Below are 256,177 nucleotides of genomic sequence, written 5' to 3' on the forward strand. Positions count from 1 at the left end.
CCTGCTTGCTGCTCCCAGCTCTCATGCTCCTGAAAGAGAAATAATCTCTTGCCAAGGTATTTCAGTCTAGTGGCAGAAAGATTTGGGAAGTGCACAAGAAAGATTTGGGAAGTGGCATTCATCTCCACAAGGCATCAAAACCTCGAGCCTCATGTACAGCTCTGAAAGGTGTCTTTGAGCCACTCCCAGCAGTGTGGTGCATTAGACTCCCTCAAAGGCAGCACACACATCCCTGGGCAACCTCTGGGATGGGCAGTTTATCATTTGTCCCTCTGTGAGCCTTTACCCAAGGTCCAGATGATGACTCCTGGATGCCCACGCCCAGCTCAATCCCACGCCTGCTGCTCTGCTGTAGCCTTGCAATTCCTGAGCTATCTATCACGGCACATTTATTCTGACACCCCGTGAGTGCACAGGTTAGTGCTGCTCTGCCAGGCTCAGCACAGGCTTCTAAATATATTAGTGAAGGGGAAAGATCTGGGATGGCTTCCAATTTTAACCAAGGTCACATTGGCGAGTGCTGGTGTGCAGCACGAGGATATTATCCGCAGCATCTTTCATCGAGCTGTGTTCCAGCTGCGTGCAGCATTCCTGTGCTGCGACAGAAGGAGATGGGAAAGCATGGCAGCAGCGAGAAGCCTGCGAGATAGCTAAAATTTTGCTGCAGGTGTGGTGTGTACTTCAGGATCTTTGCACCTCTGGTTATTTTTCTACCAAAAAACCCCAAACGCAAACCGTGTTGCTTACCTGCCTCGAACTGTAGACTTCAGGCGTAATGTTTTTCAAAGGGCTCAGAGCTTTGGGCTCTTGGATTCATCCTAGCAGACAATTTTCCCATTAGGAGACAGCCAAATGCTCCAGGGAAACATACATTGCTGGAAACGGCACCTGCATTCCAGATTTACCCAAGTCTCTTGATGATGCATCCTAAGAAGAGCTCTCTTCCTAGCCACAAGAAAGGGCTGGGAAAGTTTAGGCAAGGCCAAGGACTGGAGGTGAGACACATCACAGAAGAAGGTTTGAAATCCCCCCTCTGGCAGCAGTGACTCTGCGACTCTCTCCATGGGAAACGGACGAGATCTGGACTTTTAATTGCAGCCCTGGACTGGAGGAGGAGACCCAGGAGGAGCAGAAAGAGTGAGGAGTAAAGAAGAGGTGCATAATTTGAGAGAGCAAGGAATGAGGCTGGAGGCTCCGGCTGAGGACAGCGCTCAGCAGAGGCAGTTTATGAGCCTGGCATAAACAGCATGAGGAGGTTTTCTTGTTGGCTTTTGGTGAGGCTCAGGAGCTCCTAAAGTCTGGAGCAGCTTCCCCGTTCCTGCAGGGAGTGAAGAGCCCTGTGCTCCCCTGAGAGTGAAGGGCAAAATCTGGGGCAAAAAGGGACAGGTTGCCATAAATTACCTCTCCATCCTTTCTGGGCTCAGTGACCAAGAGCGGTGCTGGGGTCTCACTTAACCCTGATAAATGTGGGGTTGGGAAGGATGCTGGGAACATCCTGGTGATGTGTTTTCCTATGATCATTCATCCATGGTGAGGCAGGAAATGGGCAGGGGTCAAATTTATTTTCTTAGAGAAACTCCATCTTCTGCCTAACTCCCCCTCTAAAGCTATTGGATGCATTTCAAGATGGTGAAGGGCTAGGAATCCCAAAGGTACCCTTATGCCTCAGATGCAAATAAAGCACCAGGTAGAAAAGAAATAGCTTTTCTGTGTCTCAGCATGGGGAAGGCTGTCAGGGGAGGTTCCTGAAACGTGGATAAGGCCGAGCAGTGTCATGGAGTCCCTTGGCCACAGGACGAGCATCGGGCAGGCTGTGGAGGATCCAGCTGTGCCATGCAAATCTGGTTCTCTGAGGCCACACTCAGTTACTAATGTGGTTTGTCAGGAGAAAGGGCAATGTTTTATCTACTTACCTCTATTTTTAGCTGCCTTGGGTCAGCAAAACCACTCAGACAGCAGCGCTGGGGGACCTGCATCTCCAGATCCAGTTGTCCAGCTCTGAGCCATACCCTGCACAGAGAGCAGCCTGAAATCCATAATTCCTCCTTTCTTCCCAGCTCATCCTGCTCCCACCCAGCGGTGCCCACCTCCTCCTGATGGTCCCAGCTCATGGCTGTGCTACACTGCCCCAGCCTGACAGCGTAGAGATCTGCAGAGCTGGTGCTTGAGGTCTGCTCATGGCACAATCCTACGATTGTTCCGAGGTTTTGCAGTGAGCTGAGTGCCCCAGGGATGGAGGGGCACATCCCTAATGGGCTGTGTGCATCTTGCTCCTGCCCCTGCATTGGGATTCCCAGGCAGAGGAGTATCCCTGCTCTGTGAAACCCACAGGCTGTGAAACCCACAGGCTTTCCTCCATCATCTGAAGAATTTAATTGTTATTAACATGCCTCACTAAGTGCTGGGAGGGGTTGCAGAAGCTTTCTGTGGATTTGTCCCCAAGTTAGAGTGTACCTGAAATGACTGCATGCCTTTGGAGCAGCAGATATTCAGGATCAGTGCCTGCTCCAGCACTGCTCTGGGTTTCCAGTGCTGGCTGTAGGGCAAGGGCAGTGGCAGGGATGTTGGTCTGCAGTTATCTTTCCATTCCATTCCTGAACAGAGGTTTAAAAATCACTGTCACACGGTGCAGTCGGAGCAGGGTTGCATAGACTCTCTGAACTGAAGCATAGTTTTGGTCCAGAAATCATCTAGCAGTGTCTTGCAAAACTTCCAGGATTTCATGAGCTGGACTGGAACAGAAATGCCACAGGCAGTGCTGCCAACCCTGAGCATTCAAATACCATGAGTCAGCCCTCCCATCCTCCCCGACTCTTCCAAGTGTCTTTTCCTTTAAGGGTTTTTTTTAACAGTGAGGTTAAACTTGGTTCTATTTTCCAGGTTTCTCTGCTCCTCTTATCCCCTGCCTTTTGGGGAGGCTGGAAACTTAACTGTTTTGGGAGCGAGGAGGTTGTTTCTATAATGAAGAGGAAATGCAATTCTCTGAGCCCCTGGAGCAGGGCCCTGAGTAACGTTGTTATGTGGCTTTATGATAAATTTGGGAGATTTGGCAGCGCTTCAGTCTGGCTCCTTGTTTAATTGCCTGCAGATCCTGCCTTGTCATTAACACAAGAGGTCAAGGTACTGGCAGGAGTTCTGTGATTTGTGGAGGCATACTTAGCTTATAAAAACACCTCTGTCTTTGCCTCCCAGCGAGCTTTCCTTGTTCATCCAGCTGTTACTGTTGTTCTCCCCCTCTCCTGAGCTCCTTCAGCAGACTCTTCCTTGCCTTTGAGAGGTGCCTTATGCAATGCCTGCACTCCAGCACACTTCTGGCCAGCTACACACCCACTGCAGCAGCATCTGGGCATCTGAAATACCCATCAAGCGTGGCATATTTTAATAATTGTGGTCCAGGAAATGTCTTCTTCCTCTAAGGAAATGAAGCAGAGAGGATGGCAAGGGAGCAGAGCCCAAGGAGCATCCAGCAAGATCTTCGGATAAAGATGGAGCATCTGCCTGGATACAGCACACATGCAACAAGCAGCACACAAGTCTACTGCTTGACAGATATGTAGGTTGAAAAAGACCTTTAAAAGTGTTGAGTTCAACCCTTCCCCCCCTGCCAAGACCACCACTAAACCACATCCCCGAGTGCCACCTATACACCTGCCTGGTCTTTCACAGTTCTCCTTGAAAATCAGGGTTTGAGGAGGCTGAGAATTCCCTCAAAACCAGGAGTTGTTCATTATAAATTGCTCTAAGCTCTGTATTACTCCTTCTGTCCACAAATACTTACTGCCATCTGACAACAAAACAAGATGTTACTCCAAAGGGACAGGGCTTGGCTAAGCAGCATCCAGCATTATTCTTTTTTATTACTAGATTGTTGAAGGGTTGATTTGCCTGGGCTTTGTAGGATATCCTCGTACTTATAGAGAGGTGATAAAAAATATGGAGAGAGATTTTTTATGTGGGAAGTTAGTGATAGGCAATTGGGAAAGGTTCTAAACTGAGGGATGTGATATTTAGATTAGCTATTAGGAGGAAATTCTTGTCTGTGAGGGTGGTGAGACCCTGGCACAGGGTGCCCAGAGCAGCTGTGCCTGTCCCTGGGTCCCTGGAAATGTCCAATGCCAAGTTGGATGGGGCTTGGAGCAATCTGGGACAGTGGAAGGTGTCCCTGCCCATGGCAGGGGGTGGAGTGGGATGAGCTTTAAGGTCCCTTCCAAGCCCAGCAGCTCAGGGGTTCTGTAAAACTCCGTGTCCTGCTCTGCCCTGAAAGCGGCGCTGAGTCTCGCAGCCGCCCGTCGCTCTGGCATTTCCAGCAGTGCTGCAGTCACAGCTTGCCGGCTCTGGAGGGGCTGCAGGGCCCAGGGTGTTCCTGGCAGGACACCGTGTGGGCTGCAGCAGCAGGAGAGTGCAGGATCAGGGTTCTGTGTCGGGCTGAGGGATGGATGGATGGATGGATGGATGGATGGATGGATGGATGAGTGGGTGGCTGGGTGGATGGATGGGTGGATGGATGCTGTGCTCAGTCTCTGGCACCCCTGTGTGGCCACCTGCACAACCACAGCCCAGGCAAACACCTCAGCCTTCCCCAGCAGCAGCTTCCTGGCCAGAAAAGCCTGGGAACCATTCCCAAGAGGTCTGGAGGGGATACTAAATCCTGGCTGGCGAGGCAGCAAGTCCCTGTGAAGAATAGGAGCCCTGTTATCCTCTGTGTAGGGCCAGGAGGACACCAGGACCCAAGAGAGTCACAGAATTACTGAATCCCAGAATGGTTTGGGTTGGAAGGGTCCTTAAAGTCCATCCAGTGCTACCCCTGCCATGGGCAGGGACACCTCCCACTGTCCCAGGCTGCTCCCAGCCCCATCCAGCCTGGCCTTGGGCACTGCCAGGGATCCAGGGGCAGCCACAGCTGCTCTGGGCACCCTGGGCCAGGGCCTGCCCACCCTCACAGGGAACAATTTCTCCCCAAAAAAGAAGAGCTAAGGAAGGGGCCAGCCTTGAGGGTTTCCTGTCCCTTTGGTGTTTACCTGGCTGCTGTGTTCCTACAGCTGGGGGCAAGGAGCAGGAAAATAAGGATTTTGTTACTTTGATTGACGGCCATCAGTGGAGATATAAACTGTATCTGCACAGAGAGCTTACAGTGGTGGCTGCAATGGACTAAAAAAGCAGAAAGCTGCTGTGCACAGCTGTGGATGGAATAGCAGTGATGCTGTCAGCTGGGTTTAACCTTTTTGTCCATCCCCCCCAAATTGCTTCCTTGGTAAAATGGCTGAGAAACCAAAACTAAGGAAAAATACAGCTGCAGTGCTGCAAGCTGGCTGCCCACAGCCAGGCCAGCACCAGGGAGCACAGCCAGAGCTGAGACCCCACCTTTATACAAAATCAGGAGATCCCCGAGGCCTTCCAATCCCTTCCCAGTCCTCCCCATCAGCAGATCCCAGCAGGCAAGCAGGACCCTGCTCCCAAGGTTTGGAGGCAGTGTGTTGCAGCCCCATGCCTTGAGCAATGGACATGGAGCCCCTCCTTCCCCTCACATTCATCTGGCCTCCACCTTGTCCTGCTGTCCTCATGTTATATTTGCTCACCAAGATACTTCCCATCTTAATTTCCATTCCCAGGGAACTCATGAAAGGTGGATTTTCCCCAACCCTATTTCCTACCCCTCTTTGTGCCCCTTGGGGGAGGCAGAGAAGCGTTTGGAGGGGTTGCAGAGGTGTTGGGGTTGGGAGCAGGACGCTGATTCCTGTCCTCTTGACAAGTGCTGACCAGAGCCAAGGGCAAGCCCTGAGAACATTGGTCATGCTCAGGGACACCTGGAGCATGTGGCATGTCCAGCTGTGCCTTGTGTGGGCACCAGGTGAAGGACAGGGAGGTGGAGGCAAGAGCAAGAAGAGCCTGGACAGGCTCTTCTCCAAATGGTGGAGAGAGTAGATAAGAACCCCTGAGCACAGAGCAGGACCAGGGTCTTGCCTGAGATGCATTTGGAGAAAAAGATAGCTCTGTGGGCTCAGTGTCACTCCAGTGCCACCAAATGCCATGCTCTGTGTGGCACCAGGGCCATTGGGAGGGTGCTATGGCCACTGAGAGGTTACTGTGGCCATCAGGGGGGGAGCTGTGGCCACTGAGGGGGCACCTGGGCCAAGCAGAGCAGCCCGTGCACCACCCACCCCATCAGCACCATCAGAGCCTCATCAGCCACGGGCACATGGAAGGTCCTGGTTTAAAATCCAAGGCTCTCTGGCTTTGGGATGCTGGGTGGATGCCCAGGAGCACAGAGGAGAGCCCTGGCACAGAGCAGTGCTGGGAGCTGCTCAGCTGCTCCAGCAGGGAGGCCAGCTCCACACAGACATGGCTCTGGAGTATTTCCTGTGTGTGCAGGAACTTCCTAGTGCCTCACCAGACCTTGGCTTTGTGGCAGAGTCCTGCACTTGAAAATTATTTGTCATTATTTGAAATAAGCTGCAGCCCAAATTACACCTCACAGCCCTTTCCCCAGTGCAAATGGTGTTCAGGGAAGTGGAACAGGTTTTGAGCTGTGCCCACAAAGTCTGAGAACGGAGAGGACACAATGACATACGGGTGTGGAGACAGGCTCTGGAGAACAAAATACTCATTACTTGCAGGGGAAGAATGAGACAGGACGTTAAGGAGCAGTTAAAACAAATTTTAAAGTATCTTCTTGTGAAGATGCAGCTATGGAACTCGCTGCTGCAGTGTGTCTCTGCCTCCTGCACTCCAGCCCTGGCTCCAGGAAGGCCCTGAGCTGTGTTCCTGGAGGAGGGGGTGGCCAGAGGAAAATGAGTTGGGAGCTGCATACAGTGCACACTCATGGCTGCTGGAAGCTTGGTCACTTCTTCATGTGCTGTTCCTGGCATTTTCCCAAGCAATCCCCATCCCTGAAGGATTCGCAGGTGACACCTGATGTCATGTCAGTCTCCATGGTGGGAGCAGAGCCTGATGTCCCAGCCTGAGCTCTGCAGCCCATTGCAGCCAGGCCGGTTCCTGGTCTGCGCTGGGTCTGACCACAGTGAGCCCTGCAGGGATCTTACCGGGTTGCCTTCACCCTCAGGGTGCCTTGGGCAGGGGAAACCACCCCTGAACTGCTCTCAGGAGCTCAGGGCCCTGGATGGATCCTGAAATCTCAGTGGTGAACATCTCCGCAGTGATGAGAGCTGCCTCAGCATCCAGAATGTCCAGGCACCTCCAGCCTGCCAAGTGTGGTAGCTGGGAGTGGGGCAGGTGCAGTGGGATTTTCTGGTGATCTCCATTGTCATCAGTGGGTTTTGCCTGCTGGCCATTCCCTTTTCCAAACTTTTCCCCAAAAGCAGTGCTACCTGTTAAAGCTCTGAGCAAGAAATCTTCAAGTCTTTCTCTCACACCCTGCCAGGATGGTCTGACACTGAGGTGGCGAAGGGACCCCACTTGCTTGTCACATTTCAAGTCACTGGGGAAAGGAACATCCCCAGGAATGGCTGGGAACACACCAGGGTGGGCTGTGCTCCCACCCTGACTCCTCTCAGTGTCCTTCCCACTCTCATCCCATTATCAACAGCCTGGATGAGGGGATTGAGGGCACCCTCAGTCAGTTTGTAGGTGACACCAAGTTGGGTGGGAGTGTTGATGTGCCGGGGAACAGGAAGGCTCTGCAAAACCACCTGGGCAGGCTGGATCTGTGGGCTGAGGCCAGTGGGATGAGGCCCAACAAGGCCACGTGCTGGGTCCTGTCCCTGGGTCACACCAATCCCATGGAATGCTCCAGGATGGGGCAGAGAGGCTGGAAAGCTGGGAAAGGCCATGGGGTGCTGGTACCAGTGGACATGAGCCCAGGGTGCCCAGGTGGGCAATGGCCCCTGGGCTGTCCCAGCCAGGCTGTGACACAGCCCCAGGGCAGGGCCTGTCCCTGTGCCGGCTGCTGAGGCACCTCCAGTGCTGGGGACAGCTCTGGGCCCTCAGGACAAGAGAGACACTGAGGGGCTGGAGCGTGTCCAGGGCAGGGAACGGAGCTGGGAAGGGGCTGGAGCCCCAGGAGAGGCTGAGGGAACTGGGAAGGGGCTGAGCCTGGAGCAAAGGAGGCTCAGGGGGGACCTTGTGGCTCTGCACAGCTCCTGACAGGAGGGGATAGCGGGGGGGTCGGGCTGTGCTCCAGGGAACAGGGACAGGAGGAAGAGGAACGGCCTCAAGTTGCACCAGGAGAAGTTTAGACCGGGAATTATGGAAAATTTCTTCACTGGAAGGATTTTCCAGGCTTGGCACAGCTCGCCAGGGCTGCTATGGCATCCCTGTCCCTGGAGGGATTTAAAAGCTCTGTGGAAATGGCTCTTGGGGACATGGGACAGTGGTGGCCTTGGCAGCGCTGGGGGAATGGCTGGACTCAATGGTCTCAGAAGGCTTTTCCAACCTAAATGATTCCATGATTCTATGATCTTCCCATGGGATATTCTGTAACACTGGGAGGTCCCATCCCCGTGGTGCTGTAGGGAAGGATTGGGAGGTGCCCTTGTGGGTTGATGTGGAAAGGATCCCAGGTGTCATCTGGCTGGAACTGGGAGCTGTGGGTGTGCAGGGAGGGTTTGGGGGTGCAGGCAGGGATTGGGGGTGCAGGAAGGGATTGGGGGCACAGGCAGAGGTTGGGGTTGCAGGCAAAGGTTCGGGGGTGCAGGGGCTGGGGAGGTGGGCAGGTGTTAAGGGGCAGGGCAGGTGTTTGGGGGGGTGCAGTCAGGGATTTGGGGGGCTGTTAGGGGTTTGGGGGTCAGGCAGACGTTTGGGGCACAGGTAGGGGTTTGGGGCACAGGTAGGGGTTTGGGGATTGGCAGGCATTTGGGGGACAGACAGAGGTTTGGGATTTGGGGGGCTGGCAGGGGTTTGGGGGGATAGACAGGGATTTGCAGGGCTGGCAGGGTTTGGGGTTTGGGGGCCAGGCAGGAGTTTGGGGGACTGGCAGGGGTTTGGGGGGCTGTTAGGAGTTTGGGGTTTGGGGGACTGGCAGGGGTTTGGGGGGCAGGCAGAAGTTTGGGGTTTGGGGGGCAGGCAGAGGTTTGGGGTCTGGGGGGCTGGCAGGGGTTTGGGGGGCTGTTAGGAGTTTGGGGTTTGAGGCACTGGCAGGGGTTTGGGGGGCAGGCAGAAGTTTGGGGTTTGGGGGGCTGGTGGGGGCTTGGGGTTTGGGGGGCTGTCAGGGTTTGGGGTGTGGGTTTTAGGGGGCTGGCAGGGGTTTGGGGGGTTTTTAGGGGTTTGGGGGGCAGGCAGAGGTTTGGGATTTGGGGGGCAGGCAGGGTTTGGGGTTTATGGACTGGCAGGGGTTTGGGGTTTGAGGGGCTGGCAGGGTTTGGGGAGCTGTCCGGGGTTTGGGAGCTGTCCGAGGTTTGGAGCAGCTCTCCTGGAGCCCCTGGAGGAACTGTCAGGGGTTTGAGGTTTGGGGGGCAGGCAGGGGTTTGGGGTTTGGGGAACTGGCAGGGTTTGGGTTTTGGGGAGCTGTCCGGGGTGTGCGGTCGGTCCGGGCTTGCGCGATCGGGCCGAGGCGCTGCCCGCAGTTCCCGGCAGCCGCCACCAGAGGGAGCCACAGCGTCATCGCCCTGCGGTACTGGGAGGGCGGGACCGGGATGGGGGAACGGGAATGGGAATATTGGGATGGGAATACAGGGATGGGGATACAGGGATGGGGATACAGGGAATGGGGATATTGGGATGGGAATACAGGGATGGGGATACAGGGATGGGGATACAGGGATGGGGATACCGGGATGGGAGTACCGGGATGGGGGGCAGGGATGGAATAATTGGGATGGGAATACAGGGATGGGTATATTGAGATGGGGATACAGGGACAGGGATAATGGGATGGGAATATTAGGATGGGGATTCAGGGATGGCAATATTGGGATAGGGATGTTGGGATGGGGTACTGGGATGGGGATACAGGGATGGGAATGTTGGGATGGGGATACAGGGACAGAGACTCTGGGATGGAAGTACTGGGATAGGGAAACAGGGATGGGTGTTTTGAAATGGGGGTACTGGGATGGGGGCAAAACAGTGAGGGAACAGGGGCAGGGTACAGGGATGGGGAAACAGGTTAGGGGGTATTGGAATGGGGATGCTGGGATGAAGGAACTGGGATGAGGGAGCTGGGATGGGAGTACTGGGATGGGGATGCTGGAATAGTGGTGTTGTGCTGGGGGGACCGGTGTGAGGTGAGTACCAGGATGGAGGACAACCAGGATGGAGGAAGGTGATGAGATGCAAGCACACCAGGATGCAGGAACACTGGGATGTGGTCTGGAATGGGTACTGGGGTGGGAGTTATGGGATGGGGGGAGCACCAGGGTGAAGGAGCACCAAGGTCAGGGAAGGCATCTCAGAATGCACTGCGGGAACACTGGAATGGGGGGAATTACAGAGCACCAGGATGTGGAGCATTGGGATGGGGAGGCTGCTGGGATGCAGGAGAATGTGGATGGGGGAAGCACCAGGCTGGAAAAGCACCAGGCACAAGCCCACTTGCACCTCATTTGTAGCAAGGACTGCAGATGGAATAGCTGGGGCAGGACACAGGGATGGGCTGTGCGGGGTGTGCTGTGGTGTCAGAGCCCTGTGAGCACTATGTGGTCCCCAGCTGCCTCTGCAAGGTGCCACAGGCTCTGCCCAGAGGGCAGCAAATACCAAATACTCTGATTTAACAGTTTTTTCTTGTCCTGTCTCTCCACTCATGAGGGAGGCAGTTCTCCTCCTCTGCCCACCCATGCACAAAGCACTTGCCACAGCTGGACTGGGTTTGCCCAGGAGAGCCTGCAGGATGAAGGTTGTCCTGGACGGGCTATTTGTAGGAGGTATGCTGAGAGAAAAGTCTAATTTTTAGGGAGCAGTCATCTGGTTTGGCCCCTCCCTGGGATTACAGCACCCCAGGCCCTTGGGGAGCAAGTCGTTTGCTTCCAGCTCTGTTATTTAATAGGTAATAAGTAAAATCCTCCCTTGGAGCTGTCGAGCCAGTGTTGGAGCAGGAACTCATAGAATGGTTTGGGTTGGAAAAGAGCTTCAAAAATCACTGAGTTCAACCCCCTGCCATGGGCAGGGACACCTCCCACTATCCCCAGGCTGCTCCAAGCCCCATCCAGCCTGGCCTTGGGCACTGCCAGGGATCCAGGGGCAGCCACAGCTGCTCTGGGCACCCTGGGCCAGGGCCTGCCCACCCTCCCAGCCAGCAATTCCTAATTCCCAAGATCCCAAAATCTGTCCCTGCCCTCTGGCCCTGGGAAGCCATTGCCTGGCTGCTGTCCCTGCATGCCTTGTCCCCAGTGGCTGTGCAGCTCTCCTGGAGCCCCTGGAGGCCCTGGCAGGGGCTCTGAGGTGTCCCTGGAGCCTTCTCTTGTGCAGCTGAGCAGCCCCAGCTGTGCCAGGCTGGCTCCAGAGCAGAGGGGCTCCAGCCTTGAGGCTGAGTGGTTTGAGCCTGAGATCTGCCTGTTCTGAATTCCTCAAGGACACACTCATTCCAGATCGTTCAAAGACCGTTCAGTTCAATGCTGTAGTTAATGGCAACCACTTCTGATGGCATTGGTTTGCTTGCAGGTTTTTTTTCTCTTCTATCTAGAATGTGCGTCAAATGTGATCTCACAAATATGCCAATTCTACATTTAATGGCATTTTTCATCCCATCTTCTCACGGACAGACTCATGGAGAAACAAGATTCTTCACTTAAAATAAAATATGCTTTTTGCCACTCTATTCCCTACTCGGTGTTAAGCACCTGAACCCTGAACTTTGTTTATTTCCTATTTTTCCCTTTCCTGTTTTTCTATACACCTAGCTCATAGGCAGGGTAAACTTTAAACCTTGGGCTTTGGGCTTGCTGTGACTGTAAAGCATTTGGAGCCCGCAGTGCAATAGTGCTTTTGTTAACACAGCCAGGGGGTCCGGGCTTTTGGGATGTGAAAGGATTCAGCTGACTAGGAGCATCTCAAATCCTAAAGCTTGGTGAGGTCAAAGGGGCAGGGAGATCCCTGTCAGGCAAACAACAGAGGAGGTGCACCCCAGCCACCCCCCAGGACAGGCTCCTTCCTGCCAAGGCAGAAGTTTGCTCCTTTCCCCATCCTCCCAGGCAGAGATTGGGAATCTCCCAAGAGGTTCCTGCCCCACACAAGGCTGTGTGGTGCAGGTTGGAGTTGGGATGTACAGCAGAGACTCCTTCCCTCCGTCCTTTGAGGAAGGCCACGTGGTAGAGGTGGGGAAAAACCAGGGGGGCTGCAATAGGTGAGGTTGGAGAGGGAAAGTGAACCTTAGTGTGGATTGAGTGTGGCTTTCCAATGTTTCCTTGGTTTGTGTTGGGCCCAGACATCTGTTTTGGGCTTGCACAGCTTGGTTTTGGTTTAGAAACTGAGGTATTTTAGAGATCTCTCCAAGATCCCCACTCCTGGTCCTGGAGGTGCTCTGTCATCCCCGTGCCCAGGCAGAGGCCTTAGGGTGTCTCTGATGGAACAAAACATCAGTGTTTGGGCAACTAAGCAGAGCCCTTTCTATTCGTGGCGCTGGTCCCATTCTGGGTACAAACCAGCATCCCCAGGACTCACATTTGAACAGCAAATGCCACTCTGCAGCACAGGAATGTTTGGGTTTGTGCTTAACCAAAGAGCAAGTCAATAAAGGGGCATTCTTCTGACTAGGAGGAAAAGGTTTATACACAAGACAGACCAAAAAACTCTTTTCTTTTTTTTTTTTTCAATTTGTTTGTTGATTTTGGGGGTTTTTTTAACAAAATGAGATTTCTCCTGCCGCTCTCCCAAATCCATAGGGAAAATATCCTGATGTCCATTCTGCATGTAACTGCTGCCAGACAGAAGATGGGATGGGAATAATGGCAGCAACATCTGTAATGGAAAAGTGCACCACGCAGGAATATGGTACTGGAATATGGCAGGAATATGGTTACTGCATGGCTGAAGATGCTGAGGGTTATGGTCTCTAAGAAACAGAGAATCCAGAACGGTTTGGGTTGGAAGGGATCCTAAAGTTCACCGTGTTCCACCCCCTGCCAAGGACAGGGACGCCTTTCTCTAGACCAGGTTGTTCCCCATCCAACCTGGCCTTGCAGAGACGCAGCTCAATGGTCTAAGAAAAATTAATAAATTATGTGTTTCAGCAGCATTCGTGGAGAAATGTGGCTCCAGGTTAGTTTTCTGAGCACCCAGGGGAACACACCAGGAATTGTGTTTCTGCTGGGTGTTCTTGGGCCAGGCTCTGAACGGGAATAACCTCTGTGAGCAAACACGTCCAAGGCTGGGACAAGTGAGGGGACGAGACCTGCTCCTCTGAGTGCTTATTCAGGTCCTGACTCAGGTGTCTCTGAGGCTTGGCTGCTGCCAGCAAAGGCTCAGATGTGGGAAAAGGGCTGGAAGAGGAGGCTACTGCTGTATCAGGGTCACTGTACTGAGAGCCTATTCTCACCGAGGTCACAAGAATTCCTATAATTTATTCTCTGTGTGACAAACTATGGCACAAATCCCGTAGAAAGCCAAGAAAATATCAGCTGCTACAGCTGATGGCTCAGAGGCAGAAATGCAGCTCTGTTTGACTATGCTTTATGTAAACTTTGCTGCCACGTTTCACCCGCTGTGAACTGCAGCAGGAGCCCAGGGCGTTTCCAAGGGTGATGCCTGCTTTGTTCAGAGCTGGAGCTGCCCTTGGATGGGGTGTGGGATGTGGTGCTGCTGGGGCAGGAGAGGCAGCCAGTTCCCCTCTCTTGTCTCGAGCAGGTGGTGGTGCTAAGAGGAGGGAAGGGGATGGGGAAGGATGGGGCTGTGGGTCTCAAGGACCTGTGCTGGACATGGAGTTTGTGAGTCCAGTGGGAGCAGGGAGGAGCTCATCAGTCTGGCACTTGCTGGAGGTGTTGCTCTCCCAGTGGCAGAAAGGGCTTCTGCTGCTCTGAGCATTTCAATATTCCCATTTTTATAGGGAGTAACACCAGAGAATCAGAGAGTCTCAGAATGGTTTGGGTTGGAAGGGACCTTAAAGCTCATCCAGTCCCACCCCCTGTCATGGGCAGGGACACTTCCCACTAGCCCAGGATGCTCCAAGCCCCATCCAACCTGGCCTTGGGCATTTCCAGACATGGAGCAGCCACAGCTGCTCTGAGAACCCTATGCCAGGGCCTCACCACCCTCACAGCCAAGAATTCCTTCCTGTATGTTTTCCCTTACATTATGTGGATCCTTCCTATGTTTCTTCCTAGTATATTCCCATATATCATATGGATGTGGTGTACCAGCACCTCTGCCATGCCCTTTGACCCCACAGAAATCAGGCAGCAAAAGGCAAAGACACAGAGAAACTACAATTTAATGCTGAAAATGGCAAACAGAAACCTCCTTATATGTTTTGGAAATATCTTAGCTGCTTGTGGCCATTATATGTGTTACCTGGTCTCTGGGCTTGCCAGCACTGTGAGGGGTCACAGAATTCCAGTCTGCAGAGACCCCAAGGATCACAAGGTCCAAACTTCCTTGGCAAATGAAACATTCATTCCTACAAACCCACATCTACAAAAACCTAAAACTCTTGTCTGTCCAGACAGAATCCCTGGAAGTATCCAAGGCTAGGTTAGACAGGGCTTGGAGCAATCTGGTCTAGAGAAAAGTGTCCTGCCCATGGCAGGAGGTTGGACTAGAGGAGGGCCTTTAAGATCCTTTCTTAAGGAAAATATAAACCTGGGATTCTGTATCTTTTTTTAATAGATTTTTTTTCATTTTTCATGTGTGTTTTCTCCCCGGTCCCTCCAGTGGGACAATGCCCTGGCAGGGTGACCACAGCCCTGCCTCAGCCAGGGGTGCCACAAGGTTTGGCGCTTCCCTTTGCCCCTGAGCACACCCAAATAATTTATCCAGGATTTCCGAGGTGATGTTTGCAGGTGGATCTTTCCCAAGGTGAGCAGGAACAGGCTTGCTGAGCCAAGGCCAGGAGGGATGGTGTCCTCTGATGTCTTCTCTCCCACAGCCCACAGAGCCCCACCCTGTAATCCCCAAACAATGCCCACCGATTCACTAAAGCCCCAGCACACTGTTTTAGAAGCCTCTATTAAATGCACCCAAAAAAAAAAAAAAAAAGGAGAAACAACTTGATTAAAGACTGCAGATGATGAGGAATCCACCACAGCCCCAGGTTCCACACCCTTAATTTCCTTTGCTCTTAATGCTTGCAACTAAATTTGTCCATCTTTCATGTCCTGCCATGCATACCTGTATTTCTTGATAATTTCTTGTTCAATTTAAATTGCTGTGTCCTGGAGAGAACAAATAGAAGATTTATTCAGTGTTTTTGCAGCAAAGTTAATTCCTTTCTGAAATCAAATCCTTCTTAGGAGAACACACCTTACTTGGGAGAGGGGACCAGACTTTTTGTTCTTTAAAACTGTAGAAAATAATTTCCCACCTCCACACCTTGAATATGTCATGGATTTTCTCATCTCCAGGACCTGAATGGATGATGGAATGAAGAGCAACTACTATTGCTCTAGCTGTCTGCACTTCAGCCCCTGTGAACGAAGCCCAGCTGGGGAATATGGGATTATTATAGAGAAATTAAACATTATCTGCTGGAAACTATATTATCTGGAATCCAAAAGCAGGCCTTTCATGAAAAGCAGTTTCTCTCTGCGGAGTGCACTTAATTGTGCTGCTAGTACTTTTTAATTAGTATAATTTGGAAATTGAGTTAAATTAGACATTTTATTTCAGCAGCAGAAGAAGGGGCACTGGAATATCTGCTGACTGAAGGGCTGTGCCTGCTCACTCTTGGTCTAGCTCCAAAGACCTGCTAATAATTATTCATAGGAGCCAAGCTAAGCAGAGATGAACTCAGCATCTTCCCAGGTTTTACTGTCACTTCTGAAACAAGGGAAATTTCCTCACTCAGTGCAGGGAGGAAACCATCTCCCTGTGTCCTATCCCTGGGGAAAAACAGTCGAGTCCTCCTACACAGGAAAGCCAGGGTGCTGTGGACTCAGCCCTGCCTGGGGGTCCCTAGCTGGGATAGAGCACAGTCATACTACAGTGACAGTTTAGGAAAGGAAGATTATTTTACAGAGGTAGCTCTGGAAAAAAGCCTGTTTTTTTTTTTTTTTTTTTAATTGTATTTGAAAGATTCTTTAGGGAAAACAATGGAAAATCAGAGAGCCGTTAGCAAACCTGGGTGCAGTGCTGGGGACAAACATTTTAATGGGGCCCGTTGCAACAGAATGAGGGGTAAAGTTTTTAATTAAAAGAGGATGGATTTAGATCAGATATAAAGATGTTTTTACAATGAGGGTGGTGAGGCCTGGCACAGGTTGCCCAGAGAGGTGGCAGGTGTCCCATCCCTAGAACCCTTCAAGGCCAGGTTCCCCCAGCCCCAGTGCCCTGAGCTCTCTCCCCCAGCTCATGGGGGTGAAAAGTGTCAGTCAGAGCGAGGTGAAAAGACTTCTCATTGTTTCTGTCATTTCTGGTGTCACACACAGAGTGTTTCAGGGCATACAAATAGAAGGTTTTTTCCAAGCAAAATCTGTGCTAGTGGGGATAACTTGTGCTGGGCAGGGCAGCTGGCACCTTCACATTGTTGGTTATTTGGGCAGCTGCAAATTTCCATCTGATGTGTGCCTGCTACCCTGTGTGTAGATAGGAGGGTATCAGCATGTCTCTATTTTGTCCCAGCATGGTTAATATAAACCTGCCCTGCTCTGATTCCCAGAGGCCAGAGCATGATAAAATACCTGCCATGTGCCTGACGTGCCTGTGGTTTGATATTGTTATCTCTTTTTTCTCCTATCAAAAGCAAGAGCGTGTCAAACCCTTTTTTTCCTAACAGCTTTCTCAGCAAGCAGGGAATGAAAATATTTCCCTTTCCTCCCCAGTCACCTTACTGGGAAGGCAATGGGGTCAAAACTGGGGTGCCAGCCCTCAGCAGCTGCTGAGGAAGGGGGGCAGGACTGCAGCAGGGTGTATTTTTACCAAAACTACATGATAAGAAGCAAAGCCCGTGTGAAGATAAGCTCACTTATTTTATTGGCACACAAAGGATAAGTCCTGGGCCCTTGTCATTGCTCAGCCTGAGCTGCTGGCATGTGGAAACCACAAGTTTATGTGGTTAAGGACTATCATTTCACAGTGTGGAGATGCCCAGTGGGGAAAAGAGGATGAGAGACTCGGGTGCTCTGAGGCATCACATCTCTCTGGTGAAAGGAGAAGTGTCAGTCCTTCTCCTTGGAGGAGCAGAGCCTGAGCAACCCCGATGGCTTCTCCATTGCACATAATATATAAACTATTGTTAGCTGACAAAATGCACATTTTTCCAAGCTCCCCCATGGCTGATGGGTGCTGGAGTGCTGTTTGCTGCCAATCCTCCCTCCTTTTTGGTGGCTTTGCTGGTAGGGGGAGAGAGGATGTGGCCAGAAAGGGAGGATCTCCACATCAGCAGGTGAGTCAGGGCCAGGAAGGCATCATTAGAAGGTGCATGAGAGATAACAGAGGGTGTGGGCAGGTGACTGCAGAGGATGTGGGCTCCCCAGAGCAGGAGAATCTGGAACCTGGGCTGCTGCCATCAGCAGGAGTGTGGTGAAGGCCTCCCTGATGGGCTCTTCCCACCAGGCTCTGGATTAACCCAAGACCAGGCAAGGGAGCTGCCACAGCCCTGAAGCAGACGAGGCACAAGGCTGTAGTGTTACAGTCTGAGACACTTCTCATTTTCCCAGGAAAGATTCTCTCCTAGGACATGTCCTGAGGACCAGGAGCAGATGTTCAAAGAGTCCTTGCTGACCTGGGGCTGCTGTTATCCCTGCAAACGCAGTGTTGGTTTACACCTGGTGAAAGCTCACAAGGTGCTTTACCAGCAGGGCAAGCAGAGCTGTACGCACCTCAGAGCAGCAAAGCTGAAGCTGAGAACAGAAGGCTTTCATCTGGCATCACCAGTAGCCCAGGTTGTCCAGGCCCAACAGCATTGAGTCATCCTGCCTTTGCCCCTCTCCAGCCAAGGGTTGGGCTACCAGCCCCAAGGCAGTACCAGCCCCCAGGTGCTGCAGCCATCCGAGGGCTCCGTGGTGCCCAGCCTGCTCTCCTCAGCCTTTTCATGATGAAAAATGTACCCAGGACCAGAGCCCCTGCCCAAAGCTTGGCTTTCTAGCTACTACATCATTCCAGGCAGAATTCTGAAACTACAGTTTGCCTAAAGGTCAATAAAACTGCCTTACACAGTGTGATACTGAGCAATGAAATGGCCAAGGCAGAGACCCCAGAATAATGGAGTGGTTTGGGTTGGAAGTGACCTGTAAAGCTCATCCAGTGCCATCCCTGCCATGAGCAGGGACACCTTCCACTATCCCAGGTTGCTCTAAGCCCTGTCCAACCTGGAATACCTCCAGGGATGGGGCAGCTACAGCTTCTCTGGGAAACCTGTGCCAGAGCCTCATCACCCTCATTGTGTAAAACTTCTTTATATATAATCCAAATCCATACATTTTTGGTTTAAGATCTTCACCCCTTGTCCTGTCACTACAGGCCTTACTAAAAAGTCTCACTTTTCTTCAAAGCCCCCTTTATTGAAAGATTGCAATAATTTCTCCCCGGAAAATCACATTAGAAAAATGTTTTGCTGCTGTCCTCCATCCAGCATTCTGGATTTTGCAGATCCCTAACCCAGTGAAATTCCCCTGCTTCTTCTCTCACCCCAACTATTAGCAATTCCTTCCCACTGCACCCCTCCAAGCAGCATCACAATCCTTTGATGCAATTAATATCCACAGTAAGGGATTATGGAAAAAAAAAAAAAAACATTTGCAGCCAGAGGAAGAGAGAGATTTCTGGGTTACTGTCATATTTCCTGGCCACCCTTGCCTCTGCAAAACACACTTGTCAATGTTTAATTTGAACTCCAGCAAAACTGGAGTTATTAATGTCTCTGTCAGAGATGTTTTCTGTCACCCTGCAGAGGTGTCTGACAGGATCCATCTTGCCTGGTGTGGAAGGACATCCTTCATCACCACCCCAAGTCCCTGCACTGCCAGCTCTCAGCTCAGCCTCTCAGCAGCTTGACCTTTGCAAATCCTCGGGGCTAGAACCATGGTGATCCTTTAAATTGGTAATTTGTTCTTACCTGGATAATCATACTTTGTATTTGTAAGGCCTCTTTAATCCGAAGATGTAGCTGTGAATTAAATCAGTGGAGGAAAGTAATTAATTATGTCCAGGTAGTCTCATTATTCAACAGAATTATGTGAAATATGGGAAATTAATGCTATTATTTTAAGCAACATGGGAGGTCAAGGAGAAAATCCAGCTGTTCTGAGTTGCAGCTTCTCACCTGTAGTATGGAAAGCAGCATCAGAGCAGGATTTCAACTTTTCTGGAGAAAATCAGTGCTCACAAACCCTGATCTCCAGGAAGCCAGGCTGTTCCCGTGTCAGACCTCCTCCAAATACCAGTGAATTTAGCCTTGACTTGCAAACAGCCTTGGCACCCATGGCTGTGCTGGATAAAAATGCCCTTCTAAAAATAACTGGGAAGTGGGGGAAGGAGCCTGTCCCCACATTCAGCATTTCAACACCAGCTTCACCAGCTTCCCCTCCCACCACAGCCAGGCATTGCTTCACCCGTGGGTACCCTGCTCTGAAATATAAATATAGAATATCTCTCTCTATATATATATCGATCTATATATATATAGATATAGATATATATATAGAGATATAAATTTTTTAATTTTTTTTTTTTTGTAGAGGAGAGAGTACTGACATGCTAGTGCTGTCTCTTTTGTTATGAACACCCTGCCTGGCCACATTCACACCCCATCACCTCTGTTTTTCTCCAGGTTTTCAGCCAGGCTGCCTCACACCTTGAGGCTTGGATGGAGCAGGGACTGCTGGAACTCCACATCCAATTTCCCTGACCCCAGGCACAGACAGACATCTCCCTTGGGAAGGGGGACAGATGCTTGGGAAGGAGGGCAGAGCAGCTCACTCAGGCTCTGTCAGAATGGGAATAAAGACCTTGTCTGTCTCCAGTCCTTTGCTCCTACAGTGGGTCTATTATTTGTGTTTTTAAAGGACGTCTATTTGCTTTCAATTCAACTGCAGCCCAACCATAATAAGGATCAGTCTAATTCTGGCAGGAAGATTGTTGGCCAACTATTTCAAGTGTTTATTTTCCTGCAGAAGTCTCTGAGGGAGCATCTGAGCACTTAATGGCCACAGCCACTTCTTAGAAACCCACTGAGGTCATCACTGTGCCTCCGTCCTGGCAGACACCTCCGTCATCCCACCTGTGCTGGTAGGACTTGGGGAAGAAAAAATGAATTCTCATCTTTAGCTTAATTTTTCAGTACCTGTCTGTATGTAAAAATGAGAATTCCACAGAGGGGATGTACGATTTGAGCAGAGCACAGTACATTGAATTTTGCCTTCAGCTACTTTCTCTGAGGCCAAGATTTGCTCCGAGCTAGAGAAGGGGCACCAAGCTACCAGCACAACCCAGCTACGAGCAAGGTACTTTGTCAATATTCTGTATTTCCCCTTGGAATCAGCAGATTCCCACCATTGCTAAGGCATTTTAAAGCCTATTGCCAGGGCAAGACTAGAGTTTGGCACAGCATTTTTTGAGTTGCAGCTTGCGCTCTCAAAAATCTTCGTGTCCCCGGCTGCTCTTTCCGCCTCTTGCTATTTTCCTGGGACAAAAGTCTTGAGGCTGGAGCGCTTCCCACTGGCAGAGACCCAACAGCTTCCACTGAATTAGGTAGGAGAGAGCTTAGGAAGAGCTCCTAACATCTTCCCAGAGATGCTCAGTGCTTCCCTGGGAGTAGCCCTGGGAGGATGCTGAGGCTGGATTTGTGTCCCAGCACCTTGTGAACTCCGTGCTCGGCAGCACAAGGAGCCAGACAGCCTGCCTGAATTCCCTCTGCTGAGGCAATGCAGGGACTCCCCTGACACCTCACTACCTCCCTAAATGCATGCTTTTAATAAAGAGCCAATTTAATTTCCCAAACACTGAGTCATCTCGTGTTATTACCTGGCATATGGTACCCAGAACAGCAGCCACAGCATCTTTTCCTTGAAAGAAGGATGTTTCTGTTCCCTCCTCCATCCCCGGCTTTTACAACTCCTCTCCTTTCTTTTTCCTTTTAAGCAGAAATCCTCTTCCTTTCCCAACTTCTTTCTAGGCTGTGATGGGATTAAGCCAGAAGCAGGGATGAAAGGAGGAGCTTGGGATGTGCAGCTCAGAGGGGCTGAGGGGAGCAGGGTTGCTCTGGCATGGGGACAGGCTTGGCAGCTCCGCTTTGCTCTTTGGACCTGGAGCTGCGCCAGCTCCTGGAGAAAAGTCCTCAGTCACCGGAAAGCTGCCCCTTCTTCCTGCTGGGACACGTGGATAATGAACGCCATGAGCAGCGTGGCCAGGGAGCCTCAAGCCCACGCAAGGGTGGGAGTGCGACAGACGCGGCACCTGCTCCAGAGTCTGGCACCCACCCCGCTGTGGGTTTGCCTTTAGCCACCCTGCTGCCACCCTGCTGCTACCCTAATGTCACCCTGATGTCACCCTGCTGCCACCTCTCCACATCCCCCCCATATCCCCTGGAAAAACAAACCCAGCTCCTTCTCACACTCCTACACACACTGTGCTCTGCAGGATGGGTCATTTCCCAAAAATCTCAGGCTGGAAGTCTTGTGTCCTGATCCAGCATCCATCTGAGTTCCTGATCCAGAGTCCCCAGTCCTGATACCTTTCAGCTTCCAGCAAGGATTCAGGCAAGTGCTTGGTGGTATTTTGTGACATTTTGCGATGTCTCTTAAGCCAAGGATGCCTTGAGCCTGTTGGGGCAGGAGTGGGGTGCACTAAGAGGTCCCGGCATGGGGGGCCAGGACCTGCTGTGGGGTGCAAGGAGGAGTCCCAGTATTTGGGGCCAGGACCTGCTGTGGGGTGTACAGAAAGGTCCCAGTATTTGGGGCCAGGACCTGCTGTTCCCATCCAGGAGCTGGAATTCCACATGCCAGCGTGTTCACATGTTACTATTATGGGCTGGTGTTCTCTGCAGAGAGTGAGTTGCTCTAAATAACTATCTGAGATGAATTGTTTTCAGGTTAAAGATGACGCTGGAATTCCAAAAAATTAGCATTAACACAAGGGTAGGTCACACCTTTCTTCTCCCCCATACAGCAGGAGCATCCCTGTGAAATCCTGGGCCTGGGGGCTCTTGGTTTAGGGGCTTGAGGGCTGGAGGGGATGTGGGGAGGCTGCGTGAGGAGATGAGCTGGGAAAAAAGGATGTGGGCAGAGCCGTTTTCTGCCCTGGTGAGCTCTGCAGCTCAGCCGTCACTGGAGAGATGCTATTGGCACTCAGATTAATAATTAAACCATAGTATGATCATAGATAAAAATATGAAAATCTAGGCAGTCCCCCTTTTCTTAAAATACAACAAAATAAAAAGAATCTGGAGCTAAATTAACAATGTGCTCTCCCAATTACAGCCACCCTCCAGTGAATATCAGGTTGTCATGACAACCTGCCCAGCAAACGATAAGGCCCAAAATAAAGCACAGCAGGGAGAGAGATCTTTGGAATCCGATTTTGCTGTCAAAGTAGAATTAAGGTTTCTTCAGAGGCCAGCAATTCTGGTGAATTTATGGCTGCAGTCCTTGCGTTGATGTTCATTAATGTGATCCATTTATCCGGATGAATGTGTCAGTAGAACCAGAGAGGGAGCAACAAAGAATCCATGGTTAGAAATGAAGTTAACCTCTTGAATACAACCCAAACCACAAGAAAAGGGGGATGATTGTTGGGTGGGTGTTTTTGAGAGCCTGGTGTGGTAAGCAGAAAGTGGTTTAAATTGCTTGTAGGAACATTTCTGGGTGGCTTTGAGCACCAGAGTTGAAGGGATCCAGTGGACTAGAGAGATGTTTAAAAGGTGCCTAAATTCCGGTTTTCACATTTCTTGTCTCAGAATTTTGTGTGTTTATATAGAAACACTTGGTTTATCTGCCATGCACAGGGACCTAGGCAAGCTTGAGAAATGGGCTTGTGCAAACCTCATGAAATTCAACACAGCCAAACACAAGGTCCTCCATGTGGGTTAGAGTAATCCCAGGCACAAACACAGACTGGCTGGAGAATGGATTGAGAGCAGCCCTGGGAGAAGGAAGAAGGTGCTGTGGGTGAGAGCTGGGCCTGCCCCAGCCTGAACCCCCCTGCCCTGGGCTGAGCCCCCAGCGTGGGCAGCAGGGCAGGGGGGATTCTGCCCCTGTGCCCCTGGGCTCAGGTGAGAGCCCACCTGCAGAGCTGCCCCAGCCCTGGCTCCAACAGCACAAGGAGCTGGAGCTGCTGCAGCCAGTGCAGAGGAGGCCACGGAGATGCTGCCAGGGCTGGAGCCCCTCTGCTCTGGAGCCAGCCTGGCACAGCTGGGGCTGCTCAGCTGCACAAGAGAAGGCTCCAGGGACACCTCAGAGCCCCTGCCAGGGCCTCCAGGGGCTCCAGGAGAGCTGCACAGCCACTGGGGACAAGGCATGCAGGGACAGCAGCCAGGCAATGGCTTCCCAGGGCCAGAGGGCAGGGACAGATTTTGGGCTATTGGGAATTGGGAATTGCTGGCTGGGAGGGTGGGCAGGCCCTGGCCCAGGGTGCCCAGAGCAGCTGTGGCTGCCCCTGGATCTCTGGGAGTGCCCAAGGCCAGGCTGGATGGGGCTTGGAGCAGCCGGGGACCGTAGAAGGTGTCCCTGCCCATGGTAGGGGGTGGGACTGGATGATCTTAAGGTCCTTCCCACCCAAAGCATTCTGTAACTCTGTGAAACACTTGCAGTCTCCTTCTCTTCAGCCCAGTTTGGCCCCCGCTCCTTGAAGCCCAGCTGGATGCTGCTTTGTCCTGAGGAGACGATTGCAGCTCTGAACTGAATCCCGATGGATGCAGGTGAGGACATGCGAGTCGGTGTTTGCCCCTGGCGCTGTGTTGGGTGGGTTAACGGCATCCCAAAGGCTGCCCTGAGACCGGTTGGTCTCTCACCAGCCCCGCAGGGTTTGGGACTCGGTGGCTGAAGGTCCCAGGGTTTGGGCATCTGGGGGTTCCCTGACAGATCCCCAGCGTGCAGGACACGGGCGTCCCTGGTCACATCCCGGGGCTGTGGGATCGGAGGTCCCTGTCAGGCCCCCGAAGGGGTGGATGCGGGGATCTCTGTGAGGGCCGGGGTGCGGGACCAGCCGATCCCCGCGGGGTGAGGGGTGCGGGGGGTCCCTGTCACAATCCGGAGTTCCGGATCGGGGGAGTCCCTGTCAGATCCCTGGCGTGCGGGGGTCCTGGATCCCTGTCACTTCCCGGGATTGCGGGGTCCGGTCAGATCCCGGGTTGCGGGATGAGGGAGTCTCCCTCGGAGCCCGGCGGTGCGAGAGGCGGGAGGTCCCTGTCAGACCCCAGGGGTGGGAGGGCCCGGGGGGTCCCTGCCGGATCCCGAGGTTGCGGTGTCTGGGAGGTTCCTGTCAGAGGCGAGGGGCTGCGGCACTCGTGGTGTCCCCGTGCGGCCCCCCCGCGGCGGGCAGGCCGCAGCCCCGGACTACATCTCCCGTCAGGGCCGGCGCGGGCCGCGGGCGGAGCGCGGCGCGTCACTGCCCGCCGCCCCGGCCCGTCCCTCTGCCGAGCCGGAGCCGGAGCCGGAGCGTCCTCCCGGGCGGCGCCCCCGGAGCCCCCCGCGCCCCCCGCGCCCCGCGCCGCGCCCATGACCCCCTCAGCGGGGCACTGACCGCGCCCGGCCCCGCACGGTAAGCGCGGCCCGGGGGGGACGTGACACAGCACCGGCCGGGGGGGAGCGAAGGGGGGCGGCGGGGGGAGCGCATCCCGGCTTTTGTCTCCCTCGGAAAGACGCGAACCCCGCGGGGAGGTGGGCGTCGTGCCGCCGATGGAGCCGGTTTCTGGGCAGGTCTCGGTGCTGGCGGTGTCGCGGCGGCCTCGCCCCGGGGGGGTTCCCCCCGCTCGGTGACAGCCCGTGCGCGGCCGTGGGGCCCCCCCGGGATGCGGCGGTCCCGACGGAGAGCTCCAGGGCTGGGTTCGGGTGTGCTCCCCGCCTCTGGAAGCTTCCCGGCCGCTCCGTTCGGCCGGAGAAGGGCAGGGCTGCCCCCCAGCCCAGCCCCGCCCCGGGCGAGCCCCCCGTGGGCAGCGGCGCGGGGAGCCCGACGCGTCCCCGCCGCAGGAGCCGCGGCCATCGGCGGCCCCGCGGCGGCAGAGCCGGCGGCGGAGCCCGCACAGCGGCACCGCCGCACAAAGGTGCCCGCCGAGCATCCCCGCGGGGCCGCGGCTCCCCTGGGATGGTCCCGGCTCGGAGCAGCGCCCACCCCGCGGGAGGAGCGGCCCCCGGGCTGGGTGCGGGTGTAGCGAGCGAGGAGGGCTCGCCAGAGACCCGGTTTTGTTGTCGTTTTACGGTTATCGTTTTCCTGCAGAGTCACTCTGGCTGCACGTGGTCTCGGGGGCCGTGGTGGGTGACAGTAGGGGACAACAGATGCTGAGGCAGCGGCAGCCGGCAGCCGTGGGATTTTTTTTGCCGCAGCTGCCCCCAGAAATGCTGGACGCTGGAGGCACAGTTGTTGGGTGTCACTGGCCTCTCCGTGCCTCAAAACTCAGTCCTTGGAGTGGGTTTTCCATAGAATGAGACTAAGGTTCACCTCCCGGGGCCATTCCCTGGGTCAGTCTTCTCTGGAAACGGTGAGATTCCCACCTGTGAGATCCCCCAGTGGACGAAGCAGCAATGCCATTAGGTTGGAAAGGGGCAGGTGCTGTTTCTCAGTGCCCCAAAACCTGGGTGCTTCTCTCAAATGGGCCATTTCCACGTGCCCGTGGGTGCCACGTTCATTCCTTCTCCAGTAATCCACCCTGCTCTTTCTCCACCACTCAGGCAGGTATGGGATGAAGCTTAAAATCACAGCCTCATTAACAGAAATTGAAGAGATGGGAGGAAGCAGAAGATAGACTGAGCTTCCATGTTGTTTCTTTCACTGCAAAGATGCCAAAATAAGACCAGATAATTTACTAGTCCCTTCTCTACAAAACCTAGGAAGGCTTTTTGATGGTGGACCATCATCTGAGCATCCACACTGTGGCAGGGAGGTGCCACACAGGATGGAGGAGAAACCCTCCCACTCTACTGATGATTTATGTGACCTTGACTAGCAAAGGTAGAAATACCTTGTCTCCAGTGAGTGGAAACAGCCATTCTGTTGTGTCCACCATTATTTGACCCTGTGAGGCTCATAAAGGCTTTGCTCTGCCATTGCTGAGCCCAAGGTTCAAGAGCAAAACCTTGTGCTGCATTTTATCCCCTCAAGCCTTGGGTAAGATTTGTAGGCTGTGGTTGCCCTGCACTGTGTTATCTTTGGCACAGACAAGCAGTGGCTGTTTTGGGAAGCTCAGGCTGCGCTTTTTTTTTTATATAATTTATAAGACCTCACGTTGCTTTTAAAGCAGAGGAGCTGCAGTTGGATGCTGCTGCAGGTGAAGGTGATGCAGGGAAGCAGCTTGTCTCAGGTGATCTGGGTAGTGAAGCCCAGCACCTAGCTGGATGAAAGACTGGAGAGAATTTGTGGAGATGAACTGAACTCCAGCTCTGCCTTTGTGATGCCATTTGGAAGAGGGTTGAGGTACCTGAGGGGCTTGGCTGGGTTTGTTCCCGTGGCTGAGTCAGCCTGATCCACAAATGGCATGGGAATGGTCTCTGGAGGGTTCCTGAGAGCCATGAAAAATGGAATGCAAAGCATGGAAACATACTTGGTGGATGTTAGCCCTGCATCCAGACTGTGGAAGAGAAGATGGTGGGATGCTGGGCTTTATCTCCAGAAGTCTCTTCTTCAGTACTTGATTTTGAATGAGGATAACAATACTCTTTTTGCCCTCTGGAGTACCCATGTTGGGGTGAACTGCATGGTTGAGTTCATTCTTCTGTGACCTCCTGGTGAGGACAAATTTTGCTGTGTTGACTCTCCCCTTCTTTCCCAATTTGTGTGTCTCTCTCTCCCATTTCTCCTTGCAGCCATCCTTGCTCCTGCTTGGTTTTTCCCCAGCAGGAAGAGTGTGAAACTGTGGTAGTTGTCACTGGTTGAGATTTTGCCCACAGGTCTCTGCAAAGCAGCAAGAAAACCCTTCTGAACCTAATTTAATTTCATGTTCTTGCTGCTCAGTTGAATCTTTGGGATCCGTTGTATTTGTAAGGAGCTGTAGCTAAAAGTGTAGCAAGACCCTGTGTTTTCTGTGGAAGCGGGGAGCAGCTTTTTCAAAAGCTGTTTGAGACACATTCAACATTCTTCCTTTATGTTCTGATGGTGTAATTAAATATCATCAGTGATTTCACTGCTTTTCACTTTGGCAGAAGTGTTAAGACATTTATGTTACGCTATTGTTAGGTTTCAGAGCTAACAGTTTGCTGCTGTGTTTGGGCTACAATCAGGTTGGGGAAAGGACAACAGAAGATTGGAAGTGTTGAGGCTTCTGGTTGAGTAATCTCCATAAATGCCTCGGGATGTTGTGAAACTCCTCGGAGAAGGGGCAGTTCTGCCACTCGAGGATAATTAGCAGATTACTGTGTCCTCTGAAATGAAGGGCTACTGTAGCCAACCGATCATCTGTTTGTTTGAGACCCTGGCTATTTTATTTTTATTTATTTATATACATTTTTGCAGATGTATATATATTTGTTCACTTACAACGTAGATGCCTTGCTGGTGATCCTGAAAGAAGCATGTTTCCCCCTCAGTTCACACTGAAATGGGAGCAACATTGGATGTTCTTAAAACTTCTGTGCATTTAAGCTTCCCTGCTGAAATGAGAGGTTTTGTTTCTTTCACGTCTGCCTTGAACTGTGCCATGGTCAGTCTTGGCTTGCTGGATTTTGCATTGTCATTGTTATTCTGAAGTGCAGAGGTACCTCAGCAGTGGCCAGGAATGGGAGGTGGTGCCTCTATCACAGATGGATTGCAGAAAACTTGTGATGGAAAATTAACAGATTTGAGAGTTTGCTGCTTGGAGTTAGCTCTTTGAGAGTCCTCTCAGGCAGTCTATGTGATTGAGATATTAGGCACCCCAGGCTGGCTGGGAGCAGCCTTGTGCTCACTCCAGAAGGGCCACTGCTGCTGTCTCCTGTCCTGCACAGACAGCCCTCAGCCTCCCTGTCCCCCAGGCATGCAGCAATTGCGGTCCAGGAGAAGGACTTGGTTTCTGAGGTGGTGGGAGAGCTTGTGGTGACAGAGCCAAACCTCTGCCTGTGCCATCTCTGCAGGACCAGTCCTGCCACACCTGTCGGCCAGGAACCTGCTGCAGGTGTATTTCATAACGTGCAGACATTTATCGAGGGCGTCTCCTCTGTGGCAGCTGGCTCAGCTTCATCTCCTTCCCCAGCCTGGCTGCATCCATGCAGGGGGTGGGGTGGTGGTGGAAAACATCTGCATTTCCACCGGGATGGGAAGGGATATGGGTGGAGTAGCATGGATGTGCTGGGGCTGTCCCTGCGATGGAGAGCAGGGCTGGGTGGCTCTGTGGTGTCCCCATCCACTGGTGTCATAGTGCCTAGGTGACCTGAGGATGCACGTGGCTGCCCACAAGCTTCTTATTTCTCACCTGTGGTTTGAATGGGTCTGTTGGGTTTGCATGGCCAGGTTTTAGTAATGGGGGGAGCTACCAGAGTGGCTTCTGTGAGGAGCTGCCAGGAGCTTCCCCCATGTCCAGCAGAGCCAACACCAGCCAGCTCCAGGACAGACCCCAAGGCCAAGCCTTGATTGTGGCATCTCTGGGATAACAGATTTAAGAAGAAAATAAAATGGTTGCCAGTCACTGGCAGTTGTTATTGTGGCCAGAGAAGAGTGGGGTGAGAACAAGTGAGAGGAACAACTCTGCAGACACAAAGGGCAGTGGAGAAGGAGGGGCAGGAGCTGCTCCAGGTGCCAGAGATTCCCCTGCAGCCCACGGAGGGCGTGGGGGTGCAGAGATGCACCTGCAGCCCCTGGAGGAGCCCATGCCAGAGCAGGGGGTGCCTGCTGGAACAGGGTCCTGGCAGGGATATGCTGATCTGTGGAAACAGGAGCTCATGCTAGGGCAGGTGTACTGAGAGGACTTGTGACCCCAGGGGAGGACCCACGCTGGAGCAGCCTGTCCCTGAAGGACTGCACCCCATGGAAGAGTGATCCACGTTGCAGCAGTTCATGGAGAATTGTTGCCCGTGGGATGGACTCACACTGGAGAAATTCATGTAGAACTGTCTCCTCGGGAGGGACCCCACACTGGAGCAGGGGAAAGACTCTCACTTCTCTCTCACTGACTTCTCTCCCTGAGCAGTGGCAGGAACATCTTGTTCTGAGCTGGTCATAACCCTCATTCCTGTCTCCCTGCACCACTGAGGGAGGAGGTAGAGTTGGGATGGAGGGAGGGGTGAGGGTAAGGTGTTTTTAAGATTTATTTTACTTGTCATTATCCTGCTTTTATTCTATTGTTAATAGATTCAATTAATATTGCAAATTCAAGTCTGTTTTGCCCACAATGGGATTTGGTGAGGGATCTCTCACAGTCCTTATCTCAACTCATGACCCTTTTTGCTCTATTTTCTCTCCCCTGTCCATCTGTGGAGTGGAGTGAGAGATCTGCTTTGGTGATTGCCTGGATTCCAACAAAATGGTCAACACACTGCAATTGGCCTTAATAAAAAACAAACAAACAAACAAACAAACAAAACAAACCAACAAACCAAAACCAACCAACTTCTCCCTCCTTTGGGAGCAGGCTCAGCTGTCTGGGACTGGTTTGTACAGGCTGTTCCACCCTGGAGAGGCTTCACCACCACTGGAACCTGCCCTGCACCAGAGCAGAAGTGACTGGGAAACACAGCTGCCACCAGCTTGCTTGCCCAGGCACCTGCAATGCAATTGCGATTACCAGGGTTCATAATTAGTTCTGAAAAATGCTTTTGAACTCTTGAAATCCTGCAGGAGCTGTGTGGCTTGGCTGGCATTCACCAGGACCTTGGGAGAAGCTAGTGTTCACAACCAAGCTGTTGCCAGTTGTGTTGGGTGGCTTCTGGCCTGGGACACGAGTGGTTGGGTTGGCATGGGAGGAGTGTCTTGGGAGGCTGAGGCACAGGAGGGTCCCTCACATCAGCTGTTCCATACCATACATTGGGGATCACACCCCATGAAGCCCCAAATTAGTGTGGGGATGGTCTGCTGCCAGGTCAAGCAGTGGTAGGACAAGGGGGAATGGCTTTAAGCTGAAAGGTGGCAGATTTGGCTTGGATGTTAGGAGAAACCTCTTCTCAGTGAGAGTGCTGAGGCCCTGGCACAGGATGCCCAGAGAAGCTGTGGCTGCCCCTGCATGTCTGTAAGTGTCCTAGGCCAGGTTGGACAGGGTTTGGAGCAACCTGGAATAGTGGAAGGTGTCCTTGCCCATGGCAGGGGGTGGAACCAGATGGTCCTTAAGGTTCCTTCCAACCCAAACCATTCTGGGATTCTGTGTTTCCATGAAATAAGCAGTTGTGACCCTGAGTTTTTCCCATAATTTGATTAAATCTCAAAGTCTATCTGTGCTACCACAGTGCTTTTGAGCTACAACAGAAATGCACTGCAGAGGTTTCAGGAGTCTTGGCTGTCCCCAGCTTTGAGCACCTCTCTTGTGAAGCCAAAGCTTTGTGAGGTGACATGGAGCTGGATTTGGATGGAGCAACCTTGGCGGAGCCTGGGGCTGGGGCAGCTTCACAGAGGCTGGGCTCACCTGTGGCTGTGAGCTGCTCCTCCTCATATCTGGTCCATGGGGATGTCACCAGCTTCTGCAGGTGGCCTTGAAGGATGGCAGTGACTGCAGAAACAGTCCTTGGTGTTTGTTAGTCAGGGATTTTTCAGTAGTTAAACTGGAGTAAATTTTAAAGGATGTTTTCATCCTGCATAGAAGTGTGTGCTCCAGTCACTGGCAGGTGTATGGCGTAGTCTAGGTCCAGCCAGCCAGGCCAAAGCAGTAGTCTGCAAATCATGGAATCATCATCTGCAAATCATGGAATCGGAATCACTAAGGTTGGAAAATACTTCTAAGAGCACCAGAGCCAATAATCAATGCAGTACCACCACCATGTTCACTACCAAACTGTGTCCTCAAGTGCCACATCCACGTGCTTTTGGAACACTTCTGGGAATGGGGACTCCGCCACTGCCCTGGGCAGCTGTGCCAGTGCCTGACCACCCTTTCAGTGGATAACTTTTTCACAGTACCCAATCTCAACTTCCCCTGGTGCAGCTTGAGCCCGTTTCCTCTTGTCATGTCACTTATTACCTGGAAGAAGCGTCTGGCCCCCACCTGGCTGCACCCTCCTATCAGGGAATTTTGGAGAGTGAGGATGTCCCTTCTGAGCCTCCTTTTCTCCAGGCTAAATGCTGCTTTGTTTTTGGGCGCTGCATTTCCCTGTATTACCCATCCAGAAGCAAATCCCCTGGGGCTAGAGGACTCCTGGGCGCCGTGTCCAACTGCAGTGAAGCCAGGGAGCATTTTAATAACATGTCATCAAAAATACCATGCTGTGTGTCTCAGCAAGAGAAGAAAAGGAAGCAGGAAGGGTTGTAGTTGTGCTGTGATTGTCAGCTGGAGGTTAATAACAATGTTTTATGTTTAAGATGGTGTTTGCTTTGCACAGCGAGAGGAGAGAGGAGTGTATGCCTGAACCCACAGGAATTGTATTCCCTTAAATCAGGGCATATGGTTGATCCAGGGAATGTTTCTTCCCCGCCAGACAATCACCTTGGAGGTGTCTTTGATTTTATTTTCCTTTGGCTTAGGAAGCTGGGCTGGTGATCATGAAATTTGCAGCAGTAGTTTTTGCAGCAGGAGGTTTTACAGGAGGACATGGAGGCTCGGGGGGTGCTTTGGGAAATTATTTCTGTATTTTTCTTGCCATGTGCATGTTTCATCCTTGTGAGTGAGGAGATGAACCAGGTGAAGTTTTCAGGGTCCTGGCTGTGATGTCTGCAGAGGTCTCTAAAGGAAGAGGAGGCCATGGGTGTGGATGAAGGCTGTGCTGAGGTGGTGGACAGTTTTCTCTCCCAGCTTTTCCCCCTTCTTTTGAGATCAGCAGTTTTTCACACCCTGACAGCAACTCTGCAATGAAACACACACTTCTGGAAAGCTCTTATGGTGGATGCTGAGTTTTCCATCTCTCCCTGCATCCGTGCTCTGTCCATCCCTGTGCTAGCCAGGACAGGCAGATGAGTGTTTTTCCTGCCATTGCAGGTGCTCAGAGCAGCACCAGTCATGGGCAGGACATCACAGCCCCCTGGAGTGTCAGCAGAGCTGCAGCATCCCTCCCTGCCAGGATGCTCTTAGTGCCAAGATTCACCTCAGGGCACTGGTCCTCCCCCAATCCTGCATTTTGGAGCATCTGCAGAGCACACATTGTTTTTCTCAAAATTGATTTTGAGAAAAAGCACTTGCTTCACTTTTTTTTTTTTTTTGATAGATATATTTTTGTCACATAGGGTGAAAGATTCATTTATCGACTGCAGTCACTTTGAAGCTTCTCCCCTGTTTTTATGCTTGCTTTTTTTTTTCCAATGAGCAGAAATGAGGCTTATGCACTCAGACTAATTGTCACTTGCTATTCCTCCAGAACCTTTTTTAATATCTAATATCAGCCAAATTTGACAGAGGAGGGCACATTTTGGAGATAAGAACTTACAGGCTGTAAGAAAGAGGGTAGAAAAGGGAAATGTAAATTCTTTCTTATCTGCAAGGAGAGACTGCATCAGTTGTAAACCTAAATAATGTGTGTCTGGGTGCAAGCAGGTTGGTTAATTCTTAAGTAAATTACCTTAGTAATTCACTACAGTTCATTTTAAGGAAATAAACCAAATAATTTTCATCACGGGAAAGGAGGAGTTGGCTGTAGGGATGCTGCCAGGGAGGGTGTGCTGGGATGATGCTAGATAACTTTTAAAGGTTCCCTCCTCTCCCCCCTCCTTTTTTTTTTTTTTTTTTTTTTTTTCTCCCTCCCTCCTCCCCTCCTCTCCCCCCTTCTCTCTCTCTTTCTTCTCTCTCTCTCTCTTCTCTCTCTCTCTCTCCTCTCTCTCTCTCCTCTCTTCTCTCTCTCTCTCTCTCCTCCCTCTCTCCTCTCTCTCTCTCTCTCTTTCTCTTTTTTCTCCCTCCCTCCTCCCCCCTCCCCCCTCCCCTCCCTCTCTCTCTCCTCTTCTCTTCTTCTCTCTCCTCTCCTCTCCTCTTCCTCTCTCCTCTCTTCTCCTCTCTTCTTCTCCTCCTCTTTTTCTCTTCTCTTCTCTCCTCTCCTCTCTCCTCTCTTCTCTTTTTTCTCTTCTCTCTCTTTTCTTCTCTCTTTTCTCTTTTCTTTCTCCTTTTCTTTTCTTTTTCTCTCCTCTCCTCTCCTCTCCTCTCCTCAGGTGTTATACTATGACTGCTCCTGATAGTGGTGTTCCATGTGTTATCATCTACAGGCTCACACAGATTCTTTGCAGGTGAGGTGTGGGTAAATTCTGCCCCAGAAGGTTGCTTGGACACTTGCCAGGCTCAGCACAGTTTCCCATCAGGACTGAGGTCACGGCTGGCAGTATCACCTGCAGAAGATGAGGCAGCATTGCAGTGGCTTTTCAGCATCAGCCATGGTCCAGGAGCTTGCCTTGGAGCTGGAGATGCTGTTACAAGTGATTAGTGAGCTTCCAGTTCCCAGAGGAGCCACGGATGGTGTTCTACCCCTCTCTCCTCTCGTTCCCATTGCAGCTGCAGCAGAAGGCTGCCTCTTCTGTCCCTTTCCTGCCTGCTGTCACTATGTGCACTTTGATTTTTGTTTTTTTAAACTTACTGGTTTTTTTGTTTTACACCGGGGATTCTCTTCCTTTTTTGTCAGCTCAGAGAATGACTTTCCTTATGCTCTTCTCTGTTTAGGGATATGGGGGAGGAAGTGACTCAGCCTTTCCCCCCACTCTGATTTGCAGAGTCATCCCTTGCTGGCTTTGCCGAGTTTTTCCTTGAGCACCTCCAGTTACGCTGGCTTCATTCAGCAGGAGCATTCCCGCCTCATTCCGACAGGGAAGGGCACAGTGGGGAAGGATGAGCCCTCAGCAGGATCTTTCCCTGTGCCAGGAGCAGAGTGAAGCAGCGAGCAGGCCGTGCTGCCAGACCTGTGGCAGCTCCAGGTCTCCTGTCTGCTCCTTGTCCTTGCGGACATCTGTGGAGGAAGGGCCAGCCAAATGGAATTTCGAGGGCTGGCCTGGTCATACAATAAAAAAATGATGGAAAGTGATGTCATGGGCTCTCCCAGGAGGGGAGGTGGCTCGGGTTGTGCTGCTGGAGGATGCCCTGCTCGCCTGGGTGATGGATGGATGGTGACACGGGCTCCATGCAGGACTGCTGCCAGCTTGCCTTTCATGGCAGGGCTGAAACGGCTGCTAAATACCAGGGAGGACACACTGCCTGCTCTGCTCTCCACAGGGCTTTCAGACACTGCTGCTCTGCAAGGAAGCCAGTAAATCATCTGCCACTCTAAGTGATACCAGGCATTCTGGTGTCCCTTGTATAAAAAACAAGTGCGTTAGTTTTGGGTTAATTATTCTTCTATCCTGGAAGCCAGCATAGCTCTGCTTCTCTCTAAAGGGGACAAGGGCAGATAAAAAGGAGATGAAACTCCCAAGCCCTCTAGAATTGTACCAGTGTGTTCCCAAATCAGATACTCAAACTCTAAGAGCAATTCTGATCTGCTGAGGGAATTCCAGCATGCATCACTTACTGATTTGCTTTATAACACAAGGAAGTCTGGCATCAAAAATGAATATTTGTGTGGTAGTGAGGGTAGTGCTGGGAAGGACAAAGTTGGTCATCATCTAGAAATACTCCAGTAATGTCTCTTGGGTTTAGACTTGATTGTGTTCATCTTTTTTCTCCTCTTTTAAGACGTCCAGCCACATCATGAACCTGTCCTCACAGCATCCTGTGCTCTGCCTTAGGCCATATTTAGCTGCCTTCTGAACATCTCTGTCTATTGATTAAAAGCATTAGGAGGAATGTCAGCTTGGAAGCAATGGGTTTGATTAGCTGATTATTTTAACAAAAAACCAGGTGAGCTTTGATTAAAAGTACACAGGGAACTGTAGTGACTGTTTTTTAATATGCTGGAAGGGAGGTCAGAGCACATAACCAAATGAGAGCATTGGTCAGGATATTAATGAGGGGAGTTTGGAGGCTGAAGGTCAACACTGGGCATGACATCTTCTGCATGACCTAGGAATATGGAAAATTATTTGTGTGCATTTAATGGGGGCTGCTGGTTTTTGGCTAGTGAACTGTAGTGCATGTAGGCACTTCATGGTTGCATGAAGCACACAGGAAACAGCTGAGTCTGTAGGATGCTGTTCTTGGGTGAAGGTTGGGTTTAACTTGGATCAGTCAGTCAGTGGAGTAATTACATCCTGAAGTACTTAATGAATTCAGAGAATCATACAGTCCTGGAATGGTTTAGGTGGGAAGCACCTTAATATCATCCAGTTTGATCCCCTGACATGTGCAGGGACACCTTCCACTGTCCCAGGCTGCTCCAAGCCCCATCCAGCCTGGCCTTGGGCACTGCCAGGGATGCAGGGGCAGCCACAGCTGCTCTGGGCACCCTGGGCCAGGGCCTGCCCACCCTCCCAGCCAGCAATTCCTAATTCCCAATAGCCCAAAATCTGTCCCTGCCCTCTGGCCCTGGGAAGCCATTGCCTGGCTGCTGTCCCTGCATGCCTTGTCCCCAGTGGCTGTGCAGCTCTCCTGGAGCCCCTGGAGGCCCTGGCAGGGGCTCTGAGGTGTCCCTGGAGCCTTCTCTTGTGCAGCTGAGCAGCCCCAGCTGTGCCAGGCTGGCTCCAGAGCAGAGGGGCTCCAGCCCTGGCAGCATCTCCGTGGCCTCCTCTGCACTGGCTGCAGCAGCTCCAGCTCCTTGTGCTGTTGAGGGCTCCAGATGCTCTGCAGGTGAAGTCTCACCTGAGCAGGGCAGACCTTGGATTTTCTACAGTTGGCAGGTGGGAAAAGCTTGCTGGTGTCAACACAGCTGTGTGGACTGCAAGCAAGAGGCTTCACAAAACCATCCCGTGCTGTTTGTTGTTGTTTGGGTTGTTCTGAGGATCTGTTGTGGGTTCTAGTGGCAGGTGAGAGTACTGATGAGGTGTTCAGAAAGAAGCAGCTTAAAAAACAATGTGGAGGCTCCAGTGAGGGATTGTCTGCCTCCTCTGTTAAGAAAAGCAAATGTCTTTTGGAAGGTGGTGGTTTGACTCAAATCAGTGCAAGGAGGGAGACTGGAAAGCCCAAGCATAGGTGACTGGTTTCTGTGCTCTGGGCTGGAGGTTGGGCCCCAGGAATAGATGGCCAAATCAGAGCGTGGCAGATGATGGCACAGATGGGGAGGAAGAGCCAAGAGCAGGTTGGAGCAGTGAGCACATCCTCCTCTTTGGTCTGCCCTTCCTGTTTGCTTGATCTGGGGTCAAACATCTGGATGTGATCTCAGTCCAGCCAACACGCTGGGCCTGCAGCTGTGGCTCTTTCTAGGCCTTGAGCCCCGAGTCTGCCAGCATGGGCAGAGCTGATGGCAAACCATCCAGGAAGGAGGAGATGAGTAATAAAAAGCTTCTGTCTCCCTTTCTCCAGGGAAAAGTGCATGCATTCCCTGTTCAGCACTCACTGCATGGGACCATTCTCTGCCTCCCAGAGCAGGCAGCTTTGCTCAGCGGGATTGTCACGTACTTGAATTTCATGTCAGTCTGTTTCCTCTCCTGAAGGTCAGCCTGACCTTGCTGTGTTAGGATGTCTCTTTTGGTTTTCATTGAGCTTGAAGCATGTCTTTCTTTCTTTGTCATGGAAGTCTGGGCTCAGGGAAGATCTCCATAGGTAAGATCTTGGAGTTCTTCTGGATTGAAGTAAGCTCCTCTGGTCCAGCCCTCTGCTCAGTGCAGAGCCTGCTTCTACATCAGACCTGCTCAGGGCCTCCTCCAGCCGAGTCCTGCTGCTGTTTCCAAGCTGCACACCCAGATCTCACACTCAAGTTACATGTTGGCTGCTGAACCACAGCTCAAAGCAAAGGAATTTTCCAGTATCCCATCAGAGTTTCCCAAGCTTCACCTACCGATCCCCAGAACTGGAGCTGAGCAGCTGCGGCTGTTTGCTGCTGGAGGAGGCTTTCTGCTGCTGGTGTTTCCCTGGCATTCTGCTGCTGGGATTCTCAGCTCCTGGGGGGTATCAGCACTCCCGGGCAGAGCGGCAGCGCGTGTGTGTGCTGGGGAGGCTTATCGCCAACTGACCTAATTATTGTAATCTCGCTCTTCCCTAGAATAGTGAAGGTTTCCTTGGCTCTCAGGAGGCTTCACGGGTTTTTCCAAGCTGTTCTTTGATTTATTGTCTGTCTCCTAATAATAATGTTCTTTTGCTCAGGCTAGGTGAAGCCTGAAAGTAAGGGTTGTAGCCAGGGAGAGTGTAATACTTGTGAACTGCTTTTTCTGCTCCAGTGGCCATCCTGCTGGGTTTGGTGGTCTCAGCCTGCCAGACTTTCCAGGCAGCCTCCCTGCAGGGATTTCTTTGCTGCCATGCTCTTCATCACAGCTCCCTCCTCTTCCCTGATGGTACACATGCATCCTCTTACTGCAGAAATCCTCTGGCTGCTAAAATTAACAGGTGAAAACTGTGCAGTGATGCTTTCTACCCAGCTCTTGGATGCAGACTTGTTGCCAGTCCCTTTTTTTCTTTAGTTACCCATCCCATTCTCTTTGTTACCTATTCCATTTCTTTGTTGCCTATCCCATTTTTTCTTCTTTTCTATCCCTTCTTTTGTGTTGCCTGTCCCATTTTTGTGTCCCTTATGCCCCATCTCATTTGTGTTGTTCTTCCTGATCTCTTTTTTTTGTTTGTTTGTTTTTGGCTTTTTGTTTTTTGGTGTCTGTCATGATTTTTTTATTCTCTATCCCATTTTTCTTCCTTTTGCTCTCCCCACTGTGGTTTCTCCCTTCTGTACCTGGCTCTTTTCCTGTTTATGTTTATTTGGCTACAGGTATAGACCAGGTGCCTTTTAGAGGTGCCAAATTCTTATTTTTTCCAGCAAGACAGGGATTTGCAGCATGTTAACAGGGTTTAACATGTACTTCAACATTAAAAAAATAAAGCCTAGGACAGGAAAAAAAAAATTAAATCCAGCCCAACAACAAAACATTGCAACCTGGGATGAATTTCCTCCATTCAGGCACTTGATTTTCTTTGTGTAAGCTGTAGCTGGGATTTTGGAGCTCAGAGCTCCACGGTTGGGCAGAGAATAACTCACGTAACGTGGTGCCTCCTCACAGGAGCAGGGCTTACTGCTAAGCTTCCTGGTTAAACCACCTGATGGGATCAGCAGAGGTTAGCAGCACTGCAGGGGCTTGGTGGCAGAGGGCTTGGAAAACAACAAGTCAGCAGCACTGCCCTGAAAACCTGTTTTGTTTGGGGCTTTGTGTCGCCTCGCCCTGCACGGGATCCAGTTGGACCTGAAAGGGAGCGGGAGAGGATGGAGCAGGGCATCACACGAGGCTTTATCTGTTGGGGTTTCTGCACCCCTGGGTGTTATCTTGTGCAGTGCCTTATAGTCTCTGGAGAGTAAATATTTTCTCCTGCGGCAGAGCAGCCCGTGGAGGAGCTGGGAACGAGCCAAAGCAGAGGCATTGCTGGGAGGTTGTCTTGAAAGGGCTGGCACTGGGCTTGTGCCTGGTGTTCCACCTTGCCAGCAGAACTGGGGCTGTACCAGTGCCTCATCTTTTTGAGAGAGTGTGAGTTCCCATTTTCCTTATTTCCCTTTATAGAAAGGGAGGTTCCTAACTTTCTAACTTTCACGTGGATTGTAGTAACACTTTAAATTGCAAATCTTTCCTGAAGCGCTGCTGTGTCCTTTGGGTGAGTAGCCCAAGTTATCCTCAGATTCTCAGTGAATAGTCTTCAACACCAGGCCATAAAACAGACAGTTAATGCTAGCTCCATTTTTTTCCTTAATTAGCCTGCAGAAAAATCATAGTGCTAAGGATAGTTGTGGGGAATAAGGGTGGTTTTGGCTGTGTTCAATGAGAATAGATATTTTTATTTTGTTGAAACGGGAAATAAAATAATGTCAAGTCCCATTTCAATCCAAAATGAAATGTGGTTTAAATTATTTTGCACTATAAGGGAGAGTTGTGGAAATTCAGTGTACATCACCACAAAATAAAACAAAAAAATCCTTTGTTAAAAAATACAAAACTCTAAAAAAAAGTGAAACTGTTTTTTCAGTGTTTCCTTCCCAGTGGTTTGGCTGCAGTGACTTGACCAAAACAATTTTGAAATTCATCAAGCCAAATCTAGGGTGCTGGAAAACAAGTAATTTTTAAAAATTGTTATTACGTGATAGGTTCAGACTTTTGCTTCTTCAAGGGTGAATTTTGTTCCGCTGGAGACTGTGACAGAGGAGAGACATGACCCTTGTCCCACATTGGGACGTGTGGCTTGAGTGCCAGGTGTCACCTCTGGTTCCTGGTGCTGGAAGGCCTTTGGATATCATGGATATGTGGGAATGCTCATGAGCAGCAGGGTGTTCCCAGGGACCAGGGGGAATAGTCAGCAGCAGCAGAGTGTTCCCAGGGACCAGGGTCCTCAGGAAGCACTGGCACAAAGTTTCCCAGAGCAGCTGTGGATCCCTGGAATTGTCCAAGGCCAGGTTGGATGGGGCTTGGAGCAATCTGCCCTGGTGGGAGGTCCCTGCCCATGGCAGGGGTGGCACTGGATGGCTTTTGAAGTCCCATCCAACCCAACCATTCCATGGTTCTATGAAACCTCTAGAAGGAGTGGGAAGAACCTGCCCCAAACACCAGAGTTACGTGTTTATCTTGGCATTCTTGGCATCTTCCTCTGAAGCCTCCAAGTCCTGCACTACCTCAGCCCTAGGAATGAAGTTTATTTTCTTTCATGTATAATTTATTGCAGAAATGCCTTTTCCAGTCCCATGTTAAATTCTGCTGCTGAATTGTTGGGTTATAAAGACCCCTCAGACCAACATCCCTACCCTGTGCTGGCACCCCAGAGCTGGGAAAGGTGGGGCTCTGCCTTCAAGGGCCTTTGATGGTATATCCCTAAGCAGTTTCTTGATTAATCAAATTCTCCCTTGACTCTTTTCTTTCCTTTTTTTTCTGCAAAGCAATATATTTGAGCTCTTTATTTAATCTCTGAAGTCAAAGGTACATGAATAGCAGGCATCCTGCTGTGGTGTTTCTGCTGAAGCTGCAGACGCTGCTGCCCTGTGCTGCACCTACAGCCCTCCCCCCATGATCCCATTGCCTTGCTGCATCCTTTGGGTGGGTGCCCCGAGTTATCCTTACTGTGAATTGTCCTCAGCAAATAATTATTGCTAACTCTAGCTTTTTCTCTTAATTAGCCTGTAGAGAAATCATGGTGCCAAGGATAGTTGTGGGGGATGAGAGTATTTTTAGCTGGGTTCAATGAGAACAGATATTTTGTTGAAACAGGAACCGAAATAATGTCAAGTCCTGTTTCAGTCCCAAATGAAATGTCTTAAATTGTTTTGCACCATAATGGAGAGCTGTGTGAAATTTAGTGTTCCATGAAAGAAAAGAGCAGCGTTTGTGTTTTACAAGAGAGGGAAGTGAGGCGGGATGGAGGAGCTGGTGTCACACCAGTCCCACGTGAAGTGCATGGCACATTTAGGTCTGTGGTGGATGCAACAGCTGGACAAAGAGCAGCTCAAGGATATTTTAGGGCAGATTTTATGTTCTTGTCCCCAGTACACCAGCAGCAGTACTGGAACTCAGCAAGGCTTTCTTGCACTGCATGAAGAGAGCCTACAGGAAAGATGGAGAGGGGCTATTGGAGTGACAGGACACAAGAGGGATGGCTTCAAACTGACAGAGAGTAGATTTAGGTTAGATATTAGGAAAAAAGTAGGTGCTGAGGCCCTGGTGCAGGTTGCACAGGGAATTTGTGTCTGGGCCATCTCTGGAAGTCTCCAGTGCCAGGTTGGATGAGGTTTGGAGCAGCCTGGGACAGTGGAAGGTGTCCTTGCCCATGGCAGGGGGTGGGACTGGAAGATCCCTTCCCACCCAAAGCATTCTGTGATTCTGTGGTCTGAGACCTGGGGTTAGCAGAAGGGACTGGTGTCAGGGTCACTGACAGCAGGGAAGATTAGAAGCCAGGGTTGGTAAATCCCAAAGCTGTCTTGATCAGGGCCAGTCCCAACTGTCCTTGCTGCTGGTGGAGGTAAACAGACCAGCCAAGCTCATGTTCATTTCAAAACAATTTACTTGTCATGTCCTGAAAGTACCTTCTCTCTGTTTGCTTTGTAATAACAAACCCCTCCCTGTCCTGCTCCTGCCTGCCAGGGCTCAGCCAGGTCCCCTGGGTGATAAATGTAGCTGTGCAAGTGCTTGCAGCATCTTTACACGCTGGGAGTCAGCAGGCTGCTCTTCCCACCCCCATTGCTGGCTTCATGTCATCCCTCACTCACTGCAGTTTAGGGGGGGAATAACCACAGGTGGAGTGGGGCCACCTGGGAAGGGAATTTTTGGTGATCTGTGGCAGCATTGCTGGTGCAGAGCATCCAACAGAGTGATAGTCTGGGAGTGATTGCAAAAAAAATGCACTTCAAACCTCAGAAAGGAGGCTGGTGGCTGGCCAGTAGCTCCCAAAAATTCCTGTCTGGGGAGGTGCTTGGTATTTTTGGGCTGGTTCCCTAAGGCAGGCATTTTCCTGGTGGATTGGTTCAAGCTGCCTCATCAGCTGCTGGAAGGAGGTAAAAGCTGGGGATGGATTTGAGAGGAGGGTTGAGCTGGTGGGCTTGGCTTATGCTGCTTGTACAAAGCAAAGCTTGGGAGGGTTTTGTTTTCCCCTATCCTGGGCTGGGCATTCCTGCTGCTGTGACTTTAGTCAGTGTGGTGGGGTCACACAGGGAACCCATCCCTGCCACACAGCAGCATCCCTGGGCTAGGTAAGACCTTTGGTGGATGCTGTGGTGCTTGTGCTGCATCCTGTTCCTTGCTGGGACAGCTGCTGGGAGCCCAATGCAAAACCTGGGTCTATCTGAGTATTACATTTGCTTTCCTAAGTGCAGTGGGAAATTATGTTGGAGAACATGGTGTGACATCCTTGTAGCCTGAAAAGTGGATTTAGTGTTTGCAAGGGCATCTAGGAAAAAATTGTTTTGTGGAGAAATTATTCTCTTTGATGGTGATGAGGTCTTGGCACAGGGTGCCCAGAGCAGCTGTGGCTGTCCCTGGATCCCTGGGAGTGCCCAAGGCCAGGTTGGATGGGGCTTGGAGCAGCCTGGGACAGTGGAAGGTGTCCCTGCACATGGCATAATTGAGATGAGGTTTAAGGTCTCTTCCAACCCAAACCATTCCATGATTCTGTGATCTCCTTAAGGTGTGAGAGCTGTCTTAGATGATGCTCTTTGCATGTAACCCCATCCCAACCAGCAGCCAAGGCTGGGAAGGTTTGCTCCTTTTGGTTTTAGCAACAGGAACCCACGGCAGATTTGCTTTCGATGGTGCAGAAGGTGGCTGATGTTGCAAAAAGCACCTTGCTTCCTCATTCCTATCTCATCTTCCAGAAATGTTGAATTTGGGATGTACTAGAGGCTCTCCTGTCCCTGTTCTTGTTGCACAGAAGAGCTTCATTTCCAAAAAAGGGGAAAGCTGTGATGAAGGGAAGCAGTTGATTGGGATGGAGGTGAGAATCCTTAAGGATGGGAACCTCATAAGGTTTAACAAGGCCAAGTGCTGCACCTGGGTCAGGGCAACCCAGGGATCAACCCAGGCTAGGAGTGAGCAGAGGGAGCAGCCCTGGGAGACGGAGCTGGAGGTGCTGTGGGTGAGAGCTGGGCCTGCCCCAGCCTGAACCCCCTGCCCTGGGCTGAGCCTCAGCGTGGGCAGCAGGGCAGGGGGATCCTGCCCCTGTGCCCCTGGGCTCAGGTGAGAGCCCACCTGCAGAGCTGCCCCAGCCCTGGCTGCAACAGCACAAGGAGCTGGAGCTGCTGCAGCCAGTGCAGAGGAGGCCACGGAGATGCTGCCAGGGCTGGAGCCCCTCTGCTCTGGAGCCAGCCTGGCACAGCTGGGGCTGTTCAGCTGCACAAGAGAAGGCTCCAGGGACACCTCAGAGCCCCTGCCAGGGCCTCCAGGGGCTCCAGGAGAGCTGCACAGCCACTGGGGACAAGGCATGCAGGGACAGCAGCCAGGCAATGGCTTCCCAGGGCCAGAGGGCAGGGACAGATTTTGGGCTATTGGGAATTAGGAATTGCTGGCTGGGAGGGTGGGCAGGCCCTGGCCCAGGGTGCCCAGAGAAGCTGTGGCTGTCCCTGGATCCCTGGGAGTGTCCAAGGCCAGGCTGGATGGGGCTTGGAACAACCTCATCAAGTGGGAGGTTTTATTGTCCGTGGCAGGGGCTTGGACTGGATGACCTTTAAAGGTTTGTTCCAACCCAGACTGTTCTGTGATTCTATGATTCCCAGGAGGAGAGGACCAGCTGGCTCCTCCTAGCATAAAATCCATCCAGGAGTGGCAGCTCCAGCATTTTGGCTGGTGGCCAAGGTATGTTCTCTGAATGCTGCTACAAGCTGGTGTATAGGCATAAAAATGCTTTTTGCCAGTGAGCCACGGGCATGATTTAATGGGGATTAAGCAGCCTCCATGCCTGCCCTGCTGCTGACCGGGGTGCGCTGCTCCCGCCCAGTCCCTCCCATGGGCAGCCACCAGTGGGATGGATTACTTCAGCAGGTTGACATCTCAACTTAGAGTTGGATGTGTCTTTTAGGATTACAGAGCTTTTCACAGCCCAAGTGCCTATTATATTGCCTGGGTGCCTGGAAAGAAAAGATTTTGTCCCGATAATGGTTTCCCTTTGGTTATTTACAAAGGGCGATGCGTGGCGGCCGGCACGGGTGCACGAGTGACTGTGTATGGATGAACTCGTGGTTGTGGTGCTTTTATTTAGGATGTGGGCTGTGCTCTCTGCCTGCAGAACACTGTCTGCGCAGAGAGTTTTGTACGCTGGCTGCTGCTTCCATGGCATCGTGGCTCATCCCTTGGGGTGCCAGAAGGGCTGGGCAAAAAAACAGGTGTTAGTTGCCTGAGGATTGCAGCCTGCCAGGTGAATGGCAGGAGGGCACACACAGGTGCATGGTGCACATGTGCAAGCTCATCTGGCAGGAGAACATCCTTGGTTCGTGTCTTCCAGCATGATCCCTGCAGGCATCACGTCCTGCCCAGCTGCCAGAGTGATGCTGTGCACTCTCCAAGGAGAAACAGTGCAGCTCTGAAGAGAAGAGCATGTGTGAAATGCTCTTTCCTCAGATATTCATAATAGTTGTTCAATATCTTTACCTGGCAACATTTTCCTTGTAAGGGTAAAAAATAACAAGGGTAACATGTAATGTGGGCTCTCGTTCCATTAGCTTATAGTAGAAGCAGAGGAACATGGAAATCTGTTGTCTGGTTTAAGTCACAGTTTATAGCATGAACCAGTGTAAAATAGGTTATAAAACTCAGGCTGTTCACAATTCAGAGGTTGGTGGTTGGAGGCTTTTTAGGGCCTGTTTCAGATTTTATATCTAGAAATGCTGGTGCAATTGCATGTATTGAATTTGTATCAAAATCTGTGTGTTCCTTGCTGTTGTTGCTGCAGCCAGTGATGCCCCAGCAGTCTCCTTGCCCTGACATCCCCTGTAGTGGAGCATCCCATCACACGGTGAGCCCATAATGACCTACCTCCTCTCACTTGATGTTCAGACAGTACTTTTCTTAGTTATGTGCTGTTTTTTCCTTTCCTTTTTTGATAATATCTATCACAAGCCAAAGGTAATGTCTTCCCCCAGGCAAGGAAGCCCATCTGGTGGAAAACCACTCCAACCTCATGCACAGATTTGACACACTAAAAGATTTTATGTTTCTAAAGGTGATGTGGCTTTGGTTTTGTTTAAAGAGAGGAAAAGGAAAAAGATTCACTTTCCAACCACAAAGAGTTGCTTATTGCAGGAAAGCAAGCTACATAATAAATTGTTGTCTGGGTGAGAATGAGGATTTCTGGCTTTCTGGTTACTCCTCTCCCTTTCTTGTGGGATCAAGCTGGCTGTTTTGGGTTGGGTTCTGCGGCACTTGTCTGTCCCTCTCTTTTTTCCCTCCATTTATTTCTGTGTTTGTTTTGATGGCTCTGTTTCAATGCACCGTGGTGTTTGCCTGCTGTGTTCTGTGCCAGACTCGTGAGTGGCACTACAATGTGACAGCTGGTGGGCTCCTGTCCTGTCACTGGGGCTTTTCTGCATCACCAGGTACCAGAAAGCAAACCTGAGACTGGAGGGATGATGAAATACATTAAATGCTCGGCCAGCTGTGGATACATCAGTATCTGAAAAGCCCAAGGCTGGCTCCAGCAGTAAACACTCATGTGGTTTTCAAAGGTGTTTACATTTTAATTAGAAAAGGGTCAGATCTGGGGTATAATAATTTACATTTCTGTGCTTGTTGTTTTGATGTCTGGAAAGGTAGTGGTTTTGGAGCAGCAAATCCAAGAAAGACACATGATGCTTTGTGAAGATGCAGCAGTACCTGGGAACAGAGAGTCATGGTTCATCTCTTTTGCTTTTATTTTCCATAGTAACTGTTCCTGCGGGTGGCTGGGTATGAGAGCTGCCTGCCAGCAATAAAGATAAACTGCTCGTCTCGTTCTCTGAGATGCTCTCACCGCTTGAGAAAGACGCATTGCTAATTACTTGTTGTTGGAAAAGGGCTGGATGAGGAGAGGCAAAATATTGCTGTAGAAGAGGTTCATTAAAAGGAGATGCTGGAAATCAAGCCCTGCTGATGGGGAGGAGTTCCAGCCCCAAACACAGACAGTCAAAGGTCCTCATGCCTGTGCTGCTGTCAGAGCATGAGCTGGTGGGTGGTTGTTTGCAGAGTCAAGACACACAGAGGGTTTCACCTGACCCAGAGGTGCTGATAAGAAGCAGATAAGAAGTAGAAGGGCTGTCCTGCACCATCTGCTCTTTCCTGGTCTGTATAGTCAAAGCATCTCCCTTGTCTGGGGCTCCAGGGACTTCCTCTTTCTGTGTGTGCTTCAGCAGCCGCTTTGGGAAGCCTGGCTTGGAGTCTCAGTGAGCAGGAAGAATAAGTGACGAAGGTGATGATGGAGAGTTTGACCATGAGCTGTTCCATCCTGCCCAGCCCCAGAGAGGCACGGAGCAGAAGATGTCACCTCAGCCTGGATACCCACCCCCACCTGCACAGGGTGATGTCCAACATGGCTGTAGGGGCAGAGATGGGAGAACAGTGGGATGGGTTTTGGAGCCTGCACAAGAGATGTGAAAGCTGTCATTGGTTGTTCATGAGAGAGGATGTGATGTCTGGGCCTGGGCTGGGGCCTTTCTCTCCCTGGGGATCAGTTTGGTTTGGTTTTACCATCATCCCATTCGGGCACAGACAGATGGGCTGCTGAGCTGTTCCTCAGTTTGTGTCCCAGGTGTCTCAGAGCAGAAGGGACCTGCTGGATCACAGTCTGTTATAAATACTCAAAGGAGAGCTAACGCGAGAGGGATGCTGGATGTCCTATCAAAGAACATTCTAGGAGCAGGTGGCTGCATTGGTACGTGAAGAATTTGCACTGCAGCTGCCTTTTATAGGAAGCATCTCTTGTTCCTAGAAAACTCTGGGATGATAAATCCAATGTGGCAGGACAAAGGCTTTCAGGGATGTCAGGATATCTCTGTAGCCTGTCATAGCCTGTCTCTGCAGCAGCTGGCCTGTGATGACGTTTCTGAGAAATAAATATTCTGTGCACAAAGGATGCTCTGCATTCCTCCTCTCTTCAGTTTGGAGTCATGGAGGAATGGAGGATTGGCCTGGGATTTTCTTAGTGTTTAACCAAAGGATAAGTAAGGAAGACACATGAGTTTTCAATTAAATACCATCAGTCAGTCAGTCAAGCCTAAACAGCTGAGGCCATGTTGTGGGAAAGATGGGCTCAGCACTTGTCCTTTGTTGGGCTTTGGTGGTGGTTACACCTTTCAATAATTGGATTTCAGTTCAGGTGAGAGGAAGCCCAATGCATGAAGTAGTTCTGCCTGAACTCTGTATTTTAGAGATTTTTCCCAATGACCTTACCTAGGTGTTGGCATTGGGTATTAGCTCCTGGCTGTGTAGTTGTCAAGAAAATCTGCTTACAACTTTCACCATTTTAGTTGTGTGTGACAGTATGGTATTCCTGTTTCTCTTGCCTTTGGAAGCCACAACCTTCAAAGAAACTCATCATATGTGCAAAAGCATTTTAAGCTCTTAGCATCCATCCCGTGGAAGCAAAACACAGGGAAAAGCAATATCTTTATTTTCTTTCCTTTGCTGATGCTCAGTCACATTGGACTTTGCATAGGAGCAGGGTGTGCTGTTGTTGTCCTAGTAGCAGGGTTTGTCTGGATGAATTGGAGCAAGAAGTGGCTTGCTCTTGGGCCACCCGAGCCTCCTACAGCTCTAGGCTGGTGCAGAGGGGCTGGAAAGCTGGGAAGTCCCTGGGGATGCTGAGGCACCTCCAGTGCTGGGGACAGCTCTGGGCCCTCAGGACAAGAGAGACCCTGAGGGGCTGGAGCGTGTCCAGGGCAGGGAACGGAGCTGGGGAAGGGGCTGGAGCCCCAGGAGAGGCTGAGGGAGCTGGGAAGGGGCTGAGCCTGGAGCAAAGGAGGCTCAGGGGGGACCCTGTGGCTCTACACAGCTCCTGACAGGAGGGGACACCGGGGGGGTCGGGCTGTGCTCCCAGGGAACAGGGACAGGAGCAGAGGGAACAGCCTCAGGCTGGGCCAGGGCAGGCTCAGGGTGGATATTGGGGAAAATCCCTCCATGGAAAAGCTTGTCCAGAGCTTCTGGCAGAGTTTCCCAGGGCTGCTATGGCGTCCCTGTCCCTGTAGGGATTTAAAAGCCATGTGGATGTGGCGCTTGGGGAGATGGGTCAGCGGTGGCCTTGGCAGTGCCAGGGGAATGGACTTGATGGTCTTGGAGGGTTTTCCAATCTAAACGATTTAATGATTCAGTGATTGTGTAAAAATTGTTTTAGGAAGATCTCTTTATGGTTGCAGTTTTGGTGTAATGTTGCTGTGCCAGCATGTTTTTACCCAGAAGCTTGTTTTGGGGGCTGGAGTCCCTTGGCATGGCTGGGACTCAGGTAGGTCTCATCCCAGGGGACAATCTGTGGGAAGTTGCCCTGCTGTTCTGTCTTGGCACTGCCAGGCTGCTGCAGTCCAGACTTTGGAGAGCTTCTGGCATGGAGGGGAATGGCTGGAGCCTCCTCTCTGGGGGAGGACGTGCATGTGAGGCCCTCTCACCCATCCTCCAGTGACCCAGTAGAAATGCATCACTGTCCTGCTTGTCTGTGGTCTTCACATTACGGACTTGGCACTCCTTAAATCGTTTTGGTTGCAAGTTCCACTCTCCTGTTGCCTCCCAACCCAAAGTGGGTTTGTTCTCCATTACTGTTCTTCACCTATCAAACTCACCACTTGTTTCCACAAGTTCAGCAAACCTGGAGCACCTTTGGGAGAAAGTGAATGAGCCTACAAGTGTCATAAAAATGCTTGTTCTTATTATTTGGTGATGAAGGGTAAAACTGTATAATTGCTAAAAAAAACTGTATAATCTTGCTAGAGCAAGAACCCCATTTAGATCACCCTTAATAACAGCTATTAATAATAATTATACATTACAGTAATGCTGATAATTACTAAGTTATAATAAGCAGTTTGCACATCTATTGACTTTTTCTGCTGATGATTCCTTCTTTTATGGTCACAGTAACGAGCACAACATGGGCTTTGTAAAACCATAGGGTTTTACAAGGATTTAAGTTGGAATAAATCTTCAAGGTCCTCTAGTTCTACCCCCTTGCCATGGGCAGGGACATATTCCACTGCACCAGGGTGCTCCAAGTCTCATCCAACCTGGCCTTGAACACTTCCAGAGATAGGAAAGTTTTGGAAGGTAATTTTCAGAGCCCCAAAACTTACAAACTTTGTGCTTTGATGAAGTAGAGTGGAGAGGAGGAAGAAGTGGGGAAAAAAAAGCAAATTTGAGATTGATCTCTGTTTGTTGTGATTAAGGAATGTACCTGGTGTCTGGGAATCCTTTGTGGTAGGTGCTGAGCCAGCACAGGGCCAAGGGATCACTGCTTCATCAAGAGCTCTCACCAACATTTGTTTGCCCAGTGTGGGAAGATAGTAAATGCTTTGATGCTCAGGTGTGGGTTTTTCTTTGAAAACCTTTTTTGTATGTGTTTTGTGGGTGAGGTGAGGTGAGAAACTAGCTCCAGGCACAGATCACCAGGAAGAGCAGGAGTTTTCTTCCTGTTGAGTGATGGTTTCCTTTTGAGAGGGGTGAAGCTACCACAAGATGAGTTTGTTTTAGAGTTTCCCACTAGAGATCCACAAATATCTCAGATATGTGGTTTGTGTTGCCTCAAATAGACAAAAAAACCTTTGGGCTTGGGTAATGTGTGGCCCAGTGAGATGGAGGATAACTCTGACCCTGCTCACTGCATCCTGAGGGATGCCACCTGTATCATTTGTCCCCTGCCTCATGCCATCTCTCCATGCCATCACACCCCTCCAGGACTCATGGGAGCCTCCTATTCTCCCAACTCTTCCTTTAGCACTTCCTGTTTGATAATTGGTGCTTTCCTTTTTGTAATTGGCACTAATTAGTGAGAAGGGGAGAAGCATGCCCTCCTCCAGGGCTCCACACTCTCTGGGGCTCCTTCTTTTTTTCTTTCTTCACTTTCTTCTTTTTTCTTTGTCCTTTTTAATATGGCATATGATTTTTGTTCAGGAGCTAATGTGTGATATTGGTCTACATAATGAGCCTTTTTGACAGTCTGGGCACATTTGGGAATAATTCCTTGAGCAGATGAAATCCTTAGGCCAGAACTGCTCATTCTCGGCAGTTTCCAAATGATGCCACAATTGTTCAGAAGTGACAGAGGAGAAAATAGTTCAGGAGCTGGAAACTACACGAGCTGGGAGCAGATTTTTTTTCCCTCCCCTTCCCTTCTAGATGGCATGTGACTCACTCTGGATTTGCTTAGTGATTTTATACTTGTCTCAAAGCAGACTGTAACTACCCATTCCTGTTGAAGGAGAGGGTGAGGGATGAAGTTGTTGTGTCCTGCAGTGTGCTGGCAGCTCCCATGTCTTCTCCCTCCCAGCTGCAGGAAGGGAGGAATATGAGGTTTACCACAAGACACTGGGCCACAGCCTATTTCTTTCCAAACATAGAATTTTTAAATATCCTGAGCTGGAAGGGACCCACCAGGATCACCCAGTCCAGCTCCTGCCCTGCACAGACCCCCAGCAATCCCACCCTGTGCATCCCTGGCAGCGCTGTCCAAAGGCTCCTGGAGCTCTGGCAGCCTCGGGGCTGTGCCCATCCCTGGGGAGCCTGGGCAGTGCCAGCACCCTCTGGGGAAGAGCCTTTCCCTGATATCCAAACTGTCCCTCCCTGGCACAGCTCCAGCCATTCCCTGGGTCCTGTCCCTGTCAGAGAGAGCAAAGCCCAGTGCTATGCCCAGCCCAGGAGCTGGTGATTTCCTTTCTTTACAGTGTCACTGTCATTGAGCCCTGGAGAAGTAGTAAGGAGAAGAGAATTATAAATCCTCTACGTCTCCTATAGAGGCAATTTTTTGCAGTGAGAGGTTTTAAAAGTGAATTCTGTTGTGATCTCTCTCTCACCTCCTCACTGGACCGTTTACACTCGCATCATTAGCTCAACATTATTTACTGCCACTGCCCTAGAGAAGCTTTTCAGTTATCATCCTCTTCCTCAACCATGTCCATTACCCCCAGCTTCTCACCCATATCCAGAACAACTAGTGCTTTGGATTTATTAAATCAAGCATTTTAGTGTCACATTTTTTTCTCCTGTGCATATGTCTGGAGATTTTCAGTAATTTGGGTTTTAAGCAGGAGGCCAGGAAATATGTCTGTTGTCCTTAAACGCAGGAATATTACAGAAATGGAACGTTTTTTGCATGCCTGGAAGCCCTAAAAGCAACCACCTAGGATTATTAGAAATTGTATTGGAAATGCAGACATACAGCAAAAAACATCCTGCGCGTGGCAACCGATAGGCTTTGTCTGCTGAGGTTTTTTACAATTACTGGGAAATAATTCCTCGCCGTCTTTTCTGTCCCGCTTCCTCAGGCTGCCTGTGTTCCTGGTGTGTCCCCTGAAGGGATGGAGAGCTCCTCAGTGGCGTCGGCCTCCTCGGAGGCTGGGAGCAGCCGCTCCCAGGAGATCGAGGAGCTGGAGCGCTTCATCGACAGCTACGTCCTGGAGTACCAGGTCCAGGGGCTGCTCACCGACAAGACCGAGGGCGACGGCGAGAGCGAGAAAACGCAGTCCCACGTCTCACAGGTGGGTGAAAGGGACCCCCTCCCACTCACCGTGGGGTGGGAGAGGGGCTGGGGGCTCACAGAGTGTGTTCTCAGCTGAAGTAGCTTTTTCAGGGTTTGGATGTGAAGCAGAGTGTGATAAAACGCTGGGTTTGGAGCAGCTCGCTTGTTTGGGGGTGTGTTTGAGGTGTCCAAGCTGCTGGTAGCAGTCTTCTGATGCTGGGTTTGGTTTTTTATGGTCTCAAGGTGCATTGAAACACACTGAAAGTGTTCCAGGCCAGGTTGGGTAGGGCTTGGAGCAACTTGGCACAGTGGAAGGTGTCTCTGCCCATGGCAGGGGGTGGAATGAGATGGGGTTTAAGGTCCCTTCCAAGCTGAACCATTCCATGATTCTACATATGAAGGATCCCATCTTTATCTGGTATCAGCAGTGTTTTATCTGATCCATCTGAACTCTGCAGGTTTGCTGGAGCTGAGGATCTGACCCAGAGCTCTAGACCTGTTTTATATCATCTCAATGTAAAGAAATGACCAAACAAAGGAACCTTGTTAGGAATAGATTTTGGTGAAGAGGTCTTTTACAGTTTGAGGATCAAAGCCCTTACAAATGGGAGAAAATATATTTAAAAATCTATTGATTTTATTAACCCAAGGCTGGAAGGTGTCTGTGTTTGAAGTGACGGTTTGGAGGGGCTTCAGGTCAAACAGGCAAGTTCTGCTTATTAATGTGTCAAGCTCAAAAGTGGTATTGAATTAGAAATAAAATAATAGACAAAGTTTTGTAACCTCTTCCAGCCTGTCCACTGCTCTGCCAATAAGCCCAGACTCTCTCTGCATCTTAAGGACAAAAATTTCTAATTCTCATGGCATACCATGTACGTTTTTTGCATTAAGATCCTTGATTGCAACCACAAAATCCATCTTCCAGTTGTGGAAATGGCATTTTAGCTTTCTTTCCTGGCTTGGCCTGGAAGAAAGGAGCTGCTGGGTTTTTAATGTCAGTTCTGGGAGTGTTCTCTTTCAAGATGGCTGGGTTTTATTTTAAAGGAAAAATTCGTAATAATGAAAGATCTGAACATTAAACCTTTTAATTAAACCAGTTATAGAGGCAACTCAAATGAAGCAGCTAAATGAGGTTGTACCCCAGACCATTGATGCAGAAGTTTAATTAGGATTTATTGTGGAACTCCATCAAAATACATTTGTATTTCTAGGGCTGTATATTGGACAAAAAATGAAGATGGGCTTTTACATTAGGTCACTTGCATTTATAAAGCCATGTCTTAATGGATGCACTAAGAAGGAATTATCTCATGTCTCACAAAGGTTTTTTTCATTTTTCCACCTATAAAAAATAATCTGGAATTTCTATTTCTGATTTTCTCTTCCTGATCAGTTCTTAGCAAAGCAAGGAATAAACAGGCACAAATCCTGCAGCTGACTGGAGTAACCCTGGTGGAAGCCAGCCTGATGGAAGGTGGCACGTTCCCTCATTAATGAAAGCTAGAGGGAGAAAGATGGATTTAAGGGAAAGGCACTCAGCTGAGACCAAGGAAATTGTTTTTAACTGCAAGGCTCTGCCAGAAACTAAATCTTTAATGCTGGGCAAGTTACTTAATCTCTCTGCAGTTTGTTTCCTTATGGCTGTGATGTTTTCCCTGTCTGAGAGTGGATAAATCCATTCAGCCATGTGTGTGTGTTGCTTGGATGGTACCACGTTCCTAGACAACTGCTCTCCTTGCTGGGGGAAGGAAATAAAGGCACATCCTCCTCACTCAGCTCCCTGAGAAGCTGAATCCATTGCCACTTCAGAGAATCCAAAATGTGGATGTGTCCATGATGGGGATGTCCCCAACCTTGCTCCCACCAGGAAAAAAGAGGAAAATCAGAGGGAAGAGGTGATTTTATTTTTCTGTGGAGATAATGAGTGAGCTTGTACCTTGGGAGACCTTCCAGGCATGTGGTTGCACTCAAAATTGTTGAAACAGATAGGGATACATCTGGTAAATAAAAGGATCTGAAGAGTGATGGCATCATGGGCCTGCCCAGGGGCTCAGCAGAAGTGACAAGAGAGTGATGGGCAGCTCTTTAATGAGGGGAGACTGAAATCCCCCCATCTGTGAGCTAGGACGGCCTCTCTGATGAAGGCAGGGATCATGAGCAGTTGTAGTGAAGACTCCTTTTTGTGGCCTCATCCATACCTGTCAGGGAGCTCTCAGGTGGTTGTTTGTATGGAAATGTCTTTTCATTTTCTTGCCACATCATCCTTGGTGATGGTACTAAGCCTTGAGTGTCTCTGGAGCAGCCAAGTGCTTCCAGCAGAAGATCTCAGAAGTGGGGCTGGTCAGTCTCCACTTTGTTGAAGGAGTGACAAAATGACTTTAGAATTAAACAGCATCTTTGATGTTTGTCTAGTGAAAATTGGTTTTGTGGTTGGTTTTTTTTTTCACCCATATGATGCAGCCCTACATTTCTTTAGGAGAAAAAAAATAAGGCAACAAATGATATCAAATTCAATTATTTTTGTGGAGGCACCTTGCTGCCCAACCTTGGGGCAAGCTGGCATAAGAGTCTGTTAATCCCCTATGGCCGCATATGGCAATGGCCAAATCTATAGGTTCCATACTCATTTTCTGGTTTGTTTAAAATGAAAACACAGGGTGTTGGCTGCCCAGGGCATGTATCTGTCCTTGAAGCAAATAGAGTTGGGAACGAGGGTTGGAAAAAGCAAAAATTTTCCAACTTTCCGTGGAAATGAGTGATAATTCACCCTAGTGTGTATCACACACCTGGGGTTCCAAGCACTGTCAGAGTCAGAAAGTTGGTGTTGGGGCTGGATTTTATTGCAAAGCACCATATCAAATGCTTTCCTACAGTTGTTCCTGCTTCTTCCCTGTACCCACTGTCAGCGGATGGAGCATTTCCAAGCCAAAGCCTTTGGGATCATCCTCAAAAAGGAGGGGGTGCCACACGTGTGCAGCGATGCCCGCGGCCGGACGGTGTTTTCTGTGCACTGTGGACTGACGCAGCAGTTTTGCCCAGCCCAGCTATTATTTTACACAATCCCTTTTTTTATCCCTTTTGCAGTGGACGGCGGATTGTAGCGAGCAGCTTGATGGCAGCTGTTCCCCATCCCGAGGGAAGGGCTCGTCGTCTCACGAACATAACCAGGTAGGGTTTGTGTTTAGTTCCTCCTTCCCAGAGCTTTGCCTTTATTTCTTGCACTGCCTCGCCTGGGAAGGGCTGCCAGCTGTCCCTCTCCTGTGGAAGGGGAGATGTGTCCCTCTGCTTGGCATCTGAAAGCTCATTCCTGCCCAAACCATGGGACGTGGGCAACATCCTGGTGTGCAGATGGATGCTTTCATCAGGAGCTTAAAGGGGAAAATATAAGGAGTGTCTCATTTATTCCAGGAGACTTTCTTATTGTCACCTGTGTGAGGAAGCTGTTAGGAGCATCAGAGATGACTTGGAAGGATGAGATGTGGCTGGAATAAGGGATCTTTATGTAGCTGGGCTTCTCTGTTGTGTGCTGCAGCACAGGGATGGTGTTACAGGAAGAGCATTACACAGCTGAGAGGGTGAGCTAGCAGAAGAAGCAAAGTTGCACGTGCTGAGAGCCTGTGTTGGTCGTGCAGTGACAGGAGCCAGGTGTGAGTCAGTTTTGGTGCTTGGACATGGTGTGAACACGAGTAAGGAGTGTTTACCTGGCACTGCTGGAGGTGGCTGTCCCTCCTCATGTGAGTACCCCCATGGAAGAGAGTTGGGTTGGGTAGGGGCTTGTGTTTGATCATTCTCATCTGATTGACAAGATGCTGTGTCACCATGAGACCATCAGCTCTGTGAGAGCAGCACTTGCTTGAGGAGATGTGAAATTTAGGCATCAGAGGGAAGAGGAAACAGCATTTCTAATTGCTGTGGCTGATGGATGTCCCACCCAGAGAAGTGGCTTCAGGTTGGTGGCTTTTATTCTCTTGCTCTGCTTGATGTCCTCCGGATGCAGTCTTGTGCATGGATCCTTGAGGGGGAATTTGGGAGCCCTTTGCAGGGTGTAAAAGAGGCTGTGCCAGTCTGAGCGGGGCAGGTTGCAGTTCTCATTTTGGGCACAGCTTCCTCTCATGGAGCCATGCTGGAAGTTCTTGGCTGAGGGATGGGGGCTTAGTCATCCCATCCCTGCCATGGCCCTGGGATGCTGGTAGCTCCTCTGCTAACACCTACACCCAACAAAGGCAGGCTTTTGTTTTGTAGAAGGGCGTGTGCTGAACAGAGGCACTGCTTTGGATGAGCTCCTGAAGGTGCCAGATGGAATTGTGGATTTAATTTATTACAGCTGTGATCTACTTCAAAATATTCAGCAGCAAAACCTCATCGGGCTCCTCCCAGCGCTGAAGACAGCTGTTGGATGTTCAGCTGGGAGGCTGGCTGTTTCCATCAGGCTTCCCTTGGTGGATCAGGGCCTTTCCGTAGGGAAGAAGGTCCCTGGCCCTTCTCCCAAGGGCTCTGCTGTTGTGCCAGTGGCTGGTGGAGACCACAGGAGGATGCAGGAGTCATGCATGGGTGTTACTTTCCTGACAACCTCCATCTGCCTATGGTGCTATGCACTCTTTTGTTTCAGCTTACATGTTTTTGGGGTTTTTTTTTTGTTTTCTTGCTGTTTTTTCCCTGGGAATTAAATGTGTTTGATCTCCTCCTACAGGGAGCTCCTTTCCTACACACAAACACCATTCACTGATGCCCAAGCTGCTTACCCTGTGTTTGGGCTCTCTCCCAGCCTGCAGCAGAGCTAGTAATTATCTCTCTCCATGTTTGGCTTCCTTTAACTGTGAGTAACAAATTTTCCTTGGCACCAAAGAGGAGTTGCAAGCTATTGTTCCTCTGTCCAGGCAAGCATTTCTCTCACTGTCACTGATATATGAGTTAAACGCTGCTGGTGAGGACCAAGTGCAGTTTCTTACCATTCCTGGCTGTTTTCACAAAAAAAATCTTTCAATATTAAAAAAAAAAGTCATTACTATGATGCTTGTCGTGAATTAAAAATTTCAATCACCTTTCAAACCTGCTAAGGAAGAAGCCAGCTAATTATTTCCCAGGGGAGGAAGGGGTTGCGTTTTGGGGGTGGGTTTTTTTGCTTTTTTTTTTTTTTTTTAGTTTTTATTTTTATTTTTATTTTGTTTTGTTTTGTTTTGTTTTTTGTTGGTTTTTTTGGGTTGTGGTTTTTTTTTGTGATGGGGTTTTTTTGTTGCGGTTTTTTATGTATTTGAGGGACTTGGGCAGGAAATGGAATTCCTAATTTTCCTATTGTGTTTCCAGCTGAGATCTCTGCATTGCCAGTTGTACTTGAAAAATACTTGGATGTGAGATTTCTGCTGGCTTCAGCTAATGTGAAAATGTGGGTTATGTATCAGTGACCATGGTATGCCTCACGTGGCCATCAGAAAGGGCATTTAAATGGAAATCTAGGTTAGTCCTGGAAATATATTCAGCATGTGGTTCATTTTCTGTGAAGACAGAGTAGTCCAATCTTGCTTTTTCAGAAGTAATTGGCTTCCTAAAGGTTATGGGGAAACCTAGAGAGAAGATGACTTTCCCATGCCTGAAAAATCCCTCTATGCATCCCTGAGTACTTGATGCCTTTGAAATTCTGGGCTATATGATCCAGCAAGGTAAAGAAAAATAAATGAAAGATTTTAATTTTTTTTTTTACTCTGTGTGTGTGTTATGCATTTTTATATAGTGTGTGTGTATATAAGCATCTACTGGTTGTTGTACAAGTGAGGGGGTTAGAGCAATTTCTAAATAAAATACAATGTAAGGGTAAAAATGAAGAGGTTTTACCCTTCATTTTAAAGTGGTTTTGCCTTTGTTAAAAATGAAGGTAAAAACAGTCCAGGATATTCCTAAATTGCTGGTTTCTGATGTTGTTGGGTGTCTCTGGAAAAGAGCACCCAGACTTGTCCTGCTCTTGCACTACTTGGTGAGACCTGTATTAGCAGCTGTGTGAGACTTGGAGTCAGTCCCCACAGGCTGGCAGAAAGGCATCCCATACAAAGCAGTGGCTTAAAACCAGAGAAAATTCCCCCTGAAACCTCCTGGTCTTTCCAGTTCTGTGGGAGGGTGGCTGTGAGAAGATGGTCTGCTCATGGGGGAATCTCCTGAGATACATTTTGTGAACTCATGTGCTGAGAAAATCCTGGTCTCACAATTACATTCAGCTCATCTGTAATTCTTGTTTCCTGCTGGGATCTCTCTGTTTGCTGCATGGTGTGGCCATGTTCCACTAAACCCCTGAAAGTTTGCCAGGTGTCACCACGTGTGAGCCTCTAGGGTAAAGACCAGGTACTCAAAATATTATTTGAGCACCTTACTGCCTCTATAAATGAAGAAGGTTTAGATAATGGAATAATTTTAAACTCTTTTATGTTTGGATTTTTTTTTCTTCCCCAAAAAGAGCCAGTGGGAAGTTTTTATATAATACTTTATTTGCATTCCCCTTGTGAGGCTGTGGCAAGTAGGAAGCTCTTTGATATATTTCTGAGAGCAATTCATTAAGTAAAAAAATCTGGTATGGTGCATATTGAGGGATCCAGCAAAGCTCTTGGTACATGAAAGGCCTGGCAGGAGCTGCATCCCAGGCTCCCCTTATGTAAAAGGCATTAACAAAAACCAGAACAACTCTGCGGGTTTGTGCCATTTCTCCAGGCAGTGGGAGATGGAGAGCTGAAAATCCTCCTTCCTGGCCAAGTCCCACCCTTCCCCCATGGTGGCTGGCTGTCACCCATCAGCACCAAGGAAAAACCTGTGTTGTTGGCAGGAAACAGGACTTGCTTTCATCCCACTGCTTGTGTCCACGTCCCACCAGGTGCAGCAGGAGCTTGGTACAGGGTTTGGGCCCTCAGAGGCTTCTGCAGTTGATGGTTGTGTTGCTGATCTACTGAGCAGTGAAGGAGCAGGCAGGCTGTGTAGATCACACCTTGTAGACCCCACGCCTTGCTTGTAGCGCCCTTGTCTTGTCCTCCCTGAGGAGCTGGTGGTGAAGGAGATGACTCTGCCCTCCGGTTAAACCAGCAGAAACAGCAGCACATGGGGGCAGGGTGGGGTGGTGGGTTTGCACTCTTGGGCCTTGGCTGGAAATCAGACTACCTGGAGTAAAGAGCATCCCTAATTGTGCCAGCGTAAGAGTCCTGACAAGGGCCTGGAGGGATAAGGGGGAATGGCTTCCCACTGGGAAGGACAGGGTTAGATGGGATATTGGGAAGGAATTGCTGGCTGTGAGGATGGGCAGGCCCTGGCACTGGGTGCCCAGAGGAGCTGCTCCCTGGAAGCATCCAAGGCCAGACTGGACAGGGCTTGGAACAGCCTCATCTAGCGGAAGGTGTCCCTGTCCATGGCAGGGGATGGAATGAGATGAGCTTTAAGGTCTTGCTATTCCATGTCCATGTCCTGCAGTCATGGCTGGAAAAGCTGCCATGTTGCCAAAGCAAAGGCAGTAGGGGGTATGGGCAATGTGTGAAGGCTGTCTCTTGGGTAACAGCAGATTGCAGTGCACAGAGGAGCTCAGTTTTAATGGAGAATGGAAAAATCAAATTATCTATGCAGATTTCTGCTTTCATAGTTCCAGAAAATTTTCTTTTGCAGGCATCAGTGCTGCTTAACTGGTGGATGCTGCAGAAGCAGGTGGGAAGGGATCATGGTCTTGGACAGGGGACATGTCACTGGGTCCAGATTAACTGAAGTTAGCAGTGAAATTGTCCTGCTGGCTTAAGTCTGGTGACATCAGCAGGCAGCATGTAATGCCCCGAATTCTTGGCTGACCAGATAGGGCTGGAGAGACAGTGGATTGGCAGGGTCTCCTGACTAAATTTGTAATTCATTTTCCCTGTGCTGGTGGATGGCCTGTGTCTCATTTGAATTGCCCATCCTTGGGTCCAGATCTGAAAGAAAACAAGAGGGATGACTCTGGAAAGACTTTTAGAAATTACAGAATGTTAAGGGGGTGGAATGTACATTAAAAATCACCCACCTGCCATAGGGAGGCACACCTTCCACTGGAACAGGTTGCTCAGGGCCTTCTGTGCTATGAGCGCTGCCAATCTTGGGGCAGCCACAACCTCCCTGGGCAACCAGGACCAGTGTCTCACCACCCTCACAGTAAAAGCATTCTTCCTAATATCCAGTCTAAATTTCCCATCTTTCAATTTGTACCCATTAGTCCCTATCGTGTCACTAAAGTTGTGGATGCAGAGTCCCTCTCCAGCTTCCCTTTAGGCTCCCTTCAGATACTGGAAGGTGCTGTGAGGTCTGCACACAACCTTCTCTTCTCCAGGCTGAACAGCCCCAACTTTCTCAACCTGTCTTTACAGGTGAGGTGCTCCAGTCCTTTTATCAACCTCATGGCTGCCTCTGGACTTGTTCCAGCAGTTCCATGTTTGGGGAATATGTTTGGGGTTCTCCATCTCATTGGCCTGATCATGTTGTAGCCCAGGGCCAGTTTGTACACTGAACTCAGCTGAGGTTGTCAACCATGCTGAGGATGTGTTGGGGCAGGTGGGTCCTGGTTGATGCTGCAGACACTGGTTTTCTGTTTCCGAAAGAGAAGGAGAAAGCAGAGAAAGCAAGAAGGAGAAAGCAAGAGAAGGAGAAAGCAAAAGACTGGCTTTGCCAGTGAGTACATGTTGATGCATGCCTGCCTGATGGAGGAAGAAAGTAGGACTTCAGGTGGGGTGACCTGCCCATGGGCAAAGAGCTCTGAGAAGACCAGTCACTTTTCTGCCTGTAATTGCTGGGTGATGCTTCCTCCTTTAGTGGATGCAGCCCTGCTCAGTTATGGTTGGAGAGGACTGCTGAGAAAGAAATCAAATCCGTCAGCTAATGTATAGGCATAACTTTCTGTGGGACCTGTGTTTGGGCTCGGCCTCATGGAGCAGCAGTGCCTCATGTGAAGCAAACACCTACTTGGGTGTCAGGAGGTCTGGGAGGGAGATGTTTCACTGCCTTGCTGCCTGCTCTGGAGAATTGCTGCTGCTCACTGAGGGTAGGGGGAAGTGTCTTCTGGGCCTGGTGTCACCAGTGACTCACATGAGAGGACATCTTGTCACTCTCATTTTCTGTTTGGCTGGAGAAGACTGGGGGATGTCTGTCTGCCCATTGTAGAGCTTCCCACTCTCTTATTTTTGTGAGATTTGATTAACCTTTGAGGTCTCCATCTTTCCAGGTTTGGATGAATAGATCAGTCAGTGCTGGAGCTCTAGGCAGGGACGGGATGACATGAGCCATTTCCTCTGAGGCTGGGACAAGGCCTTGCAGATGGGTTTCCATAGCACGTCTGGAGTTCTCAGGGCCATTCTGAGAGCCCTCAGTCTTCCTCCTTTCATCCTTGTGTGTAAATGAGCTATCTAGTACATCCTTGGCTAGCATGGCTCTTCCAGTGTTGTCCAAAAAGCGCAACCACACAGGCTTGGTCCTTTCCCAGGTAGTCCAGAAAGATCTTGTAAGCTTAACCTTCTACTTCCAAATCCTTTGGTCCTGTATTATGGCACAAGAATGGATAAAACCTTACTTTCCCTGGTGGAAGAAGATCTCAAAGTGATGTTTGGTGTCCCTTCTGCAGATTGGCGAGGGCTGGGGAAGGTGGACATAGACCTGGGAAGGGAAGGAACAGAGCCAAAGGGGCTGGGGCTTCTGCATCACATTTTTATAACAGTTTCTGATGTTCTTACAGCATTATGTAATACTTTGAGGAGAAAGAAGCTAGAAAGTTTACCCTACTAAGATATTTAGAGTAATCTTATGGTTGGGTTTTTGTTGGGTTTTTTTTAAGGTGTATTTTGAGTTATTAAAATAATTAAGCCTTTGGTTTTCCTTATTAAAATTGGAGTCGTTTTTCTGGAGTAGGTCTAGGAAGGTACTTGGAGTGCAGTGCAAAAATTCTGCATAACGGGAAGATTTGGCAGCAGCACAGATTGGGTGTGTGAAAACCTCCACTGCAGAAAAACGTCAAAAGGGCCTTTTACACAATAGCTGTTTTCTGATCTGACCAGGAGTAAGATCAAAGTTGAGGAACCATTTGAAGGACACCCCACAGCTTGATCTAGGGTTCTCCTGGATACAGATGTGAGACCCTTGTTATGCTGGGGGATATCTCAGAGGTTTTTGGGGTCCTGAGAACTCTGCCAGCTTCCTGTTATTTTGCCTCTGGCCCACCCATGAATGCTGTACATTGAATATTGAAGTTTTTACATACAATTGAACATGAATCCTATCCAGAATCCACTGATATCTTCAGGACACTTGGAACTTGTGCTGCTGCCAGGGTTGATCTACATCGCTACCAGCACAGCCCACTTCACCCATACTTATCTTCACTGAGAGCAGCCACGTAGGTGATCACTGTGTTTCCATTTATGGCTTCTGCACTGGGGAAACTTATCTTCTTTTTCTGCAAATAGGATTTTCAAACTTGCACTGAAGCAGCAGAAAATATTAACTCTTGGGCCGGCAAAGGCAGCAGGATTAATTAGTTCATGCCTCAAAGAGCTCACTGCAAAGGTGAAAATTGCAGTGTAAGTGAAACATACGATTATTGCTAATTAAAATGCAAATGTTAGATTTGACAGCTAGTTTCCAAAGGAGGGCTGCTGGCAATGTGCATGAGCCTGGCTGTTCCTGAGAAGGTGCAGAGCTTGGGTTTGAGCAGCTTCTGGGGATCAGTCTCTGGAGGGATAGTGCTTTCCCTCCCAGTCCCAAAGTATGGCTCAGAGGTCCCATCTCCTGCTGCTGAGTGTGGACCAGAAATGATAGGTGGAGGAGCCCAGATAAGATCTATGAGAAGTCTTCAAGGACTGTTTGGGGAACTCAGAGAGACTGGGAGACCCTTGGTTTTTGAAGGGCATGGCAGAGAAATGGGGAATTGGGTCAGCAGGAGGCAAGGAGTGGAGAGCTTTGTGCCATTACAGCTGTTTCTTCAGCGTTTGTCAGCTTTGGCAGTCCGTTCTGTTCCTGCAGCATGGTGGGTTTGTTTAGCAGGAGCTGTGTGTGGAACATACACAGGATGGAGGAAAAGCAGTGCCACATGTCACCAGTGCCAAGCCATGGCTTCCTGCTGGACTCCAGCTGCCTCTGGAGTCTGGGAATAGGGCTTTTTGTGGGCTTTGCATTGATGCTGGTGAAGGGGTTTTCCTGCTTGTGTGTTTTATTAAAGAACAATCACCACCTGCATGCTCTCACCCACTCTTTGAGCATCACCCATGAGGTTGGTGTGAGCAGCACAGTTCCCACAGAAGGTCTGCAGAGAGGTTCCATTTTAGCATGAAAGAGCTTTACTACAGGACACAAAGCCATCAGAAGTGTGTGGGATTGTTTCTGGGGGTCGTATTTTCATTCTGGAGATTTCAATCCCCTTCAGTAAGATACCAGTAAAATGTTGTTAATCTGTGGAAATTAGTCAGAAATCTGGGGAAAATACTGAGCTTGGCTGTGCTGGTGAGTTTGAACATAAGTGTAGTCAGGCAGTTTTCAGTTGGGACTGTTAGCATCTTCAGCAGACATTTCAACAGTTTTTAGTGTAGCAATTTTATTTAAAAAACAAATTGGTTTTCAATATTAGTATCAGTGCTTGATAACGGTGAGGAAGGTAAACAGGGCGAAAGCCCCAGGCCATGAGTTAGAGCCAGGAGACAAGCTGGTTTTTTAAACTCACCTGTGATTGTGATCTAACTGGTAACTTTGTGCTGTATCCAGTGGCTTTTCTTGGTGGACACTGATGCATGGTGATACCAATATTCTCGTTTCTCACAACAGCTGCATTTCTGGAATTTGCAACATCTTGGATTGTCTGCAGAAAACCACTCCTAAAAGATGGGTCTGCTGAATATAAATGAACAGTTTTTATTTTCAGTGTGTCTTTCAAAGCAAAGGGTGCATGTGCTGACCTGCAGCATTTGGCACGGAAATCTTGTGTGTGTTTGCGAACAAGATGTTCAGTGTGTAGGATACAATTAGTCCTTCAAACATCAAGCATGAAGGTGCATTTCTCCCAGCCATTTTTTCAGATGGTGCACATATTTCCCATGTCAAAGGAAGTATTTCTCACTTCTCAGGATGCCTACAAGGTTGGCTCTTCTCCAGGCCTTCCTGAAGTGACCTGCCTGACATCCACCACGTTTTTTATCCCTTCATGCCAACTGAACAACTTCTTTTGTGCCATTTGGTATTTCCCAGCCATTGGGAGATGTGGGTCAGGGTGTGATAAGAAGGGAAGAAGAAGGTGCTTTAAATGTCAGTGGAAATAATCACAGCCTTTCCAATTTCATTTATCTACAACTTGAAAACCAAATTGCCTCTTTTTAAGTCAATACCACAATGTATTTGAACTTGCTTGAAACTTACTAGGTTGTAGGGTGCAGATTGTCCAGCTGGAGCGATGCAGAAACCAGCACTGGAGTGTTTGCTTCCAGTTCCTTGTGTTGGGTGAACACTTCCATGTTTCATGTGCATCAAGGTCCATGCTGGACCACCAGGTAGCATCACCCTAGGTAGCTCAGGTTCTGCTGTGCAGTTGTATTCCTGCCTCATCCAAGTCAGGTGGCAGTGGTGGAGTTGGACCTGGTCTGTGGCCTGGACTTGGCTGTTGTGTTCAAAAGCAGTCTGAGTGGTGAATCCTTTTTGGCTTTGGAGGCTGAGGTGGCCCTGCCCTTGCCTTAGCCCGTGGCAGTGTCTGCAGGACCTCATGTAGCCCCATGAGAACATCTGAGACATGAGAAACTTGAGGCTCTCATCTCTCAACCAGTCCTAAAACACAGGCTTCTGTTTGTATTTCTGAGATTTTCAGAGTACCTGCAAGAGTTCAATATTCGGCACTTGGTGGTATCATGGGGTTTTAATAATTTTAGGTCACTTCAGAAGTCTTTCCCAAGTCTCTGAGCAAAGCTTTTGGAGCAATTGCCATGACAATATCCACCTTTCTCCCCAAGGACCTTGTGGGGTGTTTGGGTAGAGCTGGTCAGGTGAGTTATTCTGGTTTTCAGATGAGTCATTATGCCTTGAGGGCTGAACAAGAAACCTGCAGTTTGCTTGACAGCACAACAAGTGAGAGAATAAAGGAGAACATCAGGCACAGCTCCTTAAGAGACAAAAATAGTTATTTCTGTAATGAGTCTCCTGGTGAACTACAAGAGTCCTCAGCCATGTGAATAACTGGACTCCAACAGTGGGCTGAGCAGTGGGAAAACTGACTGAGAAGTTTATTTGGGCCTGGGAGGGGAATGGAATGGAATGGAATGGAGTGGAGTGGAATGGAATGGAATGGAATGGAATGGAATGGAATGGAATGGAATGGAATGGAATGGAATGGAATGGAATGGAATGGAATGGAATGGAATGGAATGGAATGTTTCAGCTGGGAGGTACCAACCATTATCCAGTCCAACTGCATGCTCAATTCAGGGCTGACCAAAAGTTAAAGGGTGTTATTAAGGACATTTTACAAATGCCCTTCAGCAGCTTTAGAGGATGTGGGGTTGATGAATATGCATAGTTAATACTCATGAAGGTAGAGAAGGTAAGTTTTATTTTTCCCCATGCATACGCTAGAGCGTTAGGGCCAAATCTTATCCTCATCAGAGCCTCCCACAGTGTCATCCCTTTGCAATCTGTAAATAGAACATGTTAAAGGAGTCAGAGGAAGCCCCACAATCAGGATGCTGGTCACGGGCATGGTTTTGTAGGTGCAGGCACAAGTGGCCTGGGAGCTGGAGCTCTCCTGTTCCATCAGGTCATTGGTTTTGGAGTGTGTGTGATGGAGTGGCCCTTGACTAAAGCAACCTGTTTGTTGTTTTCAGGAAGAGTGGGATCACAGCAGCAGTGGGAGCACAGGATCCCAGCCAGGGTCGAGCTCCAGGCAGGGCTCTGGATCCAGGTCTGGCAGCCACAGGAGAAGCAGCCAGTTCAGGCAATCAGCCAAGGTATACCTGGTGGTGAGGTGCTGGAGCTGTGTCCCGTGCTTGCTGTTTCTTGGAGGCATCCCCCTCACGACCTGTTTGTGGTGTGTGTCACACGAGGCGTGGGTGCATGTCAGCTGGGAAGGACACTGCAAAGACCTGTTTAATTCACTCACGGTGTGTGACCCACTGAGGTGTGCTGATTGCCTTAGCGTTGTGAAAGAAGTCCCTAGTCAGCTGGTTAAGTGCAAAGAAAATCAGGGATTTTTCTGTATTTGAAGTATTGGAGTATTTCAGTTTTGAGAAATCAAGAGATGCCTGTAATTATTTGCTGTCAGGCCTTCACTAGAAGTTGAAAGATGAGTGGGCAGCACATAGATGGTGTTAAATGGTGACCTTAAGTCCAGCTGCTTTCTGTGTTAGCTGTCTGCAGGGCTATATGAGAAGTTACCTTCCTACCCTGCAAAAGACTCTAAGAATTAACTTTTTATATGGGTTAGGTCCATCCTTGAACTGAGACAAGGGACCATTCCTGTGTCCTGTCTTCTCTTGGAGTCGCTCTCCATTATGCACACAGGAGAACAAGTTCTGCCAGAAATGGATGGCAGACTGAGGTTTGGAACCAGTGGTCAAAGTCCTGGTCCATGCATCCATTTCATCCTCCTGAAGATCTTGAGGAAATAGCTTTTCCTTCTGAGCCATGCTGTGGTGGGAGAGGACCCAAAGAACCAGGTTGTACCTGGAAAGTGATGGTCCTTTCTGCTGGGAATGAGACTCAATGTATCCTTTCCTCTTTGAGCGGGGATAATACTGTCTTCCTCAAAATTTCTGTATTTTTGTCTGTACTTTTCACATGACAACTTGCAGTTTTCAACAAGGAAGCCCTGAATTGGAGCCTTTTCAGACAGTTCAGTATCTATTTCATCTTTTTTTATTTTCTACCAAAGTGCAGCCAGGGGTTGTAGGCAGCTGAGAAGGAGGAAAAGTGGGGGAAGCTCCTTGAGCTCAGAACTGAAAAATGCTTAAGTAATACATGTTACAGGATAATCCCTGAATTTATAGCAGGGAGCCAGGCGGCCACTTGGTGTTGTTCTGCGTGCAGTGATGATTTAACCTGGTTGCAGTTGTGCAGCAAAGGGCATGATTTCATATTTGTTTTCTGGAGGATGGTAATGAGGAGCAGCGAGAGGCGGGACGCTGAGCTGGGCTTTGTAAAGCTGCTGCGTGCATGCAAATGCTGACTTTGTGGGGAATTTGCTGAAGCTGCATGCATGGTAAACAGCCAGAGTCCACGTGGGCCTGTCCCTGTTTGTGTGGGCAGCTCCAGGGGCTGGGCAGCAGTGGATGGAGGTCATTTGTGCTCACAGGGGCAGGAGGACAGAGGTTGTGGACGTGCATTTAAACCAGATTGTGGGCAGGATCTGCTTTACTGGATGTCTCATCTCTGAGTACTGGTGTTACTTGTGAAAGCGTCTCTCTCAATTATCATTCCGAGTGAATTAATTAATTTTCAGCTATACTAACTCCTTCTCAGTGAAAAAGATTATCTAAAGCTCAGGGTTGGGTCACTGGGAGCTTCATGTTAAAATTGCTGATGGTTATAATTGCAGTCCTGGGGGGACTGCAAGTCACTGCTTTTCTTAAATACATGCTATTTTTAATCTTTTTTTATACCTGGATCTGAGAATTGGCTTTTTGAAGTCTTATTATTAAGTCTTGGCATTGTGCTGTGAGCATTTTAGTAAGCTCCTGCAGCCCATGGCTGCAAGGCTGCTCCCTGTCCCGTGAGCTGACACAGAGACTGTTCCAAAGACAGGTCATAGAAGACCAAAAGGGTGTCTTGAAATGGCCACAGTGACTCAGGACTTAATGACAAGGTGTGCTATCACTGAGCCCTGGCACCATTTTGTGGAGTCTGGCTGATGCTTGGAGTGTCTCCAAGAGGTTATGGGACATCTTCTAGGAGGACCAGGTCTGGGTGAGAGTGTCCAGCTGCTGCCTCGGACCTGCCTGACCTCCTCACCACCTGAAATGGATTTGTGTCTTCTCTTGGGTGTCAGCTGTGATAACCTGCACATGTGTGCTTCCATTACACTGCATTTGGATGCTTGTAAGGATTTAAGAAACTAATTCCTCTCCTTGGTGGGAGAAAATCGTGCTTACATTTGCCTAAAATAAAAAGCTCATCTTCTGTAACTTATCACGGGAGTTATGTATTTCTGGTAATTTGTTTCTGAGCAGAGACATGTCAACTTGCAGATCCCCAGGGGTTAAAATCATAATCCATACACCCCTCGGAGGAGACTAAAAAGGGAGCAGTGTGTCTGTGTTTGGAGTTTCTGGTGTTTAAATTGGTTGTGCTGGAAATGACTGCAGAATGTAACCATCTGTTCACTGAGGACATGTGTCCTGACATTGTTTGGGAAAGTGTTGCTCAATTTGTGAGCACATTGAGCTCTGGGACTTCATTAAGAAATGGTCACATTTTTAACGCGTTTATAATGTCTTGGTTAATATTAACAATACTTAAAAATGACATAAGGTTTATGATGGGGAAGAGATGGAATCCACCTTCTCTACCATATATTTTGCCAGAGTGGGACCATTTGGACTGAGTTGCTTAAAAAATCTGAATATGTGCAAGATTATGAGTAATCTGAATAAGAAATGTTGAGAGGAAAATTGGTTAATATGGGCTCCTTATGTGCAATGCATTCAATCCACCCAGACTGAGTCAAGTCTAATTTCTTGAATGGTCTTCAATGGCAAAATCCAACCTGCTTTACTTCACCTGTAAGGGGTGGAGGGGACAGCCCTCTTTGTGCAGGGAGGACACGTGAGGGTTGATGACTGTGAAGGGGCTTTGAATAACATATGTGAGGTCTTTGCTTTACATGCTTGTGCTTTGGGTTGTCCATTTTGACAAAGGCAGCTGCCTGCACAGGAAAATTCAAGGTGTTTCACAGGTGGCTGGAGATGTCTTATAATGCCCGTGGGGAAAGGCTCTGGGGGTGCTGGTGCCAGCAGCTGGACATGAGCCCAGGGTGCCCAGGTGGGCAGTGGCCCCTGGGCTGTCCCAGCCAGGCTGTGACACAGCCCCAGGGCAGGGCCTGTCCCTGTGCTGGCGCTGCTGAGGCACCTCCAGTGCTGGGGACAGCTCTGGGCCCTCAGGACAAGAGAGACACTGAGGGGCTGGAGCGTGTCCAGGGCAGGGAACGGAGCTGGGGAAGGGGCTGGAGCCCCAGGAGAGGCTGAGGGAGCTGGGAAGGGGCTGAGCCTGGAGCAAAGGAGGCTCAGGGGGGACCTTGTGGCTCTGCACAGCTCCTGCCAGGAGGGGACAGCTGGGGGGGTCGGGCTGTGCTCCCAGGGAACAGGGACAGGAGGAGAGGGAACGGCCACAGGCTGGGCCAGGGGAGGCTCAGGTTGGGCATGAGGAGGAATTTTGTCACAGAAAGGATTGTTAAGCCTTGGAACAGACTGCCCAGGGCAGTGGTGGAGTCTCATCCCTGTAAGTGTTCAAGGGATACCTGGATATGGCACTCAGTGCTCTGGGCTGGGTGACAGGTGGGGATCAGGCACAGGTTGGAATCAGTCTTGGAGGTCATTTCCAACCTAAATGATTCTGTGATTTTGTGAATCTGAGCCTGGCCCCTGGACCTTGGTGGATCATGGTTGTGGACATGGGGCAGGAGGACAGGATTGGAGTCGGAGCTGAGCTTGTGCATTGTCTGTTCCATGCTGTGCACAGCTCTGTGTCCCCAAGGCTGACACTGTCACTCCTTGCCTTCACGGTGCACTTTTGCAGCAGGTGAAGGGTCTCTCCATTGCATGGATTCACACAGGAGCACAGGATCCCTTGTAGAGAGCCAAGACACCTCCGTGGCTGGTGGGAGAGGCTGTGTCCTGGCCTGGATAGCTCCATGTGCCTCCTGACAAGTAATCACCTTTCCATCTCTCCTAGAATGGCAACAAGGAGAGCAACCTTGACATGCTGGGCACAGACATCTGGGCTGCCAACACCTTTGACTCCTTCAGGTAAGCTGGTTTTAAATTGCTTTAGGAGAGAGGTGGACTTTTAGGATGGACCATGCCTTGTCTTAGCCCTCGCTGGTATGTCCACCCTGCGGGTACTCAGGCATCAGAGTATACCCTGGTAAGGCTGACATCACTGCTCCTCCTCCTCCCCATCCCCATTTAGCCTGTGGCACCAAGCACAGTCTATTTAAAGCATCCTGTGTGTTTTGGAGAGGCCACCGGATGGGTTTGCAGTCAAAAAACTGAAACCAGTACCAGTATAATTACTTATAGTCACCCCAGAACTACACAGGCAAGACTTGAGTCAACTCTGAGGTGCTGCTCTGGGATTTTACTCTCCCATTAGCTGGAGGTACCATTATGTGTTGGCTTCTTAACTGCTGGGAAGAACTCTTCAGCTGCTGTCTCAGTGAAAGCAGTGAAATATCCTTTCTGTCCTGTTTTATGCATAATCTGCATAATCTTGAGTCACTGGAGGAGACAGGTTGTGCAGGACCAGAGAGAACATAATTTCATGGACCTGTTGCAATACCCTCTTGGTAGAGAGTGAGTATATCTTGCAGGGTGTTTTCTGTATCTAAATTAGAGGCTTAGATAAAGCCCCAAGAGCTCAGCATACCTAAAAAACAAGAAAAATGAAAAGAGGTGCATCAGTGTGGAGGCTGGAGGCTCACATCCACGTGCTCTGCAGCAGGGAGTGGGGAGTGGTGCTTCCAGAAATGCCAGCTTTCCTTGTCTGCAGGCTCCAGTGTGCCCTCTGCTCTTCAGCTCGGTGGTGTTTAATTAGTAGTGGACTTCCTTTCTCTGTTTTTCCCTGTTTTTCTCTCCTAGTGGTGCAACGTGGGACTTGCAGCCTGAAAAACTAGATTTCACCCAGTTTCACAGAAAGCTGCGAAACACCTCCAAACACCCATTGCCTCACATAGACAGAGAAGGGTGAGTGCTGTGTCTGCAATACTGTGCTCTCCAGGAAGGTCTCTAACTTCTCCTTGCTCTAGGAACTCTGGCTTGGTGGCACCCCTCACACAGAGGACGTGGGAAGAAGCACTGGACTATTCAGAGAGTTTGAGAACGCCATGGTCAGTCTGTCTGGCTCCTCTGTCACCCAGTTCTGAGCTGGAGCAGAGTGGTTCTCTGTATTTTTGCATTGCCTGGTAGATCTCAGTGTTTAAATAACTCTGGATCCAAGTCTCCTAGATCCTGGTGTTCTAAATTTAGACATCTCTGGATATTGGAGGAAAGATCTTGGCTTAGTGCTGACCTGGTTACAGTTCCTGTGAATGACGCTGTTCTTCCCAGCAAGAGTTCAGGGAAGGAGAGAGCATCAATGTGTTTCATAAAACTGTGAAAACATTCAACAGCTCCCTTTGGTTGTGACAGCCTCCACAGGTTTCCCTGGTATTTCTGGATTCCTTACTGGTTTTTGGTTGGTCAAACCAAGTAAATGTGTGCTGGCACCAAGTGGCTCACCAGCCTTGCTTAGATGGGTATCACCATTTCCCTGCAGGTTCTCTGCAGATGGAGAAGCAATCACTCCCAGAGAGGATGGTGCAGCCAGGTGGGAGTTGGGCTCTTCTCCCCTGTAACAAATGACAGGATAAGAGGTACATTGCATATGAGGAGGTGTAGGTTGGACGTTAGGAACAGTTTCTTCATGGAAAGGGTTGTCCAGCCCTGGCAGAGCTGCCCGGGGCAGGGGTGGAGTCACCATCCCTGGAGAGATTTAAAAACCATATGGATGTGGCACTTGGGGACATTTGTCAATGGGAGCCTTGGCAGGGCCAAGGGAATGTTTGGACTTGGTGCTCCTAGAGGTCTTTTCCAACCATAACAATCCCATAATTCTATAGCTCCGGTTTTCCTTATGCTATCACTCAGAGCATAGAGGAAGGAAAAAAGTAGAACAGGTCTAAAAGATGGGGTTGCAGCTGATGTTCCATCACTGCCATGTTGTTTGCAGGGATGGAAATCTTCTCTTGGAGACATTTTGCTGCTGATAATTTGGTTTTGCCAAAATACTGGCCAGTGCCATATGCCTGCACATCTTGTTTAGAAGACAAGTTTAGAATTGTTGTTAGAACAGTTGATTGGAAACAATTAGAAACATCCAGCCAGGCCAGAAATCCCATACCAGCCCAGGCTCAGCATCTGCAGTAGGCTCCTGTACCATACAGGGACAGGAAGACTCAGACAACCTTTTTTTCTGCTCTGTAAGGTATACTGCAGGTTTATAAAGAGCAATTTTCAGAACATTTGGAACAGCATAACACTAAATTTCTAAGTCACAAAGTCTCTTAGTCAAGTTCAATCCCATTTTTTCAGATGAGTTTGAAAAATGAGATGAAGGGGGCCCTCTGTAAAATAAGATATAATGTGCTTCCTCTGTAAAAGAAGATATAATATGCTCCATGGTTGATGGCACTTGCCAGGCAATCCTGTCAGTGAGAGCTGCTGTGTGCAGGGAGGATGGAGCAGGGCTGGTGTTGTGTTTTTCCTCTGGTTCCTGATGTATTGTGAATGCCCACATTGCAAACACATAGAGGAGGCAGTGTGGAGTTGAAATATTTAATCACTCCCAAATATTACAGCTGTTAAAGTGGAGTAAAAAATAGTGTATCTGCAGAAAAGTTAAGCAGATGCTATCAGCACAAAACAGTGCATGTTCCAAAATGCATGCCAGGTAAGTAACCTGGCTAGGACAGAGGAAGCACAAAGACAAAATTGTTCTTATTTTTTCATTTCTAAACCTGACTGTATTATGCATTCATCAGCTCTCCATGGTGAATCTGTGCCGAGATTCAGCTTGCTGAGCCTCCATGAATCTCCACCTGCTAGCTAGGCATTTTCCCCTCTTGCTTGAATAGGGAGCTTTTAAAAAAATTTAGCTGTGCAGTGAAAAAAATAATAGGGGAAAAAAAAGGACTGTGCTGTTCAGTGTGTGTTTTCAACACTAAAAGAACCATTTTATTCCTCCATCTGATCAGTTGCCCAAGGCTGGCCATGGAGTTGCATCCAGTTGTGTGACCTCAAGTGACTTTTGGTTGGGTGAAGCGTTTTCCTCCAGGGAGACACCTGCTTTTATTGGGACATGCTGTTTGGTGGCATGCTGAATAATCACAAGTGGAACAGTTAAGAAAAAGCAGGGAGCTGTACTGTGTTTCTGACCTGAATTCATCTGGCTTTAATTTCCAGTGCTTGCTCTTGCTCTGCTTGTACTCTTCCAGATCAAACATCCTTTCGTAGCTGGTATTTTCTCTTCATTCCAGGTATCTCCCAAGCGCATGTATCACTTGAGTTTTTCACGTTCTCTAAGGAATTTCCCTACAGCCTCTTTGAAACACGATTGCCAGCGCTGCCTGTGGTCCTGTAGCTGGGGCTCAGCCATGCTGTCTCCAGAGGAAAGCTGCCTTCTTCCCCCTAATCCCTGCCTCCTCTTCATCCCCTGCCTTTTTGCCACAGTTCAGCATAAGAAATTCAGCTTGGGACAGTTCCCACCCTTTTCAGATGACCTTTTCCTACAATAAACTTGTGTTCTGCACCTGCAGCTGGTGTTGTTTGTCCCCAGATGTGTGATATGATTTTTCTCATCTATATAAATACCATATATATAAATATTTTTTCAGATGTGTGTTTCTGTATGTGTATGCACACTATATTTTTGCCTTTGTAAGTCAAAGTCAGTATTTCATCTATAATGGAAAATCAGTTGTTGAACACTTCTGATTTCCAATAAATACAGAATCACAGAATGGTTTTGGGTTGGAAGGGATCTTCAAGATCACCTAGTCCAGCCCCCCTGCCATGATCAGAGATACCTTTTACTAAACCAGGGTGCTCAAGTTCATTAAGGTTAATTAAATTGTTTCCCTTCAGTTTGCTGGATTTTGAGACTGGTACTTCAGCATGTGCCATTTTTCTCAATTTTTTTCTCCCATTTTCTCTAATTCCAGAATCTATTTTTCACTGACTTCTAGGCACTGATTACCTGGGTCTGCTGCTACCAAAGTCTCTACTGTATCTTATTTAACACTATCTTGCTTCTAACTGACAAAAAAAAAAAAATTATCATTCTTGCATAATAAAGAAATATCATCTCTGTTGTTTGTGAACATAGAAGGATGATAATTATTGACCATTTCTTTCTTTTTCTGTATCATCACAAACTCTTTGCACCCAACTAGTAATTATCTTTGGATTGTTTTTTTCATTTCTTGTTCCAAGAAAGTCCTTCAGCTGCCACTTTTATGTATGGTGTGTGAGTGCTTGACCTCTCATCCCAATTTCTTTGTCTTTCAAATTGTCTGCTTATATTTATATTGATTGCTGCTTCCTGTCTGAGGTGTGTGTTTGCTGATTTTCAACACCTTTCTTATCAGGGGAGCTGGAGCTCCCGTGGAGACCAGCAATTGAGCAGCGCTTCAAAGGAAACATTTTTCATTACTCTCTTTGTGCTCTCGTTTCTGCTGTCCAGGTGGGCTGTGCTTTCAGTTTTACTTGGTCTGGGCTCAGGACTGCCTTTGGTTTTCCCATTGCTGCTACTACCAAAAGTGTTTGCAAGCTGCGGCAGATGGTGCAGGTGGAGAGGACTGAGCAAAGCATTTAATTTTGTATTAAGAGCTTTACGCCTGCGTGGGAGTGTTTTGGAGGCACAGCACACTTGCTCCAGAGAGAGCCTCTTTGTTTCCATGAGAGGCCTTTGCAGCAACAACTGATATTCCCCTTGTGCTGTAATAGAAAATTAACTGTGTCTCCAACGAGTTTTCACGTGCTTTTGTTTTCCTCTTGCCACAGGCTTGGAAAGGGGAAGTACGAGGATGGTGACAGCATCAACCTGAACGACATAGAGAAAGTCCTTCCAGTGTGGCAGGTAGGTGATGAGGACATCTGCCCCTGCCATGCTGGGGCCCACCAGCAGAGCCTTCCCTGCCTTGTGTTCCCTTAGGAAACCCTCCTCAGGAGTGGGAGAGCTGCTGGGCTGTGGTCCTTTGGGGTTGGGATGGAGATTTGTGCCTGTGGTTTCAGGTGTTGGTGCTGGGCAAGGGCAGTTACCACACAGACTTTGTAGGGAGGTGATACACTGAGGGCAGTATATACCTGTGTATGTATACATGTGGATGTGCACAGGGCTCATATGTTGAAGAAAAGGAAATTCTGAAAAGCATCAACCCCTCCTGACAGCTGCAAAATAAATTGCTGCCAGGAAGCCAGCAGTGCCTGTGTGCTGACCCAGGTATTGCCCCTTTGGGGCACTGCCCATGTTTATATGCACTGGTAATCCATGTATGTGTTCTCTCCAGCCTGTTCTTTCCCCAGATCTCTCTTTGCAGTTTTGGCAGTTCTGGTTAAATGACCTCTGATTGTGGATGTTGTGGAATAGCAGGATGAGACCCTGCAGTTCAGTAGAGAGGTTGAAAAAGGCAATTTGTCAGCATCATATAGTTTTCCATTTTACAGAGCCCTAGTCCTCAAAGGAGCTGAGTTCCCTAAGCTAGGCAAGTTTCAGAGGATGCTCAGCATGTTTTTGCTGAAACCTCTTTGCCTCCAGAGGCAAGGATGAAAACATCTCATGTGCTGTGGTAGTGTTACCCTCTTTGGTGCTGAGACAAGAATTCACCAAATGTGGGAATTTTGAATGAATTAGAGATGGGACCTCTGAGTTGGTTTAGATGGTGTGATTTTTTTTTTTTTAATCTTTTACATAGGCAGGAAGGCTGAGTTTGGCTCACATCTTCACTGCATGGTTCAGAAGGTCACAAGACCTCTAGTTACAAGACCTTTTAAGGATTCACTAACTAATAAACAATAAACTGCCAACAAGGATATTTATGTTTTTGACCTAACCCTTAAATATTTTGTCTTACGGACCTGTGCTGCAGTGTGAGCTTTCTTAGCCAATCACATTGTGATACCCAAACCTACAGCACTGCATTCTGAACTCCTTGTTCAGCTCTGTAACTACTTTTATTTTTTCCATATCTTAAACTCTAAAACTCTAAACTTTCTTCTACTTAGCTTTACATGTCTCTGCCTTAAACTATAAATCCACATTCTCACTTCTAGCACCTAAGTTTGGGAGCCTTTTCCAAGGTCTCAGATCAAATCCTGTGTTTAATTCTGAGCTTTGGTTTACAGCCCCAAAGTTCTGAGAGTTCCTGCATTTCGGATTCCAATGGCCAGGCTTCTTGCTTACACATCATGTGAGGAAGAGCTTTGCTCATCCTGCAGACCATGTGACAATCTGCCTTACTGTTTCTTTTGGGTGAACTATTTGGCACTGAGTGCATGAAGGAGTGGAGAAGGGCAGCTGACTTTGGCAGGGAGGAGCACTGCCTGCAGCTGCTTCCTGCTCAGTCTCTTCCATGTTTGGTATGTCTGGACTTTAGGTCACAGGGAAAAAACATCAGGTTCAGCTGATACAAACCCCATTAATTCTGCAAAATAAGGTTAGTTTCCCTGGGGAATAATTGGAAGTGAAGAATCAAACCATCTTTGGTGTGAGGAGCTGATTACCTTCAAGGGGGTTTTAATCAACAGCTGTTAAATAAGCCAGGTCCTCCTGGTCTGGCTATCATTCATCATGTCCTCAGAGTACAAGAGTACATTGAATACAATGAATTAATTCCAATATATACATTAATATCTGGCTTAATTATTGGTGTGACATCTCTAAGCTGGAAGACCTAGTGGGAATGCTGGATTTGATGTTTTGTTTGTGCCTCAGGCAGACTCGTGCAGTACTGCATTGATTTGCAGACATGCTTACCTTGGCATGTGCAGGCAGCCATGTGTGTCTGTGGGAGCTAGGACCCAGGTGGCTCTGGGTGAGGGTTGATCTTGTTCAACATGGACAAGTGAAATACTTGCAGACAGCTGGCTTAATCCTGACATATCATTGTTAACTGGATTTGAATGCAGCCGTGCAATGCTGACAGTGATTTTACTGCTCCTCGTTCCTTGTTTTAAATGGCTCTGTGGAGCAGTGGAGGGGGGGGCAAAAGGGAAGATATTCCTTTGTGTGAGCCTCTGAAAGGAAAATCCTTCACCCCGTGGGGTTGTTACATTCATGGGTGCTGCATCCTGAGGAAGAGGCTTTTCAGGTTGGTGATATAAAAACCCATGTCTGTGTTTGAGAGCTCATGGGCTGCTTGCAGATGCACAGATGGAGGGGGCAATCTGAGCATCCTTCAGCTCCACTGGGGTAGTCTGAGCATCCTCCAGTGTGACTGAGCCAGTGCAAGCATCCTCCAGCACAACTGGGGTGGTCCAAGCATCCTCCAGCACAATTCAGATGGAAGTGTTTAGCTGCTGGGTGTTCTTCAGCAGCCACGGAAAGGTTAAAAGCACCATGTTTGAGAGAGATAGGGAGTCTTGCTTACAGGCTGCTTGGAGGTTTGTGTGCCTTTGGTGTTAAGGTGTGATAGACACAGGACATGAATCTTGAACTAATCTCCAATGTACATCCAGGTCTGTATGGGTGCCTACAGAGAGATGCAGAGATGTCTCTAATTAAGCAGAATATTGTGGCTGTCTGGGGGTTGAGCAGACTATTCTGGATATCTGGGTGTTAATATCGCCCTATACATGAGTTTTTCTGCTGAAATCTATCAATAGTATTTTAACAAAATATTGCAGGGAAAGCCTATGACTGTTTGGCAATTAAAAGGTTGGAAAAATAAACAAAGCAAAATAAGCCCAAGCGACCTTTCCCCAGATCCTCTTCTTTTGTTTGGAATTCCTGCATCTCAGTCCTCGGGGATGCTCTCACAGCATGGTGAGCTCTGCCATCTCGTGGACATGCACTGGCTTCACAACTCCTTCACCACAACTCGTAATTTGAAGCTTTCTCTTGGCCCATCCTTTCAAAATCCATCTGAGGTGCTTGTTTTTACTGGTGAATAGGTTTTTATTTTTGAAAGCTTCATGACCAGGAGCTCATGAGGTCATTGCCTTGGCTCAGCTCATGAGCCATAACCTCTTCATCTCTCCTTACTCTTAAGAGTCTGCAGTAGGATTTGGGCACGAATTCACCAAAGTGCTGCCAAAAATTACTCTTTTGAAGGTAAGTGCTCTCCATTCATAAGATCTGCTTTTTACTGCACACCAGGGAGCATCTGCTGCATAGGGAGGTGCAGCTCAGATGCAGAAAGAGTCTTTATCATCCTCTCCATTTCCACATCAGCTGTTTTGTTGAAGGAGACCACATAACCACCTTGGCGTCATGAAGACGTCACAGGGAGGGCTGACTCAATGCCTTTTGCTTTTGCTCCCTTTGGCAAGCATTTGGGAAGTTGTTCAGGCTTGGATGTGTCACATGCAAGTACTCTGGTCCCAGATTTAGTCTATAGAGTCCTTGGCAAGCAAGCCCTTGGCAAAATGTGCATTTACCAGAGAAAATAACCCAAGAGGTCATGTTCTGCAAGATCATAGGATCATGGGATGGCTTGGATTGGAAGGGAGCTTAAGGCTCATCCCCTTCCAGCCCCCCTGCCATGGGCAGGGACACCTTCCACTCTCCCAGGTTGCTCCAAGCCCTGTCCAGCCCGGCCTTGAACATTTCCAGGGATGGGGCAGCCACAGCTTTCCTGAGCAAGATCCACCCTGCTCCTTCCTGTGGAACTGCTGCAACTCACAAACGACACAGGAGGCTGCATGTCGCAGGGCTGTGCTGTAAATGCTCCTAGGCACAAGCAGAGAGTTTTGGGACATGTCCCAAGTGGTTTCTGGACTTGTGTATTGCAGAATTTGGCTTTCAGTTTGCTGAACTCATGCCTTTGGGATGGGCTTGTCCTCCTTTGAATGCTGGGAATGTGCCTTCACTGCCCAGCTGCTCCTTGTCTTGTGTTCTAGGAGGTAGAAATGTGGCACTTCTGAAAGGCATATTGGGCTTTATTGTTGTAATGAGATAAACTTGGAAGATGGCATTGATATCATTTGGTTTGGCATCTTACTGCCTTCAGCTCATCTCCTTCCGTTTCCTTACTGATTCTTGACCCTTTTTGTCATATGCTTGCAGTTACAATAAACTGCTTGTTTCTCTTCTGGCTGCAGTCGTCATCCAGCTTCCTTGTTGGAAGAGAAACAAGGGAGAAGCTCCTTAGGAGAAAGGCAGACTCTAAGTTGTTCACATTCCTCTTAGCACCACTGCGTTCCTGATTTTGTCCAAACAGGATTAGAAGCACCAGGATTCCTGATCCGGTTTGTAGTTCAGCCTATGGGTGCTTAGGCAAACAGATTTGTTATTTAAACTCCTCCTTTTCACACGTGCCTGTGTTTGAAAGCAAAAGCAAGCAAGCTGCAGGTTCTTCCTTTAGCCTTGATGTTGTGCTGCTTTTCTCCTGGTGCTGGAAAACCACCTGAATTGAGGGACCCACAGGCAGCTTTGCCCATTTTCCTTGGGACCTCCTCTCACTGGCAAGTATTTTCAAGTCAGACCTTACAGTTCAGTGTGGAGATCATGTGAGTAAAGGTAGGACCTGTGTATAGGTTGGTCACTTGGGGTTCCTGCCCCAGGTGAGGCATGGACACACTGGGACATGGATTGCTGCACCTCAGTGTAGGGGTCTAGGAAGGACTGGATGATTCCCACCTGAGGTACCCATGTTCCTTCCCTGTCAGCTCTGTAGGGTGCAGCGATAGACCGGTTCACATGTGTGTTTGGTCAGATATGGAAGGTTCCTAGAGAGAGATAAGCCAACCCAGGTGTCCAGTGGGAGAGGATAGATTATGAGCAAGCACCCCCTTTGCTGTTGCTCTGCGGGCAAGGAGGGGAGATTGGTATCCAGCGCTGGTGTGAGGACTTGTTCCTGGACCCTGCAGATCACTTCCAGGGAGGTGGTAGCAGGAGAACAGGTCTCTTTGGTGCCCTCAGACTGGTCTTTGGTGGTGTGGTGTTATTCACGATTACCATACAGAGTTCCCACCTCGCCACCTCCTCTCTTGCCTGTTCTGTCTACACTGCAATGCTTGGCAGTTCTCATTTTACCCAGCATGTTAGGCAACCCAGGTTGCTCCTCTTTCACAGCTCATGGCACTGTGTCCCTCTCCTAGCAGGCTGTTCTGTGCTGGTGGATCTGGGGTGGGCTGATCCCTCTGCCTGGCATCCCGTCCCACTGGGAGTGGCCTGGTCCATGTGGAGTGTGCCCCTTGTGCTCTGTGTCCCTGGTGTCACTCACAGGGTCTAACCCTGATGTCCTTTATGTGTCCACCACATACGAAAAGGTTGGGGTGCCTCCCTAGGAGCCCTAAAATTCAGCATTACTTCTCCTGGCCCCACTTCCTGCTGGAATCTGCCCAGAGAGTGTGGGTACAACGCTGCCTTCAGAGAAGGTTTCTTGCCTGACAAGCCCATATCCCAAGGGTCTTTCCAATACAGTAACAGCTAAAACCACTGTGGAAAGTCCCTGTCAAAGAGCCAAGACTTGCTTGAGTACAGGTCACAATGTATTGGGAGTCAGAGCTCTGCTCCTGAGTAAAAAACTTTTGATTTGCCATGGCTTCCAGCAAGACACAGCTTTTCTGAGGCCCGTTTTTGGTTGCATTTAACCCAGCTGACAGTGACCATCACGTGCGGCAGAGAGGGCAAACTGCTGTGGTCACCTGTAGCCCCTCCAGCATCACTCCTGTGCCAGAGTTAAGGCCACCATTGCCAAGGAGGGCAGACTAGGCCCTGGAGATCTCCAGAGCACTGGAGAGGTCTAGACCAAGACTGTGAATGTCCCATGCAGGTCATCACCTCCCTGGTTCCTGCAGGCTTGGACTCTGTTGGCAGAGCACAGTCCCTATGATCCCTGAAGGTTATAAACCCTGAAGGTTTTATCACATGTGCAGGACGGGGTAGATCTGCTTGTGAGTCCATCAGATTATGATGGTCTTTCATACCACCGAATCGGAGAAATATTGAAGTTGGAAAAGAGTCATAAAATCACTGAGTCCAGCCATTCCCCCAGCACTGCCAAGGCTACTACTGAGCCATGTTCTCAAGAGCCACATCTTCATGGTATTTAAATCCCTCCAGGGATTGGGAGTAGGAATTCCACTAATACCCTGGGCAGCCTGTGCCAAGGTCTGACAGCCCTTTCCATTAGAGAAATTTTTCCTAATATCCGATTTCCTAATACCATAGCCTTATTTTGAATAAGCCAAGTAGCCTTATTCAGTGCATAAACAAAATACTGGAGAAATGGCCCGGAACTTTGGTATTTCCATTATTACTTTATTATTTTCATTATTATTTTTATCATTATCATTATTACAATTGTTATTGTTGTTATTATTATCATTATTATTATTATCATTATTATGGCTCAGAGCAGGTTCCTGATTGTGGAAAATGATACAGGCTCTCTCTTCTCAGGGCTGGTATTACTCTTCTGGCTGTCAAGCAGACGTTGCAGTGCTGACTCACAATTCCTGGGGGGGGGGGGTCTTCCCACCCTGGGGGCCACAGAGATCCTGTTCTGTATGGCTCCTGGTGCTGCTACTGGTCAGCTGGTCAGAATTAGGGCCATGCCACTGTGCTTGCCAGGATAGGAGGCATTGGGATGTTCTCACACCCCAGCTGGATTGACTGGTCAGGGGCTTGGGTTTGGGATGAGCAGGGAGGAAAGGTGGGAGGGACAAGGATGGTTTATGCAGCAGCTCTGAAGTTTGGCAGTGTTTGGTGGCCGAGGGAACAGGGCTGGTGGCAGAGGGGAGCCTTGCAGCACTAGAGGGCACTGCGGCCTCGCTGCATGGCCCTGGAACGCTGCTCTGGGCAGAGGAAATGAGGCTTTTCCAAAGGCTTTTTCCAAGCAGAAATCCCACTCTGCCGTGTTTCTCACCCTCCTGTGCCAGGGCACGCTGCTCTCCATCCACATGTGTCCACCTCGGGCTCAGAGTGCATGTCCAACCTGGGGAAACCTGCAGGTGTTTCTCTGCACCTGGGGCTGAATTTGGGTGAGCTGCATTTTGGATCTGAGCAGAATGAGGTCAAAACCAAAGGTGTGTGTGACCCCCTCAGCTACTAAAGCCCTGAGGGGAGCTGATTCTTAGAGGTTAAACATGTCCCATCTCATGACTCCCTGGAAATCCCACCTTTGCCCACACAATCCTCAACTCCATGTAGCTCCCACGGGATGCTCTGGCAGGGCTCAGTCTGGCACGGTGCTCCTCGCACCAGAGCAGTTCCAGATGTGCTGAGGGGTTCTCCCTTTCTCTGGAGGTGCTGCTGCTGTGTCAGGGGTGGGATGTTCTCCTGAACACCCACATTTCCACCTGTCCCTGTCCCCCAGCTACCTTGTTGTACCCACCCCAAGTTAAGGACATGCCATCCTCAGGAGGAGGGACATGGGCACCATGGGTTACCCCACTGCAGGACTGTCTCTATTCCTTGGACCCCAGTTTGCCAGCCACTGGTTTGTACCACAAAATAAGATGAATAATGAGATGTGGGTGGCTTTGCAGCTTTTCCTCAGGCTGAGATGACAGAGGAGTGGAGACAAAGAGATGTTGGGACTAGGCTGTTGGGCTTACCAATAGGAAGTGCTGGGTTTTGGGTTCATGACCAGGGACAACAAAGAAGTAGGAGTATGGGAGAGCTGTTCCTGGGAGGATGATGAAGAAAGATGCTCTGTTATACTTTTAAGGAATCCAGAAGTTTTAGTCCTTTAACTGCAGCTTTCTGGGGAATTAACTGGTTTGGGCAAGGGGAATTGTGCTGGGGTATAAATAACAGCTCAATAGGCATTTCAGGCTCAAAAATGTCACCACATTATGCTCTGGCTTAAACACACCAGGGAGCTACTTGGATTTTGCCCAGCTTTACAGCTGACTTCCCTTTCAGAAAGGTTTGCTTTTATGCAGCTATATAATATCCAAAGCAAACCTGTTTTGGTTTTTTCTCAGTCATTTCTATAGACTCCAAAACACACCTCTTAAATCCTGCCTGAATTTTAACTTCTCAATAATGTTACATTTTCTTGTCCCTTTTTTTCTCAGGGGATTCATTAGAAAACTGAGAGGGTTTTTGCTGCACTCCCTTGAATTTGCTGAATATTTTCCTGCAACATGGAAGTAATGTGAGGAATGATTAAAATTTCAAAATGTTATTAAAAAAGTAGCTGAGAAAAAAAAAAAAATCCAGATTCCTAAAGATCCCAAGGAAAAACTCAATGTCGCCTTGGTCAAGCAGCTATTTCTCCTGGCTTGGCTATTTCCACATCCTAATCCCCTTCCCTGCTCTCTGTAAAAGAGATGAATTTTTAATAAAATGAAGGGAAGGAAGGAATTTTCTCTCAAAAAAAAGAGTAGGCATACCAGAGGACCAGAGAAGGGAGACGTGCATACATCCCCGTTGTCAGAGGGACCTGGAGAGCCTAGAAACACTTCGCTCTCTAAAAATCCTGCTAATGGGGGATGTCCTCGTCCCTGGTCCGACAAAATAGGAGTTTAATGTTTCCTGTCACATTTATAAATTTCTTCTTAACCAGAAGATGCTCCCCCACCCTTTTCTGCTGCCTTTCCTCTGATGTTGTGGGACTAGAAAGCAATACAATAAATGAGACCAGAAGTTCTTAAAATGCGAATTTCCTGCCCGGAGGCAGCAGGTAAGTGAATCCCATTCAGCTTGGAGAGATGTATATATAGCTATGGGTGTAAATATAGGTATTTAGTGGTAGGGTAAGTGTTTATTGCAATGCAGGGTGGTTTGGTCAAAGATTGTCATTTAAGTGGGAAATTTATTGCTGCACACGACGCCTGGATGTCTCTTCCACAGGGAAAATAAAGACTGTTTATGAAAGGATGAAATGATGTCCTCACTGTGGTAGCAGACCAGGCTCTGTAACCCAGAGGTCCTTTTAGTCCTACATTTGGATTGTCCCTCATTTTATTATTTTAGAAGTACTTTTGGTGGTTGGGTTTTTTACAAGATCATGAAATAGTTTGCATTGGAAGGGACCTTAAAGATTGTATTGTTCCAATTCCTCTGCCTTGGGCAGGGACAACTTCCACTAGACCAGTTTCCTCAGAGACCCATCCAGCTTGGCCTTGGGACACTTCCAGGGATACTCCATTAACTTCCCTGCTGGCTCTGGAAATGGCTCAAATGTACACATGCTGGCATGGTCAGTGAAAGAAAACTCTGTGGCCTCCTCAAAATGCCTTTGCTGGATGGTGGGCTTGATTGATTTCATTTGGGCTAACAGGAATAGCGAGTGGAATGTGGTCTCCCCACCTTTGGCCACACAACACCGCCCTTGTGTCCATGACTCCCAGGGCTATTCCTCTTTATCCTTCTGTTCCTCCTGTTGTGGAGAAACTCCTCATTGTTAGCTTGCTTTCTTTTTCATTCTTCTTTTTTTTATTATTATTTTTTAGTAATTCTTGTAATGTATGAGCAGCAAAACCACTGGAGAATGATAAAGCTTCATTTCTTCCTGCTTTTGTGACCCACTTCATTATTTCGTTTCTTATTGTATATTCTTCTGAGGTGCCCTGTCCAAACGGAAAGAAAATATGTGAGGTTATAGGAGCTGTTTGTTTCCTTTGGCTGGGAAAAATAAGACTCTTTGGCTGGACAAAATAAGCAGGTATCACAGAAGATATGGATTGCTTCTGCTGGTTAGGTCTGGGGAAGGGACTGCTGATATTTGCTCCATCGTGCATCTGTGAGCAACGACATTTCCTAAAGCTGGTGGACTGTGTGTGTGCCTTCAGCTGGCCAGCCTTCCTCTTGGTGCTCTGCACAAATAAAAATATATATTCCTTAAGTTCAGGTTGCTGCACATTTTCTAGATGAGAATGAGAATATTTGGGGTCAGTAATTACGTGTACATGGTTTGGAGGAGCAGCAGGAGAAATGAGGCACCTGTCTTCTTGTTCCATGATTGTTCCACAACAATAATCCAGACCAAAGGCAGTTTTTAAGATTCAAGTGTGAAACACAGATTTGTCCTTGTAATTCAAGGAAAAACATGAGTTCAGGATGATACCCAGGTTTCCAGCCTGATGGCACCATCCCACTGCTGCTGCTGGACACCCTGGGCACACCACAGAATGACAACATTGGCTGCTCTGCTCCAGCCATTAGGCCTGTGGTTAGTGAAAGTTTGGTTTTCCAAAGTTTTCTTCTTGTTTGGGTTGTTCCCATCCCTCTTGCCCATGGAGTTTGTTCAGCCCTGAATCCAGGATCTCCCAGCTGCTTGGCAGGAGGGTGTTGCAGGGGGGAGTCATTCTGTTCTCTCTCTGTAACAAGCAACAGGACAAGAGGAAATGGCCTCAAGTTGCAAGAAGGGAGGTTTAGTTGGATATTAGGGAAAAAATTCTTAATGGAAAGGGTTGTTAAACATGGAAATGCGTTCACCAGTGCAGTGGTAAGAGTCCCTGTCCCTGGAGGGATTTAAAAGCCATGTGGATATGGCATCTGGAGACAGGGGTTAGTGGTGGGCTGGACAGTGCTGGGGGAATGATTTGGCTTGATGATCTTAGAGAGGTCTTTACCAACCTAAATTGTTCTATAATTGTATGAGTCTGTCTCTGGTGTAGACAGGGCTGGGAGACAGGGATAAAAAGCTTCAGGAGTGCCTATGGTTGTAACAACGAACTCAGCCTGAAGGTTATGGAGAGCATGGGGACTAGGCAGGTGGCTGGGGATGGTGGCTCCTAGGTGCAACCAACATGCTAAAAGATCATCTCCTTGCATGCAGATCTTGATCTGGAAGCTCGGTGGTGTGATTTGATACCTGGATTGTTGTGATAAGGTTTCCAGTGGTGCTTTATTTTGCTGTCAGAGCAAAGCCAGCCCCATGTGCCTCAGTGCTTCGGGAGGCGGTGCAGTCCCTGCGCTCCCTGAGCCAGCAGTGTCCCGGCACAACAGGTCACCACCCCGATAAGCACCAAGACACAGAGTCAGGCTCACACTGAAATGGTGTTTCAGCCAGAAAGAGAAAAGGGGGTAAAAAAAGTACCCTGACCATCAGTATGTGAGTGGACACTTCGTGTCGTGCCATCACAATATCGGTTTTCTATTTTATTTTTTTTATGGTTGTCTTAACAATTAAAAGGCTACACTGCGCTTTGGTTTTTCCAGTCTGCTGCATCGTGTGACCCCGGTGACTCCGAGCTAAGCCTCGTTATATAATGGCGGGGTGTTTTTTTGGAAAACCTCCATTTAATCCTTTCAGAGCAGAATTTGCTGTTTTTGTTTTCTTTCATATCGTCGTCTTGTTTCCCCCCTCCGCCTACCCCTTCCCTGGCGGGCGCACGCTGGAGGCGTCAGTCTGGGAGCAGGGTCCTTTCTTCCCTTTTTTCTTTTTTTTCAAATCTGCAGAGAAAGGAAAAAAAAAAGGTTTATTTTCGTTTGCTTGGGTTACAGCGCCTTTCCCCACCGTCGGGGGGAAGGACTACGTGATGTGCAGCAGGTATTTTGTGAATGGAGCACAACCCTGTGACTCCCCGTCGCTTGACCGAAGGGGGAGGCAGGGGAAGGAGAAAGAAAAAAAAATAATAAAAACCACCACCCAGTGACTCCATCTGACTCGTTTTGGCTGGAAAACTTTTTCAGCGCCGTGGTTCTTAAGCCAGGAGGAAGCTTTCTTCTGGCCCAAGAACAATAAAGGGGTCAGCAGCCTGATCCTCCCTCCTACACCCTCTTCCTTCCATTGTGAGGGGTCTGTGCAAATATCCCAGGCTGTTTCTGCTGGGGCCTGAGGGACCTGAGCCACACATGTGACATTAAAGAGAGACTCCACGAACTCAGTAATCCTGCGAAAGGGGAAAAAAAAGAAGAAAGAGAAAACAAAATGAAATCTCAGAGGAGATCTATTTCTGGTGCAGTGTTACGCCTGGAGAAGTTACCAATGGGTGTTTCTCATGGTGGGGGGAAATCCATCCCCTTACCCTGCCTAGGTGCTCCTTCCATGCCACAGCAGCATCTTCCCCACTTGCTCAACATGTGGCCCAGTCCACATCCAGGGAGGGTGAGCCCTCATGTCCCACCAGTCCTGCACCTCCTCCATTTCTCGGCTTGTCCAAGAGGGGGAATTTCTGCTGTTCCTGTAGTGCAGGTGCAAGGCCTGTGTGCTACAGGTGTGCAGTCTCCAGCAAGGATGGGGTTGAAGGAGGCCCAGCTGTTTGACATGTTATGGTTGTTCCAGGGATTCACCACCACCTGGCAGCACTCAGTTTTTCAAGCCAGCACTTTCAATTACTTTCTCCTTAGATGTAAGTCACAAACCATGAAGGTCTGAGCCAGCAATCCTTAAGGGTAAAAGGTCTTCAGGAGGTGCTGTGGGGCCACACCAATGTGCCCATCAGTCCTGTCTGTCATGAAGGGACATCCTGCATCTCTCCGGGAAGGAGGTCGTACGCTGGTCAGAGGACTGCTAAGGTTTCTGTGATATTTCTCCTGAATCCAGAGCAGTCACAAAACTTGCTGCCCATGCTGGGTTCTGCCACCATGAATAGTGATTGTCTTTTCAGGTGATAATGCCAGACTAGATGGTATCTTCTCCCAAAGGAGAAGGTGGGACCTGTGGCTTTCTAAGAGAAGTCGAGTTCAACGCAGGAAACCACATCATACACTGAAAACCTGATGGATTTGCCAGAGGGAGAGCGTATCATGCTCATCAAGTTGTAGGAACCCGCCTTTTTTTTTTTTTTTTTTTTTTTTGACACAATTAACCATCTAGCAGCATGCTTGACCCGGCCTGGCCGCGTACCGGCGCTTGGCACCACGCGGCCACGTGGATGGATGGCGGTGGCGATCTCGCCGCAAGGCAGTTCCTGCCGTTTTTATCTCCTCACCGTGTCGATAACGCTGCGCTGGCCATGGCCAGGATTTCCTTGCACTACAGAGCTTTCCTGAGGATCAGCCCTGCGAGCGGCGGAGGAAGCAGCCACTGCGAGATTGCTCCTGGCCGCTGAGAACGCGGTGGCCGACTTCAAACGTACGTGCGACCTGACATGATCCGAGCAGCGCCGCCACGGCTCCTCCATCCCCTCGCGGGTGGAAACTCCTCTTCTCCTGCAAGTGCTGAAGCCAGACCAAACATGGTTATGAAAGCCTGTCAGAGGTGGGGGGGAGTTGTCCCATGTCTTGCCTGGAATTCTGAGGCAATGGCAAGAGCACTCACAGCCAGGGTGGAATTCAGGGCCTTGCCCCCACCCCTCTCGCAGTGCCGCAGTGTTGGGGCTACACATGCTACACACTTTCCTTTAGCTGAAAGGAAAACCATCTGTAGCTCCATTTTTAAGCGCTTAGGCAAACAGTTTTGTTATTTAAACTCTTGTATTTTTTCACAAATGCCCACGTTTGAAGGTAAAAGCAAGAAAGGTGCAGGTTCTTCTTTCAGCCTTTCCTCCTGAGAAAAGCTGAAGGAGCTCTCTGGTCTCTGCACACAGAGTCTAGCTCCAGGATTTCAGTGGTGTTTCCAAGTGATCATTACATTGGCTTTGTTGACCTTAGTGGGGGGCAGGTGAAGTGGGACAGAATTCCAAGAGACAGCTCCTTTGATTATATTCCCGAGAACCAATGCCCAGCTGCCCATGGCCAGCAAGGACGCAAAATTAAAGTAGCTCCAAGGGTTGCAAGTGTACCTGAGGCTGGAAACCTGCTGAGTTAGAGGTGGAGTTCTGGGCCTACTTGATCATCCTGACATTCCTGTCTGAAGGAGAAGAAAACTGCCTTACTTGGCTTCTACTTGCTGCATCTTTTCCTGGCATGATTTGCATACAAGGCAGAACATGAATTTATTCTCTAAGTCCTCAAATTCTGAGAGTTTTTGGTTCAGAAAGGGCTAGACTGTAGTGCAGCAACTGGTGGCTGTGCTCTTCTGGGAGATCTAAGGTAATATTTCTGACATAAGGTTGTATTAAAAGACAAGGTGTTTGGGCAGCGCAGAAGTCTTTCTGCATATGAAAATGAATGATTTAGTAGTCACCTAGAGTAATTTGCAGTTTGGATGGAGGAATCCAGCCATCTTTCACAGGCATCTTGCTTATACAAAGGCACTTGGTTATTTGCTGCCTTTGCTATGTTTAGCACGGGTAAATCAGAAGTTAAAGTCCTGGTGGGAAGGACTGACTGTTTAGGAGCAGAGAGTAATGCAGCAGAGCATGGTTAGAAATGAATTATAGGGGGACTGGTAAGGGATGAGAGTAGGACTTGGTGATGGTCCCTTAGTGCACTCTCAAGTCCAGGCAAGTTGGTGCTCCTTGATGAGAGCAGCCCTGTTTCTGAAGAAATCCACAGAAAATCTCCCATCTTCTCTGTCCAGGTTTCTAATCTTTTGTTTTTCTGTTCTGTCAAAGACTTGCCTGTGATGACTGTTTGGAGTGGGTGCCTGTGTGCCAAGAGGGCTTTCACCCTACCCACAGCCACCAAGGTCCTATGGGTAGATACAATCAAAACAAAGTTTAAAAGCTCATGTGAAAGGGTGTAGAATGGCAAACCATACCCCAATCCTGCAAGTGTCTTCCAGCCCTTCAGAAACTGTTTGGTATCTTGAATGGTTCCCCATTGGGTGCTGCATTTTGCTGGGATGGTTTCATGGATTTTGTGTTTCCACGTCTCTCTTCTTCCCCTATGTGGTCACCAAATGGCTTTTCAGATCTTAACGCGTGCAGAAAGACACGTCCAGGGGAAAGGTTCAGGGAGCATCCTGCCCTGGGAGGTGAGGGCTCAGGTAGCTGGGAGTTTCTGCTGGAGCTTTAAGGAGTCTCCCTGTGCTGGGAGCTGTGTACAGTAGGAACAGTCATCAGCCTCATCTTACGTGCGCCTCGTCTCACTGGTTAGGATCGCTTCCCCCCGTGGAAACCATCAAGAATTTCCGTTATTTCCTTTCCTGAGGCTTTGTTTGGGTGGGGATTTCTGGAAGGTATTTCACAGGCAGGTATAATTAAAGAAAGACATGCTTGCCTGGAGGCTTGACAAGGTTTCTTTAAAGCCAGGCCTTTAGCATAGTGGCAAAACAGAAACCGTTTGTTTCCCGGTCCAGTGGAGGGGAGGTCGAGGAAAAGGGGGAGCTAATCAGCTGGGAATCATCCCAGTTAAATGCTGCACACCAGGGTTAAGGCCCTTATCCAGCAAATCCTTGAAATATGTGCTTAATTTTAAGTCCCTCTGACTTCAATCTGTTTACTCTTGTGCTTAAGTTTAAGCATGTGCCTAAGTGCTCGGCTGGCTGCAGGCCAAGGCAAATAGCAGACTTAGGAGCAGAATCGCATAAAGTAAGTGCTTTGCTGGACTGAAGTTCCATGGGACAGCGGGTGCTGTGCAGGTCTGGGACGCTGGAAGGGGACAGTGCTGTGTATCCCAGCTCCATCAAGTGTTGGGCACCACAGACCTAAGGCTCTGCTCACCTTGCAGGGAGCATCCAAACAGTGCGGCCTCTAAACAGGTACCTGAATCTCAGCATTTGTTTCTCTGGTCTGAAGGCATCAGCCTCACCTGTAGCCTTCTGTATATCACAGGCCCAGTCTTGGGAAAGTGTGTAATTTATTTCCTCCCCGTTAAGAGAAAGGAGCATGTTAGTGGAGGAAAATATTCTTGATTTTATCATCAAAGAAGGAAGGAGAGCAGATTCTATGACCTGACTAATAAATCTTCATAGGAATTTGTGTGGCTGCATTAACACAACAAAAAAGACTCCTGTATTAGCAGAGGCTTTTATAATGGCTTTATCTTCTTCTTTCCTGTTCCAAGCTAATTCCTGAAAGCCTTCTTCTAATCCCCCGTTTTGCTCATCCAGCCTGGACTTCTTAGAATGGCAGCGGGGTTTTTTTCCTTCAGTTCTAATCTACAAATGACAGCACTTAAAGCTAATAACTGTAGCCGTGGCACGCACAAAAATGAAAAACTGCCATCAAGAAAACAAGACCTGTGTTTTTTGAAAACACCACTACCAGGGGTTAAGGGAAATCTGCAGCTGGAACAAATACAGCACTCATCTAACTTCCTCAATAACTCTGCCGGGGGAGCGGGCAGTTGCCAGACTGAGGAAGCGTGGTTAGCCATCGAGTCTTTGAATGCAGCTCCATTTCCCCCTCAAACCCATGGAATTTATATTAACCTCCAGCTTTTCTTAGCTGGTGGGAATTTTTTTTTTCCTTTTTAATTTGCTTGAGTAAGAGCCTCACTTTTGTTGCTTTGGTTCACAGGAGGAACAGAGGAGATGGTTCTGCTCTTCATACCGCGCTTTTGCTGGCAGAAGGCCAGGGATGTTAAATGAATAATTTCTGGCAGTGATAAGGAGAGAAAGGTTGAGGCTGCCAAGCACAGAGTCACAAATGTCTGATGACTTGGTTTTGGGAAGGGCAGGCTTGTGAGATCCTGGCTAACTGGGTTGTCTGCAATCCCAGCAGAGGTTTGGGCAGGAGGGAGGGCCCCATGTGCCTCTAGCATCTTGTTCGTGGATATAAATGAAGCAGGCAAAGAGCAGTACCACGGAATCATAGGGTGGCTTGGGTTGAAAGGGACTTCAGACACCATCTCGTTCCAACCTACTGCCATGGGCAGCGACATCTTCCACTAGCCCAGCATGCTCCAAGCCTGGTCCAACCTCACCTGGAACTTCCAGGGATCCAGGGGCAGCCACAGCTTCCCTAGGCAACCTGTGCCAGGGCCTAGAGAAGGAAGAAATCCTTCCTGATATCTTACCTAAACCCACCCTTCTTTAGCTATGTGTGAATGCTAGTCAGGATGTCTAAAACCACTTTCAGTGAGATACTTGTTTACCTAATTTAAGGCCATAGGAGATCTGCTCAGGTAGGCATGGAGTGTAGCTTGGGAGACCTCATTGTGCATCCTAGGGCTTCTGTAGGGTCCCTCTGGGATTTCAGAGCCACTTTGGAGGCAGAGCATCTGTAGGATGCTTGTGGCTCTGTTGCTGATGGAGGTAGGCAGGAGGCCTGGGCAGAGAACGGAGCTAGCAGAGACGTGGGGGATGTGCTGGTTCCCAACATTACCATCTCTCTGGCAGCAAGCAGTTTGGTGTCTCCTGCCAGCCTTGTAATCACTAAGTGCATCTGCAGTTTTCCTGTCGTGCCCTCTTCTGCTCACTGCCCATTCCAGTCTTGCTGGCCACTGTCTCAGACCCTTTCCAGCTTCTGGAGCTGAGCCCATCACAAGCCTGATTTTGCCAGCTACAAAGGCATCAAGGAGATTAGAAAGCAGCTGAAAAAACTGTAGTGAGGAGGGGCAACATGACCCAGGACATCCCAGTAAACAATGTCTTTGGTGCTGGTCACTTGACATATGAAAAGGAGTTGTGTGGTCTCTTGAGTTTTGGTGCTGATTCTTATGGAATCATAGAATGGTTTAGGTTGCAAAAAAGACCATTGAGTCCAACCATCCCCCCAGCCCTGCCAAGGGCACCGCTGACCCATGTCCCCCAGTGCCACATCCACACAGCTTTAAAACCCCTCCAAGGATGAGGGAACCACCACTGCCCTGGGCAACCCTCTTCCATGTTAGACAACCCTTTTGTCACAGACATTTCTTTTATGAAAAATCCTCTTTCAGGATTTTTCCTGCTGAAGCTGAGAAGTTCAGAACCAGACATAAACAACAGGTTATCTGCTGCTGTGGAATGCAACAGGTCAGTCTGGATTGACCCATCTTGAATGTTTAGAAATAATGGCCAATCCAGAACTGAGAGCTCTCTCGGACTGTGTCCGAGACAGCAGGGTTTGTTATAATTTTCTTTACCTTTCTATTCTTAGGTTAGGCAGCAGGTTCTGGAAACTCTCCTTTTCTTTTCTTTCAGTATAATTATAATAGATTTATATATCATAAAATAATAAATCAAGCCTTCTGATCATGGGGTCAGATCTACGTCTCTTCCTTCATCCCAAAAACCCTTGTGACCACCGTCACACTCTTTCCATGCAGAAATTTTCCCTAATATCCAACCTCAATCTAATGTTTTTTGTCCCCATTTGGATCTCGTGAAGCACCTGAAGGTGCATCCTTGTGATCAATATGAAGTTAATTGAAGAGGCTTCACCCTGCACCTGGTACTCATCACAAAAGCAACTGTAAGTTTTGCTTTCTCTGGCAGGAGAGCTGGTGTATGAATGATGCCGCAGTCTTTGGAGATGTCATGTTTGAGATTTGTACTTTGCAAGGCTTGGAGAACTGATATGGACATCCTGCTACTTGTCCTGTATCAATTTCGGATACAAAACAGTTTTTGAGGATTCTTTTCTTGGTGGAGATGCCAGATGTGTTTCCAGTGTCACATTTGGACACTGCAGCTGCAAACATTGCTTTCTTCCTCATCTCTGTTTTACTGTTCAAAGTAGGCTGTGTCTCACAGAGGTCTGCAGAAGGTCAGTGAAAAACCACCAGTGCAGTTAATAGGTGGTGTGATATTATTGGTACTCTGTGGCAAGTGCATCATGTTTTTTGAGCTTTTCCCTAATTAAAGCTCATTACAGCAGAAGGAATCCTAGATCTCAATGTATAACAGGAAAATCCTGGGAGGGATCAGATGGATGCTCAAGGAGCAGTTTCTTCTCCCCAGGTACAAATTGCCACTGAACTGGCAAGGAGCAAGCCAGTCCCTTGTGTTGCACAGCCCACACTCCCATGAAGGAGTGGGACTTTTCAAAGGAAAGAGTAGGGCTTTTATAGGATTAAATTGGCATGTGCACATTGGGATATTGCCCAAGCAAGGGTGACAGAGACATGGGATCCTCACGTGGTCTCTCTGGGCTGAACTAAGCGAAGCAGAAACTTCAGAGAGGAGAAGAGACTTCTCTTGGGGGCAGAGTCCTGAGGAAAGTACATTGGCTCTGTCTTCAGCCAACTGCAGACAGGAATACCTGTTGTGTGAGAATGTTTCCAGCACAACACAACAAGGGACTTGGCAAAGGAAAGGAGCATGCTTTAGCCATGAAGGTCTGTGAGAAGTGTCCACTGGTGGGCCAAGAGGGGCTGCCACTACCGTGACCATGTTAAAGATGATGCCAAAATTCTCTTTTGCTTTGATAGTGCAGCATATGGATCACAGGGATATGGATCATGTTTAAAAAAAAAAAAAAGCTTGTTGAATTATAAACTATTGCTTGCAATCTGATGGTATTGAAAAACTTCATGCACTTGGAAAGTGTCCAGTGGGAAATGCCAAGGACTGAGCACTGGGAAGGTTCTCCTATTGCCTCTGGATCTACCCCTGGTGAAAGAAAAAAGAAGCCACCTGTTGTGTATAAGGCTATGAAGTTGTCACTTTATAAATAAGGTGTTTCATAAGTGTTGCACTGTCCCAAATCCCAGGAGCTTGCAGGATCTTGAAGCTCCTTCAGGCTGAAGCCCTGGTCTGTCCAAAAGAAGATGAGCAGAGGCCTGGTTCTGGGGGATTGCACAGAGGACATGGAAAACACACCTTTTTTTTGAATAGTAATGAAATTTAAATACTCTTGGATGTGGCCCATATCACCTGGGAGCAAAACTGAGGTTCAAGCGTACCTGGCCAGAGGAGGCTGTACCAACACTGGGCATAGCACAAGAAGTTTTGACCTTAGAGGTTCCTAAAATCCCTGAGGCCCTATCAGGTGTGTTTATGGGTCACCTTAAGGATTTATCCCAGTTCTGTCTGTGGGTGTCCTCCTTGTGAGGATGGAACAGTGGGGAGGTGTTGAGGGACCTCCTGCCATCCCACCTCACTTCATCTCAGCTGGAGAGACATGGTCAAAAAGCATGCCAAGGTGCACACATGGGGGTGGTGGAAAAACCAGACGGGGGAACATGACAGATACAGAGGAAGTGTATATTTTAAAGAAAACTGAGGCCCCAGAGGCACTGAAATAGCTCAAACTATAAGTATCCCAATGCCAACCTCATAACAGTCTTAATGCCCAGGTAAAGCCATTCCTCCCCCATCCCCAAGCTGGTGCAAGCCAAGGAAAATGTAAGAAAAGCTTTTCAGGGTAGTGCAACCCTTTCTCAGGATGGGCTTGGGCTACCTGGACAGACTGCAAACCAAACAGCATGTGTGGTGCCTCCTGGTCACAAGTGATGTGGGCAGTATTTATTCCCAATATTAGCTGAAAAAGGCTCTTTTTTCCAGGGAAAAGCAAACCCAGGTCATCAGTACGATTTATTTTAGTGGTTCTTTAAATAATCTGCATTTAAAGACTCCAAGCAATGGTGTGGTTATAACTATACTTACTGGATAAATGTATTTATTTATGGATGGGATGCTTTACTGCTGACAGTACAGTTTGTTTTTAAGCCTGACCAGGGTAGAGGAAATACATACAAATAAACAATAAACCTAAACAACACTAAAATAACATCAGTTAAAACAATTAGAGTTACTTCCACTCGCAAAGTATTGTTCCCATTTTGCTTCAACATGGGAAAAAGCTCCATTTCCTAAGTCAGCTTGTAACTGATTTGGGATTTGCGGATTCTGGTAACAAAAGGGGATTTCTTTTGTCTGTTATTTATACTCTTCCTATGGCACCGTGTGTCCATGTCGGCATGTCTGGAGCACCCTGTCTCAGTGCAGCAGCGTCTCCAGCCTGTCCCATCTCCCTGCCTCAGCTGGGCCTGGTTGGGCTTCTCCTCCTGCTATGATCTGGTGTGTTTGCAGAGGCAGTTCCTCCTAGGAGACTTTGTCCTGGTTTTTAAAGTTTTATTATCTCTGAATTATGTATAATTCAGGAGCTCAGGGGCCAAGAGTTAAAAATAGACCCCGGAAAACGCGCTGTCAGTAATCAGCAGAAGGCGTCAAGGAAGGTTCAGGCCATGCCTTAATTGGGATGCTTTGCCTAATTATTCTAATGCTTTAATTGCATTTGCATCCTTCACCCCGCACAGGGAGTTCCATGCAGGGTTGTTCTGCCTTTCTCTGTGTGTTCTGTGCCATCCCACAGCTGGCTGCAGAGGGATGAGGGGGGACAGCTTGGCTGCCACCAAGTATTTTGTGCCACCAAGTATTTTGTGCCACCAGTTATTTTCAATGCTGCCTTGCCTCTAGCTGTGTGTCTGCTCTCTGTCAGGAGCCAGTAACAAACACCAAGGAGAGGTGATGGGAAAAGAAGTGTCTGAATGATACCTCTTTGGTCCAGGACTGCATGTGTAGAGTCTGTGGTTCATGAAAACACCCATTATTCTGTGAGAAGTGCACAGCAGAGCATTCACACTCAGCACGTGGGAATCCAGGAGTTTGTGTGCTTGGGCCAACAGGGAAGGGCAGAGCCCTGCAGGGAATACTGCAGGTGGTTTTAGTGGTAGCTAAGGAGTGATGTTTAGCTGTGACTGTCCTGATCACAGTCACAGCCATCCCCCCACCCTTTTTTTTTTTTTGGAAAGTCTCCTCCACTGTGCCCATCACTGAGGCATGTATACTGCAGCTACACATTCAGCCTCTGCTGGCAATTTGGCATTTATGATGTACGCCCCAAAGATGCAGTTATCCAATAAATCCTCCAAACTGGGACATCTTCCATGGAATTACTTAGAATCACAGAACCACAGAATGACCTGAGCTGGAGGGGACCCACAAGGGTCATTGCAGTCCAGCTCCTGGCCCTGCACAGGACATGTCTAAGAATCCCACCCTGTGCCTGACACTGTTATCCAAATGTTCCTGGAGTCTCTCTGGGGCACGTTGCACTATGCCATGATTCATCAGGCCAGCACATCCTACTGTTAAGGTCCTACAGAGCATCTCTTCTGCACAACAAAGCTTCATATATCAGTGGTGGCAAAACCCAGAGAGTTTTGCTCCTTTTCTGATTCCTAGATGGCTGGAAATTAATTTCTTTGTCAGTCCTGTAGCTTAATTTAACCCTGGCTCCAATCATTGAAGTTGAAGAAGGTGTCCACATGCAGAACCCCCATGTGCTGTGTTGTGGGTGAGGAAGGGTGGTAGAACCATAAGGAGCCATGCAAGGGTTTGCCTGCCTTTTATCTTGTGCAGGGAGTGTTTTGCAAAATTGTTACACTTTCTGTTCCTTAGATGTTGACCATCAACTGCTTGCTTATTCAGAAGCAACTCTTATTGTAAGCACCTTACAGGAAAATATGAATAGCTTGCAATTTAAAGGAACAGATTTATCACTTGCATTTTAACAGAGAGGAAATAATTTCTGTGTGGCTTCCTGGCAGTGTTTTTGGTGTCCTTCCATGGCCTCCAGACCAGGTCAAGGCTTTGGTTTGTGCCTCAGATCTCTCCTTCTAAGATGTAAAAAAAAATCCCCTTGTGGGTGACAGACCAGAGCCATGGGAATTCCTGGAAGAGAAAGAGGAAAGTAGCCTCTGAGGAGAGAGCTCTGCTGGAAATACCCACAGGACTTAGAGATACTCATGTATCACTGAATCATGGAATCACAGAAGGACTTGGGTTGGAAGAGACCATAAAGCTCACCTCGTTCCAACCCTTGCCGTGGGCTGGGACACCTTCCATTGGAATCACCTCCAGCAGAAATGCCAGCCTTGGGTGGATAGAGGTGATAGGGATGCTGCCAGTGGCACTTTTGCCATGTTTTTCACATGCAACGGGCTGGCTGGGATGGTTTTACTGAGTATATTTGCACATTCAGACCCATAGGCACCGTGATTGTGGGACTGGCACGATAGAAGTTAAATATGTCTGCAGATCTGTGCTGTCCTGGCATTCCCTGCCTGGACAATCCATCCTGGTTGCAGGATGTTGCAATTCACTGGGTGGGTTTCTGCTGGAATCACAATGTATTTATCTTTTTACATTCCCTCCAGCCTCAGAATTTCTGTTGTTCCCTTTGCATGGGCAGATGGGGCATCCTCAGTGATTCCAGCCCCACCTCACCCTTTCCACTCCCCCAGAAAATAAATCCCACCCTGAACTTTGTGTGCAATAAAACTGAGTGAAACTCCCAGCTCCTACCTCAGGCCTAATAACCTGTTTGTTCAGTTCAGGCCTTCTGCAACCATTTGTTTAAGATAAGCAAGGGCGGATGTTTCTTGAGGGCACAAAAGGCTCTTGAGATAAAGCACCAGCGGGACTGATCCTGCACTGTGGCTGGATCATTTCCTCCTCTCATCACCTGAGTGTTGTTTTTTTCCATCAGTCCAGTGCTTTTCTCAGCCTTCTGTACACTCTCAGGGTTTCAGTGTTGCTGTTTCCTATTCAGGTGTCTTCACCTGCTTGACGATCACAGGCTAGGGTTGTTTCTGCTGCATGGGGAATGTCTGTGAAAGAGGTGGAATAAGTTGTTATGAGTGAAGGCAATTGCTTTGTGGGTTGAGGTTTCACATCTGAAAGTCAGGCTGTAAAACCACAAGGAGTAAGCAATGAACCCAAACCCCTAGAAGCCCCTGTAGTCTTTGTGAAACACCCACGAGTTCAGCCACCTCAGGCAACAAACAGCTGCGCTTGGGAATGCAGCAGTGGAGGAGAGGAGGAGGAGGGAGGGTGCAGGTTGGTCCCAGATAGGGCTATCTCTTCTGTAAGCCTTTTGATTTCAGATGCCAGAGGAGTTGCTGTGATTTGCTGCCTCAGGGTGGTCACAGAAGAATCAGTGGCAGGAAAAAGCTCCCCCTAATTCCTGCAATCAAATTGTGACTTGGGAGTATTCATGGAAATGAGACTGGACCTGCCCCAGCCTGAACCCCCCTGCCCTGGGCTGAGCCCCAGCGTGGGCAGCAGGGCAGGGGGATCCTGCCCCTGTGCCCCTGGGCTCAGGTGAGAGCCCACCTGCAGAGCTGCCCCAGCCCTGGCTCCAGCAGCACGAGGAGCTGGAGCTGCTGCAGCCAGTGCAGAGGAGGCCACGGAGATGCTGCCAGGGCTGGAGCCCCTCTGCTCTGGAGCCAGCCTGGCACAGCTGGGGCTGCTCAGCTGCACAAGAGAAGGCTCCAGGGACACCTCAGAGCCCCTGCCAGGGCCTCCAGGGGCTCCAGGAGAGCTGCACAGCCACTGGGGACAAGGCATGCAGGGACAGCAGCCAGGCAATGGCTTCCCAGGGCCAGAGGGCAGGGACAGATTTTGGGATCTTGGGAATTAGGAATTGCTGGCTGCGAGGGTGGGCAGGCCCTGGCCCAGGGTGCCCATAGAAGAAGAACTGCCCATAGAAGTTGTGGCTGCCCCATTCCTCGCAGAGGGGTGGAACTAGATGGTCTTTAAGGTGCCTTTCAACTCACATCATTCTAAGATTCTACTTATTTGCCATCCCCCACAGAAAAGGCAAAGCTGGTGCCCTCCTCCAGCTTCTTGAGATGATCCTGCTGCAAAGGAGGCATAAGGAAAATCATAGGAAAGTCATTTTTGTAGGAGGGTAGCACTAAACCCAACACTTTCCCTGCTCTGTTCCTGCCCCTCTTCCTCGTGTCCTTCCCAAGCCAGTATCCCACATGCTGCTGGGCTGGAGTGTGGGATGGAGTGGGATCAGCACAGGGATGTTGCTGGGGTGGGGCAGGTATCAGTGGGGAAGGAAGTGGAGGCTCTTGGGTTGCTGTAGAATGCCAGTGAGGTCTTGAAAGCGTTTTATTTGTTCTTTCATTGAGCTTTGATGTAAATGTGCCTGGGGAGCAGCTTTTGGTATTCCCACAGGCAGGTGGATGGGGATGAAGGTTGGACAGACACCCTCCTAAAGGAAGGTAAAGCACAAAAAGAGAGCACATGGCCTTCAAACCTGCTGCCTGTGTCCTCTGTTTGCAGCAATTCCAGTAGATGATAGATTTCCCTAGCTGGCCATACCACAGTCAGCTGAGCTTGCTGGACATCACCTTCTCCAAGAGTTGTTTTCCTCAAAAAATCTGAAAACATGTATGCACATCACACACAACACAGCTGATCTCTTGGGGACTGGCTCAGAGGGCAGACCATTCCTGAACAGCCCTTCTTTTCCAGAGCTTTTGGCCCTTCTTGTTGGAGCATGTATGTTTATGATTTAAATTGGAGCATATGTGCATTAGAAGTCCCACGGGCGTCTCAGGTTCTGCTCCAAGCTTCCCACCATGCAAACCACAGAGTGTTTAGCTCCAAAACTGAAAATTAGCAATTCTTTCAGTTACCATGGGCTGCTTGTGCTTTGCTTTTCCCACACCCGTTGCTTTCAGAACCAGCAGCACTGAAATGCTGGCTTGTTACCTTCTCCAGCCAGCTGTGAATAAATATCAAGATAAAACCCGTGTAGAAAAGAGACCAAATGTGATTTTGCTGCCCACTGAGAAGTTGCAAACCTGCCTGTGAAAACCATGGGCATCTGAGCATGATGGTGTTTCTGGCCAAAGCAGGAGAAAACCCCATTCCTCTTGTAGACCCACTGCAGAGCAGAGCGTGGTCTTCTGCCTTGAGAGACATTTTCCTTTGGCTCTGTTCAGGGATTTTGACTTCAGGAGGAGTGTGTCTGCTGAAAGATGGAAGAGCTGCGTTTCAGGTTCACATTGTCCTCAGTGAGCTGGCTCTGCTCAAGGCACTTCCATGGCTGTGCTGCATGACCCATGGTGGGCAGCAGCCTCGAGACAAGGGCTGTGTTATCAAAGCTCTCACCGTGCCCTTGGGATTCTATCCCCACCCACCCATCACCTTTGGTCTTCTCCAGCCACTCCGCCCTACTTGCAATTTGCTGATATTTCCTTTTGCATCAGCTCGCTGCACAAAAAAAAAAAAAGAAAAAAAAAAAAGAGTCAACTTTTCTCCCTTCCAAATTTAGCTTTGTTTAGGCACCAAAATAGACAAGAGTAGGGATCAGTGACTGTTTTTTTCCAAAACATTGTCTCACGACGAGGACTGGGGAAGGGAACTGCTCAGCTGGAGAAAGGAGATGTTTGATTTTCGTAAATGGGGACACGAAGTTCTCCTTTATTCAAGCACAGTCAGTCTCCAGGAGTGCTCCTTGGATGAGGAACTTATTCCCATGTAATTAATTCATCTCTCATCCCGTTGACGTCAGCTGCTGGTGGGTAGAGGTCCGTGGAATCACAGGGCTTCTTTGCAAGGATGACATGCAGGAATGCACCACTGTATGTGTGGTTTCTAGTTGGAAAGAGCAGAAAGGCACCTCCTAAGGCTTTAATTAGGTCTTCACTAGAGGAAATTGGTCCTTGTGTGGAGTGGAGATAGTTTCATTTTTCTGAGGTAATTGTATTTGCACATGTGTCTGCAATGCAGCTTAAATTCTTAAAAACACCCTGAGCGTTAGCCTGCTGTGGTAGTACAGCATTTAGGAACAGCCTCACTAATTATTGTGCTATTTTTAGCCTCATTTCCTAAACTAGCTGTGCTGGTGGGGTTGGACTGTGTGTGTCTCCTTCTTCCCCTCCTTTCCTCATTCAGTTTGGTATCTGTTGGCCAATTTCAAGTAATTTTTTCAAAGGAACAGAAATCTCAGAGATATCAAGCTCCTCCTATGCCTTCAGTGAAAATAAGTGATTGGGAAAGTGAGTGATGAGGAACACTGAAACCACAGCCCTCAGCAGTGAAGCAGTTTCAGAATGAGCACCCTGGTCTGGTGGAAGGTCCCTGCCAGTGGCAGGTGGGTTGGAGCTGGATGAACTTTAAGGTTCTTTCCAACCTGAGCTGTTGTGGGATTCTGTGATTCTAAGCTACTACAGAATCATGGAATTCTAGGATATTCTGAGTTAGAAGCCACTCACCAGGATCACCCAGCCCAGTTCCTGCCCTGCACAGACCTCCAACAATCCCACCCTGTGCATCCCTGGCAGTGCTGTCCAAAGGCTCCTGGAGCTCTGGCAGCCTCGGGGCTGTGCCCATCCCTGGGGAGCCTGGGCAGTGCCAGCACCCTCTGAGGGAGAACCTTTCCCTGATATCCAAACTAAACCCCCCTGGCAGAGCTCCAGCTGTTTCCTGGGTCCTGTCCCTGTCACAGGGAGCAGAGATCAGAGCTGTGCCTCGGGAGGAGCTGCAGACCCCAGTGAGGTCTGGCCTCAGTCTCCTCTTGAGGCTGAACAAGCACAGTGCCCTCAGACACTTTTTTATGTGGCCCCTCCAAGACCCCTCACCATCATTGTAGCTCTCCTTTGGACCTTTCCTAATAGCTTTATATTTTGGCTCAGTGAGTTCCTTATGGCTTGAAGCCTGGAGGAGAGAATGGGAAGGCTCCAGCTGCCGTGGGAGCTGTGGGGTTGCTGCAGCAGCAGCTCCTCCAGGCTTTTTGCAGTGCTCAGGATGGATGGTCACAATAAACCCTGTCTGTCCTCAGCTTGGTGGTGCCTTCTCTGGCCTAAATTCATCATCCCCAGGAACCTTTCTCCTCCATTACATCTTACCCTGGAGAAACTCAAAATACTATTATCTCAGTAACTGCTACTGAAATCAACTGCCATTTCCAAAGGTTCATTGCACAAAGAGAGAGGGACTGTTTTCTGTAGTCAGTGTGTTATGTTGTCATGCCAATGTCACAAAGCTGCTGCTGGATGAGGCACATCCCCACCCAGCCCTTGCCCTTGCCCAGGCTGCTCCCTCCTGGCCCCTTGCACGTGGTGATTCCCAGCAGTGGCTGGAGCTCCAGTCCGAGATAGATGGTGATGGAAATAAAAGGAGCAACTTTTACAGGGCTTTTATTGCCAGCTGGGGAAGGACAATACTGCATAAATAAAATTCATTATAGTTATGACAGCTCTGTGGTCCCTGGAAAATAAATAATACTTTGTACTTACGTAGGGCCTTTCATCCAGGAACTTCAGAGCTCTGTGTGAGCATTAACAAAGCCTCATCATGCCCATAGTAGGATAGTAAATAGAGCAGCCCCCTTATCAGATGAACAGACCACGTCAGAGTCGGCACCTTCAGTGGAAAGAGGGCACTGGAAAGGCAGCAGCTGGAGTAACACAAAGCTCTGCCACTGCCTTGTCTTGGAATCATAGAATCCTAGATTGGTTTGGGTTGGAAGGGGCTTTAAGGTCATCTCATTCCAACCCCCCTGGCATGGGCAGGGACATCTTCTGGTAGCCCAGGTGGCTCCAAGCCCTGTCCATCCTGTCTTTGGACACTTCCAGGGATCCAGGGGCAGCCACAGCTGCTCTGGGCACCCTGGGCCAGGGCCTCAGCACCCTCACAGTAAAGACTTCCCCTAATTACTAGTAAAAAATTTCTGCCTTTAATGTCATCTAAATCTGCCCTCCTTCATCTTGGGCTTGGGTTCATGATCATCCTTGTCACCTCAGTTGTTTCATGCAAGATGTCCTTGCTGCAGGGGTGGCATAGACTGACTCATTCATGGTGGGCAGGCTCAGTGAGGTGCTTCTGACTTGGCTGTTCCCTTCCTACTGGGGTGAGGGCACAGCCCAGCAGACCTACCAGCTGTGGCTCCTACTGGATTCCCCAGGTATCCTCAGAATGATGCTGAGCATCTTCCTTTACAGACATTTTTTCAGCTGGGTTTTGGATAAATACACAAAGGAAGCAGCCCAGGGAAATTGGATGGTTTAGTGTGTCATGTGTGAAGTGGGTGAATTCTTTGTCCATCGTGTGTATGGGATTTATGCAGATGTGATCCAGTCATTTGCCCTGTGTGGTTTCTTCTATACAGAAATTGCAGATAACTTCATTCCCTGCTCCTTGCCACAGCCCTGAGAGGTGCAACACATCTGTGGATTTTCAGACCTGCTTTTGTGGGGTCTGGGATGTTGTAAGGATGTTTGGGGGAGCTGTTTCTTTTACCAGGCTCACATGCTGGGTATCCAGCTCTGTCTCACTCTCACCCCTTCCATGCTGGTGCCTCCTGGAGCTGATGGCTGCTTTTCCCTCTGTTTTACAGGGTTACCATCCGTTGCCTCATGAGGCTGAAATCGCACACACCAAAAAACTGTTCAGAAGGAGGAGAAACGACCGGAGGTAGGTGAAACCTCTTCAGTGTTTGGGGTTTTTTTTAAATCTTTTCTTTGTTGCATATCTTCCTCAACCACCTAGTGGTGAGTCTTTGGACAATGCTGCTGTTCAGCAGTGTTAATGCATAAACTCTTATTTCAGCACTAACATCCTGAAAATATTTTGGGATGTGTCCTGCATTGATCCAGGAGTGCCTTAAGCACCTTCTCTTCCCCTTGAATTTATTCCTGCATAGCCAGATCCCCCCACTTGTACTCAAAGAGACAGCTGGCAATCTGTTTTCTGTAAAAGCTCGAGTCCTTGGGATTTGCTTCCTCTTTTTCTATTAAAAGTGAAAATTTGCTGAGTTTCAGGGCTGCCTGGAAAATGGGTATGGTTTGGTTCAGAGGGGGTCACAGCCAGCCTCAGGTGTCCGTGGGAGGGAGGGGATGTGCTTTGCAGGCAGCCAAATTCCTGTGGCATTGGTGATTTCAATCCATTGAGTTAATTTAATCGAGTCAATTGGATATTTAATTGTGTAAAATGCATATTCAATTATATGAGGGAATCTAAAGTCCTTGGTGGGAATCGTGACTATGGTTAAATGTGAAAAGAAGTGAGGAATAAGGGAGTTAGTTGTACATGCAGCTTTATTTCTGCTGACTTGTTCTGCTCCAGCTGAGACAACACACCCAGGGCAATAAAGCAGTTCTAAAACCACGACTTTTTCTCCTGTTCAGTCAAAAATGATTGAACAGGAGAAAAAGTATCCAGTGCTTTCCCCTGGAATAAACTGTAGTCTGTGCCTGAGTTGTCACAGACGGCATTTTTGGTGAAGTCCTGCAGACACCTTAGAGTGTGTCCTCAAATCTTGCCATCACTTCTTGTCTCATGAGCAGCTAGGATGTAGTTAACTCTGCATGGTTTGATTTTCCTAAACTTCACTGAGGGACCAAAAAAAGGAGCTAAAAACAGTTTTCTCAGGCAACCTAGAAACATTCTTCTGTGGGCAGGGTGGTTTGTCAGCAGCAAACTCTGTTTCCTCTCCTTTTGGGGACTCCCTCCTTTTTAGCTGTACACAATTCAAAAAGCCAGTCTAGTCTTGTTATTTGAGGTGGTGGGAAAAGGTCATATTTCAGCTGGGTTGCAGCCCTGTGATCTTCAAAACATGGTTATAACCAAGTCTGCTGTGTTGCAAGACTGAGCTAGGTGGGCTTAACTGGAGCATTGGGCTGAGCTCCTCTGATGAACCGCAGTGGAGTTTAGGGAGTTCTTTTCCCATCTCTGGCTTTCTTCTGACATACAAAGAGTGCTTGATGCTTTGGGAGAGGAGACCCTCAGGGCCAAGAGGTCTTCTGCCTGAAGCCCCATGCCGAAGGCTGTGATGAACCATGGAGCTGTGTGTTGGTTCTTCCCTCTCATCCAAAAATCTTGCCAGTTGGAAGGATGGGAGGGAACAGACAGATGTGCATTTCTGTTCCTTTTTTCTGTCTGGTCCCTTCAGATAAACCATCAGCAGACAGAAGCATTCAGTCCTCCAGGGCATCCCTGCCTCCTGCACAGATGGCAAGGAGAGATAGCAAAAGAAACTGCCTTGGGCTGGGCTTGGAAGATCATGGGGTCAGATACAGCCCTGGCCAATAGCACTGGGATAATATCCTAGGGGAAGAGAAAAAAGCTTTAAAATCCAATTGATCCAGCATCATTCCAGAGAAGACATGGGGTCATTTCAGCCCTAAGCAGTCACAAATGAAATAAAGTGGAAAGAGCAGAGGGTATGCACTTCAGCCCAGGTCCTCCACAGTGCTATCAAACCTTAGCCAGAAAACCACATTTATTTCAATTTCAAAAAGCTGAGCAGCCTGAGTACAAGGAGCTTGAGTGAAAAAGCAGTTTTTAAGTAATTATTTAAAAGGAAAAGGCATGGTTCCCATCCCCTTCCTTCACCTCTCCCTCCCCATGCCATTTGTTTTGCTGCTGGAGGTTTTCAGCATCTCTTGTCTCTGTTGTGCATTTGGGACTAGGAGGGGAGGTTTAGTCCTTTTAGTGTCACTTGAGTTGCTCCAAGAGAGCACTTGCTCCTTAAAATTGATTTCTAGCAGTGAGTTAGCTCTCAGAATGTTTATTTTATGCGGAAAGCATGACAGAAGTAGGGGAAGAAAAGGGCAGGAATAGGGGGGGAAAGGGAATAGGAAAAAAACAGATTTTATCAGAACACAGACTACAAAGCTGTTTACACTTTATTGCAGTGCTATTACCTTAATGTCCCAGGCATCACTCTGGGGCAGAAAAGCTCCACTCCAGAGCTGGTGGAGACACACAGGTGATATAAAAATTCCTCAGGGTGAGGTTTTATGTTAGGCAAAACAGTCAGGAATAGTGGGATTTTTGTTTAAAACCTCATCTGGATATGGAGAGAGACAAAATTGCAAGAGTGTGGATGGGACATCAGAGGCAGTGAGGCTTAGAAGAAGCCTAGCAGGGCCATTTGGTGATGTGTGGGGTGGGAAGGGCTGGGAAGCAGCTCTGGATGCCTGGACCCAGGGGAGGAAGGTCTGGTTTCCTAGAAAGGAATTGGTAGCAGCCAAAGATGAAAGTAGGGCTGGCATGCAGTGGATTTGCAAGACAAGAGGTTGTCCTGCTAGGTTGGTTAGAGGCAGGTGTGGCCCCAGAGTCCTGGGCACACTGGGTCTGGTTTTCATGGGGCAGCTTTTCCTCTTCTCCTGGAGCTGGGGGGTGCTGAGGCAGCACCCTGGGCCCCACAGTGATGCCTGTATGGGGTGCAGGGGTTCTTCCTGCCCAGCACTTGCCTCATCCAAGGCTGACAAATCCCTGGTGACCATGCTGGGCATCCTCCTGCCAGGTGCAGGAGTCACCCTCACAAATGGCCATCCAGCTTGGGTCAACCCCCAGTCTGATCTCTGCTCAATGCACAGGTTCAGCTGGCCTTGCCTGGTCGTAGGTGACCTTTGGGTTGGTTGGACCTTTATATAACACAGCTATTACAGAAAAAGCCAATAAAGCAGAATGGTACCCAGAAATCTGTCCTTTTTGTCCCAGCTGATCTTGCAAATGGCACTGCTTCCCTCCCAGAGTGTGTGTGGGCTTCTCTGGCCTCCCTGGCAGTGACATTCAGATGGGGACAGTGTTGGGCTAGTGAAGCACCTTTTGTTTCACATGCAGAACAAGGCTGATGTCCGGCCCTGCTATAAATAGTGCCTGTCCCTGCTTCCTTCCCGTCACCTTTCCTTGGGAAATGCTGTCCCTGTGTTGTGGAGGAGCACGGCTCACCTCCCCTGAGGTCTCTGCCACACACCTTTGGCTCCCTTCAGGAGAAGCTACCCCAAGGGAGTGACCCACAGCTCTCTCCTTGCATATGTGCTATGTTTTTATGTTCCCCAGCCGTTCTTTACCATTTCTGTGGGTGCCTTATTCTTCAGGGTGTTCAAGGCCAGGTTGGATGGGGCTCTGAGTAACCTGGCCTAGTGGAAGATGTCCCTGCTTCTGGAGCTGAATGGTCTTCAAGGTCCCTTCCAAGCCAGATCATTTTGGAATCCTATGATTTTCCATGGATGCATGCTTCATTTGTTGCATAAGATAGGCGTGAAGAGTGAATTAGATGTCATTAAAAAATTGGGCACATTTTCCATCACAGCAGTCAACATCAGAGCCACATCTGCTGGAGGGTTTGATTGCACTCAGTGCTGTAAAAGCCTAGAGGAGGTGGTGGGGCCCTTCCTGCAAAGAGCTTATGATGAGAGCTGTAGAGGTATCACTCCCCACCTCTCCTGGCAGAAATCCTGCAGGCAGGGTCCTCTCTGTTGGCTTAGAGCCAGGAGGTGTGACTGCCACCTCCTGATGTGGGTGGTGGAGGGCATCACTGCTTGCTGGGATCTTAGTTTGACCTTCCAAGGGTAACTGCCTCTAGGGAAGGACAGAATTTTTCTGGGTGGTGGCACAACCTCTGCTGGAAGAAGAGAGATACTGTGGGATGTGGGGCACAGCAGACCCATTTCTCAAGTCCTCTCCTCAAACCTCTCCAGCCCAGTGTCTCCCTGCTAACACAGCACAAGCTGTGTGGGATGTGATCTCCTTGGGCAGGTGGGCTCTGAGTTTGGCCCCTTGTTTTTCAAAAAGTTCCCAAACCCCTTATTTTTTAAGCATTACAAGCTGACCTTGTGTTGCCCAAGGTTCCTCCAATTCCCGTGGCCTCCTGGTGTGATGTGTTTGAGATGGAGAGTCCAGCTGGCCAAATTCTTTGGCCTGGAAATGCATGGAAATACATGGGCAGTGGCTTGCCCCAGCCTTTAGGAATAATAAAAAACATTGCGTGTTCAGATAGGCTTTACAGGGAATATATGAAATTGAAATATATGGAATTGCAATAGGACAGGTGGGGTTGTACCTACTTCTTGATCTTCTGGTTAACAGTACTGAAATGGTTCTCTGACAATTGAGGAAGGGAACAGTTTTCCTAATGACCAGGAAAGGGTTTTTGGGGAAGTCTTAAGAAGTTAGCACCATTGAAATCACATTGATCCAACCTCTTGTTGGATTCAAAAGACAGGTCAGGCTGAGCAGCTTAGCAAAAGCAAATCCTTGGGTGTGCACAGATGCTGGCTGGTAACTCATGGCTCTTTTGGTTGTCTTTGTCTTTGTCTGTGGCCAAGAACAGGAAAGGATGGCAGAGAGAAGAACAACCCTATGTCCTGGAGAGGATGGAGTAAAAGCACAAGAGTTAATCAATTCCTTCTTCTCGAAAGGCCCCTGAAATCTTTTTTTCATTAGAAAAAATGGGAATCTGTTGTGCTTCTGTGCAGCTGATGCTTTGAGGTGACCCAAGCCATGAGAGGCTGCCCTGCCTGTCCCAGGCAGGATTGTTGGGGATCACAGCCAGCCTCAGGTGAAGGAGCATCACCTTCAGCTGTGACTGAGCTTTGTGTCATCTCCTCCTTCTCCTGTTGGATGAGATTTTAAGAGGGGTGTTTCTGCACCTGGGGAATCCATCCTACATAAAACCCCTCTGTGGGGAGCTGCAGCAGAAGGCTGTACAGCTCCTCCTGGCTCATACATGGAGGGAAGGGTTGGGAGCAAGGAGACTCAAGGGGCATGCTAAAAGGACCCCATGTCCTTTTAGCATGCCCCAAATACTTAAAGATTTCAAGAACAGAATTACAGAAATGTGTCCCCAAGTTTTCTCTAGCATTGTCTGACTTCATTTACTTCCTTGCATTAACTTGGCTTTGCACTTAAATGATCAGGAAAAAACAGTCTGGATTATTTTTTTCTGTGTGTATGTGTTTTCTGGACTTAATTAGATTCAGAGCTGAGGGAGGCAGAAATATCCTCCTTCCCTGGAGAGCCCCGGGTGGCTGTCAGGGACGGTTTCCTCTTCCTGAAGCAGGAGGGTTGTGTAAGCACCGTGACCCTCCTGCTGACGCCCACGCCGCGCACTGGGTTATCTGGGGTGAGCACACCGAGTGGGCATCCCTGTCCCAGCTCCCCAGCCAGGGCCTGCACTGCTGAGAAACCTCCTGGGGCTCCTCCCAGCCCAGACATGTGGGTCTTCAAGGAGGTGGTTCTGCCTAGGGACAGCCCAAAGGATGGTCTTGGTGGGTTCAGGGCCAGGCAGGGAACATCCCATATCCGCTGGCGGCTCCACTGAGGAGCGTAGGCAAGCTGTGATATATTTCTTTTCCCATTATATTTAATTTTACAGATCCTCAGGGACACTCAACCACCTACAGTGATTAGTTCGACTGATTAAGCTGCTTTTCCTCTTGTGACAAACTCCTTTTGTGAAGGGTTTTCAATAGCCACACTGCTCGGGACATTGTTCTTGTACAATTTCCTTTCAAAACACCATAAAGGCACTCTGCCGCTTCACCCTGTCGTAAAACACCACAGGAATCAGCTTGGCCCAGCTTGCTCCTCCAAGGGCAAGGTCTCCTTATTCAGGGGCAAAATACAGGCTCGGGTGGGAGTTGCAGGACCATGTGGTGCCAGAGTGAGATGGAGCCATCAGCAAGGGGGGTTTAAGGTGAGATAAAATGGAAAGCAAAAGTTTTCTGCCTTTTTTTTTCCCCTTCTGTTTGTCAATAAGAGGATCCAGAGTCACCCAGGGAAGTGAAGGATAAATAAACTTGAGAGCTCAGAGAAGGAAATGCTGCTTCACACGTGTCAGCTGGTTCAGCCTTGCCTGGCAGAGGCTGGGGGCTGATGCAGATGCTGTCAAGGGTAAAAGATGCAGGAGTGAAAGGGCAGTTTCTGCTGAAGAAAAATGCTGCTGTGAGCAGCAAGTGGATAAAACTGGTCATTTAATTAAGACTGGAAGTCAGAGGAAGGTCTGATTGACACCAGGAGAGTAACAGATGGAGGGAACTGGAGGGAGTTGCAGCAGCACAAAGTCATTCCTCCCTGTGTTTGTAGTTACTCCCATGCCCTCTCATGAGGCTGTTGGGTAGGACCTGTTGTCATTTGGATCTGGCCGGCCCAGCAGCTGCCCTCTAGGTAAGGTGGTGATGGAGCAGGGCAGAGATGATATCAGGAAGGGTCAGGCAGGAGCCCTTTTGACCTGCACAGCCACACTGGCCAGACATGGTGGCATCACCCTGCCCCACTGTCCCTCCCTCCAGGAGCTGAGGAGAAGGCTCTGCCAGGGGTCACAGCACAGAGACCCCACTCCTGGGGACAGGTTGTTGAGAACAGAGCCTGCACTGGGCTCACCATTGAAGGAATAATCCTCAAATCATCAAAAAGCCACCTCCTGACACCCAATGGACATGCAGCTGGTGTGACTCAACCATGGGTGGAGCTGCTGGGCAGCACTGCAGCTTCTTGTCAGGAGGGAACACATGGAGGTGAGGTCTGGAGGTTCTTTGGCTCCATCAACATCTTTTGCTGCTTTTAACCATGGCTTAGTGAGCAGGACACAGCATGGCAAAGGGCAGTGGCTTTAAACTGCCAGAGGGCAGGATTAGATTAGGTATTGAGAAGAAATTATTGACTGTGAGGGTGGGGAGGCCCTGGCACAGGCTGCTCAGAGAAGCTGTGGCTGCTTCATCCCTGGAAGTGTCCGAGGCCAGGTTGGATGGGGCTTGGAACAACCTGGGATAGTGGAAGGTGTCCCTGGCCATGGCAGGGGATGGAGCAAGATGAGCTTTAAGGTCCCTTCCAACTGAATCCATTCTAGGATTCTCTGATATTCCTGTGCAGTAATCTGAACCCTGGTACCTACAGGGCACAGATGATTCAACAGCTCTGCAAAAGCCATCTGAAGTTCAGCCAAACTTATATCTAGCATCAGTCCTGGGTCAACTTATCTAAGACTAAGTCACCTGCCCCAGCACCATCCCCAGAGCTGCACGTGTGGGGTCCTCCCATCATCCGAGTGGTCCGTGTAAAACACCAGGAGCAGTGAGGTGGGGCAGTTGGTATTTAGCATCCACTGGGGAATTTGTTTTTGCCTGTCACCCATGTCTCAAGCTGTGGCAGGCTGAGTAGAGGATCTCCACCCAGCTGCTCTCGTTTCTGGCGTTGTGGGCAGCACTGAGGCCTTAGGTGTTGGAGCATCAGTGAAAATATGCCCAGCCATGCTTCACCCCCAAGGGCAGGTGGTGTGGCCACCATTCTGCTGGCAGAGCACACCACAGGAGGGGTGCCGTGCTCACAGCTCCTTTCCTGGCGCTGGCAACAGCCAAAAGGATTCTGCATTTTATGTATGTGCAAGGATAAAGCACTGCTGTAAAAGTCAGAGAGCTCTTTGGGCTCAACACTAATGGCAAGAGAAAGATAAACCTCTGTGAGTTCAACAGGACATGGTACTCATCAGCGGGACGTCAGGGGATGTGTGTCCATTGCTGTTCTCCATATCTGCTCTGTCCTCCTTGTGTGTCTAACTGAAGACCCATGCAGAAGGGTTAAAAGATACCCATCTAAGCAAATTTTGTCCTTTCCTTTCATTGTTCCTTTATTTCTAATGCCAGGAGGCAGTGACAGGAGCAAGCCGGGTGCATTTCCCAGCTGCAGGGTTGCCACCTCTCTATTGAATGGCTTTGTCATTGCATAAAAACTCTAAAACACAAGACCTTTAATACCCTTTTTTTCTTCACAGTCTTGGTGACTGAAGTGACCCCTGTCCTGCAGACTAAATTTAATGCAAATAACCAAGCCAATAGACTTCATGGCATAAGGAGGCTTTTGCAGGTTGTTTTTATCCAACTCTGCCACAGCTTGAAAGATTTTATGTACCACCAGCAAAGCATGTTACTGTTATGAAACCTTGATAGAAATGTATGGCCTGCCGGATAGGCTCAGGGTCTTATGATGTTGCTTCACCAAAAGCAAAATAATTGCTCCAGCAAAAAAAATCCAGAACTTTAGTGTTTAGCTGTGGTGGAAGCTATGGTGGAGGTGGTTTTTGTGAAAACTCAATATTTTCTACGTACCTTTTTGCTGGGTGGTATCAGGGGCTGGTCTGGAGGTCAATGAGTTGTTGTCACTGGTGGCTCTTCACAAGTGTTCCAGGTCGGGTTTGGAGCAGCCTGGTCTGGTGGAAGGTGTCCCTGCCCATGGCAGGGGTGGGAAAATGGGATCTTGAAAAGCCCCTTTCGACCCAAACCACTGTGTGATTCTGTAATTTTTGTGAGCATTTTGGAGTAAACGGGAGCTCATGGTGGCTCTGCAATTATGGAGAAGGTTAGGAGAGCAGCCACTCTTAAATCCAAGGCTTTCTAGGGAACATGGGAGACTTCATTCAGTGTTCACCTTTATCAGAGACTGCTGGGCTTCTCTCCATGATCACAGGTGCTATTTCAGGTGCCCTAGCTTGTCTCAAACTCCATGCAAGGAGCTGTCAGACACCAGACCTTATGATGCCAGCTCCAAAGTGTCTGGAAGCCAAACAAGATGCTGTAAGGCATCTCCAGTGTCACTGCCAGCTGAATCCCACTTTGTGTGTCCATAACTACATAGACCAGATATGAACTGGAGGCCCAACTTCCTATTATGCTCAGAGGGGATGTGTTCAATGAACTTTGGAGGATGCTTCTCCCCCACATAAGAAAAGTTAGCCTGTTCATCTTATAGAGAACATATTTCCTTGCTTTATTTTGCCTTCCTATGTTGACCAGAACCAAGGAAGTCAGAAAAACAAAGAGGTGTGGGAGGAGTTGAGCCAAAACACCTCACGCTGGAGGGAGTGCTGGGACAAGGATTTTTTTCTGGAGTCTCTTCAGCAAGAACAGACACTTGAGACTGGGCATCCCAGTCTCAGTTGGTATTGAGACTTTCATTAGAAGTGCATGTAGTGGTAGGACAAAGAGGAATGAGTTCACACTGGCAGAGGGCAGGGTTGGATGGGCTATTGGGAAGGAATTGTTCCCAGTGAGGGTGGTGAGACCCTGGCACAGGCTGCCAGAGAAGTTGTGTCTGCCTCATCCCTGGAAATGTGCGTGGCCAGGTTGGATGGGACATGGAGCACCCAGGGGTAGTGGAAGCTGTCCCTGCACTTGGCAGGGGGTGGAATGGGTTGATCTGTAAAGTCCCTTCCAACCCAAGCCCTAAGTTATATGGTGAAGTAAATACCTGCACCCTTGTTCTTTTTCTTACCTCTTTTGTGACCAAACATAACTCAACACATCAGTCACAAAGCATACAGTGAATTAAAAAGAGACAGGTGAAACAGGAGAGAGGCAATGGCGACACTTCCAAAGTCTACCAGCCAAACTGGCTTGGTGCTGCTGACGAGCAGGATTCCACAGCAGTCACTGGTCTCTCAGCACCCTGTGTGAGGTGTGGAGTAGCTTTTTCTTGCCCTTGTTTTTCTCATAAACAGGTGTCAGCAGAGCTGTTGTCATCACAGGTGGAAAGGTTTAGCCCTTAAAGGCTACAGCCCCTAGCTCGCTGTCACATCAATTGTCAACTTGCACCTTCTTCCAGAAGAGGTAGCATCTTCTTTCTTCTGGTAGAGAGCTGGTGGTGGATGTCCAGTTGATTCATCTGGTGTGTCCGAAGGTCTGAGGAGACCCCTGGAGTGGTTATCAGGGTGGGTGGGTGCTGGGGTGCTTCTTGCACATTTCAGGCAAAACATGAGCTGACCCAAGCCTTTGGAGTTGAGTTGGATTTTGGGAAATTGTTCGATGAGCTGTGCCTCAGCTGTATTCTGGATGTTAATATGTCCCCTTAGATTTGGTCCTAAGTGTAAAGATTAAATAAATGTATGTTCTGAGGTGTGTTATGGACACATGAAGTCATGGGAGGATTGATAACTGGCTCTAAGGCAGTGTGATTTATAGTCCTATTTAAAGGACTTATTTTAAAACTATTTTTCTAGCTTGTGTTTGAAGGACATTACTAATTCATTTTATGTGAAAATCTGCTCCTCTGCATTCATTTTTACCTAATTCTGTGTTCTCAGGTGTCATCTTCTTTTCTGCTGTTTCCTCTCTTATAAAAAAAATGGCTTTCCCTCTGGTTTCCCTTCCTTAATCTTGCACTGAGAGTTTAAAGATACACATAACCAAGCTGTCCCAGCATTTTGTCTCGCAAGATTTTTTTCCCCCAATGGAACTTAACCAAAATAAGTCCCCACACTTCTTCCCACAAGCATCCCATTGGCAAGTCAGTAGGTTGGGATGCATCATCTTCAGGCCAGGTAGTTCTTGTACTGGAAAGATAAAGAGTATCCCAGCCATCACTCAGGAGTGTGACATGCAAGGTATTTGTTTGAAAACTCCTTACAATCAGCTGACAGCCCATATTCATGCAGTTTTCATGCTGTCTTGAAGGGGTTACACCATTTCCAGAGCCAGTCCATTCATGGCCAGCGCTGAGGCTCCTCTCACAAAATAAAAATAGTCCCAGGAGCAGCTCTAACCCCAGGTTTGAAGATTTCAGGTTATACTGGGTGAAGGCGAACGCATTTTACGGCTGGCGTGAATGTGTCGGTTTTAAGGCTGTGAAATTTTGGAAGAGCCTTAGAAAGCCATTCCCAGAGGTCAACAGGACAAAGCTCTCCTGCTGAGCAAGTGAATAGAAATGAGTTCATAATTACAGAGTATAGTAGCTTTTTCACCATTTTAATTGAGGTTTTTCAGAAAGGAAGAGAACTTAAAACAATACAGAAATGTCTTTTGTTCTTTCAGGGCCATTTGCTGAGGGCTTTGCAGTGAGAGGAGAGGATGTTTATTAAAAACAACAATATCAAGATGTTATTTTAGGGCCAAAGGGCCATTTCTAGCTGGAACAAAATTAAATGCTTGAGATGAACTGAAAATTAGCACTGAGCTAAATGATTTGCAGCGCATTGCTGAACTTCTGTTGGAACAGAAGAAAGAGAGAGGAGGGGAAGGAATTGAAGAAGTTGAAACACTCCTTTCCTTCTCAGTAGGATTTCCAAATCAAATTAATTAGCTTTAACAGCATGTGGATCTGAACCCTTGAAGCAGCATCTGGAAGTCAGGGGTTTATCCTCATCCTTATGCTCCTGTCTTCTCCATGCCCTCCTGGGAGCTGATGAGGCTTAGTGGAGGGGACTTGGGGGGTGCAGAGGGAGCACCCCAACCCCAACAGGGGTGTCACAGCCATCCATGCTGAGCAGGTTCTGGGGGAGTTGAGCCAGCATAGTGGTAGCTGTGAAAAACTGACTCTTCTCCAAGAGAAGCAAATGCAGGAGTGATTTTTTTTTTTCAAGCACAAAAGTGAGTCTGGTGGGATACTGTCTGCAATGGAAAATAGGAATACTAGCATCTAGATAGACCATAGTGTTCAGAATGTAATGATGCAAGAATCTCTTCTAAGCAGCTGAAAGCACCTAAGCAGAGATGTCAAAATAAGAGGTGCAGTTCTGCCTAATACTTAGAAACTTTGAACCAGTGATGACGGACAGGTCATGTTTTCAGGAACAAGTGCAATAAAGGGTGCATCTCCGAAAGGAATCAGAATAGTTTGGGTGGGAAGGAATTTTAAAAATCACCTTGTTCCAACTCCATGCCATGGGCAGGGACACCTTCCACTATCCCAGGCTGTTCTGAGCCCCATCCAGTCTGACCTTGGACACTTCCAGGGATCCAGGGGCAGCCACAGCTGCTCTGGGAACCCTGTGCCAGGGCCTGCCCACCCTCACAGTCAATCATTTCTTCCTAATACCTAATTTAAATATCTTCTGCTCTGATTTAAAACCATTCTCCCTTGTCCTAATCATAGACTGTCAAAATAGAGGGATCCCATAAGGATCATCAAGTCCAGCTCCCTGCTTCTCACAGAAGTACCTAAAACTAAGCCACATGACTAAGAAAGCTGTGCCAGCTGAAGCTGAGACTGCTCAAGAACAAGATGAAGAGCTCCTTATTGCAGTGCTGGTCCTTTGTGATAAGTCTCCTCAAGGAAATAAGTGTTCATAGTCATGCCTGCCCAAGCAGAGCTGGTGGTGGCAGCGCCACAGCCGAGGGGTTGGCAGTAGGCAGGTTAGAGACAGATCATCATTTTGGTTTGATTTTCTGCAGTGTCACTGGGAGTTATTACACTAAATTAATTCTCAGGGCTGCAGGTCCCCAGAGGACAATACCAACCCAGCGGTTTGTTCCTGGCAGGGCTCAGCTGGGTGATTGTGTTACTGTGGACTAATGAATTACGGCGCGCGAGCGGGGTGGACGGATTGTCCGCGTGTGCTGCTGGCTGTGCCTTCCAGCTGGGACATCACTCCCCTTGTCTTGTGTCTGCCATGCCATCCTGCATCAGCAGAGTTCTTAACTTGCACTTAGATGTGCTGTTGGTGTGCTGGAGCTGAACAGAAGGGCCATAAGAGCAAGAGGAGAGAGAGGTGTGATGGGTGGCACAAGGGTCACCTGGCTTGGTGACTAGCAGGGCACACCAGGAAGAGGATGAGAGGAGCAAGCAATGCTGCTTTCTAGCAGTCCTCTCCTCTTCTTAATGGTTGGACTTGATGATCTTGAAGTTACTTTCCCTCGTAAGTATTGAATGGCTGCAGTAAAGTGTCTACAGAGCCTTCCCCAGGCTGAACAATCACAATTTTCTAAGCTTTTCCTCATAGGAGAGCTGTTCCAGAATACTCTGAGCAATTTTTGATTCTCCTCCTGAGACACCTTGGTCATCTTCACAAAATCCTAGAATAGCTTGGTTTGGGAAGAACTTTAAAGATCATCCTGTTCCATTCCCCTACCATGGGCAAGGATGCTTTCCACTGTCCCAGGTTGCTCCAAGCCCCATCCAGCCTGGCCTTGGATGCTTCCAAGCATCTAGGGACAGCCACAGCTGCTCTGGGAAACCTGTGCCAGGGCCTCCCCACTCTCACAGGAAGAATTTCTTCCTAACATCTGATCTAAATCTCCCCTTTTTAAGTTTGAAACCATTCCCCCTTGTCCTAGCCATATCTGCCTGTGTAAAAAGTAAAAGTGTAAAGCACTCTTTAGGTACTGGAAGTCAGCAGTGAGATCTCCCTGGAACCTCTTTTCTCCAGGTGAGCATGCCCAGTTTCCCCACTCTGTCACCAGAGCAGAGGGGCTGCAGACCTCAGAGCATCTCGGTGGCCTCTTCTGGACTCAGTCCAGCAGGTCCATGTCTTTGGTATTGCTTGTATTGGTGTTGCTTTGGTAGCTGATGGTGTGATTTATTTATTTTTACCCAACATGTGAGGAAAGCCTTCATTGTGTGTGCGGGCTTCATTGGGTTGTAGGATGGGTCACAGAGAAAGAATGCAAGAGCCATCCCCAGGGCAGACAGCCAGAGAGATGGACAGCAAAACACCTCATCAGTGTTTCACCAGCCTCAGGGTGGCTTTTGGCAGAGGACTGCTCTCAGCATCTCCCCTTTGGCTGTGAGGAAACTGAGGTGGAAAGGTGGAAGGAGTCTGTAGTTGGACCTTCCCCCACCACAGACCTTGCGGTGAGCCTGTGGCCACCAGATCCTCCTGTGAGTGAGCCCTGCCACCCTTGAGCCTGCCCTGCTGGGCTTCTCCCAGTGTCACACAGTGCAAAACACAGCTGACTACGTGATGCTATTTCAGCCAGCCAGAATTGAGGGAAGGAAATACAGCGGCAGGTTCCTCTGCACTAGGAAACTGATCTGTTCTTGAAATGGCTTTCTCTTTGGTGGAGTGTTTCCGGCACGGCTCCTCGGCACTGGAAATGGATTTATCCACCTACACCTTGTTTTCCAGCATGAGTTCATGGAGGTGTTTTCAGCAGTTGGTTGCAGTTGGAAGTGAATAGAAGTGAAATAATTTGTTTCTTTCCATCCTCAAGTATAAATGTGCCACTGTCTTGGAGTGAGCACCCAGGGCTTTGTGCTGCCAGATTGCTCCCCGAAGTATCTGGCAGCTGAGCTCAGAGATAAGGGCCAGCACGGCCCTTTTCAGTGGGTATAAATGAAAGGCTTTATGGCACCCACTGTCTCATATGGTGCCATTCAATGAAACCTGGCCCATTTGAAGAAGCCCAGCAGCACTTCAGTGGTGTGGTGGCATGGTTTGGGTGGTGACTTCCAGTTTTTGGCCATGGCAAGAAGCCACCCTCTCAGCAAAAGAGCGTCTTCCACCCACTCCTTCTCCCTGCAAGCCCAACCTGGGGACGTTGGCCCCAGGGACCTGGGAGGGAGCAACAAGCTGAAGCTCTGCAGGGCCTCCTGGCATGGTTAGTGTGTGAAGAAGTTGCCAGCTTAAGTTGTTTGGGCTCTTGTTGCAGAAACAATATTTCTGTCTGACCCCAGTTAGCAACTGATGTTTGCAAAATAAAGAAGTCAAGGCACTGGAAATACTTTCCATTCCGGCTCTTGTCTCAGCCCAAAATATTAGTATTAAAAATATTGCATCTATTATATGCAGCTAATATCTCTGCTGGCACATAAATCACCCAGGGATTTTTCATCTCCATATTAAAAAAAAAATAAAGTAACTATGCTCTATTTTTGGTTATTTGTTAACTGTTTTGTTTCCATTTATTCCTACAATAGCCACAGCAGTCTGTCTCCAAGGGACCATCTGTGGGAAAGAGAGTCCTTAGATTGATTCAGAAGGTGTCGGGGTCATTGACAGGCGTGAAGGCGCTGGGTCTCTGCGTTTTCTCTGATAATGTCTTTATTTAGCGTGACAGCCTCCAGGGCACGAGTGGACAGCAGGCCTCTTTCTTTCCTTTAAACTAACATTGCTCCAGCCATTCCCAGCATTGTGCAGATGCTATGGATCTTCCTAATTTCCTGGTTAGAGCTGGGGGTGCAGGTCCCCAAGCAGCAAGGGCCAACAGCTACGTGACAACAGAGCTGCAGAAGGTGGCCCAGATCTGTGCCTCCCCCCAGGCAGTGTGTTCCCATCCAAACTGACGAGTGAAAACTCATCCAAGAGAAATTAAGCTTGGGGAGTGAATCAGACCCTGGCACAGCTTAGCAATTCTGTGGGAGTGTTAGGGGTAGCATGAGAGAGGACGCAGGAGTGGGGTCAGGAGCAGAGAGCTCTCTTGTTGAAGGTGACCCTGCTTACTGCAGAGGAGGTTGGCTAAATGACCTGTAAAAGGCCCCTTCCATCTCAAACCATCTATAATTCTATGAACTCCTCTTTTGACAGTGGGACAGAGTTAAGTAAACATTCAGGAAACAGCTTAGGATTGTCACTGTGTTGCAATAAATCAATTTCCAGATCAATCCTGGCTCCCAAATCTCTACATTAAATGCTATGGGCTGCTGCATCTTGTTTAAAGAATTTAATTTAATGTGTTTGATAAAGGATTCTGGCACACCTAAGTCCAAAGCATCTCTGCAGCTTGGGTTGATGTTTTACTGGATCCCCGTGTCGGAAGTAATTGCTTGCCATTGACTTTGGGTCATCTCATATATCTGGACAGCTGTCAGGCGATCCTGTCAAATCTTGCCTTAGCTCCTACAGGAAAGACATTTATTTCTTCACTAGAAAGCACTGGTATAAATAGGATATGGAAAAAAAAAAACCCTAGGATGTCTCCTTGCTGCAGGTCAAAGAGGCACAGGGGTCTAAAGGAAGACAGCTGAACACAAAGGCAGCAGGTGGGGGCTCATTGTACTATTTAGGATGTGTCTTGGGGGACAGACCACAGAGGATGGTGGTGGGCTGTGTCTGTGCATCTTGGCGTGGGTTTAAAGTTTATATCTCTTGGAGGATTATCAGATCTCGGGTTAACTGATCAGCCTGGGTGTATTTTTAAAGGAGGCAGCCTGGAGTCTGAAGTATAAGCTCTTTTATTGCAAAGTAGTAAAAGATGATTCCGTATTCATTCAAGCCACATTCTTACCAGTAGTCCAGGATCCGTTTGTGTTTGGGAAACATTGTGTACTGTGGTCGTGTCTTAATTGAAACTGTTTTGTCTAAACTGGACTCAGTTCCTTGTCACTGTGTTTTCTGATGGCTTTTATGTAATTTTTGCAGTCTTGTTTACAGTACGCTGAGAGTCCAACAACGTAATTCCAAGTAATGTAGTTTTCGAAGAGAGTAATTTCCAAGCAATTTCTGCATGAAATCACAGCAGTGATTTCTACACCAGCCACAGCAGTCAGCCCTGAAGTCCAGGAGGTGCCTTCCTAGCTGGTTGCCTGCTCTATGCAGCAAGGGCCTCTATCTTGACATCCCTCATGATTTGTGGGAGATCCAGCAAAGCATTAAAAGAGCTGTTTCAGAGCTATCTCACATGCCATCTGTACTTGGGATATCTTTCCCAAGCTGCTGTTGCAAAACAGCTCCTTAAATTCCTCCTGAAGATTCATTTCCATGAAGCTTGGAAGAAAATAGCTGACTCAGGCAGCCCGTGCAGCCAAGCATTGCAGAGTGTGAGGGCTGTCCCTGGGCTTCAGCAGCAGCGAGGTTTGCTTTTCTGTGCTTTTCAGTCCATCCCAAGGGGTCCTGTGCCATGTCCCCTCTGCTCCTGCAGCACAGTCTGCAGGCTGGTGGGCCTGTGAATGGAGTGGGAGAAGTTGGTCATTCATCCATTTGTTTGTGAGTCAGTGGGAGTTTTGGATGTAAAGACACAGAATCACACTAATGCAATAGTTCAGGTTCAAAGGGACCCTTAAAGCTTATCCAGTCCCATCCCCTGACATGGTTAGGGACATCTTCCACTAGACCACAGTTGCTCTGAGCCCTGCCCAACCTGGCCTTGAGTGTTTCTGGGGGTAGGGCATCCACCAACTCTCTGAGCAGCCTGTGCTGCTGTTTTACAACCATCATTGTGAAAATCAGTGCTACCATGTTGGTTTAGTGAGTCTGATTATGGTCTAGAAGACCAAATGAAATCATCTCTAGCAAGCAAAGGCAGATGTGGTGTCCAGGCCCAAAGGAAGGGTTGTCAGCAGTGATTGTACCTCAGGACCGAGGTGGTGACAAAGAGCGTTGTGCCCATGTAGGCGACTCACATGAGGGTTTCATAATGCTTTTCCCAGCAGCCAGAGACTCTGAGCCTCATCACAAACATCTCTCCCCTCACAGCATTGTTTTGGTTGGCTGTGCCTGTCTTCTGGCATTCCCTGTATGTTTGTAAAGATGCATACGTGTAAGACTTAAACTATGCACTTCATCTCAGCTGTTCAAAGATGATTTTAAATCTTGATCACCACCATTTTGACAGGTGGACTTTCTACACTTCCAAGATGCCGCGTCTGTCCAGATGATGTGGGCTCAGTCTAGCAGTTGGGGTGGTCTCTACCCCTGGTAACAGAAAGGCATGAAAGAAGTGTGAATAATTTCATTTTTGCTTTCAGGAGTGAACATGACATCTTGTTCCCTTCTCATCTGAGAAAAATGCAAACAAAAATGAAACTGGAGCCAAGTGAAACCAGTTTGAGAGAGAAAGCCAAAGGGAAAACACAACACAAATCCTGTGTTCTTCATCCTTGGAGCTGCTGGTTATTGCTTTCTGTGGGATTTAGAGGTTTTTGATTAAATTGTGTGGAACCATTGAGCTTATTCAAGTGTTTCCCATTCTCAGCCATAGCAAGGATAGAAAATGGCTGGGGTTGGGCTGTGATGCTGCCTGCATCAAAGCAGTGCTGAGTTACCATTATCCATGCATGTGAAACATCAGAGTGCCTTTCATGGAGGTAGTCTTGCTGAAGTGTACTTCTGGGGGAAGTCAGGCCTCTAAAATAGAAATTCAAACCTTTTTCCTCATTATATATCAGTAACAATATTCCCCAGACCTCTTGGTACCTACGTCTTGGTAGTTTTAGATGCAATAAAATTCCATCCCATCCTAACTGGGCTCCTTCAGTCCCTCCAGTTTGGACCACAGCATCTCTTAAAGGCTCAAAGCTGGTGATGATGGATGTTTCTGACCACAACAGTACTGCCATGCCCAAATGTCTCCAGCAGTGCCTACTTTGGGATACCAGTCCAATTGTTTGTGGTCTGGCTGGAATATGCTTAGTTCAGAAAGACTAGGCCTGGAGACATGAGTTTGTTCAGGGGATGTTTCAGAGGATTTTGCTTTTTCCTGCCCTTTCCCTCTTCAGGCTGAGTTTCCTGGGCAGCTAGCTAGTACAGCCAGAAATAACCCACATGCTAAATTGAGAATTTTACTCTTTTGGTGGTGACTCTAAGAGGGGCTTTTCTTAATTTCCCTCCCTTAATGGAAAATTTTGTTGAGATTTTCAGAAAGAAGGTGGGAGAGGGGGCCTGACATCCCACAGTGATTCCCACCAGTCCTCCATTTGCAGGAGAAGCTGCTGAGTTCCTTGGGGATGCTCTGCTCCCCCAACCTTGAGGGGTGTCATGGATAAGAGGGATCTGGGATCGTTATGGGAATGGAAGGTCCCACAGAGTCCATTCCTGCAGTAGATCCTGGAAGTGTTCCAGGCCAGGCTGGATGGGGCTTGGAGCACCCTGATGTAGTGTAAGGTGTCCCTTCCCATGGCAGGGAGGTGGAAGTGAATAATATTTAAGGTCCTTTCCAAACCAAAGCAAACCAAAGCAAAGCAAAGCAAAGCAAACCAAACCAAACCAAACCAAACCAAACCAAAACCAAACCAAACCAAACCAAACCAAACCAAACCAAACCAAACCAAACCAAAGATTCTGTGATCTTAACCCATCCTTTGCAAAATGGGTTGTTAATTAGTTGCAGGCATTTTAAAAGCAAAGCTGATCATGAGATACTTCCAAGACTTAGCATTATATTCCTGATCCTCACACAGAGATGAGACCCTGCCCAAGCAAACAAAAAGGTGCAGAGAAACTTCCTGTCTGTCAAATGCAGTGAGGAATGTGTTCATATAAGCACCAGAAGGATGCAAGGAGTGGAGAAGGTTACCTGAGTGTCTGCAAGTCCATTTTAGCTGTTAATTACTAGGTGGCCCTGGCTATGCCCACCTGGTATTCTGCTCTGCACAAAAGCAGGACTGAATAAGATTTTCAGCTCTGCAAGGAGCTTAAGGTGTCCTGGAGGGTTTGTGCCATGGGGAAGTTGGCTGAGATTGAGGGCACTTATCCAGGCAGGTTCTCCAAAGGCAGGAACCAGCATTTGGACCTGGTCCCTCAGCCTCAGGATGGGATTTCAGTTTGTTTGGCCATACAAGGTGCTCTGTGTCATGGGGGTAAGTGTCTTAAGTGCCACTGGAAATGTATAGAATCTCAGAATTTTTTAGGTGGCAAAAGACCTATTTGACCATTCCCCAGCACTGTCCAGCCCACCACTGACCCATGTCCCCAGATGCCACATCCACATTTTAAATCTCTCTAGGGATGGGAACTCCACCACTGCCCTGGGCAACTGTGCCAGGGTATGATTTTGGAATTTTCCCAATATCCAATCTAAACCTCACCTGGCACAGCTTGAGGCCATTTCCTCTTGTCCTGTCCCTTGTTCCCTAAGAAAAGAGCCCAATGCCCACCTGGCTGCATCCTCCTGTCAGAGGCAGAAGGGCCCTCCTGAGCCACCTGCGCTCCCTCAGCTGCACCTCATGGGACCAGTGCTCTTACGTGCCTGCTCACCTCTCAGTTTTTGTAGGAATTGCTCACCCAGATCTCTGTGCAGCCACCAGGAGAATGCAGCCTCACATTGTCCTCCAGCTCCCCACATGCCAGACTAATGGTGGGGGCTCTCAAAAGACTCATCTCACTCGTGGGGATGTGGGCAAAGCTGATGGGACAGAGCGACTGTGTTTTAGACCACAGCTGTCCACGTGTCTAGAGTTATTTTCCCCAGAGTTGTGCCTTCCTGCTCCTTTCCTTGGGAGCAAACGATGTAGTAAAAACTTAGAGGAATCATGTATTTCTGAGCACGTAGGCTGGTAATCACCAAGACAGCTGAAGCCTTACATTTGTTTGCATAGGCTTCTCTGACAGAACAGACATTTGTCCGATCTAAATTCTGTTGAAAGGTATCTCATTTAGTTAATTAAATAAAAAAATGGGTGGAGAAACAATAGCAGAAGCAATACCATCCTATTTCCAGCTTGGCAGCCCTGACTGTCTTCCCCTTGGTTTTTAGTACTTTTGCAATTTCTTTGTGACTCTCAATGTCTCTTTAGTTTCCATTTTGTCCAATGGCCAAATCCCACTGAAGTCAGGGGGAGTTTTGAACTGAATTGGAATTTGGCCTTTGAAGTGAAAATAGTTATTTAATGTTAAATTGAGTCAAGAGATAAGAAACCATTGTACTGCCCAGATACTTTTTCTTGTAGCTGAATTATGGTTCCCTGCAAGGCACTGCATCCTCATGGCTAAGGATGAGCAGAGGGGGACAGAGGAATTATTTCCCAGTAACTGCAGCATTTTTCTGGGGTGAATTCTTGCATTACTTGGAGGTGTTGCTGTGTAATTCAAGCTTCAGCTTCCTCCCTTCAGCATCTCAGACCTAAAAGCCTGGGTTGGGAGGTGCATTTGGCCCCTGGCCTGGTTCCTGGGGCTTGGCACGTCACCCCAAGGCACCGTCCTGGGACATCACCTTAAGCTGCCATCTGAGCACCTACAGTGCTACCCTTGAACAAGCACGAAGTTGTTTCCAACAACCCACAGTGGGAGTGTGGCTGGTCCCCATTTTGTCCTTTCCTGGGGCTCTCTGTGTCCTCAGCACCTTGGTGACACCTGAGAGCAATATGGGTTGTCCCATCCTCCCAGGCTTTGAGATGCTGTGCAGTCAAGTTCTAAGATGTGAGCCCTGTTCTCCCTGCTTTGGCTCTTCTTTCCTGCAGATCCTATTTCTTCTTGGCTTTTCTTCTTTGCTGGGGTGTTGGGAAGATAAAAGCACACAAGGAGTCTTTGCCTGAAAGCTGGTTGATTGTCTAGGCCCCTGACTGCTGCCAAGTCACAGACATTGCTCCTTATTTGCCATTCTCCTTCCTTTGCCTTTTATTTCTTGCAATTTTTTTCCCAAAACTTTTTGTACTCTGGTGTCTTCACCCTTTGGCCAATGACTGCAGAGCTTTGGTCTGTGTTTGCTCTGCCTCTTGCTGTGGGGACATCACCTTTTAGCAGTCCCCTGGAGGGGCAGCGCTGTCTGCTCTCCCCCATCCTATTGCAACAGCCCCAAAATGAGCTATCTGGCACATTCCATATTGGCTTAAATAGGTGGGTTTTTTTAATCTTAAACCTTTTTTTCATTCATAGCCCTTAAACATTAAGGGTTAGGTTTATAATATGTCTTTAGGAAAAAAACTGTCCCTGTGTGCACGTCTTGCAGGAATTTATGGCCAAGTTTGGTTCCCAGCTCATTTCCAGGCATTTTCCCTTGTTTCTGAAATTATAGCTGTGTCTTTGTGCAACTTCTGTAATTTCTGTGCAATATTTACAAATTAAATAAAGCAGCAAGCTGACTGGCTTATGAGCCAAGACTTGAAATGCAACCAAACAGTTAAACTCAGATGTCTGAGAGGAGCAAAACCACAGAAAGTACTTGGGCCTGTGAGGCCTTAGTACCAGATAAGGTTTTTAACTAACTTTTATTTTGACATTCCCCTTTTAATAAGCATTGCTCTTTACAAAGCGGTTTATGTGATTGCATTACTGAGAGGAAACAAAGAAATGCCAGGAAAACTTGATGTGGAGAATCTGTACTCATAAAATGCTTGTAGGCTCCAGCAAACAGGAAAGCTTTTTGCATCTCCGTTTTGGTTTTTTTTTTCCTTTTTGTTTTTATAATTCCCTGCCATTCAGTTTGCAAGGGGAAAAGAAAAAGAAAAAGGAAAAAAAAAACACCAAAAACTACACGCTGAATATTTCAGAAAACCAGATCTGGTGGTCTGAGAGTAAACACGAATTTCTTCCAGTGCCATGAACAAGCCTGTTCATCCTGCATTTGTTAAACATGAGCCCTCACTCTTTATGGTTAAAAGCCAGTTGGCCTCAGAAAATAGGTTTTGACTCCTGGGGATGCCAAGGAATACAGATTCCGTGGGCAGATGGCTTTGGCAGGCAGGGTTGGAGACTGCTGACCATTGAAACGTATTTGTGAATGGTTGCTTCCTTCATCCGAGCTCCCTTAGCTGAGCAGTGCCAGTGATGAAAATAAAACTAATTGCTGTGGGATGGGTTTAAAGTAAACACTGCTATTTATCCAGATTGGGGTGAGGGTTTGGGATAAGGAGTGAAGCTGAGCAGGGGTTTTATCATGGCTACAGAACCAATACGGAGACAAGCCACTGTGGTCACCAGTGCGCTCAAAGTTTTTTCCTTTTCTTTGGGGCTGATACTGGGGAGATGTTCTGTGTCACCCTCTAGCACTGATCCCAGCAGCCTTGTAAAGGCCAGGCATTAAAACACCCCACAGGTTCTCAGAGCCAAGACCAATATCAAGGAGGCAGCAGGCGGGGGATGCCAGCATGCTTAGGGTGGCTGCGCTTAAGACCCAGCCCTGGAGAAGGCAGCCAGTGCCAGGACCTCCTCCATCTTAGGTGCATCCTGTATGATGGCATTCTGGCTCTGCCTTCTCCACTGGGACAGCCACGCTGCAGCCTGTTTGGAAATCTGAGATGCCTGAGACTGCCAAAGCATTTCTTCCATTCAACTGTTGTTGTTTTGGGGATTTGCCATCTCGGCTACCGGTTACAGCCAGCACTCAGGGGCTTGCTCCTTCTTTATGAGATGTTGTAGTCTCTTGAGTAAACCCTTTGGGGGCAATTTCTCCTCTCTGTGGCTGTTGGGTTTCCGTGTTATCCATCTGGAGTTCTGTACACATAGGTCTCTCTGTGGAGGTTGTGGTCCTGGATGCCACGCTCTCCATGCTGCCAAAGCCAAGTTTGGTCCTCTTCTCATCCATGCGTGTGTCCTGTCCTGGTGTAGCAGTGCTGAAGGATGTGTATAAAATAAGGCCAAAGAAAACCATTTGTTGTGGGCAGGTTACCAGTTTACTTAGTATCTTGCTTCTTGGGGTTTTTTTTCCACTTAGAAATCCTTGATACACTTAAACTAGCTCACCGCAAACCCATGCAGCAGTGTGCCATGTTGGCAGGCAAGAGGAGAAAGTGATGCTACAGGCCAGGTGTATTAGGAGCTCTAAAGCCTTCAGAAAAAAATATCTCCTGGCATTTCCTGCCTACCTGACTTGCTGCGGCTGTTTTTCCTGGTTAGTGTGGAAGTAACACAGAAACCTGAGAGAGTTTAACACAAAAACCTGAGAGAATTTTTCCTGGGAACCAGAGTCATGTTGTCCAAGTTTGCAAAAACTTTCACCTGAAATATGTCTTGTCACTGAAAGAAATTTAGGGGCATGAATTGTTAGATGACAAGAAACTGCCTCCCCGTTTGTGGTCCCCTGCCAAGGGCCAAGCTGTTTGGTGGAACAGATGTGTTGGCCCAACACAGCCACGAAGGAATGAGTGAACTTCCTTTGACTTTCTTCTACATTTTTTTAAATACACTGTCATTCAGTTTGCCATTCAAAATAAAAATCAAACTAAACAACCAAACCCAAAAACCTATTTGGTTTCCAGCTAACAGGAGTTAAAATTTTTGTATTATATATAATTTTACTATATTTATTTTTATTATATATTATTTTATTACATTATTTTATTACATTATTTTATTATATATATATAATTTATTATTATTATTATTATTATATATTATTTTCTGTGGCCAGCTGAATTCTCAATTACTTTCTTTTACTTTCCAGGCGACAGCAGAGACTTCCCAGCGGGAACAAGTCTCAGCAGCACACGGATCATCAGCAGGGTGGCACCAAGCATAACAGGGACCACCAGAAACTCTACCAAGGAGGCCAGGCCCCTCACTCCTCGGGCAGGACGGGCCACCACGGCTACAGCCAGAACCGGAGATGGCACCACAACCAGAAGCACTCGCCCAACGACAAAGAAACGCACAGAAACGCCAAAGAGACTGAGAATCTGAAAATCGAGGACAGCCCCGCGTGCACGGCGCACGTCCCCGCGGAGGCGCCGCGAGGCCCCGAGGCCGTGGAGAAGCAGCCCCAGCAGACTGAGCCCGAGACCAAGCGGAAAGACAGCGCCCACGAGCGCCCTGGGGACAGGCCCAAGATCAACTTGCTTCAGTCTTCTAAAGACAGGCTGAGGAGGAGACTAAAAGAAAAGGTATTATTTCTTAGGTTGCTCTTTTTCTCGGGGTCTGGCCGATGGCGGTTCTCTGTACAAAGCGGGGGGGGTGAGCTCAAGGGACCTTTCCACCAATGCTCCCAGCTTATGTTAATCCCCCAATGTCAGCACTTCTCTTGAGGTCTCTTTGTGCTTCTTCAGGAGGCTTTTTATTGAAAGAATTGAGGCTCTGAGCTTGATTTCTTGGGTGAGGTTGCTACCAACTTCAGTTGGACTGGGATCTCTCCCATTTTCCATGGGGGAAGGCTGGTGCACGCATGAGCTCCCTCCTGGTCTGAAGGGCTCAGTCACTTTGCAAAAAAAATGTAAAAAAGGCAATTTGTCTCTGCAACTACAGAGCTAAATCCCAAACTTTGACTCCTGAGTGCTGAATAGTTGGACTCCGCTGCTTTAAAGCTGATATCCATTTATCTCTGCAATGAATTGAAATGCCCTTATCTCCCCCCTTCCTTCCAGCAACCCAACAATAACAAAAGTATTGCATGCAAGTGACGGAGGAGAAATCCTTTTTGGAAACAATATTCAGCCACAGATTTCTGAGGAATTTGGAGATGATATCTCCATTTGCCCCCTGTAAAACTCGGATTCTTTCTCTTGAGGTTCTTTTGTCAGACTGTAAAAAGCATCCATGGGGTTATCTCTAATGAGATTTCCAAAATACAGAGCAAAAATAACCTGAACATATACAATTCCATGGGAGTGCATGTTGGAAATGTATACCTTTGAATGCATGAGCATTTACTATTTCTGGATGTGGCATGAGGGGGAGTAAGAGATTTTGTTAGTTATTTTTATGTTCTTTAAAGCAATGGAAGTATAGTAGAGACTTTCAGAGTATTCATTTTAGTGCTCTTCTCAGACATGTAGAGTCTTGTAAGACTAAAATTCTCATCAGCACCCACTCTTGGGTGGGTGTTGTCAACATAACCAGTCTTCTGATGGGAGGTTTGAACAACTCCCATGGGGATTGGATTTGCTACAGGTTTGTATTATATAAGATTGAACTGGAGGGATAGAAGAGAAGACCAGAGCAAGCAGGATGCATGCCTAACACCGGGGAAAAAGAAGCAAACGCATAATAAAATGTTGAAAAGAATCAATAATTTCTGTGGTAATGATGGGAAGTGAAAAGTGTAACAGGCAAGAGATGGGAAAGTCGAGAGTCTTTTGAATGCTGGGATCACGTGACTTCTTTGAGTTCAATTTACATCATGAAGTGTATATATTAAAAATATATTTGTATTTAGATATATCTATTTATATGTATATATTTTTATTATATTACATATAATAAAATATTATATATTTTATTATATGTAATATATTTTTATGGGATTGTTGTCTGAAGATTTTGCAAACATCAGTGCACTTTCTAAAGAAGCAAAAAAATGTCCATTGTGGTGATGTCACAGACACCAGAAACTGGTCCAAGATGCCAAAGGCAGTCAGAGGTGATCAGACTTTGGCATCCTAGCTCAGGACCCTCCTCATCTTCTCCTTGAGCTGAGGGGTAGGACTTTGGGATTGAGTGGTGTGGGAAATGGAGAAGGGGGACATTTCTGGGGCAGGATGCATGCGCTTATGCTTTCCAATGCTGATGTTATACTACTGTGCCACTAAAAATTGCTTTGTCTTTTCTCTTTCTCTTTATGTCCTCCCAATCCCCTTACCCCTTTGCTGTTTGTGCAAGGACATGGGCTGATATATCTGTTTTTTCCTTGTGTAACAGACGCCTTGTCTTTCCCTTTTCACGGACCAGGACGAAGTAACGGTGGAAACCACCGACCCTGAAAAGAATAAAATGGACAAATTAATTGAAATTCTCAACAGCATGCGGAACAACAGCAGTGATGTTGACTCCAAGCTCACCACATTCATGGAGGAGGCCCAGAACTCCACCAACTCTGAGGAGATGCTGGGGGAGATAGTCAAGACCATCTACCAGAAAGCGGTGACGGACCGCAGCTTTGCTTCCACAGCAGCCAAGCTCTGTGACAAAATGGCCCTTTTCATGGTGGAGGGAACCAAATTCCGGAGTCTGCTCCTCAACATGCTGCAGGTAACGAAATAAAGTTAGTTGTTCAGGTGCCTGGAGCATCATCTCAATTGGTTTTACCATTTATTTGAAGCTGAGCTGTTACCAAATTCCTTTTGAACCCAATTCATGAGTTCAAATTGCACCTGTTGTTTTGTCAGTGCACATCTTCAATGGTTACCATAGATAATGTGACACTGGGGGCATTATCAAGGTGCTTTTCATTCTCAGTTCATGAACTCTACATGGAACTGTGGCATCTCACACCAGGGCCTGTCTGAGTAATGAGTCAGCTACTTGAGGCAGCATTGCCATGGCATAAAAAGAAATTAACTGGGAGGGTCTCTCAGTGTAGGCTGTTAGAGTGGAGGGTCCATCTCAGCACCAACAGCACCAAGACAAATCTCTGATGGTCTTGGACACCGGACTGGTACCTGAGCAGGCTTTGGGCTGCACTACCTGGCTTGATTCTGGTTTCTGATTACAAACAAAACTGAAATAATTGCATATTTTCTCATTATTCTGGGTGACTTGTTTATTGATATGTGGAGAACTGATTGGTTGTTCTGCTCCAAAACCATCAGTGACAGCATAGTTGCAGAGGGGAGGAAAAAAGCGGCAGCTCTGATCACTGGTCCATGAGGTTAATGGTTGGACTTGGTGGTCTTTCCAGCCTGGATGATTCTATAATAATGTTGGATGATAGAAAAAAAGGGCTATCCTCAAGTGCCCATGGTCTGCTGGGAGGAGTGTGTTTTACTGCAGTGCCACCATTAGATTGGGCAGTTGTTTTCTGGGAGGGTGTCACATGCACCTCCAATTTTCTGCCTCTGGAGACAGAGTTGAAACCATGAATTTCCATCCTTAAATTAAGGTGCATTTCCACATGGCTGTTCCCTCACACACCGTGTGTGGGACATGCAGAGCTCACTTTTCATTTCTCTGCTCTCCATACAAGTCTGTTGCTCACCAGCACTCCAGTTTTTGACTCATCTTCTTGTTCTTGTTGCTGCTCTTGTTGGAGATGCTCTCTTGGATGCTGTGGTTGGCTGCCTGTACCTTGAGTTGGCATTGGGACAACACAGCAAGCAGGGAAATAAGGACTAAAATAAAATAGTGAAAATCAATATCAGATAATTCTGCACATTGACTGGTTCAACTCTGTCATTGCTCTGCTTGCACATCAGACACAACTCTCCCATGTCCACTCCCCCCTGCAAAGCCCTTGGCCAGCATATACATCCCATTACCTGTACCAGGTGGTGATTTTTTCCAGATTAGTATTTCCAAAGGGAATATCAATCAGAATGAGGGAAATTGCAGACAGAATCAGTCCCAGAATTAGCAGGAGGGAACTCTAAACCTGCTGTGCATCCCATTCTTCCCATACAAGGTCGCTCTTGCGTCTTTCCCTGTTAGGCTCAGCAATCTAAGAAATCCAGAATAAAGCCCAGGAATGATGGCCTGAGAGCAGCAGGGTGTTAGCCCACAATTGATGCTGATGGCAGTGCTGAGTTGGGGAGGACTCTTCCATCTTGCTTTATTCCCTTGCCCCAGCAATTCCACCCATGCAAACAGACCCAGTGAACTGATTTATACTGCAGCATCCTGTGCAAGACTGAGTGGCTTCCCATTCAGTTCTTCACAGCATGAATGTAGGATAAATAATATATCTACTATCTCCAGAGAGACTCAAAGTGCTTCTCAGGAACGTGTTGCCAGTCCCAGTGTGATGGGAGCGTTGTGGAGAGCTGAAGTGCAAAGAGAGAGCAGGGTGTGCGGGTGACCGAGTTCATGTGCTGAGGCACAGAGAAATATGCAAAAGGGATTTGTTCAGCCCCAAACTGCACATCTTTTATAAGTGTCTTGATGGGCAAAAGGTGACAGATCACTACAGGTCGGAAAGCAAAGTGCTGTGTGAAATTGAATAATTTAACATTTCCTTTCTGATAGTAAAGGATTTTGACTTTCTCCAACCACTGTTTCATTTTCCAAATGAAACAATCAGATGCACTCAAACTGATTCATAAATACTTGGGTCAAGCCCTAAACCAGGAATATTTTGAGGTACTCAGGTCTGATAGCCCTGGCTGGAGACAGAGCCAGGTCTGAGACACAAAAGAGTCATTGTAACTGCCTTGGTGTGAAATAAGGAGGTTGATTATCAATATCAATATGGTATGTTGGAACTGATACGATGTATTTATTATCAGTATTAATAAGGCATATTGGATATAATGTCATGTTACAGAGTAATGTGATTATCCCGTTAGTGTATGATATATTAATACATTGATATCAGTTATTATATATCCATATGTATACATATATCTATATATATACACACACACAGATCTATATATATCCATATATATCCATATGTTGCAATCACATTTTTATATGACTGATGATAGGACATTACCCAGTACACTCTTGGCCCTTTGACCATCAGATACTTTCCATCAGCCATTTTTAGATAACTCACCGTTAATTAAAAAAGAAAAATAAACCTTTATTAAAACGCCTGCTGCAGAGCAGGATTTGTGTCTCTCTAGCACCTTTCAGACTAATCTGATCCCCGGGCGTAAGAAGCTCGGCTTGCTGGGCACCAGCAAGCTGGGGAATTACTGTGCCGGGGTGTGATAAATCGGGATCAGTGTGATCCCTGCCCGTGCTGCTGGCGCCTGGGGCTGCACCACTCGCCCCCCCATCTGCTCAGAGCAGATGCTCCTGTTTTGTAGGGGCTTGTTTGTCCCTTTCCCTCAGGACTGCGATGGCAACAGCTCACGCCCACCCGAGGAGCTCAGGAATTGGTGCATGAACCCATTGAGGTGCCCTGCCAGCATGGTCATGCCTATAGACAGCATCCCTATACCTGTAGACAGTGTCCCTGTACCCTGCTGGACCTTAAAACATGGTGGGTTTTTTCTCCTGCAAAACAGGCAGTAAACTGTCTGTTTAACATGGCTCCTCTTCTGTTTTCAGGTGTTGACAAGGTGCTCATGCTCAAGGGTTGCACATGTTCGCAGCTTATCTCAGGGTACTTGTTTTGATCCCAAAAGAGATGCCAGTGCTGCAGCATGAGAGTGTTGTCACATCATCCCCCTCCCTGCCAGCAGCTCTTCTGAAGAGCTTCCCTACAGCCAGCATGGTCCACTTCATCCCCTAAGGGGATCCGTCAGGAAAACTCTGGTTTGAATTTATCCTTCACTCCATGTTTTGGTCCAGAATCTTGGCTAAGTCTTGAGTTTGGGTGCTGCCAACCTCTCAGGAGAAGAGATGTGGAAAGGGGAGCCATGGGATGGACAGGTGATAGAGCTGCCATGTGGGAGCTTGGCACTGGGGGGATCATTTGGCATCTGAGTTGTCCAGCCCTGGCACAGGCTGCCCAGTGGTGGATCAGCATTCCTGCAGGGATTTAAAAGCTCTGTGGGTGTGGCACCTGGGGACATGGGTCAGTGGTGGTCTGGGCACTGCTGAGGAGTGGGTGGACTTGATGATCTTAGAAGGCTTTTCCAACCTAAACAAATCTGTGGTTCTGTGATTTGGGTTTGGTTTTCTCCTCATTGAGCTGGGTTTAGTCTTTTGGTAGCAAGAGCGATTTTGAGCTATGTGAGCCCTTGGGATGGACCTGGGTGAGCTGGGCCAGGGATCTTGGCTGTCTGGGGACATGAAAGAACATCTTAGTGGACACACACACAAGTTCTTCATGCCTCTAGAAATACCTTCTTAATTAATACATTGAAAGTATTTCTCCTTTGAGAGGCTTTTGCTTGTCATAGTTTCACTCACTGGCATGCCCAGGCTTTTTTTTTTTTCCTTTCTTTCCAGTAGGGGGGTGTTAAGCAATGTGCCACAAACCCTTCACATGTAACATAAGTTGGAGTACTCCTCTGCTGGAACAACCGTGCTCTTTATAGCAGAGCTGTGTCTGCATCTGAGCTATGCAGAGCCAAGTGTATTATTAGAGTGAACATCACTGGGGCTGTAATTGTACACTGCTCCCCTTGGCAACCACAGCCAACAGCACATCAAACAGAAGGCTGATACCTTCTTTTAATAATAATTTTAAAAAAACCACCAAAATCACAAAATGAACATCCCGACACAGAGCAGCACAGCCTGCTGGCCTGCTGCCAGAGGAGTTCCATCCCTGCACATGGAACTGCCTTGGTGCCAGAGGAGAAGGGCTGGTTCTGCTGGATGCCCTCTGGCTTACCCTGCTGTGTGCCCTGTTGGATACCCTGTGGCATATCCTAATGTATATCCCATTTCACACCCTAATGCATACCCTAAGGCACTCTGCATTTGATACGTCATAGGATACGCTGTGGCATACCCTAATGCATCCCAAAATTTATACCCTAATGCATACTCAGTGGTGTACCCTGGTGCATATCCTGTTGGATGCCCTGTGGCATTCCCTGGTGAATATCTTGTGGTACAGCCTAATGCACTTCCCATGGCATATCCTGTGGTACATCCTAAACACACCCTAATACTTACTCTAATGAACTTCCCATGGCATATCCTATGGTACATACCCTAATGCACACCCTCCTACATACCCTAATGCATTTCCCATGGCATATCCTATGGTATATCCTAATGCATACCCTATTACATACCCTAATGCACTTCCCGTGGTGTTTCCTATGGTACATCCTAAGGCACACCCTATTACATACCATAATGCATTCCCTATGGCATACCCTAGTGCCTACCCTATAGGATATGCTAAAGCATTCCCTGTGGTATATCCTAATGCATTCGTTAATATACATCCTGTTGCACACCCAAATGCCTACCTTATGATTTACCTTACTGTATATCCTGTTGGATACCTTGTGGCATACCCTAATGAATATTCTGTGGTATATCCTAACGCATTCTCTATGACGTACCCTAATGAATACCCCATTTCCAGCCCTAATGCTCCCCTGTTGCACACCCAAATGGGGGTTTTGCCTTACTGCCTACCCTATTGCACACCCCCTGTTGCATATCCTGATACATTCCTAATGTTGCACACCCACGCAGGGTTTCTTCATCATCTTACTGCAACCCCTTGATGGCCCAGAAATGGCCCTTCCTTGGTTCAGTGCTGTGCTTGGGTCTGGATGTAGAAATTTCACAGAAACACAGAACATCCTGAGCCAGAAGGGACCCACAAGGATCACGGAGTCCAAGCCCTGACCTTGCACAGGCACCTCAGTGACCCCTGAGAATGTTGTCCAAACATTCCTGGAGCTCTGGCAGCCTCAGGGTCATGTCCATTCCCTGGGGAGCCTGGTCAGTGCCCCACCACCCTGTGGAGGAAGAACCTTTTCCCAATATCCAACCTAACCCTCCCTGGCACAGCTCCAGCCATTTCCATGGGTCCTGCCCTGGTCACACAGAGCAAAGATCAGTGTCTGACCCTACTCTGCACATTACAAGGAAACTGTAACTGCAGTGAGTCTCCCCTCAGTCTCTTCTCCAGGCTGAACAAACCAAGTGCCCTCAGCCCCTCCTTGGATGGCTTCCCCTCTAGACCCTTGAGATGAATAGTGGGGGTTTTGGCAGAGATTTCACTTCAGTCTCAGTGGCCTTGGTTGGGTTTGAGATGATTGGTGTGACCATTTATAGAGGGGCTCAACCAGGAAGGTGGCCAAAAATCCATTTATGTTGCCCCAGGTGGGGGATGGAAGAGGAGAATTTGGGTTGAAGCATTTCTTGGGATGTAGGCATCGTGGCATGAGGTGCTGGAGAACTGACTGATTTCCTCTAGCAAATGTGGATGCAGTGTAAAGTGTTTGCCAAGCAGAGCATGAGGATTTGGGAGGAATGAGCTGAAGTTCTTTCTGTCCTGTGGCCTTTTTAGTCTGAGCAAACAACCTCCCAGTCATAGCAGCCCTTTCAGCCCTGTAGGGCTCCAAGACACTGGGTGGATACTGTGGGAACTGGGGCATGGAAGTTGGTTGGATTCAATGATCTTAGAAGTCTTTCCCAACTCTAATGGTTCTGTGATGTTTTGTGTTATTCTAAGTATTACATTAATGGTGAATGCTGAAAGGCAGATTCTTTTTTTTCCCTTCTCAGCATGGTTATTGGTGAGGAACAGTTTGTGGTTTGGCAGAAGTGGAGGCAGGAAGATCCAAGTGTGGCTGGAGAGTATCTGACCTGTACACCATGTCCAGCACTGACTGCAAAACCCCATCAGTCCTCTTTCTATGGCTGTTTTTAATATAATTTAATTACAGATGGTCCAATCTGTGCACATAAAACAGTGGTACCACTTGTCTCTCAAAGGGCATTGCCCAGCAGACATCAGAGTGTTGCTTCACTGAGAGGTGAAGGAAAAAGGTCCCAGTGGCCCTGGAGCAGATCCTAAAGCCATACAAGTTGTGCTCATGTGCCACAGCAGTGAGCTCAGCTCCACAGAGCAGCACTACATCCATCTCCAAGATCTGTGCCTGAGCCAACCTTGCAGCCTTTGGTTTCTCCTCCACAGGAGTCTGATGCGCTCTTCCCCCCAGCGAGGTGGAGATTCAGTGGGGAAAGCCTCCTTGTCTCGAGCTGCTCTCCATGGCTGTCTGTGCAGACCAGGAACATCTTGGTGGTGAACCTCAGAGTGGATGCCAGCTCCTCAGGAGCCCAGCACAAGCACAGAAGTAGCAAATGATGCTGCCCTTGTGTAGACACCTTCATTTAGGAGTTTGCAGAAACTTGTAGAGCTTGGAGACCTTTCTTCCCTTACATTTCTGATATTGATAAACATCAATCTGTCCTGCTTTTGTAAACCACTGTGGGACTCCCCCAGCAAAACCTTTGTGTAGCTTTGAAGAGATTTATTTTCTATACGCCCAGGCGATTCAAAGGCAGTTCTAAATTCATGCACACTCATATATCTATGCAGTGCTTGAAGGGGCACGGGGAATGCAGCCCCGTGGGTGGCTCCAAGGAGCATCCCCAGCTGCTGCATCCTCCTGCTCTCAAGCTCAGAGAAAAATAGTGGAAAGGAGGCACATTCCCTATTTTATGCCCATGCCTCAGAAGACATTCTCCAATTTTTTACAGTGTATTTACTATTTTATTTTTATTCTTTATTATCGTGCCATTTTTATCACTTGATTCTTGTATTCAATTACTTCTTATTTTGCTCATATATTAAAATATATGCTTATTGCATAAATATTAATTATGCATGTTTATATATGTATCTGCTAATGGCATATATTAGCATTACATAACTTGCAATGTTAGTAACTTTTTTTTTTATTATTGTTGCTATGGTTTGTTTTGTTTTGTTTTTTTCCCTTTTTTAGTAGTCATCCGGGGCCAAACACATCCCGTGCAAGTGTCGGCAGCAGGCAGGAGAGGGAGCCCGGGTTGCGGGCTGGCAGTCAGCCTGTGCTGGCAGGTGAAGGGCAGGGCTGGGCATCAATTCGGGCCGGCCCTGCCTTTACCCCGAGCCCAGCCAAGCCTGCCCGCAGTAACCGAGCTGGGCTTGGCCACGGGAGGCTCCGGGAGCCGCTGGCACACGGGTCCCGTGCGGGGCTGGGAGTTACTGGAGAGCCCTGGATTAAATGTCCGGCTGCGTGCTTCCAACTTGCCGCTTCTCCCAAGGGGAACGGTGGCTGCAGGAAGCACCCGGCTCCTCTGCAGGTTTTCCATGGCAAAGGGAATGAGGTGGGGGCCAGGGAGTGCTGGACAGCACCTCCCTGCAGGGTGGTTGTGAGTTGAGGGAGGGGTTAATGGAGCCTGAGGCACCAGGTTTTAACAGAGTGCAAAAAAAGAGGCACGTTTGCGCTGATAGGAAGGAGAGGTTTGGGACAGGAGCTGTGCCACACAAGCACTACAAGCTGGGGATAGTTGAGCCAGACCCTAAATTAAACAAGCAGTGGGTCTGCATTGCACATCAGCCCTCAGTCTGAGCACGGGGGTGGGTTTTGGGGATTGTATTGAGTTGCAGCTGGAGGTGGCCACAGGGCCACTGACACAGCAGTGAGTGTCACAGGGAATGACAAGGGGATTGTCCCCACTGCTGTGCAGGTCTCTGGGGTCTGCAGTCTGCCCAATGCAGCCATGCTCATGGCTCTGCACAGGAAAGGTGCTTCATTGAGACTAGCAGTGCATCATGCAATTGAGAGTTTGGTGGGAAGCAGGACTAATTTTCAAAAAAAAAATCCCTTCCAGTTTAAAGATTGGCATATTTGATTTTAATTCAATGTGCTGGTAAGGTTTTATACTTTATACTTTGCAATGCTCAGATGTGTTGTGCAAAAATAGCCATTGCCTTTAGTCCATAAATTTATGTGTGGCTTCTCCTGGCTTCTTTTACCTTGGAGGGGACAAGATTTCAAAGCCACGGTGGGGACCAGCCCATGATCCAGCACATGATGGGACCCCAGGGATGGTACTTGGTGTCTCATTGTCTCTCCAGGCACTGGGTGCCCTGGGCATCCCCAGTGATGGTGGGACCCAGCAGAGGCTCCATCCTCTGGCTTGTGCGTGTTGGTGGTGAAGAGTGCCAAGAGCACCCCTGGCCAAACTGCTGCTGCCTGCTAAAAGCACAGCTGAGTTCAGAGTTCACAGCTGGGGTGGTGGGACCCGTGCACAGCCTGTGCATGGGCTCAAGTGCAGAGCAGAGGCTGTTCTGGGCTCTAGGTGGAGACTGCAGACTGCTCAGCCTGCCTGCAGCCCTGGGACAGAGCCAGGCAGCAGCCTCCTGCAGGGGTGGGCTCCTGGCTGCCCCCAGCCATCGCTGGTGGGTGAGGATGCTGGGGGTCCTGGTGGAAAAAGCAGAATAAAAAAAAATAACTCAAAATCCATGTATCCGTTGATGATAGGTGCGGAAAGGAAGGGGGGCACTTCAGTGTTGAGACCTCTCCAGATCGGGCTGAGCTGGCATCAGCTCCTACTCTCTTGTTTACTCCCAAAAGGCTCAAACCCACGGGATGTGGGAGTATGTTCCTGTCAGCCCAGGGGCTCAGCTGGCCCAAGGCACCCTCCTCACAGACCATCTGCTCCTGCCTGCTCCAGCCCAAATCCAGCTCAAGCTGCTGCAGCCACCCCAAGGTGGGGATTTTGGGATGCTGCAGGGTTGGAGGATCCCTCCTCACCATACCCACAGACACCCTGCTCTGCCCAGCCCTGCTCTTAGCTGATTCCTTTCACCTCACCTGGGATCAGGAGTTTTGGAGGCTCATTGTGCCCTTGTGATGCATCACCCTACCTGGCACTCATCCCACAAACCCCACACCCCCCATTTTGTCAGGGAATGAAGGATCCTGCTGAAACAGGAGCACCATGGAGAAACAGGTGCCAGGGACATCACCTCCTGTGCCAGGGCCAGGGCAGGTGGATGTACCAGCAGCAGCCCAAAGATGGGATTTAGTTAGAAGCATGTTGGAGAGGGAAGCACCTCTTTTTGTCCCTGGAGAAGGGGGAACATGAGGTAACGTGCTGTGCCCATCCCTGGCTTTACTTGGACACAGGCCCATGGCATACAGAGGATGCTCTTGTGCTCACCAGCAGGAAAGCTCTTGTTTTAAGATTTTCTAGCTGAGTCACAAGTTTCTGTACCAGATTCAGTTTCCAGCCAAGTGAGCCAGACTGCTGTGGTGGCACCCAGAGTGATGGGACCTGCAGCTTGAGCACCCTCAGCATCCTCCAGGCATGCTTAGGCTCAGGGTTTTTTCATGGCTGGGTATTTTGGTAGTGTAGCTATCTGCCAGAATCTGGACTTGGAGAATGAACACTTTCAGTGAAGTCCACATCCTCTTTTTGCCTCCCCTGTGGTGTGCATTTTGCACAGCCTCATCTTTTCCTGCTGCACACGCTTAAACAAGAAAATGCAAAATGATGGTGGGAAGTGGCTTTGGTGGTTCATGGGAGCACAAGAGCTACAGGACACTTGAGGGGTGAGGAATGAGGCTTGAGAATTATTTCAGGTCCCTGTCCTACAGCTTGCCAGGCCTGATACTGATGCAAAGCAGAGCATCCAAGTCTTGGGGACAGTAGTGAACAATGCTTGGCTGGAGGATATTGCCCTGCCTTGACACATCCTCTGGTCTCATCAGCAGTGCTGCCAACCGTGGGGTGTCCTCCATGCTCCTCCCCTCACTGAGCATCCCAAAACAGTGCTTCCTTTTCCCCTCCCAGTGATAAATTCCTCCACTTTCCTTGCTTCCTTTTTTGAAAATTACTGTTGCTCTAAATACTAATTTTTTATCAAGCGGAGGATAAAACAAGCATCTCTGGCAGTGCTGGGAATCCAAACTCAGTGATAAAACCAGGCCGCACCAGGGTTTGGAGCAGCCTGGTGGGAGATGTCCCTGCCCATGACAGGGAGGTTGGAAAAAGATGGTCTTTAGTGCCTCTTCCAAACCAAACCATTCTGTGATAACATTTCCAGTTCAGGAGCAGCAGGAACTGAAAGTGAGGACAGCAAGAGCAAAGTGTCCACTAGCTAAGGAGACAGTTTCAGGCTGGAGAAACAAAACCTTTCAATTTCTGTTTTGTTTTGAGTAAGGTGTGTTTCCTTGCATCTCTAATATTCCAGCCCATGCCATCCAGTAGTCTTACACAGTGATGCCCAAAGTCTGCTAACATGTAGCAAAATACATCATGGTAATCATGGACATCCCTTCAGAGATCCAAAGGATGGAGGAATTGAGGGTGTTTGCAGGTTGATGTTGTTTTCAGCAATCTGTAATCTTTCTGTAATTTTAGCTTTCCCAGCATGGATAGGCAGCCTCAGAGGCATTGCAGGGTGCTCCATACCTGTATGCTGCAGGGGATGAGCAAAAAATATTAATGTATCTTTCACAGCCACTAAAAAAAAAATAAAAACCAGCCAAATACAACATTTCTTACAGCAAAAGCTCCCTGGCTACATAGAATTTGTAAATATTAGCCTCTGAGAAAGATTTTCTGAGCTCCTTTGTGTAAATAACATTTTTTTAGCAGATTGGCACTTCACCTCCAGGTCTCGATTTTCAAGTGGTCGCTCGTGCCCCCATTCCAGGGCTGGATTTCCAGCAGGAGGATCCAGCAGTGGTACAGGATGCCCGTGGGGTGCCTGGCAGTGGGGGAGACGTGGTGAAAAGCAGACGGAGGAGATAAGAAGGGTGACAGCCCCTTTGCTCTCCAGCGTGTTTGCTCAGCAATGCTGAGTGCTGGGCCAGAGCCACCACCTCCCTGCAGACTAAACAGTTGCAGTGTTTTCTCTCCCATGACCGAAAGAATTTAGTAAAGGGTCCCGGTATGAAACTTTACACGAACTCTGGGTGCCACGAATATCTCTGGTTGGGAGTCTGTTAACTCCTCCAGTTCCTTGATCATCCACACGGTTCAGTCCCAGGGCAGATGAAAGGGAGACCCATCCCACCGTGGATCTGGCCAGCTGCCTGCAGGACCCCCCGTGCTCTCCCACCCACCGAGTTCTTGTGCATCCATGTTTCTTTGCTTTCTTTTAAAGGGGATTTCATTGCTTTCTTTTAAAGGAGAGAGCCAGGAACTCTGGCCATGATAGAGCTCTGGAGTCCTCCAGTTCAGGAAAGACATGGACCTGTGAGTGGGTCCAGGGGAGGATTCTCCCAGGGCTGGAGCCCCTCTGCTCTGGAGCCAGCCTGGCACAGCTGGGGCTGTTCAGCTGCACAAGAGAAGGCTCCAGGGACACCTCAGAGCCCCTGCCAGGGCCTCCAGGGGCTCCAGGAGAGCTGCACAGCCACTGGGGACAAGGCATGCAGGGACAGCAGCCAGGCAATGGCTTCCCAGGGCCAGAGGGCAGGGACAGATTTTGGGCTATTGGGAATTAGGAATTGCTGGCTGGGAGGGTGGGCAGGCCCTGGCCCAGGGTGCCCAGAGCAGCTGTGGCTGCCCCTGGATCCCTGGCAGTGCCCAAGGCCAGGCTGGATGGGGCTTGGAGCAACCTGGGACAGTGAAAGGTGGCAGGTGGGTTGGAACTAGATAACCTTTAAAAGTCCTTTCCAGCCCTGATTCTATAATATCTCATGTTCCTTTGGACCTGTGTGGAGCCATCTGTGTGCACCAATGCCCATCCAAAGGTTGTGTGCACTTCCCTCTGCCACCCACCTCAGGGACATCCACTTCAGGGAGAGGTTTTGGGCAGAGGAGAAGCCCCTAAGGCTTTATTCATCCTTTGGTCCTGGCTTGCAGACAAGCAGAGGCCAAGCCTCAGTGTCCCAGTCCCACCTCATGGTGAACACCACCAAGAGGGCACTTCCTAGGAGGGCCTTAGCATCCCACAGGAGAATATCGTGCTGCTAGCTACCAGGCACCCAGGAAAATCCCTCCATGGACTGAACTGATGTGAGCCAGGAGTGCCTGTGCAGTAAAGCTCCTGATGTCAAACAGGATTAGCTGCCTGCCTTTCCCTGCCCAGTTTCATTCATTCACAGGCAAGCTGGCCTTTCAATGGACACAGCTTCTTTTCCAGTGCAAGTGGAACTCCTCCAGCCCTGGTGCCTGGACAAAGGAGCACCTTCCTCCACAGTCAGTTTTCCTCATCTCATATCCCTCTTTCCAAATTTGGCCTGTCCTCATAGATCCCTCATCACCTCTACCTTATAAAGAGGACACATTGCGTGTGCAGTATTTAAAATAAGAAGAATGCATCCTGCTGGCAAAATCCAGCTGGTCCCTGCTGCTTCCTCCTGGGCTGCAGGGCTGGGCATCTCCAGACATGGCATTTGCAAGCTGGATCCATCTATCAGACAAAATTGGCGTGCCATTCATCACCTCAGCCTGGTCTTGGGAGTGGGATGAGCATTTTCTCTGGAGCAGAAAAGGTCTCTGAGCAGATTTGGGGATGGTGCTGGGCCTCAGACCCTGCCATATTGTGGAGAAGGGTTTGCAAACTGCCCTTCAAACAATCCCCACCCATGCGAAGTGGCCCAAAAATAGGATTTTGTGAGATGTCTTGAAACCATTATGCTTTACACTGAACTTGTGCTATGGGAAATGCAGCTTGTGGGATGGGAGATTCATACTAATACATTTTTCCATGAAGTGGGGGTATCAGCACTGCTGTGGATGCTGGGATGAGCAGGGATTTGCTGTGCTTGATCCTCTCCCTGCCGCCTCCTTGTAGCGAGGAGGGGATCGCTGGCCCAGGGATGGGATGCTCCAGAGGACATGGATTCTTTGTCTCCTTTTCAGGGGGAGGACTTTCAGTGGAGGACTCCAAAATTCCCAAGGTACCCAAGGTTTCCTGTGCACACTCATAAAGACAAAAGGCACGTTGCTGTCTCAAGATTCCCACAGTACAGGGACATGCAGGAGTAAAATGAATGTAACAAGGAACTCCTGCAGTGCTGCGGAAGAGCAAGGCTGCCGAGGGGGAGCTGCTTCCTCTGGGCACTACACGGGGTCAGACAGGTGTCCCTGCTGCTCTGATGGCAACCCAGCAAGGGAATTAATTTGTTTCTTTGTGGTCCCTTGTCTCCCTTCCAGTCCTTCTCTGTGGGACTGAGAGATTGGCTTGTGATTCTCAGGCAGGTGATTATTTCCCTTTGTCTGTGTGTCCTGCAGATGGCAGGTCTGTCCCTTGCTCGCTGCATGGTGTGGCCGAGCATGGTAATGATGTTTTGCTGTGTCTGAGTTCATGGGATAACATGTCTTTAAGGTGATGATAAACTGCTGTTACCCAGCTGAGCTGACACCCTGACACGTGTTTGGGAGCCCAGAAAGGTGTGAGATAGGAAGGAGAGCAATAAAAATTAATTGATGAGGAAGACAACTCTGTCACCTGGGTGGTGCTGGAGGAGGCACTGGCAAACATCCAGGACAAAATGGTGATTGTGGTTGGTTGTGTGCAGACCAGGCTACTGAATTCACCCTCCTGGTCCCCGCAGAGCTTCCACCCAGGCAGTGCTCTGAGATCTCTAGCAACTGTGAGGTTAACAGCAAAACTTCTGTTTGCACATCCATCATTATGCTCCCACCAGGGTGATTTCAGCCTCAGCTAAATCAATAATTAACTGCTTGTACCTCTGCAGCCCCTCAAGGACCTCAGAGGCATCACTGGCTGAAGCCACAAGACACCCACATTGGGTGGGTAGTTGCTGCTGATCCCAGTTTCGGAGACAGATGAAGAGGTCAGGGTGAGACCAGGGGGCAGGAGGTTCAAGTGACCACTCGTCTGGTCATCTCCAGGTGTTTCTAGGCATGAGAAGTATCCACAGCCACTCTTGGCTCTGGTCATCAGCTGCCTCAGTTACCCACATCGGGGAATGTAAAATTATGTTTCTTGTCCTGGGAGTTTGCCTAGTCCCTGCTTTAGAAAAACCAGTTTTCTGACCTTATTTTTCCCTTCGTGCCCAAATCCTTCTGAGAGGAGTAAGCACTGTGTGTCACCTGGTGGCTGCAGAATCTTTGTTGAATTGTTCTTGCCAAACTGGAATTTTCTATATCCCTGGAATTGTTCAAGGCAGATTGGATGTGGCTTGGAGCAACCTGTTCTGGTGGAAGGTGTTCCTGTCCATGACAAGGGGTTGTGAAGAGATGAGTGTTAGGGCCCCTTCCAACCCAAACATCCTGTGATTCTGTGAATTGGCCAGTAACATCTAATGCAAGCTACAAATCACCCAGTGGTCAGATGATGTGGGGTGGGTGTCTGTGGGGTGGTGGTCACTGTCCTAGTGGCCTGGACCTTCACCATGTGCTGCATTTCAGAGCCCTCTGAGATTAAAACCATTCACAGAGCTGTGGCCGTCATGAAGCCAGGTCCATGCTGAAGGTCCCTGGTAGGATTTCCTGCTTTTCCCAAAATGGCCAAAACATCCTGCGAAGATATTCTCAGATATCTGCATGTTCAAATGGTGCAGATCCAGCCTGGAGGAAGCGATGTGATGAAAGCTTGTGGGAGTGAAATGCCTCATGGCTGGGTGAAGCCAGGACCTCTGCAAGGCTGGGCACAAGGTGTCATCTGTAATTTAAAAGCTTTATCTGCTTTAAATGTCAATAGCTCCTTTGTTGGAGTCATAATAATTGCCATGATTCGCATGTCTCAGTCACACACCCCAGAGCACTTCTCAGAGGAAGATGAGCAAATCCTTCCCGTTTGTTGCCGGATTGGAAATCAGGGTACAGAGGTGATTGGAGCCCACACAGGGCTGGAAATAAACCTCAGACTCCTGTGCTGCTGTTCTCCAGGTTCTGCATGGAAGCTGTAGGCTCAAAGCAGGTTGTCTGTCATCACCTTGCTCTGCTCTGTCTTGTCTCCATGCTGGCAGTAGCATGGGGCAGGGATGGTGTGAGGGGATCTCAGTGAGGTTCTGTCCTTGGGTGCAGGCAGAGAGGCCAGGAGTGGGTGGCTGGAGGAAGAGCAGAGCCCATGGAAGAGCTGATGGTCCCATTTCATGTCCCACCACCTCCAGCAGAGGAGTTTTTGTAGTGATGTTCATGAAGTGAGACTTTCCCAATGAAGCTATGGGTGGTACAGAGGAGCTCAGTGAGACCCCACAAATCCACAGGCAGAGATGTTTAATCGCTGCCTGGTGCTGTCACAGGGTTCTCCAGCGCTTCCTGAGCTCCTTCCAAATACCAGTGCTCCAAACTACCCATTTCACTGGTTTATACTCCTCAGGAAGCAAAGCTGCACACCAGAACCTCCTCCAAACCAGGACCTAAATTCACATAGTATTTAAATTCTAAGCAGGGAATAATGCAGTTGATGTTAATTGTGCAAAATGTGATTTATGGAGCCCTTTCTGGGAAGGTCTGGGAAGGGAGCTTGCAGAGACTGTGCTTCTCCAGGACAGCAATAAGGGACAGAGGCTGTCCAGCTTCTATCCTCCAGTTCCCTCCTCCAACCTATTGGATTTGTCTTAGCCCTTTCCAAAGAGCCATTTAGGGCTCCAGCGTTTCACAGAACATTGCCAGTAAGATCAACTATTTAGCACAGCCTATCTCAGCTTTTTATATAGCTCTTAGCACGAATATCTAAGCATCCTATATTTCTTTTTGTGCAGTATTTCTGACTCAGTATTTCCTGCCTCCTTGACAATGACTGAGTAAACAGCAGAGCTGCCAGAGGAAGAGCCCTGTGTTTACAGAGCAACAAGCCCAAATGTGCCTTTATTTTTTAGCCCATCAGAAGGTGGCAATGCTTAAATTAACCCTCATTTTTATCCCTCACTAAACTTTTGCCCTCAAACTTGCTGCTACCACAATCAGCCATGGGTTGGTGGGCCCAGATCTGGGCAAAAGTTATTTAGAACGTGTCTTAAAAAAAGTGTGGCGAACTCCCAAGGGAAGAATTTTCGGCTGCAGCTGTCTGAGCTGGAGTGGCGGCTTAGATCCGATGGCAAAATGCTGCTTCTCATCCCACCCGACTCTGCTGCCCACCAAAAATGTTAGAGCATGGATTTGCCTTCTCTCCCACAGCTTGGCCATTCCTCTTGGCCCTTCTGGCTCGGTTCTAGTTTTGGAAAGGTCTCATGTCCACTGTCATAGCCCAGTGTTGCATGAACTGCATCTACCCTGGGATGAGGAATGGGCTTTCACTTGGCTGCCAGAATGAACACCCCCAGGAAAAAGGCATTTTGAGTTTCCACTGCTGGTAGGAGCCTCAGCCAGGCTTACAGAGGATTCAGCAGGGGATGTCAGAGCTTCTGCTGAGCACTGGGCCATCATCAGGGTGAACACAGGCCACCCTGACCTACCCATGGTGAGGCCCAGCATGGTGAATGTGCTCAGCCTTCAGATTTATGCCCCAACCTTGTCCTGTATCAGAGCTCTTAAGAGGTCCCCTTGGCATCCCCCCGCTTCCCACATGGTTTCCCAATGAATTCTTCTCCCAAACCAGGCAGAGAAGAAAGGCCAACCCTACCTGGTATAAATACATTTTATTTTAAACCATAGGCACTGAAGGAAGGTCATCCAGTAGACACACCCAGATTATCTACAGGCCAGAGCACCCCCAAATTAGTAATACAATTCATGTTTAAAAATACTGATGAAAGCCAAACTGATGAAAGATAATTTGCTTACTGCCCTGACATCACCACCTAAGCATGGGGCAAGCCAATCCACAGGTTATTTTTATATAACTCTGTGAGGCATTTCCAGAGCAAATAAAGTTCAATGGGCAGGGCAGTGACCCGGCTGTCTGGTTCCAGAGCTTTTCAGCCCCCTCAAGGCTCGTCACCAGTGTGTGGAGGGCTGTGGGTCAGGGCACAGCTCCATAGGATGTGCCCCAGGCACACAGGATGCGGGGTTTGTTTCTGACGGCCAGTTCCTCACCTCTCCCACGTGCTGGTTCTGGCTCATCCATTCAGGTTGCACAGCCTTTGGAGCTGCTCTCTGTGTTCTCAGAGGGTCACTGGGCCTGCTGTGGGCATGGCTGACCCACAGATGGTGAGTCACACATGTTACTCCATTAAATGAACAGCCCAGCTGAGCCTTGGTGGCAGCAGCGGTCTCCTCAATCTCCCCAAGGCAGATGGGACCCCTCTGCACTCAGTGCACACCATGGTACAGGTCAAACCTGCAGTCAGAAGGCCAAATTTAAGGACAGAGCTTCCCAGACCACCTTCCTGGTGCATGCTGGGACGCTGGAGTAGCACCACCCTGAGGCATGTGGATTTCTCAGAATGCTTCAGGACACCCCTGGCACTGCAAGTCCAGCTGCTGTGGAAGCTCCTGCCAAGCCCTACTCTGGCCTGTAGGCAAGTGTAGTCCAGAAAATTCCTCCCACTGGCAACATGTTCTCCCTGCTTTGTCAGAGGAATCAGTGTCACTGCCTTCCTTTTGCAGAATATGTGCAGATCACCTCCTTTTGCGAAGTTTGGCCCAACCTGAGTCTGAAAATATAGCAAAATTATTCCCACTGCAGCATCACGTTCTGTGTGGAAATGTCTGCAGTGCCTTCTGCATCCATCCCACATTCCATCCCCCTCTCCCATCCTTCACAGGGGTCCCTCAAAGTCTGCACAAGCTTTTCTGTGACTGGAGGAGGAAGGGGCCACAGACTCCTTTCTCTCACAAGGATCTGTTCATCTACAAAAATGGGGAAGTGTTCACTGATGTCTCTGCATCACCCACTGGATGCCACAGGATGAAAAAAGGAGGGTGATGTGTGATGGAATCCTTCCCTGCCCAGCTCCTATCCCAGGCCTGAGTTTGGTTTGGTTTGCTGATTGGTTTATGGAATTTCCAGGCACGTGGGGGTTTTTGATGGTTTGGGTTTTGTACAGAAAATTGTTTACAGAAAATACCTTTTTTTAAAAGACAGTGTTAAAGAGTTATTTTTCTTTCTTGCACGGGCACAGAGCAGGGCATGCTTGAAGCAGGAGTGAGAAGGAGCAGAGTTTCCTGCAGTGTTTTTTATTCTTTCCCAGTAATCTGGGACTGCAGAGCCCGTGCAGTTATCCCAAGCTGCTAGGAATTTCACAGCATGCCCCAGGGATCCCAGAAAACAGCACAGCTCCCCAGGTACGTGAGTGTGGAGCTTCCAGGCCCTGGTAGCACAGGAGGTGCTGTAGGGCATCCAGGCTGGGAGAGGGAGGATGGGTTGGGGGCAGGAGCTGGCTGGGATGCTGCATGAGATGCTGGAGAGAGTGCCAGGAGAGGGAGAGGAATCCAGGAAAAGCTCCAGGGTTCAAAGGAAACCTTCTGTGTACTATATGGGTGGATAGGGCAGATGAGGGGCATGGGATACTCTTGCCTGGGTTTTTAATTTATCATTAATCAGGATATCATGTCTCTTTGACTTTTTTTTTTTTCTTTTTGCCATAAATTTCAATTGAAAACTCCAGAACAAGTAATTGGGTAACCTTGGGGTGATAACCAGAGCTGGCAAATAAGTCCTCTGTCACTGCCCAGGGACAGGCTGGTTAATGAAAGGATGAACTCTGCAAACTCTCTCAGAGTCTGGGGAGACCCAACAGGATTTGGCTGCAGGTTGACTCCGAAGTCGCAGACACAGTTGGGCAACTGACTTATGGAAATGGGTGTAGAGAGGAATTAGTCATCACTGCTTGGTTAATAAGTGCCTCAGCTATTTTACAAGTCTTTTTTCCTGCATATGCAAATACATATTTTATTTTTCCTTTTGTAATGAAACATATAAATAGCTCCTGCCTTGGATCTTCTGTGCATACAGTTGTGTCATGAAAATGATCGTCGTGCTTTTGCCTGGCTTTCTTTAGCAGCTGCTTCACTTAGCTTTGTTCTAAAAGGAAGATCTCCTGTGTGTTGTCCAGGGCAAGAGAGCAAACTTTGGTGTGGTGGCTTTTATATCTCCCCAGCTTTGCAGAGAGCAGCTGCAGGTCAGAGTATTTGCAGCAGCGAAGCCCTTTGTCTCAGGCAGTAGGAATAAACTGAGATGAGAAAGATAGAAGGTAATTTATTTAGCTGCTGGATTTCAAAGGTTGTGCACCCTGCACTGGAAACACACAGTGTGGAGGACGAACTTGTCCTCTTCTTCAGTATTCTCCTGCTTAGTATCTACTAAATTTTAGTATCTACTAAATTTTAGTCGTGTAAATTTTTTAGACCTTTAGAAAGGTCACTATGGGGACAGGCAAGAATAGTTGTGTGGGATGTCCTGCAAGAACCTCTGCAGCATCTCTGAGAGCCCAGGGAAACTTTCTTGACTCTGAGCATGATGCACTCCTTTGTGCCATCCTCTGGAAGGGTTTTTATATGGTTTTCTATGTTGCCTTGTGCTCTTTTCCATGTGTTTCATCACATACATCCCTTTTCATACCCAGCCTTTGGACAAACCCCTTCTTTCTCCCACCTGGAGGCCTGATGGAGAGGCAGCTATCTCCCTGTGTGCTTCCTCCTGATGCTGACCCATAAATCACGTCACTGGGATAATCCTTAGTCATAGCAACCATCAGCTCAGGTGCAGGGTGACCTTTTAATGCCAATCCCAGGCTGCCCTGATCTCCTGGTCGGGCAGGGAGCCAGTCTCTGCCATTATTTTGTGAGACGCCAGAGAGCAGCCAGACCATTAGGATGCTCCTGGCCAGACACTGGGTCTGCTGAAGATACTGGAATGAATGGGCTGGGCAGGTCAACCTGGACCACCAAGCCCAGGATGTCCACCATCATTTCCCCTGCATTTTGTTTAACCTCTCTGTTGCTGCTTTTTTTCAGTCCTGGTGGTGCTGGCTTCTCCCTCCTCACCAAAAAATCAAGCCATCCAAACCCAACACATCTAGAAAAGTGACCCTGTGTCTGTCAGGGGGACAGTAGGGCTCAGAGGGCAGACACCATCTCTGGTGCAAGCTGTGGCAGTTATTGCAGGAGTTGGTGATATTTCTGCAGTACCTGCTTTCTGGTGGCTTTGCTCTGTTGAAATTGCAGCCGCTCCGCTCGTGTTGAGTAATCTCCCCACTGTTACTAAAGAGTCAGTCAGTCTGTCTGTCCTCCCCCCACCCTGAGTTTCAATTTCCTCCTAATTCCCTCTCTAGACAGCCATTGTGGTGGCGTGGTGTTGCTCATGCAGCCTCTTGTCTCTGTGCCTCTTGCAGAAGGATTTCTCCATGCGGGAGGAGCTGCAGCAGCGGGACGTGGAGCGCTGGCTGGGGTTCATCACCTTCCTCTGCGAGGTCTTTGGCACCATGAGGAGCAGCACCGGAGAGCCCTTCCGAGTCCTCGTCTGCCCCATCTACACCTGCCTCAGGGAGGTAAATGCCTTCCCACTTGTCCTTCCCCGCCAGTGGGACAAGCCGTTGGCTGCTGTGCGAAGATGCCCATGGTCCGTGGAAAGGCTGTGGCTGCTCCATCCCTGGAAATGCCCAAGGCTGGGCTGGGAGCGTTTGGACCAACCTGGGATAGTGGAAGGTGTCCCTATCCATGGCAGAGTGTGAGAACTAGACAGAGGTTCTCTAAGGCCCTTCCAACCCAAACCTTTCTGGGATTCCATCTTTGCTTTATAATTCCTGGAGGTTTGCTCTTCGCACTTCAAAAGTAGTTATATCTGCAGGCACGCTTGGCTCTTCCTGCATATTGTCTTTCTGCTTGTTAAAGCACAATAATTAAAGCACACACTCCCTTTGTCCAGTGGCTAGAAAGGACCAAAGTCAGAATGGCAAACCAAGCGCTGTAGTTTGCAAATCCCAGTGTTGTGAAAATCCCCACCTTAAACAGCTTCTTAAAGCAGGTGAAGCCACCCAAATAGATGAGACGGACCAAGGGGAGGAAGGAGGGAGAGAAAGGAAGTCCCTAATGTCCTTAGACCCAACCCAGTGCAGCAGAAACCCAGCCCTGTCACCTGGGTGGGGGATTTTTCAGAACCTGATTTCCTGGTGAGCTCATTGTCCAGCTCCCCATGGCTCAGAGTGGTAGCAGAAACCTCTGTGAGTACATACAGAAAAGACAACTCAAGTGTTAATGTTCCATAGAGAAGGAGAGGGCTTCCCTCCATCCTGTTTTAAAGATGGCTTTGTCTCCTGCTGCTGCATGTAGAAGATTTTCTCAGAAAAACCCGCCTTGTTGCCCAGGGTTGGAGCTGTGAATCTCAAATTGTCAGTGGTGCTTCTGTCAGGCCATAAATAACTCACTGTAAAATAAGTTCTCCGCTAGACCTCAGGCAAGGGAAGGATAAAGAAAGTGCTGGTGATGACTTTTTTTACATGCATGGGAAGTTTTCCTCTGAGTGCAAACGCGCCATAAACATTTTGTCTGGGTGGTAGTACTGTGGGCAGAGCTCACAGATGGTGACTGGAGCAGTGAGGAGCGCGGGCCTCATGATAAGGCAGACATATCCAGAGGAGGAGATGGGAGAGGGACGCTAAGAATAGCCGAACTTCCCCAAAATCTCTGCCCACGGAGTTATGTGTCACCTTCTGGGGAAGATCTGACGTCTAGCAGAGCCCCCGTGCCCATCCGCTTCCCATCGTAATCGTGACACAGCACAGCCCTGATTCTGCCAGAGCTTTTCCCTGCCCACTCCTGTCTGCCCTCGCCGTGCTGTCGCTGTCCCTCCTGTCACCCTTCTGCTCTGTGGGGACATGGTGGTGAGCTGGAGGTGTGCGGAAGGACATGAATTTCATATATCAAGGATATTTTTTGCTACAGGGCAGCTCCATAAAAAGATTCACTAATTATATCAAGATGTCATGCGTAAATTTGCTCTTAAAAATACATCTCTGTTCCTTAGCAGGACAGGTCTGTCCCTGTGGTGTTGTTTGTCACAGATGACTTTACTAGATGATCTTTAATAGCGAGATGATCTTTAGGTCCCTTCCAACCCAAGCTACTCTGTGATTTCTAAGAGGTCTCTTAGCTTAGCTGGCATGGGTGAGCCTGACTCCTCTGGCTCCCCTGCCCCAAAATCCTTGCCCTGTGACTGCTCTCTCGGCAGTGCTTTGACCTTGATTCACCCCTCTTCCATGGCTCTGGAATGGGTTTTCATTCTGCTGCCTTTTTTTGTCATTGCCAGCTAATCCTGCTGCACAGGGCCAGCCCGGGGGAAAGGGTCACTGATTTATCAGCAGTGCCAGGCTCTGGTTGGCAGATGGTTGCCAGGGCCAAAGGTGGGCTGCAGACAAGCCAGGGAGGTGGGGGTGTGCTTTTCCAGCTGCACCCCAGAGAGGACAGGGACATCTGCACAGGCTGGCCCTGCTGGGTGCTCTGTCAGAGTGTGGAAAGTCCCTAACTGTGCAGAGTGCTCATGGGCTGGTGGCCCAGCAGAGGAGGAGATGTCACCATGATCTTTAAAGTTTGGGACTCCACATGCCTCAGGACAGGTTCACAAGGTGTAGTAGCACTCACCATGGGTTTTTTCGCCTTCTGCTGATCAGAACATACATCCCCACGAAGAGTCTCAGCCCCTCACCCCTAATTCCTTTCATATCGATTATTCCCCAGCAAGCTCCCTCTGTGCTGCCCACAGTCCTGCACAGCTCCTTCTGCCTCTATCCACCCATCCTGAGACCATAAATCATTAGCAGAGGCAAGATAACATCTCTCCCTCTGCCTGTCCTTTCAGGTCTCTTGCTCTTTAGTTTCTCTTTTTTTTTCTCCTTTTTCCCTTTTCCTTTATAGCTCTGGCAGACTCAGCCAAAGGTCAGCGAGGCAGTGAGCAAGAGGAAGGGGAAAATTGCCTGATGACTGAGGCAGGAATGTCTCTTCCCTTCACCCTGCAAAGCTTCCTCTCTCCTCCAGCTCCTTTCCCCCCAAATAAGACCTTATTCACACCATCATTAGCTGACTGGGAGGGGTGAGGGGGGCCATGAGGGCATCAGTGCTGGGTGGGGAGGAGCTGGGGACATGGCTGGGGAGCTGAGTGACAATGCCATCGCTATTTATCGATCACTGTGGATGGGTTGGTTTTGTGGGCTGAGGAAAAAAAAATACAAGTTCATTTCAGGTGAGGCTGGAGTGATAAGTGCTGGGGTTTGCTGGCTGATTGACCCAGGGCCCACCACTGTCCTCTGGGAAGCAGGCAGGCCCCGTGTGAGGCAAGGCAGTGGGTGTTTAACCGTGGCAGAGGAAATCTGGGTCAGAGCTGCCACCTCACCCAGGCAGCCTTTTGGGAACCAAAGGGGTAGCTGTGCCCCTTGGCCCAAGCCCAGTGCAGCCAAATTCCCCTCCCAGGAGGCTCTCCTCCATCACTTGAGCCTGAAACAGGGGGAGAAGGAAGGGACTGCCAATACATCCAACACTGTAATGACATCTCCCAGGAGCAGAATCCCTACCAAATGAAAAAGTTTAATTTCCATAACTGTTTTGAGGGGTTTGGGGTGAGGTTTGTGCAGGCTGAGAGTGTATCCTCACAGTGAGGTCTGGTGAGGTCAGTGTTGGGATTTTAGGCAAAGAGAGGGTTTGCCAAGGGAAGTAAAAGGTGAGTCTATCTCTTGTTAGAATGGTTTCATGGAGCACAGTGCACTTGGATGGTAGTTTGGACTAAAATACATGCAGTGGGACAGTGCATATTTTAGGTTGGGGAAGGGCAATGGATACCAAAGGCTGGCCCAAAGATCAGACCCGGAGACAACTGAGGAAAGGAGGGAGAGCCCTTTGCAGATGAGAAGGAGAGGACTATTGCAGCCCTCAGATCTGGAAAGCCTGGGAAAAGAATAACAAAGCAGAGATGTTAAATAGAAATAAAAGCGCTTTCCTCCTATTCTTCCCTCAGAGCTTCGGGGAATCAAGGGCGAGCTGGAAGAGGGCATTGTTCCTGGGATAAAGGTTTTCCCCAGGGATGGTTATGCTGCAGCCAGGACACTGTGGGTTTGACCCTTGCCTGCTTCCAGACCTGGCTGCTCTCACTTGGGAACAGTGGTGGCATCTTGCAGGACCAGCATTCTTCCATGAGCCTTCTATTTGGTGAAAGCACTTTCAGCATTAGGAAGTTGTTCTGTCTCCTGTGAATGATGATCTTAAGTAAGAGTGATATCCCATTCTCTCCTTCCAGCCCTACAAGCCCTCTTGACTATGGCCTCCGTTTATTTCACAAAAGCACTCTAAATTTGTCCCTGAACATCTTCCAGGATGGTGAGGAGTGAACATGCTGACATCTTTCCTGCTCCAAAGCCTCTGCCCTATGTCCAAACACCAAGGACCATGCGGAGCCATGATCCAGCAATGCTTCATGTTGCATGTCCCCCCAAAACCAGCTAAAACCAAGAGAAGAACCAGAGTACTTTGGTTCTTGCAGCCTGGCCATATTTCTTCTTTTCTGTGGCCTTTGGCAGAGTCAGCAGAATGGAGAAAATGGGTGGTTAAGGCAAGGAAGCAGCAAATGTCAGCTGAACCATCAGAGCCCTGTGCGCAGTGCAAGAAGTGCCCCGTGGCTACTGAAGATAAATAATATTATTTGCCATCTATTGTTCACTGATTGTCACCACTTTTGCCTTCCCTAGGCACAGTTGGAGCTGTCTGTCCCTCATCCAGCTCTGTGCTCCCATGTCTGTGTGTGAGTCAGCAGGGTGGCCGTGGGCCACCCCAGCTCAGTGCCCTTCCAGTTTCATCCCCTGGTGCTGCTGAGCAGGGGGAGCATTAGGACTAGATCCTGAGGGGCCCAGCCCAGTTTTAGGTGACCTCTGAAATCTGCAAGGAAGGAGGGATCACACCCAGTGTGGCTCTTGATGGGTGTTCTTGGGAGGTTTGCCTCCCCTGTTGTCTGTCTCATCCTCAGTGGGTGTTGTTGGGACACCAAGCCAGGAGGTGCCCCTGGGGCTGGGAGCTGACACCTCCCTGCCAGCCCCCTGCCAGGAACAGCCACTTCCAGCCCCGGTGGTTGGTGCCAAGTGCTGCTTTGGATGCATTTGTTTGTTCTTACAATGCCATTTAGCAGCCAGGTAACCTGAGCAGTTGCCTATGGCAGCAGAGCAGGGAGGTGGAAAAACTGGCTCGAGGGACTCAGGCCCAAGGTGATGCCATGTGGCAATAATGCCACTGTGGTCTCTCGAGGCACCTCACCAGCTGGTGTCCTACACAGGGAGGGCTCTGTCCCCTCTCACTCCCCATAATAACCCTATCCCACCCCTCACCCATGTCACTGTGCTGCTCTTCTGCACAGGGCTGATCTTTTGTTGAAAGTTTTAAGTTTCCTCTTGACATTTTGCTTCAAGCCACTGAGGTCCCTCTCATTGGCAGCCCCTTGAATACATTTCAGCACATCCCAGACTTGCTGTCAACTTTCAAACTTCATGAGATTGCACTCCTTACCTCCTCCAGGTCACGGATAAGGATGCTAAATAGGGCAGGTCCTGGGATAACAGCTTGGTAGTTGTTATCATTCCTGGCCTTCAGGTAGAGTTGGGTTGGAACCCAGTGGCTACAACCCTCTGAGCCCAACCATCCAACCCATTTTTTTACCCATCTGGTTGTCCTGGCTTGGATACAAAGGGACTGGATATGAGGGGTGACAGGGAGCTGCCTGGGCACCATCCCACTCTGAGCCTTGGGCAGGGCTGCTGGGGCAGGTTCAGAGCAAACTCCAGGAAGCAGCTCATCACAGAAAGGCTAACTAAACTGCAAAACTTTGTGCAGGAGGCTGCAGGACCAATTCATAGAGATCCCTCCAGCTTGAGAGGGTTATTGCTTCTGAGGCTGTGTACCCCAGGGGTATCCCCTTTAGAGGGATGCAGTCACTGGCCTGACCCAAAACAGATGATTTTAGGGTCTCAATACCAACCCTGGGGAGCAAGGGCAGCTCTCAGGCGCTGTGAATCAGCAGGGATCAGACCCAGCAGGCTGGCAGCAGGCAGGACAGTTGCTTCTCTGCAGGAGTTGTCTCCTACCTCCAGTCTGGTTGGCAGAGACAGTCCCATTTCAGCATCGTTTAAAATCTTGGCACGCTCCCATCGCTTCCCTGCCTTGGTACAGGCTGCTGACTGAAAGCCTCGGGGTGGTGGTGCAGGGAGGATAAATACTCCCTGTCTAATTGCCTTCCCCCTACGTCTGAGTCTGCGGTGCAGCGTGTAGACGGGTATCCACTCCCCTCCCTTCTCTTAGTGCCTGTTATCTCCTGGGGCCATGCTGCGTAATTTAGCAAAATATTCTAACACAGTAATTAACGTCTGAACTTCAAGAGGGCACTGCCTTTTCACTGTCTCCTTCAGAGGAAGAAAAAGGAAAACCTTCCTGGCTGCAGTCGGATGAGCGAGGAGGGTGGTGCTCTTTGGAAAAGAAAATTGTATCTTTTAACGTGGGTTGTGTTTTGTTAATCACTCTCACTTTTTAAAAAGCATCAGCCTTTTGAGTTTGAAAAAGGGTCTTTGACAGTATAATGAGATGCTAGGATTTTTAATATTACTCTCCGAGTCAGAGAGTGAAACAGGATTTTTGCTTTATCAAATGAGCAAAGGCACCTAGGGGCTTAGATCTTGACCCCACACCACACTTCCATTCAGGAAGCTCCATGAGGCTAGATCTGAGCAGAGAAAATATGTCTTTTATGAGGAAGGGGACTTATATCCTCACAGAAGTCCCCTTCTGGTCCCCCCTATCTGGTTCTGCAAAAAATCGAAGATTTGGTCTCCAGTCCAATGGGTCTGGGACAAACTGGGAAGTGTTTTGTGTGGGGAAAGGTGGAGGAGGAATGAGGAGTGTGGGCATGGGAGGGAAGGGATTTTAGAGAATGAGTGAAAAAGGGGGACTGGGGCTCAGAGACACCAGGAGGAAGGAGGAATGAGGAGAACAAGTGGGGAACTGTCTTGGGAGTCCAGGAGATGTGGGTTGAAGACATGGAAGGTCTGGGAGGAAGGTCTGGGATTTGGAGCAAGTGGGGCATGTTGATGTAAAGGGGATATGGACTTCCAGAGCCATGTCAGGAGGCAGAGTGCAGAGAGCAAAGAGGAAAGGTGGATGCCTGTCTGTAGGACCACACAGGGCAGGGGTGGATGTCCCTGTAACCTCTGTGCCTGCCATACATTAAAAAATAATTAACCATACAAAAAGCTCCCATGCCCCCAGACCCCCATAGCTGTGCGGGCAAAAACACTCCTATGAATGCAGCTTGTTTGGGAAACAACAGATTTCCTTTAATCCTGGTCATTTTGTTCAAAGGGCATAGTTAAGGTGGAGGAGGTCAGGTGTTATTTGGGAGCAGATGAGGACGGGCCAAACCAGGGAGGGCTGCCCAGTGCCTGTAAGCCCATCTGCCCTGTCAAGTATTGTATGTGCAGGAACATATTCTTGGAAAGCCACAGGACTCATTTAGTCCCAGCACCAAAACCGTGGTGTTGTATCTGAAATAGAGGAGGGAAAATGCCACCCTCATTTCTCTGGGACCCGTGGAGAAGTCAGAGGAAGCAATTTGTGCAGATAAAGAAGTGAAGTAAGATACCATCTCACAGGATGGTCCCTCCTCCTCGCGTGGCTTTGTTTTTCTCCCTCGCCCTCCATACCAGGCATTGTTAGTTCCCAAAAACCCTTTCAATGGGATGTAAACACAACTATTTGCGTCTGCCGCCGCCGCTGCGCGCTCGCTGCCTCTGCAGAGCCAGGAAAGCGCAGAGCCTCCGGCCAGCCAGGGTGGAGCCCGCTGCAATCAAGCGCCATGGTCTCGCCACTGTTTCTTTCCATGTTTTGTGTTTCCTCGGGACCCTTGGGATGAGATCACATCCTCCTCTCCCAGGGTTATTATGTCTTCGGACGGGCAGGATGAAGCCAGTCGTCTGGGTGGCTTGAACTCCCTGTGCACCCAGACCGGGTGGCTCTGGTCCGTCTGTCCTGCTCACCTTCGGGTCCTGGAGGTCCACCTCCAGCCAGGGGATGTGTAACCACCCGGCTACTGTTGGATTGCAGCGTCTGGGTTGATGAGTGACCAAATTTTCTTCATCATTGTCTCCAGTAATTGCCTCTTAATGGTTTCCATCTTCTCAGGAATTTCTTCTGCCTGTTCCAGATCCGGGGAGAGAGAGTGTCGTGTTTCATGGTTTCCCTTGCCTACAGTGGAAAGGAGTAGGAGGAGTTTCCCACGACTGGGTACAGGATTTTGTTCCTCTGGCCTTAATTCAATTTGCTGTTAAGTATCTCTGAGTTCCTCAGGAGCCTGACAAGGAGGATAACCAACGTTTTGGTTTACTCAATGCAATAAACAAACTAATCTCTTTTACCATCCTCCCAGGGAGTCCTGGTTGTGTAATAGAACAGAAATCTCCCTCTGAGCTGAGGGGAGCACATCAATGTAGAAGGAGTTGGTGCCACCAAAACTCATTTAGGTTTTTAGGTTGTCTAAAGTGTGTTAGAGAAAGTGTCTGCTATGGCCATGGCTCTGGTGCAGCCATGCTGGGACAAGCAGTTCAGCGCAGAGCTCCTTGCCCCCTGTGCCACTTCATCTGGGCAGCAGCTTGTGGGATCAGCAGTGGCTTCTGCTGGTAAACTTTTGCTAATGAAGCAGCAGGAGCTGCTGTCAGACATTCTGGCCCAGGCTGAGACCACAACATCCCATCAAGAAACTGGGAGGAGGGTTCCCTACATGAGACACACGACCTGGTGGCACCTTGTGCATCTTGTGTAGCCTTGAAGACTTCCCAGATCTCCAGAGAGGTGTGAGCAGAAGGGAATGGGGAGAGAAGCACCATTGCTAGTGGAAGCAGCTGGACACAGACTGCCTCTCACAGCTCAGCTGTGTTTTTAAATTCCAACAAATCACATTTTGGAGCATGGCAGAGCCTGTGCCTTGTGCAGAGATCAGCACAGGCAGCTCCATAACGGAAAGGTTCCCCCCAAAACTTTGTATTTGGGCAACGTCAGCATCAAATGGGTGAGCAGAAACTATTTCACCTATGCCTGTGAGCTTCTAGAAGTCTGTTTCCATGGGCTTACTTGTTTCTTCCCCAGAGAAAGTCAGTCTCATCCTACTTCCCTCACTTCCAGAGGGGGACTCGGTACCCCTTTAGAGGGGGTGGTACTGGCACAGCTTGTTGGTAGGCACAGGATGAGCTCAGCTGACCTTCTGATGTCCTGGGTCAAGGAACTGATGCATCTGACGGTAGCAAATCGTAGAAATCCTGAAAATGGCCCTGTGGTGGAGCATTTTGCAATCACCCATCCCCACAACCTTGTTTGTACTTTACATTTTCCCAAGTCCTGGCTGTTTTCACCATCCTGTGCCCTGTGACAAGAGGAGAAGGGGAGCTGTTCCATTGCCTGTGTCTCAGAGAAGTGTGTGACTCTCCTACCCATGCAGAACCATGCAGTCCCATGGATCTTACCTCAGGCATCTTCCTTAAAGACTTGTGACAGTAGGTCAATAAGGGGCTGCTGGAAAGGCAGAAAATTGCTATTGATGTCTGTCTGCAGAGAGACCATGAAGCAGAATTGGTCTGGGCTCCCAGGAGGGCCCACCTAGCAGACTGTGGGGATTCCAGGAGGTTTTGGGAGCTGGAATTCCCCAGCTGTGGTCCATTAGAGCACTAAGACTGCCTGCAGAGCTGTGTTAGCACCTAAACTGCACTGTCAGATATTGGGGATGGTCACAGAACCACAGAATGCTTTGGCATGGAAATAGCATTTAAAGCTCATCCCATTCTACCCACTGCCGTGGGCAGGGACACCTTCCACTATCCCAGCTTGCTCCAAGCCGTGGGATAGTGGGCTCCAAGCTCCAAGTGCAACCTGTCCTGGGACACTGCCAGAGATCCAGGGGCAGCCACAGCTTCTCTGGGAAACCTGTGCCAGAGTCTCACTACCCTCATGGTAAACAAGTCCTTCCATCTATTTAGTCTGAACCTCCCCTCTTTTAGATTAAAACTATCGCCCCTTATCCTGTTGCTACAGTCCCTACTAAAAACTTAGTCCTTATCTTTCTTATAAGCTCCCTTCATAAGGGGGTGTCCATGACAATCCCAGACACAGAGCTGGAACAGATCCATTTGTCAGAGGACCATCATGGCCCTTCCCAAGGTACTTTCTGATTAAAAGCAGGACTGGGAAGCACCATCTCTCCCACACTTCCAGTACAGTATGTCCCCTCTGCTTAAGCTCCAAGTGGCACAAATAACTGCTCTTCCTGAAGGAAATGTGTCTCCCTTTTCCCCCCTGGCCTTGCTCCACACCAGCGAGCCGATTGCTGCACCTCTGCCGTGTGTCTGCAGCACGCCGGTTTCCCTGAGGTCACACTCCACAGTCCCTGGGAGGGGGGAATACTGGGAGGCACCTCCTGGTGACCCAGGTGTGTGTGAAAAGCATACCTGTGGGCAGCCTCTGCCCCGAGGCTGCCGGGGTGTCCGTGCCTGTTGCCACTGGACCTGTGAACACGAGATGCCCATCGGGGAGAGCGGCGCGTGGGCTGCGGTCAGCCCGGCTTTCCCTGGGTCTCATCCCAGCCTCTCCCAGTGGCTCTGCGTGGATATTTTCCAGGTTTCTTGTGCTTTCACGCTGGAGTCATCACCGAAGCATCATGAAACCCTGCATGCTAAGGGGTAGTTAGTGGCCAGCATTGCTTATGTGTAGTTTTGCAAGCGATATCACGTACGCAGTAATTAGCACTGTGCCTTGCAGGAGAAATATCATTGCATCTGGAAAGGGTAATGCGTGTGTTGGGTTGCTCCCACCCCATCTCCTGGGGAGAGTTGCTGAAGAACACAATTAAACCTGCGTGGTTTAGTGATAAGGGGTGGGTGGGACGGGTTCTCCTGTCCTCCTCGTGGTGTGGGCACCCCTGAGAATACCAAGTAAGCACTTCAGCTTCTCAGCAGTCCAGGTGATCTCAGAAAGCAGATAATAAACCCAAATATTTGGGGTGAGTCCCAGTGTGTTCGCTTTTTTGGTTTGCTCCTGGTGGCCTGCACCCCATACACATGCATCTCCTGCTGCTCAGGAGGACCAAGCTGGCTCTGTCTGTGATGAGGCATAGCTGCAGTTTTAGGGCTCCTTTGGTCCTCCAACCATGGCTGCATGTGCACCTCTTGTGCCTTATGATGCTTACCTCTGCAGAGATGTGAAGAGAAGGCTCTGGGGCCATGGAGGCTGGGGGAGATGGGTCCCAATAGCACACCATGGATACCGATTGAGCTCAAGAGCCACCTTGCAAGGCACTGCTACTCACCACAACACACAACACTTCCAGGAGCAGAGCCTAAAACTTAGTTTGGGATCCTTATGCAAATATCTAGCACCCAGGGCTCACCTGGGCACACTGGCTCTGCAGAGGACCTTGTCCAGTGATCATCTCCAAGTGACACGGAAATTTGAATGAGAAGGTGGCTGATACCTCACACCAGTCTGCAAGGCAGCGAGTCCAGCACCAGAAACAAAAGTGAGAAGCCTTTCGCAACTGAGGCTGGGTATTATATGACTGGCCAGGCAGATTCTGGCATGCAGCCTCCTCTCTTAGGAAATCAGGCAGACTCTTTGTCTGCTCTCCAGCAGGAACTGCTGCTTTCATTGCCCAGCTTCGCCCGATACAGGGGAAACCGGCTGGAGAGCAAAGGGAAGTTTTTCTCGCAGACAGCCCCAGCCTCCAGGGGATGATTACAGGTTAAACTGAGGAGCTCGTGAGGCCCAGCTCACCTGCCCTCTTGTCTACCTCATGCTGCTCTTTCAGATCCCTCGTCCACGTCCACCAGCTGGTTTGAGCCCTGTGAGAACCTGGTGGAGAGGGATGGGATGGTGGTCACAGTGGGATTTGGGCAGAGGCACGCAGCAGGGAGGAGCGGCTATAAATAGTTAAATAAATAATAATTCCAGTGTGGGAGTGCTAATTTAATGGGTATAGAGTGTTTACCGTAAAATATTTTAAGTAAATATGAATTAGATTGCAAACAGTGAATGCAATTGGCTGGGTGGTCACCCGAGTGCTGGGACTTTAGGGCTGTGATTTCCGTGGAGCTCTCAAAACATTTTCACTTTTTTTTTTTTTTTTTTTACAGCCCCGGTCAGGTCTGACTCAGGGGTGACAGAGCTTTGGGAAACACTATGCTCTGGCTGAGAGAAACAGTGGCATCATTCTGATCCTGCGTGCTTCAGTCCATTGCACTGATGCAAGTGGCTGGCAGCCATCTGTGGCCATGGATTTGGACTCTGGTTCTCCAGAGCAGCAGCAGATCTCACTGCAGGCTGTCCCTCATGCACAGGGATGTGCCTGAGCTTGGTGAGCAGGCTGTGGGCCTCCCCAGCCTACCTGTCTCAGGCAGAGGCTCGCCTGTAGTGCCTCAGGTTGATATCCCTTGGTAGCCTATGGAGCAGTGGAGCATGTGGTACTTGGGTGGACAAGGTGGGGCACATGATGCCTTGGAGGGATGGTGGAGCACATGGTGCCTCTGGAGCAATGGAGCTGGTGGATCCTGGGTGGATGAGGTGCAGTGCATGGTACCTGGATGGACAAGGTGGAGAGCACATGGTGCCTCCATGGACAAGGTGGAGCACATGGTGCCTCCATGGACAAGGTAGAGCACATGGTGCCTCCATGGACAAGGTGGAGAACACATGGTGCCTCCATGGACAAGGTGCAGCACATGGTGTCTCCATGGACAAGGTGCAGCACATGGTGTCTCCATGGACAAGGTGGAGCACATGGTGTCTCCGTGGACAAGGTGGAGCACATGCTGTCTCTATGGACAAGGTAGAGCACATGGTACCTCCATGGACAAGGTAGAGCACATGGTGCCTCCATGGACAAGGTGGAGAGCACATGGTGCCTCCATGGACAAGGTGCAGCACATGGTGTCTCCATGGACAAGGTGGAGCACATGGTGTCTCCGTGGACAAGGTGGAGCACATGCTGTCTCTATGGACAAGGTAGAGCACATGGTACCTCCATGGACAAGGTGGAGCACATGGTGTCTCTGTGGACAAGGTGGAGCACATGGTACCTCCATGGACAAGGTGCAGCTCATGGTGCCTCCATGGACAAGGTGCAGCACATGGTGCCTCCATGGACAAGGTGGAGCACATGGTGTCTCCGTGGACAAGGTGGAGCACATGGTGTCTCCGTGGACAAGGTGGAGCACATGCTGTCTCTATGGACAAGGTAGAGCGCATGGTACCTCCATGGACAAGGTGGAGCACATGGTGCCTCCATGGACAAGGTGGAGCACATGGTGTCTCCATGGACAAGGTGCAGCACATGGTGTCTCTATGGACAAGGTGCAGCACATGGTACCTTCATGGACAAGGTAGAGCACATGGTGTCTCTGTGGACAAGGTGGAGCGCATGGCAGCCTGCTGATGGACACACTGGAGCACACCCATTCTCCTTGTTCAGCCAAGTCACATCAGATGAAGATCAGGTGTCCATGAGGGCAGTGTGAAGCTGGAGGGTGCCTGCCCAGGGCTGGGGGTAGGATGTGTTCTCTGTTTCATCATAGATAGGTGAGACTGTTCCTCATTAGCCAAGTACCTGAGAACTTGACAGGGACATGTTCATCCTCACAAACCCCTTTTGAGGTAGGGAAGCATGTCCCAGCCCTGTGTGTGGGAAGCTGGGGCTAGTGAAGTTGCAGCCTTTCTATGACCACATATCCTGGGCAGGGAGCAGGATCACTGAGGAGACCATGGCAGAGGAAAGGCTGGAGTCAATCCTAACTCTAGTTTCAAGCTTTAGTTTTTGTGTTATGTTCTTTACTAAAGAACACCAAAAACAAGAAAGGTGTTGTTAAAAGGTATTGTCTGTTTATTTGCAGCCCTGCTTCATGCCATGCTCATGAGCTAAATACCCCAGGAGGGAATAGCTGGACTACTGCCTGTTTATATTTTTCCCTAACTGATATTTTTTTCATTGTTGGTGTTGGGTTTAAAATAATCTCATGTTTTCTTGTGCGGAATCTGAACTGTTTGTGAGAACTTAGAGCACATGGCTTGGGCTTAACTAACATTTTCCAAACAACTTAGCAGAAAGATAAACTGGGGGGTGGGGTAGAAAAAAACCCTGTTGGATGATTTGAGAAACCCTGGCTGAAGCTTTGGCTAAGGAGAGGGACAGAGTGCTCAGTGAGGTGCTGTGAACACCATCCTCAAAGCAAACAATCTGCTTTCTGCTGAAAACAGAAGACAAACCTCTGAGAGCAGTCAGTGGTAGTTCCTTGTGTTGCCTCTTCTTTCCCCTGTCTGTTTTCCAGCCAACATGGAGCTGGTAAACAGACATTTATTTGTAGATGGAAGGAAACATGGAAAAATAAGAATGGGACAGAGAGATGGTAAGGCCCAGAGTCACAATTCTGATTTTAACTAATGGATATGACTTTGGAGTAACATGTAGTTACACTGAGCAATTTTTATATGGGCAGTTTTAATCAGATCAACTGGTTTTAAAAAGTCTACTTCTCTCTAATGAATGTCAGATGATAGTGAAGCCAGTTTTCCCATCTTTTCTTCTTTTGCTCAGTGGTTACTGCACACAGGGATTAGCTCAGGGCCATCAGGGCTTGTTCATTCCAAAGTGATGGGATGGAAGTGGCTATAGCTTTGAGTGTTCCTGGTACCTGTAATTGTCATACAGATGAGAACAAAGGAAAATCCATATTTTTGGTCCTGTTTTGAGGGTCCTTGCTCGTGATTTCAGTGTTTGTGGGGTGAGACATGCTGGGCTCCTGCACTTTGCCATTGTCAGGTGGAGCTATTGACCCTCGTTGCACACCCTGAGTCTGAACCAAGAGAGATGAGCATCTTCCTGCACCATGCTGTGCCATGCCCAGCAACATTTTGGGTCTTTCCTGAAAGCTGCTCCTGCTTACAAGCTCGTGTTTGTAACACAGAGTTCATGGAGAGCAGGGCAGGGTTGGATTTGGGCACCTGAGATTCCGTAGTTTCATTGGCACCCCTGCCCTTCCAGCACTGTGTAACCAGCCTAGAAGGAGCCATATTAATTACAGGGAATTGGATGTAGCTCAGGCACTTTTGTGTCTGTCAGAAGTGTCCCCACCGGGATGGAGAGGTTCAGAGATGGGTGGCAGAGGCCTTCCTTTCCAAACAGCCACTCCTAGGTCTGTGCTACTCCAGTGTTGTTGACTGATGGCTGTGTTTATTCCCTGTGCATGTGAAACAAGTGTTTTCTCACTGCCTGCCATGGGATAAAAAAAGCAATGTAACCTAAACAAAATCTATTGTGAAAGTTGTTAGTCTAAATTTTAGCCCATGTTTTGTCACTGCTGACTTGAAATTTTTGTGTGGACAATCTGTTTTCTTCCCTCCTTCTGATTTTATGTCCTTTCTTCTAGAAGTGACAAAAGCCAAGCTGGACAAAGACATAGAAGGAAAGTTGTAAGGGAGGAGGAGGAGGAGGAGGAGGAAGATCATGCATTTCTCACTGTTTCTCTCTTCTGTCTTTTGCAGTTGTTGCAATCTCAGGATGTGAAGGAAGATGCCGTGCTTTGCTGCTCCATGGAGGTAGGGAAGCATGTCTACATCTGCCCTGATCTCATTGCTTTACCCCTTCCATCCTTGCCCATGCATGTGACTAGCAGCTGTTGGATGTTTCCAGACCCAACAGCTGTGTGGCCTCTGTGCATTTTGGAATGATCAAATGGTTTGGATTGGAAGGAGCCTTTGGAGGTCATTTAGTCCAACCCGTCTGCAATGATCTTGAACACTTTCCATTAGGTTGCTCCAGGTCCCATCCAGCCTGGCCTTGGACACTCCCAGGGATCCAGGGGCAGCCACAGCTGCTCTGGGCACCCTGGGCCAGGGCCTGCCCACCCTCCCAGCCAGCAATTCCTAATTCCCAATAGCCCAAAATCTGTCCCTGCCCTCTGGCCCTGGGAAGCCATTGCCTGGCTGCTGTCCCTGCATGCCTTGTCCCCAGTGGCTGTGCAGCTCTCCTGGAGGCCCTGGAGGCCCTGGCAGGGGCTCTGAGGTGTCCCTGGAGCCTTCTCTTGTGCAGCTGAGCAGCCCCAGCTGTGCCAGGCTGGCTCCAGAGCAGAGGGGCTCCAGCCCTGGCAGCATCTCCATGGCCTCCTTTGGCCTCACTGCAGCAGGTCAATGCCCTTCCTGTTCAGAGGACCCCAGAGCTGGATTCAGGATCCCAGGTTCGGTCTCACAAGAACAGTTCAGGTAGAAGACCAGTGTGAGATGAAAGCCCTTGAGACTCTGTCACTGGGCTCCTGATGCATGTAAATGGATGCAGAAGTTTGGTACCTGGAGTCCCATCACAATATTATATCATCCTGGTTCCTTCTCACCTTCCATTCAATTTTCAAGCACAGAAACAGCTGTGTTGGAGCAAAAGCTGCCCCATGACTCACTGTGCTCAGCAGCAGTTTTTCAGAGAAGGAAATGACTGGACATGGGACTCAGTGCTCTGATCTGGCTGACACGGTGGTGATCAGTCACAAGTTGGACTCGATGACCTTGGGGGCCTCTTCCAACCTAACTGATTCTGTGATTCTGTGAATTCTAGCAGAGTTCCTATTGGCTACTTTTTTTGGGGAAGTGATGGGCCCATGGGGACAGATTCTTTTCTTGCAGAGAGCAGTTGAAGTTGCAGCCTGAATAGTTAAAATTCAGCAAAGCAGATGAGGAGGCGGATTTGGTTTTTAAGGTGAGGACTTTGGGGAGCTCTGCTTTAGGGAGCCTCCCACAGACTCATCACTGTCCACCCCAAACTTGGACCTTTTCTGTTGAACCACCAAGGGCTTGTGCTACTCAATGGAGGCTCTCCAAGGAGTAATTGTTTTAGAAAAAGCCCTTGGCTGTCTCCAGCAAAGCAGCATGACAGGTATAAATGCAGATCTCGGCAGGGCAGGATTTGTTATGCACACAGGCGCGTTCTGCTTATTCCAGCTAATGACTGGGAGTCACTGGGAGCTCTGAATCAGCGACTAAATGAAGGGCCAGGTAGAAGGCAGGAATACCACATCACAGCCTGCACTTTGTTTTGACAATAGCATGATTGTTAGGTGGGATTTTTTTTCTTTTTTTCAAAAGCAATCCGTCGCTGCTGCCTTTGAAGTCAGTGGGAGCTGAACCATTCACTCCTCCAGCAGCCTGGTGCGGATGCTTTTGAAAACCTCACCCTTCGTGTTCAGCTCTTGGAGCCTGCTGCTGGGTGGTTTTGGTTTTCAAAAGCCATGACGCCTTTAACCTTACCTGCACCAGGCAGGGCAGAATCGAAGGGACGGGAGAGGTGTCTGTAAAAAGCCGGAGGGGTGTTTTAACATCATAGAGTGGTAGAATCCTAGCCTGTCTCAAGCTAGAAGGGACCCACAAGGATCAGTAATCCATGGTTGACCCCTTCTTCTCCCGACAGCTGCAGAGCACCGGCCGGCTGCTGGAGGAGCAGCTGCCTGAGATGATGACGGAGCTGCTGGCGATAGCACGCGACAAGATGCTGTGTCCCTCCGAGTCCATGCTGACCAGGTCCCTGCTGCTGGAGGTCATCGAGCTGCACGCCAACAACTGGAACCCCCTGACGCCCACCATCACGCAGTACTACAACAAGACCATCCAAAAACTGACGGCTTGAGGGGCAGGGCAAGGTGGGGTGGTAAGGGACGAGAAGAAGAAGAAGACATGCGCCTTGAAGGGACCCGGCAAGAGCTTTTCTGATTTAAATCCCCCAGCAGACCAAACCCCAGCATGCTTGAGAATACATTTGTGGGGTGGGGAGGGAGCAGCATGTTTCTTTTTCAGCCACCTCGCCAAGTGCCACCCCTCCTCCCTGCCGTGGTTTTGTTTTAGGGGTTTCTTTTTCTGAACTCATTGCTCAAGCAGCAGCAGCGCATCCCGCCGGGTTATTGTTTGGCTTTCGAAAGAAGACAGAGAATTTGGAAAAGGAGGGAAAAAAAAATAATCTAAGTGGGGGCTAGTATTGTTTTCACGCCGTCCTCCTGCCTTGCCCTGGCCAACTGGCAGGAGACAGCACGCAGCAGATGTCTCGGGAGGACAAAGCCAGGCACACACTACACCAGACGCTCATAATTGATGGCTTTTGTCAAGCGGGGCTTGCGTTAGGTCCCCCCCTCCTTCTCTTGTTTTCGACTTTCTGTGTGTTCCCCCCACCTACCCGCCACCCCTTCAGAGGCAGATTGGAGAGCGAGACGACTTTCTTATTTGCACTGGCTTTTCTTTTCCTCGAGCGTTGGTAATTTCTTCTTATCTTATTGTATTGTTGGACGGACAGTTGTGAGCAGCTCGGGGACGGGGAGAGCAGCGCCTTCCCTCGAGCTGGGAAACGATTTATGTGAAGATGCTGAAACAGAAGGAGTGTTTTAAAGGAGTCCTAAAGCCACTGCAGAAGTTACATAGCCACCGTCATCTTGCCAGTAACCTCCTCGGTGGATTGAGAAACGTGTCCTTTGAGCTAGGGGCTCTAAAAACAGGGGATTCTGTGGCTCTTGCTGTTCAAGTTGCCGTTATTCCTCAGCCACTATAATCATTTAACTTTTTTTTTGTAATATTTTTTTTTTCCATTGAAGGAGTGCTTTATTGTTATTACTGTCATGGTTGTAATTATACATTTAAATCCAGGCCTGTTATAGTTGGGCCTAATAATGTACAGGGCAAGGGAGAAATGAAGGTTTGATGTTTTTCGGAGGCTCGTAAGGAGAAGACAAGCAGCGTATAGAAAAAAAAAAAAGAAAAGGAAAAAAGAAGAGGGAAAAATAGAAAAAGCCAAAAATAGAAGTTTGAGCCTGGCTTCTAACTAGCTGAATATGCTATCCAGCGTTCCTAGGTGTGTGCAGTGTGCAGGAGCAGCTCTGTCCCACGCTCAGTGTAAGTGGCACAGTGCCATCGAGGGATGGGGGACATCTTCAGAGAGGCAGGGTGTGCTCGGGGATCCCCAGGGGGCTCCAGGATCCCCTCATGGCTCCTTGCTGGAGCATCCCAAGGGACAACACAGTTGTGGGGGACAGTGGGGAGGTGCCACCCAGAGGGTGAGAGGCTGGTCTGGGGAAATGCCTGCCTGAATCATGAAGAAGATGCCATGGGCTCCTAATTTGCTGATCTAGCAACACTTTGACTTAGGAAATCCCTCCAGGTGGTTTTTCTAGTGAAACCTAGTGAGGATGCAGGGTGCCCCATTCTGCCTGCAGGAGCCAAGGAAGGCATGATGCCATCAGCTCATCCTGGCTTCTTCTCACTGTTCAATTTATTCCTTTTATGATAAGAGAATTTATGCCACAAGGATGGCACACACTGACCCTGGACCAGGCAGGCTGAGAACCTGAGCTCAGCAGCTCAAACTCATTTTTCCAACCAAAACGTTGCATTTCTGGTGGCTTGTAGAGAAGAGAGATTTCACCCCGACCTCCTTGGATGTGTAGTATGTTCTTGGGTGCCTTATGAATGTGTTGGTCTGTCTGCGATGGGGAGGAAACTTTTGCTGCAAAATTTAAAGGGCAGAAATTTTCAGCAGAAAATGCATTGTAGGAGGGTGAGCATCGTGATGCTGCAGTTCAACATTACCTGAATTTTCGTCTGGTTGTCTGCTGATCCAGTTTTCATTCTGCACCTGGAGCAAGAGGAGCTGGAAAGAGGAGCTTCATTTTTCCTGTCTACCTAGAAAGCAGCAAAAGGATTGCTGAGTTCACTAGAATTGCCTGGAAGAACTAACTTTTGCTTCACTTATTCGAGCCCAGGAGCTTCGCACAGTGAGGGCGCCTTGCGTTGGGTCAGCTTCATTAGTAGCAATGTGGTTTGATAGTGTTAATGAGCAGATGAACTTCATTAGGACGGCAAAGCCCATCAGTATTACAAGGCTCAGGGCTGTGCCCATCGCTCTTTGTTTTTTCTGCTCCCTGAATTCTCAAGGAGTGGAGGAGAAGGGGATATAACACCCATCACAGTGCACTCAGGCAGAGTGTCAGTCTTCTGGGAGAAGGCCTGAAAAACAGTTTTGTCTTGTTGTTTGGTCTTTTTTTTTTTCTTTTTTTTTTAAGAACAGCAAAGTCCTATAGCAGGGACAGCAACCTGATGGTTGGAGTGCCAGGGATCCTGCCAGCAGTGATCCAGACTGCCACTCTGGCCCCTGCAGCTTCTCACTTCCCACAGAACTTTTTCTTGGGATGTAGTGAAAGAAGAAAAAAGAAAATAAAAACACAGATAATTGGGGATTTTTTTTCTAAAAACTTGAATTTTTCACCCATCAGTGCATCAGGAGGCATTCAGAGTCAAAGTATAAGCCACAGGGCAGTATTTCTCCTAAAGCATTTCCCTATCCCTACCTGCTGTGAGAGCTTATTCAATTTTCTCATTGTGGGGCAGTCCTGAATCCCCCACTGACCAGGCTTGGCCCATGACTTTCCCTTCCAACACTGGAAATGAAGAACTTTCATGTGAAATCCGTCGTTTTTTAATGTCTTGCCATTTATCTCTGCTATTAGCATACGTTCATCCAGCCATTAACTGCTTTGATACATCAGTCACTCTGTTGATGTACAAGAATCAAAATGTTGACCAAAAATGGGGGTGTCTCCCCAAAAATTACATGCTGCCAGTGGTGTCTTTCTGAAGTCCATCATCAGGAAGCTGGCAGACACATGACATCATTCACCAGGGTACCGTGTTGGGAAAAGAGGTACCATGAGGACATTTGATGGGCAGGATGGGGAACAGCGCTGAGGAATTTTTGGGGGTGAAAGCACCTGGGGATTCTGGAGTGTTTTCTTCTCTCTCTTTTATTTTTTTTTTTTTTTTTTTAATCTTTTGGCTTACTTTGCAAACGTTCGCCAAAGAGCGTAATTCTCCAAAATGTATTTTTGGGTGCAAAGCCACCAGCAACATCTCCCTAAATCAGCCAGATTCCATCTTTGCTGCTCAATAAAAGTATTTGTGTGGGGGTTTTACTGCATTGTCCCCATACAACTACATCAGCAAAGGGGGAAAGCAAACCCTTCGGGCCAAATGTGTGTGGGGCCAAACCTCAGGGTGGTGTGGAGGCTGCAGCATCACCTCTGTGCCCATCTCCCTGGGATGCAGAGCAGGTTTGCTGACACCCTGCCAGGCTCCCCAGGTTATTATTCACCTCAAAATTCCTGGTAAAAATCTTTCCAAACTGACGAGTTTTGCTACGCAGAAAGTGACTTGCTTGGTTTCCCCATGAGGGATTCCACTGCTGTTCAGAGAAGTCTCGTGTATATGGAGGTGAAACAAAAATGGGGAGAAAAGAAAAAAAGGAAAAGTAAGTGATTTGCTTGGTTCCCCTCTTCCCCTGAAGGAGATTAATTAGTATCTATTCTTGGCATGATTGATGGCTTTGAAAGAAAACTTGTCAGAATAACTTAAGATTTATTTTCGTGCTTATTTTTATAACACCCCTCACTTGGAAATCTCTCAGAATCTTAAATATGATTTTTTTTTTTAATTTCCCTGCTGGGTATTTTATGGCTTTACACTAATTTTGCTCTTCTTGGTGATAGCTATTAAGCAGTCCTGGTGATATTTTCAGTATTTTTTCAGAAGAAATTATACTAAGGGTTGCTAAGTCCACTGTCAATAGCCAAGGGAGCTGCGGTGTCCTGCAGAACACGGAGTTAATGCTAGCAATTTTTTTTTATGTGTTTATTTGCATTTGAAAAAGCAACATTTTTAATTTAATCATATTTGTTAAACCAAGCGCTTTAAAAAATTTTTAAAAAAAAAAAAAAAAAAGGAAAAAGGTTTTGGGGAGAGTAAAGACTAGATATTCATACTTAGAGAAATCACAAACTCATCGTTTTCTGCATTTCAGAGACTGTTAAAACAAGGGAGCTCATAACTCTTTGTGGCAATTCAGTCTTTGTTTATAGAACATCCAGATCCACTGTATGCTATAAAATGCCTCATCTGAGTAATAAATGTTTAAAGCTTGACATTTCCCCATCTCTTTGTGGGTACAGGGTGTCGCTTCTCCTGCTCTGGGAGGGACCATCCTTTAGCTCAGGATGGAGGGAGAGGAACATGTGGGTGGTGGGAGCAGAATACAGCTCAGGAGGGCTCTGTGGGGATGGCTCAGTGCTCCTGGCGCTGGTCACGTCCTGCTGCTCCTCCTGTGAGGCTGGGTGCCTCTCCCTGTCGCTTCTCACAGGGTGAAAGCTTGTGGGAATGGTGCGGAGGGCTCAGAGCTCCTTGGGTGATGGATTGAGCCTGTCTCCTGATCTGCCTCCACCTCCCTGCTCCCCGTCCCCTGCCCAAGGTGAATTTCCCACCTCTTTGTGTCCTACCTCAGCTGGGCCTGGGGCTCTGCTAGAGGACCCCCCACTTTAATCACATACATTCCACCCAGTGCTACAGCAACAAGGGCTCGCCAACCGCTGCTGCCTGTTAAAAATAGTCTTTGAAAATGATACTTAAGATGTTTGTCACAAAATCACAGAATATTCTGACTTGGAAGGGACCCGCAGGGACCATCAAGTGCAGCTCTCCAGTGAGTGGCCCACACAGGGAGGAAGCCACAACGTTGCCATTACCAGCACTGGGCTCTGACCAACTGAGCCAATCTCAGAAAAAAACTAGTTTATTCCAAGATCTCTGGAAAACACTTCTCAAGCCCAAGACAATTAATTTTTGGCTAACTGAAGTGCCTGTGCCTCTTTTCCTGGTCTGAGGGAGGTAAAAAGAGAGGGGAAAACCAGATGGAGGTGAAACAAGTGGAAACACCACCAGGATCCCACAGGGACATTCATGTTGCTCCCCAGACCTCTAATCCCCACATTCCCCCTCCATTTCCCTGATGCCAGAGGGAAAGTCAGAGGCTCATAGGATACAGCTGAGCACCAGAGATGTCCAAACTGCCCCAGGGGTCACCCAGAGACAATGTTTGCTCCAGAGAGCAGGGCTTTGTGGAAAGCTCCCTCCCTTGCCTATCATCAGTGGAGGTGTCTTGATTCCACAGTGATGTCCATCCCCTGCACACCTCGCTTTGTCCTGCTGTTTTAAGCGATGATGGGCCTGAAACTGAGACTCAGAAAGCTGGATTCTTCAAGAATGTTTAGAATTTAGATCAGATATTAGGAAGAAGTTCTTGGCTGTGAAGGTGGTGTGAGGCCCAGGGTGCCCAGAGCAGCTGTGGCTGCCCCTGGATCCCTGGCAGTGTCCAAGGCCAGGTTGGATGGGGCTTGGGGCAACCTGGGGCAGTGGAAGGTGTCCCTGCCCATGGCAGGAGTGTTTAGGGGGTGTTTAGGGTCCCTTCCAGCCCAAACCCTTCTGTGAGTCTATGAAATAGCATATCTGACCTTGTGCCACCCTTTCCACCCCTAAACATCCCCATCATGAGCCCCCACCTGCAGCCAGACCTTCAGCCCCATCTACAGCCAGACCCTGCTGGAGTTTGGCCTGTTCATAATCAGGGGTTTGAGCATCTGGACCAGCTCTGGGAAGAGTTTATCAGCACTGGGAGCAGACAAGCCAAGAGCAGAGAGGATCCCTGGGACCACCAAGATGCATTAAATGAGAAAATAACCTGCAGTAACACAAGATTAGGAGCAGATGGATGGGCATCACTACAGAGCCAAAGCTTTCAAGATGCAGGAGTATTTCTGTGAATTCCTCATGTCTGCCAAAAACCCAGACAGCAGCAAATAAGGACTCCATGGATCAGAGTAAGATTGCCTGCCTTCCCTAAAACATGGCAAATCCTGCAAATAGTCAGGACGCAGGATGTTCTCCTCTTGCAGCAGCTCCAAATCTCTGCTGAGTTTTAAGGGCAGTTTTTAAATGCTCCTGCTGGTGGCAAAATGGGCACCAAAGATAAGTAACCTCAATGTAACTGCATTGGTGCTCTGTTTGCCAGCTGAACTGTAGCTTAAGTGATTGTTGCTTGGGATGCAAGAAAAACAGTGATATGAAAAAAATAATGCACATTACAAGGCTGTGGCCTGTTCCTTTTGTATCCTGCACTATGATCCCAAATTATAAAGCTGGAGACTTGTGTGGCTACATAAATGTGACTGCTGAGCATAGCTTGATGTCTGTCCTGCTCTCCAGGATTTGTCTGGACACCTAGAGAAAGATTTCTGCAAGAAATGTTTCATCCTTGGGCTGCAAATTACTGATGTGAGCATTTCCAGGGATGCAGACGCTGCCTGTACCTCTTGGAGGGCTCACTGTGGTTACCCTTGCTGGTACAGGTGAGCGTGGGGTCTTGAGGATGGATGCTCCCAGAAATGGATGTTTGGCTTTGTCTGCCCAGAGCCAATGGGAAAATAATCCAAAGCCCCTCTCAAGAGAAATGCCAGGATTTCAGAGTTGCATTCTGTCCTAAATCATCCCGGTTTTTCACCAAAGTGCTTTGTTTCAATGTATGTTGTGTTGCTGTAGCAATAACATTTAAGCAAATTGGATTTTATTAGCTCAGATCTTTTCAATAACTTCCCACAGAGCTTTCCCATCAGAAGTTTCCACTTTTGGGGAGCAATGCCAGGAGATGGCAATGGTCTGATGGGAGAAATCACCTTTGCCATGGTCCTGGGCTTGCCTCAGCCTCTGCTCCTCTCCTCCCAACCCTGCCAGGGTAAATGCATCAGCATTTCTGTCCCCCTCTGTCATTCTTGGTGTCCAAATGCCTGACACGTGAGGCCTTGCAGCCAAAACATCAAATTGGACATCAGGAAGAATTTCTCCATGGAAAGGGGGGTCAGGCATTGGAAGGGGGTGCCCAGGGAGGAGGTGGAGTCCCCGTCCATGGAACTGTCCCAGGAATGAGTGGACATGCCACTCTTGGCTGGGTGACAGGGTGGGGATTGGTCATAGGTTGGACTCATTGATCTTGGAAGACTTTCCCAACCTCAGTGGTCCTGGGAAGATGGGGTAGGACTGCACAGACCCTGCTGGTGCTGCTGGTGACCCTACTGCAGTCACTGGTGTGGAGCTGTGAGCAGAAACCAGGACTTGGAGCAGATGCCTGCAGCTGGTGGAAGGGTGGGAACAGCTGCCTGAGGAGCTGGGCTGCAGTGAGGGTCTGCATGGGCAGGAGGGGCCATGGAATCACAGAATCACTGAGTGGTTTGTGTTGGAAGGGACCTTAAAGATCATCTCATTCCATCCTCCTGCCTGGGCAGGCCAAGACAGTGGCCCATGAGATTCCCTGGCATCCAGGACCTGTGCAAAGTCCAGGTGGGTGGTTATGAACACTGTTTCCACACTTCTACAGGCAGCACCAAGCCTGGCTTTTATTTGGAGGGTGCCTGAAAGTACAGATGGAGCAGCCAGGTTTCCCAATCCAAGGGACAGATCCTAGCTGCTCTTGCTTCACACAGGCTCCGGGGAGGAGTTCCTTCTGGCTTGTCCTGTGGGTGGAGGTGGGCAGCAAGCAGTGCTCTCTTACCTTCAGAACTCACAGCAGTGAGCTCTGCAGGAGCCTGAGCTTGCTTGGCACAGAATCCTCTGCTCTGGCATCAGCCATGCAGAGCCAGGGTGCCGTGCACAGGTGGGTCATGGAGCACCAGGTGTCAGCTGAGCTGGGCTTCCCCAGCTCCCATCCATCAACCACTGCCAAGTTATCTGGCACTGGCACTTTTTTTTCCCCTTCTTCCTGGGATGAAACCCAGTCAGCATTTACTACTCCCTGCTTTGACCATAGAATCAGGGAATCTCAGAATGGTTTGGGTTGGAAGAAACCTTTAAGATCATCTCGTTCCACCCCCTGCCATGGGCAGGGTCACCTTCCACTACCCCAAACCCCATTCACCCTGGCCTTGCACATTTCCAGGAATTAGCAACGTTCAATCTCAGAAAGCAATTTCAAATTTACTCCTTTTTGTTGTTTATAATTTAAAATTTTGAGGTCCAAAAGAGGTCAGTTTTCAAAGCAAGGCTGGAAGGTTGGGTAGATGAGGGTGGGAGGAGAAGCTGCACCAGGGGATGGGTTATCCAAAACCTGTCTGGTGGTAATTACACATGTCGGCTGATGAAAAACTGGTTTGGGGGCAAACACCGTAAAATTATTGCTGTGGGGAGAGAAAGACGACAGAGATTGTGAAACCCAGTCGGCAGATTGTTTTACAGCAAAGGTAACTTCTCTCCCCAGGGCTGGATTTTACAACTTGTGTAGGGAACCAAGCCCCAGTTAGCAGGGCTGCTCTGCTCTTCTTTTCAAGCACAAAAAATGCAGGGTATTTGTTAGAAACCATGGGTTTGGGCTGATTTCCTAGAGATAAATGCAGTTTTGTTTTTTGGGGGAGCTATGAAGTGTTTGGGGCAGGGATTGTTTTGCATGTGGCGACTGCAATTAGATTTTACAATCATCCTGCTGTATATATTCTTTATATAAAATTGCATTTACATTGGGTTTTTTTGAGCACTTGAAGGGTGCTGCAGGGGCTCACTGCTCTCCCAAGGGGACTAAACCCAAATAACCCAGTGCTGCTGTTTTTCAGCTGAATTTACACATTTTTTCCTCCATTTGCTCTCTGTCCTGTAATTTATATTTCCCTTTGCTCCCTCTGTGTTTGCAGGCAGGTTTCCAGCTCTGTGCTGTCACTTTTGGCCACTTCAGCTCCCTTCCCACAGCTGAGGATGTCTCCTTCTTGGGGAAGATGAGTTGTCCTTTCAGTCACCACCTGCACTCACCTTTTTAGGAGCTGGTGACCATCCTGGTCCCTGCAGTTCACATTTGGGTCCCCTGAACCTTGTGCAAGGGTTTTCTGCCTTTGTTAGCACTTTCTGCAAACACTATAGAATCACAGAACTGCACAATGGTTTGGGTTGGAAGGGACCTTCAAGATTATGCTGTTCCACACCCTGCTACGGGCAGGTATGGTTTCCACTATCCCAGGGTGCTCCAAGCCCTCTCCAGCCTGGCCTGGAACACTTCCAGAGGTGGGGGATCCACATCCTCCATTTTCCCTGGGGTGCACTGGATTGTCATCCCAAAATGCCCCTGGGAATCACCCCCACCCAGGTTCCCCTGTAAATGCCAGGAGGAGGCTGCAGGAGCCTCATCTCCTCTCGTGCTCCCCACCCCTCCCTGCACAGCCCCTTCTCTCCCAATTCCTCCCCTAATTACCCTCTTCTCCACCTCTAATTGCTCCCCTGGTGCTGGATATAAGTGGCATTCCTTAAGGGAAGCAATGGGGTAAAAACTGTCCCTTGGAGCCCTGTCCCAGCCCCGGGTGGCCCTGCCCAGGCAGGGATGGGGACAGCCAGCCCCGTGGTGTGGTGCCAGCCCCGTGGTGTGATGATTCCCAAGGGGAATGGTCTCCTGGGGCTCTGGCACACTTGGCCTCGTGCTTTTTGTCCCATCTGCAGGTGGGCAGGAGATTTTGGGGACATCCAGGGGGTCAGGGCTGGCTTACCTGCAGGACACAGTGCTGGAGCCCATTTTCTGGTGGGAATTGTCAGGACAGAATTAGAAGTAGGTTGGACTTTATCTACAGCTTGAACTGAGGCTGAACTCGGCCCTGTTTTGTTTTAGTTTTTCAAAGTTCAGTGGAGTTCACAGGGAGGGAGGCAAGTGGGGGGCACTGGATTATTTCATTTTAACTTGGTCTTTCTGTGTTTTCACTGTAGCTTGCCTGCCTCCTCAGACTGGAAAGGCTTTTCTCATGGTATTCCTAGTCCGAGGTGCTGATGTGGTGGCTCAGGTACTGCCGCAGGATTGATCCCATGTCAGGTTGGATTTAATCCATTTCAGGTGTTGGCAGCTGGGGTAGTGCAGGGCTGACCAAGCCTTCCCCTGGCTCAGCCCTGGGTCTGCCCAGCCCAGCCAAGGGTGAGAAGACAACAGGAAAATCGGGGAGTCAACTTGCAGAGGGACCACAGCACTCTGCCCTGGAGATGCTCCAAGGGATTTTGGCCACGTTTTTGTCCCATGCCAACCACCTGGGCTACCAGACAACCTTCCACCACCACCACCACTTCTCCTAATCTTTATTTTCCCTGTGGCCACCCCGCAGTGGAGATGAATTTGCTTGCCTGGGCGCAGGCTGCGGGGCCCGTGAGCCAGAGCTGTGCTCCCTGTCCCTGACCCCGTGGGTTGTGCAAGCTGCTGGCCCCGTGCAGAGGTGTGTGGGTGGTGCAGGGAGCACGTACAGAGCTCTGCACCCCGCTCTGGGCACACTGCAGCCCCCCCTGGGCCAGGGGAGCTGGTGGTGGAGGTTTCACTCTGAGCCCATGGCAGAGCTGCAGAGGCACACGTGGCACCGCATCCCTCCACAGCCAGTTGTGCTTCCCAATGAGCTGACCATCCCTTCCCAGAACAGACAGGAGGCTTCTACCACGTGGATTTTCACCTCCTAAATTACTCAAGAGTTTGTGGAAACTTCACCATTTTTTTAACAAAGATGCCTCCTAGATCACTGACAAATCTGGGGAATGCGTAGGGCAGACCAATTTCCTGGAATAGGACCTACTGGTGGAAAAGTCCCTCCAGGCTGGCTTCTAACTATGACACATTTGATAGCCATTCAAGGAGTACTGGGAAACTTGTCATTTGTCTCTGTGAGGCCTCAGACAGAGTTTCATCATCAATTCTGACTGCTCTGTGAAATCAAACTGGCTAATGTCTACCAGCAGCCCTACAGCTTCCATGGCTTATGTTGGACGTACCACAGGGTGATCTTTTCTTCCCCCCGCTACAAGGTTTCATACCTGGGTGCAAAGCGACTTTATCCCTATTGCACCTTGTTTTCTTTCCTCCTGGCAGGGTGACCTGCCTTGTCCCACGGAGGGTGGCACGGGCTGTGGGTGTGCCTGCGCTGCCACCGCTGTCAATGAACTTTGGCACCTTAAACCACGGAGAGCCCGACGTGCCAGAGGGAGGGATAGGTGCCTGGCGTCCAGGAGATCAGATTGCCCCAGGGGATTTTCTGGGAGTCCCATGATGAGCCTGGAAGGGAGCCCAGACACCAGGGCAGCGCCGTGCTTTCCACCCAGGGCACCCAGCCGGGGTCCCCGCAGGACAGCTGGTGGCCTTTGTCCCCTGCTGTCACCCTCGTGCGTGCAAACCCCAACCCCACATCACCCCCAGGTCTGGATGGGATGAGTGGAACCCACCAGGTGGGGTGTGAGCCCACCAGCTCTGCAGGGCATGGTGGCAGATGGCAGTGGGCAGCCTGGAGCGGGTCCCTCCTGTGTCTGCAGGTCCCAGGGGACCATCCCCGTGCATTCACCAGGCTCACCCGGGGGTAGCTGCCTTGGGGTGGGGTTTTCTCAGGACAAGTCTGGATCTTCAGCTGTGGCTCACTTCCCCGTGCTGCTCCAGATGCAGGGGATGCTCTGTTCACTCCCAGCTGCAGTGAGCTGCAGCTTGGCCACCAGCATCATCCATCCTGCTCATCCTCCTGGGGTCATCCCAGTTCCCCACAGTCTCTCCGAGCTCTTTTTTGCCTCCAAGGTGCCCAGTGGGATCTCAGCACCGGCTGTTTTGTGGCCAGATGAGGAATCCAGGGCTGCAGAGGGGTTTTCTCATGTCACCCATCCCAGCCCTGCCCTCACAGTCCCTGTGAGCTATTCCTAGGAGCCCTTGCCCAAGAGCTCGGCCTCCAGGAAATGCCATTATCAGCTGCCTGCATCGGCTGCTCCACTTGGAGCTCCCAGGGCGCCCGATCCCAATCCAATTTCTGCTGGAAGGAGATAAGACAATGAAAGGAGATAAGGGCCAGGCAGCAGGCTGGTCACCCTGACTCACAGGTGCCAGCACAGGGGAAGGGGGGACGCTGTCACAGCAGCAGTTCCAGCCCTGAAATGGGTGGGTGGGTATGGCAGGGGCAGCCGGGGCTCCCCAGCCTGCTGGGGGTACCAGGACTGCGGCACTTGGGGTAGATTGAGGTGGTGAGTTCACCCTCCTTCTGGGCTGTGCACAACCACAACTGGGCATTCACAACAATGTACAGGGAGAGGGGTCAAGTTCAGGACTAATGGGGGCTTTGCATAACTCAGCTCCCACCCCTGTGCACGCTGCAGGGTGGGGGTTCCTCCCTCCCCTCCCCAAAAGCACAACCTCACACCCCTTTTCCCAAGCACCCCCTTGGCACCCATCTCCTCCCCTGCTTGCAATACCAAAAATTGCCAGATTAGTGACAGAAACAGAAAGATATGATGGTCAGGGACCACTGGTCTATCCCCCCAGCTGGCCAGTGGCAGCTGACTGGCGAATGCCTTTAATTAAAACGAAATGGTTAATAGGAAGCTGAGCAAAGGTCTCCCTCCTGGCTGCCAGCACAGGTGCCAGTGGAAATCGTGCCGAGGGCTGGAGAGCTCGGTGTCGAAACAGCCAGACTCCGCCTTGTCTCTCTGCCAGGGCCCTGGCATTGCCACAGGACCTCACTCCCAAATACTGCTGGCCCTGGTGCCCCTGGACTGTGCCTTGAGGGGGACATCCCCTGGACACCCTTGGACCCCTGTGCAAAAGGGGCTCTGGTCTCTGACCTGCAGTTTTGGTAGGAAGGGGTTTGGGGTTTTTTGTTGCATTTTGACTGTTGCCCATTTGGGGGGGGGGGCGGGGTGGAGAAAAATGAAGAATTACCCAATACAGAGCAGTTTCCCAAGGTTGAGAAGCAGGAGGTTGGAAGTAATAATTAATCGACAGCGGCTGGCGTGGGCTCTGCTCACCTCAAACAACCTGGTCTAAGGGTCACTCCACAGAGGTGTCTGCAACTCAGAACAGTCAAGACCTTGGCCTGGCCTGAGGGAGGAGGAAAGAGACAAAAAAAGAGACAGGAGGTTAAACAGGGAGTGGAAACACCACCAGGATCCCACAGGGACATTCATGTTGCTCCCCACACCTCTAATCCCCACATTCCCCCTCAGTTTCCTTGATGCCAGAGCATCTTCCCCCTCTCAGTCAGGGACTCACAGAACACAGCTGAGCACCAGAGATGTCCAACTTTATCTACAGCTTGAGCTGAGGCTGAACTCGGCCCTGAACTCCCCAGGGGTCACCCAGAGACAATGTTTGCTCCAGAGAGCAGGGGCTCTGTGGGAAGCTCCCTACCTTGCCCATCACTGTCTTAATTCCAGAGTGATGTCCATCCCCTGCACACCTCTCTTTGTCCTGCTGTTTTAAGCAATGATGGGCCTGAAACTGAGCCTTGGGAACCTGGATTCTTCAAGAACATTCAGAATGTAGATCAACTGATATTGGGAAGAAATTCTTGGCTGTGAGGGTGGTGAGGCCCAGGGTGCCCAGAGCAGCTGTGGCTGCCCCTGGATCCCTGGCAGTGCCCAAGGCCAGGCTGGATGGGGCTTGGAGCAGCCTGGGACAGTGGAAGGGGTCCCTGCCATGGCAGGGGGTGAAATTAGAGGGTCTTTTATGTCCCTTCCAACACAAAACACCCTATGTTTCTCTGATCATCACCCTTGACGAAGCAGACATCATTAAACACTCATGAAAACACAATTAAATGCATTTCAGTATGTATTTTATTCTCAAATGGCCTGCGTCAAAACACATGAGATAGTAAATTGAGCTCTTTGATCAAAACCTCTGCAATATGAGCAGACTTTTCAAGCAGAAAATAAATGTGCTGTGTTGGTCTTGGTTTAAAACACCCTCAGCAGACATGCAGCTCATCCACAAAATTCACTGCTTTACCACACAGATCCCAGGTCAAGTCTTCAACTGGATAAAACATTTCTGGCCATGCTTGTGGAGATTTTTACTCTGCCTGGGGGTCTGATGTCCTCTGTCTGGAAGGGAAACCCACTGTGCACTTGTGGCTGATGCTTATCTCACTGGCAATGCTGTTCCTGGAATTCCAGGGTCTTCCTCATCCTCGGCAGAACCAACTGTATCCTCGGAGATAATTGCAATAAATAGCACAAAATGCTTGCACGTGTCAAAATGTATTAGTGGGGAAAAAAACAAACCCCATCATTTCAGAACGGATAAAAATGTGGCGCACTTGACCCATTTTCATTTAGTGCCTGGCAAGGCTGCTCCTGGATAATGACTTAATAATAAAGGTGGTCAACTAGCAACAGAGGGAGTCTGGAGGATGGCGTGCAAAGTGCTTAGAAAATCAAAAAGTAGCCCAAAATGTGATATTGAAGGACCTGGTGCTGTTTAGTCTATGGAATTAAAAACTGGACAAAGGGATAAATCATAAAAATTGTGTAAATCATAAAACACAGACACCAAGGGAAAGGAAATAAACACTTCATTATCACAAAAGAAGGGCTGAGAAGACGTGGGCTTAACCTGCAGGAAGGAAGATGCAGCCTGGGTGACAGACAGATAATAAAGGCCTGGGGAAAATTGCCTGAAAAAAAAGACATAATAATGCTGCACTTAAGATTTCTAAGAACAGGCTGGAAAAACACTGATTGCAGGTAGTTTGAGGATGTCTGGATTGCCCTTGGGATTAGCAGGGGGTTAGTTGGTTTCAAGTGCTCTCTTCCAGCACCATTTTCTATAAATTCCGTTTATTTTGCTTCCTTGACTGGGTTGTGTTTTGAAAGTTTAAAGGAATACCTCACTTTGGTGTTTTTCTCAGACCAGTCCTCCAACAAGGACAACAAACATCCAATAAGCCTGGAGAAGCGATTGCTAACAGCAAAACCCAGGGATGTAGTAGACATTGCTCCAGATATTCAATGTCCAGCTCTGGACAGGTGGGAGCTCAGTTCCTAAAATGTTTTTCTTCCAGAGAGATATGCCAGCCTTGAGGAGATTTGTTCCCGTGACATACTGTGTGTCTGCTGATACCAGGCCTGGCGTAAGGAAAGGCCAGCCTAAACATGATAAATCCTTTTGAAGTTCCTCACGCTTAATCTCCGAGAACAGACAAAATTATGGGGAAATGGCAATAAAGAAAAAGCAGGCAGAGCTTTGCAGCTTTGCACCCCAGAGCTTATTTAGAGAGGAGGGATGTGGCGTGGAGAAACGCCACGAGAAAAAGCTGGGCCTGGAGAGCCTCTGTTTGGGAAGATCCCAAAAATGAATGAGGTTTTAAGGAGGGGTTACAAGAGGAGGGTGAGCAGGGAGTGGCTAGGAGGAATTTTAATTAACATCAACGTTTGCAATGTTATTTAATAGGGTCCAAAAAAACATCTGAAAGCAATGAAAGCTGAAACCAGCATTTTCGGAGCAAACAGAGGCAAGTGTGGGGCTGGGGGAGCAGGGCTGGGGCATGAGGGGTACCTGAAGAAGTGGAAGATTCTGGGGAGAGAAAAGTGGTTTTGGGAGGATGGCAGGGTGGAGGAGAGCTGAGCATCCCTGGGGCGGGAGAGGCTCCTGGGGCTGTGCTCAGCGCAGGGACATGCCAGGTGACATTTGGAGAGGTAGAAAATGGGCAGCATCAGAAACTGAGGCTCTTTTGTGACCCAGAACCCCCCCCTGAGGTGCTGGGGACACTGAGGGGCTGCTGTCAGGATTAAACACCTTGCAGAAGATGCTGAGCACTCCCAAGGGATGCCCTTTCAGAAATGCAAGAGTCTGACCATGGTGAAGGCATCAGGACATGCCCAGGTGTGTGTCCCCAGGATGGGCACAGCCCCAGGTGTGTGTCCCGAGGGTGGGGACAGTCCCAGGTGTGTGTCCCCAGACTGGGGCCAGCCCCAGGTGTGTGTGCCCAGGATGGGCACAGCCCCAGGTGTGCGCCCGGGCCAGACAGCCCCAGGTGTGTGTCCCCAGGGTGGGCACAGCCCCAGGTGTGTGTCCCCAGGATGGGCACAGCCCCAGGTGTGTGTCCCGAGGGTGGGGACAGTCCCAGGTGTGTGTCCCCAGACTGGGGACAGCCCCTGGTGTGTGTGCCCAGGATGGGCACAGCCCCAGGTGTGTGTCCCCAGGGCCAGGACAGCCCCAGGTGTGTGTCCCCAGGGTGGGCACAGCCCCAGGTGTGTGTCCCGAGGATGGGCACAGTCCCAGGTGTGTGTCCCCAGGGCCGGGACAGCCCCAGGTGTGTGTGCCCAGGATGGGCACAGCCCCAGGTGTGTGTCCCCATGTGGCCGAGGTGACAGCCCATGGCTGCAGCACAGTGTGCAGGGAGATTAGGGACACAAGATGACAAGGTGTGTGTCCACAGGACAGCCGACTGCAGCAGCAGGGTGCAGGGGGCGCACAGAGCCAGGGCACATCCCCAGGCGCAGCTTTTCCCCGCGTCCCTGCCGAGGAGCCGGGGCCGGGATGCACCAGCCTGGGCACGGCCGGCAGAGGGGCGGGAGAGGCGGCTCAGCCCCGTCCCCTGCCCGGACTTGTCGATGGGGCTGCTGAGAGCGATGACATAATTACAGTTTCAATCGCAGATTAATAAGAAGTGGGTTTTTTTTTTTTTTTTTTTTTTTTTTTTCAGCAAGGCGAGGCATGCCCGAACTGGAAGGGAGCTGAGGGTGCCATTCCCTCTTTGATGTCTCCTGGCGTGGAGGTGCTGTGAACACTGGCACTGCTGTCCCAGCTGCAGCTCCCCTGCCCTCGGTGCTGTGCTCTCCTTCAGCTTCTTTCATCTCCAGGACTTTCGTACTCCAGGGAGTGTAAATGGAGAGTCCATGCCCACCCTCTGAATTAAATTCTGCTGGTGGAGGAAAATCACTCCAGATGCCACCAAAGGCACAGGGGCTGGTAACTGGGAGGGAAGGGAAACTGAGGCAGAAGCAGCTTGCCCAAAGTCATTCAGAGAGTCTCTGTGACCTGTCAAGCTCAGGGGTGCACCTGGAATGCTGCAGCAGCTGGAAGAGAGAGGCCAGCATGGCCTGAGGACCACTGTGCAACAGTGAGATAAAGGGGGACGGCATCCATGGGCCATATACCAAAATCCAAGCTTAAAGTCCAGCTTTTGGAGTTCTGGAACCTTAGAAAAAAACCTAAGGTTTTTAGACCCTGAGATACTGCTTAAAGCAACGCCAGAGAGGGGCAGAAATTTGTTGCTTCGGGGAATGATGGGCACGTAAGGAAATTTCTATCAATTTCCACCACAACTTCTTATCTCTGTGAGATCACACATTTTTCCTCCTTCCCCAACACTCAGCCCCACATGGCTTACCTGGACTAGCTGAATCTCTCACTTTATTCAGGTTTGGATGCTTTAGTGCCTGATGGAGGAGCTTTGGCACACCTTGGGTATGTCACACCTGGGGCTGCCCCTCAGCTACTCCCAGCAGGAGTCCCAGGGCCCAGCCAAGCCCTGCCAACCCTTTTTAAAAAATAAAAAAAACAGAATCACTCACATCCTCAGCTGACTTAAAAGTAATGATAACTCCTAATAACCTTTTTATTTCCCCCCTCACCTCTCTAGGCTGGAAGTCTTCATCCTACACTTGTCAAAGTTCTCCTGCATTCAGAGGACTGGAGAGTTGTGCTTTCCACTCTATTACACAACTCCTGGAGCTCAAAAAGTGCTTGTGAGACTCTTGTACCCACTTGGGAGACACCAAGCAGAGCCTTTCATGGACCTTCAGAAAGCAGATGAGACTTTGGGACAGACACATGTAACCAGGACCTGCTGCTGCTCCTTGTGGTTTCCTGCTCGTTGTGTTGCCCAACTCCACTTTCAGGTTCCTTTTAGGCATTCCTCAAGTTCTCTTTTACCCTTTTCTGGTGCCCCTGAGGCTGTTCTGCTGGACTGTTCATCTCCCCTGGAAGGGGATGGGTGTATCTGGAGCTGCTGAGCTCTGAACACCAGAATCCCTCTGGCTCCATCTCCCTGGATTTTCCCAAGCCACGAGCAGGTCCGTATCTGAGATCGGTTTCCTCTAACAAATCCGGTCCCTATCTAGGGATCTGCTTTCCTGCAACAAAAATATGCCCCAGGTGAGAAATTTGCCTCCTGAACTCAGTGTGACCTCCAAGAGCTGAAAGACTTTGGATTAGGAGTATTGAGCTTGACTGTGCTGAAAATCAATCCAACCCCAGAGCCTGGCTGCTGCCAAGAGTGGTGATGCATCTCTGCAAAAAAAAAAAAAAAAGTCCCAAGAAAAGTTATTTTTATAGTATGCACACTAAAATGCCAGTGCTGTCCCAGTCCAGCAGGCTCTCTCAGGCTCAAGGCCTCCAGGGAATGATCCCAGTTATGGATTGAGCTCCCACTCTCCTCTCCATGGGCAGCAGACAGAGCTGGCAGCTCCTCCAACTAGGGATGCTGCTGCATGGGTTCTTTTTAATGCTTCAACTGCAGCCTTTTGTCCCTAGAAAACAAAAAAAAGAGCCTGAAGGGTTAAAACAGCACTGAAAATTTTACGAGGCCAGGCTGCAGATGTTGTAGGCAGGGAGATGAAAGCAAACCCTTCTGCCCGGCTGTGGAGGCTGCGAGCCCCGAGCAGCCCCTCGGATGGAGGCAATTCCACCAATTCCCTGCCTCCAGCCCCTCTGCACGCTGGCTGCTGGCTGGAAGTGGTTCTGCTGGTGAGCCCACATCGCTGCACGAGGCCTCTCCATCCCACTGCTCGCTCTTGATCAATTATTAAAACCAGAAAATTCTCCAACCATGAAATTCATCCCAGCTTCCCCATGGCATGCTGGGCTGGAAGAACCAAACCGCAGGGCCTGAGCTTCCAGGGAAGAAGTGAATGCCACTTCCAGCAGGGCATTTTGGGGTGCTGGACCATCTCCATGGGTTTGGTTTTTTTTGTGCCGGTGTCCCCCCGTGGCTCCTGCAGCCCCCCTAGTTGAGCAGTGTGCCCACCCACTGCTCTGCACACCCCACCACCCAGCTCCCATCAGGTTTCCCTTCTTTCACCTTCATCAGATCTCCGTGTTTCACTGGAGCCCTTTTACATCATCTCCATTTTCTAGTTTCCTCCTGTCAGCCTTGGCCTACCTTGTTAATGAGGGGCCAAAATTATTTTCTGACCCATTTTTCTGCTGGAGATTGGCTCTAAGCTGAGCTAACAGGCCTTGGTAGCTGTGGTGCTGGGCCCCAATTGTGCCCCTTCTCTGGTTGGAGATTGGAGCCAGAGCTGTCCTGTTCCTTTCTTTGCAGCATGCCTTGTGCAAAACAGATATCTTTGGGGTTAGAATGTGTTTTTTTCCTATTTTAAGCGTATTCATGCTGACATTTTCATCTGGGCAGCTGCAGGGAATAACAAGAGACCCCCCTCAGCTCTGACACAACAACTCCCTGGAGGTCTTTGGTGGTCCAGCTCCAAACCCAGAGCGCGGATATGCCTCAGAATAACTTACATATTTGCTACAGGGCAGAGGATATAAATACATCCATGGTAATGCCAGTCCTATGTATCGCCTCGACAGCAAAATTAGTACTTAGTTCCTTGCAATATGTGGGATTTTTTTTCCCTTTTTCCCATGCGTGTTGTAACCCTGGTAACCGACAGCGCCCGCACCGACCACGTCTGACTCGCACTGCTTTGTTCCTGTCTGGTACAAAAAAAGGCTGCAAACGCTTCACCACGCTGAAAGCTAGTGAAACCACCCAGATCTGACTCTCAGAGCTGATCTGAAACCCTGAGGGCCCCCGCTGCCCTCCCTTCAGCCCTGACCCTGCCCAGATGCAAGGGATGGAGCCAAGAGCCTTGAGAACCTACCCAGGACATCAGGCACAGCCAAGCTCAAAGGGGCTCAGCGCCTCTTCAGAGCTCCCACACCCTCCCAATGGTGCCCACAGACTGAGCTGTGTGTGGAGGGTGCAAGGGGACCCTTAACCTCTTTTTTTCAGCCCAAATATAGATATGTCGTATTGCGGATGGCACTGGGCACGCACAGGCTGGGGACAGGAACACCAATGTCCCTCTGCACAGGGTGTCTCAGCCACTGAAGGAGGGCTGTGCTCCTGCTCAGCACTGCTTTTCCTTGCTCACCAGCCCAGGGAGCACCCCAAAAGCCCAGACACCAAAGCACCAGCCCAGACAAAGCAGACCCTTGTTGCCACCACAGGGTCCTGGAGGAGGATGAGCTGCAGCACAGCTCGAGCTGCCTCTGCTGCAGGACAGGTCTGCTCATTCAGGGCTTCTCCCTCCACATAGCCTTTGTCATTTTTGGAAGTGGGAACTCAATTCACTCTCAGATTTCCACTACATTTTCAGACTTCCACCTTGCCACCAGGTTCAGGAGACATTTAGAATCATGGAATCCTCAAGGTTGAAAAAGACCTCCAAGGCCATCAAGCCCAGCCTCGTGTGCAGCTGACAGTGTGAGAGCATTGGAGCCTCTTGGCTTTCAGAAACCAGAGTATCTGAAAAATAACCCAAGGGGATGGTCAAATTCATCACCAGGAGCACTTTGGCAGTTTATGGTGGTGATCCATAGCAAGACAAGAGGAAGCATCCTGTGCTTTTCCACTGAAGCTGATGACAGGGGCCTTGGCTGGCAAACATTACTCAGCAGCAACTTCCCCATTAACCACAGCAGCCACCACAGCCTCACAAGCATTTTGGGGTTTTATTAATTTCATCTTTAAGCCACACAAAACTTTGTGCAGTGAGCTGCTGGAGAGGCGGGGGGTGCTCCTCTGCCTCCTCTGGGCAAGGCTGAGCAGGGCTCCTGCCAAAGCCTGGTGACACAGCCAGGTCACAGGGGACAGAGCTCCCCAGCCTTGAGCTGGCTCTTCAGCCATGGCCAGTCCTGGCTTTGCTGTCCACCCCGCAGCACATCACCTCTCACTGCTCCTTGTTGCAAAATTACAAAAATGTCTGGCCCAAAAAAACCCATGTGTGTCCATGCTACCGTCCAGGTAAATGCCATGGGAGTAGCTCCATCTTCACTTCTTGCCCTGAATATTTCTCACAACTGGCTGTCCCAGCCCATTTTAATCTCCTCCCTCAAACCACCAGAGGTGTGCCCCTACCCTGGTTTCTTCTTTCCAACATGCGCCCAATAAAACAAGTTGAATTTTTAAATGCATGTAGACAATGAAAAGAAAATGCTTGTATGGATGATTCTCGTTAATTCCTCTTCAGCCAATTTTTCTCCAGTTTGCCTCCACAAGGCCTTTCAGATCAGGGAGTAGACAGACAGACAGACCAATAGACAGACAGACAGATAGACAGACAGACAGACAGACAGATAGATAGATAGATAGATAGATAGATAGATAGATAGATAGATAGATAGATAGATAGATAGATATAGATAGATATAGACAAATACCCAGCTGAGTTACCATTTGCAAGCTGAGGTAAAGTCCACTGGGGCAACTTTACACCAGTGAAAACTTTACAGCCAGCACAAAGAATCAGCTTTTCCATGGATTTGAGCTGCCTGGAGCAGCCAGCCCACAACCACCACACTGTCCTGAGGGCTGTGTGGGCAGAAGGACTCGTTCCCCTGAGGGTTTGCAGACGCCCTGGGGAGGGTGGGCAGTGAGCCTGGTGCTGAGCATCACCTGGCCCTGGGATCATGGCTCTGCACCACCTGAAAATGGCCTTCCCATGTGGAAAACCATGATCTGAAGAGGGTGGAATTTCACCACCTTGCCTTGCAGTACCGCAGCAGCTGACACTTTGGACAATATCTCATGTATGATTTAGGAGAAAAATTGCATTGTTTGACCCTTCTTTATTGCACTCTTCAATTACTGCTCAGCAACACTGGGGAAAAAAGGCCCCACTGTGCTGCAATTTAAGATGTTGCAGTGTATTGTCAGAAGATTTAGCATTTATGATTCTGGTCCAAAGCAAAAATACATTTAACAAGAACAGACTGAGTTCAGCCATCCCAAATTTCCAGAGAAATTCTTCTCTAAGAAGGAGAGGAGGGAGACATGTCCTGCCATCCGCTGGGAAATCTGGACTTCAGACTGTCTCAACCACCTCATGTCTGAGCCTCTTAAGCAGATGGGATTTCTCTAAGGTGATTTCCAAGGAGGGAAGAGTGGGATCCACAGATAAGCTGTACAGAGCACGATGACAAGTGAGGTCCCAGGGCCACCACTGCTCTGCTGAAGATGCCCATGGGGCTGGGGTGTGGCTGAATTTGGGCGCTGGAGGCTTGAAGCAAGAAGGACATCATCATGTTGCTGCCCAGGACTGACTTGGACATCAGCATTTTCATTTTGGAAGGAGCTGGCTTTGTCCTTGTCCACAGCTCCTTCATCTCTGTTTCTGCTCAGACCAGGTTTGTACCAGGTCAGCACTTTGCTTTCTGTGGCTGCAGCTTTTCCCAGCCCTGAAGATGGAATTACAGCACTGGCAAACCCTTGACAAGGGGAAATTCCTCCCTGCTTAACCTCCAGTCTCTGTTTTAGCCTCCCACTCGCCCCACATCCACCAGCCCCAGAGCTGAACGAGTGAATGGGGACACACATGAACTGGTGCTCAGCATCCTTCTGTCATGTTCTTTTTTATTTTCTTGTTGAATGAGGGCTAAAATTAACTCAGCAGGAGGTGAGGGCTGGAACATTTCAGCTAAAACTGTCATAGTATTGAAAAGCCAGAGTTTTGCTGATTATTTCTCAGCTTTCTTACTTTGAACAGCCTTGCCTAGCCTTTTATTTTGACAGATGAATGCAAGCAAAGATCTCACAGAATAAAGTGATCTGCCAGGCTTTTCAGGTCACTCTCCAGGTTATTTTAATATTTGACCTGGAAAGGCACGTCCAGCTGAAGGTCCAGCCAGCTCAGTGTGCCACAGCCATGGCCAGGGGAAATCACACAGGACAAGGGGTAGAGGGGGGTGTGGAGGATATCCCAGACCCTCTCTGCATCCTGCAAACGACACAGGAGCCCACCAGCACTGCACCCATCATCACAGGCACACCTCCACAGACAGACTCTGGCTTTGCTGGATCAATTTTCCTCTTTGCATCTTCATAGAACCACAGAACAGTTTAAAGCTCATCCTCTTCCACCCCCTGCCATGGGCAGGGACGCCTCCCACTGTCCCAGGCTGCTCCAAGCCCCATCCAGCCTGGCCTTGGGCACTGCCAGGGATCCAGGGGCAGCCACAGCTGCTCTGGGCACCCTGGGCCAGGGCCTGCCCACCCTCCCAGCCAGCAATTCCTAATTCCCAAGATCCCAAGATCTGTCCCTGCCCTCTGGCCCTGGGAAGCCATTGCCTGGCTGCTGTCCCTGCATGCCTTGTCCCCAGTGGCTGTGCAGCTCTCCTGGAGCCCCTGGAGGCCCTGGCAGGGGCTCTGAGGTGTCCCTGGAGCCTTCTCTTGTGCAGCTGAACAGCCCCAGCTGTGCCAGGCTGGCTCCAGAGCAGAGGGGCTCCAGCCCTTGGAGTACTTTTGTATTTTGGAAAGCTGCTGGGAAGAGTTTGATTATGGGCACAGTACTTTAAACTTTCACTTTCAGGATGAGCAACTTCTTGTGACCTCTGTACCTCTCAAGTGGGGTTCCTGGAAACAGGAAGGTTAAATGATTTGGTCATATCTCATGGACTCATGCACAGGGACAAAAATCAGATCTTAATTCAAGGGACAAAGCCATCTAAGCTACAATTTGGTTTCAGGGCCATAACCACCGGGATACAGTGTGTGCCTCATGGAACAAGGTGAAAACACAGGAGAACACCTCTGCAGTGCAGAGTTCTGTGGCTGTCCATGCAGCTCAGCTGGTGCCATACCTCAGGCTCAAAGCTATCATCTCATCTCTTCTGGCTTAAGACCCAGCAGCCCAGCTTGGAGGTGGGAGAAACACAAGTGAACCAAATATTCCTTATCTCTTGGTTAATCCAGAGTGAAACCCACCCAGCGGTGGCTGCCCCATCCCTGGAAATGATCCAGGCCAGCCTGGATGGGCTTGGAGCGACCTAGGATAATGGAAGATGTGTCTACCCATGGCAGGGGGTTGGACCTTAGCTTAAGGTCCCTTGCAAACCAAAAAATTTCAGGGTTTTTTTTTCTGATTTTTGTGATTTTTAGGCAGCTAGCTGCAACCCCAGCATGACCCTGTACCTGGTCCTATGCCTGGATTTGGAGTGATCTCTCCAACGCCACAGAGACCTGCTCACCCAGATCAATGCTACACAACTCAAGGGGAATAATCACGGGGTTTTGTGAGGCACTGCTCTGCTGCATCCTTGACCTGCAGTGCCCTTGATGGCGATCCTGGAGCTCCTGGTGGATGCCATCCCTGCCAGCTTGGCCCGTGCCCCACGCAGGTGTCACGTCATTATTGGGCAGCTCACATTTGGTGGCTCAGAACAGAAATGAGCCAAATTGCAGCACAGATGGGATTGTTTCAACTCCCGCGTGTGCCTTAGTGCACAGCAAGTGACACAGGATGGGTGCATCCGTCCTGCCTCAACTTCCCATGCTGATTCCCACCTGGAGGATGAGGAGAGAGCCTGGAAAGTGAAACAGGCCCACAATCAAAATCCCTTTTGGAGCTGGCTCATGTGTTCAGTGCCATGGATCCAGCTGAAGGCACAGTCCATTTGAAGGCACCAAAGGCTGTGTGCCAGCAAATCCCTCTGGGGAGGGCACACCTGGGCTGAACAGAAGGCACAGCCCCGAGCTGGTGCTCACTGACCTGCTGAGATGCCCACCCACCCTCTGGAGGGGCCGCATTCCTGGGATCCCTGCCCTTCTGTAGGGTGGGAGCTCACAAGCCCATCCGGACATTCCTCTTGTCCACCTTCTTCAGCCTTCAGGGCTCTCGTGGTTTCCACTCAAGGTGCTGCTCCAGGAACAGTTTATGAGGATTTGTCCCTGGCAGAGCACGTGTGCAAGGAGGAGGTAATGCCTGAAGGCAGGGTGAGTGGGGCAAAAGGAACAACCTCCTTTATTTCCAGAGGCAAGGGAGATGAAAAGGGCAGGAAATAGTCAAGGAAAACCCAGGGACTGGCTTCCTCCTGATATTTTCCTCCTCAGCTGCTGGCACAGGCTGCCTGTGTCCCAGCAGAGAGCACAAGCTTGGCCCAGTATTTGTGAGACAGGGACAGGAGCTGTGTCCCCAGCAGTGGGGCTCCTTCAGGCTGAAATAGGAGAAATAGGAACAGCAGCAAAAACAACCCAGGGGATTTGGGGCAGCCAGTCCCTCCAGCCTTGGGCTGACAGTGTGCATCCAAACTGGGCAGCCAAAAGCTGAACCAGGCCAGGGGAGCCCAAGGTTCAGGACAATCCCACCCAGGTGTTACCCACCCCAGAGAGGCCCCTCTCAGGGCAGGTGCTGTGGAGAGGATCATGAAGATGTGTATGCATGGAGAAGATCATGAAGATGTGGGCAGGCAAGGTCGTGCCGGCTCTGCGTCGCTTCTGGTTCGTGTTGATTCCCTTGTTGCTAAATCCTCTGATCCCACGCAGCACCCACTCAGAGCAGCACCTCTCCAGCCTCCCTCACCCACACCCCCAAAAAAGCCGCTTGGCACAGTTTGGGATCAAGTGTACATTTTTATTTTTTAATGGAACATAGACTCCTTTAGAAAAAGAAACATTCAGCTGGATGATAACACCCATAGAAAAAACATCAATCTTGTGTTCTCTTTTTTTTTTTTTAATTTGGCATTTGTTATCTGCATTTATATTAAAGCAAAGTGCATCTTTCTTACTTTTTTCTCGTTTATACACATTGCACAATACATAAATAATGATGCTTATAAAACGTCTTTATATTTACAAGTAATAATATATTTATATATAACATAAAATACATTTTTTTCTTTAATAAATCTCAGGGTTTTTTAAGGAGTCTTTTCTTTTGTGTGGGTGTTTTTCCAAAGCACTACAATGCTAAAGTTCCAAGAAGAATGCTCTCTTGTTCAATTAAACCTTTATATTTAGAAAAATAGCTTATGTTAAGGTCTAAACATGCTCATTGAGCTAAGAACAGTGTAAAAGTATCATACTCGTGTATGAATTCAAGAAGAAATGAAAGCACAACTGCATTTCCAGATAAGATGGTACCTGGATAACCTGATCTAAGCAGGTTATGACACACCGACTGTTGTGAACACTTTTTCTCTTGTTTTTCCCACTTGTTTTTCTTTAGTTTTAATTTTAAATTATTTTTTTTTTTAGGTTTAGAATTCTGTCACTTCTCATCTCAGCTCAAATGATCAAAGCACGGGCCATGCCCGGAGTCCCCTCCACTGTTGTTCTCTCCCGTTTACATCAATCAACGATCATAACAAACATAGAAAAAGCAGTGGAACAACAAACACAGTGACAAGACACGAACCCAGCAACAAGAGAAACACGAAAGGTCGGTAAAGGACCTGTCTGGGAAGGTTTTGCACCATCCTTCGGCGGCAACGCGGGGTTAGCACTGCTGGGGAAGGGGTCTCGGTGTCACCGTCACTGGGAAGGTGGTGCCTACAGAAACACAGTCATCTCCTTGTGCTGTCCAAAGGAAGGAGCTGTAACATAGAGCTAGTGGCTTTCAAATCCATCGATCCCCATTGAATAATCCTTTTTGAGAGGCGTGAAGTAATTATCTCATGTGATCTATCCCCACTGCACCCTTCTCTCGCCCTTCTGAGAGTTATTGGTCATTCACACTTTTAAAAAATAGATATATTTATCAAAATACCCCAAAGGCAAAAACAACAACAACAAAAAAAACAAACAACAACAACAACAACAAAAAATCATCTTTCATAAGCTATTTCTCAAAACGAAGAAGGGCGAACAACAAAAACAAAACGAAACAAAAAAACAACCAAAAAAAAGTCTGCATGAAAAGCAAGCACTCAGAAGGAAGTAATAGCAGCAAAGTAGTATAGATGTCATGAGTTCACTCTGTCTTGAGTCATCGGTTGTTGAAAATAACCTCCAACCAGCAGGGGCAACTGCTGATGAACTGTCTGGTGTAGCACTGGCCCCAGCCTTTCACAAAGCTGATCTGCACGGTGAATCCCGTCCACGGCTGCTGCGTGAACTCGTGGTCGTTGGGTCTCTGCAAGGTGTACGCCTTCTCGTAGTCGAAAGCCTTGATGGAAAACCCTGGGAACACTTTGTGAACCAGCAACGTCCTGGAGTCAGGGTTGTCCAGTGTGGCCGACTTGATGAAGATGGGGTAACTGCTGCGGTTGTACACCCACACGCCGTCCACTTCCTTGGTGAGCTGGATGCCGTAGCCGATCTTGCTGCGCACCTTCTGCACCAGCTGGCTCTTGTTGTCCGAGTTGAGCTGTCCGAGGCAGAAACCATTCCCCTGAGGTAGATCATAGAAGATATCCAGGGAGGGCTCTTGGACAGAGTACAGCCGACCCACGCGTGTCTTCTCTTCCCAGTATGCCACCACACACCAGTGTGATCTATCCCCTGGCTCCTGAAGAACTTGAGAATCTGCAGGACAGCAGGGGGAAAAGAAAAACAGAGGGATTTAGCAACAAGGGAATCAAAATGAACCAAAAGTGACACAGAACAGGCAGGACCTTGCCTGCCCATGTCTTCATGGTCCTCTCCACGCATACATCAATGTCCACAGTGCATCCACTACTTCCAAAAAAACATTTCCAGGTTTGGAACCCGGAACTCAGAACTTGGAAATGGCACTCCTGGGTCGTTTCAGTGCCTAGTTCTGGCTGGACTTACAGTTCCAGTGACAATGACACAGCCACCCTCACCCAAATCAACACCAGGACCGCCTCCAGTGCCAACAGGATGGGTGAGATGCTTGTGCCACCAAACACCTGAACCCCCTGATTCTCACCTACTGAACGATGGATTTATTTCCATAAACGACAATGTACTGTGCACAGACACTGAAAAAAAATGCTGCTAAGAAAACCACACTGAAACCCATTCCATGGGACCACAGGGGATGAGAACTTGACTGCTCTGGTGTGTGGGGCTTTTCCCTGCCTGCAGGGCCTGGGTCATGGGCAGTATAGGGGCATAAGATGCCGCCCTAACCTTTGGGAAAAACCAAAAGACAGAGGGAGCCAAAAAATCTCACACAGGTTAACGAAAATGGCCTAAAAACTTGCAAAAAAAAAGGCAGAAGTTCATTTGTGCAGCCCTTGTCTCAACTCCCTTTCCCATGATTACCCCACGCAGCATGGCAATGATGTAGGAGGAAAAAGCAAGGCAGGAGGAGGGAAAAAATGTGAGAAAGCCCCTTTTCCTGACGGAGGATCCCGAGCAGCCTGGCGCTGCTCACCGGGTAATTCCTTCCTCCCTTAGTAGGCATGTTACGACCTGGGAACTATTCATCTCTATAATAGTATTAAAAAAAAAAAAATCGAGCTGGGAATGCAAGTGAGTGAGCACTACCAAAATAATCCCCTGAACTATGAGAGAAACTAGTGGAGCTGGGATGGTGGGTGACCCAGCAGCCAAAAGCTCTTCCTGCAGACCCCCCCAAGCCCTCCCTCCCCAGGGCAACATGCTGGCGGCCTGCTCTCTCTATTTTTTGCTATTGATAAACCCATTTTCCCAGTTTTCTTCACATCTCGTTCAAGCCCTGCGCTGTGCTTTTAAGAGAGGAGAGACAACAACAAAAAAAAAAAAAGAAGAAAAAAGGAGGAAAAAAAAGCCCAGCCACACACTTTTAATTTCCTCATTTCTATGCCAGCGAGGAAAATATTTCTCCAGTTGCTGGAGGCAGCTACTAAAAATGGGCCTGACTGTGGATGTCTGAAAATAGGGACCCTCATTCCCAGGTTAAACCAGGGATGGGGGTTCTGGTCATGCTGGGGTGGTCCCTGGGGCAGCATCTGTTCAGGGCCAGCCCAGTTTGTCCTTCCACTCCCTTTTTTGGTGCCTCACAAGACTCTGTTGTGGGTAATTTTATGTCCTGCTGAAACCTGGGGCTGAGGAGGGGCAGGGAGGGCAGTTTGGGTTACTTCCTCCCCACTAACACAGACAGGGCGCCATCCATGCAAAAGTGCATCCAGAGGGGCAAGAAACACCCCCAGGATGGAATTTCCACCACCTGCCTGGGAGAGAGAAGATTCTGGGAATGTTGCTTCTGGATCCAGGGGAAGGATGCTCCTCAATCCAAAGGGAGATCTCTGTTAACCACCCACTACCTCCCTCCACACTGTCAGCCTGCCAGGGATGCTCGGAGCCTTTTGGGTTTTGTTTTACAGCAGCTGGGGAAATTTTGGAGCCATTGGACCCCTGCTGAAATTCCTACAGGTTTTTATTGATTCGAACATTAAACCATTCCTTACAGGAGTTGGGAGGGGGGAAAAAAGGACTTTTTCACCTGGTGTCTGTGCTTGCATTAGTGAAGACCATGTAACAACTAGTTCACTGCTGCTTACAGAGAGCTATTTAATTGCTAGAGCATTTAGGGAAAATAAAAAAAACCCCAAACCTACCAATAATAAAAAAAAATTTAAAAATAGAAAAAAATAGAAAACTGCCTTGGCGATGAATGAACGGACCTTTATGGAGGGCTGGAAGTTCATGAATGAATCGCACTAGGTTTCTGAATGACATGGGGTGACCAGACCTCAAGGACGAATCTTAGGTAATCCGGGATGTTTGAGTTTTTTTTAAGGAGCTGATGCCAGCATACAGGATAAATACACCAGAGCCTCTTCCGTTTGCGGGCTTCAGCTGTTGACTGCATGTCTAGTCAAAAATCCATGAGAATACAAGGGCTCAGCTCGGATAAACAGGCTCAGGCCTCCCTGCCAGCCACCACCAAAGCTGCTTTTTGCAGTTGCTGGGACCCCACAGGAGCCCCCTTGCTCCTACTCTCCTCCCTGGTTCTGGCATCCACCAGGAAAAGGGGTGGGAAAAGCCAGTGGCATCACTCCGGCAGGAGAGGAGGTGGCAGGAGAGAAGGAAAAAGTGACTCAAGAGATGCTTCCTACAGTGACAGACTTATTTTTTTTTTTCCCCCAAAAGGCTTTTTTTGGCGGCAATAATCACGGATCTGTGCAAACAGAAGTATTATGCTCAAAAACACCCTGCTGGGTTCACCCCGTGCAACCTGGGGTCATGGCAGGCACCCACCATCCAGCTCCCTTCTCCGCCTGCTGCAAGCTCACACAAAAACCCAGATCCCAGGAAAACCCACAGCCACATCCTCCTCAACACGTCCTCGTGTGCCACAGCCCATAGACGTCTGCAAACCCTCTGGGATGCCTGTTTTGAGTTAAAAGCATCGTTTTTACGAGCTCCTCAGTGCAAACACATCCCCTCCTAAATGCCTGGAAAACTCCCAGCAAACTGGGAGCGTTCCCATGTCCCAGCAAACAATGATAATGTTTAATGCTATAAACATCTGCGCCATTATTTCGTTATTAAGGATCCCTCCATTTGCTGCTATCACTGGCTTATGAGGATTTTCCATGGTTTCCATCACAGCCTGCCTTGGGGCTCCAGCAGGCTCCCCCCGGCGCGTTGTGCAAGCTCATTGTGAAAAAATAATAGTACAGAAACAACTGAAAATAAAGTGAGTGTGCCCTCAAGAATCTGGGGAATTGGTTGTATTGATCACTCACAGCCAGGTCTGCAGAGCACAGCCGCTCACATTAGCCCCTCACAGAGGGAAGAAACCAAGGCAATGCCCCAAAGCCCCTGGGGTAACATCTTTTGTCATTTTGGTGCGGAGGGTTCATCACCAGTGATGCCCCAGCACAACCATATTACACCATATCCCATCCCCAATGGAAAACTCTCCTTTTTTTTCCCATACTTTTTACACCTTCCTGGATTTCCCTGAGAGGCTGCCCCAGTTTTGCCAATGCATCCGTTGTCCTCCATGAGAGCATCATCCCAGCTAAGTCTCAACTCCCCAGTCAGCACAAGAGGCTGTGAGGTTGCCCACCCCTTGCCCTGACCTCCAAAACCATCAGGTCCTGCCTGAACTCTCCCAATAAAAGCCTACAATCAGGATTTCTCCACACTGGGGAGAAATGCTGTCTGTGGGCTCAGGGCAGGATCCTGCTGAAAATGCTTCATCCATGCAGAAATCCAGCAGGATGGGATACCAAAGCAATAACCCCCCCAAAAAACTGACACTGCAGAAACTACAGTGGGTAAAGTAAAGGATAAATCCACATTAAAGGATATACCCACAACAGTGGGTATGGGACACTCACACCACAGAAACACCCAAATTTGGCTCTTCCAAGCTGTGGCAGAAGGATTCACATCTCCCCTTGCTTGGAAGTGGCAGGAAATTTCTGGTGTGGCTTTTCTCTCCATCACATGGTGAGCTTGAATTTGATGAAAGCATGTCATCCATACTTTTTCTTTCCAAGCTCCAGCAGTTTTATTAGGAGATTGGGAGGAAAAAGTTCTCTATTTTTAATTCACAGAGAACCAAAGCATTTTAGAAAAATTGAATTTAATAATAATAATAAACTACAACAACACAGCTCCTGTCCTGGGGTGGTTTTAGATCTGTGTTGTCCTTCAGATCTCAGCCTTGTCCCAATGCCAGGTTCATGAATGTAAAGGGGAGCTAGGCTGGGGATCTTTGAGTTTTGTTCTGGTTTTTTTTAGCTAAAGGTTTTCCTGTAGTCAACCAACCTTGAAAGAATAAAGCAAGTTTAGCACACACTGAGCTATCTGACCCACCAGGGTTGCTCCCAGCTGACCACATCAAGGGCTGTCAAGATTATCACCAGTATCTGTGACAGCAACTCAAAGCTGAAAAGAGGAATAAAATGGCCTTACTGATGAGGATTTTAAATGCGTGTAATTGTATCTTTCACCAATGACATCAGGTTTAGAGGCAAATCAAGCTATCCAAATGTGGAAGTATTCAGAACTAGGTATGTACACTTTTTGTAATATATGTACATATACATTTATTTTTCCAAAAAGCGGTTTTGGTTCCGAGCATCTTCTCATGCTCTTCCAGAAGTTCTCACCATCTCACCCCCTCCTCTCCCTCATTCTTGGGTCTGAATGTCCCATCAAACACCAGCCCTGGCACAATAATTCACCAAGGTAGCATTCACCCTGAACTGCTAACAAAAGTCCCCTCACTTTCAAAAAGAGTTTTGGTTGGGAGGAACCTTAAAGATCATCTTGTTTCACCCCTTGCCATGGGCAGGGATACCTCCCACTGTCCCAGGCTGCTCCAAGCCCCATCCAGCCTGGCCTTGGGCACTCCCAGGGATCCAGGGGCAGCCACAGCTGCTCTGGGCACCCTGGGCCAGGGCCTGCCCACCCTCCCAGCCAGCAATTCCCAATTCCCAATAGCCCAAAATCTGTCCCTGCCCTCTGGCCCTGGGAAGCCATTGCCTGGCTGCTGTCCCTGCATGCCTTGTCCCCAGTGGCTGTGCAGCTCTCCTGGAGCCCCTGGAGGCCCTGGCAGGGGCTCTGAGGTGTCCCTGGAGCCTTCTCTTGTGCAGCTGAGCAGCCCCAGCTGTGCCAGGCTGGCTCCAGAGCAGAGGGGCTCCAGCCCTGGCAGCATCTCCGTGGCCTCCTCTGCACTGGCTGCAGCAGCTCCAGCTCCTTGTGCTGTTGGAAAGACCTGGAGAGAGCCCTGCCTGGCTTTCCAGGACACAGCTTTGTGCTGGAAAATAAGCGCCCCGGGCACTGCCAAGGTGCAGATGAACACGCACAGAGTCCTTCCTCCCTTATCCACCAGCACACACGGAGGGCATTTGTGCTTAAAAAAAAAAAAAGTTGGCTGGGCTGGTGTCAGCACAACGTGTCTGGCTGGGGCCAGGGCTGAGACCGAGCTCAGCGCGTCTCGCGCCCGATAATCTCCCCTGGCTGACCTCAAGCGGCATCTGTGTGTCCGGGATAGGGCCCTGACCCTCCTCTTCCCCTGCTCCTGGATGTGCAAGAGATAGAGACACAAAACCCAGAGGCTTCCAAGGGGTTTTAAATGCCCTTCCGGAGGGTCCTCAGGACTTCCCCACTGGCAGTCTTACCCCTCTGCTACTGGCAAGTGCTGATTTTGTAGGATCTCAGGAAAAACAACCCCCTGACCACTCACTTGAGTAGTGAAAGGCACTACATCAAGGTGGGGAGAACACAGAGCATAGTGTGTTCGTCAAAACAAATAAAAACGGGCATCCAAAAGGGTAATCCCTCTTCCTTTCTAGTCTCTCAAGTGACTTAAAAGGTGGAAAAACAGAAAAAAAAAAAAAACAAAACAAAAAAAAAAAAAAAAAAAAAAAAAAAAAAACCAAGAAACAAAAAAACACCAAATAGATAAACAAACAAATGAACGAAACAATGAAAAATACCTAAAAGCCAGATTTCCAGGTACATTCAGCAAAAGCAAAGGAAAAAAGAAGTTCAAATTAAAGGATAAATCCACATTAAAGGATATATCCTACTGCAGAAAAGGTCCTTTGTGCCTTTAACAAAGTTTGTGGGCAGCATGGAGACTCCACCCATAGCAGTGTTTGCCCCAAACCTTTTGTACCTCCCAGCACACAAGGGCTAGACAGCTTCCCCTCCGACAGCAGCCCCTGCTTTTGATGGCTGGGATGGTTCCTGAAAGCCTAATTTCAAGCATGGTCCTGTGCTAAGCTCCCCTTGCTTGCAGGAGAAATAATCCCTCACCTTCTGCAGGGATAGCACCGCCCTGGGGACCCGTGGGGTCCCTCCAGCTCCCAGCAGAAGAGCCCCAAGAGCTGAGACAGTCCATCACATCAACACCTACTTAGGGAGCCTTTAATCTGCGGATTATTGACATGATAGACCATAACATCTCTTCAGGAGCCATTACAGCCCATCGTGTCAGTATGTACTTATGCAGTCCTTAATCCCTGGATTGACAGGCTAGACCATAAATTTGTGTCTGTGTCTAATTAGACCGGCTCTTATTGCTCAGCATATATGGTAGCCATGCAGGCTAAAGAGCCTTAAGATTACTTTTTTAATTTATTAGCAAGTTGTCCAATCAATCACTCAAATGACTCCTTGTTCCTTGCAAAATCAGTCAACCTTGCACGAAAATAAATGTTAAGTTTCACCGCAAGATTTCAATTTGCTGATGTTTACTAAGATTGAGTCTGATGAGGTCAAGCAGGATAAAATATGGCAGAAGCCATCAGGGGAAGGAGTCTCATATTTCCCCATTTTTCTTGGGCTTTGGTTCAAGTTTGTATTAACTGCGACCTGAAAGTTTGGGAGGGCTCTGCCCAGTCCCCAGGTGACCCAACCAAAAATTGCCACCACCTTCCCCACAGCTGGGAATCCCCCTTGTGAAATCAGGACACAAATGAGGCCAGGTGAGATGGTGGGTGAGAGATGATTCACCCCTGAGGGCATCCCCTCAGTTCCCACCCCAGCTTGGGGGTGCCCTGAGTCAGCCTTCCCCCAGCCTGGAACCCAGCCCTGCCCTTTTCGGGGGTTAATTCAGCAAGAATATAAAAGTGAGAAGGAAAGAAAGAAGGAAAGAAAGAAGGAAAGAGAGAAGGAAAGAGAGAAAGAGAAAGAAGGAGAGAAAGAGAGAAAGAGAGAAAGAGAGAGAGAAAAGAGAGAGAAGAGAGAGAAAGAGAGAAAAAGAGAGAAAAGAGAGAGAAAGAGAGAAAGAGAGAGAGAAAGAGAGAAAGAGAGAAAGAGAGAAAGAGAGAGAAAGAGAGAGAAAGAGAGAGAAAGAGAGAGAGAGAGAGAGAGAGAGAGAGAGAGAGAGAGAAAGAGAGAAAGAGAGAAAGAGAGAAAGAGAGAAAGAGAGAGAGAGAGAGAGAAAGAGAGAAAGAGAGAAAGAGAGAAAGAGAGAAAGAGAGAAAGAGAGAAAGAGAGAAAGAGAGAAAGAGAGAAAGAAAGAAAGAAAGAAAGAAAGAAAGAAAGAAAGAAAGAAAAGAAAGAAAGAAAGAAAGAAAGAAAGAAAGAAAGAAAGAAAGAAAGAAAGAAAGAAAGAAAGAAAGAAAGAAAAGGAAAGAAAAGAAAGAAAAGAAAGAAAAGAAAGAAAAGAAAGAAAAGAAAGAAAAGAAAGAAAAGAAAGAAGTCCTGCAAGCATGTTGTTGCAGATTTACAGGGGCTCGAGAGCAAACACCACTATGGCAGATGGCAAGGCTGGACCAGGAGTAATGTCCAAAAATATTAAAAAATATATTAAAAATTATGGGGTGATGCACATCCCCTGCATTCACAGGACAGCAGAGAAAGAACCTGAGTGAAACTGCCGAGTTCATGGAGTCCACCAAACCAGAAATTTGATTCATAAACATCCTATTAGTCACTGCTACTGTCTAATTACGGTGATTAATCAATTACCACGGCTTAAAACGACTCTAGAAGAGAAGAACGCTTTTCTTGTGACCATTCTCCTTAAAAGCCAAGCAAGGCTGGAGCTACAAGGTGGTGGGGCGGGGGGGGGGAATATGCAGGCACACACCAAAAATGCCTGTCTGCCTGTCTCCAGTGGTTAGAGGAGCCAGCTGACTCCAGTTTCCTCCATACCAGGCTTCAGGCCTCATCAGCCATGCAAATTATAGAGTACTGTGCTGTCTGAAGGCCGAATTTCGACTCAGCTCAGAGAAAAGCCTTAGAGGAAGGGTGGGGATGAAGAAGCCAGCCAAATCCATTCATAATATTTACAGTAAATGGGCCTCTTTGCTGTTGTTTAGTATACAGTCAGCCTAATTATTTTTGAAGTTTTAATTTAAAGAACCTTCTTTATCTGCCTCTCCTTCTGCACCCCTCAAAGGTGTGGGAAAACTTTTCCCTTGTTTCAAAAAAGCAGTAGGATGGGAATCCCTTCCCCAGGCTCCAACTCGACGGTTGGGTGGGACAAAGGGATGCTGCAAGAGCTGAGACCCTTCCAGAGCGGCCCTGCCAACAAAATCCATGGGGTTTTTGAGACTCCCAGGCCATCCAAAGAGTCACAGGGGCAAGCAGATCCATGTGGAAACCCCCCAGAAATCCTGTTTCTGCTGCATGTGCTGCCGTTCTGTGCTGGTGGGGGCTTGCTGGCTCAGGAGGCGGTGCAGGTGCTCCACTGCCCTGTGCACTCTCCAACCTTCTCCCCTTCCTTGAGGCAACCCAAAATAATCTCGCTTTTGTAACAAATCAGCCAAGAGACCCGTCTGGAAAGCACAGCTCATGAGATGCTGCCCTGGGAGCTCCCGGTGACTCAGGGCTGGTCCCAGCCCCAGCTCCCTGAGAGGAGCAGCCACCTCCATGCTTCACCCCAGCTACCAGGACACACCTCTTCCCCACCCAAACCCAACCCAGATCCCGACCAGAAACCTTCTGAGAAAGAGAAACCAGCGCACAAAGGGCTCCTGACTTTACTGCAATGCAAATCAGACCTGGGGATGAGCTTGCCAAGAATCTCTCTCCCGGCTCTGGCTGTGCTGGAGGCTCCTGTGGCAGCATCCTGCCCATCTCCCTTCTGGGATAAATCACACCACAGATGCTGAAGCCACCAGAGGCCACAGGGCCCTGCCAGCCATGGGGTAACAGCCCCCTCAACGCAGTCACCCAGCTGGGGGTTAGAGGGTGACCTTAAAAAGCTTTTGCAGTGAAAAATAAAGCTTCACTGTTGCGAGGCAGGAAAGGTCATCCGGCACCCAGGGATGCCCTGGGGAGGGCAGGGATACATCCCCCAGGAAAGCCACAGCTCTCCACCGACAACATGTAACCATGTGGGTTACACGTTAAAAACCTTGTTAGGGCCTTAATAAAAACTGAATTAGAGCAGTCTAGGATTTCCAAATGGATACTTAATACACCGATGTGTGTTAGGATTTTTTTTCCGCCCCCCCCAACGGTATTACACACACACACATAACACAACACAGCATCACTGCTGCTCTTATTCCAACACTGAAAAAAACCTCAACCCTCTCCCTGCAGCACACTGACCCAGAATTCTCCCCTAAAGACTGAAAACAGACGTAAATATATGTTTCTCCCCACACCAAAAAAATTAAAAAAGCCCACTTCTCCCAGCAACTTTTCCCAGAGCAGCATCTCCCTCGCAGGGATGTAAACCCATGGAAAAAGCAGAGTAGGAACAAAAGTCCTTTTCACGTTCGTCGTGCCCTGCTCCGTAACAATTATGAAAACTGTTTAGCTGGGCTGGCATTTGGAGCACTTACTGCATTCCTGCCAATAAATTCCAGTCCCGGATCCGATGGAAAAGGCTCCCTCCCTCCCCTTTCCCCTCCCTCCCTTGCCTTCATTCCTCCTGGCTTTCTTTACAACCTAATACCCTGTCGACGCGGGGCCAGGGCCTACTTAGGGGGAAAAAAAAACACCCAGCGCCAGACTGGAGACAGCAGGCAGACTGAAAAAGTTAATCATTACTTCTGTCTGCCTTCATAATCTAATCACGCCTATTCCTAAGAGCAGGCGGCGGAGCACGCCGTACATGGAATACGTACATCCCAGGGTCACCACCCAGGATGGACGGACAGACGGACACACGGACAGCACCAGCCCCGGCCCGGGCAAGGGGCAATCAGGGCATGGACAGACAGGATGGATGGCGTTGGGAAGGAGTTCACAAGCCTGGCCATGCACATGCACACCCCTCCCCTCGCCTCTCACCTTGCTCTGCATTAATAACGCGCAGCAATTACAGAGAATATTATATTCATTAAGTAATTAACCCTCCCGGCACTCCGGCAGAGCTGGCACCCCCTTCTCGCAGACAGAGGCCAGCAGAGGTTTGCCCCGGGCCATAAAATGGGGCAGGTCAGCAGCACACAGGTTAAAAAAAAGCCCCAAAACTCCTCGTGGCTCATCTCACCCCAATTCTGGTGGCAAAGTCCTGAGAGGGGACCTTCCGTGACCAAGGTGGCATCACCAACAGCCAGCAGCATCCTCCCATGGGCACAAAACTCGGGGGATTTGGGGTGTCACCAACAGCCAGCAGCATCCTCCCACAGGGACAAAGCCCATGGGAACTGGGCATCACTGGGATGCAGCAGCATCCTCCCATGGCGCTGAAGCCCAAAGGATTTGGGCATCACTAAAATGCAGGAGCATCCTCACACAGGGATAAAGCCCAGGGAATCTGGGGCTTGGCAAGCCCAGCAGCACACCAGCTTCTCCAGAAAATAACTGCAGTGCAACTCTCAGGTAAGCCAAGGCTTCATGCTCTTGACACCCAGGATACATTTTCCATGCTTGGCTGTGACAAAGAACAGTAAAACTACAGGCCTCTGCTTATGATTTATGGGTTTGTTCCTTATCATGAGCTAAAAAGTCTCAGACTGGCTTCCAAAGAAAATGAATTCATCAGTTCAAATGCAGTGATGTAACTTCAGACTCCCAGCTCCTTTTCCAAATAAAACTCCTGTTACTTGATTCCTGCTCAAAGAATGATTTTATGGAGTTATTGACTCCATCCGCTCTGCCTGGGAAGGTGCTGCCGGAGCCCAGCCACGAGGTCACTGACAGCCTCATCCCATGGCTTAGTTTCTTGACTATTTTCCCATTTTCCCTGCTTTTCTACTCAAAACCTCACCTTGCACACCAATGTGCAGACAGACGCTCAGCTCCTCTGGTATTATTTTGCATCACCCACCATGGAGGGGGCTCCTCCTCAGCAGTGACACCTGGCAATTTTTATCACCCATAAATTCGACCCACAGCCTTCCATCACCAAAAATCACTGGATCCACAGCCAACCTCTCCACTTGCAAAAGTGACAGATGTCTGAATTTCCACCACCATCCTAGCAGCCACAAAGTCACCTCTTATTGATGAAGTTCTGGCTTCTATGAACAAAATCTCTTTAACCTGTGTAAGCATTACATAGAATTCTATACAAATATGGAACATATTCAGTATACGATGAATATATTTAATATATTCAACCTATACATCTATAGAATATATATATCATATGTTGACTATATCTTACATAATTATATAAATAATACATTGAATAAATGATCTCCATACATATTCGACCTACACATAGAGATTGAATAGATTTTGCTCATTATTTAACCATCTACAGCCTCACTTATTACATACATCTGCAAGATACATATTTACAACCAGGGTTAAGAGTCCAAGCAGTACTGAATTATTCCTTTAATGGCAAAACTTGCCTTTCCACGTCCTCAGGGAAAAATCACAGGAGCCAGGACTTCCCCCCAAAGCTGGCTCACCAAACCCAGCACCCCAACAGGGATCCCACGTGATGGCCAAGGGAGGGAGAGGAAGGACCACAGAGCAGGCACAGGTCCCCACGCATGGGGAGCATCACCAAGAGCATCACCAGGACCTCCTGCAACCGCCCACAGTGCTTCAGCACTGCCAGCACAACCCAACCAGCGAGGCTGAAGCCAGAAGGTTTTTTTGTGTAGTGAGGTTAAAAGGGTAGAGAAGGGCTGAGCCAGCTCTTACAGGGTGGTTTTTTTTTTTTTTTTTTTTTTGTTTTTTTTCCCTTGCAAGTTAAAACCAAGATAATGACACTGGGTGGGGACCAATTTGAAGGGCTGAGCAGCCAAACCAAAATTAGTCTCCCGGCCAAGAGCTTCCTAGGCCTCACAGTTTGGGGAAGGAAGCTGAGAAAAAGCATGAAAATAAAATAAAAAAATTCCTTGGGAAGCTGGACCGTCGCGCTCAAGCAAAGGTGACCCTGCTAGTCAAATATTTTTCAACATAATAAAAATAAAATCAAGTACTGGAGCAGCCTCCCTTGGAAAAGCAGGGCCTATGAGATGGTGTTTTTTCCTCTTTTTTTCTCTTTTTCTTTCTTTTCCCTCCCCTGGCACTTTCTTTCCTTTCACTAATAACTATGTTTTCTTGCATTTTTTTTTCTTGGCTCTTTCCTCATAAAAGACTGATGTAATTTCCTGTCTTGTCCCAATGTTTCCTGTTAATTAACAGGGTGAAAGTTATCATCATGCATTTAAATGGCAACCCAAAAGAAGGGAGGGGAAAAAACCAGGGGAGAAAAAAAAAAGAAAAAAGAAATGAGAGTTTGCTGTCTGTTAGCAAGCACCACATCACATTCCCAGCAGCCCAAAAATATCCTGGAAAAAGCTTTTTGGAACTGATGACTTGAGCCCCATGGGCAAAGACCCCCTGAAGGGTGGCAGCAGGTCTGTGCACAGGGGATCCAAGCCCCCACCCTCCCCTGGATGGGGATGGAAAATCCCTGCAATGCTTGCCCAGAAAAGCTCTTTTCTTGCATTAAGAATGAAAATAAAAGAAGAAGGGAAACAAGGAGATGGAAAACAGGAAGAAGAAAGAAAACAAGTAGAAGAAGGAAAAGAAGAAAAAAGGAAAAGGAGGAAAAGAGAAGAAGAAAGAAAAGAAGGAGAAAAAGAAGGAGAAAAAGAAGGAGAAAAAGAAGGAGAAAAAGAAGGAGAAAAAGAAGGAGAAAAAGAAGGAGAAAAAGAAGGAGAAAAAGAAGGAGAAAAAGAAGGAGAAAAAGAAGGAGAAAAAGAAGGAGAAAAAGAAGGAGAAAAAGAAGGAGAAAAAGGCAAAGGAAAACAGAAGAAAAAATAGGGAAAATGGGAAAAGAAAATGAAAGGAAAAAGGCCAAAAAAAGAGAAATAAAGCAAAATAACTTGTACAGAAAGAGACAGACAGCAACACCCAAGATGTTGCACTTATTAAAAGAAGTTGAAGAATAGAGGAAGGAAAAAAAAGGAAAAAAAAAAGGAAAACCCAGGGGCTAATCCAAAGACAGCAGGCGGAAATCCTGTGAGCTGCCGAGCTCCTTGCCTTGCCTGCCCTCAGCTCCGTGCAGGATCAGGCTCCTCCGTGCCCTCTGTTCCTCAACAGCAGCCGTGACGCAGCCGGTACCCCGGCGGCACCGCGGCCACGCCAGCGGCGGGCGAAAACAAAGCGATTTAGGCAAAAAGCGAGGGTGGTTAGAACAGAGACTGTGCCTCAGCTGTTAATAATATCCCAGCGCTGAAAATAAACTGGGAAGGAAGCTCCTTTGTGACAGTAGGCAGGCGGCCAGGCTGCGGCGTGGGTCATTCATGCCGGCGGGGGACGGCAGAGGGGTTGGCACCCACCCGCCACCCAGCTGGAGCACAGCAGGGGCTGGGGACAGGGGTCCTACACTCAGCTTTCTCCTGGGCACCCTAAAATGCCCTGCACCCCGTTGTAAGCCAGCAGGGAGGGTTAGGGTGTTGGCCACCGTGGCTGGAAACAGGCATCCCCCCATGCCCATGGCAGGGAAATGCGGGTGGCTAGTGTTACTGGTTCCTTTAGTGTAAGCGATACCCACTGGCAGACAGTGGGCATGGAAACGATGCAGCCACATCCCTGCCAGCCCAGGGCTGCTCCTCTACGAGTGTTTTTGTCCCACCGAGTTTTAAATGTCCCCAGTGATCAAGTTGCTCTGCGGGACAGCTACTGCGAGCGGAGCGCGGTTTGAACTGACACTCAACTTCCAAAATTCACCTTCCTAGCCTCATTCTTCCCTAAAAAATGCCATGTTGTGGGATTAAAACGCAGGTGACCCCATCGTGGTCCCCCATCACTGTTCCCACCACCATCACTGTGATGGACTTGCTGATTCTGGGGTCTTTTGCATTTTGTCATCAGCTGTTCCAAAGATGCCGTTTGACTGGGAAAATCTACTGGCATCTGTAAAAATGGGTTTAATGAAGCTGTACAGGTATGGATTGAAACTATCTAATGGGGGCAGCACCTCTGCTATCATTTCTTCTTTAAAACACATTGTACAAGAGTATCTAGGAAAGGCTCAAGAGGCTCTAGAGCACTTAAAAGTTATTATTAAATGGATTCTATTTGCTTTGGAAGGATTTTAATCGGCGAAATGCCCAGAGCTGGGAGGAGGATCCCAGCTGTGTCCCGGGGGGGGTCCCCATAGGGTGAGAACCCCCTTAAAAAAAAAAAAAAAAAAGCCCTGACGGGGCTTGGAGGAACCGGAGCGGGTGGCCAAGCCAAGAGCCCGGGGTCAGTGCCAAGCACCAGCTCCCTCCTCCCAGTCGGCCACGGTCAGATGATGTGCGAGGCGAGCCGGGAGGCTCCTAGTCTGGCAGGCAGCCTGCTCTGCTCCAGAGGCTCCAGTGCTGTCATCCTGGCATTAACCCCTGATAACCTTGTCCTTTCCAGGACGGGACTGTGGTTTTTTAGGTAAGCAAGGAGCAGGGGGTCATGTCTCCCAGCAAGGCTGGGAAGGAAAGGGTGCAACGCCCCGCGACGCTCAAAGCAAATTAAAAAATACTGAAACGACGTAAGCTCAAAAATAAACCAAAAATAAGTGACTTAAAGAAAAAAAAAATTCCCAAGCAATTGTTTATCCCTGGGACAAATATACAATCCTAGTTCCACAGGAAGATGTCTCAATTTCAGATTATAATAGGATGCCAATTTGTAAATAAAGGCATTTCACAGGAGGTTATAAACTCCGTAGGGGAGGGAGGTGGAAGTAGGGGGAACGGGAAAACACAGGCAGGGCTCTGGCGGAGAAACAGCACAGGATCCTGTTTACATGGGCAAGGGGAGAGCGACGGGAAGCCGCTTTGGGGGGCAAATATCTCCGGATTTGGACAAGGTGCTTATTCCCCGTCGAGCAGATACCAGCAGGGATCAGAGGCATAGTGAAACATTCCCGGCCTGTCCGCAATTTTGGAATGAAATGTCAATCAGCCAAGAGGTCCCTTAAACCAGACAAGGTCCCACAGCACAGAGAGCCAGAGTAGGGAATGATGCCAATGCTCTTCCAGCCTGGGGAAGTCTTCCCTGCGTTTTTGGTGTGGAGTTGGGAGGCAAAAACTGAATCTGTGCCTGCTACAGAAGAGCCTTTTTGGTTTCCCAGCCTCAAGCCTTGCAGAACCTTGATCCAGCACCCGCCAAGCACCATCACTCAACACCCACTGGCTCTTGGAGAGCCTGAGGTACTTCCAGAGTTGGGGCAAATCAGCAGAATTAGGCCAAAATCTGGATAACCTCTCAGGTTTGGTATTTTAGGAACAACCTCTATAAAAAAGCAGTGGATGTGGTGAGGACACAAGCCAGCTCAACTTGCTCTCCCTCTCTGAGGACAAGGTCTGGACTTCTTGAGAGCTTTGCTTTGCTACAGCAGATCCAGCACCAAGCCCACCAGCTCACTTCTACCCTTGGAGCAGGGCTTCTCCATAGGTCATACAGGAATCTGGCTCCCACCAACCTGATGCCACCAAACCATGGGCCAGCCACCTTCAGGCACTCCAGCCATGGCTTTGCTTGTTTGAAAGAAGCCACAACCAAACACATCTGCTGAGAGCAAGTCAGCTCAAAATACAGGAAAATCACCCTCTGTCTCCTATTTATGGGAATTATTTTTATCCCCAATGAGATATTTTTGCTCTTTAACCACACAGAGGGCAGAAAGGATCTGGTTAGTAATACCTGAGCACAGCCGTGTCAGTGGGAGCAACCGTGAGCGAGGAGTCCTGACCTACCCACAGGCTGACCACTGACAAAAATAAAGATGATATAAGAAAATAAATAAAGCCAAGAATACAGAAGCCAGAGCCAGTGCCTCGGGGGAAGCGAGGGGTGCATCAGCCAGAGAACAGGATGGCTGGGGAAGAGAGAGCCGAGCTGGGATGGGAAGGGGACAGCAGCATGATGTGAAGGACCAGCCAGGGTCATTGCATTCCTGGGTCATGAAGGAGAGCAGAAGGAAGAGGGAGGGAGGGAAAGAGCAGCTCAGAGTGGTTATCACAAGGGGGAAACACTCCCCGTGCACGCCCTGGCCACGCTGCTCCCCCCGCCACACGTCCTCCAGAGCCTCTGGTATCCATCAGCACAACTGCCTGCAGCCCCAGCAAGAGACAGAGCCCAGCACTGGCTGATCTGAGGCTCCTCCCCATCAAAGGCTCCTCACAGAGAGCTGCAAGGACACTCACTTTGAGCCCCTCCAATGCTCCCCTTGCCACCATCCTCTCTCCATGCATTCCCCCGCCAGAGTGGCCGTGAACCCCAGGCTGGCCTCATTCCCAAATTCTCAGTGCTGAGAGTGATCTTCCTTGCCAAATCCTGCTCTTTGAGACATCAGAGCAGGTCTACTGATCCTGCTGCTACACCAGCATCCACCACACACCACTAATGACCAAAGGCTGCAGTGCTGCAGGATCCCACCGGCACCACCACCAACCACCTGTGATGTCTTTTTCCACATACACCCGCTCCACTTTCCAAATTAGCAAAATAATTACTTTTTTCCCCCTTTCTTAAGCCGTCCTTTCACCAAGGAGCTGCAAATCCAACACTGTACAGGTCTGGAGGGTAGGAGGGATGCTGGATTCTCCGCCCAGCATCACCCATCCCTATCTGCCCAAACACAGATAAGACTAAGCCAAAGCACTGGCCACGTACCCTGCCAATAACTCATTAAAGCCCTCTTCAAACACACTCTTCTGCTAACTAAAATATGCAGGAGGGGGTAGGAGAAAAAAGGAGGAGAAAGTGAGCTTTGGAGGATTGCTCCAAAGTGCGTTTATTTTCCTTTCTTGACTGGGTCTCTCCAGTTGGGAATTTTCAGCACTGCACTTCTGCACGCGGAAGGGAGATGCCAGTAAATCAGAGCAAATTCAAAACAAATGCTCTTTCATGTGGAGGCATTCGGCTTTGTTTCAGGGCTTGGGTAGCTAACCATATCCCTTCAAGAGTCAACTCTCCTATCAGCTCCTCATTAAACTAAATGGCTACAATTACATTTGGGGAGGAAAAAAGAGTGGTTAATGATCGTAAAAAGGTTCTGTTTCCAGGCTTGGGGAGGGGGGGAACCTTTGATAAGGGAGACAAAAAAAAAAACCCAATAAAATAATAGCAATAGAATAAGTTTAAAATGTACTTTCAGGTGGAAATGTGCTTTCATTTGGGGAAGAAGCTCAATTAAGGAGCTAGGGGGGTCCCCTTCCCGCAGCCTTTTGGGAGGCACCAGGAACGAGCCATGTTATTTCCTGCAGCCCAAGCCCCCACCTCCTGCCTTCCCTTCGGGAGCAGAGCTGCCAGACGAGATGTTATCAATAGGCTGGACCTTACAGAAAGCCCCCTTTTAAAAGCGAGTACTTCCTCTGCTTATTTCATGTGGTATCCTGTGGAACTGAACTCTCTCCTCCCCTCTGCAACGGGTGTATTTCAGGAGGAAAAAGGAAAAAAAAAAAAAGAAAAAAAAGATCTAACAACATCCTTGTTGTGTTGTTTTGCTTCTTGTCTTTTTTCTTTCTGCAGTCCCCCTTTTTTTTTAATTCCCTGAAGCTATAGGCTCCAATTTAAAAAAAAAAAAAACACGCAAATCCTTCTGCCTTTGGAAAAAAAAACCCTAAACAGCAACAAGTTTTCCTGTTCCCTCTCCCCCTTCGTTTGATTAATTCTCATTAGGGCCTTTGAACAAACAATATGCGCCCCTCTCAAATAACAGACAGGGTATATATTACACCCAAAGAAAAACAAACAAGGCTCACTTAAAGACATCACATCCACACCAAACGCAATTCCTGGAGAGAGGCAGGGGCAGATGCACACGCGCGTGCAGCCGCCGCCGACCTAATTCCGAATTCCAGTTTCAGGGTGATGAATAAATCATAAATCAAGGAGACATCCCCACAAAGGCAAGCACCTTCAAACATCAGCCAGTACCTGCAGGTACACGGTTTCAGACACTTTAATCCTGGTAGAGACACTGAGGTGGCCAGTCTGGGGTGGAAGATGACGTGCTGGAGACATCACACCTTGGAAATGGGGTTGGGAGTTGGACTGGGTGACCTTCAAAGGTCCTTTCCAACCCAAACCACTCTGTGTCTCTACACAAACTTCAAGAGGGGTGGAGAAAGTACCTAACAAGCCTCCATCCTGTAACAGCAATTGGAGGCTGAAGGAGATGGCAAATAGGAAAACAATGGAAATCACTGAATATATCAGGAAGGGGTACAAAAACATTATCAACTCTCTCTGCAACACCCTCTATAAAAAACAGGCCACCTTTCCTCCCCAGGCACCACGAGTCTTGTGCATCAGATGTGGGATGCTGGCGACCTTACCAGGAGCAAAACCTGAGCAGGGCTCTCATCCCAGGGACAAGAGATGCCCCCACAACCAAGTCAAGGATTTGACACCAAATCCTTCTTTTTGGGCACCTGTACCCACCATAATCCACACACCTGAATGAATGGTCAACCAACATTGCTTAGCCTTCCCCTGCCTCAGTCCTTTTACCTCTTCCTGCCTTTGGCCAAAAACGAATGGAGCATGAGGCTGGAATCCAAAGGAAGTACAGACACATTCAGGGATGGAGAACCTTGTCTGGGATTTCTACACATCCTCTGCACAACAGGTACACGGCTGCTAATGAAATTAAACCCAACTCCCGCTCTAAGCACACACTTCTCAGTGATGTGCATTCCCAAAACTCCCCCAGCCTCACTTTGCCTTTTGTCAGGACCCTCAGCCAACGCGACCCACGGCCAAGATCAAGGGCAGCAAGAGATGTCTTACCTGAGAGCCCCCCAGGGGCTAGACAATTAGTTCCCCCTGTTTCAGTGGAGGAAGGCACAGAGTCTGGACAATCTGCTGGAGCAGAGGAAGGAAAGAAAAAAAAAAGTAAGTCAGTATATAGGTGGTTCTTTGCAGGCTCCCAGCATCGCCCCGAGCAGAACACACATTCCAAAGGGCTTAGCAGGAAGCGATTACTAATTGTCCGTGCAGAGACGGTAGTTCATCAAGAAGCATCCACCCTAACTCGTTGTCTCAGTCAAGGCTGCGCTTCATCACCAGCCAGCACTGATTATAGACTGGCAGAAATTACAGGCTGGCTGCCACCTCTCTGGACAAGTCACCGGCTAAGGAGATCAAGGTTGTCGCCGTTCTGATGCAAGCGAGCTTCCAAAAATGCTTAAATCGTGGCTTTATGCACCCAATTTAGCCCAAACCTGTAGCTCACCAAAATGGGAACCGAAAGGGAAACGTCTCATTGCTGCCCTTCTGCAGTGAACGGGCTGAGTTTGTGGTGCCCTGCTCGAGTTCTGTCACCACCAGCAGCTGGCAGACCTTATTGCCGCCTCCTGGGCAGTGGGACCCGCTCCTCTGGGCACCACCAAAGGGCAGGGTAAGACTGCCTGCCCTTCTAGAAGCTTCTCTCAGTGCTCCTTCAGAGGTTTCTCCCAATCTCATGCAGGTGCTGGAGATCAAGGTTTGGACCTCTCTACCCTAAGCCTGCTCTTCCAGGTGACAACAATCAGAAGCCAACACCAATCTCCTGGTCCTACAGAACAACTCCAGCTTTTTGGTCATCACCATGTGGGACCATGAGCTGAAGAACAAGGCTCAGAGGACCTGTGAAGTTCATGCAAACTTCTGGTCCTGAGGGACTTTGGGTGTCTCCAAATTTGGGTTCTCTATGTCCTCATTTCGCCCACATTTGTATTCAAAGCAAGGCCATCACAAGGAGAGCTGAGATGATTTTCTCCCTACTGATAAAGAAATTCTGCCAGATCCCACTCCTGAAATACCAGTGAATAAGAAATTCCTGTCTGCATAACCTCATTTTATCAGAGTAAAGTAAAAGCCCTAACAGGAATATACAGTTTAACAGGATATACTTAATCAAACTGAAAACAATAGGGGAGACAGGAAATAGACTTACTTGTGAAATACTGTATATGATATGCTCTCTAAATTCCTTGTCGTGCTTTCTATGTTTTAAAGAATAGGGTTTTTACTTTTTTAACTCTTTCTAGTCCAGACAGGAGATTTCCCCACCATTCCCCTGTGCTGGCTTCAAGTGCTTGAGCTACAGATGGTTTCTGAACACAGGCTGGACCACTCTGCCCTGCCCTGGGCTCCCTGTGCCTGCAGCTGTAGTTCCCTGAGGAGTTCCTGTGATAAGGGACATCACTGTCTTGCTGTAGAGCTCATACATGACCAGGTTCTCTGTTACCACCTCAGGCAGGACAGACTCCTATACAAACTTCAAATGCACAACCCTAGCAATAGGGCGATGTGCTTCCACACTTCTTCCTCAGCTCCCTTCCTATGTCCCATCACCCAGAAGACAATTCCCCTCATCCATGAATCACCCCTGGAACTCCCTTTCCAAAACTCAGGGCTGGGGCAGCTCAACTCTAGACCAGGCCGGAGAGTCAGGCGGAGGAGTCAAAGGCAGAACCCTCATGGGGTCTGTGCCCTGTGCGTGGCTGGATTCATTGTTGCCCTCATCCCACCGCCCACAGAGCTGCTGGGGCTCTCGTTAGGAGTGGGCACTGGGCTGGTTTTACCTCCAGCCCCAGAGAGGTCGAGGATCGGACATTTGTCCAGCCTGGTGCACACCAATCTCCTCCCAACTCTGCCTTCCCACAGCACGAAACCATTGCGGAGACACACAATTATTCCTTGTGGCCACCAGCCCAACCTTGCAAGGTGTCAAATAGCTCCGGGAGCTGCCAAACCTCCAGCTCCCCTGAAAGCTGACACCACAGGAGGGCATTCAGCCCCACAGAGACATCCCAGCGCGTTTCCTGCGCTCTCATACACCAGTCACGCCAGAGCACAACGGAGCCACTTGCGGCCCCTTGTCCCACTTGAAGCTTAGTCAAAAAATGTTTCTGGATTATTTGAGGGTGCTACTATCCACCTCACTTTCATCAGAGCTGCAGGCTCCAGCAGGGACATGAGGAATGCTGAGTCCCACACTCCTCCATCATCCATCCCAGCCAACATCCCGTGTGAGGAAGAGGGATAGTTCCCTCCTTGATAAAATCCTCCCCATCCCTGGAGGTGTCCAAGACCAGGCTGGAGGTGGCTTGGAGTAACCTGTTCTGGTGGAAGGTGTCCCTGCCTTGGAGCGAGATGACTTTTAAGGTCATTCCAACCCAAACCATTCTGGGATTCTATGAATGAGCAAGCCAGGCTGACCCACAGCCTTCCCTCAGGTAACTCAGCCATCAAGGGCAGATCTTTCTGTTCTGTGACAAGTACACAAATACCAGATCTATCCTACCAACACAGCCTGATGTTGCATTTCACTGCCTGCAGCGGATTCCCAGCTCCTTGTCCATCCCTGCTTTCCTCCAGCCTGCAATGTAGCCTGTCTCAGCCTCCATCACCTCCAGAAAAACTGATTTAATCCCCATTGGTTAAGGGTTTTAAACAAAAAAAGAGACATTTAGACAAGATCAAAGAGAGAAATGGTTAATGATGGCAGTGGTGAGGCACTGGCACAGGTTGCCCAGAGAGATGCTAGATCTCCCACCCCAGAAACATTCAGGGTCGGGCTGGATGGGATTGGAGCGACCTGGTCTAGTTGAAGATGTTCCTGCTCATTGCAGGAGGGTTGGACTAGATGGTCTTTAGGGTCCCTTCCAACACAAACTTGTTTTTGATTCTCTGATCTGGCAACCTCTGCCAGAGCCCACACCAGTCCAGGGTTTTTATCTGCCTGTCTCTCCATATGAAGCACAAGACACAGCACTGAGCACTTAACTTTTACCACCACCATCATGCTTGATGGAAAAGCAGAAGTTTCCTGCTGGATACACACTCCCAGCTCCACTGGCAGAGCCTAAACACAGGGACTGCTCCCACCCAAGGCCCCAGGTGAGAAAACAGCTGATGGGCACCATCCAGGTAAAAAATCCTCACACCTTCCCTCAGTTCTCAACATGCAGCTGGGGAGCTGCCACGGGAGATGGCACCGAGGCTGGGAACCCTCAGTCCCCCTGCAGAGGAAATGCTGAGAAACCCTGAGCTTGCAGAACCCACCTGCCACCACAGACTTCCAGGCTCCGCCAGCGCCTGTCACAGCCCCGCTAGTCAGAGCTCAGCTGCCAAGTGGATTTTTCTTTCAAAAAGGAAAAAAAAGGAGGACTTTTTGGTGAGTAACCCAGTCGTTTCTGTGTTTCCGATGGGCAGCGTTAATCACTTCCTATTGGCCGATAGGAATAACTTTTCCTTTCGAAATGGCACATTCATGTTCTGCGGCTTTTCTGTTTACACACATTTTGCTACCTTATGTCAACACTTGCTAATGAATAAATATATCATTCGGCTAACTGAAAATGAGATCCTGGCAGAGGCAGATTGGATGTTTAAATCCTGCTAATAGATTTTATCCTAACATCTTTACAGGAAACCAAAACCAAGTTTAACCCTTCTCTCCTGCAGCTCCAATCCCCTTTGCATCCCATGCCAGGATCATCAATGAGTGTAGAGAAAAGCCATAAAGGCAAAAAAATAGGAACTTTTGGGGGAGCACTGCAGGGATGCAGCCAAAATTATGTGTAATCCACAAAACTTCATGACCCAGCAGACCCCCAGAGTCTATTACAGAACAACCCTTCTGCATCCCAGCACATGCCCTGGATGCTGAACCTGCTCCCTATGTCCCTCTTTCATCCATGGGCCCTTATCTCCTGTTTTCTTCGCACCAAGGCAAGGTAGTTCATGCTCTGCAACCCAATTGTTTGTTAAACAGCTTTGTTTATTTCCCAAAGGCAAAAAAAAAAAAAAAAAAAAAAAGACTCGTTAGTGTTCCCAAAGAGTTTGCAGAGGGGGAAAAAGACAGTCCAGCCTCTGAGGGAGCAGCCGGCAGGGTGAGACCCCACCACAGCACCAGAGCAGCCTCAGGGCTGGGGTTTCTTTTAGCCCTGAGACCCTGCAGAGAGGTAACTTCACAGACACCGTTCTGTTGGCCAGAAAAACCCCAACCAAACAATCTTCAGGAATATCTGTGTATCCACCCTTGCCACCCTGCAGTGCCTCCCCCGTCCGCCGCGACCGCAGGGACCGCCGCACTCCAGCCCACTCCAGAGCCACTAATGCTCAGGAAGCCAGGAGCTGCTCCTCCCGAGCTCCCCGCGTTTCCGACTCTCCCCACCTCTCCTCCTTCTGCCAGCCTCATTTATCTCACACCCGGCGAGCTCACTGCCAACCAGGAGTTTATGCAGACAACCGCAAGAGAGCTGATGCCAGCCTCAAATGGGCTTCTCCCCTGGCACCCTGACATTCAATTACAAGCAACAGGCATGCACAGTGGTGCTAAGAAACTCAAAATTTTAAAAGGTTAAGAAAATAACTTTTCAAACTCTTTTCCCATTTTTTTCCCCAAGCTGATGAGGTAGGATTAGGCTCCTATAAAACTTAGAGAGATTTCTATCCAACCAGTCCATCTGTCAAGGTTCACTGGGATTCCCAGGCATCAGGGAGATGCTGTGCTGGATCCCAACCTAAATCCCTAAAAATTCACCCAGGGGTGCAGAAGCACTGCCATTTCCAACTGGAGCCTATGGTTTTCCTGGCTGACTCAAGCAGCACAGGCCTGCACTGCACTGCAATCCCTTCTGAAGTTTACTGACAGAGTTTTAAAACCCTACTTTGTGCACAAAGTGGCTTAGATAAATTATATGTTAATTCTTACAGGGGTAGCAGGAGGCACAGAAGCACACAAGCAACCCAAAAGCAAAATGCATGACAAAGGCAGGAGACTGTTTCCCCGATAAAGGGGCTGTTATGCCATTTTTTTATCTCTTACACTTGCATTGAAAAAAGTCCACTTACCAGTTGGTTTGAGAAAATCCATTGGATATCTGGAGTAGGGTGGAGGGGGAGACTCTGGAATTAGAGAAGTACAGAGAAAATAAAGGCAGAGCCATGAGAAAGAAAAAAAAAAAAGAAAAAAGATAGGAACTTATGATAACAGTGGCATTCTTTTAGCAAAACTGTTTGTCTTAGCTCTGGGGGTTGGAGGCAGGGCAGCGAGGCGGTGATTGCCTTGATATTTAGCTGTCAGATAAACAAAAGGGGCCGTCTGGCGCCAGTCTCCCTGCTATCTGCCGCTCGGGCTGTCTGATCGGGGCCTCCTTGGCTCGGCGGAGCCGCGGCAGCGCCGGGGCCGCCCGGCCCTTAATCCCCCGGCACCGCTCGGGGACGGCGGGGAAGCAGCGCCGGGGCCCCCGGGAGGGGAGGGGGTCCCGGAGGTGGGGGCGTCGCCCCCTCCCCTAAATACAAAAGGAAGTACATAAACCGCGGCAACGGAAAAGTTTTTGTGCGTGTTCTGGGTTTTGTTGTTTCTTGCGGGTCGGGTTTGGTTTGGTTTATTTTTTCCTCCAGAAGGGAAAAAAAGTTTTGTAGGCCGGGAGGTGAGCGGGGCTGCATCCACGTATCCCTGTATCCCCTCCATACACGCATCCCCCGCATCCCCTCCAACCCCTGCACATCTCCAGCCCCTGGGTCCTCCCTAGCCCCTGCACCCCATCCCCTCCGTTCTCCACACCCCTGTATCCCGTCCCTCCCCTGCACACCTCCAGCCCCCGCGCCGCTGCATCCCCTTCATCTCTCGCATGCCCTCCAGCCCCTGCACCCCTGAATCCCCAGCAGCCCCGTGCGCCCCCCATTCCCCTGTACTCCCACATCCCTCCAAGCCCTGCACACCTCTGACCCCCGCATCCCGCGCATCCCCTGCCATGCCCGCCGCCGTACCTAGCTCGCAGAGCCGGCTGAGGTGGTGCGGGTTGCAGCAGACGAGCTCGGAGTGAGCCTTGCCGTAGGATTCACAGCAACATAGCCGCTTCACTTCGGAGCAGTGGCGGAGGTCGGGCCAGCGGAACACCTTGCACAGCAGCACGGGCAGCGGGTACCAGTGCTGTCCCAGCCGCGAGTCGGCCTTGGCGGGCAGCAGCAGGCAGGGGGTCCGCGCCCCGCCGCGGGACTCCACGGCGTGCAGCAGCCCCTCCAGCTGCCGCTCCTTCAGCCGCTTCAGCACGGCGTGGGTCAGCGCCTTCAGTTCCGCCTCCGCGCCCGCCGCCGCCCGCCCGCCGCGGCCCGCCTTGCCCGGGCAGCACCCGCGCCCCCCGCCCAAGTGCGCCCGGGGGCTCGGCCACCGCCGCCGCCGCGCCGGGCTCGCCCGCCGCCGCCTCCTCCTCCTCCTCGCCGCCGGGCGCGCGGCTCCGCCAGAGCCGCCGGACGAGCACCGAGCGTTTGGTCCTGAACATGCGGGACGAGAGGAGGGGCCCCCGGCTACAAAACGGGCATGTCGTCCGCCGAGCATGAAGGGGCCGGCAGGCGGGATGCGGCGGCGGCGGGGGGCAGCGGCGGGGGGGCAGCGGAGCCGAGGCGGGCTGTGGCATGCGCCAGTCTCCGCGCTGGGGCCGCGGGTCCCGCCGCCTCCCGCGGGGGATGCGCCGGCCGCGCCTCCGCCCGCTGCGAGAAAATTTACAGAAAAATCGGGTCGAAAAGAAAAAAATCAAAACTGAGAAGAAGAAGAAAAAAAAAGGATAAAATAAAGGTGGGGGGAAGGGAAGGGAGAGAGAGTCGCCGGTTGCTCCGGCTTTGCCCAAAAAAGCGAAGAAAAACGAAAAAATCCCCGTCTAGAGCTCGCGGCGCCCGTGGCGGGGGCAGGCGGGCGGGGGCTGCCGGCGCCGCGCCGCCGTGCGCGGCTGCGGAGCGCGGCCGGAGCCGCGGGGGAACCTCGGCCGCCCCGGGGCCGCGGCGCCCATCAACCCGCCACGCCGGGGAGCGGGCGCGGCGGCAGGGATGCGGCGCAGGGCAGAGCCAGCAGGCAAAAAACAAAAAAGAGCGAGCCAAAAAGGCGTCTATAAAAAAAGGGTAAAAAAAAATATTAAAAAAAAATAAAAACCTCAAAGCACCAACCCTAAGGTTTGGACGTCGGTTTAAGCATCTGTCACAAAAGAGGCGAACGAGCGCATCCAGAGTGTTGTATCCCTTTTAAAAAGCCCAGGTCGTCCTGATGTGGGGGTTTCGGGGTGGGCTTTTATTTTTTTTCCCCCTCCTTCTTTCCAAAGGTTTAATCCACACGGAGTCTTGATCCGGCTGCTACGAAGAGAAAGAAAGGAAATAAAAAAAATAAAAAATAAAAAAATAAAAAAGGAGAAAAGTGGGGCTATGTCCCTTCCTTCCTGCCTTCCCCAGCAGCCGCGCCGGGCCGAGCCGGGCCCGCCGCTCCCGGCGGAGCTTACATGGGTGCGGGGGTGCCCGCCGGCCGCCGACCCTCTCCCTGCTGCCGGCGCCTCTGCCGCGGTGCCTTTTTTTTGCTCTTCACTCCTCCTTCCTGCCTTCCTTCCCCTCCTCCTCCTCCTCCTACTTCTCCTCCTCCTTTCGTGGGCTTTTTTTTTTTTTTTTTTTCCTCCCCCTTTCCCCCCCCCTCCCCCGCCCGCCCCTCCGCTCTCCGCAGTCAGCCGCCCGCCCTCCCCGCACCTCCGCCTTCCCGCGGGTGCGTGCGGGGGGAGCGGCGGCGGCGGCGGCGCGGGGCGCGGCGGGAGCGGAGCCGGCGCGGTGCCTGCGCCCTCCCCGGCCCCCGCACCGGCGGCGGCGGCGGCGGCGGCGGCTTCGCAGTGCGCAGCGGCCCGGCCCGGCCCGGCCCCGGCCCCGTCACGTGGGCGTCTAGACACCGTGTCGCTCCGGGGGAAAAAAAATAAATAAATATATCTATATATTATATTTATCTCCAACCGCCTTGCGCAAGAGGCGGCTCGGGTTGCGGGGAGGTTGTGGGTCCGTGTGTCCCCTCCCCAGCTCCCCCCGCTCTCCGTGTGTCGTTCCCCCCCCACCCTCCCGGTGCCTCCCTTCGTACCTGCTCCTGGTTGGGGGGTGCGGGGAGACGGGGGTGTCCCCCCCCCGCACCCCGCGGGGCACAGGGTTGGGAGCTCCCGGGGCTGGGGTGTGCCGGTGCTCGCTGCAAATATTGGAACGTTAGACCAAATCAGCGTAAAAATTCAAAAATTGACGCGGCTCTGGGTACGGCACGAGAGCACATCACAAAATACAGCGACAATAATAATGATGGTGATGATAATAATAGTCATAATAATAATAGTAATAATAGTAATAATTCGTGCTTTTACAGCACCTGTCACCAGAAGATCAGGAAAATACACCACGGAGACTCGGTACACTCCGATTCCAAACACGAAGCAGAAATGACGGGCATGTCGCGCCCCGGCGTTCGCGTTACGGGCACTACGAGCAGTAATAACCCCTGGCACCCTGGGCGCTCCACAGATTCCCCCGTTCCAATCCTGGACCGGCAGAGGGTGAGGAAAACCGAGCCACCAAGAGGCTGCGCTCTCGTCCAGCCTTGGTGCGCTCTGCGGCAGGGCTGGGAAGTCCGGCCAGACTTCCTAGCGCCAGGCTTGGCAGGGCAGCAGAACTCCCCAGGGGTCCCCGTCCTGCACGCACTCCCACGGAGGAGCAGCTCCTTTTTCACAGAATAGCTGCGGGCGGATGAGTTGCTTTAAGGTCACTCTCTGAGGCAGTTATCGCGTCGGAAGTAGGAGCTGGGACTCTTAAATCATGGCTGCTATAGGCAAGCCCAGCTCAAATCCAAAGCCAAAGCCACGTCCGAAACGAATGCACCCAACTAAAAGTGGCAGAGTGGGTAGAGCGCACGTAAAACTAACATCCCACGCAGGCAGGGCATCCCCGGGGTGCGTGTCCTGGATCCCTGAATTTGGGGCAGGCAGGAGGGCAGGGATAATTTAAGTGCCCAGTTGTGCATACATGCACGTGAGTAGGTCAGGGATGCGACAAACAGGCCCGGCATTTGCAGAATCTGGATCTAAATTAGGCAGAAAGTGTCTAGATTTGGGGCAGGCTTATCAAATGTCAACCAGACTGTACCTAGCTAGGTACAAAATCGGCTCAAAATCCAGATAAATAGTTGGAAAAACACTGGGGAGGGGATGAATGCTATTTGCTGGCATCAGAAAGAATAATTTAGGAAGCCTCGTTGCAAAGCTGGAGTCTGAGGAAGGCAATTGGCTCCTTGCTTCACCTCCAAATAATTTAAGGGGGGTGGGGGGGGAGCCCAGGGCACAGCCCTGCAGTCTCTGGGTGATGCAGGGGCCACATCAGAAGTGCATCAGCATTTAGTTCTGCACATGCAGAAAAGTCCCATTGCTTTTAAAATGGTGCCTTCTGCACCCTGAAAAATGGAATTTGGGTAATATTTTTAGTTCAGTGTCTTGCCCTACAGCCTCCGGAGTGACCTCACATACACCGAGAGTGATTTCCTCACTTCCTCAGAGAACCTCAATCTCTTTTCCCTGTGATGTGTATAGCAAATCAGGAGGGGGGAAATGTTCCTTCTCATTCCAATATTGGCTGGTGAAAGACATGTTGGACGTGCTCATTAATCCATACGTTATACTTTTTATTTTTTCAAAACCTGCCAGGCTGTTATAAATGAGATTAAAATCTCCTTTTTAAATTTTCCACCTTGTAGCTCCCCTTGCCACAGCACTGACAGCTATGATTACTTTATTGTCATGAGGGAAATGACAAAAAGCACAGTGTGCTGTGTGCTGGGAGGAGGTGGAGGGCAGGAAGGGGGTCCAGCAGTTAAAATAAATTTTTGGCCCTGCCATAAGTTCTCCAGGCGACCCTGGGCACCTGCCTTTCCCTGCGAGTAGGGACCTGGGCTTTGGCACCTCTGATTTCCCACAGGAACAGCTGGGCCATCAGCACTTGCCCGGTTTTGTGATCTCTGCAGGTGAAAATTGTCCCAGAAGCGCTAAATATTAAATAACTGATAAAGAACTTCTTTCCAATTAACCCTGCAAACTTGTTTAAGCAGACCATATGTATGTGCCCATATGGAAAATACAGAAATAAACATAATGAAGCTGATAAGTATGGGAACAGGACCTGGGCTGAGGGGATGCTTGGAAATCAGGGTGATACCCATAGCCTGCCCTGCTCTGGATGTATTGCTCAAATGTCACCCTGGGCCAGAAACCTGTCCTGAAATGCATGAAGGGCACTGTTAATCCCTGAGGAGAAATAAAATATGTTTGAGTCATAGAATTCAAGAATTGTTTAGACTGGAAGGGACCTTAAAGCTCACTTCGTTCCACCTCGTCTGTCAGGGCTGGGACACCTTCCACCAGACCAGGTTGCTCCAGCCCTGTCCAGCCTGGCCTTGGACACTTCCAGGGATCCAGGGGCAGCCACAGCTCCCCTGGGAAACCTGTGCCAGGTACTCCCCACCCTCACAGACAAGGATTTTTCCCTTCTACGTAGCCTGAATCTCCCCTAATTTAGTTTAGAACCATCACCCCTTGTCCCGTCACTCCAGGCCCTACTAAAAAGTCACTGCCCGTCTTTCTTCTAAGCCCCTTTGGAGTGTTGCAAGGATTCGTGCAATGTGTTACATTTGTATACCGTGTTTGCACAGCGTTTTGCATCCCTGCTGCCAAACACATTAGGTCCTGGATGTAAAATCCCGGCGAGCCCACCCTGCCCAGCCCCAGCGCTCCGTTCTCACGGGGGTTTCTAGGGACCTCTCCTGAACCCAGCTGGCTTTGAAGAGCTAAAGCCGGGTTAATTTGCATTGCAATTCAGCCTTTGACAGACAGTTGGAGCCAAGGCACTGTTAACCTAATTGTTTTGCTAACAGCACCAGGGTGTGAGACTCACCAAAGGCACTTCCAACAAAGGGGATAAAACCAGACTTGGGGAAAAAAAAAAACCCTTTTCCTGACATCATTACCGGGTACAAACAAACAGAGCTGATCCCTCTTCATACGCTTTCCAGGCGAGGGTCAATAACAAACACACTTTGCTCTTTTGGGGGTATGTCTCTCCTTTTCACAGCAGTGAAAAGCCAGTCAGGGGAGGCAGGAGAGAACAAGCCAGGCTGAAGGCAGGGGCAGAGGCAGCGCAGGCTGGCTCCTGGCACTCTCCCATCCTTTTGTGCACATTAGGAATAGCTAAGCTTGTGGCCCTGCTTCTATTTTTATGCATTATTTTGAGAGCAGAGCTCTCAAGCAATGTTCAAAGTCTGGGTTGTGAAGCCGTTTTGGCTGTAGCCAGTCTCCTTCCACTCCAGCAGCTCATGTCAAGACAGCAGACTCAAGCTATGAGCCCCAAGGTCTGCAAAGAAAAGCATTCTTCAAGCACCCTCTCTGTGCGGTGAGTGGCACGGGGAGACAAGGATGCCGTGCTCGCTGCTGTCACACAGCCCTGCGAGCTAAAATCACCATTTCAGTGCGGCTGCTCCTGCCTGCTGGCAGCCATTCCAAGGCTGGTCTGTTGGAAAAGGATCCAGTAAAAGTGGGTACGAGGGAGAAATTCACTGCACCCACCGCTGGCTCCAACAGCACAAGGAGCTGGAGCTGCTGCAGCCAGTGCAGAGGAGGCCACGGAGATGCTGCCAGGGCTGGAGCCCCTCTGCTCTGGAGCCAGCCTGGCACAGCTGGGGCTGCTCAGCTGCACAAGAGAAGGCTCCAGGGACACCTCAGAGCCCCTGCCAGGGCCTCCAGGGGCTCCAGGAGAGCTGCACAGCCACTGGGGACAAGGCATGCAGGGACAGCAGCCAGGCAATGGCTTCCCAGGGCCAGAGGGCAGGGACAGATTTTGGGATCTTGGGAATTAGGAATTGCTGGCTGGGAGGGTGGGCAGGCCCTGGCCCAGGGTGCCCAGAGCAGCTGTGGCTGCCCCTGGATCCCTGGCAGTGCCCAAGACCAGGCTGGATGGGGCCTGGAGCAGCCTGGGACTGTGGGAGGTGTCCCTGCCCATGAAAGAAAGGGTTGGAATGACCTGAATTTAAGGTCCCTTCCAGCCTACACCATTATGTGAGAAAAATGAGAAAAAAAGCCTGGTGAGATGAGATGTTTCCTTGCCTGTATCAAGCCATGGGGAAAAAACATTTCCCTCTCAAGCCCTGGGGGTTGGACCATCCAAATCAAATGTCCACCAGTGCTGTCCCTGGGGTGCTCATTCCAGCATGGGAATATTTGGATTCATCAGGGCACTCACACGTGCCCAACTCTGACTCTGTGCTTTGCTGGCTGAAATTTTTTAGCTTTAGGAGTTGACCACACAGCTGTTGTAGTGTTTTGGTCTGGTAGCTAGACAGGGGTTAAACACAAGGCAGCGTCCCTTATGCCAACATAAGGGAAATTATATATATAAGTGCATATTAAAACTCTATGTTTCCCCAATTTCAGTAGGAGAATTTGCTGTTTGCAGTGTAAGATGCTGGTGTAACTACATCTACCAAAGGGGGATTTGGGTGGTGCAGGGATCAGGACCCAAGGGAAGGAAGAGTGAAGGTGCTGCCGCCAGAGGGAAAGTGCTGCTGGCCAAAGGATCTGGTGGCCCATGACCATGTCAGGCCAGGGTGGGCCAGGGGAGCAGTGCCTGCCCTCTCTGGTGGTCACTCACTGACACACTCAGTGTGCACAGAGCTGGCACCTCTGCGCCTCAAACAGCTATGGCAGCAGTGCTGTGTCACCAGCGGGGCCAGAGGCCAGCCCAGCTCCTGCTGAATGTCACCAGTGGGATTTATGACCAGGAGGTGAGGGGGATTTAGGTCAGACAGTCTGGGAGGGCATGATGGTGGAGCTGGGCAGGAGAGCACAGTGTCATTGGGGAGCCACAGGCCAGGCACAGGAGACACAGGAGGGAAGATGTGAAGTGGAGGAATGGAGACAGATTCAATATTTGATTTTACAGATAAAGGAAAGCTTGACAATCCCTTTAGCTGGGACAGGCTGTGCTGAAAAAAAGGTTTGTTTCTTCCCCCACCAGTCCAACCCAGGAATCTCAGTGCCTTTGGCATTTGCCTCCACCTAGCTCCTTAGGATATAGCAGGGTCTGACTCAATGTTAATATAAAATATGTGATGTTAATGCACCACCTTAGCTGTAACTCTTCACTTGTATTGTACCTGTACTTCTGTGTTTCAGATGTCCAAATTAGTAATATAAGTTTTTGGATTTGTTTTGGTGCGTAAGCTCTCAGAAAGAGAATTTTTCCTTTCTGTAACTCTAAAGATAAGCACACACAGACAGTACAGCTGGTACCTCTCTTTCAGTATTTCAGTTTCAGTAGTGTAAATCAAAATCCTCTTTATTTCAAGTTAGTGCATTTGCACGAATTACAATGTTTTATTTGTAGTTACCTGTCGTTTTACCTATGGGCAACAACAGGGTGTATGGAAAGAGCTGGGGCTGACACAAGAAACAGAGGTATTTGTTACCCTATGATTCCTCCTCCTGACACCTCAGAGGAGACCAAGGCTTTCTGGTTTCAGCCACGCTTGCCTGCAGAACCACCCGTGGCAGGGAGATTGGAACCAGAGGATCTTTAAGATCCCTTCCAACCCAAACTACTCTATGCTTCCATGATTCCAGGACCTCAGGGTGCTTCCCATGTGAGGACCCACTGCCTCCTGGACTCTGGCATACACAAACATTGCAACACCAATGCCCAGGAGCGCTGGGGAAGGGTGGGGTGTCCATCACTTAAGAGCAGCATTTTCGCCCTAATGATATCAAGCCAATCCCTGAATTCTGGCTTTAGGAGGATTTATCAGCTCCTGAGAGACGGGATACTCAGATGCAGCCACAAGGCAGGGATGTGCCCCTCCTCTCAGCCAGCAGAGGAGACTGAGGTGTCACTGCCCTGCAGATCCATTTACCGGCGGGAGGAGCCCACAACACCTTCACTAAAATCAAACAAAACCACCCCAAACCCTTTTTGGCAGAAGGAAGCACTTGTAAAAGGGATGGGAGAGTAGGAAGCAAAGAAAGAGGAAAAACTCCAGCTTCTGTATTTCCTATTGCTGGCAGGTAGGGGTGTAATTTTGGAGTTCCTTCCTTTTTAATGGGATAGGTCGTAACCTTACCATCATTTATGTGTCTCTCTGTATTTATTGCAGTGGCCTGGCCAGATGCACTGTGGAGCTGATTTCTCTCCCTCAAACATTAGTCATGTCCTCACAGATGGCAATATAACAGCCTATGCTTTTCACAGACTTTAACAAGCAAAATTCCCAGTGACACTAGTGGGAATTTTGTCCCATCAGAGACAGGGACTGGCCTGTTGTAAAAAGAAAATTCTCATGTTTATGGTGAGTTGTTCAGCATCAGTGTTCCTCTTTCTGACCTACAGCTTGACATAAAAAGATAATCCAACTATCAGACATCTGCAATCAAGGACTTTATGAAACCCTGACCTTTTATGTGTGGAGCATCACAGTTACACTGCACGACAGTCTGCTCTAAGGAACACAGTCTGGATTTCTTGTCCTCAAATCCAATACAAATACTCACTTAAAATAACAAAATTATTAGATGCTTCTTCATATTCTAGCTCTCTGGGAGCATTATAGATATGCCTTTTTGGGGTATTTGAGAGAGAAGGGAGAAGATGCATGCAAATAATTAAAAGATGCTTCAAAATCAGGACAGCTGAGGCAAGCAACATCTTTTATCTGCAATGACTTAGCCACGAAATACCTGCATGGCTGAAAGAAAGAAAAGGTAGATGCTGTGCTAGGAGGACACAACTGAGAAGTGAAGCATCATTTTTCAGCAGTAATGATCCAGGTGGAGTAATTAACCACTGGTTGTGGTGGATGTTTTGTCAATAATAATTGTGAAATGAGGTTTTGGTGGTATTCAGCAGATGAGCTCCAGCTGGTTTAAACCTGTACGGGTGCAGGCAGTCTTTCTGCCCCGAGTTACTCAGGTGGGTAGTCTAGACAGTAGGAATAGCTCTTCATACCCAATAATTTATGAATTAGTAGGGCCAGTGTATTAAAACAGATAATTGAAAAGTCCTCATTTGTCTAAATGTAGGGTTGGGATTCTTTAATAACTTTTTACAAATATTAAACCAAACAGAAATGCTTTCATGACAGTCTTGCACATGGCTTGGTTCCAGGAAAAGAAACCTGCTGGGAATTGATTTTTTTTCTCTGAAATTTCCAAGTGATGGAAATTGCTTGAGAATGGGAAAGTAGCTAGCACTAAAAAAATAAAGCTGAAACTCTGTCTGATAGTCACTACCTTCAGGTTGAGAAAATTTCTTTCAACCTCATGTGAGGGAGTTTCAGGTAAACAAGAAATATAGGATTGGGCAGGAACTGACTTCCCTGATTTCACAATCCAAATTGCATAAAGTGAAGGAAAAAAAATAAGTATTAGAAGTAAAGTGTAATTTAAAGATTGGATTTTCAAAAGCACATTACCCAAACCTGCACATTCATTTTATCTGGAGGGAAGAAGGCACGCCATCTGATAGCAATGATTAATCCAAAGGAGGCCCAGACTTGTTCCCTCCATTTAAGAGGAAAAATTACATATTCTGTGAGTAGGTAAAAACAGCTGTACTGACTGAGATACCTGTGGCTCTTCTAGAGATTGCAGAACATGGCTCTCCATCTCCCATATTTGTTAATATTTGAGGTTTTTTTCAAAGACATAAAAGTAATTTTAGGTCTGAAATATCCAAAGTGTATTGGAGACATTCTTTTTTTTTTTTTTTAATTTTATGATATTCTGGGGGGTCTGCTGGCATAATTTAATGACACAAAGCCAAACCACCCAACACCAAATATGGAATAGAGAAGAAAACTGATTTACAGCAAAGGGGAAAAGTTCACTGTAATGGGTCCTAGGCTAGCTGTACCTTCAAGCTCAGAGAAAGACCTTAGACATTAAAGTGTATCAATTTCCATCAGCAAAATATAAAAGGTTTTTATTTGTTTGCTGGTGACGGTACTTAATTGTGACCTGGTCCCAGTGCTTTCCAACACTCACCTGCCTCCCAAATCACAGAGACAGGGAAGAGCACTTCACAAAGAATTAAAGGGTGACTTTATAGCCATTGTTTAAAACCATAATCAACACCGTGTTTAAAGCAAAAGTGAGACAATTACCACCTCCTAAAGCCCTTGAGAAATCTGAGCAGCAGACCTCCTGCCAGACTTTCTGATATCGCAGGCACCATAAACAGAGCTTTGCAAGAACCATCCCATTCACAGCCCTGACAGCTATTGTCCTTAGTGCTAAGTATCATTATTATTATTATTACTCTCTCTGTTTACGGTGATGTGTTAGGAAGTGAGCAACTCGGGTTTCTCAAGACCTTACTGACTCCAACAAAGAGCAGCCTCACCTCCAAAGGGTGCCTGTCAGAGGGGTTCAGGGCTCTCAGGGCTTCTCCACCAGCACTCGGTCGCTTGGGAAGATCACAGGATCCTGGGATGGTTCGGGCTGGAAGGGATTTTAAAGCCCATCCAGTCCCACCCCCTGCCATGGGCAGGGACACCTTCCTCTAGATCAGGTTTCTCCAAGCCCCATCCAACCTGGCCTTGGACACTTCCTATGATAAAAAGGACAGGCAGCAAGGTCTCATCTTCCTGTGTCACAGCTGGAAACGTCGTGACACATTGTCCCCATCCCTCTGGCGAGCCCCAGGTCGAGCCTCAGTGCATCGTCTCCCTGTCAGTCTGCAGAACAGCAGGTAAGGCAAATTGGTACTGCTCTGAAAGTGCCTTTAGTCCGGACTAGTCAAACTATCCTGCAACACATTCATTACGGAAAAATGTGGTAAATTAGATTAAGCAAAGCCAGAAAGCTCTCTTAATTGCTCTGACTTACCGGGAACACAAAACTAGGCAGAGTCTCAGAAGAAAGGATTCATTTTCTGTACACCTGGACTATTTTAAGTGCTACCTCCCTGCCTGCAGAGTCCTGCTGCAAATCACACCTCCTGTCCCCATCAGGCCTCTCACACAGCACTGGCTGGGATGCAGCCCTGGGATGAAGGATGTGAGCCATGCCACAGCTCCGGAGGATCTTGCAGTTGAACAATGGGAAATATCTGGTAGTATATAAAATCACAGAATTGTTTAGGTTGCCAAAGCCTCCCAAGATCATTGAGTCCAACTATTGCCTCAGCACTGCCCAGATCACTGCTCCATGTCCCCAAGTGCCACATCCACATGGCTTTTAAATCCCTCCAGGAATGAGGACTCCACCGCTGCCCTGGGCAGCTGTGCCAGGGCTGGACAGCCCTTTCCATGGAGGGGTTTTCCCTGATATCACAATTTAAACCTCCCCATGCCCAGCCTGAGGCCGTTCCCTCTCCTGCTGTCCCTGTTCCCTGGGAGCACAGCCCGACCCCCCCGGCTGTCCCCTCCTGTCAGGAGCTGTGCAGAGCCACAAGGTCCCCCCTGAGCCTCCTTTGCTCCAGGCTCAGCCCCTTCCCAGCTCCCTCAGCCTCTCCTGGGGCTCCAGCCCCTTCCCCAGCTCCGTTCCCTGCCCTGGACACGCTCCAGCCCCTCAGTGTCTCTCTTGTCCTGAGGGCCCAGAGCTGTCCCCAGCACTGGAGGTGCCTCAGCATCGCTGGCACAGGGGACATTACAGCACACACAAGAACTCCTCAGCCCGTGGTGCTGCCCTGCCCAGCCTCAGCCCTGGTGGGATCCCTGGGGCTGGGAATTCCCTGCACTTCTTCCTCTTCCTCGTCATTCTCCTCTTTCTCCTCTCCCTGCCACCTTCCACCCTTGGCAGCCCCACCTGCTGCCACCTCCATGCTGCCCCATCCTGTGCCCACCCTGACCCACAACACCTTTTCCACCTGTGCCACCCTGTTCCTCGGCTTACCCAGCTGTGGCTGTGCTTACTAACAGGTTATCACCTCTCTGTGTTATTACTCCAGGGCAGGTCAGCTCCTGGCAGTCAGGAGGAGCAGTTTCTCCCCTCCCAGACTCCAAAGGGCACCCACTGCCAGGCAGAACTAAATTTTTTTTATTCACAGTTAACACGTAATCCACAGTGTATCTGAAAACTGAGAAACAGCTAAGAGGGAGGAAACCATATAGCAAACCTAATTTCTATCTCCCTACCCCCTAAAAAAAGAGAAGAAAGTCTGTCATTAGATGACATGGTGTTAAAGGAATGCCGTAATGTACAGAAATCCCATGCCATTATATGTGCCCCTGAGGGCAGTGTGGATTTCTGCTCCAGCATCTGCCAAGTCACTTCATCTCTGCTCACCAGGCTGGATAGGGAAAACTCAATGCCTCAAACACCATCTGACACTGACTGAAAGCATTTATTTCACTACTGGCACATGCCTAGCTGGACCATGCATTAGATGGCATTCACCCCACATATATTTTGATAGATAAAAGTGAGATTTCTGGTCTAATATTTTTTCAGTATCTCCTGAGAGTCTCTGAGAGGAGACAAACCAACTCAGAGTACAATTCCTTCTCTTGGACACCAATTGCAGTGTGGGTGATACACCCATGTGGGAAGCCTGCTCACCCCCAGGAGATGCCCAGGGAGCTGGGTGGTCCAGGTGGGACAGGGGTAAGGCACGGGTGAGGGAACTGCAGCTCAGACAAGTTTGTTTTGGGGATCTCTGCTTTGGGACCCAACAAACTAGTCCGTCCTGGGAGGTCCGCAGCTGCTCAGGGGAGATGGTGCCACTGCCCAGCTGGGAGCAGCTGTTTTCATGGAGTCAGAATGGTTTTGGTTGGAAAAGACCTTGAAGAGCATCTCATTCCACTCCCTGCCATGGACCTTGAAAATTATGACATTCCACCCCCTACTGTGTGTTGGGACATCTTCCACTATCCCAGGCTGCTCCAAGCCCCATCCAGCCCGGCCTTGGGCACTGCCAGGGATCCAGAGACAGCCACAGCTGCTCTGGGCACCCTGGGCCAGGGCCTGCCCACCCTCCCAGCCAGCAATTCCTAATTCCCAAGATCCCAAAATCTGTCCCTGCCCTCTGGCCCTGGGAAGCCATTGCCTGGCTGCTGTCCCTGCATATCTTGTCCCCAGTGGCTGTGCAGCTCTCCTGGAGCCCCTGGAGGCCCTGGCAGGGGCTCTGAGGTGTCCCTGGAGCCTTCTCTTGTGCAGCTGAGCAGCCCCAGCTGTGCCAGGCTGGCTCCAGAGCAGAGGGGCTCCAGCCCTGGCAGCATCTCCGTGGCCTCCTCTGCACTGGCTGCAGCAGCTCCAGCTCCTTGTGCTGTTGGAGCCAGGGCTGGGGCAGCTCTGCAGGTGGGCTCTCACCTGAGCCCAGGGGCACAGGGGCAGGATCCCCCTGCCCTGCTGCCCACAATCCAGGCTATGCCCTGCCCATATTTCTGCCCACAGCTCCCACTGAGTGTCTGCAGCAATGACAGAGCATACATTTCTCCAAAAAAGTGAGTGCATGACCCCATTTGATAGAACACGAAGAATGATGTGCCATTTCACCACGAAATCCTTCCAAGCTCCAAGCCCCTGGCAGCTGAAGAAATCAGGATGTCCTCTTGCAAATACCTGAGTCCTATTGCCATCTCCCTCTGTCTGGGTCCAAGTCCCAGAAATCCTGACCCCTTTTCTCATGGGAACTCATTCTTTTTGCAGTGGCAGTGGTATTGCAAAAGGTCTGTGTTTTTCTTCCTTTCTGATTCAAGAGTTTTACTGATAGGAATAGAGGAGGCTGTGAGTTGTAGAGGTTGAAGGGACTGAGCTGTGGAGGAGAGGAGAAGAAGAACAGCAGAAATACAATGACACTTAATGCTCAAACAACAGAAACCCTAGGAGACCTGTTTCCTTCTTTCTACAGATTTGGGAGCCAAAGTTTCCTGCCTGGAAGCAATTTCCTGTGCCCCACTCTCTTTCATGTCTGCCTGCTCCCTCTCCAGCACCATCTCCATTATTTGTCAGGAGATAAATCTTTCAGTCCCACTCAGGTGGCCAGGTGAGCCACCGTGGTTTTGTGCTGGCAGGCACCACTGGGAGTCACCAGCCCCATGTCTGATCTGCAGACGATTACAAAAGCATTTGAAACCCTTTATGATTCCCCATTGCTTCCTCTTCCCATTTCTACTTCCCTCTTCCTGCAGTTAACAGAGTGTTGCTCACTGAGAGCTGAACTTTCCAAACCAATGCGTCCTTAATATTTAAATTACTGTGCTGCAGGTAGCAGGGAGCTCCATATGGCACTGAGAAACCTACACCTCTGGACCCAGGGCACAGCCTGACATGGCAGGTGGAGAGGTGAGGGTGAATGCTGTGCCCCAAGGACACAGGAGGGAGGACTGCCCTTGAGAGAAAAATAACTTGCGTCAGCCAGAACACCCAGTGCTTCGCGCTCAGAGCTGCAGGGTCATTAATAAACACAAGCAGAGGCAGAGGCAGAGAGAGGGTCTAGAAAGATCATGCATCTGCATTATAACCTGTCATCATATGCGTTGTAACCCTCACACAAACTCTTATATATATATGAAATAGTCCCTCAACAGCCTCCTTGGGAAATAAAGTGCTGCCTGCTAGAAGGAAAGCATTCAATAAAAAGGTCATTTTTGTGAACGAGGCTTTGGAAGTAGAAAGGCACTTTTACATCATGAGTGTGGTGAGCACTGAAGAATACACACAGAGGGCAATAAATGCTGAATTAAATTATTTTGGTATTTGCTTGATAATGGTATTAGGCCCACGTTTGCACTTCTTTAAGTACATACCTAAGTGAGATGTCCCTTCTTTGTAGTTCCCCAACAACTCTTCTTGAGCCAGCATTTGTAAAATGATATTTCTATATTTACTTAAGCATCTATTTAAAGAGGAGCCCCTCACAATTACTCACCACACAGATAGATGACACTGTTTGGCTGTGTTTATTTAGTTTCTATTAGTGATTGGCAAAAAGTCTATTGTGGCTTCAAAGCAGATATAGATGAATGACCCCGTTGATCATAAAATAAAGTATGATGATGCCTTCTAGGCCTTGTGGAAAATGGCATGTGAAGGGGACATGTATCATTATCTCATCCTGCCACTTGGTGATATAATATAAAATCCAGTTGTTCTGGTAGGTTTGGCTCAGAAGAAGACGTACATACAGTGCTGGCAGTCTAAGGCATGGAATAATGGGAGCAATTCAAGGGAAGCTGTTAGCTTCAAAGCGTGAGTTCATCTGTCACTGCAGGTGAGACATCTTTCTACAAGTCTTCTGTCAGTGATGACGGGCAAAATATGAGCCATCAGAATGTTAATCTCAAATTTTTGGCTTGCTATTACCTGCTGGTACTTGGTTCATCCTCTGGGAACTCAAGCACAGGCTGTCCTTTGCTCAGCTTCACTCATCCAGAGCTGGGTCATGGAGTGATGTGGATGACACAGACAGAGCAGCATCTGGACTGGGGTCAAAGAACAGATGAAAATTTACTGTTTGCCATCATGTATTTCACTGCCCTGAGTAGCTCTGCTCACAGAGAGTTTGCAGAGTGCCTGATCTGTCCCTTTTTTGGTTTGGTCATTGGGGCAAACCCTTATCAATCTGGCTCTAGGTGAATACTTCTTAATTAATACCTTTTCAGCTGATTTAGCCTTCCAGGAGAGGTTGGCTAGGGCAGAAATTGGTGCTGTCTATGCTCAGAGGAGTTAGCAGCAGAACTGTACCATGGCACCCAGACACTCCTTGCTCAGGAAATACATCTGCTACTGACTTCTAAACCCTTCTTCCCATGTAGTTCAAACCCCTGTCTCAAGTGTCACGAGCTACAAGTGCAGGAGGATCTGTCTGTGCTGGAAATCAATGTTCACACTACTGGGAGGGTATTTTTGCTGACACTCATTAGCCCTGCCAGTCAAACCTCAAGTGTGACCAGCTGACCATCTCCTTTTCAAGGCATTGATCCACAGCCCTCTGCTGTCATGCCCACCCACCCAGATGCTGAGCCATCCATGGAGAAATCCTGCCTCTTGAGGAAGAAGAAGAGGCCAATCCTGCCTCTTGAGGAAGAATAAATCCCCCAGGACTGTGAGGGTGCTAACACTGACAGATGATAAATAACACCAATTATGATTTTCTTGTGAGTTTTCAAAATGCAGAGCACTGAGTTGCCTAGTGCTCATGCTGTAGTCCCATGATTTGTGGAATTCTGTGCAAACCCAGCATGCCCAGTCAAAACAAGTGCCCAGTGAGGTTATTTGAAATGAGATGTCAAAATAACCTAAAGTACTTTTAATAAACCTGGAAACAAGGCTTGCTCCCGTGGCAGGTAGAGCATCCTCAGTTTTTTCTGGTATCAGGGAGGGCTTGAAAGTACTTACAGCTTTTGTTGTTAGCACTTTTGTGCTAGAACATCTTTAAAGACAGAGGTGTCCCTGCCTGGACATTTGTGTTTGGTCTGTGCAACACCACAAGCACCTTGTTTCCCTCAGGGTGACTTTGAGGGAAGTGAGCAACAAAGGGAAAAATCTGGGGAGAAAGTCCAGGGAAGAAAGAGAGGCTGCCCAATTCCAGTCCCAGTGCATACCTCATGCACAAGACTGCAGGACTTTATGGAAAGAGCAACCAATCAAAAATCCCCCAATTTCAGGTGGCCACATGTGATTGTAGGATGTGCACAACAAACAGACCCTTTCTGCTCTTTCTTGAGGCTGGGCTTCTCTCTTCTGGACAAGGTCATCCCAGGAGTTTTTTGACCCCAGACTCCCAGTCTAGACTGCAGGATATTTTTATTTTAAATTGAGAGATGCACTTCTATATCACATTTGTTAATTTTTACCCCAGATCTGTGGTTTCTTTCCTCTGAAGTGTCATGTGCTGTTAAAGACACACACACACACACACAACACACACACATATATATATATATTAATGTATGTAATACTGCTGTCAGTCAGGATACATCCTTTCCTTATATTCACCAAGAATACTCCTTGTAGACCCTGGTTTTGCTGAAGGCTGCTCATCTCCACTTGGGACTTATTGACGTTACACTGCTATATGCTGGATGAATTTTGTTGTTTATCCTTGCCTTTTGATGATGCTGCTGTCTGAAGGTTATCTGCTACAGTGATTTCATAATCCTTTTGAGTCTCTTTCATATCTTCAAAAGGCAGGAAACAGGGTTTTTTAGCTATTCAAGAGCCACTTGTCTGCAGGTAAAGAATTTAACAGCTTGTGGGAGTGCTACTTACTGCCAGCAATAATGTGATTGATCTTTCCTGGAACTGCAAAAATGATTCTTAGAAGTGACATTGTGGAAGGCAAAAATTGAGCTATTTTCTTTCACTTGTCTACTAGGAACACTTAATACAAGAAAATAAATACCTAGTATTGAAGGGTGACCTGTCTCCTTGCATTTCCTTCTCACAATTCAATTTTAACTTTTGGGGGACATCGTTGATGGTCTTATTTGCTTTAAGATTTGGAATAGAAAAGGAACAGCTTGCTCAAGAACTTTCCAATTTAGATGTTTTTAGTAGAAAAATAAATGTGTTTAGAGCTAACTTCATTTTCTTTTTTGGGGACAGGCGGATTTAAGAGCAAAACCCAAATTGTGTGTACTATTGTATGACATACGAATCCAGATGGTTAGGCTGGCTTATCTTTATTCTGAGATTTGTGTGTAATGAGCCCCAGTACATTATTTTGGCATGGTTTTCATTCAGGGCTACCTGATGAGCCCTTCTTGTGTAAGCACTAGAGCTGCTCATCTCAGGTTCCAGGGGCTGCGCTGTTTTACCTCAAGGCCGTGGCGCTGCCTTCCCATGCCCGGCACAGAAAAATAGTCAGTAAAACAGAGTTAACATGTTGCAAAACACCCAAATTAAACAGTATCCCTAGTCTCGACTGAGCAGAAACGTGCCTTTGGGTGACCTGGTCCAGAGGAAAGTGTCCTGGCCCATGGCAGTGATGATTTTAAGGTCTCTTTCCACCCTAAGCAGTCTGGAACTCAAATTATCACATAGAACAATTGAGTAAGTTGCTTGCCTGGCTTCTGATGTCCCGCGCTGAAATGCTTCGGATTCTGGAGTTGATTTTGTCTGGCAGAGGACAATGTCCCATCATCCCACACCTCAGAAAAATAAATAAATACCTTTTGTAGGCCAGAAACACCTTTATGGCTCAACGTGTCTGCCTACCATACCTGGGACGTGGCCTTTGTCTCAGGAAGAAATTCATGGCGGTGGGAGCTCCCTGGGAGCGGGTTTTGTTCCAGGAGAGTTTCCTAGCACAGCGGCCCTGAGGAAAAGGGAAACTGTGTTTCCTGTGGGTAATCCCCCAGGGAGCTGGGCGACAGAGTGGCTGACTCCAGGAGCCTCTTTGCAAGCCTCATTTCTCATTTGGTTTCCTAAGAGGAAATGAGACTCCTGTTATCTGGGTCTGATGCTCTCATCGGCATGAAAATTGTGGTGTGAAAATATTTGCTAAAGCTTTTCTTCTGCCTAAATCAAATTAAAAAAAAGAAAGAAAGAAAGAAAGAAAGAAAATTCATAGAATCACAGTGTGGTTTGGGTCGGAACTTCAAGCTCATCCTGTCCCATTCCCTCCCATGGACAGGGACAACCTTCGCTATATCCCTGGCTGCTCCAAGCCCCATCCAGCCTGGTCTTGGACATTCCCAGGGATCCAGGGGCAGCCACAGCTGCTCTGGGCACCCTGGGCCAGGGCCTGCCCACCCTCCCAGCCAGCAATTCCTAATTCCCAAGATCCCAAAATCTCTCCCTGCCCTCTGGCCCTGGGAAGCCATTGCCTGGCTGCTGTCCCTGCATGCCTTGTCCCCAGTGGCTGTGCAGCTCTCCTGGAGCCCCTGGAGGCCCTGGCAGGGGCTCTGAGGTGTCCCTGGAGCCTTCTCTTGTGCAGCTGAGCAGCCCCAGCTGTGCCAGGCTGGCTCCAGAGCAGAGGGGCTCCAGCCCTGGCAGCATCTCCGTGTCCCTTTATTTCTGTGGTTGTTCTTGCTGCTTGCTTTGCTTTGGGATGTGCAGCCTGAGTTTGCTCCCACTTCCCGAGGTGTCCCAGCTGCTGCCAATAGTTTGGGACGATGCCAGAGGAGCCCCTGGCAGAGCCCTGCGGGTTCAGCACTCCCTGGCACAGCTTTTCCCAGCAGCTCAGCACCCATCGGAGCGTGGGGATTATCTGTGCATATAAATGTTTATTTTAGCAAGTATGGCTAGGTGGTATTTTTAGTAGTGGCAGTTGTAGGAGTTTCATGGGAAAGCCTGTAGTTCATCAGCGTTTTCGGCGTGTATCTTATCTCGGAAATGTAAGCGTCGGCCGGGGGATATTGTACAATGTTGCCTTCATCACCCAGCACTTAATCTACTTGCAATTTATTTACTTTAGTAACTACAGGAAGCAAATAACCTCTGCGTGTCCCACTTCAAGTAACTGAATTAGTGCTGTGTGACAAAGTATCACTCCGCTTGGACTCTTTTTATCCTTCTTAAAAAACAAATAGTTAAAAAAAAAAAACCAACAAAAATCCCCCAAAAAACACCCCCCCCCAATAAAACCCCACACAAAAACCAGAACAAAAGCAAAAATGCACAGCCCCAGGCAGTGCATTAAGTGAGGCTCTCTGGCCTGACCTGTCCGGGTACCTGGCATGGTGGAGGGCAGTCAGACAGAAATCTCTTTAGCAGCTAAAACAAAATGTCAAAGTCCTTACAAAGCATCTTCCAAACCATGAGCACTGCTTGCTTTATATATGGTGAAACTGGAGAGCTGGTCTCTCCTTCAATGTTTATTTTTGCTGGTATAATTAGCTGATTTTTCAACCAGTAATATTGCTTAGTAGTGACTTCCTTTTAAAAAATTGTTTTAGGCTGCGCAAATCTTCTTGGCTTTGTGTGCATACAATGACTTGAACTGGTAGGACCCCAATGTACTAAGGCAGTGCTGCTAATTAATTCTTGGCTGCAGAAGCCCTGATAAGAGTAAACAAAGAGTGAAATTAGCTCAGGAGAAGACACAGGAATTTGCAGGCAAACCCACATCCTTCCATGATATCATTGGGAATCCGCCCGTGCTCCACCCATACATTTGACTGGGTCCTGGCCGAAGGCAAGAGAGCTGATTTTTTTGGGAGGGTGAGCTGTGGATCCTAGAGAGACTCAGTGTAATTTATGGCCTGTAAGGATTTTATTCCCATTTGCTTGGAGAGCAAGATAATCTGCATTTGCTCGCAGATGGTGAAGCCAAAAGCCTGGGCCCCCACCCCACCCTGCTCATCCATCCCTGCACCACCCAGCAAAGCCCCTCGGAGCCCTGGCTCCTGTGAGACGGCTGAGAGGGGCACAAAACGCTGGTCCTGTGCTGTTTCAGAGGCTGCTGGTCTGTGCATGCTCTGGGGAGGATTTTGGCAGCAGGCGGGGGGGGCTGTCAGCCTCCTGGGCTGGGGAGAGCAGGGGCAGCTGCCCAAAGGGTGCTCGGAATGATGCTCACTGCAGATGCTCCCCCAAATCCAGCAGACTTGGTACCATGGGTAGCCCTTCTCCAGGACACCTCAGTGCTAAACTGCTGCCAAAATGATGTTTTGGTTTGGTTTTTTTCTTTATATTTCCAAGGGAAGACTGCAGTGAGGAGATGGTGAGAGACATCTCACACAGTGCTAGTGTGTGTTGCCATGGCATTGAAGTAATTGCTGTTACATTTTTTTTTGAGAGAGAGAAATTAATTCTTTCAGAATTAAGTGACCAATTTTGCCAACACTCAGCTGCAGGAGGAAAGGAATTTTCTGTAATTCAGCAAATAGATACATTATACCTACGCTTTCACAATAGCAGCGAAGTGTTTTCTTCTGTTCCCACTGTTTGCTGACACTTTGCAGTTTGCATTGGGAAATTGTGGGACTGATGATAGAACGCAGCAAAATGCAATCCTGACATTTTCCCTAAAGCACAGTAAGAGGGGAGCAGGAGAATATAAAGGTGCAAGGCGGCAAAATTATGTCTAGACTGGCTACTTTGAAAAACAAATCCAGTTCCCTCTGGATGGTTTCCTCTGCGGTTTAAGCCACAGCTCTTTGACTCAGAGGACACTGTGGATGTTCAGATTTGCCATTTTGTACCGTGCTCTTGACCACACTCTTGTCAGAGCCACCTAAGCACCAGCCTGCAGGGCCCGTGTTCCACTCCCTCGTGTTTTACATCTCTGCAACAACTGTTACATAAAAACCTTGTCCAGGTAATCCAAGATAAAAAGCAATTAGCTAAAACCCAAGATCAGGTGGAACTATACAATAATAAGGAGGCTGAGTGAGCCCTGGCTTAGTGAGCACTGGGAAACTTGAGTGGGTTCAGTAAGCACCCTGAAGCCTGGCTGTCCACTGCAGGTCATGGTGTCCCTGTGCCTGCTATTCCCAAGGCAGGATGACATGTTTCCAGACAGTTCCTGACATCCTGTCGAGGCAGGAGATTACCAGTCTGCTGGTGGGAGAGTTCTGCCCAAATCCTCCTGTTTAGGAGGGGTCCCATTCAGGATCTGGCAGTCTTTGCCCACCTCCTCTCTTGGATCTCCTCTATATTAAAAAAAAAATCTCTGTGGCAAAAAAGGCTAAAAGAACTCCTCACCCAGGAGTTTTGGCTTTTGCTAGGCAAAAAAAAAAAATAAAAATAGCAGAAACACCTCAGATTTCTTAATTGTTTTGCATTTCTTTTGGAGTTTGACATTAAAGGGGAGAAGGGAATATATAGGAAGTATAGATTTTTCTTACCCATCTCACAGATAGAGATACTGAGGTTAAAGAGATTTAACTCTCAGGAAGACCACCCAGCCAGCCTGTGGGGGAGCTGGCAAATGAACAAAGCCCTCCTGATTTATTAGCAAGCATCCGTCCTAGAAGAGAAGGGGATGGACCTGTCTCCAGAGAAGGGGATGGACCTTTAATAGCACAGTTACTCAGGGATTTGTTTTTAAAAATTATTTTAAAAATATTTTTTATTTTAATTGGGTCATACTGCACCCCAAAGAGTTTTAATATTTTTCCTTCCAGCACCTGGTGGAGGGTGTTGGAGAATCCTGCTGGCCTTTGGTGGCCCCAGAAGCCTGATGGCCTCTGCTGTGCCTCCAGCGCTGCCCTGCTGTGCAATGAGCAGCCTTCCTGTGTGACACAGGGACTCATTTTGCTGAGGCTTGGATGAGCATCTCAAATGTTTCCTTGAAATGCCCCCACCTCCAAGTCATGGGGATGACCCTGGAAAGGAACCAGAGGAAACAATCCCCATCCTCTCAGAGCAATGGCAGCCTTGGCTGGGTGGCATCAGCCCCTTGTGCCTCCGCCCTGTCTCTGGACACAGGCCCCTGTCCATCTGCCAAATCCAGAGCTGGGTTATTGTTTCCATTGTTGCATCTCTGGAGCTCACTTTTTTCCCTGGAAACCTGTCCTGGATGTGTGAGGCTCTTGAGGGTCTTTGGACCATGGCAGCTCTCTGTGAAACAAAGCTGGGAACTGATGCACTCCAGGGGGAAAATCCCAACAATTCCAGGCCTTTGCAATAGGACAGGAGCCCCTCTGCCCTGGAGCCAGCCTGGCACAGCTGGGGCTGTTCAGCTGCACAAGAGAAGGCTCCAGGGACACCTCAGAGCCCCTGCCAGGGCCTCCAGGGGCTCCAGGAGAGCTGCACAGCCACTGGGGACAAGGCATGCAGGGACAGCAGCCAGGGAATGGCTTCCCAGGGCCAGAGGGCAGGGACAGATTTTGGGCTATTGGGAATTAGGAATTGCTGGCTGGGAGGGTGGGCAGGCCCTGGCCCAGGGTGCCCAGAGCAGCTGTGGCTGCCCCTGGATCCCTGGGAGTGCCCAAGGCCAGGCTGGATGGGGCTTGGAGCAGCCGGGGACAGTGGGAGGTGTCCCTGCCCATGGCAGGGAGTTGGAATGAGATGGGATGAGTTTAAGGTCCTTTTCCAATCAAATAATTCCATGATCCCGTGACTATGTGATGGCATACCCACGTGCTTAGACCCTCATTCCTAAGACAAAAGCTGGAGGGGCTTCTCAGGATCCCAGGGAAGCCCAGAATAGGGAGGGGAACTGCAGGGGAACCAGAGATGAGGAGAAAATGGGGAATGGTGGCCTGAGGGGGAGGACACCTCTGCTGTGCAGAGTGGCTTGGCCAGTGCATCTCTGCTCTACTAGACAAGGCACTGTAAAGCGACTTTTCAGCTTTTACTGCAATACAAGCATCAGTGCATGAGAGCAGCAGACAGACCGCTGAACTTGGCCTCATAATTAGACAGCAAAATATTATATACAGGTTCTTCTTTCCTAAGAATGGCTGGCAAATAAGATCAGGCCAACCACTGTGAGTTCCTAAAACCTGAAAAGCCTTTGCCAAGTGTAAAATTTGTGATTTAAGAGTGAGAGTAGGATCTTGATGTTTGGTTCATACTGGGTATGACAGGTTAGAATTGCCATGGAATTGGAATTCTGACTATTGTCAGAAACTATTTGCACTAAATGCCTTGTGAATTGGCTTCTGAGTCAGCTCGGGGTATAAAGAAACAGAAAGAATCTATTTGTGACTACATGCAATTGAAGGGAAAACCTGTGGTAAAACCACTGAGTCCAGTTCTTTGGGATAACTTTTTGTGTGCCCACAAATCCACCTGATCTCCTTCCAGGCCATGGGGGGCAGGTGGGATGTGCCAAAAGCGAGCGCAGGAAAGGTGAACACACAATTCACTCTTTCCTGTTTCATACACCAGCCAATCCATCACGCAGTCTCTGTTGATTTGGCAGCAGCTTTTATTTTAATGGGTCTCTGAAAAGTTTTTCTCTCAGTTGTTTGTGTTCTGAGCTGTTCTCTGGTTCCTGCAGAGCCCCAGCCCCCACGGGTGTGAGTGTGTCTGCTCTGTGGGCCTCAGGCAGCCCTGGCTTGGGCCAAGGTTTGCAGCTCTTGGCCATTATGCTGCATTTGATACTTTAGCATATAAATACGAAACAGCTGAGCATCAATATATAATTTTTTTTTCTTAAGTCTCCACCCATCCCGTGAAATGCCTCCAATCTCAGCAGAAAGCTTACAGGAAGGCCCAGTGCATTTTTCCATGGCTGCTGAGAAACTGGAATCCCTCTGTTGAGCTGATTTCCAGGTACCAGGACCATGCAGGGCCTCCCATGGCTGCTTGAGAAGTGAAATTGTTATTCTTTGCGCAGTAAAAAAATCACCTGACAGTCCCTGACACGGCGGCATTTGCTGTCCTGATTCAAAAAAAGAAATGGGAAACACTTTTTAAATTGAATGCCAGGGAACAAAGCACATGGCAGGGATTGGTTTTAAAGGACGTTGTTTGGCACAGCACATATAGTAATTTTTATTATTATGGCACCCTCCATTTTCCAGCGTGTGAATGATTTTATTATGCCTCCAAAGAAGACAAGGATGTCCCTGCTGTCCACATGTGGCTGGCTGTGATTAAGCAGCGAAGACACAAACCCCTTAACCCACAAAAATTCAAACCACTGGCCCCAGTCTCTGCACAGGGTGTGTCAGTGGCCTTCAGAAATGCCAGTACACATCCCTGCCATTGGCGTGTGTCATTTCAAAGTATAGAAAAACCAGTTTTTAGAGAGACTCTCAGTGTGTTGGAGGTGTCTGTGCTCCTTGCAGCAGGGCTGGAATGGATGCCCTTTAAAGGTCCCTTCCAACCCAAGCCATCCCATGGTTCCATGATTTCAGTGTGTTCTTGTTTTGTCCTCGCTGGCTGGGCTTGCAAAGGTCAATAAAACCAGCAAACAAAGGAAAATGCAGCCCTGGTAACCCAGGGCAAACCTTTCTCCCGGTGCAGAGCCCACCTTCCCCTTCTCCTCCTCCCTCTCCCTCCACCAAACGTGCCCCAAGCCTGACACAGCCACCAGGCCCCAGAGGAGCTGGGTTATTCTCTCCGGTGTTCTCTCAGTGGTTCGCTGTGGGGCTGGGCCTGGGCTCCAGGACATCACCTGGAATGTGTGCCCCTCACCCCTGCCCCAGGGCACCCTGTCCTGGCATGAACCCACAGTGAGAAAGCTGCTAATCCCATCTGATGGCACACGCCGGGGGTGGAGATCATGTCTGGCTGTCCTGCTGAGCCACAGACCAGAATATGAGTTATATTTAATTGGCATTTACTCATCAGTGCCTCAGGCAGTCCTTTGGCCTCAAACCCCGCTGTGGGCAGCAGGAACTGCAGAAGCCCTGGAAGGGCCTGGCTGCGCTTGGATCCGTGCACAGCCCAAGGAGGGACTCACGCAAGGAGACAGGAGGCACAGCAGCACCATGCCAGCATTAATGGGACCCGGCTTTGGAACACAGGCTCCGGGTGGACATGGACTGGCTCACCCCAGGAGGGGAGCAGGGGGGGAAGCTGGCCGAGGACACAGCCTGCTCCAGGCCCCAACAAAATACAAACCCCTTGTCCCTGGCTAACAAGGTCCTGCAGGAGAACAGCTCTCTGATGCTGCAGCACCTTTGCAGGCCTTTCAAACACAACAGCTCTTAAACCCAGCAGTTTTCCTTGCTCATATATCATAGAATCATTGGATGGTTTGGGCTGGAAGGGACCTTTAAAGCCCATCCAGTTCCACCCCTGCCTTGGGCAGGGACACCTTCCACTCTCCCAAGTTGCTCCCAGCCTTGTCCAGCCTGGCCTTGAACACTTCCAGGGGTGGAGCAACCACCCTCTAAGAAACCTGTGCCAGGCTCTCACCACCCTCACAGGGAAAGTTTTCTTCCCATTATCTACTCTAAACCTACTCTGTGGCAATGTGAAGCCATTCCCCCTTGTCCTGTCACTCCAGGCCCTTGTGAACAGTCTCTCTCCATGTGTTTGGTGGCTCCTCCAGGTGCTGGAAGGCCACAGTTAGGTCACCTCACTGCAGGCTGAGCAATCCCAGTTCTCTCAGCCCTTCCTGATACCAGAGCTGCTCCATCCCTGTGACCAACCTGATGCTTGCTCTGGGCTGGGCTCTCTCCAGCAACTCCCCATCCTTCCTGTGCTGGACCCCAGGCTGGAGGCAGCACTGCAGGTGGGGCAGATCCCCCTGAGAGGGGCAGAACCCCCTCAGAGCCCCTGGGCAGGGCTGTGGGGTCAGCCCAGTGCAGGGTCAGCCCAGTGCAGGGTCAGCCCAGTGTGGGGTCAGCCCAGTGTGGGGTCAACCCAGTGTGGGGTCAGCCCAGTGCCATCCCCGGGATGCTCTGGGTGCGAAGGCAGCGCGAGTTGAGCGGCCCTGCTCCCCACCAGCTGGTTTGAATAAGTTATGGGCTGAAAACCTGGAACATTTGTTCTGGTGAATATTAACATCCATCCCTGGGTGCTGATGTTTATCTGGCCAGTTTTAAATAACTGGAAAGTACATGCATGAGTTCAAAGCCACCAGCCAAGCTGCTGCCTTCCCCTGTCCTCACCGTGTGCGTGTCAGGCGAGGCCAGCCCCACCAGCCTCATGTTTTGTGTTTGGGCAGCTTCAAAGGCCTCTGAGAATGCATACAAGGTGCTTGCCTGCACAAAACACCCCTGGCCGCACTAAAATGAGCAGGAAAGTATTGTATAAAGCTGGTTTCTTTTTTATTTTTTTTTTTTTTTTTTTTTTTCCCAATTGCCCTTTCCTTAACAAGCACTGATGGGCCACATGCAAATCTTGCCTTCTCTTTTTACTCCCTACAGCCATACTGATAATTTAAACATCTCGCGCTTCAGGCAGGCCCCTGATGGAAAAAAAAATTCATATTTTAATTAAAGTGGTTCAGGCAGAGTCTCCCTCACTCCTCAGATGCTTGTTTTACAAAGGACATTTGTTTATAAGGCTCAGCTGGATTTTTCTTAAGAAGTTCCCTACGCATTTCAGTTGCCATCTGTGCACCTTTGTTGTTCTAGTGCATTAGCAGAACTTCCCCAGTTCCATCTAAACTGATGAATTCATCCAGTCCCCACTTGATACCACCACAGAGCAGCTATTTGTGGGGCTGTTTAATCTCCATTAGGACACTGTGGTTAAAAGCAAAGCTTGCATCCATATGAAAACATGGCACAAGCAGGACGCTCTGCCTCTGCAGGTCTTTCCAGGCCAGGGGTGTCTGAGGCTGTGCAGAGCTGGATATTTAACATTTCCACGAAAACCAGGCTGGCTGCTTGTCTCCCTGGAACTTAGTGCTACCCAGGAGCACAATCCTTTTTCCCTGGGGTTTTGCACCCACAGGTTGGGGTTTTATTTTCCCCACACAAAATTCATTCTGGGAGATGCAGAGATCAATGTGGTGAGGTACCTGGGGCAGAAGTTGGGACTAAGACTGGTGTTCATTCAGGGAAATATGTTCAGTGAAAGCCTTTCTTTTAATCACCTCAAGTGCTTCTAAAGGGATCCACGTTGCACCGTGTTTTGTCTGCAGGCAAGGAGAGGTGGACAGTTAGGCTCTCTTTAAATTACATCTGACAGAGAAATGGAATCTAGATAATTTTTAAATCTCCTTATTTCCCTTCTACATCTTCCAATCCATCTTTCTCAGTGACAGCTGGGGTGAAGCACCCATCACAGAAGTTCCTCCCCAAGGGTAATTACAGGGAAGAGAAATTATTTTCTCCTACATTTATGAAGCAGAAAAAATAAGAACTACTTTTCTCATTCTTTCCTTGAAAATTTTTCATGAAACACATAAACCAGACATGAAGTATCAAGCTTGCTCAGTGTCAGTGTCTCAGTCCTCTCTCCAAGTGCAGTACTGTTGGGATCACAGCCAGGAATCACTCTTTTAAGCGACCTGATGCTTTGGGAGAACAACTTCTCCTTGTAACACAGCTGGGTTTGTCTTTGTGCTCTTTGTGCTGTGTTGTGAAGACAACAGCATTTTTATCATCAGCCTCCAGGGATTCATTGATCTCAAAGGATCCAAGCTTCCAGCTCCTGTATTTCGATCCACATTAGGTTTTGGCTGGGCTGTTCCTAACAACCCTTCAATTTCAGGAACTCAGTTTCAGCCACCAGCTACAACTGAGAAAGTCCATCCTTCCCAAGCCATGTGTCCCACGAGGAAAGGGCAAAGCAGCTGCGGGGTGCTGTCAGCCAGGCAAAGCTGTGAGCAACCCAAATTTTCCGTCTGTGTGCCCTTGGCCCCAGGAGTGGCGAAGGTGGAGCAAAGAGAACGGACCAACCTCTCTCCTCAGGATGGCATGGTGGGATGCAATATAGCATAATCTGTAGGGCCAAAAGGTGCATGGTTTGGCTGGGATTTACTTCTCCTTATTTTACCTAAAAATTCAAACCCTGGGCTGAAGTGATTGCCCACAACTTACATTACAGCAGGGACGACGTCAGCAGAGCCTTGGACACACATCCAGGACCACGCCCTGTGCTGGCAGGGATGTCATGGCATGGCTCTCCACATCCCTGCACTGCTGTGGATGCAGAGGGCCCTGAGACAGCCCAGGCTGTGCTGATGGGGCAGCTGTGGCTGTGCTTTCCTGCCTCCTCCACCTCATCCGCAGTGACCAGGCAGTGCTGCCACACTTGGATGAGCAAAGGGGATCAGATCAGAAATGTCTGGGCTACGCTGTGGATCATCAGCATCTTTCTTGGTACCCTACCTAGGAGCAAGCTCCATGCCCAGGCACCACCATGAGCACCATTTCTGTCTTCATTTCACTGGGCTCCTCCTCTCTGTGTCTGGAGTCTTCCATCCTGACAGAGGCACTCAGGGTTTGAAATGCAGAATGGTTTGGGTCGGAAGGGACATTAAAGCTCATCCCGTGCCACCCCCTGCCATGGGCAGGGACACCTCCCACTGTCCCAGGCTGCTCCAAGCCCCATCCAGCCCGGCCTTGGGCACTCTCAGGGATCCAGGGACAGCCACAGCTGCTCTGGGCACCCTGGGCCAGGGCCTGCCCACCCTCCCAGCCAGCAATTCCTAATTCCCAAGATCCCAAAATCTGTCCCTGCCCTCTGGCCCTGGGAAGCCATTGCCTGGCTGCTGTCCCTGCATGCCTTGTCCCCAGTGGCTGTGCAGCTCTCCTGGAGCCCCTGGAGGCCCTGGCAGGGGCTCTGAGGTGTCCCTGGAGCCTTCTCTTGTGCAGCTGAGCAGCCCCAGCTGTGCCAGGCTGGCTCCAGAGCAGAGGGGCTCCAGCCCTGGCAGCAGCTCCGTGGCCTCCCCTGGATTCACTCAGCAGCTCCAGGTCTTTCCCATGCCGAGCTATTGCTGCTGTCACCTCTCCACTGTTAATGGAGCCCCAGCCCTGAGGTGGCTGTGAGGGCCCATCCTCACTCACACCCTACAGCAGCAGGGCAGGCCAGGGGAAGGACCTTCCTCTGCTGCCTCCCCTAAGAATTTTTTTTGTTTTTTTCCCAACAATTGACTCCTGTAGTGCATTCCTGAGGCTCCCCCTCCTCACACCACACACTCCTCAGTGCCTGGCCCCACATCACAGCAAGCTGGGAGACAGAGCAGGAGCCTGGAACAAGCGAGGAGCCATCCATGGGGTCCCAAAGCTGGGCTCCAGGCATTATTTTATCAAATTACAGCTGTGGGGAGCAGATGAATGCACATTGTGCCCTGCTGGAGGAGGCACCAGCCGATCCCTGCAGCACTGGCAGCCCCAAAGTCTGTCACCTGGGGCTGCTGTGCAGAAAATCACGGACAAAATGAAAAATGAAAATCACAAATGAGAATCATGGACAAAATGAAAATCACGGCTTTGGCATGAGTGGGTATCATCTGAGGGAAACAACAAAGGAAATGATGGAGTGTGATGCCTTCTGAGTGCAGAGATGAGCCTGCCCCTGCCAGCGGGCAAAATACAAAACATTAAATAATATTTGTTTTCCCAGTGGTGGCTTTTCAGCAAGAATTTAGAATCACAAGCAGGGGCACTCTTCATGAGGGGTGAAACACAGGAAAATGAAGCAGTTCAGCTCAGGTTCCCCCCTGAAAGATATGAATGGGGACTCCTGCCTGTCACTTTTCTGCTGGGATATTGGGAGCTGGACCTCACACAGGAACACCTTTGTGGAATCCCAACCCTAAGGAGAGCACCCAGGACTGGCAGGGGCTCGTGATCAAAGGAATGACAAAAGCCAGAGGGTCTGTGAAATCTTACCAAGTTTTGTTAGTGAGTTGCACACTTGTCATGGAAATTGGTGTGTAAATCCCTGCTGCCCCAATGTAAGCACACAGCAGTGGGAGGTGGATAATGGGGTAGAGTGAAAGGGAAGAGAGAGATAAATTGAAGAGAGAAAGGAAGGAAGGGAGCAAGAGAAATCTCCAGAACTGGCTCCAGCACTGATCCATTCAGCTGATGGCATGTCCAGGGTCCTGGGAATGCCATCCAGGCTTTGTGGGGGCAGCTTTCACAGAGAAGTTTTCCTCACCTGGAGAGTGAGGATTTCTCACTTTTTGTGCAAATCAGTTCTTATGCACAGCCAGCTCTTTTGGGCCTTTCTGGAAATCGTTCAGAGGCCTCAGACATCTTGGGTGGCCTTGTCCCCTCTACAGTCACAGATTCACTGGATCCATGAGGCTGGAACAGACATCCAGGACCATCAAGTCCGAGCTGTGACCAATCCACACCTTGTCACCAGACCAGAGCACTGTGTGGCACATCCAGTCGTTCCATGGACGCCTCCAGGGATGGGCACTCCAACACCTCCCTGGGCAGCTCCTTCCAAGGCCTTTCCACCCTTTCCTGAAGGAATTTTCCTCAATATCCAACCTGACTCTCTCCTGATACAACCCTGTCCTCCTGTCCCTGTTCCCTGGGAGCACAGCCCGACCCCCCCGGCTGTCCCCTCCTGGCAGGAGCTGTGCAGAGCCACAAGGTCCCCCCTGAGCCTCCTTTGCTCCAGGCTCAGCCCCTTCCCAGCTCCCTCAGCCTCTCCTGGGGCTCCAGCCCCTTCCCCAGCTCCGTTCCCTGCCCTGGACACGCTCCAGCCCCTCAGTGTCTCTGTTGTCCTGAGGGCCCAGAGCTGTCCCCAGCACTGGAGGTGCCTCAGCAGTGCCGGCACAGGGACAGGCCCTGCCCTGGGGCTGTGTCACAGCCTGGCTGGGACAGCCCAGGGGCCATTGCCCACCTGGGCACCCTGGGCTGTGTCCAGCTGCTTGCACCAGCACCCCAGGGCCTTTCCCAGCTTTCCAGCCTCTCCACCCCTGCCTGGAGCTGCAGGGGGTTGGGGTGACCCCAATCCCGAGCTCTGGGGAACCCCATGAGGGCCCAGCCCCAGCTGGATGTGGCCCCTTTCCCCACCACTCTCTGGGCCTGGCCATCAGCCTCTCCTGAGCCCAGCCAAGGCTGACCCTGTCCAAGCCATGGGCTGCAGCTTTTCCCCAGGGAATGATGTGGGAGGCAGCGTCAAAGGTTTGCTACAGTCCATGGCCACTTCTTGACCTCATTCCCGCACTGAGCCAGGCTGTGCTTTGCTCCCGAAGCCAGAGCAAGGTTTGTCCCAGGAAAGTGCTGCCCTTCCTCCACAGGGCCCCATCCCCAGGCACATCCTGGTGTTCCTCACCTGTGCTCTTACCAGCAGCCCTTGGCTCCACAGCCACGCAGCTATCTGTGCTTGCCATTATCCCCTTACATGCTCTGCTCCTCCAAGCCACCGTGAGCAGCAATTGAGCAACACAAGTTTGAGATTTGCGATGAAAAATTGTGGGGGAGACCCAACACCCCAGAAAAAAATATGTCCCCATATTGACCAGGTATCATTGTGGTGCTCCAAACTTCAGGGCAGGGGGTGGGATTGTTCAGAAATAACGAGAGGACATTTGCTCTGCTTGCAGCAAGCATTTGTTAGGCTTAAGGGCATTGCTCAAGGGGAGTGTTGACAACAAAATATGATTATCTGGCATTTCCGTGTCATTTTACATTTTCAAGATGCCTTTCAGGCACTAAATAGACATTAAACATGAGCTAATCTTTTGTTATAGCTCCTCTGCAGCCATGAGATGGGATTAGGGCTCAAACTGGGTGGGTATTGAGAAAAAAGAAAAGGAATTAATTAAAAATATTCAAGTGCTTTTAGAGAATTTAGAAGGGTTCGTACCATGGTCCGTGTGTTATGGACAATAATGAGCACTCACACATTTCACATCAGGCTTGTAAAGAACATCCTGGGCAGTGCTGGGTCAGTGCAATTCAAAACAGTCAAAGGGGTGGCAAAATTGCAGAATCCCAGACTGGTTTGGGTTGAAAGGGAACTTAAAGCTCCTCTCTCTCCACACTCCTGAGATCTTGGCTCACCATCTGCAACGTGTGGATGAAAGGACTTGCAGAGCAGACAGAGATGATGGAAAACATGCAGATCCAGTACAGAGGGCTATACACAGGCCCTCTCTAATGAGTGATGCAGGTTAATTGCACCTCTTCAGCTGCAGACTGGGGGGCTTTGTGTCCTTGCTGGGTTATTGTGTGAATGGCACTGGGGAGCTGAGTGGTCAGCAGCGCCTGTGTGTGATCCCAGAGCTGCAGGGTGGCCACTCCACAGGGCAGCTTTCCCATGAGATAATTCCCATTGTTCATGGGAAGGATCCAGTTTCAGTGGATGGTGTGCCAGCCTGGCTGCACCCCGAGCATCTCTGACAGGAGGGGATGGCTGCTCCTCCCTGCAGCCCTGGGAAGGCTCTCAGCAGCTTTGGGAAGCTGGCGTTTCTGCGGTGACTAATGGCTCAAGGAACCTGACTAATGGCTCAAGGAGCCTGACTTTTGGGTTCAGTGTTTTCAAACCAGGAGCCAAAGGCGCTGAGCAGCTTCCCCAGGCCAGAGAGTGACCCTGCCTTGCCACACAGCTGGACCACAGAAGAGTTTTGAGGCCGGAGCCGAGGTGAAGTGACTTGTCTGACATGACATGGACATGGGTGGTGGTGCTGGGAGCTCACTCAGGAGATCTGGGCACAGAGTCCAGCCCCTGCACTGCAGCCCTCTCCTTCCTCTGACTCCTTCCACAGCATGGCTGCAATGGAAGTTCCAGGCAGGTGCTCTGGGAAGCAGAGCAGCACTGGGCTGCTGCTGGTGACCTTGACCTCAGAAGTGATGGTCACCACTGACCCCAAGGACAGCATGGGGTGGTGCTTCTCAGCACCATGGGGCTGCTCAGTGTGCTCACACCTGCAGCAGACCTTGCCAGGGGTTAGGCCATCACTTGCAAGGGGGATAGGTTGACCCTCATGGTCCCTCCTGTTCCAGCACCCCAGCCCATTGCTCTGCAGCCCTGCCTGGCTGGGAGGTGCTGGTTCCCCAGTGCAGTGGATGCAGGGAGAGCTGCACACTCAATAATCCCCAGCCAGGAGACTGCCAAGAGGAAATGCACTTCCCGTAAAGCAGGCACTGTTACCGACTTTGTTTGCTGGAATTGCTTGAGTGGTAATTACGCTCCTTTAATATTGACATATTTAAATAGTTTCCAAGCATAATAGGAGTCCTGCCCCGCTCCTTCCACCTCCTTTTCCAAATTTCTGTGGTGAGCTTTCTCTTTGAACAAGAGATTATCTGGAGGGGTGTGCCTTGCCCACGTCTTGTTTCCTGAGCAGCAGCCCAGATGTTGCTCCCTCTCTCCTGGTGCGTTCAGTGCACTCAGCGTCTGCTGCGCTGCCCCACGGAGGAGCAGCCGTGGGGATCTGAAATGCAGAAAAGGAGGTCTCCATCTCCACTGGAGGAGCCACGGGGGTCTGTCATGCAGAAAAGGAGCTCTCCATCTCCACTGTGCAGCTCCACACGTGAGCGTGCTGGCCGTGGCCCCCAGCTCACGCCGGGATGCTGACGGGGCAGTGCGCAGTGGCAGCGTCAGCGCCGCTTGTATATTTGTGTTTCATTCATTATGTTCTGAGACGTTCTGTCCCCAGCACAGCGGCCAAAAAAGGCCATTCCCTGCTTACACTGCTCCCTGCGTGGGCCACTCTCATGAATGCTGCAAAAGAGGGATTAATTTTCCCAGGAAAAACAAGTCACATGAAAAGTGAGGTGGAAACCTGGGCCACTCCATGCCCTGAGGGCCCCTCTGGGCTCCTCTCTCTGCCTGTGAGCCCATGCACAAATTCATCTTGGGCAGACCCTCAAATCTGGTACCTTTCCCCCCTAAAACAGGTGCTCTTTTCTCCCCCATTGCGTTGCTGCTGTTGTTGGTCCCTGTCTCCCTCTGAGCATCCATCCAGAGCAGTATCCAGCTTTTACAGATTCCTGCTCCTCTCAGCTCTGGTGAGCCTCTGGGTGGTCTGGTCTTTGCAAACCTCTCCCTGGATTTTCCTCTCCACCCTGAGGAGGATTTTTTCATAGAACCACAGAACCCTGGAATGGTTTGGGTTGGAAGAGACCTTAAAGATCATCCAGTCCCACCTCCTGCCATGGGCAGGGACACCTTCCACTAGCTCAGGCTGTGCCAAGCTCTGTCCAACCTGGCCTTGGACACTTCCAGGGATCCAGGAACATCTGGGAAACAAATTTTTCTGTCAGCGCTGGCTGACCCCAGAGGCAACCCCTGACTGGTTCTGCTCCATGCCCAGGGTCAGTGTGGGCTGGACAGCCCATGGAGCCACACTCTGGGGACTCTGTCTGGGGACAGGAGACCCCAATCCTTTCCACCAGGTCTGACTCAGGCACCTTGCAGACACCTCCTCTCCTCCAAGAGGCTGCAGCTGTGGCACTATCAGCCTTCACTTTTATCTGAGGGCCTGTTCTGCTGAAGATGAGCATCAAGTTGGCCAATTTGTTACATTGCCTTGGTACTCGAGCAAGGAAGGCATCCTCACCCTGGTTTGGTGAAAGCCAAAACAGGAAAAATTCTCATGCAGGCCTTGAACTATCATGGAAATGGCTCAAAATCACCCTCAAAAGTGAGAAATTTCCCTGGGATTTTCTGTAAAGGATGGAGGAGAGACTGCTCATCCTGCCAGGGCCCTGGCTGGGTTGTAGTTGCTTGCACAAAAGGGGGTGTGTGCGTATTTTAAGTATGTCAGAGGGATGAGAAAGCAAAGAACAAGCCAGCAAAGTGCCAGGGACGTTCCAGAAAGGGATCTGGGGAAATGCAGCATGAGGTGAGGGTGCAGGGTGGCTCCAGGCAGGCTGGGGCTTGGGCTCCAGGCTGTGGCAGCCGACGTGGCCCCGCGGTGTTCGGGAAACGGGACTTTACGTACTTTCCCCAGTAATACACAGAATTGCATCAAAGAAATACCTGGCTGTCAACATCAGCGTATCCTCCCAGAGAAAACGATCTTGGCAAGGCCTCGAGCAGGCCCAGCGTCCCAGGCCAAGAGCCAGCAGTGTTTAGTGCAGGTTTCTTCATCTCCCTGTCTTTCATCATCTCCCACACGCACCCCACCAAGCTGCCATCCCAAGGGTTACTGTCGAGGTAGGAGAAAGCTGCTAAGCAACGACACTCTTAAAACTGGAAGGGCAGCACTGCAGAGGCATCAGTAAAAACCCCAACCTCTCTCCAGCCTTCCTGAGCCCCACCCCTCCCCACCTGGCCTTCAACTGGGAGTGCAAAGTGACAAATCCTCTTCTGAGGCTCTTAAATCCAGAGGATACAATGGACAACTTCTGGTCCCCAGGGTCCATCATGGGGCTGGGGGCACTGACTGGGGAGAAGGTGTAGAAGGCCACTACTCCCAACTTCATGAACGCCAGGTCTGGGCTCCAGACCAAAGGAAAAAGCCCTGGATCCACCAGCCAGGTTTGTGCAGACTGTGATTTGGAACGTTTCAGGGGTGCTGTCCATCCTCCTGTACCTTTTCTGAGGGAGGAGGTAGGGTAAGGCTCTGACACAGCATAGGCAGCTGCTGCTCTTGCTGATGGTTGCTGCTGCTGCTGCACACCAGAGGTGAAAGATGGGCTTCCCAGGACCAGCTCCTAAACTGTTTTGACCTGAAGAGGACTGTGAGCCCTTGAAGATTACCAGAGCCAGATATGATGCTGAAGCACTCTGGTACAAACAAGGCTTTTGATGTCTACTGACTGCAGGGCAGCCCAAGGCCACAGGGCAAGACAGGGGATTTCAGGCCTGTGTTGGAGGGAAAGATTGGGAACTTTATGCCCAAGGCTGGGGTTGATAAATATGTCATAAAATCAACCATAAATAACAATGATGTGCCATTTTGACGTGTGTATGTGTAAATAGCCTGTCTGCATGTATCTGTACTGAATATATACATATGGACACTGTAGACATACATATGGTGGGGAGGGAGGGAGGGAAGGAAGGAAGGAGGGAGGGAGGGAGGAAGGAAGGAAGGAAGTGGAAGGAAGGAAGGAAGGGAGGAAG

At 49.3% G+C, this 256,177-nt stretch overlaps 2 protein-coding genes across 5 annotated transcripts; one reads left to right on the forward strand and one right to left on the reverse strand.

The window, feature by feature from the left end:
* Positions 1-24,670: 24,670 nt before the first annotated feature.
* Positions 24,671-171,782, forward strand: CTIF (cap binding complex dependent translation initiation factor). Of its 4 annotated transcripts, XM_030968553.1 has the most exons (13): positions 24,671-24,732; positions 51,171-51,383; positions 54,449-54,532; positions 65,194-65,316; positions 69,254-69,327; positions 70,159-70,263; positions 74,119-74,194; positions 103,012-103,088; positions 127,145-127,580; positions 129,331-129,660; positions 150,129-150,284; positions 165,328-165,381; positions 167,240-171,782. In XM_030968553.1, the coding sequence occupies exons 2-13, from the start codon at positions 51,204-51,206 to the stop codon at positions 167,453-167,455; spliced, it is 1,911 nt and encodes a 636-aa protein (XP_030824413.1). In that variant the 5' UTR covers positions 24,671-24,732; positions 51,171-51,203; the 3' UTR covers positions 167,456-171,782. The 4 variants fall into 4 exon arrangements, with proteins under 4 accessions (XP_030824413.1, XP_030824410.1, XP_030824411.1 ...); XM_030968550.1 differs by lacking the exon at positions 65,194-65,316; XM_030968551.1 differs by lacking the exon at positions 65,194-65,316 and having other exon boundaries at positions 129,361-129,660.
* A 21,277-nt stretch (positions 171,783-193,059) lies between these two features.
* SMAD7 (SMAD family member 7) lies at positions 193,060-220,853 on the reverse strand. Its single transcript, XM_030969062.1, is given in 5 exon segments — positions 193,060-194,966; positions 213,933-214,007; positions 218,988-219,041; positions 219,909-220,300; positions 220,302-220,853. Coding segments are annotated over 5 exon segments (1,314 nt in total). The 5' UTR covers positions 220,556-220,853; the 3' UTR covers positions 193,060-194,427.
* Between the last annotated feature and the right edge of the window lie 35,324 nt (positions 220,854-256,177).

The sequence above is a fragment of the Camarhynchus parvulus genome, chromosome Z, assembly GCF_901933205.1.
Source record: "Camarhynchus parvulus chromosome Z, STF_HiC, whole genome shotgun sequence".
In the NCBI taxonomy this organism is placed as follows: Eukaryota; Metazoa; Chordata; class Aves; order Passeriformes; family Thraupidae; genus Camarhynchus; species Camarhynchus parvulus.

Excerpts from the sequence above, each read along its gene's own strand:
- CTIF (XM_030968553.1), top strand. The coding sequence starts at position 51,204 with ATGGAGAGCTCCTCAGTGGCGTCGGCCTCCTCGGAGGCTGGGAGCAGC. Across the intron at positions 54,533-65,193 it reads CGTCTCACGAACATAACCAG|GAAGAGTGGGATCACAGCAG; the intron begins GTAGGGTTTGTG and ends TGTTGTTTTCAG. Across the intron at positions 69,328-70,158 it reads AACACCTTTGACTCCTTCAG|TGGTGCAACGTGGGACTTGC; the intron begins GTAAGCTGGTTT and ends TTTCTCTCCTAG.